Source organism: Homalodisca vitripennis, chromosome 2 (genome assembly GCF_021130785.1).
Source record: "Homalodisca vitripennis isolate AUS2020 chromosome 2, UT_GWSS_2.1, whole genome shotgun sequence".
In the NCBI taxonomy this organism is placed as follows: domain Eukaryota; kingdom Metazoa; phylum Arthropoda; class Insecta; order Hemiptera; family Cicadellidae; genus Homalodisca; species Homalodisca vitripennis.
Window position 1 is genome coordinate 186,187,162 of NC_060208.1, and position 231,003 is coordinate 186,418,164.

General features: G+C 35.2%; 2 protein-coding genes and 1 non-coding gene across 3 annotated transcripts; 1 reads left to right on the forward strand and 2 right to left on the reverse strand.

Annotated features, from left to right (window-relative positions):
- Positions 1-1,826: 1,826 nt before the first annotated feature.
- LOC124355142 (inhibitor of nuclear factor kappa-B kinase subunit epsilon) lies at positions 1,827-30,435 on the reverse strand. The gene is made up of 4 exons (XM_046806114.1): positions 28,584-30,435; positions 22,097-22,369; positions 17,350-17,469; positions 1,827-5,632 (listed from the first exon to the last, which is right to left on the reverse strand). Exons 1-4 carry the CDS (start codon positions 30,114-30,116, stop codon positions 5,345-5,347), a joined length of 2,214 nt encoding a protein of 737 aa, XP_046662070.1. The 5' UTR covers positions 30,117-30,435; the 3' UTR covers positions 1,827-5,344.
- Positions 30,436-33,685: 3,250 nt separating this feature from the next.
- On the forward strand, positions 33,686-213,929 carry LOC124355143 (protein MTSS 2). Its single transcript, XM_046806115.1, is given in 16 exon segments — positions 33,686-34,307; positions 60,626-60,687; positions 69,848-69,921; positions 153,021-153,105; positions 167,756-167,847; positions 177,167-177,405; positions 178,176-178,283; positions 182,774-182,959; positions 187,985-188,077; positions 192,945-193,116; positions 196,419-196,533; positions 196,535-196,641; positions 202,378-202,505; positions 203,799-203,913; positions 206,938-207,024; positions 207,595-213,929. Coding segments are annotated over 16 exon segments (2,514 nt in total). The 5' UTR covers positions 33,686-34,235; the 3' UTR covers positions 208,374-213,929.
- Positions 162,146-162,218, reverse strand: Trnar-ucu. The gene has a single exon. It is a non-coding gene; the product is annotated as a tRNA-Arg (tRNA).
- Positions 213,930-231,003: the final 17,074 nt, after the last annotated feature.

The window sequence follows — 231,003 nt, forward strand, 5'->3', positions numbered from 1 at the left end:
TCCTCAGGTCACTGAGGGAGAATGTTGATAAGATCAGAGAAATCTCTCAATATCAAAGTTTTGATGTTGCATTCACGAGGTATGGCTTAAACCAAGTATACAGTCAGTTGAGATGACCGTCAGGGGATACATTTTATAATGATACAATAAAACAAGGAAAATTAATTACGTACAATTTTAAATTTAAACCACAACTTTTTTCCTTCGGAGTATTTGACATGTTCCTAATTTATGTTTGTTGGAATTGTATTTTTGGATTATTACATTCTATCGCTTGGAGTGTAACACCACCTAGTCAGAAATGAACGTCTGACTGGCCTTGAGAAAGCTCTCTTGCTGTTCATGCATGGATATAGGTAGTCATTTATTGATCATTGTTGCCTTAATCCTTTTGACTTCAGTTTTCAAGAAGTCGGTCTAAAATGTAGATAAACAGGATGGATTAGATGGATGGTTACTGTGACCTTTAAACAGCATAGGTTTAAATAGCAAATACTGAGATTTTCTCAGATATCAATGAGACAGGATGGACTCTTCCATGAAAAGGAAAGTCCAGAGCTAATCCATTAACATCTAGCTCTTTCCCCTCTAGTTTCTATTGACTTGTAAGTTATTTTTTTTTCAATAACTGATACAACAGTGTATGGAAGGATCTGACAAAATGTAATAAAAGAGATAGTGCACAGACAGATGCACTGCTCTTGTATTTTTCATCCTAAAATCTATAGAGAGAAACTTATGTACCTATGTAAATATTTATGTATGGAAGTTTCAAACCTCTAGGACCTTACTATCAAGAGTTATCACACAGAAGGCTGCTCTTTTAACCGCAAAACCAATAGGGGTTTTCCTTCGACCTAAAAGAACTTAGGTTAAAGTCTTAAGGATATTTCTATCGAGAGATATTGCACAGGTGAACTACACTTTAACCTCAAAATAGCATTCTTTCTTGGACCGAACTCATGTACATAGTTTGAAGTCTTAAGACTTCTCTATGAAGAGTTTTAGCATAGAAAGAAGGCCAACATGATATCATGAAAGCCCTGCTGGGTCCCTAATAATAAATTGCTGCTTTGCCTCCCAAAGTTGCTAAGTTTAACACTTAGGACTTCATACGTACATGTACAGTTCAAAATAATACTCGGACATACATATCGTATTTCTCACTATTATAATGAATTTAGATACTTAAAGTGTAATTTAGCCAAGTTTCGTAATTATATCCTATATACAAGTCAGACTATTGTAATCTTTTACTTAAGCCAGCCAATAATATAATATATGAAAAAATATCAATTTTTTAAGTGCTAAATTCCTTAGTGAAAAAAATCAATTTGCAAGTGCTAAATTGCAAAAGGAAACATAATTTTTCCGGACATTATCCACTGTTTAATGATACCAAAAAAATGTACAAAATTAAAACAAAAATTCAAATGAAAAGTCTGGAAAATCCTGTTTTCTTCACAATCTTTCCATTGTCAATAACCAACTTCAAACAAGATTTATAACTCATTATAAAATCGACATTTGAATATTTCTTATTTTTACTGCTACAGAAAAAAATGGAAACAAAGCAACTGAAATTAGTTTGACCGTTCTGTACAGCATTTTGCCTGCTTCTACTTTTAATGTAATACAAAACAATATAAAATATGGTTAATTGGATCAAGGCCTCTACTTTCAAGTACATAAAAACATATATAGTAGCATTCTCAAACAAAGCTAACTCAGCATCCAGTTCCTTATCAATGAAAAACAAATGGACAATGCATTGAATAAAGGCCAGATATAATCACATGGTCATCGTATGGGTAGTGAAGAAACTGTTTTACATAGAAACATTTTTATTATCAATCAATCTGATGTTTAACAGTGTAATAAAATATATTCTTAACAAACAATATAAACAATTCACTAAGTTAGATACACATGATTTAAAGTACAAAAATATCCATTTTTACAATTTATACATTGAACTAATTGCAAATTCAAGGTAGATATACAAATAGTATGCAACTATGAGGATTCCTGTTGGACATTCTCATTAAGCATGAATTCACAAAAATGTACAAAACTTTTTATTGACTAACACTAATTAGTTTTTATAGAACATATTTACAGTTTATTACATTATGTTAGCAATGGGTACCACAGAAAGTGGAGTTGCACCTGATTTTAAACATACTTTAACGTGTTCGTTTTTAAATTTAGGAATTTTTAAAGTCTATGTTATCAATGTTAAATGATGAAATTTTTCAAAGCTTTACTGGTTCAAAAAAGTTGTTTGCTATGATACTGTTTAATTTGCAATTACTAATCACTTACTCATATTTTTTTCATACCTATTCTAAAAAAAAAACTGTTGTATCAGTAATAACATTTAAATTTTTCATAACAAAATGTTATTAGATCTACATAACAAGCTTCTAAACCATGGTATATGCAAGGAACACAATGGTTAATTAGTTGTACATAACAAATTAATAGAAAACATCATAGTAAATGCATATTTGTAGGAATACTTTCTAGACCACTAGTCTTCATAACATATAAAATATATTTGATGAGTTTTAAAACAAAAAAGTTATATAAAATATAATACCTATTATATGTTATGGATTACATATATATTGCACAATAGAAGCCAAGTTCAAAACTTTCTAGGATGCATTGTATGCAAGTTATACCTAGTGTGGTGAGTAAATGTAGGAAATAGCAATTTATCTCTACCAAACATGGTACTGAAGAAAGAGTTTAAACTCTTGGATAGGTTTAACAGTGAATAATTAATTATACATTATTATAAACCCCATGCTGGTAATACTTGTTTAAATAGTGTCAGTGTTACTTTGAAAGATTATTTATTTTTTAATCACTAAGAAACTACTGCACTGAAAGAGCAGTAATAATTTTATTTTGATCTATAGAATACTAGAAGTTTGTCACAAATTTGTTTTTGCTTTCTCAGCAAACTTCCATGTGGGACATTAGTTAATGTGATCATCCTTCTATTCAAGCCACAGAGAATGAACAATATATTTGTAATATGTTGTCAATATATTTTAAGATTTTAATTTGACCAATTTTTTGTTGCGTTGTAAACTGGAAAACGTATATGACAATCATGACACCAGCTGCGTAAGCGCAAGAATAAGAACTATACAAGGTAATTTAGAAAGAATGTTGCATGACAAATTTGATAATAACAGTTGGAAAGTGTGGCACTGTGTAGAATGCCCACACACTCATAATTGTACATATAGATTTTATGCATACACACATACGTTATTTTGTTACAAGTCTGATAAAATGTTATACAATTTTGTATTAAAAACTATTTATCTAGCATTAGCAGTAACAGTAATTGAAACATGTACCTGTACCATTTTATGAGTACTGTGTAGCCAATTCTAAATTGGTACGAATACATTCTGTACTCGGTTAATGGAAGTACCGGATACAGATAGGAGCCACAAGAAATAGTAAGAACTAACCTCATAATTGTAGTTGCTGCGTGGCGGTGAGATCAAAATATTTTTGAACAAAATTGAAATTTATACGCTGTTATATATTATTAGTTAGTCTTGTATTTTGTAATTATATTAATTAAATTAAATCAAATTAAATTAATTATAAAATTTGAATTTATATATTGTAAAATATGTTTTATTAGTTCCAGCATAAATATGTTATTTTTAGTAAAAATAGACTATTACGCGATTGATTATTTTGATTTAAAATGCTCTTGGGGGTGGGGGACAGGTCCTTTTGTCCCCCCCCCCCCCCCGGTCAGTGTGTCCCTGTACCCTGCCTCACCAGGAGTATGACTATCATCCTGAAAATCTGGATTGTGTATTATGAACATGAGCCACATAAATAAACCCATCCAAACAATCAAAACCCATTGAGAAACAATAAGTCCTAAGACCTGACATCCACAGGCAAGGGATATACCCAGGAATGAAAAAAAGTTGTTTATTATTTATAATACAATTATTTATATACGAACAATGACTTTCAATAGTTATTACATAACTTTGTTATTTCTATGTTGAATCTTCCTTTACTGTTAAAACCAAACCCTTTAACATTCATTTTATTGTCAATTGAGGGAATTATCCACTGAGTATGATTCTACTGGACGTCTGTACTAATCCAGATATATGGAACATATTTTTGTTTAAGACGTGAGATCTGTTTAAATTATAAAACACATTATGAGTAGCGATATTTATCTACTTTATTAATGACGGGCTTCCTTAAAATAATTACATAATTTACAGATATACTGAAAGACATAATTATAACTAGTCTGCTAAACTAATACGCCACTAATGAGTCACTGAAAGCACTTATATCTTTAATACAATATCATTACAATGCATTAACGTAGAATAATGTTGATTTCCTTAGTATGTAACTTTGAGTACAAAATGTAGTATTTGGAACTACTTGCATATAGTTAATGATAAACATAGTATAATAAAAGCCACCAAAAGAACTAAAACAACACATTCTGTATGTAGGGAAGGAGGAAAGTGTATGTATGTGTTTTATGTTATATGCATTATTATTGTTTAGAAACATCACGTTTCAAAAATACTTTCAACAGTAATAATAACATAGCAAGATGTACATGAGCCTAATCATTAGTATCCACCAAATTGTATCTTACAAACAATTAATTATCATACATTATACTATCAATGCAGTCACTCATTTAAAAAAAACTGGTTAACCTAGATCGAAGTTAACACTTTTAAAATATGTTATGCATATATTATGTGAATACCATGGTTGTCTGCAACATTCGTGAAACAAACTGAAATGTCAATTATTAGTTTGAAGATTATTGTACTTAAAGTCAGATTTTTGTAGGCTACATCTTATGTACTTGTACACCAATAATGTTGCTTCAACATCAAAGGATCCAAAAAAGACAGAATAATTCTTGAAACTAAAGTAATAGTGAAGGATTGAGTTATATACTACGTATTTTAATGTAATTTATATTGTCACACCCCAAAACTGAAGGTAGCAAGAATTTATTTTGTTGAGTATTTTAACTGCAATCCTAAAAATGATGAAGTTATGTTTAAAATATGAAGTTATATAAGGTAGAACTATCATCAAAAGTCCTCAGTCATTCAAATGATTCTTGCTATTCAATCTTTCAAAGGAAACTAGTTCCTTATATATACTCAACGATGTTACTTAATTTTTCGGCTTTTGAGGAGACAAATTACTGAAGTGGTGAGCTTACTGTCATAACGCTGCACCACAATCACTGAGAGTTACGTTTGCCTCGCAACACAAAGTAGTACCAATGCGACAGAAGCGAATGCTAGTAGTCCTGCCCCAAGCCACGTAGGGGCTCTGTCAGTTGGTTGAACTGTGCCAGCAGTTCCAGGTTCTCACTCAGGATTCCCGCTATCTCTTGCTGGTCATTCTTAATGTTCCGAATTGATGCAAGGAAAGCTCTCAGCTCTTGACCTCGGACCTGCCCCGCCCCTGGCACCTTGACTCGGAGTCCCACACCCTTGTGGAAGTTGATGTCAACCTCCAGCACTTCCTTCACAAACGAGTCAAGTCGTCCTTGGAACAAATCCACATCCTTGTCCAATATACGAGCCTGGACATATGTAGAAATAACATTTTTAATACTATTTGACAATGATAATTAATTTAACATAGGCCTGAATGGCTCTAAAAACAAATCCTGTCCAGAAAACACTCATTTCTTTAAGTAAAAGTTTTAAAAAAAGTTATTTCAAGGACAGTGAAATTCCTTGCTCAAGCCAATCACATATTTAGATAGCTGATAAATTAATACCTTGGTTAACATTGGTTATGTCCATATTGGTCTATCCTTCATGTTGAGATAATATTTCAAGGAATTTTATATCAGAGCCTTGTATCATATGTTAAAACGTTGGCACTGGACAAGCAATAGTTACTTTAAACTATGTAAAAATACATAAAATAACACGAATAATAAAACATAAACATAATATGGGAAAAAATAAATTTATAGTACCAATTTTCATTTTAATCACAGGTAAATAATACTAGTTGGCTAAAATCTAAACTTTTTGAATTGTACGTTTGAATTATTGTTGGAATTATTGTTGAATTATTGTTACCACCTAGCAATATATGTATGATAAGATTATTTTTACATTGGCTTATTTTTAAAAGATAGTGGAATTCTTTTGGTGATTTGCAATAGTCGTGATGTCACATAATTTTTTTATGGACTGGAAATTATTTCTATTTTTATAAGGCTTTACTTTTGGATATTTTTGTTTTACTTTTCGTTTTTTAACTTATAATGAAAAATAAAAACCTAAAGTTAAATAAAAAAATTAATCCAACTGCATATAAATGTTCCTTGTTTTGTACTGAAAAATACAATATATAATAGTGTGTACTTTACTTCAATAATGAATATTCTACATAGGTTTGAATACAGGTGTGCACAACTAGCAAAATAGTGCCTGCTATTACATGAATTTCAACTGCCAGATGCAGGGTTAAAGTATAACCTGGCTGATGAAACCAACAGGGCCACTGGAGTTGTTGAAACGCTCGTCAAACAGATTATAAGACAAGGAAAACATGCACTTAAAACTTGTTGCGAGCTCTCCTTTTCAACTCCTAAGGGAAAAATTGAGAAAGAGCAAAAATGATAGAAGTTGAAAACTCTACAAGAACTTGCATATGCAGAAAAATTCACAAAATGTATGCAGTAAAAAAGTTTTTCCAAGATTAGCAAAAAATACAGAAATAATTAGAAGAAACTGGAATTTTAAAATGATTTTTAAGAGAAACTATAAAGGATCTTGGATTTTGTTGGTAAAAATGTTAATACTTGAAACATCGTCACTTGCAACCAAAGAGCAGGTTTCAGTCCGAGTAGTGTCCGAGTCACTATTTGAGCCTAGACTTGCTTCAACATTTTTGTTATTTACATCTTGGCATATTCTATTTGTAAGCCTTTTAGAAGTTCGGGTTTTAACAATATCTACATAAGATGGGGTTTTAATTTTGTCATCGGTAATTTCATTTACACATTCACTAAGGTTAGGTTCCATTCCTATTTCTGGATTTATTAGACTGTTCGATGTACTGGAACAACTCTCTCTCTCTGAACCGTTCTCAGAACGATTCGGTTCTTTGGATTCGTTTGTGGATGTTTCAATTTTTGAGTTGGCATGGAAATGTCGCATAATTTCATTTAGCTGTGTCCTAAACACATTATTTTCATTTCCAAGTTCACTTAATCTTTTAGACAAACTTAGGTTATTTTTGGTTATTTCTTCCAATTCTGTCACGACAACGTTAAGAATCGCGGAGCAGTCAGATTCGTTCGACGGATGCAGATCAGTTCCCGACGCAGACTCGGTACTTTGTTTGATAACAGCATTTGGAAGGCAAGAAACACAGTACCATTTTATTCCTGGCATACTTGAAATGTTTTTAAAGTGGTCGTATTGAGGCTTTGAAATACTTGCACAAGCAATATGCCACCACTTTTTACAGATTCCATAACACATTATCGCATTATGCCTATCTAACAATACTTTTGAGCACGAGCCACCATATATTAATACACTTTTCACCTGCCACCATCTTGCAGACGATAATCCAACCACAAAATACTGATCGAGAGATCTGAAATTGTTGCCTGGCGTATTAAATACCTGAGACAAGTTAACAAGAACCGAGAAGAAGGAAAATGTATTGTTAATATTGATGAAACTTACATTGATGCTAATCATGTAACTGTAAAATGCCGGATCAGTCCACAGAAGGTTGGAGTAGTAGTGCCTGTAGGAAAGGGGAATAGGATTGACATTGTTCATTGTGGAGGAGAAGAAGGTTGTAAAGGATGGTCTTTTAATTTACAAGCCTAAATTAAAAACGACGACCGAATATCATAATGATATGAACTTTAATAACTTTTCAAAATCGGTTCGTGAAAAGTTGGTACCAAACCTAACGGCCAACAGCATTGTAGCGATGGACTAAAAGTACCATTGTGTTGAAGAGGACAGGAAACCAAGTAGCAACACTAAAGAAAGACATTCAAAATTGATTGTTAGGGAATAGCATTGCATTTGACCAGTCAATTACAAGTGAGTCTGCGCTTCTTCTCCCTCTGCACATCTCCCTGTCTCTCCCCCCCCCCCCCACACTGTCCTGCACTTAATAGGTCACGTTCAAAGCGGCTCATCTACAGTATACTTTTACTTTATAGCCATTTCGATGGTTAAAAACATTTTGTAACAGCCCTCTTTAGTGGCAGGAGTAAAAAAAACAATCTGTAGCAGACAATTTCTTTTATAAAATTTCACTTTTTCAACAAGTTTAAGAACTATCATTTGTTGTTTAAAAATTGGTAAATGCATACCAATAGACAATACAATTACAATTTTTTATAATTTGTATGAAAATAGAAATTATAAAGAAAAAGTAATGTTTCAAAGTCCCCGAAACATTACTTAATAAACAAATTATTAATAAATAACAAATTATTTATTAATAAATTGTTAAAATTTATTAATAAATAAAGACTTTGAAACAAATTCAGTTTAACAGTGGAAATTAACGCAATTCTTGCTTTCACTATGAGTAAATTTTTTTAAACTTAAGACTTTCAAACCGTCTCAAAAAATATTACTGATAGAGAAAAAGTATATAGCTACTCTTTTTGCAGTGAACTGTTTTAGGTAGATTTATATACAAAAAAAATTGGATACAAATTTTTGTTTTCATCCAAATATATTTTCTATTACAAAAAAAGCGACATAGAAAGATATCATTTTGCTTTTGGGAAATACATAAGGAGTATATCATAAAAATTACAAACTAATCAAACAATATACAAAGTGCATTTCTTAAATTTTCATTGATTTTCTAACAACTTTTACCAAGAATATCTGATTACTGTCATTACATTTCAAGATTTTAGTAATTTGTATATCATTTTTTTGTTTTGGGGGAAAAATTGTAAGAAATAAAACACACACAAAAGAACACTTACACACATTTGTTTGGCCCAAACCCCCAAATAACTACTAACAAGGTACTGGGTGTGTGTAGGCTATAGGCATTATCTTAACAACATCCTGGTGAGATATTGTTCATCCCACTGTCTGAAAAGCTGCCTTGACCTAACTACTGCCAAAAAGAACTAAGAATCATGCCAGGAGGATGGACTACTGTCCCCTCAAACCTCTCGCCGTTTGAAGGCAATGGATTATTCTTGGCATCATCTTGGCCAATTGAGGGACATCCACTGAAGGAGTGTCAATCTTACCTCTTTCCTACGTGGAAGTGAAGTGTCATCCATATTTTTAAGCCCATAATTTAATTTGTTCTTGATATATATTCCTCACTGATAGATAGAATTCATTAATGCTCAGTCAAACCTCAAGTAGGTGTATATACTGCTTGAGGACCGCAGCAGAATGCAACTATGTTATTTGGATCGAACATTTTACAAAGAAATAATTAGACATTTTGGTAATAGCATCATACTTGAAAAGAAACCTAAATTTAAAATGAAAATTATGACTTTTTTTAATAAGTTAACAAAAATATAATTATATGGTGTTATTTATGTATTATTGTTACTATTTATTTATTTATGTAAAATAATTTTTGTTTGTGTACAACTGTTGCTGTAGAAATTATTTGTTAATATTCTAATGTCTTGTTAAAACAAAATGGTACTATTTGTTGTTATTGTTGAATTATTTGTTAAAGTTAATGAAACGAGTTTGCTATTGCAAACATTTTATTGTTCACTAATTTCATAGTTTATATTGTTGTTATGTTTTGTCAGAGTTTATATTTGTTTTATATTTTTATAGTTTATTTATGGTTGTTATATATAATTTATTGTGTATATTTGTTGCTTAATTATTAAATTCCAAGTTTAGTAAAGTTTAGCCAAAAGTATTTCTGTTTCCAAGCAAAAAGTAATGTTTTGTTTATTGTTATTATTATTGAGATGTAATATTCTATTTATTACTATAGCTGTTTATACAATGTTTATTTATATACTGTTTCTCTATATATTTATAAGTGATAGATGTAATGTGGGATAGTGAAAATGTATTTAGATGTATTGGTTGTTGTATTACGAATACTATGGATAATGATATGTAGTGTGGAAGCTGAAATATACAATAGAAGGACTAAAGGACTGCACTTTGGAAGTAGGCACACTAAAATGAAAAACAGTTTAATTACTGAGTAACTATAATGCCCACACAAGCCATTTTTTTGTGTCTGGGTTATTTTTGCATGTCAATATTTCTGAATAAAGGATTTCTGACTTCTGACTGCAATGACATTTTCCCTTTCATCCAAATTCCATTCCTATGTTCATTAGAAAATTTCAAGTCTATAACTAAATCAAATCTCAAAAAATTCAATGGGGACTTAAGTTTCACTAAAACTCAGCCAATTTCTACAGAGGAATGTGGAACATGATCAAACTCAACTGTGTATATGTATAAATGGTGTTTCATCAAATATTACAAGTATATGGCTCAATTGGTTATTGAGAGATTCCCTTGAGTAGGCTTTGCTAATGCTCAGTTACTTGGACGGATATGCGCAACAATATAATTCACTCTTGCCTATGTAAAATTAAATCTCAAACAAAATTTCAAAAAGACTTGAAATTACAAAATGTGTTAGTTCTCCAGATGTCTTGCAAAAAACAAACAACAAATATACAGACAGACAAATGAATGTTGCTAGCCCACCGAGTTTTATCAAAATGTGCAAAATTCCAAGTCTATAGATCAATTTGTTCTTGAAATACCCTGTGGAAACCTCGGCTTTGCTCAGCCAAATTGCTTAAATGAAATGTACCATCATCAAAGTCAATGTTGCCTATACGTAAATGAAGCTTCATACAATATTTCAAGTCTACACCAAAATTAGTTATCGAGAATTGTGTGGAAATGAAATGAAAAATCTCATTTAAAGGTGAAGTTAGGGCTATAAAATACTCTCTGCCACTTAACCTCATAAACAATTAAACTAACATATTTACATTGATAACTAAACATAAATCCATTTATTTAACCCTTTCCGCTCGGAGCGGTAATGTTAGAATGTCCACACAGAGATCGGATGGGCAGCAGTGTTGGCCACCGCCATTTCCTCTAGCGCGCGCATATATTTTTAGAGTCGCCGTCCTCAGAGATCGGTCAGCTGTGCTGCCCGTTGAATAATCCTACTAGCGCTCGGATGGACAGCAGCGTTGACCACAAGTTATAAACTTTTTTTTTTATTCTGACGTATTTTTTTATAATACAACGCATTAAGATCAATCAGCTGTTTCATTACAAAGCTTGGAAATTGATCATCTGGTCAATATTGCATTCTAGGCTTTCGTTTTAGCATGCTTTTAACCACATTGTCACTAGTGAGTTAACTTACACGCATTATTAGAACGGATTGTTTATTATTCTTAGTATTGTGCAATTTTATTAAATATTAGTGTAAATGAAGTTTTGTAGATATCAGTGTAAATATAACTGTAAATAAAAGTGTCAATATATCAGTATTAATACCTGGTTATACTGGTATTATTATTAATTACTGGTATTAGAGCTTGTTGGCGATGTAAGGAACGAAAATAAAAAAGGAAGACCATCCCAATTGCAAGACATTTCCCGACTAAATGGGAAACTTCATCTACCATATCCTCTTGAAGGTAGAAAAGTGAAGAATTGCATTGTGTGTAGCAGCAGAGCACAAGGCGGCACCAGGAAAAGGGTGAAGTTTTATTGCAAAACTTGTGAAAATGAGCCCGGTCTTCACATTGGTGTTTGTTTTGAAAAGTACCATTCATCTCAGATATTTTAACAACAAGATGACAACTAGCCTGCAGTTAAATTTGTATTCGGAACAATAATAAACAGCTAAATTATATTTTTTATCATGTTATAATTATTTACTGTCACATTATTAATACTCATTGTAACTCATGTTAGTTTATAGAAATATAACATTTCCATTGTAATACTTTTCGACTACATTATTATTTACCTTTGGACCTTTAAATCCATTTAACTTTTTAAAAGGCACAGTACCAATGACGCTGTGAAAATAAATCCGAGCTGGTGGGGACGCAACAATGACATGGCTGCTGTGTGCACACAGGCGCCATAGTGGACAGCACCGCTGCCCATCCGATCTGAGTGGACAGTACGCGCTAAAATAATACGAGCCTACGAGAAGCCATATTTGGTCAGCACTGCTGCCCATCCGAGCGGAAAGGGTTAAAACTAGAATAATTGAACACTGTATATATAAAATGAACCTCAGCTTAAAAAACAAGCATTAATAATTAATTTAACTATATTCATATTTACACTATTATTACTACACACACTTGCTTTTATTAACTTGTGTTCCAATTTCCCAAGTACCACACCCCAAGGTCGCTAACCACTTTACCCTCGAATCCCAGCATCAAGGACCTGACCTCTGCCCTGAAGTGAGCATGCTTATCAATGGCTCTGATGTTTATTGGAAGAGTATTCCATAACCGACTGGCAGAAACTGTAAACGATTTACAAAATGTAGTTTTCCGATAAATTAGAATAGATAATAAGGACATACCCCTCTCTGTACTTCATTCACTTATTTCAGACATAATTTGAAAATTGTTTGACAAATAACTGAGGCAATTTGTAATATTTAAAAGTTTTGCATCATGGTGAATGAGTAATAGTTTTGAAGATCTTTAAATATTAAGATAGGTAATTGTTTTAAGTAGAGCGTAATGAGATCATCATGTCAGAGAACGAAAATGAACCTAATGAACATTGAAGTGTATTAGTCATTATTGACTATGTCACAGTAGTTGAAGTGAGGCAGTACAAGAGTCTTTATCAGTTATTTTAACATCCAGCATTAGATAGATATGAAGCCGGCCGCTTGAGACTGTGAACACTGCAAAGACTCTATTATACATCAAAGATGTTCAGTCCATCTCAACTGTTTGTCAGTGATAAAGTCTTACATTTTTTTTACTTTCTTAGAGTATTCTTATTCCTGATCATTTAGATTTAATTTGGAGCCGAAGTAAAGTCAATTATACGAACAAGCTTTGAATGACCTATCATAATGCACTGTGTTTTGTCTGTATTTAATTGAAGTCCATGTTTCCAAGTCCAGTGAGTAACAGCATCAATATCGGAATTCAAAAGAGCCACACAAGTTGCAAACTGTTATGGAAAAGTGGCGGTATATTTGTAAGTTTGCATATAAGTGAAAATTGGAATGAGTAATTTGAGTAGTAATGTTATCATTGTACAATGAGAATAGAAGTGATCAAAGGACCGAGTCCTGTTTCCATCTCGACCCAGACACAAAGACACAGTCCCGAAAGATAAGACTCAACCCAGTTGGTACTAACATCAGAGAAACTATCCTTCCTAAGTTTGATGAGGAGAAGGGGGTAAAAACATAGTCAAAATCCTTTGAAAAGTTGAAAAGGGTCGATCTAGTAAAAAGTCAAACTAAAATTAATTTGGTTCGTTTTTAAAAGGATCTATAGCATTACATTTTTTTACTTAAACTTTTTTCAGTACATAAAAACACTGCATAAAAATTTTTACAACTTTTATGATTCTTCTTTAGTAAAGTTTGCACTATTGTATTCTATCTTTGGATTTTATATCTAATTTTGCTATTTTCATTGCATTTAATTGCAATTAATTTTTATAGCACTGCAATCAAATAAGTACTTTAGCTACAAACTCTATGCAAACTTGAAATTAAATTTTCTACTAATTTTCTTTTAAGATTTTGTTTTTATCACCAAAATTACTGAATTATATTAATTGCATTATTGTATGTGGAATATATAACTTTATACATAAAAACTGCTACTTAGGATTTGTACTTTTGTTGTTTATTCTCACAATTCTGCTAATAATTTAGACAACAGTAAACAAAAATGCTATAGAAGTTGCCACCCTGAAGGAAGATTAGACCTGGCCATGTTTTTTCTCATATCGTTAATCCGGTAACAATATACCAGACACTATATAACTTAGATTGCTCACACCAAGGGCACGCTGTTGAACTTCTTTAAAAAGTAAAACCGTTTTTCCAACTTCGTCTTTAACCCTGGATCTTGCTAAAGACAAATTGATATTGACAGGATCCTGGCAGTAATTTACTAGTTTTGTACATCATCATCCTAACTTATGCAGAATGTTTATTATTTAAGAAAACTTTATACTTTCTTTTTCAGGACATTACAAGGAACATGTATATGCAGTTGGATCTATTTTTGTAGTCCAATTTTTAGGATTTTTTCAGCATCACAAATGAAAAATAAGAAAATTAACCAAAAAAATCCCAAAATAAAGCCTTATAAGAAATATGTTTGTTTATTTTTCAAAATATACAAAATGTCCCCAAAAGGTTTTTAATACAGAATTTAAAAACTTTTCTACTTTTCACAAACTATTCTTTATCATAAAAATGGTAAAATTTTGTGTTTTTACTAAAAACCGCATGTTTACAGTCAAACATGTTTGGACATTTCCAATATGGTTATTTTATTTTGAAACTTTCACTATTTCATAATACTACTTGATGGCAAATCTCACAATGAAAAACTTTATTTCAATTCAAACAATCACAGGTCTATAATAAAGTAAAAAATAACAAAATATTAGCGAATAGTCAAAAATAGTCATTTGACATTACAGAAACGACACTAACAGTGTTTGCAATGAATGTCTTTCAACAGACCAGAGAATAATAATACAATTCTTTTAAACAGATACTCTTGTTGAAGAAGAAATTCTAACTGCAGTTATGTAGCCTATCAATTTCCTAAACGAAATTTCTCTCCATCAAAAGTCAACGAAAAATCCCATTATTTTGCATTTTGTCGAAATGGGTGAGCTAAAATGGTAAGCCAAAGTTTTAAACTGCAACATTTCAAATTTCGGTGCACACTTTTTACGTACTATTATCAAAGAAAATTCATATAATTAAAATGTAAATTAACCCAATTAACCTGATACTATTTGCCCTACTTAAGTCTGATTTTCAATATCAAAAGTTTGATTAAAAAGATGACTGCAAAAACCACTAGTTACTAGTCGACATTGGAGAAACATTTTTAAGAGGCTAGTCACTTGTAGTTTGAGAGATCTAGGGTTAAATAAACAAAGTTAAAATATTATCTCGATGACCAACAACAACAACCAGATGATTCAAGTAAAAGCATGTATTCAACATAAATTTCAAACAAGAATTTTATAGTGATTATTTTTTGCCTGTGTTTGGAGGGAATTCCTGGGTGTGTCAAGCAACAAAGTCCATCACAAAGAAATAATAAACTACTGATATCAAAGGTCATCGTATTGAAGATACTGTAGCAAATAGTATGATAAGACTGAATTACTTGCCACCAAACAGAAAATTCAGGTACAATTTTATTCATACAAAAGAAAAGTTTACAGATAGATATCTTTCAAAATTTCAAAAACTAAACCACACCAACACTACAAATTAAGAAAATATTTTGAAAATCAATTAAAACTGGAAGTAAGAACAAGTGAACTGTAAACACATCTTATGTTGATGTAAACAATGTTATGTTCAAATAGTGAAATTTTAAAGTGCTTCTGGCTTAATTCTTTACCTATTGGATTGATTCTGCATTTTTATTATCGGGTCCTAAGTTTAAAGGGCAGTTCCAATTAAACAAATATAGACATTAAATAAAGCTACAATGTGTTCAAATACTTGACCATGACCCAACATGCAAGTAGAAAAATCCGAGCACAATGATTCCAATATACTTGATGATAAGACAGTTTATCTCCAATGAGTCACAGCTGTACATTCACAGATGTTTTAAAGCATTCTTACTGTGGCAGATATCTGTTGTCTCTCAAACAATGCTGTTTGTATTACTAGGATGATATCTCTTAAGGAACTAACAAACGTAGTAGAAAAGTTAAACATACACAAACTTTACTGTTATAAATGAGGATGTTTCTTTTACCTACTTATAGTCTTATATTTAGGACACACCCACGATGATTTCTCATATAATTTATCAGTATGTTAAAATTTCAGTGGTATATTCCCATTGATATCTTTCAATCAAATTTTGTTATTTTCATGAAATTTTAAGTAGAACTCGCTTGTTTTTGAAGTTTCAGATTTTTCTGATTAAATTTTTTATTTTTTTATGAATATTAAGAAATAGGGGATGATTTCACCCTTATGGATAAGTTAAGTCGAAGAGTTAAGTATTTACTATATCTGTACCAAATTTCATTAAAATCGGTTGAGTGGTTTTTGAAATATAAAATTATTAATAAACTTGTAAACTAGCACTCCTAATTGTAAAAGTGAGAATATGATTCTTTTCTCACTTTTTAGACAGGACTTAACACATTGACTACTGCAGAATTTGCTTGGAAAAGTTGGTAGTAGTATAATTTTATTGAAATATCTTAAATTATTGACGTTACAAATAGAGAATACAATGATAACTGTTCAAAGGATCTTCAACGTAGCGTAAGGGTAAGGCTGCGGCTCTCCAACCGAAAGGTCACAGGTTCGATTCCCGGGGAGGTCAATAAATATTTGTAAGTGGGTTTGGACCAGTTTCCCGTAAAAACATTTTAGTATGCTCAATAGAAATACTGTTGGCGTAGAAAGAAAGAACCCTCTTGAAAATTAAGAGCTAAATTATATTTTTATGATATGACAATTTTAAGGAGTGTTTCTTGCACTCAACACCTGTAAATTATATTTATGAACAAAATAAACTATTTATGACATAAATGTGTAACTTATGGCATAGCTGCTTGACATATGATTTCCTAGTGTTGTTATAGTGTTGTTATCATAGTATTGTAGATGCCATCATAATGTTCCATGGAAGATCTTGTGCCAAGCTCCTGAGCGAGCCTAAACTGCCATTACACCACCCACAGTGACGATATGTTAAAAAGTAATAAATTGATGACTTAGTGGTATATACCAAATATATAATTTTTTATTTAGAGACAAATTATTTTATTATTTACCAAAAGGTAAGAACTGACATCGCATGAAACTAAGTTTTTACTCATACTGCAATGCTAATACAGCAAATTATTCCACGAGCAATGCAATTTAGCAATTGATTCAATGACAGTGGAAGGGTAAAAACACAGGTAAACCAGCATGCAACTCTAACGTAACATTTTTGGAGTCTAAGATCTCTGGCGCATCACAGTCAACGTGTTAAAACTTAGGTAAACGTTAAAATTAGATGTTATAGTTAAGATTTACCTTAACATAGACAGTCTGGGCCATCTTGTACCAGTCAGCCAAACAATCTGCCAGCTGTGTGATAGAGGGTATGACTTCTGACTCCAACAATGTTCTCAGAGTTCGGCCCACTTCTGTGATCTGCAACACCACATAACATGAAGCCTAAGTGAATCAGACGTCCAGGCTGGGATGGTGAGGGATAAAATTTCGCTGATTGAAATGAATCGAAACCAATTGAGATTTATTACCAACACTGTGAAGTTTATAGGAATGATGTGATTACTGAAGGTGGACAGCGTCAGTGGTGCATTAGGTTTAAAATGTGCAGAACTAATGTGGATGATGACAAACAAAGTGGACAGCCAAGCATTGTGACCAATGAAATCGTCTCTAGTTGACGAGAAGATTAATTAAGACCACAGATTCACAATAGCAGAACTCTCATTTAGTTTTTCTCCAATTTCAAAGAGTATGTTACACGAAATCATTAAGCAGAAGTTTTGTTACATGAAATCAAGTTAGGTATCATGAAGTTAGGTTACCATAAATTTGTAGAAGATGAATGCTTCATTGACATTTTTGGACACTTATGAAAAAAAGTGACTTGCTGCTCGTTCACATCATTACATAAGATGATACTTGGGTAAAATACAATGAAGGCCTCGATTGCATTGCAGCACTTTGATAATAACATAGAACTGTGGGAGGGTGTGGCTACCAGGTTGAAGTCTCAGGTTGTAGAATTTTATAATGCTGGAATTTCAAAACTAGCTCACCGCTATGATGAATGCCTCAATTTGTATGTTGACTATGTTGAAAAGTACTATTTTAGGGTTTTTTTTATATCAAAACCTAATTTACTTTCTGGATAGCCCTCGTAGATCAATATATATGGTGCAAGTGATTCTAGAATGTGAAACAGACATGTTGAACAGTATGTTCTATTATCTGCTGTTTATTATTAAAAGCAGATGGCCTCCAGCTGTTTGCAGTTTCATCATTACTTAAAACTAGGAGGTTGTAAAATAATTGTTTAGTAGTCAATATTATTACAACAGGCTGAGTACGGTGAGAGACTAGCAAATAAACACTGATTGCTAATTTTTATACTAAATAAGGTGCTATACTATACTAAGGGTAAAATTGCATAACTGTGTAATACAATGAGCCAAATGTAGTGGCCCGGCGAGGCCAAGACATTGTAAGAGACCTTTAATCTGACACAGAGAACACCTACAGTCACTCATAAAGGCCCTGTTAGCTGAAAGGACAATTATAAAAGTTTGAATACAAGTAAAATGATTAAATGAGAAAACTAATGTCAAATAATAATGCTATAGACTATAGCAGAAATGGCCGAAAAATGCATAGAAATTTAGTGGTAAAGCATGAGGAATTGGAGAAAGTACACATTTACAGAGTTTAGATGTTTGATATGCATCTAGTAATCAGAATAATACATAGAAATATTATTATTTCAAAGTACTAATAATTATAAAATGTTTATTCAAGAATTTTGAATTGCATGAACAAAATACTATCTGCTGTAGTCTGCTTCAAATAGTTATGACAGTAGTATTATTTACCTTTTATTGTAGATGGCAGCAGTAACAAATTCAAAGAATTTAGTTTATTTTGGATATTGAAAATTAATTTCCATAGGTATTGTGGGACGGGATATTTACAGTAGCTGAAGCAACAAAAACGAAGTGATCACAAATATGATTCAATGAATCATTCACTCTTTGACTTCAATATGAGAAAACAAAGTGCCTGACACAAATAGTGAAGATAGTGCAATTTTATGACAGAAAGCTAAGAGGGAGCAGTAGGTCTGTTTTACACTGAAGAAACTCTTAGACTGAATCAAGTGAATACGATGATTAGTAGGCAGAGATTGGAAAGCAGGGAATACAGTGTATTGTATCATGCTTACAGATACTATTGAAGAGCCAATACTGAGGATACAAGCAAAGACAGCTAGCTGGGCAGATTACTAAGAAGGTATGCATTTTCAATAGCATGCAAATCGCTTAATTGTGGCGACAGAAATATAACTCATTCAAACCAGAAATGCTCCTGTATGTATAAAACCAGAAATTAAAGCCTTATTATCCTTATCCTCTAATCCTCTAAACCATTAACACTGGATCAATATCTACTTGCTTGATACTCTTATTTCCATTTTAAAATCATTGTAAGGCTCCATTATATTACATTATAAATGGTTTCACTAAAAAGACTACAAATTTCAACTTTATTATTTCACCAGAATGTTTTTATTTTCTCCTTTTTTTCTGTCGCTGCTTCTGGAGTGACAGGATATTCTGGATGGGAGGGATATAAGGTTGGGAGTAGGGGCCACCTCCTGTTGAGATACATGAGGAAGAATTCAGAGCACTAATTTCAAGTCATGGAAGAAGGGAAATACCCAGCTTTAAACCAGCCTCTTCAGTCAAAGTAGACAGGGAGTGGTATGCTCTTATGTCTAGACTAGCAAGAACCTTTGACTCTTAGGGAACGAACTTCACCAACTCCAACAGTTATCTCCTGCAATAGATTAGGCCTATTGGATTATCCTTAGACCCCAGAATCTCAACATTTGCGGTTAGTAATATACCACTACTGGACATCCATAAGGTTGCCCAGATTTAAATGACACATCAGTTTTTGTTGTGTCCAGTGTGGGTTCAACTGGAAGGTATAAACCAATCAGAAGTGAAGCATCTTGGATTAACCATAATGGTTTAATACAATTCCAAGTGTGACTGAAATCATAGGAGTTATTCTATAAAATATCATGGGCTGTGCACAGATATTCATTTAATTTCATTTGTACTCATAAAAACTTTTTCATTTTTCAACTTCAGGACCTCAAATACTGCTCTTTAAACTTAAAGACCAATCATTTGAAAATGGATCAAGAGATTGGAATATCTTCTAGTGACCATCACTTATCATAGGAGTGTTTGATATCCCATTTAGGATATGCCTATAATGACCCAGTTGTTCAGCAAGAAATTGTGTACAAAGCCACGGGTAACTGCTAGTATTCTTAATATTGAGGCACTGCTTAGATCTTAATAAAACAGCTAGTTAGAAATATAGAAATGCATGTGCCATTATAAATGTCAGTTGATTACACAAATAATACAGAATGATAAGATAACTTAACCACTTCAGATAAATAGTAAGCTTTGTTTCCTTGATACAGTATTTGCAAATACCATATTAAAACTTAATGATTAGTAAAATTAAATTAAATTGAATTATATAAAACGTTTTGCTTATAAAACTGAAGGCAAAATCTGCTGTCTGATTACACTAAAATAAATAATTCTGATATCGTATTGAAGTGTAATGCACATCTTGCATTGCAGAAGCTTCCAAAAATATAATTTATACTCATGACTAGAAACAATTTGAAAGTTTGGCCAATTTATAATTGAATTAATATTTTTGTAAAAGTAAAGTTTTCTGAAAAATGGAACCAAATATCATAGAAATGTCCATGCACACATTACAAGATGTAGATTTCTCAAAATTGTTGAGAAATTTTTATTGTGACTGATTTAATGTGTCTCGTATTATACACTTGTTTTAACTGTGTTAATTCAAAACTTTTTGTGTTGTACCAAATCTTGACATTTCGGGTGAGATTCTCCAATGTACCACTATTTTGGTCCCGATTATAAACACTAGATCGTCAGCATAGCACTGTAGCTTTATACTTCTTTCTTCCACTTTAGTCAAGAGATCATCCCCACCAAGGCCCCAATACAAGCTGTACATGGTAAGTGGTAAAGTGACAGAGTGGTAGTTGCCACAATACAAGCGGTGTTTTGTGTTTAGTCAATCATCAAAATGGAGTCTCTCTGAACAATATGTACAACTATACTTAAGTGAAAACTTATTCTGATTCTGAAAACAGCATTTTGAAAAGACATGTTAGAAATTAAATGAAACGAAATATTTCTTAATTTGGCCAATTTATATTTGAATTAATATTACATTAAATTGTTGTTGTTCCAGAAGATATGATGGACATTGCTGTAACACCCAAAGACAAGTGCCAATCTTTACCTTTAGCAGTAGGCCAATATTGGTGGACTGTATTGTTAAACAATTTGAGAAGTAAGTAGAGGCAAATACAACCTCTTCCTCCTTTGATGGGTCAACCAATGCTCTTATTTAAGGCCTGATGAATTTGTATATGATGTGGCAGAATTTCTACCAATAGTCATTGGACTCACCGAAAGTGCTTGGAACATCTTGTCATCAAAGTGAAGGTCCTAAATTACAGACTTATTTAAAGTCACTTGTTTTTGAAACTTTGGGCCATCAATAAAAACAACGTTGAAACGCACATCGTTAAAAATCTTAGTAACACATGACGGTTCAGTTTATTGGCATAATAGTTTGTGTTTAGATCTTGTCTAAGTGATACTGGTAAAAGAATAAATGTAGGCTTTGACTTTTCTGCACAAGCTATACAAAAGTATCTTTAAAACTATTCCATTCAATGAAAACAGAATAAAATTATCTGAGAAAAAAACTACAGCTGAATAACATAAATTCTCCTTTCTCATCAGTGCAATGTTGATATAAGCAGAATTTAAACATCACAAAAATGTTTTCTTTTAAATATTATCATAAGTAGTGCTAACTAATGATTTTCTAAATGATTACATTGGCCATCATAAATTAAACATTGAAATAATAAAATAGCTTGAACATGATCTCTTAAATATTACCATCGACCTACCTTGATTTTCTCAAGAACATGGAACTGTTCATCATTAAAGGTAAGTGGACGAGTTGCTCGGTCACGCAGAAGATGTTGCCAAGATTCACGAAGTCGTTCAATATATGTGCGGCTTCGTGCTGCAGCTCTTGTCTTGGTCAAACACTCCTTATCCCGCACCAGATTAGACCATTCTTCACTCAGCGCCTGCTCCGACACGTGTTTTGTGTGTAGTTGTTGGATCGAGAGAGTCAAATCGTCAACTAGTTTCTTCTTCAGTGACTCTAGGTGTCTCTGAAACCATAATCTATTTTTTCAAACAATTTTTAACTAGGCCTTCCTTTTTGTAGCAAAAACAAAAATCTTGATACGAATGTTGAGTTTAGCTCAATTTTTACATTCCGCTCTGTGCAGTATCTGAAATCTGACACTGCCATAGATTTGACTCCTGGAATCTGATGTCTACATCCTTCTGAGGAGATCCAAAAGGTCAGTGACAAATATGTTCAAAATGAACTCTTTGCATCATTTTACATTAGACACCTAAACCACAAAGAAGGTCTGTCTAGTTTCCCAGCACCAATGAAATTAAAGATTAGAACAGGTTACTTCTTTGGTAGTCTATGTTCTATCGGAACAGGTTACACGGCTAGAAGTTCCGACTCTGCTAAGCGTGGATCAGTTTAATAGACGTACCAGTTCCGGCTCTGTTAAGTGGAACAACAGTATATTAGTATATACTGTTTGCATTTAAGCCATATAGTACTAATTAATTTATATAAATATTTAAACAAAAATATTTCTTAAGTTTGAATTTGTTTGTTTTGAGGAAAATTATTACTTAAGACATTAAATTATACATATTATAATAATTTTCTACATTTGACTTATTGTTCTTTGCTTCCAAGCCAAGTTGGGACAGCATACGCCGAGGGCTGCATGATCAAGGGAGAGTTTGATCTCTAATATGTGAACTCTGGATACCTAGCGACCTCCAGTTTAAAAATAGCCTTCTCCAGGTAGAGCGGAGTGGAGTGCTGTATAGGGTGACTTTTAGTTCTCCGCTACTCGTGGGAACACTATAAGTAACATTAAAAAACAAAAACCAAACCAGAGAACTCTAGTAGGTCTGAAAATTTGGATGGATTTCATGAAAAACAGAGAGATTAGTTAAGGGCAAATATGACCCTTGCTATTCTGAACACGCAGAACAATCCAAGGAGACAGAAAGGCTTCTCAGAAGAAGTCTTGGGTCCCCTGACTCAGCACGAGTCAATACATCTGAAGAGGATGCTGTATTGGAAGACGACCACCAAGAGACCATGAAGCACAAGCTGTAAAGCTTGCCCCAGAGGTTTCTAAATACTGTGGCACTGCTAGGAAAAGTTTGGCATGGCTTCTGAAACATGGGCACTCCCAAGAAGCCAGGGAATTGGCCTTAAAACCAATCCCGGAAGAGCAGCACTTGTGGTTCAAAAAATAAAGAAAGAGCAAGCAAAAGACCTCACTCAGATGCCTCCACTCCGGAGGCACATCTCAGAAAAGAGACAAGAAATGAGGAAGGACAGCAAGAGACATGAAAGGAGTTATTGTCACCTCCCTTGAAACCGTCCTACAAGCAAAGTGACTGAGAAAGTAAGGGTGGGTATATTTCACTCCGGTTTCTAGAAACCCTACTTATTCCTGAACAAAAAGAGTTAATTCAAAACTCTATCATCTAAGGGGTCATAGAAGAAGAAGGGCCAAATTCCCCAAGCTTCAATGAGAAGAACAGGAGACAAGAGGTCTTGATTTTCAATTGTGAATGGCCAAGAGGTAAACAGAATACCCTCATGCCTTGGGAGGGAGTAATTTTAAGGATTGTGTCAGAGGGAGATTCCTCGTGAAAGAATTGCATTAGTTTACTCCACAAACAGCACAAACGACTCCAATGAAAAGATCATTGGATCCTGCAGGAACAAAACAAAGACCTTATGGTGGGGGAGTAGAACATATTGCGCAGGAGTGATAAGGACAAGTCTGTACTGGTTACCCTAGCTATCGACTGTGCTTCCGGTAACAAGTTTAAGAAAGAGGGTCCTTGGATCAGCTACAAGTTTTTTACAAATCAGCTTAGGCAGAAAAAAAAAACAGGGTAAAACAAAAGATTCCAAAAAGGAGAAAAAGAAGTCAGGAAAGTCTGAGACCACCAAAGATAATACCGAACGGAACTGCCCCTGGTCATCAGTGAGGGCTTCAGTGGTGTCTTTGCCACCACCCCACACTTTTGTCAAAAAAAAAAAAAAAAATCCCTCAAGATAGTACCCAAAGTCAAACTCAGATCATGAGAGCACTCATAAAGGGTATCTTCAAAATTGTACTATTAGTAATGTATTTATGATAACCTAATCTAAACCCACTTATAACGCTTAATAAGAATTGGCAGGTAGGGACAGAGTGGCCTCCTTCTCACCGACATCACTTCCTTTTGGGAGGCAAATAAACAAGAACTGATAAGCCATAATTCACTTTATTTAATTTTCACTTTAAGCCAAATAAAGTCTGTTCTGTCTAATAATGTAATTTTTGTAGTCTCCAGTAAGAAAACCTCTTCCAAAAATAGTGGCCTCCGGATAATATCAAAGTACCAAAAAAAACTGTTCTGGAATGCTTATAACAATTTTTGTCTAAGCATTCTCTAAACTTTTTGTCATAAATTTATATGTATTTCAAACAGTTTTCAAAATATTGAATACATGAAAGCTTAAATCCCATGAGAATAAATTAATAATATTGCAGTTGTTACAAAATAAATCTATTTCTTCCCTCTGAGCACAAATGACTATTTATTATTCAGATTTAGAAAGAGCACAAATGACTATTTATTATTCAGATTTAGAAAAAAATTTAAGTTTTAAGATCACAGGTCTACTCTAAGTCTACTCATTTCTTGTACAACATTTACTTTACAGTTAATCGGAAAAGATGTATTGTGGTCGTTTGTAATATGCACAGGCCAATACATATCAATCATAGACGAAGGTCTAGCTTGAGGGTTCACCTCTGGTCCACTTAATCATAAACATTGAAATAATGAGTGAAAAATATTAAATGACTCCATCATGTTACATCGTAAGCGCTTATTAAATCTACCAACATCGGATTTTAAAATTAAGTGTTAAGAAGTTTATTCAGATTTTCCTTCTGTTATTTCGGTTTTGTTATTTGGACATTGCGCAACTTCTTAGGGGATCTCGGGGGGAGACTTTAAGCAGTCTACACTCATTATTCGATTGTTATTATCGAACGATTTGATATATTACCCAATTTGGTTATTACATAATAACTGTAAACAACAGGAATTATAACATAATAACAACAAGAATAATGCATTGAAACTTTTCATAACATTAATATAAATAACATTACAGAATAACAAAATTAGCTGTCATAGGCCTACATATTGGAAAAAAATTAGCCTATAATATTTATAGCTTGCTTGGATAGCAGTGAGGGACCGCTTTCGTCACTTATAGAAAATATTTCACATAATTTCCTCATATTAATCGCCATTTTCAAATTCTTAAAAAATTAGTTACTTCTTGCTATAATTTCTTAAACATGCTTGTTGTATGTTTCCATTAAAAATTACTGTAACTGATAAATTAAAATCATACGTTGAAGTTAAATTGTAATATTGAATTATTATTTTGAATAAAAACAATCACACCATTTCATAAACACAACCGAATAACAAATGTAGGTTGCTTTATTAAAGTGTACCTCATTTCGGCATTGATTTTTTTTACATTTCCTGATTGGTTATATTTTATTGTATAGTTACTTTCAAAAGGCAGATACTGTTCTTTTCTGTGGTGCTAATTAGTGGCTAGTGAGTGATGTTTTTTTACATAATCATTATCACGTGAGTTTATAATATTTTTCTTTTATAAAGCATTAGAGATCAGCCTTTTGAAATGTTATATTTTACTGATCGGTACTATCTGAAGGGATGTTTTATCGGGTAGGGTATGATAAGCGGATCCGGTTTTTCATATCGAAATTGGCAAACAATATTTCTGAATCACAACCATCGATATAATCAATCAATACTGATTAATTATTTTGAACAATTACCGGTAACTTAAAAAAACCTATTTCAACAGCTATAAACACTTTCAAATAATACATGTACGGTAATATTTCAATTTGACATATAAGTAACATTTATTATTAAAAATGGCAGTTAATTTTAGAAAACTACATGACATTGCTTTGAAAGATGATAAGACATGTTTTAGTGGTTTCAACATTTTGGACTCATACTGAAAAACCCATTAGGCTATGTGAAATTTGTGGGAAAGAAACAACTGTAACTTAACTGCGAGAGGAGCAAATATGGTCGTCTTCAGTTTTCATAATTTTGTTTGTAATAGTTTGTTTAATCACTGTAAATATTAAATTCATAATATTTAAATTTAAAACATAAAAATGATTGTTATAGAGGACTATAGATACTTTTATATCGATTGATAGTCTAGGATTTGAGATGCGAATATTAGGTATCGATAATTACATTCTTCGATATAAAAAAAAAACCGGGTCCGCTTATCGTACCCTACCCATTTTATCTTTAGTGCGGACCAGCACCTGGTGCTCCACAGTCTGTACTGATGACATACGATATGATTGTCAGCACGGTTAAGTTCCTTTTTCGAATTATAATTGAAAAGTGTTTGAGATTCCAAAAACTTGACTGTTTTCTGCTATTTTTTAAAAGTTAATTTTTAAGCAGTTTCCTGTTGAAGTGGTTAAAGTAAATATTTACCAATTGCAAGAAGTAAATAGCTTGGAGAGAAATTATATGCGGTACTTTGGGATTATACCGACCACACCCAGACATGAATCGTTATTTCACATTTCGTTTCTACTGATTACTAGATTAGCGTAGAACAATATTTCGTCAATATAAAACAGGAATTGTCTTATCGCAAACCCCTCCCCATCCTCAGACAGAGGTCAAAGTCGAGCGTCTAGTAGATAACGTGATTGCAGTCTCGCCGCCCGTTCAGCTGGTGCATCGCTTTGTTGTACTTCCGTGTTTTACCTCTACATTTCTCCAAACACAAAAATTCAACAAAAACAATCATTTACCAAACTAAACTCTTTATTAAAAAAACACTAAAAACTTGTTTTTATTCTTGATCACATTCCGCCACCCAAAATGCGAGTGCCTCCGGCCATCAGCGCGGGCATTGACAGCACCTTCGGTGCTGCCCCGCGCTGATGTCGACGAAAGAAAAACATCCCTCGAGATAGTACCTATCAGTAAAATATCAAATTCTAGAGGGGCTAATCAGAAATATAAATTGAATTGTAATGGAAAGGCAATTATGTACCGTGCAAATCACGTGATGCCGCGCGGCCTGCCGTAATCAGGATTCTCGAGAAAGATAAGATAACAGCGATCACAATACCTGGAAATGCTTGTAAGTTTGTAATTTTGTAATTGAAGAGTTGTTTTTTCGTTCTATCATGTTTGTTTCTATAAATTTCTATTTTTGTGTTCTTCATACTAGTGTGGTCGGTATAATCCCAAAGTACCTTATATGCTTTATATCTGTTTACAAATTAATTTTAAAAATTATACACTACTCAGGTAGGGTACAATAAGCGGACCCGGTTTTTATATCGAAATTGGCAAATGATATTACAAAATCATAACCATTCATGTATAATCAATCGATACTAATTAATTATTTTGAACAATAACTTAAAAAATCTATATCAACAGCTGTAAACACTTTCAATTAAAACACGTAGGGTAATATTTAAATTTTACATACGTAACATGTTATTATTAAAAATGGCAGCCAATTTTTAAAATAACTACACAGCATTGCTTTGAAAGATGATAAGACATGTTTTAGTGGCTTCAACATTTTGGACTCATACTGAAAAACCCATTATGTGAAATTTGTGGGAAAGAAACAACTGTAACTTAACTGCGAGAGGAGCAAATATGGTCGTCTTCAGTTTTCATAATTTTGGTTATAATAGTTTGTTTGAGTACTGTAAATATTAAATTCATATTTAAATTTAAAACATAAAAATGATTGTTATTGAGGACTATAGATTTTTTTATATCGATTGATAGTCTAGGATTTGAGATGCGAATATTAGGTATCGATGATAACATTCTTCATTATAAAAAACCGGGTCCACTTATTGCACCAGCCCTACCCCACTACTCCATCACTTCAATGTAAATACTAAAATAAATATGTAGTACCATTGTGGATCCTACACAAAGTTGCATCATACTGTATTTCAACGGTGTCCAGACCTATGTGGAAGATATCATTTAAAGTCTCCTATCATACTGATCTAATCAGGCACATGCTTTTAACTTATTGTGGTTCCACTGTAAAAATGCATTACTGGTAATATTTTGTTACCTACAACCTTCCAGCAATTAACTTAATTAGTTAGTATTTAAATATATACTGTAGGCTAAATGTTTACTTACTTTCCAATCCACATGTGAGGAACTCTTTGACCCAGTCAAATTCTGAACGGACCTCTGTCCTCTAACTACACACTCAACTATTGTTTCAGTACTTTCATTCACAGATGTCCTAAGAGAATTGTTTTTGTTTAATACACTTGTTAATTCATTACTCACAACAACATTGAACATTTGTACACAATCATGAGTTAGCTGACTGCATTTAGAATACTTCTCTATTCTTCGTTTGCAAACATGACCAACACTACAAGCGGTTTTCGCTAAACTTGCATCATTTTCTACAGACACATGACTGGGAAACTCAGGGAACTTGGGAATTTCTCTTTCAGGAATAAATGCAACATTACTGTTTAAATCATTACTGAGCAAGAAGATTGGTTTAGTTTCTTCAGTTTGAGGGTACATTCTTCCAGGAGTAGACTTTTTAATGATACCATAAAAATGGCTATCTTTCAGAAGGAGTATTTGGTTTTCAACAGGAACATCAGTTTGTTCCAGGATTTGAAGTTGAAACTCATCATATGTATCTTCAGGATGTAAGTAGATCCTTATGCTCTGAATTTTATTTACATTGTAAACATGCATGAGTTTGCGATTTAAAATATTAGTCACCTCAGTAAAAAACCTATCAAAGCTCCAGATTCTTTGGGAATCTACTTCTAAAAGTCCAGCTAGTAGACGAGTGACATGTTTCTTTAACCCTGCAGTCAATTGGCAATTGATTGGGAGATCTCTACACCAATCAATTGGGCCATTTTCTGATGTTTGGGTTCCAGCAATCACACCCGAAGCTTTTTTTGTAGTAATAAAGTGCATAGTCTCTTTATTTCTGCGACCTCCATAAGGCCTGAAAGGCAGATTTCCAGTAGCAACGTGATACAATGTAACTCCAAATGACCACAAGTCTACAGTGGCATTAAATGTCTTTCCAGCAGGTTTGCGAAGAACAGCTTTTTCATACATATCAGGATGTAAGTACTCTTCTGTTCCATATAGAGACACAAACTGTTGATCTTCTTCTAATTCTCTAGCAGCTCCAAAATCAGTAAGTTTATAAATAGTTCTGCCATCATCAGATATGAATTTCATGATGTTTCCTGGCTTTAAATCTCTATGGACCAAATTATTGTCCCTCAAATGCTTTAACCCAGCTGAGAGATGATCCAATACTAATAGAAACTCTTCCTCAGGCAATCCATAGGTGTTTTCAGGATCATCCAGAATATTAAATAAGCTTCCTCCAGTACAAAGTTCCATTACAATAACTTTTCCTCGGCCCTCATTTCCTTCTTGGTGTTCTTCCTCAATAGCCAAAAGTTTGACTACATTTTCATGTTTCACTTTTTTAAGAACTTCAAACTCTCTAACTTGCACATCTTTTGGTCTCATATGACTAAGCTGGTTGAAAGTTTTTACTGCTACTGGTTCTCCATTGAACTTATTTACACCTTGAAACACAGCCCCAGTGGCCCCTTTTCCTAGCACACTGGTTGTACACCATACATAATTAGTTGAACCTCTAAGGAACGACATATCTCCTAAATTTACCTGAATAATATAATTAAATTATACACAACTAACTCAGAATTCTTAGATTGGATTTACTCACTACATTAGCCTACTACACAAACCGCTCCAACAGTATGACATTATGGCAACAGTCTTCGTTCTTTATTCAAAGGCAATATGTATCACTTTAATGTCAAACAAAATCCATCACTTCTTCATAACACGGGATTCACTTACTCGTCCACACAATATCTTGACATAAACACAAACAAAGATGAAGCAACCACAATCAACACGGCAATCGGCACCCCCCTCCTCCACAGACCACACTCCACATAGTCACAGACCACATACAAATAATAATAATACAAAGGATGATAGCCAGCCTGTCAGGTGGATGTTGATAGAAATTGTGGATATTTAGTGGGGAAATGTTATAGGCGGGGTTGATTTTTTGCCAGGATGAGCTCAAAGCCAAAAAATACAACTACTTCACAAACCAAGTGCCATGCAAACCAATTGTAATTATTTAACATTAAGGAATACACAACTCTACATTGAATTATATAAATATTGTCACACGATCGTACATTCCTAACCCATAAATAACAAAACAATAAGAATCTCCATGCGTTGACAATATGTTTACATTCCCATATAATATGTAAGTAACTATAAATTACCATATACCATCAATAAATTATTCTACATAATGATAGCAACAGCAAGAAAGTTAGAAAATAATAATAGAACAAAACAATTCCGAGCCTCGAGATTGTTGCTTCTAGAAGAACAATAATAATTTCATTCAATATTTTCAAACAAAACTACTTTTGTTGAACGGAATCCATGTCAACAATAATGTACTATTGGAAGAACCTATATTGGTTTTGGTTTAAGTAAGATTATTATGCAATGTCTCATAATTTCTTGTTATGAATTTTCACAATCAACTAAAATTCAAGGACCATATTACTTTTATCTACAAGAAACAGATTCAGGTACTGTATACTTGTAATACATGCCTAATTCAAGTTTGCGAATACTCCAGTAACTCTAGCCGTATTGATAAATTCTAGACTTGATTATTAGATTTGATGCAAACCATAATAATGACAAGCTCCATGAAGCAATTTGTTGTTAAAAGAGTCAGGATTTATATTTATTTACAATCCTGTCTCGAAAAAAACGTGTTATAAAACTAATTTTGTTTTAAAGTATATATAAATGTAAATATTACACGGGGGAGGGTTTCAACAACTCTAAAACTGGTGATATCTAGCTACTGGTGATTACGGTGTGTTGTGACAAATTTTAATCATTTCTAGAGTAGCTCGGTAATCAGGCCCCACACCTCCATCCTCGATTGGCGCTTTCAGCTTATTTTCTACTACACAAGTCCTTTGTTTGAAGGTTATTTTTGACGATGGAAGGATTGTGAATGAAACAGGATTTTTCCGGACATTTGCCATCGTTCAGTAAAACAATAAATCAGTAACACTACGTTTCGAGATCTGCAATCTGATCTCTTCTTCAGGTAAAGAACTAACCTAATACATAATTACAAACTAGGTTAAATTAAACAAATCTTACTAAAGCGTTGTGGCACGCCTAAGTCAGGAATCACAACCTACATGTTGCTTGTCAACTTCACTAACTCTAAAGACATGCACTTAATACAAAACTATACCAAACACTAATCATTAAAACTAAACTACGGAATACAGGTCACAATACGTCTTCACTCGTCTACTAACCACCTACGACTGACCAGAGGGACTAGCCAATGGTAATCGTGACGGCTGGCTAAAACAAGATGGCGGAAATACAAGGGAAGGGGGACAGGAATGGGCCCTTTCGTTATTATTGGTTCATGCGAGATGAACTTCTTAAAACCATATTGTGACTCCGCATTGGTTTATTACAAATATCCGATCCGTTTGATACTTTTGGTTTTCTCTTTAGTTCATTTTTTAGAATTGGCAACCAAAGCGGCCTAATCTCGACTGATGGTTGACTGATTGGTTGGTCTGCCAATTTAATGTATGTTGCCTCAATTAATTTCCTTTTGAAGAAATGTAGTTCCCGATGTATTATGTGGGCTTCATCCCAATTCATATGATGGTCTTCGGACCAACAATGGTGTGCAATTTTTGACTTTTCTGTGAAACCCTTTCTCGTGTTTTCTTTGTGTTCTTTTATCCTTACGTTTAGTGGTCTTTTTGTCTCGCCTATGTATTCCCTATTGCAGCTACATTTTATACTGTAAACACAGTTTTTGGAATCCTGTGTGCCATTTTTTGGTTTTGTTTTTACGAGACTTTGTCTAAGAGTGTTGTGTGTTTTAAACGCGGTTCTAATGTTGTACTTTCTACCTACTCTTCTAATTATCTCCGATAATCCCGGCACATAAGGGATTGACATAAACGCAAATTTATCAAAATTCTGTTTTTCTGACTCAGGAATGATTCTTCTGGTTCGTTTGCACTTATTAATTACTAATTGAGGGTATCCATTGCTTCTGAGATCCGATTCAATTTTCTTAAATTCTTCTTTTAGTCCATCTTTATCTGAGCACAAGCTCTTTGCTCTATCAAACAACGAGTAGGCTACTCCTTCTTTGACAGATTTTTTATGGTTGGATTGATAATTTAAATATTTTCCTGTGTGTGTAATCTTTCTAAAAACAGTTGTCTTAAGGACATCCCTATCTCTTAATACACACACATCCAAAAAGGGAAGCTTGTTTTGGACTTCCACTTCCATAGTGAGGCGGATGGAAGGAGAAATAATATTAATGTGATTCAAAAAATTATTTAATTCAATGTCTCCATGAGAAAAAATAACAAAGGTATCATCCACATACCTCCACCAAATCTTCGGTTTGAACTGAGCTGAAGCCAAAGCTTTTCGCTCGAATTCCTCCATAAAGATATTGGCGAAAATAGGAGACAGTGGAGAACCCATTGCCATCCCCTTATCTTGACGGTCGTTTGCATTTACAAAGATTTAAATAGTACACACAAACAGTATCTTCTGATGTAGTAAGGAACTGCGATATAGTGTTGTATCAACAGGTTGTATGACATAGCGTCGTAACTATTAATGATTAGTTAGAAGGTACTGTTAAAAGGTTTTGGATAAAAAAATTATAATTTTTTAAAATTAATAAGCTTCTATAGTTAGACGGTTTTTCACCTGTAAATTTTTTTATTTTGCACGTTTTTAACTAAATTTTGCCATTGTTTGAAGTAATGTAGTAGATGTGATTCAATGCTAATTTTATAAATGAATAATGAGTATCTGTATACATTTTGTTTTAAAGTAACTTAGGTGGCATTGCTCATAAATCTTGTAAATAACGGTAGAAGACTGTCTTCTTTTGAGACCGAGAGTGGTCCATTATATAGTATTCATAAATTCTATAACGAGATAGCTTTCTTTGTAAATTAACTGAAACTGTTGTTTCCTCTTAGGTTTGATAAGTAGTAGTATGTACATTTTCTCATAGAGAGCAGCAGCATGCAGTACAATCGCAGTCCACCGAGCCAAACTGATCAACCAATGGCATCAAGCCAATTCTAGCTTAGTTGGAAGGGGAACGTAATGATTGTGTGAGTGAAGGAAGAGTGTTGTTGTTGGAGTAGTGTGGTCTGTGGTTTTGTTAAAATCGGTAGCAATGTGGTATTTTGTTTACAGTGAAGTGAAGTAGAATATAATTAATGGTTTTATTCTGTGGTAAATAATTTGGTTTTGTGAAATTGTCTGAGTGTTTATGAATCTTGTTTCTGTATCAAAACCTAATAAACTTTGTTTATAGTCCATGTTCTTTTCACGGTCATTTGGTACTGATCAGAAAACTGGTGGAAATTTGGTGTTCACTAAACCGTCATAGCTTTATTATTTTCATTTTATCCATAGGATTCCTAAGTGATACGCTAATTAGAAATAATTTTACTAAAAACTCGTGCTCTTGCTAGTCTTAACTGTGTTCAATTAGATATCGAGTTCAAGTTCATTATTGATTTTTCATTAGTAATGTGACAGGATTAATATTGTGTACTCTTAGTAACTTTTTGTTGGTATATTATAATAAAAGGATCAGGTTAACTTTATCTGTAGGCCTATGTTCAAAAATCAATAATGGAGGGCAATGCTGAGAGAGAATGCAGTGCTCTTGGAGGACTGTTTCAACAAATCATACAAGACATGAAGGTAAGTTCATTTATTGTGTATTATTACTGATTTGAGGCTCTTTTGTTATAATTTTAAATGGTAAATAATTACTTTTTTCAGAATTAAAGTTAACTAATACAGATTATGTTTCTAATTTAAAAGTTGGTAGATTTCAGTTGTTATTCAACTTTTATGTTATTTATATGTAGACCTACATTATTTGTACATGCCAAATTCTATCATATCAATAGGAGAGATGGTCGTTTGGTAAGTATAAGGTTCATGCAAATGTGAGGAACAATACAGAACAATGTGTAAAGCTAATAAGTTACATGTGCATGAGAATATAGAGACAAGGTAATCCAGTTGATTCCAGTACACCTGAAATAACATCTAAAGAGATTTCAACTTCGTCCAATGTTTGTTGTGACTACTGAAAATCTGTCACACAAATTAATTAAAACATTGAGAATGTCCTAAATTACTGGAATACACAATGTATCAGAGTATTAGAACATCGTAATCTATCATTTGGAAGTAAATTTACATTAATTTTATTCTTTTAATAATTATTGAAAATGACTATTGAAAATCGTAATGTGATTTATTTGTGAACATGTTTGGAACAATACTATTGTAAGTCAAATTTTTGTTTCTAAAGTAATATCTAAAATGGGATGTACGGTAAGGAAACATGAATGTGAGAGTCAAAAATGAAAGCAAGGTGCTTGCTTGTATTTAGATATAAGAAAACAAAAGACTATTAATTTACTTGAATATGGATAGGCCCATTGTAACATTTACTTTGTCAGAATATAGGTACATATCTGAAGGAAAAAGTAATGTTTCTTGCGAGGATCCATATTTTGTTTTTTTCAGCAGTGAAGAATAAGTACTCCGTAAAATTATAGTAATCTATTGTATATACAACTATTTTTTTCAATCTTTTAACGCAACTTTTATCATTTAAAATGAGATGTAATATTTTTTAATACTTAATTGTTTGAGTAAAAAAATATGTTTAGATTGTATTTAATTATTTTGGTGGAACCTGTAGCCTATATTAACAGTTTGTGTTCTATATTTCGTTTCATTGTTTTGATGGCCCAATAAGGAACTGCAGTTTTGTTACAGTTAATAACCTCATTTGTTTTTTGCAATTTAAGTTTTTGCCATGTAGCCTAATAAAATATAATGTATAATTGTAATTTGTAATAAAAAATAATAATAATATTAACAACTATCAGCTAACATAGCAATAACTAATAAATAATATATTCTTGAAGCAGTTGGCTATATCATTAATGGAGTCCCTTAATTACGATCAGTTAATAATATGGTAATTGCTCGTGCTAATAAAGGTAATTATCGTAGTAATAAAATTTCAGTAATTAAAACTGATCAAACAAATAATGGAGGTTGGTCAAAATTTATACCAATTGTTGTTATGTTAATTATTACAGTTTAAATCAAATTTACAGCCTCTAAAATTAATAAACAAACCAGCTAAATGTAAGGAAAAAATTGCTAAGTCAACTCTGGGTCCAGAATGAGCTAAATTAGATGATAAAGGAGGATGAATAAAGCCACCTAAGCTGTAATTTTAATAGGCTATCCGATAACAATTAAACAATGCAGATTACTCTTCACAGATAGGCACTACAGGTTTCAAGTCAAATCTGGTTAAAAAAATGTCTCAGACGTTTTTTATACATTGATAATAACAAAAGATTTTAACTTGGCCAATACCATAAAAACATTCCAATTATGTAAAGCAAATTTTATTTAATTCCCAGCTCTAAATCTACTATTCTACAAAACCTTCAGTTGACTATCCATAGAAGCAGTTACTTATAATTACAAGTTCAAGTACAGTAACACGATTCTGTAGCCTATCATCCAAAGTTTCTTCAATTTGTATGTGTTGATACTCTGAGGCAGCAGTAATTTGGTTTTTTACAGATTCAGGTATATTTTATTTGCAGTTTATAGTTTTTTTTAACAACAAAAACAAGGAGGAATGTGTTAGGGATGAAAATACAAGTGTAGAATCTCCTCTTTCCTGTATTGCATGGTTCATTACTTTTCATAGTTTGAAACATCGAGTCCTAAAGTGTAAGCTGCACTTCACCAATCAATAGATTGTATCTGTTGCCACTTAAATGAGCTGATGATGTGGTGTTTTATATAAACAAGTTTTGCTGAGTGTTTGTTATTGTGAAATATAATCTATTCATTGTTTATTTATTAGTAGATATTTCTTTTCAGTTTTAATGACAGAATACAATCGGTATCCATTTATAGAATGGTTATATGTGTATAATAACAACTTTAGATTGTCAATGCTGATATGTATATATTGATAGTTCCTAGCGAACATAACTAATCGTAGTAGAATTGTAGCGAAGTATTGTAGTAGAGAACATTACTGAGAGTCCAAGATGTAAATAATTTAATTCATGTTGACTTAGTCAACAAGGTAAAGATTAAAGTTTTAATTGGATTATATGCAAGTTACTTAACAGAAACAACAATAAACACCAAAATGTTATTGTTTTACCAAATATTGTGTTTTTTTTTTTTTTTTTTTTTTTTTTTTTTTTTTTGCATTTGATGCTCTTCTATCATTTAAAACTACTGTAAAAATCAGTATATTTTGAAGTCAATCACAGAACATTTTTTTAATTAATATATAACTGAATTCATCAAACATTTCTCTAGAAACTATAAAATACATAATTATTGTAAAAAATATTGTGTGTTTTTTCAATTCTTAATGGAAATGTTTTTAGTGTGTATTTATTATGACACCAGTTTTTACAAAAAACTCAAAATGTTAAATTTTTTTAAGGCTTTAAAAGGCTAAACACTAAATTAAGGGTTCGCATAAGTTATTTTAAGGCTCTACCTAGAATAGCACCTATGGATTTTTCCTAAATTAGCTTCTTCAGACGAAAATACTATGGTAGCACTAAGTTTCAAATTGATCTAGAACAAAACAACACTCAAAAAAGAATAGAACAATAATAATGACTTAAATGCCCCGATGAGACAGACATCTATTGTGTTGTCTTCTACATGGAGGGCAAGGTAGACAGCTAACCTCCTTTCCTTATACGGTGCACACATAAAGTGCAGACTGCTTTGTTTCAAGGTTCTACATCTAATACTCTTCCAAATGTAGACAGATTACCTTGTCAAAACGGTGATGTTAGTGATGTTGATGGTGGTTTCGTATTGACACCCTACATGGATGTTTAATTGGGCGATTTGAATCTGTATTGTATTGTGAAACTGTAAATACAGAATGTAAGCTGATTGAGCTTTAGTTACAGCATGAGAACTATTGTACAAAATCATGTATATTACTTATTAGATGCATATATGAAACTATATAAGAATTTCATAAAATTATTTTTTCTGATAAAATACTAGGCTATATATGTAGCCTATACTGTATATGATTGAAATTCGAGAAAAATGTAATTTCTATACCAAAGGTTACTGGTGTAAAATTCCAACCACAATTTGCTTGGTTTACTGAGGTAATGCATATAATTTATATTCTATAGCAGGGACTGACCCTATAGTTCTGTAGCATAATTTTTTTTATAATCAGACAAATAGGGCATGGACTTGTTTTTTACCGGACTTTCTTTCAACTGGTTAAGACTAGATAAACTCTATTAATGGCATCATTCATACTTATTTAATAACTCCTAAATTAGTTAGTATATTTCCCTTTTAATGAAAAGTTAAGGGAACAGGGATACTGATGACATGGCAGTACAGCATGTGTCATAACAGGTGGGGCCAGTTTACTGGGTCAGTGTGGAAACATTTGGCAACTGTACAAACCCCAATACACCTTTTGGAATATTAATATACATAGTAATGTCTTATTTCGACTTGTTTGCTATTTTTATGTTTACATTTCTCAATTTCCAGTGTATCTTCGCTGCATTAGAATAAATTTGACATTTTGTGTAAAGCATGTGATAGAAAGTTTTACCATTTCAACTTTTCTTAAGCCTCAGTCATGCCGAGTTCGAACTTTCAAAGTGCACAGGTTTAGTTTGATATGACTAAATTTTGGATGATATCCTGGGGAAGCCAACTCATCAAATAGAGAGCTCTGATCTTTTTCATCTGAGGCTCTGCTTTTAACATGGTGTTAACTAAATCTTAAAACTGCTTTATGAACCTGAGTTCGTCTCAAATGTATAGATTTTCACTATAGAAACTTAGATTTTAGTGTTGTATTGCTATTGACGTGTTAAAAATATGATTGTCTGTTAATAATAATTGTTTAAAATTTAGATACAGATTTTCCTATAAGGAGTTCAATATTGAATATAAATTACATACCATTAGTATTATTAATCGTATTTTAATCAATGCATTAGCATAATGATGAGATGTAGTGTCATTCTTTGTTTGAAGTTTATTTTTGACGATGAAGGAAACAGGATTTTTCCGGACATTTGCCGTCGTTCAGTGAAAAATCAGTAACACTAGTTTCGAGATCTGCCATCTGATCTCTTCTTCAGGTAGTGTCATTGTAAGTGTCCAGAGTAAAGTCACTTTAACTGTTTAAAACTCCAGGCTATCGTTGGGTATTTGCTTTGTAGAAATGGATTGTGGCCCTAGTTTAAAGACGTGAAATGAGCAGTTCTAGTCGGACTTGGTACCAGTTCACGTCGCGAACTCCCTTTGTCGGCCGCTGGACGCGACGCGACGAACGTGTGATTGCGGAAGTCGCCCATTGTTTAAGTCGGTTTCCGGGCGGAAGTGGCACAATCGGCTGACAACTGGAGCGTGCGCCTTATCACCAGGTGCTCAACTCTGTTATCGCCATTGGTACTGTGTGTAGGGTTGACTAGGCCCTGTTCATTGACTGGTAGGCCTGCTGGCGAGTAAAGCCTTATTGCGAAACGTGAAGCAGGGTTCGGAATTGCAATTACGGCTTTATAAATACTAATACATGGACGAAAAAAAGTTGTACATGATGACCACTTGCTTTCCTTCGTCTGCTGAAATGGTGGTATATGGGGAAATCAATCAATGTAGTTTAGAGAATAATAAGCTAAAAGACGTGTAATATGAATTATTAACATAGTTAGGATTCCAGTAATAGCTTGTTTTTAACCAAAACTAATTAATCGATACAAAGGTGTGTCGAAGAACACTATAGAACTTAACGAGTCAAAACCAATCTGACTTTTTCAGAATAGTGGACTTTCCGGACTGTGAATCAAAACTCGGTTTATTGATACAAAAGAATGTCGAAGAACACTATAGAACTTAACGAGTCAAAACCAATCTGACTTTTTCAGAATAGTGGACTTTCCGGACTGTGAATCAAAACTCGGTTTATTGATACAAAAGAATGTCGAAGAACACTATAGAACTTAACGAGTCAAAACCAATCTGACTTTTTCAGAATAGTGGACTTTCCGGACTGTGAATCAAAACTCGGTTTATTGATACAAAAGAATGTCGAAGAACACTATAGAACTTAACGAGTCAAAACCAATCTGACTTTTTCAGAATAGTGGACTTTCCGGACTGTGAATCAAAACTCGGTTTATTGATACAAAAGAATGTCGAAGAACACTATAGAATGTAACGAAGTCAAAACCAATCTGACTTTTTCAGAATAGTGGACTTTCCGGACTGTGAATCAAAACTCGGTTTATTGATACAAAAGAATGTCGAAGAACACGACAGAATGTAACGAAGTCTTTTCCAAACAGGACTGTGAATCAAAATTCGGTTTATTGAAACAAAAGATATGTCGAAGAACTTTTTTCATATCCATGGACTTTCCAGGCTGTGAATCATAAATCGGTTTACTGATACAAAAAAGTGTCGAAGAACACCACAGAATGTAACGAAGTCTTTTCCAAACAGGACTGTGAATCAAAATTCTGTTTTAAAACTGATTGTAACTTTTTTCATATTCATGGACTTTCCAGGCTGTGAATCATAAATCGGTTTACTGATACAAAGAAGTGTCGATGAACACAACCTTTTTTTTAAGTACAACCTTTCAGAACAATGGGCTAATATCCTCTATGAAGATCTATTCACAACCAATGAGATTCTGGATACATCCCATACAAATTGGCATTGAACTGTTTCGTAAATGTTTGGGACACAGGTTTTTTACGTCATGCCTAGTTTAATATTATATAATTAACTGTATTCTGTCGAAGAATGAACTCTTTCGTCGTCAGGACATATGTTGTGTAACTATTTTGGACTCATTTATTTTGTAGTGAGATCTGAGTTAAATCTGTCAGACGTCTAAAATAGTAATTATTACGTTCACTGAGTGACTGAGCACGATCGAAAATTCTCCCGCAGGTATATCGAAAAGTCGGCGTATGTTTTTAACGACAGCAAGGATTAGTTTGCTTTACAAATACGTTTAGTAATTGCGCAGAAATGGTTCTTTTTGGATTAGAAAAAAGCCAATCGATTTTTGTGAATGTAACACGAAGTGAAACGGGCATTGAAACTTGTACAAACGAGAAAATATAAAATGATAAATTGAAATAACAATTTAGAGCGTTAAAAATACAATTACATATTTTTTTATTTTATATTAAAGCCAGTAATATACATGTGTCCTTTATACTTTGTTGAAAGCACAATGAGATGTATACGGAAGCGAAACCCAATAACTTAGGAGTGATTGACCTATATGTAGGGTACCGTAGACTGGCTGGCACGCTACCACGTAGTACCAGACGGGACGCGGCGATTTGGCGATGTGTGGCCTTGCTGTCAGCTGACTGGGGTCTTGGCTCTGTCTTCCTTACCTCTTCTTTTGTTACAGTCTAGCTCTAGCTAACTATTGCGGGGATGGGACTATAGTCTGTAGACTGGCTGGCACGCTACCACGTAGTACCAGACGGGACGCGGCGATTTGGCGATGTGTGGCCTTGCTGTCAGCTGACTGGGGTCTTGGCTCTGTCTTCCTTACCTCTTCTTTTGTTACAGTCTAGCTCTAGCTAACTATTGCGGGGATGGGACTATAGTCTGTAGACTGGCTGGCACGCTACCACGTAGTACCAGACGGGACGCGGCGATTTGGCGATGTGTGGCCTTGCTGTCAGCTGACTGGGGTCTTGGCTCTGTCTTCCTTACCTCTTCTTTTGTTACAGTCTAGCTCTAGCTAACTATTGCGGGGATGGGACTATAGTCTGTAGACTGGCTGGCACGCTACCACGTAGTACCAGACGGGACGCGGCGATTTGGCGATGTGTGGCCTTGCTGTCAGCTGACTGGGGTCTTGGCTCTGTCTTCCTTACCTCTTCTTTTGTTACAGTCTAGCTCTAGCTAACTATTGCGGGGATGGGACTATAGTCTGTAGACTGGCTGGCACGCTACCACGTAGTACCAGACGGGACGCGGCGATTTGGCGATGTGTGGCCTTGCTGTCAGCTGACTGGGGTCTTGGCTCTGTCTTCCTTACCTCTTCTTTTGTTACAGTCTAGCTCTAGCTAACTATTGCGGGGATGGGACTATAGTCTGTAGACTGGCTGGCACGCTACCACGTAGTACCAGACGGGACGCGGCGATTTGGCGATGTGTGGCCTTGCTGTCAGCTGACTGGGGTCTTGGCTCTGTCTTCCTTACCTCTTCTTTTGTTACAGTCTAGCTCTAGCTAACTATTGCGGGGATGGGACTGTAGTCTGTAGACTGGCTGGCACGCTATCACGTAGTACCAGACGGGACGCGGCGATTTGGCGATGTGTGGCCTTGCTGTCAGCTGACTGGGGTCTTGGCTCTGTCTTCCTTACCTCTTCTTTTGTTACAGTCTAGCTCTAGCTAACTATTGCGGGGATGGGACTATAGTCTGTAGACTGGCTGGCACGCTATCACGTAGTACCAGACGGGACGCGGCGATTTGGCGATGTGTGGCCTTGCTGTCAGCTGACTGGGGTCTTGGCTCTGTCTTCCTTACCTCTTCTTTTGTTACAGTCTAGCTGCTCTAGCTAACTATTGCGGGGATGGGACTATAGTCTGTAGACTGGCTGGCACGCTACCACGTAGTACCAGACGGGATGCGGCGATTTGGCGATGTGTGGCCTTGCTGTCAGCTGACTGGGGTCTTGGTTCTGTCTTCCTTACCTCTTCTTTTGTTACAGTCTAGCTGCTCTAGCTAACTATTGCGGGGATGGTGTTATAGTCTGTAGACTGGCTGGCACGCTACCACGTACAGGCATATCTACAAACTTTTTTGAAATCTGTGTTTTAGTTTCGGAGGATATTAAATTTTTTCGTAGTTTATTCATAATTCTAGTTTTGGTCAAATAACCAAAATTTCAGGTCAGGCTGTTGTCGAAGTACAATAAGGTCGTCATTAACATCGTCTTTGTGCCGTACACGTTACTTGGCGGGGACTTATGTTGATCAGTTTGGCTCTAACATATGCAAGCTTAGGGTGATCGTTAGAGTTCTGGAAGTACTGGTATGGATTTTTTATGACCAATAAAGCTGCGGGAATTTTACCCTGTCCTAACAACCCTTCTGGGAGTATTTCCCAATTGGGTTGAATTTAAAGGTGTCGGTAGTTGTTGACTAACAGCATTTCTCCTACTGTTCTTCTATTATTCGTATCACTTTTGCAGTACTTGCAATTTTAAGTAGAAAAGCCATATGGATTCTTAGAGCCGTTCCATGTCGGCGGACGTTGCTCGTGAAGTTTCTCGGTTGAATGGGACGTGACGCCGCCACACCAACTGCACCAATAATAGCGACAATGCCCACGCTGAAACTGTAATTGGTGCAAATGTTGCGCTACGTTTTGCCGCCAGGAAGCGACTTGTGGAGGCGTCGCGCAGTCGGAACAGAATAAACTTTCGAGTTGTTTTCAGCTCAGCACTCACGTGTTATAGTGCTTTTAGACTCGGCAAGGACTGCCATTAGTTGAAATGTTACTGAACGGCTTTCAGGGTTATATCATCCTGGTCATTTTCTCAGAAAGGTGTACATTAAAAAAATCAGTTCTTTGCGATGTTTAAATAATTGTATCGTATAAGATTATTGATTAAGGCTCCCTAGTATTATTTGAAGAAGGCAGTTTATTTACAAATCTATGTAAATGCGTTAAAGTGGTTGAAAGTGAACTTCACTGTAAATATTAGGCATAACTTATTATGACAATTTACAAATGATGTTGGTCTTTACACTAAAAGTTGTATACATGAGTTCGGTTTCCGCATTTAAAGCTGCTTTTCAAGTTCATAAAGCAACCTCTTTCTGGGCAAACTATCGGGTGCCGGAGCTGACACCTGGTAGCGATCACAGTAAACAGATAACTCTGACATCGTTTTTAAGTTCTTTTGGTTGCTATAATCTGTCGTTTAAAAGTAAGAATTTAGAATACAAATTTAAAACCGTCTGAATTTTGTTTATTAAGCTTGTAACGTTTTTAAGACTTGAAAATACTACCAGTCAGTTTAGGCAATACGATTGATACATAAGATACATTTTCCATAGCTATGTTTTAAGTGTTAAAAAACATGAATTTAGTATGTTTGTTAATAATTTCTTAAAAGGATTGTAGGATTTCGAACATTTGCCATTGTTGTGTGTTACATAAAAGTACAACACTACGTTTCTAGGACTGAAATCTGCCCTCTTCTTCAGGCGTAAAAACCCCTAAGATATTAAGAAAGTGACAATATACTGCCACTTAAAAATGATGGCAAATTTCCAAAATCCTACTACCCGTTCAAATTATTCATCGTCAATAACAAACTTGAAACAAAGAATAATGCCTTTTTGTGGATTTTATCTTTTTCTATTAATTTTGTAAACCTAAAAAAAATTGATATTTTTGACGTGACAACGTCTTAAATTAGGTTGCGGCTCGGAGTCACTCATGAAAAAGTGTAACGCCCGGTAACGTTACGATGCCCGTCCAGTGGGTCCGCCGCACGGGATCCGCATGGGATAAAGCAGATAACTGTGGGTCCGCCGCACGGGATAAAGCAGATAACTATGTTTATTCGTGAAAATGTGGAGTGCTTAGATTCGTCATTTACAACAACTACAACAATAAAGGTAAATAATTGTACACTGATATTTCATTATCGTAAACTATGATTGATTGATTAATTGTTAGATTGACACAAAAGTTGAGAAACTGAGTTTATAGGTTATGTCATACTATTGACAAATGTTGATAGTGTTAAGTAAATTATTAGTTTAAATCACTCTGCAATCAATCGTAATTCAGTCGATTGAGAAGAAACAGCGCGTATTGCTAGTCAAACATTTAAAATAACAAATTATAACCTCTAACCTGTCATAACAGTGCGACCAAACAAACGAACTAAACCGACCAATCACCACGCGCGGAGTTAGAATTTAACTGTGTTTAGCAAGAATTGCAAATTCCAATTTTAGTAAATGTTTTATTCAACTTTACCATTTACAATAACAAATTTTAATTAATTTCAAATTATGTACAATGTTTTAGTAAACAAAATATATTTCTATAGTTAAAATTTGTGCAATTCTTATTTTCATTCAATTCCTTGTTCCTATTGTGCAATTTAATAATATTCATATCAATAAATATTCTACCGAGAAAAAGACGTTGTCACGTAAAATATTCGCCCGTAAAACCGACTTTACAGGCAACCATAATTTTTTTTACAACTAAGTTTTTTTTTAAATTTAATTACTTCTTTAATTATCAACTTACCAATATTAAAACCGATTATTAATAAATTTTTAATTTGAACGAATAAAGTTTTTATGGTTTTTACTTGGACCAAAACACTTAATTTTAGCCATCCTTCATCTTCCTTCAAAACAACAACACATTGAATCCTCCTGTGGAGGAGGAAGTGTGTAAACATGTTTATAACATGAACATCGTTCAGTAATATTATAATAGTTTTCACATATGCCTTTTTAAAGTATTATAGGTATAGTTTGAGAAATAAACATTATTCGATCGGATTAGTTACTCTTTTTACTCATAAGTTATGCGTTGTGCTAAAAATGATAATTTACTGGGAGAAGCAATAGTTTTTTTGTTTTATTCATTATTTTACTGGAAGGACGAGACAATCACAGTCCATGTTTAATCTTCAACGATAGGGTAGGGTAAATTAACTCTCGGCTCCTTGACTCTAACAAAAACAGAAGTCAAATTATCTGAGTTATAGAGTTGTGTAATTAAATATTGTACAGCGCCATCTTGTTGGTAATATTATACCATTATTTTTTAATACCAATTCCTATCCCGCCGTTCATTGCCAAATTTGAAACAAATGTACGGTGTAACGTAACCATGTACTTCTACACTGAGCAGCTAGACGACATTATTACAGCTGTAATTACTGTACGTTCAACTATCGTTTATCAGTTTAAATGCGTTTCCTAAAATCGGTTAAGAGCTTACAAATAGTATATGGCGGTAATTGGCCTCTAAGGATGTTTCATACGAATGAGAAATAACTATGGAGTTTGTATCTTCCAAAAGATGATTAATTAGGTCAATTTTAAAGTTAAGTAAAGATGTCGTATTGTACTAAGCGAAGTTAGGTATAAGAAGCCCTCCTTAATGCTTATCATGGGGATTAACGGTGGCTTAAAGTTGACTTCCGAACCACCACCAACGGCTGGGCAAAGACAAAATCGGTCACCCATCCTAGCGGCAACCACGCTCGACGTTGCTTGGTCTGGTTATCTTTCCATAACCGTTGTACCCGCTACACTGCACCATTGGCAACCAGACAATATAAACTATAATATATGTAGATGAGATATTAATTGTGGGTTATATCTCGTGAAAAATTGCCTATTCAGTGGGAGTCAGCAGATTGTATGGTGTGGAAGAAAAGGTTTCATTGACGTTGTTTAGGAAGCAATCCGACTCGAAGAAGAGGACCGCGACGGTTGGCAACACTGGCGACAGCTGCCCTCCTGTATATGGCAGTGTCCGTGCAGGCAGGTTCCACGTCCGTCCGTCCCCAGCATCCTCCAGGACAGGCACACATGCCCAGCGCTTTAAATTAGCTTGGTATCCGTGCCCTCCAGCGTCGAATCGCTGCGATCATATCTTTCTTGGCGGCTTTGGATTTGTTTTACTGCTATAAAAGTATTCCAAGTTGTGGAAATTGGAAATAGTACATGATCGAACATCCTCCTGTCGAAGTTTGTCGAGTTAAATTATAATGAACATAAAAACGTGTTAAAATCACAAGGCAGTTTGGCATTATACTCCTAGGCCAAGATATTTCTGTTTTTTTTCCATAGTACAACACTACTGAGTGAGTAAGAGACATTTTCAGATTTAAGTTTATTTTTCCACCTCATTAACATGTACGAAGATAGAAGCAATTGTTTTAAAAATGAAGTACGGTATGTTGTAATTGGTTGTGTTATAATGTACTCAATTGATTTTATAACGAGTTAGGAGTAAGGCAGACCTGTGTCGCATACAACGCTTCACAGAATTCCATGCGTTTTTCAAGTCTACAGGTAATTTGTTTTTGAGATATACTGCGTTCATTCAGAATGATAGACGAAGAAGAATTTTTGCCATTCGCCTAAATTGCAGCCTTCGCCAACGCTCGTACAAAAAGGTCCAATGTTCACAGTAATTCTTGTAACAATACAAGTGAAATATTCGTACTTAATTAAAATTGTCACAACTAATAACATTATCATCGCAGTAGTTGTCGCAGTATCTGCAGTTTCTGAAACTAAGGGCTTTAGAAGGACATCTATTATCATAGTCTGGATACATAACCGGATACTCCGTCGTTATATTCGCCAAAAACAACTGATTTCTTCTTATCTTGTATATTTTAATCCAGTAACTCTACCACATATCCTGTGATAGTACTGTACTTCCCGACGATAGCAGACAAACTGATTGATTACGAATCCGGTTGATTTCATTATAAAATGTTATTTATCCTAACGTGCTACACAGATCTTGGCTTAATAGTATTTGATATTTCCTCAACAAAATCATGTACCTGAATCTTATACCTACCTCATTAGAAGTACTTTGGTTTTCGATGTTGCGATTCTGTCACAAGATGTCAGTCAGTTTTTCCTTCTCTTCTTTGACATTTTGATCGAATAATAATACCTAATTTATGTGACCAACCGATGGTGGAATCAATTATTAGTGGATTATTTTTTTTACCTCCGAGTTTCAGCCCTTAAGGTAGTTTCCTGAGGTCAGAAATGACAAATTGCAAAACATTCACGAATAATTAGCGATATCTAATGTAGGAATTTTTGGGGAATTTTGTATTGTTGTTTAATGAAGTAAAAATGGTTGATGGTAATTTTTAGATTATGTATTTAGATTACTTCAGGAAAGTTATTTTAAAGGGCTAATTTTTCAACGAAAACTTTATCCTACACGAAACCTGATTGCACCATATTAATCTTAAAGAGATTTTTCAGTATTGACCTTAGTACAATGCTGGTAGGTTTGCTTCTTATTGTTGTTTTTGTCACTATTCCTTCGGTGGTAACTTAACTAGTCTAATTGATACGATAAGTTAACGGTATGTGAAAGTTTTCCGTTTTTTGCCATAGAGTATTATAGTAGGGTAGTATTATATGTATTAGTTCAGATCGTTAATTACGACAACGAAGATAGGTGGACGTTTTTTCCCTTTTTGCAGTGAAAGAGTTGAGTATTATTGTAGTTTCCAAGCTTGGGCTACATTCGAACCTAATGCACAACTTGTCAGTTCACAGATTTCGTAGTCGTTTGGAAGGCAAATAAAGCTTTGGATTCCAGTTTCTGTAATTTTTATATAAAAATCAGTGGCACTTATAAATTAATGAGATTATCAAAACTCCAGAGCCTAATATTTCTTGAAGATGTAGCGTATAATAATAATTAAATCCGATTATGTTAAACTAGTGTTGATCTTGCGAAGGGAACGTATTGGCTTCACATTCTCGCTCGCTGTGAAGCTGTTGTTCAAGTAGTTCCGGCAGCAAAAAGTTGCCGCAGATGTTTGCCGGGGCTTGCGGCAACTTGATAGTTGCTCCACTGCCCATCTGGGCCGTCAAAACATTATTAATAGCGCCAGCCATGGCTTCCTTCACTGTCCCGGTGTGTTGTGCTTGTTAATTGGCTTGTTCAAGTGTTTGTTTTGGGTCTCATTCGCAGTCTTGTGTCTACCGGTTGCGTCATCTGAACGGTGTTAATCTTTCCTCAACGTCAACATGTTATCTGGTACAGACATTGGACTGGTTGGACTACAAGTAATATCTCACTGGTTTATTTAATATTCATTCCTCTGAGCTTCGCGTGCGTCATTTTATATACAAATAGTAACGCTTTAAATACACATGGAACAGTCCACAGCAAACATGAAAAATTTCCTCTCACAACTGTTCTACGTTTTCCGGGACAAATTTATCTTGACAACTCTCTTTACAAATGTGCGATGAAATTACATTTCTTCAAACATATCTTAGTTTTGAGCATATTAAATTATAGCATTTTACTTCATTGACATTATCAGAATAATAGTAATAGCAATTTGAGTTGAAATTATGTTTCAACGAGTCTTGCAAAGGTATTATTATGATTATTATTAAATTATGGAATAAATGCACAAATTAAATTATTGACAAAAATACCACACCTTATCCATATACGCGCTTTACAGCTCCTGATATCTCTAAATTTGACACTGCGCCGCTATACGCGCTTTACAGCTCTTGAGGTCTCTACATTTGACACTGCGCCGCTACACGCACTTTACAGCTCCTGAGGTCTACATTTGACACTGCGCCGCTATACGCGTTTCACAGCTCCCGAGGTCTCTACATTTGACACTGCGCCGCTACACGCACTTTACAGCTCCTGAGGTCTACATTTGACACTGCGCCGCTATACGCGCTTTACAGCTCTTGAGGTCTCTACATTTGACACTGCGCCGCTACACGCGTTTTACAGCTCCCGAGGTCTCTACATTTGACACTGCTCCGCTACACGCACTTTACAGCTCCTGAGGTCTACATTTGACACTGCGCCGCTACACGCACTTTACAGCTCTTGAGGTCTCTACAATTGACACTGCGCCGCTACACGCGTTTTATAGCTCCTGAGGTGTCTACATTTGACACTGCGCTCCCCGAATTTCAAGTGAGGGAAGATCTATTAAAAAGTATACACTTCTAAACATATATTACAAATTGTGACACTTGTATACTACGTAATACAATCTACGTTGATTTATTACTGTATGAATAATAATTTGTTTTAATGATTACTTGCGTGTAGCTATAAATGTTGATTTTGAATCGCACCCCTAAAGGTAATTTTAATATTATGTAGCTATTCGCTGGAAACTGCAATCTCAATTCTTACGCTTCTAAAAATTGCACAATTTCATTTTAGTATAAATGGAGTAACAATACAAATTTATTTTCACCCGCCCAAAATTTTGAAATTTCACTAGAATTAAAAATCGTGAGCTTTTATTCAAGGAGAGTTGTACGTAGTTAATATTGTTTGAAAACATTACTCGGTGGGGAGGGGTTGGGAATTGAATGTTCGCCTTCCTCAAAATTTCACTAGAATGAAGAACAATATTGCATCCCAGATATAAATATTTACAATATGCAATACATGTATACAGCAATGGTTACATGGATGCGCACGTGTATTAATGCTCCCCCCTCCAATTAAATATGGTGTACGGCCTTTACAGGTAGAAGGTATCAGTAAATCATAAGGTGTGACATATGTTTAACATCGTTCTTACTACCTGAGCTGCAAAATCTTTTGATCTCCACTCGTCTAGTAGCCTATATGCACGTGCATAGTAATAAAGGACCTTACGAAATAAACCCCTTCACCAAAGACGTTTAGTGCCATTACAAACGCAAATAGTATGTTGTTTTACACAACGTCGCATTTGGACACAATACCCCAAGTCATCGTGTATGGAGTAGACTAAACACAACAGTTCACCCGTGAAGCGTGCCGCCCGCAGCTACTGCCAAGGTCATGACCGGTTGACCTCTACTTGACTTTAAACCTTGTTAAAGCTTATTGTCCTGTCCCGCACATGTGCTGGGTTTGGACAGATCCACCGAACAATGTGACTAAACATTAGCCTTGTGTTATTGCTCCGTCCTTGAAGCGTTGATACGTCCGTAAGATACATATTCATATGTACCTAAAGATTTAATAAACGTTTACTGTTTCTTGCTTGACAACACTTTACTACTGGCCAGCTGGGAACTTAAATGATGTCGTTGATGTTATCTGCAAGTTTGATGAAAATACATTTCTGCATTTACAAATAAAACTCGAGAATTCGTACAAAAATTTGTTGTGGACGCTTCTAAGAGCCGTATGTAGGGAAATGACCTATGTTTACCCCGAAAGAACCATGTTAAACCTCAAAACACTTTAAAACTTTCCATTGCAGAATTCTAAAAGCTGTATTATTTTAAAAACAAAGGTGTGTTTACACCAAAACTGACAACTGAAAGGTGATAAAAGAATGTCAGTAGAAACCCAAAAGTTGTTCCTCTTCTCAAATTTAGAGCAACAAGTGGAAAACTTGTTGCCAAAGAATTGGCGCGAAAGGTGTAGGCAGTAGTGTAAAGGATGTCGGACGAAGAAAACGCAATTATTGCCTCGGCTGTCTATGCCATAAGATTCCATTAGTTCACTGGCTTTGGGCTTGGTCCATTAGTTATCGCTACAACCTTCCATCATGGCACAAATAACGAAATAACACGAAATCACGGCCGTGTTTATGGTTTTAAAAATTAGGTGAACATCAAGATTGCTAATTGTCCATTCCAATACGAGCTACTTAAACCGAGGTTATTTCAAAGTAATTCCTGAAGAGTATATCGTAATTTATTCGTAAAATTTCATTTAATCAGATCTCTGGCATTAAGATAAAGCAAGGGAAGAACAAAATATGTTACTTGGCCAATTACACTAAGGAAGTTGAATGTAAATTATTTTAACCCATCGTGGTCATCTATAGAAAATGATTGTCTCTGACTAGGTTGAGGTACAGTTAGGACTCAAGACTAACGTCTCGATGTCAGAACACTTACCAGATAATTGAAGTGCGGTCGTCTGCCCACTAATAGAGTAAACATATGTACGCGCACCAGTTGACCCATTGACTCCATCTGTAAAACAATCACGTCCTGGCCACTTGTTCGCCTTGTGTGCTCAATGCCTTGGGCTCACGCAACTTGTACAGTCTTCGTTACCTGAAGCTGCTAAACTATGCCGGTTTCAGTCGTAATGACTGAAGAAACTGACTGACTACCTACTGCATCTGTACTTTCGGTACAGTCTCTTCATGATTGTCAGTATCTCTGCCTATTGAAATAATAATACAAGCTTAGAACAGTCAGGAATATTAGGACTTAAGATTAAACAATAATTAAACAATATTTGTTCTGTCAGAGTATTTGTGATGTATGATTGGAATCATATTGTGAAAGGGTTGAAAGTCGGACAGACCAGCCCACGTCGGATCTCGGGGAGCAAGATATGTCCCAAGACCTTATCATAGAGGAGCAAGATATGCCCCAAGACCTTATCACAGAGGAGCAAGATATGCCCCAAGACCTTATCACAGAGGAGCAAGATATGCCCCAAGACCTTATCACAGAGGAGCAAGATATGTCCCAAGACCTTATCATAGAGGAGCAAGATATGCCCCAAGACCTTATCACAGAGGAGCAAGATATGCCCCAAGAACCTTATCACAGAGGAGCAAGATATGTCCCAAGACCTTATCACAGAGGAGCAAGATATGCCCCAAGACCTTATCACAGAGGAGCAAGATATGCCCCAAGAACCTTATCACAGGGGAGCAAGATATTTCCGAAGACCTTATCACATGGGAGCAAGATATGTCCCAAGACCTTATCACAGAGGAGCAAGATATGCCCCAAGACCTTATCACAGAGGAGCAAGATATGCCCCAAGAACCTTATCACAGGGGAGCAAGATATTTCCGAAGACCTTATCACATGGGAGCAAGATATGTCCCAAGACCTTATCACAGGAGGAGCAAGATATTTCCGAAGACCTTATCACATGGGAGCAAGATATGTCCCAAGACCTTATCACAGCAGAGCAAGATATTTCCGAAGACCTTATCACAGGGGAGCAAGATATGAACCAAGACCTTATCACATGGGAGCAAGATATGTCCCAAGACCTTACCACAGGAGAGCAAGATATACCACCAGACCATTGAGAACAACATCTTCAGTGTTAACTTATGTGAAGATTCCCTTCGTGTTGCCAGTAATTTATTGGTGCGCGATTGTGAGGTGTTGAAAGTATCCGAACTGTCAGTTTTCGGGATTTTATAATTTTCAAATGAAATAATTCTGTTTTCTAGAGAGAGTGACGCAGTAAAAGTCGCAATTAAAAATCAGCTGTTTCATTTTCAGGTTGAGCCTATTTATCTCATATAAAACCCACTTCAATTTGAAATGAACACATTACTCGACCTTCAAAGATTTATACTCATTATAATGTAGCCTACATAATCTTTGAATTAAAGCCATTGTACTACCGTTCGAAAAAAACGACTGGTTTAGTTACAAAAGACAGACACACTACATTAGGATACAAATTGACACGTTAGTTTTAAAACGATAAGTTTTGTAATTTTAGTACAATAGTACATGTTTTTATAACTACTACGTTCAAATGTGCAATAAAAATGCTGAATTTTAGCACCACATTTCAAACCGTAAAATTTAATACAATAAAAATGATATACTTAGGTTTATGTATCAATTCATTATTGTATATTTGTAGGGATTTTATAGTTATATTATACATACTTTTAAAATATTTAATTGTGCAAAGTACTTGTATGAAAATTCGATTAAGAATTAAATTGTCTGAAAGTGTTTATACAATTGTTTAGAAGTCCGTTTATAGTTAATTTACTGTGATTAATTTTTACCTAAATGTATTAATTCAGAGATTGCATTAAACAAATTAGGTGGATACAATCTAAATTTTAATAACGTACATCCGTTTCTACATTTCGAGTGCAAATTGAATTTCTAAATTGCTTTCGGACGAGCCAGTATGAACCCCAACCCACCCCATGTAGATTCGCCCCTGGAACTGCTGGAACAGGCGGGCAGCAATTGGACGTGACCCGCTAGCGGTCCGATCCGTCCTGTCCCGTCTTGCCGCCACATAACAGGACCTGTCGTATCAGACATAACATAACCTCACTCTGCCTGCCTGGTCTGGTCCGGTCCACTTCTGAGTCACCTGATCATTAGCATGTAGTGCGACTGCGCTGTTTGTTTACGACCTGCCTCAAGTCGGACCACCTACCTATACTATCTGAGCTTATAAATCCGCAATATATCTATACCTGCCACTAACTAATGGTATTACTTCGTTATCGTTACGGCCGATGTAAGTTGCCGCTTAGCGTAGAGCAGCTCAGTTAGCGTAATTGGTTGCTGCGGCACTTTGCTCTAATTGAGGATTTCCCGTTGTTATGAAAATAGTGCAGCATTAACGAACGATACTCTGGATATTGACGATCCAAACTGTCTAACTTATGCCAGATTTTCTCAAATCAGCTCAATTGGTGCGTCTGGTGTGTGTTGTAACAAAATATTAAGGAATAAGATTATGGTATGTTATATGGTTATTAGTAATAATTACGTAAATAATTATGGTGCTTGTGTTAGAAGATGCGATTTCGAATCATGGTCTTTGCGCCAAGTGAGATCAGTATGAAGATAAAGACTAATAGTATTCTTTTGCTAGAAAATATACCACATACGTAATTTAGCCTGCACCAATGAAGAGATTATAAATTTTTGACACACATAGAATACTCCCTCGGTGTTTATTACAGTTGATTATACAGTTCATACAGTTGATTCTTTTAATTTGTATCAATTCATTAGCTCATATCAAATCTTAAAACTGCTAAATCTGAATTAAACTACTTTTTTAATTATTCATTTTACCCGTTTAAATATCAGATCAGTTATCTTGCAGCTCTTAAAGATGACTCTGGTGGACAGCATCTTTTATTATATGACACTCAGAACGCGTCCTCTGTTGTTTGTTCTCTTAGAACAAGAAGCTGATGAAACCCTTCATTTCATGTAGTCCTAAAAGAAGTTTGCATTTGCTTCCGATGTGACAGGATTTTCAGGATGGGTAAGGTTGGTGGGAGGAGCCGCCTCATGTCAAGATCCCATGATGAGGGCTAGCGGTCTCTATTTACCAGCGATGTAATCTTGACGAAGGGAAACCTAACTCTGTTCCAGCCTCTACCTCTACCTATCAAAGCGGGTAGTGGGGCAATTTTCCCCCATGGCCTTTAGCCTAAGTGAGCTCCACCACTCCAACAGTCATCCTCTGCAGTAAACAAGACCTATCGCTGAATCCTCTTATACTAATATCTCGACACTTGCTGTTAGTGATTTGCCGCTCCTGGATATCCATGGGGTTGTCCAGCTGTAAGTGACGCATTGGTTTTTGTTGTACCCAGTGTAGTAGGTTCAACTATAAGGTGTAAACCAGCCAGAAGTGAATCCTTATGATCCCCTCTTTAATTTTGGACAATAACACAATTTTGTCTTGGTTAGTGGGTTTGTTTTGTGTACATTGTTTCCATATGTATTAGAAAATAATTCGTTCTTATAACATCAATAAAGTGTTTTCAACAGTAGTGCTGGGTTTCCTACAGTTTCTGCAATTCTGCCCTCGTCTTCAGTTATCTGTGTTTTTTGTATGAAATACACTTATATTTCTTCCACACCTGATTACTTTGAATTACATTTGATGCCGTACCACCATTAACCAGTCAAGATGAAGTCATCAGCACTCCGCTATAATGTCACTAGACATAAAGGTCACACAAAGGTCATGTGCTCCCGCATCTGGCACTCTGGACGGGTGTAATTGAAGTTGGAACAGCTGTTTCTGTCACCTGTCCGACATTATCTCCACGTACTCGTCCGCGTCGTTACGTTTACCCCTACTAATTGTTTAATTACCCCATTCCTGTTTTACAGGCAGTAGTTGAGAATTAATTATGTACTTAGTAGGCGCCACCTTCTTTGTAACTGAAACATCGTGATCCGTGCTTATCCGCTGTAGGATAATATTAATAATAGTTTATTTTCATTACATAAGTACAGTACATACACCATTAAGGTTTTTCACGTATTTTTGTTAGATATTACCTTATGTTAATTTCGCTGTGTCAAAATTGCCAAATTACTAAAATGTATTAGGCTTAATTATGATATTAAAATAGTATTGTGAATGAAGACATTGGGTGTGCAGATATCTTAAGCTGTAGCCGAATACAGTTTCAGAACCCTACTTGCAGTCGAATTCGACAAAGCAAATGTATCCCATACTTACAAAGATTCCCTGCTGCTATTTAAGGTTAATAACAGTAGAAACAATCAAGACGGAACGGTAGACCACAAAGTCTCTAGAAATGGCGAAGTCCGTCTGGGAAAAGTGGCAAAACGCTTGGTAAAAATATTTAGACCGTGTGCTGCAGAATGTCTGGTTTTGAAAGGATTCCCGAACACGAAGTTTGTGAAGTACACTGACACTGTCACTATCGGTGAGAACGAGACAAAGAGGAGACATACAGGCAGAGGAGTTGTCACTACCAGGGCACTGGTACATTATGGTGACTGTTAAGACGGCCGAGAACAGGAAAATATCCGCCATTCAAATCTCGATACCGTCCTTGATCCTAACACAAGATTTACAGAGTTACTATTACATACAATGGACTTCCATCTTAGAGTTAGAGGGTAGAGCTACTTACCCTCGTCTCAAGTGGTGCTTGAAAAACCATCCTAAGTTGACATTATTACGTAGTATTTTCGTGTCAATTTTGTTTCAAATACATTCAACCACAAGGCGTCTTCTATAGTAGATAGTATAGAACAGATTTTGCTGGGGAGCTCCGACTCTGAGGCTCCTAAGGCGATTATGAGTTATAAGGCCGTAATCTGGATGACACATAGATAGAGATCGTTTACTTACACGCTGCAATGTGTAAATTTGAAATCTACCAAATAGTGCGTACCATTTATTATTATACATCATCTAACATCATGTAGATGTAACATCACAAATCATATTAAGCTATGCAGATTGATTGTATCTCTTCTACTACATGTCATAGACAGAATATATACAGTAGTATAATACCTTTGTTCTGCTCAAGACAAACGTGCAGGTGGTGTGGCCTTTAATATCGTATGTGAAACATAATTCCCACAGGGACTATAAATCTGTGCGCAGAAAATTTGATTCGCATTATTTACTTTAGAGCCATCGTTCGGTATTAAACGTTCTAAGCACGTGTTTTTCTATAAGTTACTTGAGGAGACTAAACCAATACAGCGACATTAAATTATTCACCAATGACTAAACAACGATGCTCTGATGAGTAGTCAGACATGTGGATATTAGCAATCAAGTCTGTGATGACCACGTTACTGGGTCATAGGTCACCTGAGCCGGTGCCCCCGAGGGCGAGCGACAGCTGATGACCCACCTGCTCCAGGAGATCACAATTTCTTCATTCATTGGTCGGTTGCCACCCGCATTGCGTCCTCTAATTGGTAATTATTGTCTTTCTTTGGCGGCGCTCGTGGTTTTTACTCGTGTAATTAGTAATTTTCTCCAAGTAGGTCTTCGAGAGTACCAGTTTTTCTAGCAGCTGCTTCGCAGACACTCGGTATATTGCCTTTTTCACTGACTTGCCCCTCTTGTGCGTCTTGTATTTCGCTTAAAAGTTATTATCGGATATAAAATAATATTGTTTACTAATACGGGAATTAAAATAAATTTGTAGTTTATGAGAATAAATGTAATAAATCATTCCGGGGTCCATGTAAATGATGATGTACAAATCGAAATGAGCGTCACTCAGTCATGTGGTCAACGTGGTGACCGCTGTACATTCATCTTCACTTCACTTCCCGGATAGATGGATTGCAGCTGGTTTGCATGACATAGTACTACGGGTGTTCCGCACACACTTTCATAGGATAATCGTGAACATTGCTGCTCTCTATACTCGCTCTAAGCAGACAACTCACGTGTCCCTTCATCCATGAAGCTTTTCACACACCTATCTATCATCTGACGAGATGCAAATCTCGTAGGAGTACATCATTACCAGAAGGAGGGCGGGCGAGACGGACCAGGTGCATGAAAGATAGAAAGCTCCCGAGACGCGTTATCATCGGTAGCTCAAGTGGGGCAGCGAAAGTGGAAAAGCGCAGAGCACACGGATTGTCCCGCCCACGGACCCGTGTGGTACCGTACCGTACAGACATCGGCTCGGACCACTTTCTCTGTCACCGGTGTCCTCTGGAAGCCGAAAATGACCCGAAAATAAATTTTGACTTTAAACAACTATGTCTTATGTCCACTACAATTTTTTTGTTAGATTGGTTCATATTGATTAATAATGGAACATTTAAAAAGTGTAATTTATTTAATAAGATTAATGTTTGAGAGTAGCTTAAGATGCGCTTTAAGCAGATGTTCAACTACCACGATACTAGCACACGTATAAAAGTACCATCCTATCATGAGTCATTGCAAAGATCGATTTAAATAAATTAAGGTTTGGTTAAACCTTAAAAGTGTGTTGAAATTACGCTTTTTGTTAGCTTTGCTCGTGTATGAACACTTCTGGTTCAAGTGAATTATATTTCCATCGCGGATGTCGAGTTTACCTTGTTGCTTCGATCAAGAAAGTCTGTCAAAAGTGTATGTTTATTGCCATTGTACGCGTACGTGTACTTTATTATAAAGTGGTCTAACACTCAAGTTTTAAGTTCATCCAGAAATAATTTATTTTAGACACAAATGTACATTATAACTTAGCGCCTGCAAATGGTGTTTGGCTATGTAATATACGTAACTATCTTGTAATTGCAGTTTATACTGTGCAGGCGCTTTGATAACTTTTATGTTTTGGAGCGCCGCCTGGTGGCGAGTTACATCAATGGGCATAGCATATAAACCCTCTACGTGGAAAAATACATATACATACAAATTTTCGTAATGATCAGTCAGTTTCTGAATCTATGAAGGACACACAGACAAACATTAATTTTTTAATATATAGATAACTCACTTTCTGTTATGTAAAAAGCTTGTTCGCCGTGTTTTTGGCGCGTTTACCTACTTTTACTGATACACATGTTAAAATTATAGCCTGAGATGCATGGGACTAGGGCATATTCTGTTCTGAATAAGACTACCACTTTTTTTCTGGAAATCTTTTGCACTCGAGGAAGTCTAAAGAATTCGGAAACAACTTTGGTAACCATTATAATAGACTATTGACGTTTGTTTAGATACATTTTCTAAATACGTTATGGGATTTAAGTCATTAGAAATATCACGCTTTTTCCTGGCCTCTCAATTTCTTCTTCCAACAGCAAATTCTTTTTATAAGCACATAATTTGAAACTGCCAACATCTGTCAAGATATGCAAGTATTGTGCGGAATTCACCGGAGAGGAGATGTATCATAAGTCAGGTCGGTCGCGGGTCAGTGCGGTTTGACCTCAGATCCCCAGGGGAGGGTATCTTCACCCCTTCTCCACCACAATCTCCAACACGTTCTCAAAGTTTCTTCTCCGCATCAACAATTTCAGACGAACCTCAAAGTTCTTGCCAGTCGCCAACCACTAGATACTGTTTGCTTTATCTTTATCGTTTTGAAACCGAGCAAAGAAGCTAGTCGAACCAGCCTGTGTGTACGCGATGGTTATGAAAAAAGTAAAATTTCTCTTTTTTGTATGTAAGTTTCCGTTTCATAGTAGACTTCAGCTAGCTGGCAATAAAATTTATACCCTAGCGTATACTTTAAGAGTTCGTAGGATACAAAATTACGGTACGATACATTAAAAATGTCTATGGTTAAATAGTTTTTACTTTACAAAATTAACTGAAAAGTATGGGTATTTATTGCTATAACAAAACAGTACAACACAATAAATTATTATTTAAATTTCAATATCCGTGCCTGTTTATACCATAGCATAGTTATGATGTACCATATTTTATACCAAAATGAGTTATTTTGTACCAACACATTAAATGTTATTTGAATTTCAATGCTAATACGCAAACTTTATAAAGAGTGTTTTATAAGAGTATATAACAAGAGATGTCGACGAACTCTACGAATTCAACGTAAAGTTTGTTGCCTACAACCCCCTCCCCCCCACTCACCCCTTCTCACGCAAAGTTTTCAGCAGCTTTGTTCACGTGTCTGTCAACACTTAAATTAAATTAAAAGGCGCTCGCAGTAGCATTCGCGCCCCTGGCCATTTCACTAAAGTCTATCCATTAGTTGTCACGTTTCCTAACAAATCATCTTCTCTTTGCTCATTTTTCTTTCTCTGGTGGTAGGTTCGGTGCTGTAGTCTTTTCATTACCGTTTAATTAAATATTTAATTAAACAAGTACTGTTGAAATATCTCGTTTTGATATCTCTCACGTTTGTTGGGGGTTTCTGTACGCTGTACTTTTAGGTTGCTTGCATATATACATATATGGAGTCAAATCGCGAATCAGATTCAAATTCATGAAATTAAAATTTATTGAGTTACATTTTATTAATCCGAATCCAATGTAATGAAGCAACTGCCACACGGAACGTGACACATATGCAATGTATTTGTACAGAAACAGTATGTAATAAATGAATACATGAAATACTAAACTTACACAATTGGAGATATGTGTACTTCTATACAAAATTATGTATGTTACACATAAAATATAGTTTCACAGACGATAGAAATGAGCAAATGATATTATTTTAGATTGCGTATTAGTTGATTCTGTGTTGTGCATGACAACGTTTTTAAGTATACAGAATTTTTTCAGTAATGGATTCAAACGACAATACTGCAGTTTTCTATGATTGAAACTTAGAAAAGTTTGGTATTAATGAATATTAAGCACTCTGATTATTTGGTTGAATCCTCTCTTTTTGCGTTGTTCCTGTAACAATTTTGAAGAGCGAACAAGTTGTTTTAGGTAAATCATGTTAAGAACTTGACTAAGAACTAAGTAGCTGTAGTCCGGGTTAAACGGATGTAAGTGGATTATCTGGATGAAGGAGAATCGGATAAGGGAATGTTGATTATAGAAACACATATTGAATGACGCTGCTGAGTTTCTGTAGTAAATATTCTCCAGTTTGATGAAGTAAAATGTTGACATGTATTTAGAGCAAACCTCCGCCAAATACTCTTGCAATCTGATCACTGGCTTATGTCTGTTGCAGAATGGGACGCCGCTGTGGGAGGACTTGGTGGTCAAAGCCACCAAACTGCACACCTGCCTTAGGTAAGCTGATTGGTTTATCATTACAACGGGTTCTTTTTAGTCCTAATTCTAACGTAGTTTAATGAGTATCCTCCATAAAAAAATATTTATGTGGATGTTACAGTGATGTCGTGTAATGTCGAGTGTTGAAAATTCCATCATGATGTTTAATATCTGTCTTTCTCTTTTGACAGAAATGTAACACAGTGCATTAGTGAAATACATTTTATTCCTTTGATTTATTATTACGAGTATGTTTAACGAAGTGTGTTAGATCACGAGTTACAAAAACATAATTTTTTACGAGAAAACCAGTGGGAGTTTCATACAACGTATCTCCTAGTAAAATCGTTTTTGAGAACGCACGAAACGGTGGCTGGAAGTAAAGTGTAAACAAACACTAACAGGTGTAAGCGCAAGCGGGCCATATGGTCCCGCATCCCGCTTGTTGACGAAGCGACTAGCGAGTAGCGGGCGACTGTGGGCGGTGACCGTGACCGACCGACCAACTGTGGCAACCGGACCCCTCTCCCCTCCCTCCCACACACCGCTCATCTATTAAACCAGTTCCCACATGATGTGTAAATCTCCCGTATTAGATATAAATCAAAACCCACTTACGGTCTACCGTAAGAATAACATTTGTAGTGTGCTTGGGCATTTTCATACCGTGTCATATTTTCGTGGATAATTCAATCTCGGTTTGTCATCACTGGTTACCACATAGTTCCATACAGATCCTTCACGAACTGGCTGTTGAAGCTGAACAAAGGTCTTTCTCTTGTTACTGGACACGGTCAATTCAGGCAACTACTCACTACTGAAGATCCTAGGTGTGGACTATGTAATCATCTGGAGGAGACTGCTAAACACGTTACTTTGGGTTGTGAAAGACTTGAGGTTAGTCAGAAGAGAACTCTGTCTGGAACCACACACACACACAACTGATGATCTCGACGCCATCATTGGGCTGAAGCTCTTGGATCTTGTTGAAGGTACAGGGTTAGGCAGGCCTTACTAGCGGACCTTTGCTGTATTACAAAGGTACTAGCGGATTCGCAATAAGCTTAAGTTGACTCTTTTGGAACTGTGAGTCCTTTATTTAGTTTTGAATCTAATCTAGTCTAGTCCCATATCTAGCAATAAACGATTAATAATTAATAGTAGGAATTAATAATTCATGGATAATTTTAAGGAATACAATACCACACAAAAAACAACTCGCTTGAATTCCGCCTTGCACGTAAACCTCAGTGTAAGTAGTTTTCACTAGCCTGTCATTGGACCTGCAAAAAGTAAAAATAAGTGCTCTCGCCACAAGACTTGCCACACTACCGATCCTGTATTGGCGAAACCTTCTGTTATACCTTGTGATCATGTTAAAACGCGGCCTTTCAAGCCACATACGTCTGGACCAAGTCGATGTTGTTAGCCAACATCCAATCAGTATTTCTTCATAAAGCCACACTGAAGGCGGTCTATTGTGGTTAGGTCGAATCTGTCCCTGTTCTTACGGACCTTTGTTATGGGAACCACATCACTTATTGATGGAATATTCACTGTCGGGCAATGGCGACCATCACGATTGCAGCACCATAAGAACCGACTTATTCACTTGTACGAGCTTAGTTTTATTCGTACAATTATGGGAGACGTCTTATTTTATAAGGATTTTTTTTAAATTATATTTTAAAGACATAATCAATACTCATCCAAATGCTTTTTGGTTTTGTTGGTATTTCAAAGATTATTAAAAAAAAAATAAATCTAACTTCTTTGTACTCGTTTAAATATTAACAAAGTGTACACTTAAAAATAATAAAAGAAATGTAAAAATTCTTGGATGCGGATTAGTTAAATATTAAAAATTATACAACTCCCACCATGCTGCTATCAAAAACAAGGGCGTAAAAGTATATCAGGTTTAACATTGTTCTTTCTTTGGCAAAAAAACTCAAGAACATAAGAACCGTATGCAGTCTCGGCTATTATAGGGAGAGCTGTAGGATTCAGATCTTGCCAGTGGAGAATATATCGCAATTTCCTTCTCTGTTTATATAAACAGCTTCAGTTTTTATTTTCACGAATCCTGGCCTTTTTTGAACCTAACTCACCACTACAGCACTTGCAATAAACTGGCTGTATTATTTATTTATGACTATTACTCGTTTAAGAATTATGTTTTTTTATACATTATTTGGGATTAAAGATAATAAATCATTTGACTAGTTGTACAAAATCTCTCATTTAAGAATCATCATATACCGTTTCTTTTATAGGAGACTTTTTACAACGTAAATGAGTACTTCAATAAATCACAGTATTGTTATTTATGTATAACGTAGCAATGCAATACAAATTACGTTGGCATTAGTCTTTTTGTGAATATTTTATATTGTTATGTCTATAACAGGTTTACTATGTACGATGGTTAGTCCATGGACAATAAAGATTGTACATTTCAGTACTTTCTTATTCTATTTAAAATTCACATCAAGCACAGATGTTAAAGGCTTTGTATTTTTAGAAACATGTAATGAGTTCCATTATGTTTCTTCTTGGTTGAGAAAACGTAGAAAAACAAAATAGAACAGTATCATATTTAAACCTCATATTCACCATACTTGTATGAGGATGATTGAAAAGAACCATAATAATGTAATGTACACATAACAAGCATTCTATGGTTTAAAACTATTTTATATTAATCATAAAATAATTTTTAGTGATTAGTAACGATACCAACACAAAATGTGAATGTTAAATTAAACTAATTAAAGCAACTTCCTGAATTTCCTGCTGAATTTACAGTTTACTTTTAAAACCTTTGGACCGCTTCCATTTTGTAAGGGATAAAGCTTTTGAAGTGAGTTTTGCGGCAAACTTATTTACTTAGCCTGGCCCTTTAAAATGATGTGCTTGTCAAGCTATGCTTACACTACATAATTTTCAACTGATTCCTCATGGACCGTTTCTATGAAAGAATAGCTGGACACTGAATACATCTTAAAGTAGGTGTTTGTGTACTTACGGTTATCATGTGTGAAGTTTTATAGCTACATCTAAAATGGTTACAATAAAATTAAACCATAAGATCACTATTGAAACTTTCGAGCGCCGCCATTTTGTTTAGGATTACCTTTTGCGGTATGTTGTTCTACTAATTAAGACCTTTACAGTGGCAGGCACACCGACCTACGCTTACATATTAAGGGTTTCCACCGATCCCATCCCCTTATTGATGAAGAGTTACTGATTGCATCAACAGTTCAATTTTATGCCCTATGTGACAGTACAAAGTTTTATGTATCTACGTTTACGAGTATAGCAGGTATTAGACCGACTTTTCAGCGACCCTATATACAGTAATTACAGCTGTCCTGAAAGGCTTATCCGGTGTTGCTTCACTATTTTAAATGAATTATTATTATTTACATTTTAATCCTTTTTGCAAGATTTGGTGTTCTTAATATGCTTTTATATAATCAGATATAACTATTTTAAAGGCTCCAATTTAAAAATTGCGATTCTTTTAGCGTTAAACATAAGTAAACTAAACAAGATAAATAAGTTAAATGCGAAAATTTATACAATTTAGAAGTTGTGCTTAAAGCAATGCACATAGTTAGGTTATGCTCACTACCGTACAGCCACAATGTGTGTACCATCCCACGGGCTGCATGGGTCCCTGTCCCACTTCCCGTGCTGAGCGAAGCGAGCTAGCTCCCTCGCAATATTTAATTATCGACATACAGCCCGGCACGGAGAAAGTGATCGGTTAGCCGTTGCTAAACCTTCGATCGTCAGCGAATAGCGCCCGGGGGCAACGCCACGTCCTACATGGGTACACAGACACTGCGATTTACATAATGAGACGATGTCAGCTCCCAGGTTTGGCGCGGATCTGGCCGATATGGTAAAGCACGCTCCTCGGTACTCTTCGGCCAAGTTATGTGATGTGCACCTGATAGGAATGGCTAAGTTGGGACACGGTTACGGTATGTGAATCGGGGAATCCGTACCGTAATAATTCTTACGTTTGTTCAGATTCGAACATTATTTTATATCAACATTGACAATCATAGTGGGGTACAAATTTCTCCTGAAAATAATTTGAGATCAAAACTTAATTAATTACATTAACTTTAGGGCGATCCTGTCATTTGAAAATCGACAGCACGCAAATTTTGGGATTATGTTTTTGCTATGATCATTTAAACACATTCAAAAGATAAAACGAATGTGGATCCAAATTTTATTCATACAATTGTAATAAAAACGTAGTAAAACAGCAATTAAAACCAATCACTTATCTTGTAATAATTCTTTCTTTAACATTCTATAACTTATTTTCCTTTCAAAAGTTTTGATTTCATTGTTTCATTTTCATTTTCTTATATTCACTTATCTTATTTAGTGTTTGTCTGAAATGAGGTTAAGATGTCAAGTACATTCACAACTTGTGGTTTTTATGCTTGAAATTGTTAAGATAACAATGGACCAAGATGTAATGTATTGCAATTTTAAGTTTACGTCTAAATTACTATGAATTTGAAGTTTATTGTTTGACGTAACACATTCCGTGGCTTTATCTTTAAAAAGTGAATATTTTACTTGATTATTTTAAGCTAAAGTTGCATGTGTTCATTATCTATCAACACGTGTATCACATTCCAGTTGACGCAGGCGGAGAATTTATTGTTATCGTCAAAACTGTTTTATGATCGGAGTCACAACTAAATTCATCGAAATATCGATCACTAGTCACGTAATATCAATTGATATGATCTTCATCCGTAATAATGGGCGTTTGTCTTTTTTTTAATTTAAATTTGTTTAAGGAATGTTATACGTTTTGTTTACCAAAGAGGATGTTTGGTTGTAAGTGCTGAAGAACGTATTGTAAGTAATGTGAATTCTTTTTCATCTTATCAGTATAATTTAGTTTGTTTTTAAGACCTTTAAAAATGGCAAATTAATCCATAAAAAGTAGAGGAATCATTGTTTGAAAGACTTTAACATCCCAAAAAGAAGATACGTCGTATTTTTATCTGGAAATGTTAAAAAAAATATTTAATGGGTAGTAATATATTGTATTCACTCGAGAATAATACAATGTTCTCAATAGTTTCTACTAAAGGAAGTTAATTATATTTTCAGTTTAGCAGGCTAAACTTTCTAATACCGCGATACTGGTATTCTTGCACCAGATTTTTGATTATATTTTGTGCTTGATATTTTGTACCCGACAACGTAGTAAAATAAAACTTATTATTTTATTTATTTAATGCATCAATGCCATTGTAACATCTACTTTTACTGGTAAGAAGTTTCATGCTCGACAGTAAAATTACTAGTCCAAACGAGAACAGGCGGTGTGGAGATCAGTTTCCAAAAGAATTGGAGAGCAGTGTTGGTTAAAAGATCAATTTTAAATATTGCCAAGATATCACTGTCGTGTGTGATTAGAATTTTGCTTAGGATTCCGCAACAACCAGCGGTGCAGCTCTGGCGAGTTCTTGCGAGAGATCTTACGCAAGTTCTCTCGCTACTTTACTTGCCAAACATTAAAGGAGCTTTATACAGTATTTAATTAAGATAAGAAAGCAACAAGCAATTAAATCGACCAAATTTAATGGCTGGATATAAAAATACGCACCTCGGTGTTTAAAATCTAATTTACACACGTGGATAAACATGTTTTAAAACTTTTATTAGCTTCTTTAAAAACTGACAAGGTGCCTGTTTGTACGGCCGCTCAGTAAGTAAGCGATAGAAGCCTTACCCACTGCTACTGTCTCCACGTAACACAACGCCACACCGCGATACTGTATACGAGTATCTATTCACGTGGTGCGCATGTGATCTTTCACGCCCCCTTTATCGCTCATCCCACATCTGGCGGTTGTACATTGTGCAATGCACTGGTACATTACATCGGCACTGGTATACAGCCATCGGAACCAGTTTATAATCTTCACGGGCGATTTTTACCCTATAAAGAATCATTGAAGAGTTTAAAATATCAACAGAATTCGACGTCTTAATGTCGGAGTGAGAGAATACAATGGCATACAAAATAAATTTAAAAAAATATAAGCGAACATACAAGTTACAAATATTCAACTAAAAAAAATATTTTATGAATTATTTCACACGTAAATATTTCTGGCACACAAAAAAATTAATCTTTTTGTCCTTGCTATCCTAGGTGCTCATTTATGTTCGATATATTTCTAAACACATGGAACAATTTGGTAGGATTATTTTTAAGCAAAGGATACAGATAGAAAGGAACAGGATACAGTGTTGATTGCTCGGTGTCGAGCAAATTGTTTATTGACAAAACATAGCCATTGTTCGCCGGCCCGAGAAAGTCGGTGTAATCATAGGGAATTCTTTCCACTGAGTCCGGTGTATACTACACAATATAATCGGAACTGTCAATCGCACATAATAGTTACTGTGTTATGAATATCCTTTTTACTCAGATGGCTAATTTAGAATCGCATAACCGCCCTTAGAAGCGGCCTGCTGGAGTTTGAAGGTCAACGGACTCACAGAAATAGCTGCGTTATTTGCTCACCTCTCTATCTTATCGTGTGCAGTGGTCCGTTACTTACCAGGAAGGAACAGGGCGTCGAATACCAGTGAATACCCGACCTCTAAGTTATCGCAAGACAACACACATTTTTATTCTCTTAATCACGAAACATTCTTTGAGTCAGGTTTAATCAGTGTTTGAATTCGAATTCAGTTAGAAAAAAATCAAATATTTGTATTCAAAATATTTTGAATTTACACCATCGATATTCATATTTGTAGTTTCACGATTTTTATTCTGACTTTCCCTTATCATACCCACTTGTATGGAACACGACATAAGGATGTACTTATAATTATAACATTATAAAAACCAGAGCAAAACTTTTAAAAAGTCAAAATTATACGTGGGTCCCAAAATTTACAATGTCTAGACACTTGATGTAAAATATTGGAAACTGACACGTCTTTCAGAAAGTAATTAAAACGTAGATGACTCGATACCTCAGCGCATTTTTTGTGATACATTCAATTTTCGTTTCTACTCCAGCACAGAATACAGTGAATTTTGAATTTTTAGTAGATAGAAGAAGAATCTCTTGAAATTACTATCAGTGATTCTTTATTTTGGTATTGTACAAGTTCGTACATTGTAGTAATGGAACACATATTACACAAGTATACCAAATGCTGAAGCCAGTTAAGAAACTTGCAACCTAACTATTCAAAACATTTGTTTTCAAACAAAAGTTAACCTCCATTTATCTGTTCAAATAATCTTTTGAGTGCTTTTCTCAAAATAACCGCTTTACCTCTGTATGAAAGATCAATGCTATATGTAGGCTGTCCATATCTTCACACAACAAATGAAATATTTTTGATTTTTTTGCGCTGCTCTTAAACTATTTTTACATACTGATTCAATATTTCTTCCGATGTCCCAGAAAGGTATTTTGAAGGTAGATTTGATCTGTGTGTAACTCAATGCCTCCAAAAAATAAGAGGAGATCCAACACCAACGTAAACGCAATAATGTTCCCAATAAATTTAATTTTTGTGGAAATAACCTTCAACAGCATTAAATGTGTCCTCACCTGCACCTATTTCAGTAAGAGGATAGCATACCAATTGATATTTAAGTATCTTGAAATGAATAGAAAATTTGATAAAAATTGCAAACATCAGTGCTGTCATGTACTTAAATAGAAAATGAGGAACAGCTGAAGATTTAAAATAATCAGACATAACCCAAATTCACCATGAAATTGTATCATTTTAGTGGACAATATTTACACCCAAAATACATCTGACGGCATCTTCAGTACAACAAAAATTCAATGTTATGCAACTGCATTGCTTTTACACCTTTAGCTACGAGATAACTATAAAAAATGAAGTCACATTATGGCCTTTCGTTAATTTTTGGAATACAGTGATGTCTTTTTGTTTAAAGATTGGATGTTTTGTATGTTAAGTGGCGGATTAGTAGAGACGATTTCATACTACCGTGATAAAAATGCTTCACACAGAACACATTAGTGTTTTAGGCAGTCATCAACCGTGAATGAAACTCCATACGTCAAATATTCATCAACATATTTTCGTTTCTTCACGGGTGAAGCAGGCAAGATGCTGATAGATCGATATTTCATTTTGACGCAATATAATAATAATAATAGAACGTCGATTTCCATCATTACTAATATTTTTTTGTGTACCCCCAAAACCCCTCTTACGTACATCTACGAGTACGAGTAGCACAGTTTGAGAACCGCTGATGTATTCAGTTGTCTAATTGTTTATGATCAGTACATGATTTTATTTGGTTCGATTGATTCAAGGTGTTCATTTCAGTATACGCGTATGTTATATTTATACGTAGGCAACCAAGACTACTGACTATTGAAAAATACAATTAGATAATGACTCGCCATAGTATAAACACTAAATTAAAATTTAAATGTTTACAACAATGAGTTACATTTGGTGAGACACATTTCATGAGACACATTTCGTGTTTGGCTTTAATATAAAAATACATTTAATTATTTTATGAAATTGTCGCACTAGTTGTTTACATGTCTTTTATTTATGACAAATAGTACTTAAAATCATAGAAAAGTCCTCTTGAGGTTAAGTGATGCAGAAGACTGTATGGTTCTAACTTAGTCTCTTAAAGTCATTTTAATGCAAAATGTACTTCTATAAAACTCTAGGAAATAAAATGAATGTATTTCACACATGGGAGTGGGTGGGGAACTCTAGCTGATTAATGACGGTTCGTTTAAGCTCAGATGAATTACACTGATCCTTGTTTTTGCTATTTAAATTGTATTAATATATCATTCTTGTTTATACCTTGCTTACATTAAAATTAATCTTATTTAGTTTATTTTATAACATGTATACTGTATAGTCGTGTCTGTAGGTTATTGTGTATCATGTACACTGTATTTTCTTGTATGTGTTTTAGTGTGTAACATGTATAATCGTGTCTCGAGGTCATTGTGTAATATGTATACAGCATGTTCGTGTCTGTAGGTTATTGTGTAATATGTATACAGCATGTTCGTGTCTGTAGGTTATTGTATAACATGTATACTGTATATTCGTGTCTACAGGCTTTGTTTTGTTGCAGGGCGACGATCGCGGCGATATCTGCATATCTGGACGCGTTCCAAAAGATAGCAGATGCGGCGACAAACACCAGAGGTAAGGCTTGAGTTTTCTCCTGGGTTAGTAGTACTCGTGGATCCCGAATAGAAGCAGTAAAGAAACTAGTAGTAGTGGAGATTGGTCAGTCAGTTTTCTGTGCAATAGCCCGAAAATTAAGTCATAAAACTTAAAAAATTGAGTTGGGGATGTGAAACCGCTTTATAATCCAGTGCATTTAAATTACTAGACCTACACATTTCGTAGTAACTTATAGTAGTTAATTTTTTTAAATAACAAAACAATACTTATATTTTTATACGTTAAACGCCCGCTCATCAATTCCAACAACTTGTGTATTAGTTACCGAGTAAGTATCTCTCCCTCCTACATCAATGTTGATTACTGTAGTTGGGAACTTGTTTCTAGACTGATGTCATCGGCAGTTAACTATCTGCACCCGTAATTGCCTAGTACCTAGTACTCGATTTCATTAGCGAAGTTTCACCAACCAAGACGGGTGCACTTTGATTTACTTCTGTAGTGAATTATAGTTACAATTAGTTTGCTAGTTCGACTTTTCGAATTGCATCACGGAAACTGCAAATAGAACAAATATATTCTGTCACATTAATAAAACTAAAATACAAATTCAAAAATATAGATTGTGATCAAATCTTTGGTGCAATCTTAAAATAAATAAAGATATTTGATACTTTCTAGGTGCAAACTTTAGAAAATTTTATTTAAGAACTAACATGAATATTAAAACTTGTTTTAATGGAAATCTCTTCAAAACCAGAATGCAAAATAGTATTGGGCTCCTCAAGAATTGAACTCCTGACTACTTGACTATATGAATAAGTAATTTTATTTTCCGTGTTTGTAAAAAATTAAGTAATGGCACTGAAATGTTTTGATAACGTGAGAAGTAATTTTGGCTACAATTCAATTTACAGCACTCTGAATATTGTCCTCGGACTGTTAATATAAATTTATTTTTGTATTCATGCAAAGTCACATACGTTTTAAATTTTTAATAAGTGCCTTTTCTGTAAACTGTAAATCAGTTGAAGAAAAACTGCCAGTTGCCAATACTTACGTACTCATACTTAATATTAATGTTGTACAAGGTGTGTGTAGCCTACCGCCATACCACAAATGGTATAGTAAATATGAATGTAAATGGAATTTATTGTTAACGTATAGATAGTTTTATTACACAAACTATAATTCCATGCTGCCAGATTTGATATATTTTTACAATTTTTTAGTACAGTGTATTCTAATTGTAAAGCTTAAGATAGATTTGGAATAGTGCTAAATATAATGTAACAGCAAACTCCCTCGCGACGCTGTGACCCGATTTGTGAAGGAAGCGGATGTCTACTACCCACCACAACTCGTCTGAAAGGAACACCTCATTTGGAAGATGGTTTATGCGCCGCAAAGCGATGTTTACAAAGTAAAAAGCGCTACTTAGAACTGAATGGCTGGTTTAGAGACCAGGAAACGTTTTAACCCTGCTTTATCAAGGTGCTGGGAATCCTTACAACTTACCTTGTTATATCGGAGCGGATATCTGCTACCCACCACAACTCGTCTGAAAGGATCACCTCATTTGGAAGATGGTTTATACGCAGCAAAGCGATGTTTACAAAGTAAAAAGCGCTACTTAGAACTGAATGGCTGGTTTAGAGACCAGGAAACGTTTTAACCCTGCTTTATCAAGGTGCTGGGAATCCTTACAACTTACCTTGTTATATCGGAGCGGATATCTGCTACCCACCAGAACTCGTCTGAAAGGAACACCTCATTTGGAAGATGGTTTATACGCCGCAAAGCGATGTTTACAAAGTAAAAAGCGCTACTTAGAACTGAATGGCTGGTTTAGAGACCAGGAAACGTTTTAACCCTGCTTTATCAAGGTGCTGGGAATCCTTACAACTTACCTTGTTATATCGGAGCGGATATCTGCTACCCACCACAACTCGTCTGAAAGGAACACCTCATTTGGAAGATGGTTTATGCACCGCAAAGCGATGTTCACAAAGTAAAAAACGCTACTTAGAACAGAATAGCTGGTTTAGAGACAAGAAAACGTTTAACCCTGCTTTATCAAAGTGCCGGAAATCTTTACAGCTTACCTTGTTTTATCTATTCGTGTCACTGCAATTAAAAAAAGGTTTGTCGTGTAACTTTTGACGTTACCTCGTAACGAGCCTTATTTATTACTGTAGATTTGTAAAATTTGTTGACTTTTTAAAATCTATTTACAGTAATATTGTTTTTTTTTAATTAGCACTATTCGTTTGCAAAGTCTCTATGTGTATACCACCCTGAAAAAAAACATAACTCAAGTTGAACCACTTTTCATTACTCGATCGAGTAGAAAGTTTGTTTATAAACTCAAATTCCGTTACTTGTTATTAAAAATATGTATATGTAACGGCTAAATTATGTGTTCGTGTATATTGTTCTCTTTCTTGTAATATTGCGTGTAGTCAAATTATGAACTGTTAATTTAATGTAACTACTTATGGTTTCCAATTTCCCTCGCCACAATGCGTGGGATAAAATGCGCTCAAGTATAAACTTGCATTAACGGTAACGACCTCGGCTATTCAAACCGACGAGAATGAAAAACGAAAAGAAACTAAATAAAAGACAAGCGACGTTTAGAGAACGAGAGATAAAAGCTCCAAGAGAGAAGCGCTTACAAAATGAATAACTAAAAGAACGTGAATTGCGATTCAATGCTTATCATACCATAACATATTAAACGATAACAGCATGCTTACAAGCAACTCTACTTTAACAAAGTAGGAATTGATAAAAATTTTATTATGTATGTATTACTTGTATAATATGCAAAGATGAAACTAATTTTCAAATGTATACATATATATATATAATAGGGCATCCTTAGTTTTAGATTAAATTATACCCCGATAATTTTCATTGGTAGGAGGGGAGTATATAAAAATCCGAGCCAGATTTAAAAAAAATAAAAAAGCATACTACTCTGAACTCGTGTGTAAGGTAAGTTTTTTCTGTATTCGATATTAATAGTTTTCCAGTTTGAATTGTACTAGTTTTTTAACAAGTCTGGAACTGTTGGCCTGTTGCGAGGATTCAGTTGGCCAATTAGAGACATGATGTCCCCAAATAGTTTCATAAGTAAAAGTTGATGTAGTCGTGCTCTATTGTTTATCAGAAACATCAAAACTGTTGTTGACGCATTGAGATTTCAATTTTAAGCCTGAAATGCAAGGTGTTGTGTATTACTGCCTCATATGACAATCAATAAGTATACGAGATAAGTGAGCATGTAAGTGGGGATATATATATATATCTACATCCATCTAGGTAGCAGTCTCAAATACGCCATTTCGCCTGAGTGTTTGTAGAGACTACGATCAATGCAGGTAAGGGAGACGGAGTCTATACAATGTTGGGTCTGAAAGCTTGAGGTTGGGTCTCCTAGCTGTCTGTGTAACAGGACTGAGCCACCAACATTTCACTGCGAAGGAGATGCCATGCGGCATGCCGATAAAGTGTAAGCCGCGGGGTATCAATGCAGGTAAGGGAGACGGGGTCCTATACAATGTTGGGTCTGAAAGCTTGAGGTTGGGTCTCCTAGCTGTCTGTGTAACAGGACTGAGCCACCAACATTTCACTGCGAAGGAGATGCCATGCGGCATGCCGATAAAGTGTAAGCCGCGGGGTATCAATGCAGGTAAGGGAGACGGGGTCCTATACAATGTTGGGTCTGAAAGCTTGAGGTTGGGTCTCCTAGCTGTCTGTGTAACAGGACTGAGCCACCAACATTTCACTGCGAAGGAGATGCCATGCGGCATGCCGATAAAGTGTAAGCCGCGGGGTATCAATGCAGGTAAGGGAGACGGGGTCCTATACAATGTTGGGTCTGAAAGCTTGAGGTTAGGTCTCCTAGCTGTCTGTGTAACAGGACTGAGCCACCAACATTTCACTGCGAAGGAGATGCCATGCGGCATGCCGATAAAGTGTAAGCCGCGGGGTAGGATGAGGTAAATGTTATTTGTAGAGATCTTGTCTTGCCTGATAACAGAGGCGATATGTGTACAGACGATGATAACACCGGCAGGTGTCACCACGCCTGTACCCTACCCGTGCAGTAACTCACTCTCTTAGCGCCAACCCTATCGGTCCGGCTCCAAGGACCAAAGTGGGGCCAGTGTCGGTCCTCGCTGTACTGTTTCTATGTTATATCTAGTTTGAACATGTCACCGACTAAAGCACGAACGTTATTTCAGTATATAATATAGTGGAAACAGTATACATTTGAGAGTAGAATCGGGGAATGTTGGGCTATTTCTTATATAAGGCTACAGGAGGAATATTTGCCATATTGTACGCACAGTGCACGCTGTTACTTCGTAAGCATACCCATTAATTGACTGACAATTACATGATACTAAACACTGCAGTAATTACAATTTAATGAAAAATAAATTATAGTTTAAAGTACAAAATTGTCAAGGCATATGATTAATTCTTTGTTTAAAGTTTGTTATTGACGATGGAAAGTTTGGAAGGATAACATGATTTCGGACATTTGCCATAGGTACAGGTTATAAAAGGTATAACACAACGTTTCGAGGATTGGAATCCATCCTCTTCGTCAGGTGGGGGAGGTATTAATACATACAAAAATAACGAACAGAAGAAGTAAAGAAGGGAAAGAAATGGGTTCAGACATACTCAAAAGCTGCTTGTTCAGGCTTTGTCACTGCATAGGATGCAAGTCCCGAGCACAAATCACAAGTTCGAGGATAACAATCACATCTCACTAGCACAGGCTACAGTGGAATACTGGGATACCTTTTATAACCTATAACGATGACAAATGCCCGAAATTCTGTTATCCTTTCATATATTAACTTGTATCAAATTAGAATCCTAAAGCATTATGTCGGTCTAACAATTTGTGTTGAATTTTGGTTTAGTCTGTTATTAGCTTAAGACGAAACAGAACATGAATTTGTAAACGTGATCTGTTTTTATCGATATTGTCTACAATTTATTTTCAAAATTTGACAAAAGTTTTCTGATTTTCACTAATAGATTGCCATAGCGAGATTCTGCAATTTTGTTTCGTGGAAAATTTCTGAAACAAAAGCTCTTCCAATTTTACTAAGAATCTACAATTTGTTTGGGATTTAAATCAACATATTCACAGATTTAATGTAGTAAACAAGAATTCACTTAATCTGTCCGTTGAAATTTAGTTGGCAAAACCCAAACGTGTTATTATCTCTGTTTCACTAAGCATAGACAACAGTGATGACATTGATGTAAACAGGACTGACTCGTGTGCAGTATTTTTGTGCAGCCGCACACACAGACACTGAGCTGGCAAATTACGGAATATTAATTCGACGTTGCGAACTGTTAACACGCGTAATTGACTCGATTTGATTAACCGACACGGTACAGGTCTAGTAAACTGATGCACCGTGTGCTGGGCTATTGTGGGACCGTACCGTGCTTTGTTAAGTGTGTTTAAAGTGCAGAGTGAGTGAGTGCATTGGTATTCATCAGTGAAGCTTTTGAATTATGCATGAGAATACGCTTATATTCAAGAGAGAGAATTGGGATTCGTTCATTTGAAGGAAATAAATAGTTCAAACTAATTTGTTATCAATAAATTTTGTAAATTAAACGCGTATTTTGGGTAAATCTTAATCACCATACTGTTGAATTCTTTAAATTTATAAATATATATTTTTTGAAATAAAGTAAGTAAAGTAATATTATTCTAAAAACAAAAATAACGTGTAACGTTTGTAGTGAATTATGTCTAAGTCGTGGTTAAGGACCAATCTCAAATAGGTTTCGCATTTTTTTTTTAACTATGTGGCAGTCGATTCAGCTGAAAAGACGGCTGATAAAAATCTAAATGAACCCACCAGCCTGCGGCTAAGTCACTCGGCTGTAAGAGATGCAGTCAAACATGTTGCCAGGGCCGAACACAGCAAACTCTGGAACTCTAAAGCAACTCTGCCCGGCTAACGCTTTGGACAAACTGTATTCAAAGACCCCAGTGTTCCTTTTTAAAATCCCTCTTTTCATTCAGCAGAAAGAACTTAAGAGGGTAGTTGGCTGTTCATTGAGCTTACCAATATCTGTTTGTGACCCAATCATTATATCATCTAAATTTCAGATTGATCTAGTATATTTCTCTTTGGTCAAAAAAGAGCTTACAATAACCTAAAAGCCACATCAACTGCTGGATTGCTAAGCCTCGGCTAGTCAACAGGAACCCCACCCCTACATTCACCTGCGGATGTGCATTACTGCTTTTGTTGTGATACGTGTTGCCTGAAGATAATTTTCCACAGTGATGCCGAAATATCCATTTTAATTGCGTGAGCAGACCATCCCTTGAACCGGAAATCGTAAAGGATGGTCGTAGAATCAATCATATGTTCTGATTTCAGACGAGGGAAAATCTAATATTGTAACACAATTATGCTATATTATTATGTCTATTCGTCATCGGAGAAAGCACAGATAGAGCGAAACTTTCTATAAATTTCCGTCACTAACTGTGAACAATGAGTTGTTTTCCAGTTTCCCGCAACTGTAACACGCACCGCTGACGCATTTCACATTGCGTGGACCGTGAGCCAGCGGCGAGAATCGGCGGTACCGATCGGTCACGGGTCGGAGTCGAGGAGAGTGAGTCGAATCGCGTCTTCGATGTTCGATACGGAAGTGAGTCGGTCTGCCGAAAACAACGCGAATATTTTCTCCCAGTCGTCGATGACGTAAGTATTGTTAGATCCAACGTGGAAACGTCGCGAATTTGCATCTTAAAAGTGGTGCGGGTTATAAAAAAGGGAATATTAGTCTCTACAGTTTATGGTGTCGCGTCTGCTTTATGTGCCGGGGCGAAGTTACCCTTTGTTTGTGTATATACACTCTACACCTTTGTTTACCTTTATTATTACTCTTTTAGTACTATAGTATGTGCTTGCCTAAATTATATAACCATAAACTATTTTAATGGGTAAGTTAATAATTTCAGACATTTTTATTCTAAAGTGCTTTTACTTCTGATTTTTCTCCATAACAGCCTAGCTCTCTTGATTCTCATCGCAAGAAAAAAGTTGATCTTTCAGACAATTCATCTACAACTGATTCTTCTTACTAATTTTGAAGAGCGTGAATTTCAGGGTTTACGGTGAAGTAAAAGTCCTGTTAGGAATCGAGCTATAACTTTTACTAAAATTATAATTGCCCCTAATCATTGTTTTTGAGTATCTTTACGGTGTTCCAATAGAACAATTTGTTGTTCGCTTAATTGAAATAAACGAGTTAATATTGTATAAGACCGTAACAGGCTCTAACTCAATCAATGAAACGGACCAGACGTAGCGGAAACGAAACGTCTAACAAACCAAACAATCGGTTTGAACCGTGACCCGCACACTTTCCCGGGATGGGAGCGGCGGGTAGTCGTCACGGCAGGGCTGGTGGGCAGCGGTGACTCGTGACGGCTGGGTCTCGGTGATGCGAGACTTCCTAGGAAATCAGATTACTTGTGAAAAGTACAGGAATAGTATTTTAAATTAATTAGCTTCAATGTCACAGATTACAGACCGTAATTATAATGCGGGATAAATCGAGATCTTTGTGGTATATACAAAGAGTTATGTAATGACATCAAGGTCATAAGGGAGTGTCCATTAGAAATAGTCATATAGTGAGAAAAACCGTAATTGATGTTGTTTGGTTGTGCATGTTCTCATTGGGCTTAGAATCTAGTGTGCTCAGACGGCCATTTAGAATATACCCCCATAAGAACACAGTTACAAAGTAATCCAAATCACTCCGTTATTTATAGTCCAAACATTGTGGTTAAGGTGTCATCTTAACTGTTGTATAAACAGAAAATATAATAAAATTTTACAATTTAGATATCAACATTATGGTTTCAATCATGACAGCAATGTTTTTGTTTTCCAAGCAATCACACTGCACAATTTAGGAACACGCAAGATACATTTTGTTTGGAACAGTTTTATTAAAGTACAACGGTTTAAGTGGACTCAAAGTGAAGGCGGAATGTTTAACTAATATTGCCCAACTGAGTGACACAATGAGCTTCCAACTGTCCTGCTGGTTGGAGATTTGACATCTTCAACGTATGTGTATTGGGTTTTATTATCTTCGGACTTGTATGCGTCGTTTTACTCGAATTTACTGAAATTTTATAAAGCCATGCACTCAATTAGCCAATGTCCCTCCCTCTTAGTCTACGTTAATGTGCGTTAATATTTGTGATTGACATTCCCGTACGCCTGATTTGTCGTGCCACCTTTGAAGCTATTATGAAGCTACCACACATTTGCTTCTATTTAGTATCGAAGACAATGACCGCTCGTATGCTTTGAGATTTTATATTCTGGGAACCCCTCGCCCTTCTGCACCCCAGCAGCTCGACTCACATGCATCTAGTAGCATCTGGTCTGCTTGGTATGTCTCACTAGGGTTTCTGGAACAAGTCGTATGACATAGAAAGTACAAGATGAAAATAGAAATGCAAGAGCTGTGCAGACTAGGGCAGATCGTCCCATTTTAAACTAACATAAGTATGCCGAATTGAAAGGGTGTTGTGTTGCTAGTACAGAGTCCACTATTTTATTCCCCTCCTTATATCATATTTTCGTATAAGAAACTATGTTGCTAAGGCTGTAAAACAAGGCCAGATCGATTTATCATTCCTAGACCGTTCTCTTTTTTTATCTAGCTTTAACTGTCCACCTCCACATGCCAAAGGTCTGCTTTTTGATATCAAACAGAATGAGGTGGAGAATGGAATCCACATTACACTAGGTGGATAGTACTAGTAGAAAGAGTTCCAGCAAAGGGAGGATTTGTCCTCACAGTGTCTCTGATCCAGACTCTAAGCCCCGATGCCTTAGACCGTGCAACCTTGAACAGTGATACTTTTCTTGGTCAGATATACATCGCCTCAAGTAACCCAATTGGTTCCCACTTCTGGTAGCTGAACCCTGCAAGTTACCCTGGGAACCCCGTAACGAAAGGTAGACGAGAGAGTACCACGGCGCGGCGATCGCGTGATGCTCCCTCACTCTTCACAATCGATTGTCCCGACCCTCTCCTCCCCGTGTACCTGCTCTGTTGTGCTTATTACACAAGTTATAATAGTAGCCGACTTGGCATGCGGGCTTCACTCTGTTGAGGCATGGCTGTAATTCGTTTCCGACCTCAGAATGACTAATTCGCGCGTGTCTGGTCGTCGTTAATTATGAAAGCCATTTGTTTTGAAAGGGCAGCGCCTTTTTTCCGAAGGTTTACACCCTAGAGAATAAAAGCTGATTTTAAATCAACCAAGTAAAGTTGGTGAAGAAGTTTACCACCAAATACACAGTAGTCTCTTACTTTTAGTAAATATTTCTTTGTGAACAGACTCGCTCATTCATTACTGTTCAGTACCCGAGTAGAAGTAATTACCTTTCCATATTCGATATTCCGTAGTATTATGAATGAAGTTGACTGACTGCGGCGGATATTTGCAGGTAACTATAAGACGGAGCTCAAAAGACTGTATTTAGTCTCGACTCCAGTGACATAATAGAGTACTTACCCGGCATCAACTCTACCTACCGTTCCTGGCTGTAATGGTAGCGCTTACTTTGTCTGGTGTGTAATGGCGCAATATGCCATTGTTAGTGTCAGTACTAGCAAATTAACAATCCGGTTTACTGTTTGTTTTAGTAAAGGCTTTTCACCAAATTGGTAACTTAAGAGTCAAATAGAACTTATTAGCTTTGAATTTAAAACTATTTGGTATGCTTTCGCTTTTCCAAAATAAATTGTGACTTTTTGCCCTCACAAATTTATCACACAGTAACGTTTTTACGATTACGGACCTTATTTGGAAAGTATTTCGTGTAATTCCCGTATAAAAATAGTTAAATTCAAACAGAACTTTATCTTGTATTACGATTCAAATGATGACGATTTTAATATTGTTGTAGGCCTATTAACGTCAACTCTTATAAAGTGTAAGTGAATTGTTTTATAGAATAATCGAACTACTTCATAATTACATATGAGATTTCGGTTTATCTTCCTTCGCAATCTTACAGGAATAAACATCTTGGTATTAATGAAGAGTCTGTAGTGATCATTACAAAGTTAACACATCATGAGTAGCTTGTCTCTGGAATTGTTACTAACAAAGTTGTAGTTGTACAGACGAGCGACACTGATAAGTCTGGAGATTGAGAGATTAGAGCCACCAGCAACTGTTTGTGACTGACCTAATTAGTTCTAGAGACTCAGCCAATCGTTAAATGGGTCTAGCGTCTGTTGAAGATTGATAATTCCCTCTTAAGTGTCGTTGAGTCCTTCTAATTTGAGTGAGAATCTTCATACCATGATACCATTATCATAACGCTATTCTTTTATTCTATAGCGAATGTGATTTTTACTGCTAGTTTTACAAGATAGTTTCTCCATTGTCTACAGTAAAATAAATTAAAAAAAGTTGAGATTAATACAAAAATAGAGGTGGATTTTCGATAAACTGAAATACCTTACATGTATTATTATTTATACGACGTTTTTGTGTGTTCATATTCTAATCGTAAAACGCTCTCAACACGGTGAGTTGGGCATATAACTACAAATTCGTGTGATTACATACGAAATACCACACATTAGAAATTATTTATTACGATTTTTAATGTTGACTTGTCTATGTTATGAAAATAAATCATAGCTACGATAACAGTGTATTTCAAGCATCCTATCTATAACCCAACGATTTACCTATTAGCATTATATTATAGTAGTGAGTCTTCTTTATTACGTGGCATTCCTTCCATATGCATAATTCGCAATAATTTATCTTTGTGTTGTTATTAAAAATTTTACTTTCAAATCTAATCAACATGAATTAGAATATATTTAACACTCAAAGTTTCTGAGAAAACTTGGAGCGATTATCACCTATTCTTAGCAGAAATGTAACTATAAAACATTCACATTGAAACGATGTAAAACACCAAGAATGTTCCATATAAAAGAGTTGAGTAACAAAAACGAACTAATTTAAGTTAGTTAATACCAGGATGGCTATCTGGAAAAGTTATTCTTTTGTTACATCTTCCCCTTCCTCCCACTTAACGGGTTTGTCTATTCCTAACTGCAGTTTGACGTCAACTACCTCCAGCCACAAACTTCGCAAATTAACTTCAGTTGCAGATTGTTATAATAAGTAATTAGATCCAACTCTTTTCTTCTAAATCTAAAGGGAATTCTCACTTTAGAGATTGAAATATAATCAATTTTTCAATTATTCACTGGCAGACGAGAATTTTTTACATTTTAAATTTAGTGTATTTTTTCTTGCCACCACTTCAAAACTAAAACAGACTATAACGGCTTTGGAGATAACCCACAAGCAAAATATCGGATTACAACTTCTATGGCCTCATCAATACAGGGCACCTAGAGGATTTGCCACTTTGTGATCTAAAACCCTAATGTGGAACACACAGAAAGCCACCAGGTTTATTTAAGACAAATGCAGTAATATCAGTAAACCTTATTGCACCTCTATGTAACATTATTAAGATTATATTTCGTGGGTGTGTATTGTGTACTTAATACTTTATGTGACCTGCACATATGATTATAATGATGTTTAGTGTAGTTTGGGTGACAAGTAAGACATTGCATCTTAAATCAATTTGAAACACCACAAGGGTTAACACGTATTCCCGTATACAATTGTATTAAATATTAAATACAGGCCAGAGATTGGAATATTCCTCCTGATCTGTATAATGTTTATCGCATAAAAATGATTTCATCACTATACAAGAAAGCTCCTCCAGAAAGTTAGGCGTTTACCATTATTTGCTGTCGCCTTTTTGATATAATTTTGTCCGTGCTTTTGTAGGTTAAGAACACATAATGTATATGCGTTAATAGTAAATTATGTGCACAAGATTAATTCTCTCTCGCCAATAAACTATCATAAAATCATTCTCATTAAGTTAACGTTTACAACTGTAATATTTAACTATGAAAAATATATGTGTCATATTAAATCTCTTGTACGGTTAATTTCAAATCGTAAATAATTTTATAATATACTGTATTTTATTATAAAGCAAGTTTTTGCCTAATAACTACTTTCAGGATACTCTATCGTGCACGAGTAAAGGGCTAATTTCTCTCCACTAATGATTGTAACGCCTTTTCTAAACAGTTTTACGTGCAAGAGGTTCAGCAATTAAGGCGTTAAAGTGGTAGAAAATGTAATATAGGTCAGGAAGCTGTGAGACGCGACAGGCGATAACCTTAGTTTATCCCTCTTGTGGCCGGGGGGGGGGGGGGTGAGGGGGAGACATACCGCTGCTTGAAGATCTCGGCTTTTTGCTGCTAACTAATGTAATTTGTCACCTGCAGTCGACCTGGAGAACTGCTGCTTGCCGTTATTCGCTTGTAACCATCTCTTGGCCTAGAACAACTTTGTTATTTATCAAATAACTTGTAACATTATTTATTTACTACGTAATCAACGACCGCATGTAGTCTATATATAAATTACTATCCATAAAAATAGTGTTTACCGGTTGAACTTAAATATTTCAAGATTCTCTTTACTAAGCTATTTTAAAGTATACCAATTTCTTATTACTGATTGAATGTTTCGTACCCACCAAAATAATAGATTTAGTGTAATTAATCAATCGTAAAATATATTATGAAATAAAAATAGGATAGTCTGTTCACCGATAAAATATTTTTTCGTTTTATCGTTTGATAGCACTATACGCGTAAAAAAAGGCCTGTTCCTTTTTGTAGAAGAGGACAAGAGGAACGGTAGAGGAGACCCAATTTAAGAGTCGGATGTAGTAAAAGCACAAAGTTAAATTTAAAACACTTTCACGCCCTTTATTTTTGGCCATAAAATATGGAAGACATCTCATTTGAAAGGTTTCATTAAAATCCACCCAACCGCGTTTTAGTTTTCGGCGTCCTTGTTTTATTAAAATTAAAAAAGTACTTTTTTAATTACCCTGGCGTATTTTGATTGTTAGTGCCGATAGCACACGAAGGAGAAGGTAACATAGTGTAGTTATTTTTTAGTGTGGCATATTGCCCTATTGTTGATATTAAAAGGATGCGTTTTTATTAAAGGTGTTTAATCATGTGGGCCTAATAATTACAGTTTCCCCAAAATGTGACCAAAACAGGAAAGATTCACACCAATGGCAAGTTTTAAGAAGCGTACAGATTTTGCCATTTATAGTTATTAGGTTTCACATAGCTTTGATGTATGAAAGAGGAGATTGTGCTCTTCCTCGGATGTGCTGGAACTGTGAAAACCTTGTTCCTCAATTGAGTAGCTGCGACTGACGATAGAACGGCTTCCAAGAAGTCATTCATAACTAGATTTATTAATTTGTGCTCCGCCCAGATAACTTCGCAGAGGTCACTCCGAGTTGTAACACATGCATTGTGCAATAAGTGTATGCCAGCGCATCAGACATGCTTAGCAAATAACTTCTTGATAACTTTGCACAGCTGATTGCCTTTTAACCCGGCAGTTTTTTCACTAGAGTTAATATTAATTAATTTGTTTATCACAATAAGTTGTGTAAAATCATTGTCTTCTTTCACACTGCTTAAAAATAGCACACAAACTGCTGATGTGTTTGTGGTGGAGATGATAATTACTGATTGAAAACTCGATCAGTCCAACATTCCTATGCAGGAACATCGACTATTTGTTATAAATAGCACACAAACTGCTGATATGTGGTGGTGGAGATGATAATTTCTGATTGGAAATTCGATCAGTTCAACATTCCTATGCAGGAACATCGACTGTTTGTTAAAAAATAGCACACAAACTGCTGATATGTGGTGGTGGAGATGATAATTTCTGATTGGAAATTCGATCAGTTCAACATTCCTATGCAGGAACATCGACTCTTTGTTAAAAAATAGCACACAAACTGCTGATATATGGTGGTGGAGATGATAATTTCTGATTGGAAACTCGATCAGTTCAACATTCCTATGCAGGAATATCGACTATTTGTTAAAAAATAGCACACAAACTGCTGATATGTGGTGGTGGAGATGATAATTTCTGATTGGAAATTCGATTAGTTCAACATTCCTATGCAGGAACATCGACTATTTGTTAGAAAATAGCACACAAACTGCTGATATGTGGTGGTGGAGATGATAATTGCTGATGATAATTGATTGGAAACTCGATTTGAGTACAACTGTGATATAAATGTTATTGTTTTACCATCTCAGTAAACATTACAGCAGGTCAGGGGCTCATGGCGTAATGATGTAATTAGGTTACTCGGAGGCGATGTTATTTGGGAGATTGTAACGGGATCGAGGTGGAGTTCATGGTGGTGGGAGTTCCGTACTCTTCCTTCCTTAGTCTCTTGGTCGACAACTGTGCGATCTTCGTTCAACATAGCGAACCACTCAGATGAAGTTAAATAAATTGTTTAACTCAGTCCTGTAGCGTTTGATCTTTGTATGTGGACAAATATGTTACGTAGCATGTTCTCGGTGACCGACCAGGATATACCTAGCAGAATTTTATCTCTGTGGTGCCAAAACTATGTCAGCATTTAACATTGGAGTTAAATTTGGCAAAACTTTCTTACTGTAGTTCTCGTTGGTCGACCAGAAGGTACCTAGCAAAATATGGTCTTTGTGGTTGGGTGTAGAAATGTCAGGGTTTAACGTTGGCCAGATTATCTTAGTGTAGATCTCGGTGGCCGACCAGGAAATATTTAGGTTGGCTACAGGAATGTCAGGTTTTAACGTTGGGTAGATTGTCCACATCCACATGTAGTTCACCGTGGTCGAAGAGATGCCCGGAGAAATATGTTCCGAACGGTTAGCTATAGGAATATACTAGAGCCTCTAATGTTGGCTATATTATCTACATATAGTTTGCTGTGGTCGATAACGAAGTAACTAGCGAAGTATCGTCTCACTTATCTAGGGGAATGCCTTGGGGTGTAATTTTTGCTAGGCTATGTATGTGTCAGAGATCAAGTTGTGTCCTAGTGTTAGAGGGCGGTGTCAGCCTTTGTTATAGGTTGGGTCCACATCGTCATTAATTTTGGTATAAAATTTTGCTGAAATTATAAATTCCGTGGTCTATGTTGTATTAATTATTCAAACTATTAGTCACTGTGAGATCGTAACGAATTCGTAGTAAATTATCCAGTTCAAGACCACTTGCCCACCTCACAAACTAGTTTCTCTTCTCTTAAATTGCAATATGTTCCTTTGAGGTTACTATTTGTGAAACACGAATGTTCTACTAAACGACTGTAAAAATATTTTCTATTGGGGTGAAGGAATATAGTGAGAATCATCTGTGGTACGGAAGATGCCTATACGATTCAGACGCCTGATGGTTATGGAAGCGAGACGTTAAGTCATAGTGATGTATTGTTGCGCCACAACTGTTTCTCTGGCACAAACGCGTGGGTACCGGACGTCGAGTTCATTCAATATAAGAACGTCTATACGATCAAAGAAATAAGTATGTGGGAAAGTGTGTTATTCTGAGTTTGAATCTTCATAATTCAACATGTACGGCAATTTTATTAATTCGCTGTTTTTCACAACATGCCATACATATACGTATGTTATATAAAGTAGTACATCATATAAATTTCCATAGCAGACGCTATCTCGTTTGCAGGTAATATTGTATTCTGCAGGAGAATAACGTTTTGTGGAGGAAGTCCTCTTTTGACTCTCACGCAATATAGGAACGGCCTTCGACAAAGAAGGGTGTCCATATTTCATCGTTTGCTTTGGTAAAGATAGATGAAGCGTTCTTTCTCCAGAGCAGATTTTGCTGTTCGGGTTGACATCCCTTCTCGATACGTTAAAGCTTCTCCTGGAGAGACGTAGAAATAAATATTCTTTTGAAGCAAAAGTTTTGTGATTAAATCATTCGTCTGTTTCTTTGACGATATCTTTGCTTGGAATAAAACAGACCGCTGTGAGTGAGTGAAACTTGTAGAAGGTCCGGTATCGTAATAAACACGTCTGTAGATTTTTGTTTGTGGCTGGCATTGCAATCGATTTTCAATTAATATATGCTTACTAACCCATCGGTTAACAAAAAAGAAAAATCTATTTTGCCGTTCGTTGGTAGGTGAAAAGGTCTTGGAACTATGAGCAGTATTCCTAAAATAGACCAGATGATAAGATCTACAATACTGTGACATGGGTTCTGTAAAGGTGATTATTACGTTTCACATCAGTCGTTGGACTTTTAATTAAATATAATTGCTATTAGACGTAATAAAGTTTATCTGGATCAGCGTCTAGATTTAAATGAGACTAAATCTGTATCGCTTCTTGGCTCAGTTTAGAAGATATAGTGACGATGAACGGCAAGATTTTCTGAACACTCGAGAACACTGAGTCATCGCTAATATTAGCGGGTTCGTCACTCCAGTTCCAGTTCCAGTGTGTATGAGTAGGTGTGATCGATCAGCTGGACTATTGATAGCCTCTAGTGTCGGCTGATTTACCGCTTCCTACTGTGTTTATAGAGCGACTGATGGGATCCAGGTCGGCCTAGCCTCGCACAGGGTCTAGAGTTGTGGTTCTCCCGTGGATGGGAAATTTTGACCACGATTTATATAGGTAAAGATAGTGCTTTACAAGAAGTACACAACATACTTATTCGAACAATAGTTTGTGTTATCCAATTCTAGTTAATGCTTGCAGGCAAGCACTTTGGGGATATACGATATGAAGTACTATGGCCTGTGATAAATGTATTGCTTTCAAATTGTGTACTTACATACATACATCTCGTGGGAACTGTCTACCGATAGCCTATTTGTATTAGGTAAAGCTTACAAATTCACTACTATCTTGGTGTCTACTTCGTTTTCCTATTTAGGAAACCTCAATGAGAACTTCAATCACATTTCCACCCCTTTTTCTTTATTATTTACATTCGTTTAAAACCAAAAACATTAAAATATTCTATTATAAATTGTGATGAGTGTCATCATTTACGGGAGATGCCAATTCTGATATAATTCTCTTAATTCACCTCAGGCGAGTTGATTTCCATTTAACAGCCTCTTGTTGAACCCAATTAAAGTATAATTTGGAAAATAACAAGGCTATCGATGTAGTGCAAATTGGATATGTTTATTCAAAGGTTTATACAATTAGTAAAGTCTTCGAGTCGGTTCTTGTAAAACCTATGTATCGTGAGTACTACTACACAAGCATATTTAGTTTGTATTGATTTCTGGAGATGCCCAGGATATAGATAATTTTTTTATAATTTTTCAATAGTTTGAAAAAATTAATTAATTTGTTGTTGTTATTGGTCGGAAATATTGGTTATGTTGGTAGTTACATGATCTATGCTTGATTTTATAAATCCCCTTGCATGATCAAATACTTAAGAGCACTCTGCAATACATTTAATGTTTTCCCATAAGAACAATGTTAACTCATGTCTCGTTTTAAAGATTTAATCTATACACATCCATACGCTTTTAGTTTTTTTTCTCGGTAGTATGCGTTATTTACAAAAATCTCAAACTATGTTGTATTTCATCGTTTAACTATTCAAAAAGTATATACTTTACAACAACTAAAACTAAAGTGAGTTTAGATGCGTAAGTATCTTAAAATCTAATCATTAAAATGGGAAATCTCCCCGTAACACTACGACTACGACCTACAATACGGGCGTAAACTGAATGAGGTTTAACATTGTTCTTATGGGAAAAAGGCCTTCCAATCAGCATCTCAAATTGGCTTAAAATCAAAAACAAATTTGATCCACAGATATAGCTCTACAAATGAAGATATTGTACAATCATATAATAACAAAACAGGAGTCACGGATTGGATGCTCCTATTGACATAACCATCTTTCCTGGATGATGTGAACTGATTATGAAGGTATGGGAATTGGTTCACGATCTTCTCACGGGTCATCCATTCATCCGTGGAATAATTGGTAAAGGAAATTGCTAAATTAATCCTCTACAATTACCTTCACGGTTCATTTCTTGATAAAGTTGATTAAAATCCCGTGTCCAACGTCGATATAATCGTCACGTGTACACAAGTTTTTAAAAATATACGTTTCATTTTAGTTCTTGATTCATTTAGCATTTTACGTTAAATTTAAAAAATAACATCAAGTAGAACATTTGAATAGAACATTTTCAAAGGCGATTCGGTTTTAATAATAATGAATTTTAATAGAGACGATTATTACAATAAATAAAAATGAAATGTGCTCTGAAAATGTGACAACATACAAGTATCATCGAATTTATTTTGCATTTTTAGTGTATTAATTTTGTGGTGGATCTAATAAAGGTGAATACATACGAATAGTTTATATAATAATGTGCATCCCTGAAAGACTCAAAGAGTATATATTAGTAGTGTAAAATCTAAAATGTGAATCATAATTTCATGGCTTTATAACCGATTTACGACAGACTTCTTTTAAAATATTAACTTGTCCATAATTCTATGATTGTGTAAATTTGTGGCTGACCGAAAAAAGAATCCGGATCATAATATTGTAATAAAGTGTTTTCTGACATTTTTTTACATAATCTGTGTATGTTTTTCATTGATTAAAAAATACCTAACTTGTTTTTTGCATAATTTCTTTTCCAACGACCCTTTAAAGCTGAATAAAGCTACTGGAAGCCATATTACATTCTCTGAAACGAGATCAAGTTATTGCTCTGTGTTTGGTCCACCCTTTCTTTTTTCGTGTTCTTCTTTGGAGAGACTAATCTTCTTTTGAATCTTATTCTGCCCGTCCTCATAGGCCACTAGTCAATGTGAGGATCTTATAAAGCAGAATAAGGGAGAGAGTCGATACACTAAAGGGTTTATAGTACTGATAATGCTAAAATCACAAACAAGATTTAAACTTGCGATATCTCTAACGCAGACCCAAAGACGCTTGGCCATTGCCACTCCCAATCTGTATAGACGTAAAAAGACACAATTGCAATGTAACCTTTCATTAATTTTGATCATAAAGGACATTAAAACAGTCCTGAAGGTTCTGCAAGTGTTTGTTTTGCTTATAGAACTTGTGAAAAACAAGTTAGCATAGTTCTACAACGCAGAAACGGGGTAAGAGCTACACTGATACATTCAAATCCTCCTTTATTTTCATAGACAATGTATGGACAATTGTACGGAGACAATTCAGATTTAATGTAATATAAAAGTAACTGCCTTAAATTTCTAGAAAGTTCTACTCAATTAAAAATATATTTAATTGTCCTTATTCTCATTGGACGAAGCTTAAAGATCTCAGTATAAAGATGTCGATAACGTAGATTTAAAATACGTTCAGTAAATGTTCACTTTTTCTGGTAACACTGAAGGTTAAATTATACATAATAATCAGATTATTGTTGAATGTAAGTCTCGAAACGTCATATAACAGCGTGAAATATATATTACGTGAGTAATACGTCAAGTATAGTTTCATATTATCCGTCGTCAATGTTACACCTAATATAGGAAAATGTCCAATATTTCTGGTATCATGTTACACCGTCGTGTTAGATAGATGTTAACTTCAAATAAGTTCAGACATGTTAGATTAAAACCGCAGTCGACATTGTACAGACAGTTACACGACTGCAGAGTCTCATTCCATAGCCGCGTCGTAATGTAATGTTCACTCCTAATGAATGCTGTACTCTAAAGTTTAATAAATGTCGTCGTATACACTCATTAAGACCTTTTTACGTGTTAACCCTTTACATTGCCTTGTTTTACGGTGGGACGTCGTCGCGTCGCGAGGATTGAAATTGAGAATTAAATATCGCTCAGTTCACTGTAAACCCCTAACCTAGTTTCTGGGACAATAAAGCCGCGCTGCTGAAAGGCTAAATCCCATCACAAAAAACTACCGGGAACGGGTAATTCCATCTGTGCCGTCGAAGCGTGCGGTGGGAAATTGCATCTCTGGTTCTGCTGCTTTCTTTTGTGGCGTTCAATCGAGCTTTCAGTATAAACAGATACGTCTTTGCAATACTTGCAGCTCTGTCCTTGGGTGCAAGTAGCGTCTGGTTAGATAGATTCTTTTTTTTTGTTAAATGTCTACATTTTATCCTGATATGGTCTTTAGGATTTTCGACCGTTCCAAAAATTTCGAATTTATGAAGTTAGTTGATTAACTCGAAATATTTTAAATTGTTTAATGGTTACTGAATTTTTTAGTGAGTGCTGACTTATACATGCAAAAATAGAGAGGTTTAGTTAAAATCAAGAAACTGTGAAAATTAACTTTTGGTGTTATGTAGTAATTTATAAAATTATAATAATAATCATTATTTAGTGATTGTTATAGAACTCCCAGCTCCCGCCGAATGACCATCTTTGGTGCAAACTTTGTACCGAATGGACGCAACACATGGGGTTGGGTACTGCTGAGGCCTTAGTAATGAATAGTCAATTTTCAAAGTTTACTTATATGTTTAATTGTGGCAAGTAAATATAAAAGCACCACTTCTAGATGTTAAAAATAAAATAATGTATTGCCACGTTGCTGCCAAATAGAGTAATAATGATCTAAATGATATCATGAGGGTGAGCCTAATGGTTCCAATGTTCTATGTGAATTTTGCATACGAATTTAATAATTATAAAACTTAAAAATTGACTTCCCTTCACGTTATGTCGACTCATGAGCTCGGGCGTCAGCATCTTTTGTCTCGACATTGCAGCTGTAGTGGGATAAAAGTTAAGATTAGTAAACTAGAAGTCTAAAACACTCGAAATTGTAATCAGAGACTCGAAGTTAAAATCAGAGACTCGGTTGAACTCAAAAACAAAATCACAAATCAGTATTAGCCATTTATCGAGACAACTTGGGATTCATGACAACGTGGTCTTGACGGAAGGACTTCACCACACTATTATCCATATTAATCTGCCAAATAAAACAGCAAACGTGGTAAGTTACTTTACTATTCACAACTTTACTTTATATTACATTAAAAATTAGATGTTTCGCATGAAAGGGCTATTTTATAATACGAAGATATAAAGTTTACTTACAGCCATGCTCGTGAGATGTTGCTTGGCAGCAGGAACGGAAGCTACAGAGTTCACGAGAGAAAAGATTAATACGCGTGCCAATTGGGTTATTAATCCGCCAAGAATTTAGTTCCAAGAACATCGGATGTAACTTATATTAACCAGTAACGTGTTGCGAAAATATGTATTATATAAAATACAACTAAATAACGCTACAACTTCAAGTTCAATTTGGTTACAATGTTTAATGTTCTTATTTTAACTTAAGGTAATGTAGCCGAATAACTTTGTTTTTAAATGAGATGGTTAGTTTTAGTGTAACAGTGTGTTATATGATGTATAAAATGTTTTTGGTAGTTGTGTATCCATTCCGCACGCAAAATAGTAAACGTTCTCTTGAAACTTTGCTCAAACAATAGAATTGGTATATGTAAAAACTATCGTGGCAATAAAAAGTTTACATTTCAGTATTAAAAACTTCACTTAAGAAATAAGAAATCAGGATTATTCGTTATATTATTAGTCTCGTCCAATATTTTTGGACAAATGAGTAATATTATTAACGTGTTGGTGTTTTATAAAATATTTTCTAGTTTAATGGTTTTTTTATCGTTTTTATTCTTTTTTAATATAACTTTTACTTTAAATTCACTTTTTATGTTGATTTTTTAATTCACTTTTTACGCTGAAGTTTTGGACTGATTGCAGTTTCTTTTATGGATTGTGTAGTAAACGCCAATAACTATCCTGTTTCATTTTTGTAAAGAAGGTGAATATTTTTTCATAATTTGGTGGCAAGCAATGCTAAGTGTTTAAAGTATTTTATCAGTTAGTGAATCTCATTTTGGCGTGAGAGTCTTGCATCACTTTTTGTTGAGTTAACAGTATTGTATTTTATTGCAGTCTGCATTTATCGCTTTGCTATTGTTGAAACCTAAGCAATGATTTGCCTAATGATTGGACTAATGTTCTCTGTTTACTTCTCTTTGGTTGTTATATTAATGACTACTCGTTAATATGAAAAATCGTGTACCCTTATGAGTTAAAATTACGACAGTTTCCGCCTTCGAGTGAGAGGGGAGATCCCCCAATGTCCGGAAATTGCGCTACATTTTCCACCAACAGGTCTCGTAAAAAATCGTTCAGAACCGGCGAATTCATCGCTGTAGTAAATCTTTAGGATTGCATTAAACCTTTTCGAATTTTACTCGCATCCTGTCGGCTCAGATGTTTCTAAGTTAGTTTCACCGGGTTGATTTTATTTTGTACTGAGGAATATCGGCATTGGAAAATAAGGGCAATATGAAGGAAAATAGTAAATTTCGGAGCAATCGCTATCTGCAATACAAAGAGTAAGCAAAAGAGATTATAAGGAAACTCATATGTCCATAGCTTTTATTAAAGCTTAATACAGCTCAGACTACCTCATATGTCTATAAAGGTGTTACAATATTGTTTATTGAAGTGACTACTTCTTTTGACGGATTATGGATGTATGTTTTGCACGGGGGAAAACTTTCGTTTCGCGTCACGTCACGTTTGTTTGCTCTGAAGCCGCTAGGGGCGGGACTATCGTGGCCATTTTGATATCAGAGCGTCTTTAATCTCCGTTCAGTGGCTATCCAGGCGTGTTAGTGAGAGGTTCGTGACGCTCCTTAACGAAGACCTTTTCTCGTTAAAAAGAAAAACTCATCACGAGTTTACTAACTTTGAACATATAATTATGTTTAAATCTAAATTATTGTTTTTCTGACAATGTATAAAATATCTTCTGCGAGTATACTTTGCAATGCCTTTAATTATCTGTAGAATATATACGTGTATATATCAATGGAAAGATTGTCACTTCCTGCACTAAAATCTGTCGCTGCTATTGAAATCTGCTGAAAAATGTTTAAATAAGTAAACTTTTGACCATAAAGAAAATACCCAACATTTAAATTTAATCGAAGTCATTAAAAGAAGACAGAGGTGGATTTCAATTCCATGCATGACTTGGCGTGGTAGCGTTATCTACCAATCACTGGCTAGTACCACATGCAATACCTGACACATCGTAATGTCGGGTCTGTTCTCTCAAAAACTCACACAGACAATGAGGAACTAATGTGCATACATCAAGTAATCTATCAAACACCAATATACTTTAATCTCTAACTTACAGTTATGTAATTTGGGTTATATTATTGTTATGGATTTTGCTTTAATGTATGAATAAAAAAAAGTATAACAATTATTTACAGCCTAATAAAATGCTCTTTCATCTTGAGCGCAGAAGTCTCATCACAAGTTTGGGTGATAGTGGAATATATTTATGTATTCCACCAAACAAAAGTGTATTTATTTAGTTGAGAGTAAGATACAATCGCATGCCTAATTTCGTTTTTTTCGAGGGTGGAAATTTGTAACAGAAGTTCTGAGATTAACAATCTCGAAGCCTGTTTCTCCTTGTTTTATATACAGTGACCGGGTGGCGGATGAGGCAGCGGGATGTTAGCAGCATCAAGATGCGACAGGACTTCAGAGTGCAGACGTGCTTTTTGTCGGCCTGTTTTATCAAGGCATTGAGTTGTCATCGGCGGCGGCGATGTGTGAGTGTGAGTGGGGACGTGTCCAATAATGTGACGCGAACACTGCGTGACGTCACGTCACCGCCTCATATCTGAGCCGTGGACCGACTGCGTAATAGTTCGGGCGACACAACTCACTACCTAAACTCACAACCGTTCCAGTGTCAGTCTTGATGATATGATCAGCGCATATGTCACTGTGAAGAAATGGTCTTATTTAAGAATTACTATATATCCAAGGAATTTGTAAAAGCATTAACACTCATGTTGATTGAATGTAAATTGCCCAAATATGTTCAATGCCCAAAATAGTATTTTAATTTTACTTATTCCTCTGTGATAAAATATTTAAATGACTTATCTGAGACTGCTGTCTTGATGGCCGTTCATCACGAAACTACAGGAATAGTCGAGAAATGTTAATTAATAAACGTGCTAAAATAACGTAGATCCTTATGGAATCGAATCGCGGTCTTCAAAATCTCAACTAAGGACATTCAAAGTACCAGTGATGAAACAAAAATAATGATGAAAATTAGTATAATTCTGCTATGTCTGAGTGATGTGTCTTTCAGACTACAAGGGTATTTATTTTGTAACGTTTTATCTAGTTTTTGTGCGTATGACAAATGGCCAGTGATAAGCCAGCTTCTCCTAGCTGTAACAAACTTTTCAGGGCGCGGATAAACTCACAGAAGCGACACGTTTCTATGTGATCCTCTCCCCCGTTTGTGCCGTCTTCTGAGAACATAAATGCTTGTCGCAGCGCGATGTTTATAAGCGGCTTCCATTGTCACCGGTGATACGATTCAAACGCGCGTATGCCCGTGTGTGCGCGTGTGCGCGGCCTCCTGTCAGGTGCGGGGCTATTGTTTACATGTTGTATGTGGGAGGGGGGGAGGGCAGTATCTGTCGGCGATGTTTGTTAAACAGGAAGAGAGCACATCAGTCGATAGCTGAACAATGCTTTCGTCATTCCTCAGGGGACCACTCTGCGTCAAAAAATTTTCCCAATCAAATATATTTTAAATGATTAGTATATTAGTCAAATTAATCATCAGTCTATAATAATACCAACTGTTTGAATCCGTCAAAATACACATACAAATTAATTTACACTGCTTGCACAGTGTGATGCGAGTGTGAATTCTATGACAGATTTAATTATTTATGTTGGTTAAATAATTTTTTTTTATAAAGAAAGCATTGATTGAGCTAGAAAAACAGCATTTCACCTTAAATCTACTTTTTTAGATGAAAGTAATGTAACTAAATGCCTTCAGATCGGATAAAAATATCTACAGTAACGGTGAAACTATAATTAATTATTGACGGGGCTAATTGGCTGGGGATAATCATTATCTGTTCGAAAGGTATATACGAGTGTTTTTGTTATGGGCCACCAGTCACCGTGTATTTTGCAGTACTTCAGCAACTTTCCCACCGGTCGTCCTCATAATGGGATGGGAGAAACGACATCCGACATTACCGTCTTCCTCCGTTTTCTACATCACAACTAGTTCTGTTGCGGTGTTAACCTACATACATTATACACGATAACTCAGTCGTGTTTCAGTATTTGATAAGGCAAAACATTTTTATTACAGTCCAACGAGCAACACATCATGATGGCTGACTCAATAAAATACCGTATATGCTATATAGAATGACCTCTTCAGAATAAAGTGATTTTTGATTGCCCGGTTCTATACGGATGTTGTTAACTTAAATAACGGAAGTAATAAGTGATAATTGGACATGCCGACAGTCATCTCTGCGATTGTGGAGCGGCTTACGTGGTGTAAATGAGGGGGTTTACTTAGCGATCTTCATAATATTAATTTTGTTTTGAATACATATTTTAAAACAAAATAATATGTATTCAAAACAAATATGTATGTTTTTTTATTTTATTGTATGATGATGGAACGATTTTCGCAACGTCTAACATGACAACGTCTCGCGCATTTTTTGGATTTAGGGAGCTAAGAGTACGTATCGTATTATTAAATTTGTGTATTTATGCTTTTAGCGACCTTTGTCCAAAAAGGCTGTTTTGTACCGTTGATATTCAAAATTAATGTCAAAAAATCAATATTTATAGCTAGGGTGGCTCAAAGACAGGTTTAGTTTTTTAAATTACACTTTCAGAGAATGTTCCACCAAATTTAACATTTACGCGTAAATGGGAGAAACAAATGCTAATTCTGCCGTATAATTGGTAAAATATTATCATGTTAACATATTATTATTTATTGTAACGTTTTGTATGATTTAAAATTGCAATAATTTGTTCGTATTAAGTATCATTAAGAAAAAAAAGAAACCTTGTCATTTGGAATATGTTGCTAGCTGTAAACGACGAGTTTTGTCTGAGACATGAAGCATGCGCGTGCACTTGCTGTAAACGTGCCAGCCATCCGGAGACAATTTTGAGTTTGTACGCATTCCAAACTGAACTACATAATTCGTCCCTGAATAGGATAACTAGTTTTAATGCGACAGTTGTGTAATGTGGACTAAACTGTTGTGAAATAACCTGAGCCGTTGTCACGATATTAATTCTGCGAGAATTTGTATTGATTCGATTACATTACCAGTACATTTAAAACACATTCGTGAGAATAAATAAAGTATTAGGCGCTCTGTTGCCACTGGCTTGTTTACACATGGGCTGGAATCTCGGCAATGTTTTAAAATATTTGTTCAACCGATTTAGCAAAAACTGCATTTAAGTACAAATGTATAATATGATTGAGAAGTGTACTAGAATTTCCGATTTTAAATATAGCGTTGAACTATTATTGTATGTAGACAACTACAGATCTAAAACTGGGTATTATGGTTGGAGCTGACATACATGTATCTACATCTCTTTGTTGCACCGTGATCAATTATTGGGTTCCGGCTTACACGTACCAAACCATGCAACAGTGACGGGGGGGGGGGAGATTGTTTTGTGGTCTGCGACCCAATTGTTGTCTCTATGTTCGCACGTGTGAGAGGTAATAACGTTATATCACTAATACATATCCAATGTGCGATCATTGTTTATTGTATCAGAAACAAAGCGAATCTGATACACGTTGTGTAGGCTGTATTACAATTATAATTTTGTTAATCTCCTTTCCTCTAAGTTTCACACTTGCAAGTTTTTGGAACTGACAGCTTGAAATAATTCTTATTGAATCATCCCAGATAAGTAATGGTTCTAAAACTAATTAGCGGTAGCAGGTGGACACATGGTCCAATAAGATTGCCTCTTGGGTTTCGCAGGCTGAAAAACAGTGTCGAGTTGTTTTACTGTGGGAAGAAACGCAGGTGGTAGCCTAGGAATACTCAGAGAGTGGGAGGGGGTTAGAAGTGGGTCTCCAGAATTATTTTTTTAAGTATATATATATATATATATATATATATATATATATATATATTGGTGTAATGATAGATCATTCACCCGGCAAGTGAGAGATCCAGGTTCGAGTCCCGGCGGAGCAAGTACTTTTTGCGATTCAATGTTTATTGAAATAAATATATATATATATATATATATATATATATATATATATATTTTGAAGTCATACATTTACATTAATTACATCCAACCAGCCGTAACGAAACTACAGCGGGTTTTCGTCGAGTGTATACGCGCGTTGTACATTGTGATTGGAAACCATATCCGGGTAGTCGCAATTTGTGCTAAGTTAAACAGTAAATTATTTGCCTAGAACTCTTTATTTTAATTTGAAACAATAACGAATTTTATAGACATTTGTTAATATAAAGTTAGACGATGGTCTGAACCTGTCATTATTTATAAATTGTCTGCTGGTTGGTACACCTTGAATTTTCTTTACAGGTCAGTTAATTTCATATAATTCGTAGCAAAATAATAAATACTAAACTAGCCTTATGCTCTTCTTTCAAATGAAAAACGAGGACATAAATGATAACGAAACGAATTAGTTGAGTTAAATCTGCGCGTAGTAAAACCCTTTTGCCCATTTCTCAACGTTTTTTTCACATGTCTCAAACATCATGTGCAGTACATAATTTTAAAAAATCGATCTCCCCCCCCAACCATAGTGAGATAATATTTTTGAAACCCCCAAACTTAAATCCTGCATACGGTACTGGTGGGCGTTATAAGAAATGGCTAAAGTAAAATAGTCACGGCCTCAAACTGTTTGATTGAATCGATCAAGGTTATAATAATTAATTCGTAGATGTTGTAGGAAATTGGCTCAATCGTAATGGAGCGGTTTCTTTATCAAGCGAGACACAATTAATTAATAAGACACTGTGTTATATGTCCATAATAAATTCCAGCTTCGGTTTTGTCTGTAACCTTTGGTTGTCATAGCACCCCGCATTAATGTGGTGTAACATTAATGTAACACTTAATGACATAAAGGGGAGGAGCCCCTAGGTGGGGTGGCAAGCTGGCAGTGCACTGCACGGCCTGGGCTGCGGTAATGTGTACACAGTCACGTACAGTGCGTGTGTTGGTGGGGGATTTGGTCAGCAAGCTACCCATTTGGGAACCGGGGGGGGGGGGGGGGCAATGGTCGCTTCCTTTCCTAAGTTAATGTTGTCGTTTGTAAGGGAAACGCCGATGGGCTTTATGTACCCTTTGTCTTGTGTACTCCGCACCTAGTAGGCCTGAGTTATCCGTTAATATTCAAGCGGACAGACGATAGAACAGTCATACGTGTAATTGCTGTTTATTATTTTAGTTATCTTTTGTTTTCCTCTCAAACCTTCTGAAGTGACGTCCAGGTACATTTTGTAGTAGTATGGTTTCTGGTTACCTGACTTGACTCTCTGCTATATGATTGAATTTTTGACGTACAAGTTTTTTATTGTATTGTATCCTAAAAACGCTGTGACGAACGTTATTACATACTGTATATAATGTCCGAAATAGCGTTCTGTTCTGTTAACTTCTTAAAGTAAACTATAATTCTTGCTTAACCACATTTTACGCCAATTTGATTACCACTAATTGTTTTTATTTAAAAAGCTCGTCTGATAATAGTTATCAATAATTTTATTAATTCATATTAAATAGTATGTGTACGTTTTTAATTTGCGTGTAGGTGTATCGTCGTATATGAAGTTAAAAATGATGTAGACGTTATAAAAGTATTTTTAATATTTCATTTAATGTCCGGTATTAGTAAACAGTTAACTATAACAGTCTACGAATACTTCCCTGATCGGACTGTGTTCCTGTAAGAAATAATTAGAATACTGTGAAGGGTTTTGGAGTAAAAAATGACTGAGGGTTTTGTGAAAATATAACCTATATTACAATGAAAATAATAAGAAATTTGAACAAGAAGAACAACTCATGTAGTTACTCTTTAAGTTCAATTACAAACGCGTTTTGGGTCAAAGAGACGACATCAATTCAGTACTGATTTACTAACTGGTGAAATTGGTGGGAGATTATTTCCGAGTGAAGGCAGACCAGATTACAGGCACAGCGACTACCGGGAGAAACGCGATGACGGGACGGGTGAAGGCTGCGACCTAATGATCTGGGAGGGACAAATTGGCGGTTGTGCGCGGGAAATGACACGAGTCAACACGTAACTGTCAGATCTGGAGGTGATGGGTGAAGTAACGGTGGCGGGGCCCCGGGGCGATGGCGGCCAGGAGAGGATGTCGACACACGTCAGCTTGTTAGGGTTCTGCCCTTCCTTGACCGGGCGATAACAGATGGCGGTTAAATATTAGTTCATCGCCGAACTGGAGAAGATTTAGAGAAGTCGTAGGTTAGATTAGGGTTGAGTTTGGATTTTGCGGTAAAAGATTCATGAAGGGAGGGGTATATTCTTATTCACCTTCAGTGGTGGTAGTTGTTGATTTGGAGAAGAAATAGCGTCGTAGGTTAAATTAAGGTTGAGTTTGGATTGTGCGGTAAAAGATTCATGAAGGGACGGATATATACCGGTATATTACGGTTACATGTTGTCCAATTCTGTAGTTATCTCTGCATTTTGATTGGTAAGAATGCTGCATATAATTTCCCCTGGGTACCGGTACATGTGAATATACAGAGTGTAGTTGAACTATGTAAAGACAAGAAAGGGTCAATAGCTCTAACTGAATAAAACTTGGGGTGCACGCCTCTCTAGAAAACAATTTTAAGATTATTAGGACAGTTTTTTGCAGTCTAAAACATTCAGAGTTTGAGCATCTTCTACACACTGAAATCTCATAAAAGAAAGATGAGGCTATAGTATGCCATGAGCTGCAGTACCTGCCTTGGACAAAATTCGGAGAGTCTCCTCAGAGATTGATGATACCTTGGCGGAAGTTGAATTGACGTGTTAATATCAGGCCAAACCTTGATCTAGGTATATCCCCAGGTACTTAAGTTAGTTCGGCCTCCTCGAAGATGGTCATACTGTTGTATGGGTTGCTCGATCTTTTGTCTTGTTTGCGTTTGTTTGCAAATTTAATTAATTAAAATGTAGTGTACTGCAGTTCAAATCCCCACAATGTTTAGATTTGCAACGATTCTCTTGAGTCAGATATGATTATGAGAGTCATGTCACCGACATATTGCACTAGTCCGTACAGAATCGATGAGCCAGCGTCATTGGCATAAATCAGATAGACCAAGGGGCTGAGTATTGATTCATGTGGGACACCATACCTCAGTTTGAAATTGTCGAGTTGCTGAGTCAAGATTGTGAAGAGAAGGGCTTACCCTTTCAAAGATTTGATTCGAAACAGGTAGGATTGAAATTGGGTAGTAATTCGTATCCAGGGCGGATTGTCTTTATATTAGAATAACTTCAATTTCAGTCAATTTGGACATAATCCATACTTGAAAGAGTCATCGGTTAGGTTAGTGATTATGTTTGAACGAGACTAAGCGGGAAATAAGAGGTTTAAATACAAATAAATGTTTGTATACATGAACAAGCTGACGGAGAACAATGTTTTTCTTTTCTCCATTGTTCTCTTATCCCTCTCATCAAGGATTCATGTGGTATGGAATTCATTTACCAACAAAAGGTATGACCATTCCAGTGGGATCTATATTTAAAACGTAACATTTCATTTTGTATATACAAAGTCATCAATTAAAGGGTATTTTCTTGTTTTCATCGAATGGTTTTACAAAACATGTTAATATTTGACTAAAACTAATTAAAACCTTTAAAGTCTTGTAGTGCACATCCTCATAGTGTAATACAAAAATATGTATCACTCCTATAATCCCTGATTGAGGTAAACTTTATTTCTTTTTAAATAAGTAAGTAGTTTTAATATATAAAATACAATAAATATCGTAAATAGTTCAGAATTTAATTTTTTTTATTTTAGTAACAATACTCTTATGTTCAATACAAATGTTTGTTGTATAATATTTCAGTTTCTATTGATATATTGTGTACAAAATATGTAACTTTTCACAATTTTTATACTTAGAAATAATGTGTTTTATTTAACTCCTTAATATTGTACTATTCAGACAAACATATTCGGAGTGAAGTAAAAATAAATTTTGCGAACAAGACTTTTGTTTCTGAACATATTTTTTCCGATGGTCAGTCATTAAATGGAATGTGTAAGTAAATCTAGCTGTTATTTTTCTATACAGGAATTTAAAATGAAAACGCTGAGGGTTGAGAGGGTGGAAGGAGGAGTTGGAAGAGGGTGTATCTAAGGAGACACTTCCAAACTCAATATTTTATTCAATAACACACTTAGGTAAGCCCTGCGGCATTACCAATCCGTCCAATTTGTGTTCCGACTTTTACAGCCCAATTTGCAGAGCAACGTCACGTTAAGAATCCCGTGATGGGAAATATCTTTGAATTTGATTTGAAAAGGTCTGAGATTTTATTCAAATAATCATTTCTAATAGTCACTCTCTTTAGAAAAATAAATGTGTGGGTGGATTTTCAGACTTCTATGCACAGACGCTGAAAAATATGTAAAAACTAAAAAATTAGTTCTGTTATTAGCTTGTATTTGGAGACCAGCTTTTTAAGAGATTTGAAAGGTGAAGTTCTGTCATTTTCGTTTCAAAACGTTCGGAAAACGTTCGGAAGCTTTCATGCAAAGTCTTCCTGTCCAAACGTATAGCACCAAACTGTATTTTAAGCAAGCGAGTCGCAAAATCTATATAAGTTATTAGACAAATAAGTGAGTGAATCGGAGCCTTGCGTTATATGGAAGGAACCTTGCGTTTATTACTTGGTACACTTATAATAAGTAATTAAGCTTCAATTTACTAATAACATGTTAACACAAAGAAAGGTCAGCCCATTATATAAATGCGTGATTTCAAGGATAAAAAAGTCAGTCATCAAAACCTAGATTGTTTGTTATAACTGAAAGAAATTTCTATCGTCTTTCCGGTTTGATCCAACGTTAGATTTTTTCAACTCTACTCCATCTTATCATCATATAAAAATTAATATGTTATCGACGTATATTGTGCGACAAAACAACACCACTAACAAGCAACCGAAGAACCGTATCTACTGCGGAGACTAAGCGACTTAACTGAAGTCGGAAACGAAACGATCACCAGTAATGGGACATAGAGAAACAACAAAAGCCAGCGAGTGGGGATGAGAGAAGCCCTGTTATACTAATGGGTTGCCACGGCTAGCACGCTCCGACTAGCTCTGACCCACATCTCACAGTTGCCATGGCAACGAGCGCCACGAGTTTGTTTACTGTGCAGCAATAATTGAAACGTTAGTCAATATCTGGAATGGTGTTTCCCCGCAAATCACCGATTGTTTACAAAGGCAACATCCCACTAGTATGACATGGGATATTCAGGCTGGTTGAAATTGCATTAATTGCTTTCATATTGTACACTGGTAATGTCAGCTGGGCCAATTGTTACATCCTCCTGTGGTAGGAGGCGGTGTTGTAGTGGTCAGAATTGGAACTTAGATCTTCATTGAAACTTCCAGTCTTCCGGGGTCTCTAAACAGAAAAGTGTGTTTAATTTATTCATCCATACGACTGTATAGTAAATAAAGTAGAGTACGGATAGTGGTTAAGCAGGTTTTTGCAACAATCCTTTAAATTTTTTTAAAAGCCCAAAATTATGGTTTGTTGTAATATGAAATTAATTGTCATGTCCTGACTACAATATTCTTTGGACAGTCTGAAGGTTTGGGTTTGGGACGAGGCCAAGGGGGTTTGGATAGTCGAAAATGTTGGACTACCAATTATTTGCTGTATATGTCACTAAATTTAACTGTTAATCCCAGAGCATTCTATTTATGGTGTACTACTATGATCTCTTCGGCTATCAGTGTTACCAAATAATCAATTTAAGCGTTATATCTTACGAAAACAGAAAACATTTTTTACGTCTGATATACAAATCACGACATGACTCAACGTTTACGTACTAACCGATGATTCATTCGACGTCGGACTACTGAACGTGTTGGGACTGAAGTGTCGAACTATCGAGAGTCTATTTTATCATACAAAACTTCTTGGTGTATGATTTTTTTTTATTAATTTGGCTTTTTTAACCTTTTAATAAATTTAAGCACCCTGTTGACATTTGGAAACAGACGATTCAGGAGCGGCGTATGAGGACTCCACTGGGCGATTTGAATAACACGGCGTCAGCGCTCATTCCCCAGGCTGGCACGCCAGTAGCGCTGAAGGCCACCCGCCGTTAGGTGGCCACTGGCCTAAATAAAATTCATGAGCCGTTCTTTAGTTGGCGATCCTGCCAAGTGGGACGGAACCGCGGCCTACCGGCTGTGCCGGCGCGGCTAAGCGGACTCAGAGATCGACCTTCAACTTGGCCTTGTACAGTCTCGTGCGTCCAGGATATTTTTGTTCCATATAAAGTAACAGTCGTGCCTTTCCCCTCTGGGTTTTGATTGTAGCACTGAAAGCCTTGCAGTCTAACGATTTTAAGTCGGATTTACAAGATCATTTGAGGCCCATTGCATCTCTTCAAAGTTTGCATAAACCCTCCAGGTGACACAGGTTGTTTACGTGTACAGGTCACACCATATGGTTGAATTTGGGAAGGAAATCGTGTTATAGTAGCTTGCCATAATAGCGAATCACTGTTGTGTAACAACTTGGAAATAGTGTTTAAAGGATAATTTAGGGCTATTGAAATCTGTCTCTCATGTTTTTACACACACACACTCTCTCTCTCTCTCTGGGAAATGGGACGCGTAACGATGCCCAAGCCAACCTTTTGTGGTTATATAACAATCGCACTAACACCTTATATGAGGTGCGGCCCTCCTCTGGTAATCGAGATGAACTGAGATTACGAAACTGAGATTCAAAGTTCTACGTTTTGATTCAACATACATTATGGATTCCTCCATAAGTAACATTTGGCAAATCCTTGCCAAATCCTTTGGCAATACTGACACTTTTGTTGAGAATCTAGAATTTTATACTCTTCAATAGCAATGATGTGATGGTCCTACAGTATAGCTGTAATGAAACAAAACTTAAAACGATCCACCATTTCTAGAAATGTTGTTAACCTTAAGCCAGATCAGGACGAAGCCGTCCCGAAAGGGTTTTCAGGCGACCTTTGACACTAAGAAGTATTGGCGGTGGTATCGGTTATTTCCCAGAGCAGTACTGAGTTTGCTCAGCCTTCAATATCGAAATAATAATCTGCCTTTGATGTTGACTCCTTCGGTAAATGTGCCAGCGCGGAGGCAGGGGGAGCTGACTTGATTGAAAAGGAAATGTATCGAGCTCTTTATTTGAAATAAAAATTGTTATACACAGTTTTCTTTGTATATACGCTGCGAACAGTAAAACTATTTTGTCAACTCTGTTGACGAAATGAATCAAATTTTAGTTTTGGGGATTGTAAGAAAGATATTAATCAATGTAACATAAGTCGAGATGAATGTTTGAAACTTAATGCAAATATGTATAATTGTATTATTATAAATTATGTTACCGATGCATGCAGTAAAATTGTTTAAATTGTTTACTGCAATAAAGAAAATTAGAATTTGAATGTGTTGACGATTGACGAATTGTTGATAAATTTAAATACCAAGAAAGTAACTGAATTAACTGAATTATGTAATAATCTTAAGTGTTTTTTTTTTCTAAAGGCTGGTACTTATGGAAAAGTGTTGCAGCCCAGCTACTCTTAGAATACAGTTTCGAAAATCTGACGAGTATAGGCGTAATATCACTCTGGTTCCCGGTCATGTTGTAAACACTAGAAAAGGCGCCCTTTTTGAGTTATAGGGAGCGTGATCACTCAGAGGGAACCGTATCAGTTTGCAGGTATTATCATAGAAACCTCTAAATGCTTTGAAATCAAAATCTATAGGTGCCTTGCCTATATCACAGGGTGGGGTTAATTAACAAATGAAATATTTTGAGGATTATTCGATCTGGACAAAAACACTATAAACTGCTCATTGGATTGTGTTACTAGCAGCTGTATCCAGTGGTAGTAACTAGGCAGTACATAGGGCATTGTTAATTCGGACTGTTTTCAGAGAAAAAGAAAAGACTTGTTCATGTGTAAATTAAACGATTCATCGACGTTTTTATTTTTAATTATTTATATTCTGTTATAGTAACGAAAATTAATATAGCGTACATCAAAATTGAACATAGAAAAAGCATGTATTATGGTACGTATATTCTGCTGCACTGTGTTTGACAAAGTAATAAGTGACATAGTTTGCGCCAGAAACAGTTTAAGGCGAAGATTACCAACATTCAGAAACGTTAAAAAGTATTTCCCTAAGCAGTAAATCTCAGTCGCCGCAGTAAGCAGGGTAATGCCCTGAAATTGGTACTGGACTATACCCTCCCACCACCACCCCGGACACCCCGCCAGCACCCTAACAGAAGTGGCGCCAAATATCTCACCCCGGCCGAGACTTGTTTACTTAGTGCATTTTAATTTGTTTATTGACCTGGCCTATGGAAGATTTAATTGGAAAAGTGGTAGTTTTAGTCGGAACCTTTGTGCGGTGCGTTTTCTGTGCAATTGCGGCTTGCATGACTCGCTTCACAGAGCTGCTCACTGTGAAGTAAATGTAGTGAAATAAAAAATTGTGTTCTGTAATTATATTTCTCTATACATAAAGCCAGTTTCAAGTTTCCTCTCTGTAGGACTAGAATTGATTATAGTCGATAAAATGTTATTATTTTTTCAGTTTGATCAGGATTGCACAGATTTAATCTTGTAATGTAAACCGAGTATTGTTGCATTCTTAAGATTTGGATTCGTTTCGTATCACAATGAACAACTAGAATCACATAATCGGATAAAATATCAAAATTTACAGTTTAGAACATATCTAACGTATTATTCCTGATCTTATGCTATATGTAGACAATACTCGGTCTACATTGAACCTGCTCTTTCTAAGGTACGTTTGAATTAAGATCATAACATTCTAAAACACAGACGGGTCCGCCCATACGAATTTCAAATGTCGTCTCATGTAAAACCTTTGAACATCTTCAGTATTGGTTTCGTTAGTAACTAATAATCTAGGAACTGAGAGATAATTTTCAGTGTAAAAGCACACAATGCGGGGTTTTGTGGAATCGATAAGAGGAATTTTTCCTATTATGTTTCTCAGATTATACGTTTTCAAGCCCGATACACTTAAAACCGACCGTAAGACAACTTGTGGAAAAGCACACAATGCGGGGTTTTGTGGAATCGATAAGAGGAATTTTTCCTATTATGTTTCTCAGATTATACGTTTTCAAGCCCGATACACTTAAAACCGACCGTAAGACAACTTGTGGAAAAGCACACAATGCGGGGTTTTGTGGAATCGATAAGAGGAATTTTTCCTATTATGTTTCTCAGATTATACGTTTTCAAGCCCGATACACTTAAAACCGACCGTAAGACAACTACATAAAAATAAATTAAAACTCGCCACTTTGAGTATAGAATGTATAATGTTCGCTGACTCTAACTTGACTTTCAGTTATGTGTCTGGCGGTTGGTTTTAAGAATGTCAAACTAAGAAAAGTATCATATATAAAAATCATCGTTTCATACTTTTAACCCTTTAGGTACCCTCCGATTTTGCCCTCCACCTAGACAAACCTGTCACGTCGTGGGTCTGACGATGATATTCAAGAAAAACCAGTTTGTATGCTTATAGAAAGCAAATTGGCTCTTGGAACCTGGACCTCTAGGAAAGACGGGCCCTCTAAGCTAAGCTATGTAGGATATTACATTTGTACAACGGTGCTTGGACCTGATAAAGAAACCTCACGAGGTTGATCAGCTGTTCATTAGACGTGTTTGCCGTGAGCGCGGAGCGGTCGGTCGCCAGCTGCTCATTACAAACAGCTGATCGGGTAGAGTGTGGGTCGTCTCAGGTGTATTTTTACCGCTCCGTGCGTTGACGCGAGCTTCCCGCCGTCGCGCGACGCGGTTTGCCGCGCTGCTGGCCCAGGTTTGAGGTTATGTCACGTCACGGTCACGCTCAGAGCCTTCCCACGTTACCGGATAGTAGCAGGTTGGCTCGTTCCGTTCTTGTGGGTTTGATATCCTTCTCGGTCAGCCGACACAGTTAGGATTTGTTTTGTTTACACCTGTGTTGGCTGAAACACACACAACATTCACAAGGCGGCGCATGAAGGTCTGAAACTGTTACATTAAACATCATATGTTACGTGGTATCACGTTAGTCCACCGTCAAGTCTCCTAATGACTGATTCAGTTTCATAATGCAAACATCAGTAATTATTATTGCATTAATTTTACAAGACAAAGAGATGTTCTCATGCTCAGCGGTTAGGTGTTTTGCGAGTATTTATAATACAACGATACTAGAACCAACGCAAAGTATAAACTTCTGTTAATTTACAATACACCCTGTAGTTATTTTCACAACTAGACTAGACTAGATTCTAGAAGACAGTTCTAGAATATGTGATGTGCTTGGGGCTGTCTTTCAAATTCTGTAGTTTTTCAATTTCAAAATGAAAAATAAAAAATGCAATGGATGTCGTAGTCATCGATGATGGGACAAAGGCCTTTAAAAAAAAAAAAAAAACGCCAATAAAGACAGTGTGTCTTTTCTGGATTAATATGTTAACAAATAAAGGTGTTTTGTGGTAAAAATTGTAATTTATTCAGTTATAATTATTGGTTTGTAAATATAATACATGCGAAGTTCCTCTGGAAGATAAATTATACCTACAAGTAAAGCTTCAGATCTTTGTTTGCTCCCTATAATATCTTCTAGAGAAAATTTACATAAAATCAATAGTCAATTTTTAATGACACTATAGGAATTCGGTGTTTTGCCGTTTGTGGAGTAAGTGGACTGCCATTAATGGTTTAATTTATTCCCATTTGTATTAGTAAGTTATGTTATTGAGAAAGCTTGACATGTTTACTGCAGTATTAAATAATAAGATATAAATATATTGATTTTAATAGGTCTATTAATATTTAAGGGAGTTGTTATCAAGTTAACTTGACAAGAAAAACTGCGTATTGGAAAATTTTTTATTTAGAATTCAGGCCAATGGAAGATTTAAAAAAACACTACTTCCAGTCCTAGTTTAACCTCCCGTTATCCACACATTTAACTAGGTACCTCTATAACCGCAAATCTGTAAATATAAATTTGATCCTTTTCATAATATACATAAACACCTAGTGTTAATCAGCATAATCGACGAGGTCTATTTGTCAATACATTTTATCTTAGACAGTCATAGCCAAGTCACAGCCCCAAAGTCTTAAGAATAAAAAAGGAATCCGCAAAATCAGTCTGATTAAAAGAGATTAAAATATTTTCAAAAGTGATTAATCAGCAATTAAATGGCTATTAGAAAGAGTGGGTTTCCCCAGTCCATTGGTGTTCGTGAATCGTGTTCACAAGGATACTATTTTGGTAGCAAAATATTATAGATTATATTTTTAGCTTGATTGGATTCTTTCGCAATAGAAATATCATACGCTATGTGATCATCCTTGACTGGCCCACAAATATTATTTCACTACAGACGAGACAATAAAGAAGGAGGAAGGACGGAGTGTATGTACGTGAATGCCTGTACCGTCTACTGTACACGTGTAACGTGTCACTGTCACAAGACAAATGTCACTTTCATGTCTGTGACATTGTGTCACCAGCGCAGCAGCGTACCCACCCATAGTCACGACTGGCCCTGGCCGGCTCTTTGTGTCTTCAGCGTTACGCAACAGTCGATCGGTCGATCTTCCGACCGTGGGACTGTCAAGTGGCCATGAGTGGGAAATATCGAAAGCCAAATAGACTAGTAAAACAACCCACAAACCGGGTGGACCACACTCTCTTTCTTAGTACTTTACTTTGGTATGTGTGGTTTTTAAATCCACCTTTTTGGTAAAATATACTTTTCACAATAAAGGTGACAGAACAAACTATGTACGGCCTTCAATTTCCTCACATTATATGTCCAGGCCGTCATATGAGGCAACCTCGCGGATTTCGTGATACGTGGAAACAGTATTAACTGTGGTTGTTATCAATGTTTGATGGAATATTGATCATGACAGGACTTTTAAACCATAGTTGAAAATAAACTGGAGGGTTTCTTGAAAATTGTGCAAGATGATTGTGGGACTGTTTTTGCTCGTTAAAAAATTGTATTTATTGATATTTTAAATCTTGTTAATTGGATTCACAACAAAAATAATAAGGAAGGCCAAAATGTAAAAAAAGTTTACTATGATATATGTTATGTATGGCTGAAAATAGATGGTCGTCCAAACAAATGTGTTTTCTTTTAAATATTGGGGAATTAATAACATGTAATTTTCTTTTTAAAGAAATTTCCAGAAAATAAACTACAAAAGATATATAGGTGTGTGTGTGTGTGTGTGTGTGTGTGTGTGTGTGTGTGTGTGTGTGTGTGTGTGTGTGTGTGTGTGTGTGTGTGTGTGTGCGCGCGCGCGCGCGCGTGCGTGCGTGTGTAAATGGATTAACAAAATGCATAAGGGGCAATAGGCTAGTAAGAGGACATAGGAAATAATATGAGGACACTGGTGTCATAATATTCATCTATGATAGTTCATCCAACTGATAATACAAGACATGAAATAGTATTTTGTTGTAGTTTTGTCAATTTCACCTGTGTTTACTAAGTATACGAAAATGGAAAATAACTGTAGCAGATAAAATCAAACTAAAACCGTTATTAACATAAATAAAATCAACGATGTCTGACAAATCGTTATCGTTTTTGTTTTTGTCCATGCAACATTCTTTAAAGGCTATTGATATTCAGATCGGGCAAACTATTCGGTCAAAATTCTGAAATATGACATTTTTTGTATCTAAGTTGCTGATTAAATGGGGAACAATGAACAAATTCAGACGTGCATAAGAGCCTCACCTAATCGATATAAAACACACTGATAATACTTAGATTGGGGCGTGTTCGATTGCAAACGTTATAGTTAAAATGTGAACAGTATTTTAATTTATTTGTTTGTTGGGTTTGTATGCAATATGTTATTTGCAATTTTTAGTTCATTCTCCCGGAATTTATAGAAGAGGGAACGGTCTACTTTCTCCTTTGCCACACGCTATTCTTCTGCGGTGCAATGTGTAAGGGTCTCGTAGTCTGGGAAAGTTCTGGTGGACAGTACAGATTGATAGATTGTTTTCTCTCTGAGCTATTGGACGGGAATGCTGCCTGTAGACGGAAAGTTACTGGCTGACCGATATGTACTCCGCATTGCTTGTGAGGCGAAATCGTTGCACTATTACCACATGAAGTTGCTTAGTGTCGGAAGTGTTATCTTTGCCATAAGTGTAACGACTTGATTTGAGAACGTCTCCGTATATTCAAGTCATGAATCCTGTTCTTAAAGTCTTCACTAATTCTTTTATTCCAACAGTTTGCTTTGTGGCATGCAATTTGAGTTCAGGTCTTTTTCGCACTGAGTAACCACTAATCAGTCGCTTTGTCGGAGGTAACCCAGTAAGAACTCAGTTCCCCCCAGAAGTCCATTTCCCCAATGTTAAAGAAGAGGAAGGGTTTAGCCAAGGTGTTGGCTGGGAAACTGGAGAAGGAAACGAGTAAACAGTACAGACAGTGTTCTCTGCTGTCAAAACATCATTACACTACACATTGCCTACACAAACCAGACTGAGTCGCATCGATCTGAGATCTGAATTGGCTCGTTATCCAGCTGTCTAAACTATTGGTTAAGAGCCAGAGGTTTTCTCAGTCGTATTTGTACAACCGAACAGTTTATTTGTAAAGTTAGAATTAAGCTTGACAAGCACGCGTCTCTTATAACATCTTTCATATAACATACGAGGACGTACACACATAGACATTTTAATTTATAATTCTTAACTAAAAATTCATTATTTTTTTGAAGGCTAATTGGTAATTGGCACAATTTACAAATATGCAAATTGCAAGTAGCTTTAAAAAATATATAGACATATTAGAGATTTGTTAAAAAGAACTACTTGTTGGGTGTGATGGAAAACTTAGGAAACAAAAAGTTAACCAACGTAAATTATATAGATTTTTATTTATAGCATTATTAGGTTAATTATATTATAAAGGTGCATTATTTAAAATATTTATGGTACAGAGTTACAACACAAGTATTACAAGACAGCTACATATGGCGTCCAAACACATTCTAGTCAAGCCAGTATTATAATTTGTGACTTTGGAAATGGTGCTTTAAGAATATAGTGGCTGTGCTAGCGGCCATTTTATTCCAGACCTATAACAACAACACTTAAAATACTTATGCGCCCTTATTTTTAATCCTAGAATTATGACACATGTCTCATTTAAAGATACAATAATTGCACATTGCCACAAATTTGTTGTTTAATTAGTTACTGTATCTATAAAAAATTCTCAATTTTCTTTATAATCCATTGTTTAAATATTAAAAAATTATACACTTAAAAAATGAAAAAAACGTTTGGAAAAAGTTGTAGAAGTTTAACATTGTTATTATGGCTTAACTAAAGGTATTTTCTCTATAGATAAAAATCAGAAGAATGAAATTTTATTTTCTGGGTGCAATTAAAAACCCATTAAGTAAGTATATATTAAAACTCGCACATGCTACAATACTCAAAGATAATGTTTTGGGCGTTGTAAACATGTAGGCTACTTGTGAGTATTAGTAGGTTAGCTTGCAAGCAGTCGACGGGCGTCAGTAGTGGGTGGGTGGAAGTGAGTGGGATGAGTCAATAAAGGCTTGTACACTGTCTGATGCATGTGTGTAATTAGGCCCAGTGTCACTGTAACCCTCGGCTGTGACGATTATCGTCCGCCGATGCTGAAATTGGCACCATTAATTACTAAACTAATTACCGCATTTGTTGGGAAACTTCAATCGGTCCAAGTAATGACCGTCTGTTGTATTGGCGTTTATGCTTTTCAATCCGATTTATACTGGGAATTAATTTTTAAAAGACGTGATCAATTTGCGAGTGTTGAGTTTGTTTCCAGTTTACCTTTCTCTTACGTGCAGCATCTACATAACGTGCAAAGTAATCTACATAATGTAGTGCAATCTAGGTGAAAAGTAATTCTCATTGTCTCATCAGGTGCACACTCTCAGACGAAAATGACTCCAGACTTCAGGAGTCAAGTATACGAAAGCACCAGATTTCAAGTGCTGCACGTAAGAGGAAGGTGAACTGGGTGAAACTCGACGTTCGCATTGAATCAACCCTTCCTACCATATCTGCGTTATGATAAATTGTTACGTTCCTTTGAGTGCGTCCTAGTCTAGTTTTGCTTACCGTACATCCAAATGTATTTTTTGTATTAATTGGATTCCACGAATTTAAATAATAATTATTATTCTTTTAAGGTGCCGATTCTGTGTAATTGATATTAACCTCCTCATAGTTACTAACTTGCGTTTAAATAAATTGAAAACAGGTTTTGTTACGTATTTGCCTCCTAAAAATAAATTTATAAATTTTACGAGTGAGATTTTTTACGTTATAGAGAAGTTAGAAAGCTGAGCTTTAGCAAAGCCTATCACTCGTGGAGCTAGAAACGTTTCATTTCTGTCTCGTCTGTCTGCTCTCCATCCGTCTGTTTGTCAGTCCGCACGATATCTATAAAACGAACTGACTATATTTGCTATTCTGCATGAAGCTTCATTTATACATGAAGAACACTGAGTTAGATTACCGTGCACGTTAGTTCGCGGAATTTGGCTCAGCGTGGGTGAACAATATATTACATTGATCTAATGGGTAGCCATGATGAAAACTAGAAAATATCTGAATTAATAAATTTGTTAACAAATTGTGCACAGCCATAAGGTTAATATTTATATAGTCAAAAGAAAATATAATAGACGTTCGCTAGCTTACCGGAACTTTTATTTGAACACTGCTACAAAACCTAACTTACTGAACGAAATTTGAATTTATCATGTGGCAAGATATCTCGAGCAAGAATTTACCTGTACATTTCGAATTTGCACGAAAGACCATCACTACGTGAGTTCTGTGATGCCGCATCTCTAACCATGGAATTTGGCTGAGCGGCTTAGGCACACACAATTTATCTTTTGTCCGCAGGACATCTAGGTAATGAAATGAGCTATGTAAATTTGAAATTGTGCATGCAACCTCAGCGAAGCCTGTTACGTGACGCGTAGTGTGACGTAATCTTAACTTGTTACACTGTACTTGCTCACAGAACGACATCGGTTCGGTTTATTTTTATTGCAACAACACATACGGAAACGAAAGGAAAATATAAATAAAAGCTATGTACTAATATAGTAGCAATTTATGACTTCTACTTTATTTAACTGACTCCAACAGATGAAAGGGGAGAGGGCAAACTTTGCACATCCCTTACAGTTGAGGTAGTTATTTAATTTTACGTACTGAAATTCATAAGAGCGTGCCTAAAAACCAGAGTTCTCATAAACACCCGATCTCGAGACCAAACTCGCGAAATTCTCTGCATTCTGTTCAGGCAATTAGACTACACGTCAGTGATCGTACATTGTGAGAAGACGAACTTCGCCATCTCTATGGTCTCTAAATCTTCAGTCCTCCGATTGATATATTATCGCTAATGTCATAAGCAAGCACCAACCACCGGGTAGGAAATGCAATTCTCAGTTGGTCAGCAATCGGCTTCGTTTCCACTTGAGGTAGATAGGAAGTATGGGATTTGTGTATTGTGGATGCCCAACGGTCTGTGCCCATACATCAGCCATGCTTGCGAAAAGAGTTCTTCATCAGCAATCCAGGCATTCTTTATGCAAGCTATGATGCTCTCCACTGACTCTAAGTTTTAAGAGCTTACAATTGCGTAATGCTTCTCAAATCTAACTGTCAAGATTTGTTTACAGTGAGGCATCGTCCGTTAATGTTTCCGAATTCGCTGTTTTTCTACCCAACCAAGGCAATAGAACAAACCTTACACGGTATCTAAAACTGCCCAAGAAGAATGGTGGAGGAAGCCAAGTGAGAATGGATCTACTTAATTTTAAAGTCTAATACAGATAAAAACCAGTCAAGATCCCATTGGTATAACTGGCCTCAATACTGTACTTTTGAGCCAGGAACAGCCGTACTCATCGGTGTTGAACAACTGAACCCACTGTTCCACAACCTAACCAGCGTCCGATATACCGTAGTCACTGTGGCAAATGGTGTTTGTGGAGTCACCACGAGTTCGGTGGCAACTTTGAGTCACAGAAGTCCGTGTTCAAAGCGCGAGGAGAATGGCGCAGCCTGGACCGGCGCGTAGCGGAAGCAAGGGTTAACCTGGTCCGCCACGGTCACAGTCATATTACACCGGGGGTAATTGTCCTTTGTTCTGTGCGTCAGGTCACCGCTGACTCCCTGATCGAATTTCATATCAGAACGTTCTTGCTTGTGCCCTAAGGGCTCGCTCCTCTCCGCTGAAATGGAAAAGAACAAAGAATATAACTCCCTGCTTACCATTGTAAACACGTATGGCAGATTAGTGCTCAACGCTCCACTACTATCCTTTAAAATACTGAGGTATTCGTTCCACTTAATTGTCAAAGGATTTAAAAATATTAAACAGCAAAACTAAGAAAATCCGGTACACTCAATAGAACAGCATTTAATGTACCTTCTGAAGAGCATAGTTTTATTATTTTTATTTACTACCAGCAACAATTATAGTTGTCTAATAATTTCTTGCCTTCTTATACTACGCAAGTATGTACTTACAAGTAATAAGTTAAATGTAACTCAAACAAGATAGTCTAGCAGCGGATAAAATACTTAGCAGTGTTGTTGAATGTTAACGTAGTTTTACTTAGCAAACGCAATTTAAAGTTTTATTTAGTAGTTAATTGTGTTACAGAACGCGGGTAGCATTAAGATTTCAATTTAGTTCAATTCTGTGAAAAAGCAGCCAAGGCTTAAACTCTCCCGTTTCTCCCGTCTACTTCACCGAGGGATCTTTTACAGAAATTAACGTCAACATTTCACTTTAGTAATAATCGCTAATTAAGAAGTGCAAAAACAGATTGTTGAAGAAATTTGCAAAACACGTTTCAAACGAAAATTATGCTTTTTGGAATTAGTGTTTATAATTAATTATGTTATTTTGAGGAAGGCTGCCAAACTAATAGCTTCATTCCAAAAATTTTAATTTAAACAATCGTAACATCGTATACCTTTGCTGTTCAATAAGAAGCGTTGTTCAAGCTGTCATTATGTTGCCAAAGTAATTTTAGATGTTCTTTGTCACGTTTTACTCGATTCCTTTCATTCAATTATAAAAGTTTTAGCGATTCAAGAAACTGTTTAAATTAATTAAACGTTTACAGATTTGGTAGTAAAGAAGTAGAGTTCCATGTTATTGTTGAGAACTTTTGACGTTTAAGAGTTTGTACAGTTCTAAACACTTTCTGTAATTTTATTAACTACGAGTCTCGATAGGAAACAAGGTTTATTTGAATATTATCGCGACTGAAGTGATTAATTAGGCAGTTTTCTGTAAAACTGCCTAATCTTTTGTGGTGTTGGTTTGAAGTTTTTCTTTGTGGCTGACGGAAATAAGTTTTAAATCAGCATCAGCTAACAATATACACATCTTGAAAGTGGCCACTTTCATTCTCTTCAGCTAGTTGTCTCAAAGTGGTATAACGATTATTTATGTATTATGATGGTCGGTTTTAAGTGTGTCAAGCACAGTAATATAAATTAAAAGTTTCAATACTCAGCCACTTTCATTCTCTTCAGCTAGTTGTCTCAAAGTGGTATAACGATTATTTATGTATTATGATGGTCGGTTTTAAGTGTGTCAAGCACAGTAATATAAATTAAAAGTTTCAATACTCAGCCACTTTCATTCTCTTCAGCTAGTTGTCTCAAAGTGGTATAACGATTATTTATGTATTATGATGGTCGGTTTTAAGTGTGTCAAGCACAGTAATATAAATTAAAAGTTTCAATACTCAGCCACTTTCATTCTCTTCAGCTAGTTGTCTCAAAGTGGTATAACGATTATTTATGTATTATGATGGTCGGTTTTAAGTGTGTCAAGCACAGTAATATAAATTAAAAGTTTCAATACTCAGCCACTTTCATTCTCTTCAGCTAGTTGTCTCAAAGTGGTATAACGATTATTTATGTATTATGATGGTCGGTTTTAAGTGTGTCAAGCACAGTAATATAAATTAAAAGTTTCAATACTCAGGTTGTGTTTATAAAGTTAGAAATTGGCTCGTGGATCCTATACTTTTAGTATTAAATTATGTAACCGATGCAGACAGACTGAAAGATCCAAAAAGACGTTCTCTGTGCTACGGGCTGACGAGCCTTTGTTTTGATGGCGATTGCGACACGACAACCAACTCCCGATAGTTAGCGCATTCTCATGCTAATCTAGTTGGCTTTGTAGTGCTAAGTGGGCACAACGTGGTGCAGAATTTGCACTTGTCAGCTGAGCCCCGGCCGCTTTGCGCAAGCAAGGAAAATTGATACTTTTTATGGAGCCATCAACACGAGTGGAGTTGGAAAAGTCGCGGTGCTTGAGAGCCTTCTGCGCTGCCTAATTGTCTCTAGTGTCTAATAACACCGTGTCCCGCAGAGTTGGCTTTGTAGTGCCAAGTGGGCACAACGTGGTGCAGAATTTGCACTTGTCAGCTGAGCCCCGGCCGCTTTGCGCAAGCAAGGAAAATGGATACTTTTTATGGAGCCATCAACACGAGTGGAGTTGGAAAAGTCGCGGTGCTTGAGAGCCTTCTGCGCTGCCTAATTGTCTCTAGTGTCTAATAACACCGTGACCCGCACAATATCCCTCCGTCAATTGAATCAATTCTGTCCAGTCGCCACTTATACAATTAGAACACATTTCCTAAGGGTAAATTGGAATTATAGGTTCAATCGTTTTTTATCCTATAATCTTGTTCATTTTTTAATTACGTTTTCCCTGTCTTTTTTGCTTAGACCTACATTTTTAATCTACATAATTGTTTGATGAGTTATATTTTAATTAATTTCATTGTTTCTGTTTCAGGTAATTTACCAACTAAGATTACTTCAAGTATGTGAGTACTCTAAATTTAATATTAAAGAACGGCAAGATTGGTTTTTCAATTATTTTTTATATATATTAGATTGCTTGTCTTGAATAAAAATTTAGTTTTACGTTAAAAGTGACTTTTAAGGAAAACTTATACATAGAAAAGTATTCACGTAAGAGGATATGATCTCGAGAGTGTTGTTCTTCTGAAAATTTGCAGACAGTGTTAAAAAACTCAAAACATTGAGTATTGTTACAAAGAAACGCAGTGTTTTAATTGTGTTCAAGAAGTGCCTAATCAGACTAATTTATATAATGTTGTTTATAATGTTGGACACGCTTGTGTAGTATATTGCTGATCACGTGTAACAAACAGCTATTTTGCAGTGTCAAAGTTCAATGTCGCATGTCACAGAACGGTCTGACCTTTGCTCTCGGGTCTGTGACCTGTAACGTAGCCAGAGTTGTTCAACGACAAGTTACAATCACAATTTACTATCAATGGCGAGTTCTGGGGTCACCTTGAACTACCCTCCTAGGTTCCACTGTTATATTTAGTTACATTGTGCCAACGTTTTACTTTTACTTTCATTCATAACCGCTGTACACATAGGTAAATGTTAGGGGTTGGCTAGGAATTAACTAATTTGGTATAGGATATGACTTTTGTCAAGAAGCATTTTCCAACGTATTTGAGAAAGGTCGTCTGATGTCTAGTGTCGCGCAGAAAAAGAATATAATGAAATAAAAAGTTTAGTTATAAGATGTTTTACTAAACACTTTTTACTGCAAAATATCTGATAATAATGAGGCAACAATGACTGTAAATACTTAATCGTAAATAATGTAATGTGTAACCTTAATTCTTAAACTTCCAATAAATTGGTTTGATTAATGAAATTATTCTTTCTGTACGACCGCTGGAATGGACTGGGAATGGAATGTTGTTCTGACTAATAAATAAAGCCAAATGATACTAGTAGATTCATTAAGAAAGCGGTATAGTTCTAATCATTAGATACCGATCAAAGACAGATCTATTTACTAAAAGAGATATTTCCGAGAAATAATGGTTTTAGGTTTTGTATTAGCTTTCACGTCGAGCTGGTTCAATCTGTTTTATTTCTGCCATTTAATAACTGCCAGGAATTCTTCTGCGTCACTTCCCCGTATTGAGATTTCAGTATTGATTTTGCTTAAGGGGCGAAACAAATACATTTTCTTGGAGCAAACGAATGAATCATAAATAAATGGTTAATGTGAGTTGGATTTATTTTATATAACAGCTGAATATGTGTTTCTATCGACTTTATCAAATGCGATTTTTTGGTTTAAATTCTTAACGACTTATCCAATAATAGTTTTGATTCCTTTGAACTCTTTTCAAAAATCGCTTTTTATGGAAAATGTGTAGCTATTGATAAGGCTGTAACAAAACGTGTATTCTTTCCCCGCCTCGTGCGTCACGAGAAGAGAAAAGAATCGATTTCCTCAAATGCAACGGTATTAATGAAATCTTGACAGTTGCAATAGATAGTAGCGACAGCATCTCTTCGGCCAAGTATTAGAGGTGAAATAATCGTGTCCTGCAGCGTAGACCTCACAATGCAGGAAAGTAATAAAACAGCTTGGCGACGGCAACAAAATGAACGGCGGCTTGAAAGCGTACAATGGAGGTCTGCCAAGTACGAGAGGTGAAATAATCGTGTCCTGCAGCGTAGACCTCACAATGCAGGAAAGTAATAAAACAGCTTGGCGACGGCAACAAAATGAACGGCGGCTTGAAAGCGTACAATGGAGGTCTGCCAAGTACGAGAGGTGAAATAATCGTGTCCTGCAGCGTAGACCTCACAATGCAGGAAAGTAATAAAACACGCTTGGCGACGGCAACAAAATGAACGGCGGGTTGAAAGCGTACAATGGAAATCTGCCAAGTACGAGAGGTAAAATAATCGTGTCCTGCAGCGTAGACCTCACAATGCAGGAAAGTAATAAAACACGCTTGGCGACGGCAACACAATGAAACGGCGGCTTGAAAGCGTACAATGGAGATCTGCCAAGTACGAGAGGTGAAATAATCGTGTCCTGCAGCGTAGACCTCACAATGCAGGAAAGTAATAAAACACGCTTGGCGACGGCAACACAATGAACGGCGGCTTGAAAGCGTACAATGGAGATCTGCCAAGTACGAGAGGTGAAATAATCGTGTCCTGCAGCGTAGACCTCACAATGCAGGAAAGTAATAAAACACGCTTGGCGACGGCAACACAATGAACGGCGGCTTGAAAGCGTACAATGGAGATCTGCCAAGTTAATACACGCTCTTCATATCTCTGTGCTACAAATAACAGTTTAGAGGGCCGCGGGCCGGGCAAATATTACACTTTAAGTGTAAGTAAGTGTTAACCGCACGTAATGGTATAATTAAGAGCAGCAGTAACGTAGGTTACGGCTGTGGCTGTTCACTCTAAATCGGTGAGTTAATCAAACGGGAGCCGGGGAAAATGTTTCACGGAAAGTTCTCTTAGGCGGGACATAAAAGGTATTCTTACTTGGACTGTAGCCACTTTTAATTAAGCCGGAGTTAGCTGCTCGTTAGAAATATAAATACAACCAGTACTTCGAGTTGACTTACCTTTTCCAGTTTTTTGTATTAGTTGTACACTTTAAAGTATTTAATTTTATGATGATTAAATTTGTTTTACTGTTGACTTTGAACCTATATAGACGTAATCCACGAGTTTAGTAAAATCATGCGTACATGCCTCTATGTTGGCCTGTAAGCTAGGTCTTAGGCTCAGAGGTATTGTGCTCACATTTATGCGAATGATTTTTTACACTTCTCACGAAAAAAGTGTTGATTAGATTGTAACAAAACGTTACAAGATTAAAAACGTTAAAGGTTACAATCCAAAGGGATTGTCTTTTCCCCATGTCAGCTCTCATGATAAGAGGGTAGAAAAAATTTCTCGAGGGCGTGCTTAACAATTAATTCTTGAAAAGGAATCTTAGTTGAAACTCAGAAGGAATTCCGAAAACATAATTGCAGATAAGCTCATCATTGTAATTTCTTTATTTGTAATTTCATAGAGATGGACAATGGTTTCAATTTATTCTCAAATAGAGTATAATATTAAAATCAATTGCGAGTGAATGTTAATAATGTCAAGTAGTCAAACAGCTACATAAGTTGTAGCTAGTAAGTAGCAACATGTGATAACCCTACTTTAAGACAGAAAGGATCGAGAGGGAAGTCACGTGTCTCAGGCAGGAGAACCCTGGTGAGCCCTTAAGTACCAACAGTGAGGAGTGATCAGTCCATTGTTCTGTAGCGGTAGGTAGGGCGCCGTGGAGGGTCGGGGAGGGAATGTGATGGTAATGTTGGCAGTAGTGTTTTAATAGTTCTTCACTCGTGATAAACGATTGTGGAGTTAAAGACACATTCTCTTCAAGACTTCACCGGTAATTATACTGCCGGTTAGTTCACTAATGGCTGACGTTGCAAGACATATTCTCTTTAAAAATTGATTAGCGATTATTTTACTGGATCGTTTACTTTTGTGATAAATAATGTTTGAGTTAAACCTGTTTTATTTATTACAAGTGGATACGAAGCCTATGATACAAAAATTATATCACGATTATTACGACATGCGTAAAAAAGTATTGCTGCCATATTGTAAATATACGACGTTCTGCAACTTCAAAAGTAACTTACTTCACATTTTAAAAGTTGACGTTTTCACAAAATTATGCATTTTTACCTTTGGTGGAAACAAATATGTAAAAATGAATATAGGGATGAAAATAAGATAGGAAACGATGTCATGTGGAAGATTGCTGGTGCCCCTAATTTGACCTCTTCGAACTCCTCTCCCGCATCTCTCTGGTGTCAGCCCAGTTCCACTAGCCAACCTAGGCGAATACCTAATCTTATTACATAGTACAGATTCTGTGCTAACTGAACGTGCACGATGAAAAACATTATTGTTGCTAATGATGTAAATTTAGGACAGAGCCAACCTCAAGAACCGGTTGGCCATCCTGAAACTATAGTCAATGGAGGAACAACAATTCCTATCTGAGATTCCGTGTTACAATGTCACAGTCTGGCGAGGATTGGATGACGTCGAAGCCACGGTAATGAATAAACTCAATGCGACCAATATGCACGGTGTGGCAATCATTGACTTCACATGAGTGTCGGACATTGAACTTATAAACATCGTCTTCCCATTGTAGTACATATTGTTGGAGGGATGCTGTTGCTGACAGACTGAACATGATCCTATTATGGATTTCCAAGGTATGTGTCAATCCATCCAGTCTGCGGAAGGGGAGGGGGTAACGTTTGGACTTTTTCAATGTTCAATTCCGTCAGTAATTTAGTGCTCTAACACATTATTAACTTCGAAGGTACTTAGTAGATATTTATTCGGGTTTTTAAATTCCAAGTGATTCGTTTCTCAGACTATACGGAACTGCTATAACGTCGTGACATGGTGACTTATAGAACCTTTGCGCTCTGCCTAGTACCAAACCGATGGTGGAAAAAGCCGCAATTACGAATCCTTCACATCTACGCGCACAGTAATGTGAAAAGAAGCTACCACGCGTATATTTGGGCGGGCATCAGCAGTCAGCGGTTTAACAACGCTACTTTTCCAAGCACAACTGGGGTGGGGTTAAGGAAAGTAATGTACATTTTCAAGCGTTACTCATTCTTGTTATCTGGTCAAGGTTTAAGTGAGTGTCTCCACCCACCTTCTTCGGTCTCTACTTTACCTTGAAATCCATGCCATTGCTCAGTACAGTAAAATGCCTCTCCTCCTAAGGTGAGTGTAGGGTAATCGAAACCCGTATATCCTGATATTTGTTGGCCAAAATGAGACAATAATCTGGCTCTGAATTTATTGCAGGAGTATTACGGTACTGTTGCTACCTGCTCCACACTTCTCTTTAGACTCCGATTCTGCAAACTAAAACGGATCTTTAGCAGAAGCAAAAAAGTTGCGTCGACAGTTCAAAACCTAAATTTTGAAGGGCTATCACTGACAAGGCAAAACGATAGTTGACGATAACGGATCGCCCTGCTTTTCACCAAGACTCATGTGATAAAGCGTGCGGCATCTCGCTCTTTACGTGGAATACTGTAAAATTTAATTCAAATGCTAGATACACACTTGTAAAACCTACTTGAAACTTTAGACACATTAGAACTAGTAATGTGATTGAATGGACGATTAATGAGTTATTGCGCCTTCTTAATTTACTCGGAGACTAGCTAATAATGTTCAGCTCCAATTAAAAGAAATATTAACACAACTTAGCTAATGTTATAACAATAGGAGGCAGAGTATTACAAACATTAATGATACGTTCGTAATTCAGATATATTCTCGCATATCATTACCATAAATACATAAATCAATAAAAGAAGATATAATCTTTTATTTCAACAATGGATATTCACTTGAATTAACATGAGAGGCTATTGATTACTCGTAATTACGTGCACGTAATGGCTATAATCGTTATTAATCGGCGGAGCTGTGGAGGATAATAATTGCTCCCAGCGTAATCCTTTGATTTGTAACGGCTGCAACGTTTTTTCCATATTTTACTGGAAATGCAATATTAGTAATTTTATATATTTAGAATCATTAATATAACATGACTTGGAGAATAATACTAAATAATTGCGAGCAATTGAGACAGAGTTATTGTACTGTGTTTACATTTGGTTGTGTTCCTTGAGAAGCCGGACTAATTAAAAAGTACGGAAAACATTTGGCAACGAGCGGAGCAGAGCTGCGTATGAGCGCTGGGGAGCTTGCCAAGTCCACAGGTGAAAAGTGATATTTAGCGGACCATTCATTCTGAGCTGAAAAATAATGTACAGAGCAGACAAAATGGTGCTGTTATCTTCTTGGCTGTATTACTTTCTTTCTTCCTTTTACGTACAGTAAACCTACCTTATTACGTATAGTTGTGGGATTGTGTAATTAATTCTAAAACCGTTTTAGAAGTAATAGCGTTGCAATAGAAAACATCGATTTTTCCTGTTATCTTGTGGTTGCAAAGTTTTGCAAGATACTTCATTTTACAGTAAATCTTTAACACTACAAGTATATTAGAAGTGTTCCTGAATCAGGCATAGCTTATGAATATTTAATGTAGCAATATTATCTTATATAATCAAAATGACATTTTTTTGATGACTGACTGGCAGTAGTATCAGAATAAATCTTAAAGATTATTGGCGTATAACCTTAGCTTTAGAATAAAATATTTCATAAGATTATAGAGCCGAGGGAAGAAACGGTGTATTGCTTAGCGTTATCTGACAGAATTAAAAACGATATGGTTGCCAGTTTTGTAAATTTGCCTGTAAGTAGTGTCTTCAGAACAATTTCATTGAGCATACATTATACGAAGAATACATAAATGTTTCTCAACAATGTTTTTCCAAACAGGCTTTTGAGCAAAGAGAGGAGCTTGAAATGAAAAGAAATTATTTTAAAAACGGTAAGACTTAAACACGTATATTTCGTATTTAAGTTTCTTGATATAATACAATTGCATGCTTACATATTTCATAATTAATGACAGAAAATACGAACTTTGCCGTCGTTATATATTACAAAATGTATAACACAACGTTTCGAGGAGTAGAATCTTCGTCAGGTGGGAGGGGGGAATTTAAAATGTCAAGTCCAAGCGTTGTCACTGCACATAATGCAAGTCCCAAGCACAAATGACGAGTACGAAAATCACAATCACACGTCACACCATCACAGGCGAAAGTGGGATATTAACCCCCTGTATCATCACTCAAGTAGCCTTTGGATATGTTTAAACCCTTTTCTTTCTCTTCTCTCTGTTTTTTATATTTGTATGTATTAATACCCCATCCCCACCTGATGAAGTGGATAGATTCCAAATTCGAAACGTTGTGTTATACATTTTGTAACATATAACGATGGCAAATGTCCGAAATCCTGTCATGCTTTTAAACATTCCATCATCAATAACAAACTTTAAACAAAGACACATAATTAATGCTGTACACAGAGTCGATCGCAATATATTGTTAAAGGTTTAAAAATCCTTAATAATGATTTGAAAAATAAATATATAATAAGTTATACGGTACTTCAAGAAATAATTATAAATTTATTAGTCACAACAAATACATTTTTACGAGAATGTGTTAAGACTTTCATATGTTATAACTCGGTTTGAAAAATGTCAAAAAGTCGGGAATTCGATAATAAAGTTTGTGGAAGATAAAGAAAGGTACTTACAGTTCTGAACGAAATATTTCCAGCGTAGGTGTTTCTATTTAGTGTTTGGTGAAATGTTGAATCTCTTTAATGTGTGATTACACATTTAAAGTGTTTTAAAGTCTGAAATGTTTTTGCCATAATTCTTTTATGAAATATTTGTTAGTTAATATAAATAATGTTGGGCCATAGGTTGAACAAATCTATAGAAGTGTTCAAGATATATTTCGAAGAAGCGTTCCTTTATGTACTTGTGTAAGTTTAAAAGTCCTTCGTGTTTAAAGTGCTTACTTGAAAACCAAGGGATGGCAGATCAGGAATGCTGTTAAAACGAGTCAACTTGTTAGATGCTATGATACAACGGGTTAGAAATAGGTGCTATTTTTCACGATCGTTTAAAAAAGTGTACAGCAGAGATCGAGGTGAGTAAAATGCTAAAAGTTACAAACTTAATTTCGCGTACATATTTAAACGGGTGTCAGTGTGAGGAGTAGAGATCTATGAACCATGAAAAACCAAAGTACTTTTTCAGCAAAGTTTGTCCGAATAAACAAATTACAATTTGAATGTACTCTTTTTGATTTTAAAATGTATTTATCGGTAGTATATACAAGACATTGCATATATTACACAATGATCTTCTTAGTTGGATCAGGCGGTTAGTTGGCGGGATGATTTAATCGACACTTACACAAATCATGGCTGGATTACAAATTTATGGCGCACCAGATCCTGATACAGTAGGCCTGGCGATAACATGTAGATTTAGAAGGCAGTGACCGTCTGCACCAACTGTTATGTCTGGACTTGTTCCAACTTCGGCGAGCGTGTTTTACAATGTAAATAGCGATTCATATTCCTAGTATCTTCACGAACACCGTTTAGTTTTGCGTAATTGTTTCGTCATAATGAATAAAACAATAATAATTCTAAATAAATTGCTTTAACTAAAACAAACATTTGTTGAGCAAACTTATCGTACATATCCGTGTAATTATTGTTTTAAGCAATTTTTTTACTAAATATCTTATAAACTAATTAATTATAAAAAATATAATAATTTAGCTGAACCCAAGTGAAGCTCCATCTTAAGTTGGTCGCTAAACCGCATGTTTGATTTGCTTAAAACCAAGAAAAGTCGAAGAAAATATTTATACGTCGGGATTAAAGGAGGTGGATTCAAAGACGCTTTACGCATAAATAAGAAGATTATATTACTTTAAAATCTATCCTATCTAATTGTTACGTTGAAAATGAAAAGTTGCTTGAACCTAATCAATTTGAATCTCAGTTTCTCAACCCTCAATCCAATTGGCAATGTCTTATGTATGAGTTTAGTTTCTAATCAACTTCAAGGTTATGTTTCATAGCGATCAGTCCAATTGGCAATGTCTTATGTATGAGTTTAGTTTCTAATCAACTTCAAGGTTATGTTTCATAGCGATCAGTCCAATTGGCAATGTCTTATGTATGAATTTAGTTTCTAATCAACTTCAAGGTTATGTTTCATAGCGATCAGTGCAATTGGCAATGTCTTATGCATGAATTTAGTTTCTAATCAACTTCAAGGTTATGTTTCATAGCGATCAGTCCAATTGGCAATGTCTTATGCATGAATTTAGTTTCTAATCAACTTCAAGGTTATGTTTCATAGCGATCAGTCCAATTGGCAATGTCTTATGTATGAATTTAGTTTCTAATCAACTTCAAGGTTATGTTTCATAGCGATCAGTCCATTTGGAAATGTTGGACGCAAAAATTTAGTTTCTAATCATTTTCTAGGTCAGAAAATGACCTAGAAAATCAGAAAAAAATGAAATGATGATCATGAAAAATGAATGATGATATGGGAAATGATTGATCATTTTCCATAGAAATCAGATCAATTGGAAATGTCGTACATAGGCATTAAGTTTCTAATTATCTTAGAGTTTTGGTCCATAGCAGTTAGTCCAATTGGAAATTTCGTATGTAAGAATTTAGTTTATAATCATCTTCGAGGTTTGGTTTGAAACCTTACATCGCCGCTCGCACACCCACAGCAAACCAACAGGGAAACGCGCGCCCATGGTGGCGAACGGGATGCCGGATCAAAATTAAACTAGGTAAAAAAAAAAAAAAAAACACCATGGTCAGTATACTCAGGTTCATTTACTACGAAAACACAGGCCTATCCAGTCAATATAATTAAGTATATATATATATATATATATATATATATATTATAAATAAAAAAATAAAAAGTGCCTGCAGTAGTATATACTCGAACAATTCTTGTCAGGTGCACCTGCATACAAAAAATTAGACACGCCATAATTTGAAACAAGAAAATGCCAATTCCACCCGGTATCCTTCGGCTAAGGGCGGGCTCCTAATGAAATCCAAGAAATAACTAAATAATATCTAAAACTAACTTAAAATTAAATAACAAAATATAAACTATATAAATGGCAACAATAACAATAACAAATAAATAAAGAATGCAGGGTATCACAGATTTTGACTAGCAGAAATGTCCATCATGGTGGCCGTCCCTCAGCAGAGCGCAAAGTGAAGGTTCTCTGCGACCACGCATGATGGAGAGATGACAGGAGATAAACAGCTCATCCCTTGGACCTCATCAGTGAGGGGCCGTAAACTTAGCCGCACATGTTAGAAGGAAAACAGCTCAGAAAATCCAACAAAACACTTAAATAAAACCAAAAATTTTTAAATCTGGAGCTACTCCTAACTTGTACACCACGGCTCGGAGTCTTGACCACTCTCCCGGAAAAGCCAAACGCCTTCAAAAGGTCAGTGGCCTCTGCAGCCAATAAACCACACACACATACACTATATAAAACACACATGAGCCGGGGAGATATAGGTATTGAACCGGCTCAGGTTCCATACTAATTAGTTCAATTAGCAATGTTGTGTGTTAGTTCTGTTTTTATTCGGTTTGTAGGTTCAGCTATAGACCGATCAATGCAATTAGCATCATTACTGGTACACCGTTCTGAGAACTATCAAATAGGCAGCGTAACTGCCGTACGCGCCGTATTTTTGACGGCGCGTAACTGAAACTTTTGAATTCGTATATGTGGCTGTCTTTAACATACTTTGTTGTTGATTTCATTCGTACTCAAAGTATCCTACTTTTTACAACCACAATCATTTAAATACTATAAAGGATTTCTGTAGTTTAACTAATCCTTAAACATTAGTGTTCAACTAAAAGTTCTTATCTTCCTGGTATATAGGAGTAAAATTTAAGTCTTCCAAATGATCAAATCAATTTCTTATCGTGGCTAGGTAACACAAAGTTTAACCGTTTTATATATTTCAACTTTGACGTTCCCTGTTGTGTTTGGAAGTATCATTTCGCTAGCCAAATATTAAGTTATAGATTAGGCCTTGTTTCGAAGTCATAGCTTCAACTTTAACGGAAAGTAGAGGACAGCAGTATTGCAATAACAATAATAGCGTAAGGCGCTCGAGTATATATTGCAAGAAGAAATTATTGTAATTACTAAAGTGATTGGCTGGAAAACTTTAAAAATAACGTGTCAGTGACACATGTTCGCACTATGAGACACGAAATAAGTTAATGTTCTATTAAAGACCACACCACTAGCAGTTAATAGTTGTAGCTGGGATAATCTGGCCCCAGGCCAAACCGTGCTCTGCAATTCCCCAGTCGATTCTGCGACAAACGACATGACCTTCAGCTTCCAAGATCCTGGCATTCTTGGCGCATGCCTTGCTTACTCGAGGGTTAAAACATGTGTTTGCAGGTTTCCTCCTGTTTGTAACCAAAAAAATGTGTTCAATTCTTTCTTACATCTGTCCTGTCTAAGAGGCCTAAGCTTACACAAGTGCTTTTAACTCTCCTGCAGAAAATTGTGTAATTTGCGACTCTTAAAGTTGTTTACTACAACGTTGCATCCATTTTGTTAGGCACGTGCATTGGAGATTGCTTTTCTCGATGCCCTTTCAAGAGCTTTTGTACCTATGACTATACTCCCATTTAGAAGTAACTAACCAATAGAAAACATTTGTGGACAGCTTTGGTCATTACATGTAATGCGCGTTTACTCACATGGTTGAGTGGTCTCTCCAATGATGCGCCGTGGGGGATTCCCCACACTTAGAAGTTGGGTTATCGTAATTTTGTCTTGAAAGCATAAAAATTCATCCATCCGTTCATTGTCAGTTAGGAACGGGATTGTGTATTGTGCACGAAATTATCGCAGATCCGCACCCACCGGATCCCATGCTAAGCCTCTCAGGCCCAAGGCTTGTCTTCCTTGTCTTAGTTGCTAATTGCTCTCAATAATTAAAGCATTTCTAAAACTCTTCTAGTGCTAACACTTCTATACTTTATAGTTGTTCTAGACAAGTTACTTGAGAGAAATATGAGTTGTGTTTGTCGCTTGTAAACCAGTTCTGCATAGTTCCTAGCCGTGGAGTAGGCTTGATGATGGGCACTTGAAGATTATCTTTATGTTAATTGCTACGTTATAAGCTTGGAAAGCCTGGATTTTCAGATTTCAGTTGAACGACTTCACATCACCACATTATATGAGTACGTACCATCACATGTCGTGCTAAAGGCAGTACTGAGGTTGCATACAAATTATATACAGTTGTACATTTCACCATCTAACACATTAAAATGTCGTATAACTGTACTCAGTTTGTCTGCAAATTGATTTATTTTGGGATTCCATTACGGTTACCTATATAATAAATATCAATATATTTGCCAAATCCCTTGAAGTAACATGCACCATCATTGAACTCGTTTTTCACTGCGTAGAAATGATGCTTCATCCGTCTTCAGGTGATAAGTTCTCGAGATATTTACGGACAGACAAGGAGAAATGGAATTGTGGAGTCCCTCGAGTGACAGCCTTTGCTAACGCTCAGCCAATAATATTCTTTTTAATATGGTAGGATTTAGTATTCTCAAATCCTTGTAGCACAATGACCGTCCACAGTGTGAGAAAGTAGTAGGAATATACTGATTTTACCCTTTTTTCAGAGCATTTTTTACGAACCTAGCCTGGTAGTGTCTGTCTAACCAAAATAATCGCCACATAAACGTCTGAAGTTATTGACATTTTCTAATCGTCTGTCCGAGATTTTGACTCCAGCACTACCGACGAACATTTTGTTTAAACGCATTGTTTGTATTTCCAACAAGAAATCCGCTACAACAAATGGCGAACGATGTGGCCGTAAGTGTTAAAAGTGATCCGAAAAAGTGAGGTTAAGTCTCGGCTGGTGGGAGGGGGGGGGGTCAAGTACCAACACTGGATCTCAAGAGGGTACCAGACTATTGTTCGCTGGAAGTTTGGAAGGGTTAAACAAGGAGTTGGGGAGAAAGTTGAATTGTTTCGAGCGTTTAGCTCGTTACTACAAGCTGGCTCGTGTTACTCTTGACTAATTTCCAACAATGCGCTAATATTTTTTTCATAAACGTCTTTGAGGTGTTATCTTCATATTTCATTAGTTGAAACTTCCATTCACGAATTCTGTTAGTTTGATTTCTGTTGTATCTGCTATCGAGGTATCAAAAATAATTTTTAAATGTAACTACGTCATTACAACAAATTTTATCACCTGCGTATACTTGGTTATAAAAATAACTTCATTTTATCAATTAAAAATTTGGGGTTGCCCAAAATATAAAAACATTTATGATTTGTAACATTTTCTTACCTTCGAGAAGACTATTAACATTCAGTTAATGACGACACTTCTTCTCGAGTAGACTATTAACATTATGTCAATGATAACAGTTCTCGAGTAGAGTATTAACATTATGTCAATGACAACAGTTCTCGAGTAGAGTATTAACATTCTGTTAATGATGATACTTCTCGAGTAGACTATTAACATTATGTCAATGACAACGGTTCTCGAGTAGAGTATTAACATTCTGTTAATGATGATACTTCTCGAGTAGACTATTAACATTATGTCAATGACAACAGTTCTCGAGTAGAGTATTAACATTCTGTTAATGATGATACTTCTCGAGTAGACTATTAACATTATGTCAATGACAACGGTTCTCGAGTAGCCTAGAGTATTAACATTCTGTTAATGATGATACTTCTCGAGTAGACTATTAACATTCGGTTAATGACGACACTTCTCGAGTAGACTATTAACATTAAGTTTGTTTCTTCTTCGTTTGTTAAAAAGTAAAATTAAATTGACTCAAACCAATATATACGTTTCAAATTTTGGTTGACTGTTATTTTAAGTGGAATACGTGTGAATTGTTTCGAGTACTCGAAATTGGGCCATTAAAATACAAGATTTTACGTATTTATTTGATAAGAGAAACACTCAAGAACTAGAAAAGTATTATTACACGAAAATTATTCTCAATCTTATTTAGTATAAACATTTGCTACCTGTGTATGCATTAGAAATGTATCCAGGCAGGCAATAACGGTTTACGCGAAATATGACATGATAAAAATGAAACTGAAGTACGAGTGAGGGATAGCGCAGGATAATGGATCTGTCTTATATTTAGCTTAAGATGGTAGACAGGAGTTATTTTTAGCCGTGCACGGGATGAATGAAATCACCGACATCGCTGCGAACGGGGCTCCTCGCCGCGGTTAGACGTTTCATCGCCTTCTTATGCTAATTTGTACGGTCAGTGGGCCCATTAGTCGAGCTAATGGTAGTAAAAAGCTGGGCTCGCTGCCAACACGGCGTAGTAGTGTGGGCTATCCGTTTCTGGCGGAATATTTAGCGCAGGATGCGAGTGCTTCCTTTGGCTTGGCGATTCCTCCTGCTTCCTTTGGCAGGTGGTTGGACGAAACTCTGTGTGATTTTGGCCTCAGCGAATTTGAAAAAAGAAGTTACATGATTTTTAGTACGGTTTATTGTACATGCTGGACATGAGAAACTTAAATGAATTTGATCACATTTTCTTGTGTACACTTGATGCAAGAAGCTCTGGGTGGATCTTTTCCTGTCATCATGAAAAATGTAGACAAGTCTGAAAAAGTAACTAAACGATGTGTTACAATGTTACATGGCCATTGTTGTGTTAGAAAATTGTTCTGTTCTGTCTTCTACTGATGCAAACCCTAAATGAAGATAACTTCTAGCTAAGGGTTCTTATCTGAAGAGATCCTGTTCCTGGAACGTCTAGTGTTGTACCAATCGTGATTATTTGTTGTAAAAACAGTGTCATCATTCTATCTAGAACAATGGCGAAATTTAAACACATAATTTACAACGCGTCAACAGGATTGTAAATGTGTCATTCTAGGTCTGAGGTTAAGAGCTTTGATGTTGTGTTCTTGAATTGTACGGGCACAAACTGTATTTAAGCAATTTCACTCAAACCTCAGTGCTGGAAAATCCAAAAGAACTGATTGTATGGAGGAATATTTAGATAGAGTTTTATGACATCGTATTAATATGATGAAGAAAATCGCGATAATATGTTCTATCTGAAAATACTATATCGTGTGGTCGAATAGGAATCGTCTCGTCAGAAAACGATGATGTGGTGGTGCTAAAACGTGAAACATATCGTAAAGTAGATTTTTTTTATATTAGCCTACTAAAACATTGCAACTGCTAAACCTGGTATTTCAATGTCATGAATTTTTCCATGAAATTGGCCAAAGGTGTGAAGTGCAGGTACATTCTACGCACCTTAGTCCTGAAGCTTCTCACATACAATTATTAACCAACAAAAAGTAAACATCTTAAGATGATATAGGTGCGTAAAAACATGGTGATTAATATTCTGATTTATGTAAGAATCGATGGAAATTGTAAGCATTTGAAATAGCATCGGTGAACTAACAAAAAGGGAATGCACACCGGGCAACATTTGCAAGTAAATGCTGCTCGCGTTTATGTGGGAACTTTGAAAGAAACAAGCGACACACCCCACAGAAACAACCAAAGTTCGAGATTGAATATTCTATGAAGAGAGCTGCCTACGAGTTTTACTCGGTAAGAGGCTTGGCGACACACTCACACGGTGGCGAGAATAGCGTTTTAGAATTACAGTTATATAAAGGATTTTTATTTAAAATTTTGAAATTCTCGGTTTTTAGCCTATATGTTCCTTAAATACATTTCTACCATCCTGTAAACATAACGTAAAAGAATAGTTTAATTATTATTATTTATTTTTATTTAAACATATGTTCTGTCTCTTTAAGTGTAGGGTCTACATATAAGCTTATTATGGTCTTCAGTGTAAAATTGAATTTCACATAGTTTAAATTACAATAGTTTTGTTTTTACAACAATATTTATATTTGTAAAACCAAAAGTAATGTTCTCACTACAACAATATTCTACTTCTTTTAGGCACATTTAAGTCTCTTGACAACTACGAGCTTGAAAAAATGTGAACCCACGTTTAAATGGCCGCTGTTTTAAAAGCGAGGGTTGTTTTTATTTTTTGACAAATTTCGGATTTTAGAAGTTTATTTATTCATCAATAAAAAACTATAAAATTGTTTTCAGTTACGAAGTTTTAGAAGTTTATTTATTCATCAATAAAAAACTATAAAATTGTTTTCAGTTACGAAGTTTTTTAGTAAACAAACGTATCAAGAGAATGGAAGTTGGATATGTTTACGCGTATTTTTATTTTTTTAATTTCATATCCCACATTATTTTCGCAACTTATAATTTTTGAAATTTATTCAGTAATATCTTACAACCTATGTGGATTGATATCGAGATACCTGCAACAATCTTTTAAGTCTTTGTACTTGTTTGGTTACTTGACGGATTCATATTTCACACGATCAGATCTTTTTACCTGAACGTCATAAAACTCAACGATCTAACAGTGAAAGCCTCCAAAATGTACGTACAGTTCCATCCATCTGTGTGGGGTTCAGAGGGTTAAAGGTAATATCTGGCACTAATTATATGGATCGTATGACCGAGCAACGAGTTCCAGTCAGTGAATAGAATTACCCTAATTTCTGTGACTTTCCCAAAATCACGTCCATTATACGGTAACGCACAACTACCCACGGTCCCAGAACGTGAGGCCGCGGAGAGGAGAGCCTCCCCCAGTCAGTCAGTGCGTGTCAGTTCTCGCTCGGTCCGCACCTTCACAATTTCATTAAGTGTAATTAATTCCCTTTCCCTCGACCCTGTCTTTCCCTCCGCTCGCCGCATAATTTATCACACTGTTCCGACAATATATCAAGTCCGGGCGTCAGCCTCAGTGGCGACGGTATGTAGGAGCAAAACTAACAAGGAAACACGTTTTCCTGATGTTTAACTAAAATCCATTCACACTTTGAGTGGTTTAATATACGAGGTGATATTGTTTAAATACAGCCATATTGCGTGGTTAGAGTTTTCTTCTAATTATAAATACAAATTAGCCACAATTCGTATTAAATATTTTTGTAGCGCCAGTTTGTTTATGGAACCCAGTTATATAATAAAGATACTGTTCTCTGCATATAACATTAAAATTTTCTTAAATTCCTGGAAGAATTTGTACAGCAGCGTATAACAGTATAGGGATGAGCAATAATTTAGAAAGTTGATTTGTAATGCATCATGCCACTTTGATCAAATTGTATTGATCGCAAATTCACTGCTATGGTATAGTAGAGAAAATACGTTTGGTCTTATTTAAATTCTTCATTTTTAAAGATTACATATAGCTTTGATCGCCAATACATAGTATACTAATAATAACATAGTTATTCAACTAATTTAACATACAGGAAAATACAATTTTACATTCAAATCGCCACAGCAAGCATTTTTACTATTACGACGCTTGCAATACAATGTCAATTGTCTGATCGTGATAAAGAAATTAATATTATTATTAATGCAACTGTATTATTCATTTGACGTTATTCTGACAAGTGAGAAGCCTAAAGTGTTTCTTTCTTTAGAATAATCATGTTCATGACTTGATTTTGCTATTCGGTGAATTTCGTTAAAGTGCAATTGTAAAAACTAAAAGGATCCTTTAGCTATGAAATATTTTTAGCTTTAATAACATTTTCAGATTCTAAACAAAATATCCAATATACCAAGATCTTTCCAAAATTTCAAGTCTATAACTTAAGAAATTATACGATTGTGATGAATATTGAATTACACGAAAAGGTTCTTGTAGGTTTCCTTATCTTGTTAGGGAAACCTCTATTCCAGTAGAAAACAGTTGATATCCATATCTTTCACCACAGTAACAGATAACTGCAGTTGATACTGCACTTGGTTTATCAACACTTGCCTATAAACATACATGTTATCAACAGTTTTGTTCTAATATTTTATTTTGTATTGTTTGAGGTTATGTAACTTATCGTGTAGAAACAATGGTGAAATCCCATAGTGGATGTCGCTTAAAAATACATATCCTTAATTTTGTAATAAAATAACTTAGGATTGGGTCCAAAGCAGTTATGATCATTTATTCCAGTTTAGAAAATTGTAAATTTTAACCAATTGAATATCAATGGTGGTAAACCAGTATCCAATCATTTCTCTCGGGTATGTTATACACGGTGGTAAGGGATCCGTTTATAATATTTACTTTTTGATAACCGAATTATCTATTAATGCCTTGAATGATGTTGATAAATGTTAATATCATAGTGGCATTTTGATGTGATTGTCAGTCTGCTATTTTGGACAATCAAGGTATAGTATGATGTACAAGAACATCCATCAGAATATAGTCGCGAGTATCCCTCCATGTTGTATGCCCTCCACAGGAAGAGCATTGTCCACGGTAACGGTGTCGATGACTGGGGCAAGCCAGGACAATGAATGGGAAGGCAATGTCCCGGGCGTGACGCTGCGCACCGCCGCGCGTTTGTTGTGCCACAGAAGTAGTCGAGCGAATTGGAGATGGCCAGGAACAGGAGTAACGCTGAGTCCTTTGAACGTTTTACAATTGCCTTCGGCTGAGTACCGATGGCTGTGCTCGAAAAAGAAGTTCAGTATCGGCCAGAGACATGAAGAAACTGCGATGGGTACGCTGTTGTGAAATCTAGAATGGCTGTAAAACATGGTGGTCATTTGAAGATTATCATTTGTATGTTTTGTAAAATCAGACTACGGATACATGTACAGTATTTCCAGCACCATGGTTTATATTGTGCATAAAGATTTTCAGTCGGAATATCTTGGTTGTTAATCGTTTTATTAATGAAAAAGTATTTTTTACCATCATTGATTTATAACTATTGCAACAGATCCCATTGTAGTAAGTAGTTTTCGTAATATTTGTCACATTCAAAACAAAATTTATGGTAACATGATATGGCTCTGGTTGAGTGACAAGGTGAGTAAACCAGGGTTTGAGCAAATTCTAACAATCTCATAATATCTAGCAAAATGCTAAAGAAACGTGGATTATATCTTGATTGGACAATTATGGTAATATTGAAACATAGAATTTGGTTTCGAAACCTAACGAAAACTAGTGGTTTGTTTTTGTTCACTCATTAGTACATAGATGTTCATAGAGTATTCCTTCTTAATGAAGGGAACTTCGTACTCATCACGAATAATAGCGGCATGAATCCAAGGTTCGCGGAAGATGCTTCATCGACGAAGTCGGAGAATTTCCTCGGCGTTGCGCCGGTTTATTTCCCCCGCATTCCTACATTCCCTTTGATCTTCTCATTATCACGTTGAGTCGAGTTCCTAGAACGTTTACTTGGCCCTGGATTCTTTCCATTGTACGGAACTGTGTATTTAGTAATCACTGGTTTAAAAATGAAGTGGAAACTTTTATGAAAGGAATGTATTTATTATAAAAGAATCGTGTGGGCTATGTGAATTTTAAGTAATTTCATTATTTCGGTTGAGAAAATCACTACTTCTTGTTTGATATTACAAGTATATTTTGAAGATGGTGGTGATGATTGGGAAAAGATGGAAATAATAACTTAGTCTGGAATTTAAGCGAGATGGAACTTACCATCAATTTCTCTTGTAATTTCTTCAAAGTATTTGCACGAACGACAGTCGCATACAGTAACATAAAGGTTTATGTCCATATTTCTAAAACGTTCTTTCTAAAATTTGAAGTTAAATTTGCGGATGCTCTGAGATCTAGTAGGCTACTAACAGAGTATAAGTATATAGAACTCACATAGTACAATACTAGAATCTTTAAAGTAGCAGAGAACTAGCTTTTTTTAACCAAGTATGTCCACTCACTAACCGTATTGGACTTAAGACATGATCTACCACGGTTAAAACGTAACGTATAAAGGAAATACACTTTACCTACTGAACGTTGAGCAGAACTCGAAAACTTATAAACATTGCCAAGATTTGTTTGCGTTATAATAGGAATCTTATACATATTGATCGATAAAACTGTGTTAGTGGTTATATTCATAAACATGTAATTGAAATTTAAGTTTTACATTAGTTTCCAACAACTTCTTCCTTTCATTTGTCCGACTAACATTAGTCACAACGTTGAGACTAACCGAAGAGCGCTCCTCAATGTGACTAGTTATCACAGTGACGAAATGCTGCGGTCGATCAGATGACTCGTGCACTTTTCAATACGTGATTCGTGAAACAGTGAGTGACAACTTCTTCCTTCCCTTTGTCCGACTAACATTAGTCACAACGTTGAGACTAACCGAAGAGCGCTCCTCAATGTGACTAGTTATCACAGTGACGAAATGCTGCGGTCGATCAGATGACTCGTGCACTTTTCAATACGTGATTCGTGAAACAGTGAGTGACAACTTCTTCCTTCCCTTTGTCCGACTAACATTAGTCACAACGTTGAGACTAACCGAAGAGCGCTCCTCAATGTGACTAGTTATCACAGTGACGAAATGCTGCGGTCGATCAGATGACTCGTGCACTTTTCAATACGTGATTCGTGAAACAGTGAGTGACCTCTCGCGTTCCTCTTGGATGGCATTTGCGGTGGAAAGTTCAGCGTTGTAGGTTGTAGCGCCCGCGGCTGGAGTATTGAAGGTAGAACACACGTCGTATATGTCATTACACCACGGAGCGTCAGGCCTGGCGCGCGTTGTAGTTACGTCATGCAGGTGGTTTCGTGAGGTAATCTGAATCTAGTTCATCGTTGCTTCCGCTTATCGCCTTGCCTCGCTCCGATAGCAGCCTCGACCTCGCGTTATCGTGCGTCGACTCCAGCGGAAACGGTTTCATTAAAAATCGGAAGCTTTGGCAACCCGTCCTCTGATGTAATAGGCCCTTGAAATTGTTTGAGTGAGGGATCATTTCGAAATTAAGAAGAGCTATGTACTTGATTCGATAATCCAATGAGTTTATGAAATAGTCTTGCGGAGCTTCTGAAGTGGGTTTTTGGGAGGCATGGGAATACCTTAGCTCGTTGTGACATGAGTATTTACTAAACTAATATTTTCCCGGGGTTTTTGGTGGCGAAGTGAATGGCACTGGTCCGGGTAAACTATGCACGTAGAAGTTTAATGACGATACACTATCAAAACGGTCCAATCGATAACCAACACTAACGTCCCTAGAATCATTGTTTATGCACCCCTACCGAAGTAATATTGTTGTATCACAATATAGCGTAATATTTTGGTTTTGTTGGCTTGTATTCATGTTAGGGTCGAGAACCATTTAAAAAAATGTTGATTATTAAACTATGTGTAAGTACATTTTAGATTTACATTGAATTGAAACACGTGCAGCATTTTTGGTTTGAAATACGGGATTTGCTGGTTTTGCCCAATGGAGAACCCCCAACCTTCCTTTAAATGCATTTGATAATAATATTGAACAGTGATTTAAATTATCTAAGTTCAGCGTATTAAACGCTATACTTGATAATAAACTTAGAAGGAAAGTTTTGTCCGCAAATAAAAGTGTTAAATTGCGTGACCGTCCTAAAAAATTAAAAGTTTGAAATTATCTAAAAAAATTACTACGAGCGGGTTAAACCCACAAACAAAAGGACATGTCATTGCTTGTTCATGTTATTAGGTCTAGACTAAAGGGTACACAAGATATAAACAGCCGTCAGACGGTGAAATATTAGTTCTGATAATTTCTTTTTGCTAATCATATGAAATAGCAATTAGTATTTTCAACCAGTTCCTACTCTCGAAGTTATCAAGTTTAACAAGGTAAAGGACTCGCTATATTTTGTTGCATGTGGATGATGTACAGTTTGTACGAGTTATACGCTACAATACTGAAGCACCAATGTCAACGTAGACCCTTAAAAATATCCATTAGCCTTTGTAAACGGTAACAAGCCTCCGAAAACAAACGGTTCAACTCTGCCTCGTTAAGTTGTGTAGTGTTTTACACTAATATTTTACTTGCTGTAAATATAACATTTAAAAATAAAAATACAAATTCTGAAGAAAAAGGTTTACAGCAAGGAGAAGTCTTTCACGTACATGTTAGAATGAATTTGACGAAGTAAAAAAGTCATCATTGTTTTAAAGACTTTGCACAGAATGTTCAAAACATTATACCTATGAAGTTTTATTTAATTTTTTTTAGAATGATCACCTTTTTGGCTAATAAATATCCTATTTATTTTATCTTCAGGAAATTTATTGTCTGAAAGGGTTTTTACTTTGAAATTAAAGTATTGACCCAGCTAAAAATTCGATTGCACATGTGGACTATACAAACATGTACTGTGTGAACAGTGCAGTCAGTGAGTGGGCGGTTTCGACCTGAGCATCCTCGACTTCTTCCGCCCGTGCTCGTGCCGGAAGTGAGGAAACGGTGTATTTACTCTACAAGAATATATTCGGTGAGTGTTTATTTGCGGGTGAATGTACGGAATGTTTTCTGTCCGTGTGTTAGTAAACCATCGGGATTTGGGCGCTCTTCGCCGGCCAGCTGCGGCCATCCCTCCCCTCCCCCCTCGGGGCCTATTGTTCGCCTACTAGTTAGTCGTTTTGCGGATTCTTTTCATTGGCCTTCAGTATGAAACAGCGGTGGAAGTCATAGATGGTTTCTTCCCCTTCAAGGTAATATAATGAACGGTATATTTGTTTTGAGAGATTGTTTTGTGACAGAGGGACAACTTCCCATTACTTTTTTACATTCTTTACCTTGTTTCTTTTCTTTGTGACTTTTATCCCGGCATAACTTAACCAACGACAATTGTGCTTCTGAAAATGAAAGAGTTACGAACTTTCGGAGACAACCAGCACTATTTTCATTTATGTCTGTGGATAACCTACATTACATATCTTGTCCATAAACCCATGTCAGTGAAAGTGTGTTCGCACCTTCGGTCGTATTAAGAGCGCGGTGTGATGATCTGTCATGGCACTGAGTGGGTGCTCATCGCCTAGTGTAGTGGGCCAATCTCTTGGAGATAGCTATTTGGGCACAGCCCCGTTTTAAACAAGTTTGTTAAAAAATTAACAAACAAATAATTGGTCTCGCACTTTAGAAGCTGATGTATTTGATTTAATTTTGTGCTCAGCGTTTAAAAATAATATGATTGTACTCCACCTTTACAAGGGTTTGTTTTTAATTTCATCGAGATCAATAAAAGGCCTATATCGTGGAGTTCGCGATATCTTATTTGTAAGACTCATTTTCAGGGAGAACTATAAGGTTGAAATCGCTCATTGAATGATGTTGTATAATGACTTGAAAATTGTTCAACAGGAAAATTTAGGAAAGTTGTCATATATCTGAATACAAATTTCTGAATCCTCCTTTCTTTATCAGATTTCGGCAAGACACAAACTTATCCAAAACCTATTGAGAATGAAAGGTTTAAGGTTCAGAATTTAAAAGACTTCATTTTAAAAATTATTTTTAAACAATGTTCTAGATAACACGATTTGTTATCATTTTAACCTACAAAAAAGCTTGAATATTCCTTCGGGAGCGAACTAAATAGGAAGTATCCAGTGAGAATGTTCTACAAAAAATCTCTATTATAGAGTATTCTACAAAACATAATATTTCTTATCGTTAATTTATATTTTAGTGTTGAAATGTGTGTCTACTGAATTCGATATGAAGTGTGTGTAATAATAGGTAAAGAGTACGATAGTGTAATTATTAATTGTTGTTCGGGCTTCCTCGATTCTGTAATGTTGTTAAGTTTAATTTAATGGATTTAAATATTAGAGAACGGTATAGCGCGAATAAAAAAGCTGCATACTTTGTACTTACGAGCACTTATGTATTTATTTCTTTATTATAAATTTATTTCTTAAAGATTACACTATTGTGCGCAACTGTAAATGTAAGAATCGTTCAACAGCTGATTATGCTGTTTGCTGTTGTTAATATTCAGAATTACAATTTAGATGAAAATTATGGTTCTTTTATATTGGATATGGTTCAATATTTAAAATAAATGACTGAATAAATATAGAAAAAGTAAAAAATAAATAATATATTTTCATTTTTGTAAACAGTATGGGGCACGTTTTCTGGTACATTCCATAAGAGTAAAAAGTACTATGTAGAATTAGAAACCATGCAATTTAACTTTTTCCAGAAAACTCCTACCTACTGTAGTTGTATTCGTTGTTTACAATTAATCACCGAATTCGCTTATAAAAAACTTTTGAGGATATAACATTGTAACCCCAAAGAGGACGGATTGTAACAGACATTAAGCTGTGCGTACCATATAACATATAGTAATATGATGAAGTTGGTATGAGATAAGCGTGGTCTGCTATTGGTTGACCTATGACCGGTCGTTATACACGTGTCTCCCAATATTTAGAGCGGAAAGATAGACAGGGTTGGTGTTTTTATAATTAGCGTAAAGAAATATATACTCTCAGTAGTTTTGTTTTCCACTAAAAGTTCTTGTTTTAACAAAATATAGGTGATCTGGATTGTGTCGCCACTTTTTTTATATTGTAACTGCATCTTCTTTTCTAGTTACACGGTTAATAAAAAGTGTAATTAATTTTAGCCTATTATTTGTGACAATATGAGTGTATTTCCTGTAGTGTATTTCCTAAAAGACGGAGTCTTTACTCAAGAGAAGTAAAATCCCTGGAATTGGACACATTCAAGAGAACGTTCAACCAAGTTCGCTTGATCTCTTGCCATCCCCAGTAAAGCCCTTTTGGTGGGGTTATTTCACTCGAGACCCGTTTGATCCTGCGACCCCTCGCTGCTGCCATGTACTTACGACCGGCCGACTCACAGCCTTGTCATGCTTGTCGCTTGTCACTCGGCTTGTCAGGGCTTTGGTGGCATCGACCTTGTCACAATATAAGACGGTGTCAACGTGCTCTTCATATCAGACAGAGGTGGGTCTGCTCACGTGTATCGCACCAGTTCGTGTGAAATGTTCTTGTAAAGTATTAAATTGAGAAAATTATGCTATTTCACCCGAGGCCGTTTGATCCTGCGACCCCTCGCTGCTGCCATGTACTTACGACCGGCCCGACTCATAGCCTTGTCATGCTTGTCGCTTGTCACTCGGCTTGTCAGGGCTTTGGTGGCATCGACCTTGTCACAATATAAGACGGTGTCAACGTGCTCTTCATATCAGACAGAGGTGGGTCTGCTCACGTGTATCGCACCAGTTCGTGTGAAATGTTCTTGTAAAGTATTAAATTGAGAAAATTATGCTATTTCACCCGAGGCCTTTTGATCCTGCGACCCTCGCTGCTGCCATGTACTTAGGACCGGCCGACTCATAGACCCTGATCTGCGACCCCTCGCTGCTGCCATGTACTTACGTCATAGCCTTGTCATGCTTGTCGCTTGTCACTCGGCTTGTCAGGGCTTTGGTGGCATCGACCTTGTCACAATATAAGACGGTGTCAACGTGCTCTTCATATCAGACAGAGGTGGGTCTGCTCACGTGTATCGCACCAGTTGGTGTGAAATGTTCTTGTAAAAAATTGAGAAAATTATGCTATTTCACCCGAGTCCTTTTGATCCTGAGACGCTTCCTGCTGCCATGTACTTACAATCTGTATTGATTTAAGGGTTCTCTTTCATTTTGTGCTTTTATATTTCAGAAATTACTGTTTAATACCCCATTTTGTAAGTACACGTTTGTGAATGTGTTAATTATGCACAAAATAGGTTTCGGAGTTTTGAGATCCCCATATCGATCTGCTACTGCCTATCGAGCAGTATGTGGTGGACACATTATGACGTATGACTTTTCCTCGTCCTGCATTTACCGACCAATTGCTTCCATTGTCACGGGCTCCTTTTATTTATGGACTTCACATTCACGCAACTCTCCCCTCCCCTCACCCACGCTATCCCCTACCACCTTTGAGGATAATGGATTGGAAGTGCTGGAGAAATGTTTTCTAAAGACGATGGATGACGCGTTTTACCTCTGTCACTGTCGTTAATGTTCAAATTGTATATGTTAGTTACATTGGAATTGTGAGTTACGAGATTTTATTTGAAAGAGTTTAGATCCATAGATGAGATTCAATTCTATTAAATTTCTCTATAATTGAATTATATTCAAGGTTATTAGATGATGTTGGCTTAGGAATTCGTGTCATTTGTATTTTCCTACTCTGCCCACATGTGTGATTGATAATATTTTATATGTAACATAACTTTTAATTATAATTGATTTTGGGTGAACCTTATCTCCGAGTGATCTTCAAGATTGATGCTTGATGTAATTTAAGGAATTGGAATTCGTGACACTGTGGCTTACAACCTCTATGTATAGTAGTTTCTAATAGAACACTTGTTAATGATACTAACATTTTTACTATTTCATGTTGGAAGGTTACAGTAATCCAACAGATTCTGTGGAGGAAACAAGATTTTTCCGGACATTTGCCATCGTTCAGTGATACAAAAAATCACAATCCTTCCTCAAAAACAAACTTCAAGCCAACAAAAGATTCTGTAACATGTGCTAATATATTGATTTTTAATCATTGTAGAACTGAATTTTCCTTGTAGGGCGTGGCTATTTCACATGCAGACTTCATGCCTCTCCCTTATAATATGTGTGTATATGCCACGTCACGTTTCTACCTCTAGGTTTGACTCGGACGTGTTTTTCTTTCGTCAAACGAAATTCTTCCTAGAATGTGGGGTCATTTATGACGGCTGTGCGAGCCGGACGGGTGCACAAAGCAAGGGAATAACAGTGCGAGTGGACAGTACACAATCTGGTGTCAACACCGTGGCGGACGTGACATGATGTGCATGTGAAAGAACAAAATGTCACCGGCGCAGCGCGGCGGTGCGGTTAGATTTGATTCATAAAAAGTCCGCTTCCTTCCTCTTGACGTCAGAGAGCGATGACATCGCGGTCCTTCATGGTCTGAAAAAACGTTTTATAGAGGAAACTCTGTCCGAGAAGGTCACACGGCATTGTAGTCCCGTAGGCGGGTGTCAATTCTTACTGTACGAGTTTTACAAGCCAACTTGTGTTGTATAAGACTAAAGTAGCTTCTCTTATCATGCAGTCGATAAAGAAACTGAAGTTATTTAAAAAAAAGAATGTGGTTGGGTTGAAAATACTAAATGACTTTTCAAAAATCATATTCTTTAGTTTGACACACTTAAAACCCTCGGTCAGTCATGTAAATAATGGTTTCACCACGTGATCAACGTTTTAGTTTCTTTATCTGGTTGGTTGGCGCTGACAGTCGTGCATGTCTGACTGTATATTTTAAGTACGGCAATCTAACAAAATATGATTTGTCAAGAGATGTATAATTTATATTTGTTTACGTTTATAACGCTATCTATCGCTATCTATCTATCTGAAGCCTGATAATCGAAATTTAAAAGAACACTAAGTTGTGTTTGTTATAAAGCATTAATGTGCCCCCGTGAAGTTATTTCTAATTTAATTAATATTTCCTTTCGTATGCTAATCAAAATGTGATTTTTTATTGTATGGTTATGAAAACGAAATAAAAATTGTAATTTTGAAAACAAAATTAGGACCACAAATCCTTTATTCTTCTCTGTCTCTATTATTTGCTGAGCGTTGCCAAAGCCTTATCATTCGTGTGGTTGAAAAATGTATTTTGTGCGATCTGTCTGTCTGTCCGTATGTGAACACATTTAACACTTATTTATTGCTAAAAATATATTAAACAATGCAATATAGTTTCGTCCTATTGAACGGAAGTTTGGTGTTTTATATACGTCAGAGAACAGTAGAACTAAGAGATACAAAGACTAATCTCTCGCCGCCGGTCCGTGGGGAACAAACTACAATAGCCTCGCAACGGGTTGTAGTAGGGTAGGCACTGGTTGTATTGGCCGATTGACATTTACTCCAGCTGATTGTACAGCGGGGTATTGGCTATTACTGTTGGCCGAGCGTTAGCGATGTCTCTCACTTGAGGGGCTGGGATAATTTCAATTCCGTCTGTCTGTCCGCTCAGTATCTCGAAAACGAACTGACCTGCAGACTTGAAATTTTGCATGAAGCTTCATTTCCATTTGAAGAACACTGAGTTCGATTGTGGCGCATATCACTCCGTGGGTTTTGGCTGAGCGTTAGTGATCATTTTTACATTGGACAAGGGTAACCATGATGGCAATTAAACAGTAGTGGAATACATAAATACATAAATTGTAAACAAACTCAGTATACTCATAATAAGAGATTTACATATGACTTATTAATATAAGTAGCCTAATTATTTCAACACATCCAACATAACTTTATGTTGCGTTAGTGTAGACTTGTATTATTTGAACACTGATATTAAAACCCAATTTAACTAACAAAAATGTGAATGTATCATATTCCTAGGTATCACGAGAAATATTTCATCTGTAGACTTAGAACTCGTCTTGCACCTTCAAAATGTTTTATGAGGAGATAACACTCGTTATCGATGTTTTCCGTATCTTTATTTCAGATAACTCCTGGGACTACTTTTACAGATCAGATATTTTTTACTATACCGCAATAAATCTGTCTTGTAAGATGTCATCATAGTTAAATTTGACGCAGTTGGTTTCTAACCAAAATTGCTTATAGAGTGAAGAAGACCACTATTTCACATTCACTGTGGTCACTGATCAATCATAGACACAGACAGTACTATCCATTAAAATGACTTGCTGAATGATCCAATCTAAGTACAGAACTATTAACCAAGCGGAAACCGTGCGTTGAAGATCGTGTAAAGATGTGATTACGTCATAGAGGTTACAGTACCTTTGAGTTAATGATCTCCAGTACCGTCACTGTAGTTTTTACTGTCATTTTTAATTGGTTTGTTTATGATTTCTTCTGAAAGATATGAAAGACGTTTACGTAACATGTGTAGGGCTGCTGCCAACTTCCCACCCACCACAACAATCCCCTTCAGTTTCGAGTCACTAGCCCGGAACCGTTCTTTGTTACTCCGGACTGGGCCTTGATTATTTCTCAACTTACAGTTTGTCCTCCATTTATAACCCTTGCCTTACACTCGGCCCTGGTCACTCACTCATATCGTACTATAGTAGTAGGAGATCTCTGCAGAGTGCAGAAGTTTCTGGTGTTGGAATATAGGTTTGAGCAGGAAGAGACAAATAAATTTCACATCGCATGCAGTGGACAGGGAAAGCCACTTGTGCCGAAATGACCTTTATCCTCTCCCTCCCCTCCCCCCCCCTCCACTACAGTAGACAAGTGTTTATAGTTGTCCTACTAACAACAACAAACAATACAACGGCCTGCCAGTGCCAGCTGGTTTTGTGAGATCACGCCTGGTCTAGCAGCCGCGCCGTTTTCTGTCAACTTGTTCAACTCTATTTGTTACAGTCGCGAACTTAACGACTCGTTTGTTGAATTATGTTACAGTTCTTCGGTATTTTCTATATTGGGCGTCGTACAGGCATTTGCGGTGCGCGTGCAAGGGTTTCTGAACTTGGGTAAATACAATTTAGTTACGGGTCAAAATAAATTCTTTTCTTGTTGTCGTGGAAGTAAGCAACGGGGGACTAATACGTGGGTACTTCTGTGTTCACGAAATCGATAGAGTTAGCGCTTATCTCAGACTTGACTCCTAGAATCTGGAGTCATGTTCGCCTGAAGAGATCTAAAGTAAGTCGGCGACCAAGAAGCTCAAAACGAACCTTTACATCGTTTCAACATCAGAGACACCTATAAATATGTGAAGTGGCAGTGTATTGTTTGATCAGATGCATATTTTATTTATGTGTATAACGGTTGTTTTTTTTTATATGGACCGAGCTGAAAAATGACACGTGGAAACATTTAATTGGTTTTGTAATCATTTTGCTATCCTTTCTACGTCAACCACAGCTAGTTCAACCGACATTCAATTTCTCTCCAGAAATATTTCTCTATTGGTTTTACCAGAATTATATTTTTCTTTTACAACGAAAATGGTATCTCGCTTCACGCACTATAAAGTTCGTGTCAGGCGTAGGGTCTCGCATGTGTCAATATGTAGGCCAAGGACGTAGTCAGCGAGGGGGTCTAAGGAGTCCGGTCCCCCCAAATTTTCAATTGTTTCAATTACTTCTTTAGTAAACGATTATAGTTATTTATGTAATTCACTATTACTGACATGTACTGCTGAAAGATCTTTCTCATGATAGATACGGGTCAAGAAACTTTTTAAGGAACAAAATGGGGCGTTAATTTCTGTCCACTTTGGGAAAATATCGGTTGTCTTGACTCCCCCCCCCAAGAAAATGTCTTCCTGTTTATGTTCTTGCTCAACGTGTGATCCATAGATACATTTTACTATTTATAAGTAAATGTGTTACCTCTGAAACGAACTCTTGACCCATATTTTATTGCAATTTATTACAAAAGTTTAGCGGAACCATTTGAAAAGGCACTTTTACCGAGAGGTCATGGTATTACACCAACAATGGCACATTGAAGTATAGCAGTATTACAGCACAGGAAGTAGGTCTATGTATAACAAAGAATTGTCATGTTCGGTTATCTCTACCAGATGAAGTTTGGCTATCATGGCAGCCGGGGTGGTGGACAGAGGGAGTAAGCCCAGGGCAGTACCGTTCTATCAGAATCGGTGCGGCGGCGGTTTTATTAATGGTCGAAGGCTAATGGATTTAGGAAATGGACAGATTGCTCGGAAATGGACCGCCCATGTCGTTCAACCGTTTCATTTCGTTCATTAGAGATTGCAGCCGGAGCCGTGTACATCGTTCAGGTGACTGGGCGGACAGGGGGCGGTTGCGAATTACACTACGACTTCTCGTGATCGCGATTTGTTAACTTATGGACTTGTGCGTCACGTTTATGTGGTCTCAGAACATGCGGACTAATAACGTATTTATTTTGTGGGAGGTAAATGTGGCCATCATTCTTTTTCGGTGCTTCATATTATTTTAAGATGATTTTCATTGCCCGTAAAGATACATTTTAAAAATCTTTTGTAGGTTTATGAACACAATTCGAACTTTTGAAAAACGACCTGATTGTCCAGTGCCCACACAATCGGAATTGACACGCTAAGGATGTTGTATTATGTCTTGTTTGGCCTTAATAAAAATAAAGTTTGTAGAAAATGTAAACAAAAAAGAGTGTAAGCTCGGTGCTAAAAGACTCACTCGAACGTAGGGGTTGATCACGTGATCACACAGTAAACATAAATCAGCGAAACATAGTTCAAAGCGCGATTCTGCGGCCAGACCATTAACTACATATGACGCAACACTAGCGAATTCTGTTTCCTTGTCCTAGTACTAACCTGAGTGAAGCGTCTAGGTCTGTATTGTCTTTGCTAACCACTGATGATACCACTAAATAGCCACGGATACCAAAATACTATTTTCACAAACACTGTACTGTAGCACTCTACCTTACCTTAGATTGCTTTTTTGTCAGGGATTTCCCTTAATTTAAAGGAAAAACTTAAATAAAAATACTAAGGTACAAATATTTTAACGAGATTGCTCGGTGTTCACCGTCATTTGAAAAATACTGAAGATAGTCGCAATTTTAAGCTGATAAATTTCGGTATGTACGTTGAATGCTATAATTTTTTATGCATGTCATGGAAGTTATACTTTACTTTTTAATATTAATTAATTTTTAAGTTTTTTTTTTTCTTCTTCGAAGGTGAAAACGTGTGCCTGTATATATTATTGATTAACGCGTGTTTTGTGCCCTAGGTATATGAAATATGAAACCATCATATTAGCGACCTGTTTTTCACGGAAGAATATAACGGCCGGTATTTTCTTAACCGTTAAAGGCGGGGCATAAACTACTCGTATAAACGTCATCTCTGTTCTTTGTGAAAAGTCGGCACCGGATGTTTTCTCAAATGCCTTTTTCAAGTTTTCCCTCCTATTCAGACTTTTTAAATCCTCTAAAAAGCCGATTGTCCTGTTTTCCTTGTTCCTCCTCGCCTCGCCGACAAACGGAAGTCAACAGAACCTTCCCGCCGCGTTTCCTGTTTCCATCCCGGCTCTTGTTTCTGACCCGAGTTCTATTTGTTGTAATCGCATTAACTTGTTTCATTACTCCTCCTCCCTCTCTCACACGGTCCCTCGGCATTGGGCCGGAATTCAGGAGGGAACTGCTGACGGAACAGCTCCGTCGGTCAACTTTGGTGGAATTCGCTGTCGACGAGTTCTCTCTCCCCATTCAATGCGCGTTAATTGGTAGCGTATTGCCGCTAGATTCCTCCTAATAGGGCCCTTTATTCACTCATTATCGATTGATAGTGTAACAACACCAGGCACATATCTATATTTAAATGTTTGGAGTTTTTTAAATATACCAGTGTGATTTTAGTATTGATTGATTCAATGAGACAAATTGAATAACTGTGATGAAATACTTCATGTTGTGAATGAACAAATGTATTTTGCGCATTGTAAATTTACAATATAGGATTTAGAAAATAGAAGAATTAGGCTAAATACATATTTAAGCGTAAACGATAACGATTTATTGCTATAAATTTTATTCTTGGTTATGTAATGCCTTGACGGTAGTCTTATATGTCAATCGTAAATAAACACATGAAAAAACTTTATGCATTCTTTTGTTTTCCAGAAATTCTAAAAAAAATTGTCAGATTTATTTACTAAAATTATGAATTATATAAAACTGAATATTTTTATAAGGCATAAAAAATAAAGGTGAGTAACTCAAGCCTACTACAAAGAAGACCACCTCTGATGTTTGAGGGCGCGGCATTGATTCATTTGACTGCTCGTAATACATTGATTACAGTATAGTAACACCAGTGGTTATTAAGGATTTATGAATGAGCTAAAAATTGTTCCCGACACCTGTCGCCATTCATGGGATAATGTTGTTGAGGTAGGGGGAGTTAGTTTTAGATTAATTTCTTATAAATGCTTTGTTGTCATAATAGTTAGTTTATTATTACACGACAAATGCCGATCTAATATGATATGCGTATTTAATGAGGGTATGGAAGTTGTTGATGGATGAGGTGTAAACTTGTTACCAGTACTGTGGTGCTAGTGGTGAGAGGGAGGAGCGTGGCCAAACTCCCATTATATGATAAAGCGCCTAGTTTTTTTTTAATTAGTTAACACATTCACTGCTGACCATATCATCTACACCTACTCCGTGTGCTGAAAATATATATTTATAAACAAAATTAAATTTAGTACTTTTAATTGTTTATTAGTATTAAAAATGCATATTGATAATAATTGTTAGTCAAAATTGATAAAAAAATAATAATGACGCCCATGGGCGTCGTCAGCACATAACACAACATTCTTGTAGTGTGTGCTTATGACGCCTATGGGCGTTTGATGTATTTTTGATACAGGACATAATATAACGATGTAATAAAAAACTATCGATAACACCATGTAATATAACCTCCAAATGCAATTTTATAGTATCACTGGTAACCACTGACTGACAGGCAGCAGGAAATAAGCGCGTGCCATAATAGGTCTTTGACGCCTTAAGACGTCGTCAGCAGTGAATGTGTTTAGGAATTTCTCCTTAGAATTGATCGCCAGCCGCACTGTTTTTGGTGGATGTCGAAATGCGAGGGTATCGGAAGGGTTAATATATGAAATTATAGTTTTTTTTCAATAGTCTTTTGTATGTAATTTTTTTGCATTACCTTGCATTTATAGTAAACCGTCAGGCGCCTAAATAATAGTTTTATCAGCATTGTCGATTGAGTTAAAGCGATTGAAATTCGTCTAATAGACTGGTATTATCTTGTTGTAGACCGATCGTGCTTGGCGGTTGTATCAGTCTAAAAAGTGACCTGTAGGAAAAGTTATCCATGACATTCACTTTCCGTAATCTCTTATTTCGTGAAGAACTAGAAATTGGATGAAGTGTCATTACTATAAATCATTATAACGAGCAGAGTAAAAAAAAAAACATTGTGTTATAGTTTGGAGCGTGAGTCGCAGGAACTCCGATCCTGACCATTTTTGCAGGCTTCTCCTGGAAATTGGAGCAATTTCCACTGTCAATTTCCATCATTTCACCCCGAACCCGCATGTGATGTTGACACCATGTAACGGTTTCTACATTAATACCTGTAAAATAATTTTGTGAAAGCTTCTGGAGTTAAATAGTCAAAGGACACATGGATCCCATTCCATTAAACGTTAATCTCAAACCATTCTCAAAAGCATTATCCAAGTTGCAGGATTACAGGATTACTCATGTAATAAATCACTTGACGAATTAGATTCTATACAAACTCCGAGGATTTTAAATCTTTTTAACTCAGTAAAAATGAATAACTGTGTTCTTTTATTTAAGACTAGGTCACAGAATTCAGCCCTCCTCGGGAACAAATCAGTTTCATAACCATTGTAATAGACATAACGCCAACATAATCTGACTCAATATGGAGCCGAGATATGATAAGGACGCTGCGTCATCATGTGTGCTGTAACAGTAACGCTTTGATTCACTGCCGATACAACCAGTCTAATATACTACGGGTAATGATCAAACTGATCAGTGAGAAGGTGTAGTACTGCTTTAGCTGTTACTTACCCTTCTACACGGAAAAACTTTATGCACAAGAATTTCTTTAAAAAAAAAAAAAAAAAAAAAAAAAAAAAAAAAAAAAAAAAAAATCCAATGAGCTGCCATTTTTACTAGGTTGAGATAGAAAGCTCTAGTTTCCACTGTTCTTCTTCTTTTATCAAGAACTTTCACATTATGTATTTCAACATTTTAAAATGTTGAGCCCTCTCCAAATCCCATTTTGGGAAAATGGGCAAAGTTGTAACAGTGACTACAAAGTTCACTTCTATTTCCTAGAAAGGTGTCCCGAGTTCCATCTTTATCAATCAAAAACTAAACAGAGTGTATCCATACTTTAAACTCATACTGTGTATGTGTATATACTGCAACATTATTTAGAAGGTTTACTTTGCATTTTGTATAAAATTAAATAAATATGTTGTAACTGCTCAAGTAAATGGTTTCTTTTAGTTTGTGCCTTTTTAATTACGTTATTTTTTAAAACTTTAATAACTGCATTTACTGCGTTTTGTTAACTTACAGTTACTGAATGTACTCTTTTGTCTGTGGTCGTCAGGGCAGTGATATGAACACTCGGATTTAAGTATAAGAGGTATAAGTCGTAGGTTCCGTGTTGGGGAACAACTGTCGGGCTGCCCTCGAGGGTTTTGACGGGACTTAAAACAGCAACGGCAGACTCTTTGTGGTGGTTAAATTTAATGTAATTCTTTCACTTACTAATTACTATTGCATTCTACTAACGTTATTCCAATTTACGTCGGAAATTTTGGAAATGGGTAAAGAAATATCCAACAGTAACGTGTTGCTGGTGTTTGTCTACAACAGATTCTTGTAATATACGGTACACTGTGAGAATACAGTCCTTTCTTTATATCATACTTATAATTACCAATACCTTTGTATTTTTCTCAAGCCTTTATATGTTTTCTAGTAAAATTACTAAACAAACTACGAAAACAAAGTACGATACGCCACACCACGTGTCGTGTAACTTTGTCACGTCTTTATATCACGTGATTATCTTAAGTTTGCTGCACAAATATGTTTATTCTGCGATTTTCTCGTTGTCATCATGGTTACCCTTAAGTCCTATGAAAAATGTTTACTAACGCTCAGTCACATCACACAGAACGGCATGCACCATCATCGAACTCGATATTGGGTGTAGAAATTGTTTAGTTAAGTTTCATGGAAAATTTAAAGTCTATATGTCACATTTTCGATATACTGTGCAGAAAGAAACAGACAGAATTACAATTTCCCAGCCCCTCAAGTGACAGACATCGCTAACGCTCAGCCAACATTAATAGCCAACACCCCGCTGTACAATCAGCTGGAGTAAATGTCAATCGGCCAATACAACCAGTGCCTACCCTACTACACCCCGTTGGGAGGCTATTGTAGTTTGTTCCCCGCGGACCGGCGAGAGATTAGTCTTTGTATATCTTAGCTCTTCTGCTCTCTGATGCAGCTTATATATACAAACAACAAACTGTTTTTATAATTTTCCGATGCCCAAAATGAAAATAAAACATTCTAATCAATTGAACATTTATACCAAAAATATATATTGTCCATAGTTTATCTCAAAAATAGTGTATGTGATAATTTAAGCATATAATTAAGTAACAATTGAATTGGGCTCCTTAATTTTGTAAACATGCAATTGCCGCAGTACCTCTGTGTAGTAATGTGTGCATCCTTTTGTTACAGGCGCCACAAAGGAAATAGGCACAGCCCTGACCAGGATTTGCCTAAGACACAAGGCCGTGGAGGCAAGGATGAAGACTTTTTCAAGGTCAGTTTAGTTAGAAAATAAATCATTCGATTTGAAAGTATAAAAAGTCATCAGATCACTCAATATTAAACTGTACAGTATCAAGATTGTTTTTATTTGTATTGAAATATTGAGATGGTAAAAGTATATACTTTTAAATAAGTGTTATGCTCCAAATTTTATGCTTCTCTTGTGAACCTCGTTACACATTTTTTACTAACACGTTGGACATGATTGCACAAAGGTATGAGTCGAGTATAATTCAAATTCAAAGAAGGTTTATTCATTTTTATCTACAAATTGAGCTATGCTCAAGAAACATGTGAAACGTCAAATAATTTGATGCAACATTACATCAATTTATTAAGTCATTTACAAATTCTAAAAAATATACTAACTTAAAATATTTGTGGTTGTGAGTGAACAAAACTTTAAATTACTTTCTTTTTACTCCTTTAAGAATTCTTCAACCATGAAGGTGGTGTTCTTCAAATAGATGGTGTTTTAGGGGAACTTTGAATCTGTTGTGGAATTGAAATGTGGGGGAAGCTTGTTATACAATTTCAGAGCTGAGTAGTAAATTCCAACTTCATATCAGAATAATCGGTGGACTGGATACTGAAAGTCTCTTTTTTCAGCTATGTTACCAATATTAATTTGTGTTTGTTGAATTTTATTGGATATTTTATGTACAGGCAGGGAATTTCGTAAATATATATGGAAGCCAAAGTCATAATTCTAAATTGAATAAAAAAAAAGGTTTGCAGCGCTGCCTGTATTTCAGCTGAAATATTGTCTGAATAATTATTTTTTATTTATGAAAATCGTATTACTGTCTACGGAGTTTCCTCAGAACACAAATCCATATCTCAGGTGTGAGTAGACATAAACGTAGTAGACAGTCCATAAAGTCTCAAGATTTAAAGCTTGAGAAATGACCCTAATCGCAAACGACCCTCAAGAACGTCGCCGACCAGATACAGGAACATTTATATTTGCAGGAGCATAAATTTGGTTTGTTTTCGTGCAAAAAGTTATGGGTTTTTTCTCTGCTCAGAGCTATGTTAGATAAAAACCAACTCTGCTTCCTCCAAAGTTGTCTGCAATTAGCTCATGGATATAATTATTTGAAACAGTAAGTATAGTGTCATCGGCAAAGAGGAGCACCGCTAAACCCACGTAGGCCCGTGGAAGGTCCTTTACGTATACCAGGAATAGAATGGTGCTAATATTAATCCTTGGGGCACCTTACGATCGTTAACTTCTCAGGAAGATTGGAAAATAATTCCAGCACTATTTACATAAGATACAGCTATTTTCTCCCAAAAGATAAGAATTTAGCCGATCTTTAGCTTTAACGCGCATACCATAATGTTGAAATTTCTTCAAGAGAATAGTATGATTGACGCAATCGAATGCTTTAGAAAGGTCGCACATAACAGATGCTACGTGTTCCTTTCTTTCGATTGACTGTAAAACTGCTTTAATCGATAAAAACAATGCCTGTATTGTTAAATATTTATGACCAAATCCGAATTGAAAGTCTGTGAGAATTTTAATTTTATTTAAGAAAGTAACGAAAAGGACCAAACATTTTGTCCAAAAACTTTGGACCATACAGAGAAAAGAGGTATTGGACGGTAGTTCAACATATCCGTCTTGTTTTTACAACGGGTTTACTTTATTTAGTGTACTTCAAATTTTGTGGAAAAGTGCCATTTTCGAAAGAATCATTTATGATATCTGCCAGAAGTCTGGAAATAAGATTTGCAGTAGCTTTTAAAACGGCTGTTACAAAACACCCCATCCTGTGGAGTTTTTCAGTGATAAAATTACCTTTGCCACTTCATCCTAACCAGTAGGTTATGAAAACATCGAGTTGTGTTTGGCAGTACCTGCTCGATTTAAAAAATCAATTGCGTCTGCATGATTTGGAATAGCATATTCAACTATACTTGTGAAAAAGTATTTAACTGTTCAGTAATTTATCTTTCCGTTTACGACTAATTTTATGTGTTCACAGTTAGGTTTTTTTAAATTTTACTAGTTTCCCTACGCATGATGACCTCCCACATGGCCTTCGTATTGTTCACCGCACCCGAGATAAACCCGTCATTCGCCGCGCGTTTAGCACATTTAATTACTGTTTACAATACCTTAGAGTATATCTTATAGTGTGCTATAAGGTGAGAACATTTGGGGGTACGCTGAGCCTCAAACAGGAATCTCCTCCTGTTAAAAGAATGAGTCATCCTGTTTATGCCAGAGTCATCCAAGAGGGAGAGCTAGTTTAAAAAAAATTTTGTTTGGTAGGTACCAGAGGAAAAGCTTTTTTCGAAAGAAAGACTGAAAGTTATCTGTAAGAACAGATGGAATTTATCTTCTACTTTACTCATCTCAGAAATATACATATTTTTTATTCCTGGTTGTGGTGTTATGCTTTTTTGAGGAAAAACTTCGTTTATTTACTGAATATCCGGGGTTATTTTTTTGTGTTAGAGGATCGATATCTAATTACAAGCGTAAAATGATCGGAGAGTCCAGGTTCCACAAAAAAGGCACATAAATAGGAGTTAAAAATGTTAGAATATTATCAATACAAGATGCGGACTCCTTCCTTATTATCTATAACAAGTTACTTTTGAGACCATACGAGTTAAATAAGTTACTAAACTCTACCATTTCACGACATTTTGAAAGGAACTTCAAATTAGTCTTCGGCAACAACAAGCGATTTAAACTAAACATTTTTGAGAATGTAGTTTAGCATATTGTTTTAAAAGATCTATGATTATCGACTTTGGATTTCTGTAAATAGATAAGATTATAAACGAATACTCCCCTTTCGCACTTCTAGAGCAGAGAACTCCAATACTTCTTCTACTAAACAGTCAAGCAACACATTCCTTCACATTTCTTCACATCCCTCTTGACAATAATAGCAGTACCGCCAAAGCTACTGGTTCTAGAGAAACTAGATTTAAGTTCGTAATTAGGGATCGTGTTTAGCAAGGATTCACTTAAACCGTCAGTCCACGTCTCCTGCAGGCAGATCAAGTCTGGTGTCAAGAATATTAGGGTGTTACAGACGTATGTTTATTTCTCTGAAAGTGAGTCCACAAGAAAGTTGTAGAAATCACGAACGGGAAATGAATGACAAGAAACTGTTAGTAGTTTTTTTAATACCACTGTTCTCGTGAACGCACAATTTAAGGCAGGGTCTAGTGAAAGGGTTTGGAAGCTGTGAGAGTCACGTGACAAGAGTTAGCCGGGCCGGCACGGGGCAAGTCTGAAGGGTGCTATAATAACCCGCGTGGCCGTACAGCATTGAGATTATATTCCCACCCTCCCCCTCACCACGCTAACAGCTACAACTGGCTTTGTTTACCCAGTCCGCTCCGCCTACACGCGTACAAAAATAGTGTTCTTTATTATTAACGTTTCTTTTCCACGGTTACGGTACCCGTACATTGAGATAATATCCCCCAACCCTCCCTCTCACCTCGCTAAAACCTACAGCTGGCTTTGTTTACTCACTCCGCTCCGCATACACGCGTACAATGGTTTCTTTATTATTAACGCTTCTTTTCCACGGTTACGGTACCGGTACTTTGAGATAATATCCCCCAACCTCTCCCCCTCACCTCACTAACAGCTACAACTGGCTTTGTTTACCCAGTCCGCTCCGCCTACACGCGTACAACAATGGTGTTCTTTATTACTAACGTTTCTTTTCCACGGTTACGGTACCGGTACATTGAAATAATATCCCCCACCCTCCCCCTCACCTCGCTAAAACCTACAGCTGGCTTTGTTTACTCAGTCCGCTCCGCCTACACGCGTACAATGGTTTCTTTATTATTAACATTTCTTTTCCACGGTTACGGTACCGGTACGTTGAGATAATATCCCCCTACCTCTCCCCCCTCACCTCACTAACAGCTACAGCTGGCTTTGTTTACTCAGTCCGCTTCGCCTACACGCGTACAATGGTTTCTTTATTATTAACCCTTCTTTTCCACGGTTACGGTACCGGTACATTGAGATAATATCCCCCACTCTCTCCCCCTCTCACCTCACTAACAGCTACAGCTGGCTTTGTTTACTGAGTCCGCTTCGCCTACACGAGTACAACAATGGTTTCTTTATTATTAACGCTTCTTTTCCACGGTTACGGTACCGGTACATTGAGATAATATCCCCCACTTTCTCCCCCCTCACCTCACTAACAGCTACAGCTGGCTTTGTTTACCCAGTCCGCTCCGCCTACACGCGTACAACAATGATGTTCTTTATTAATAACGTTTCTTTTCCACGGTTACGGTACCGGTACATTGAGATAATATCCCCCCCCCTCACCTCACTAAAACCTACAGCTGGCTTTGTTTACTCAGTCCGCTCCGCCTACACGGGTACAATGATTTCTTTATTATTAACATTTCTTTTCCACGGTTACGGTACCGGTACATTGAGATAATATCCCCCTACCTCTCCCCCTCACCTCACTAACAGCTACAGCTGGCTTTGTTTACTCAGTCCGCTTCGCCTACACGCGTACAATGGTTTCTTTATTATTAACCCTTCTTTTCCACGGTTACGGTACCGGTACATTGAGATAATATCCCCCCCCCCCCCTCACATCACTAACAGCTACAGCTGGCTTTGTTTACCCAGTCCGCTCCGCCTACACGCGTACAACAATGATGTTCTTTATTAATAACGTTTCTTTTCCACGGTTACGGTACCGGTACATTGAGATAATATCCCCCCCTCACCTCACTAAAACCTACAGCTGGCTTTGTTTACTCAGTCCGCTCCGCCTACACGGGTACAATGATTTCTTTATTATTAACATTTCTTTTCCACGGTTACGGTACCGGTACATTGAGATAATATCCCCCACCCTCTCCCCCTCACCTCACTAACAGCTACAGCTGGCTTTGGTTACTCAGTCCGCTCCGCCTACACGCGTACAATGGTTTCTTTATTATTAACATTTCTTTTCCACGGTTACGGTACCGGTACATTGAGATAATATCCCCCACTCTCTCCTCCCCACCAAACTAACAGCTACAGCTGGCTTTGTTTACTGAGTCCGCTTCGCCTACACGAGTACAACAATAGTTTCTTTATTATTAACGTTTCTTTTCCACGGTTACGGTACCGGTACATTGAGATAATATCCCCCACCCTCCCCCTCATTACGCTAAAACCTACAGCTGGCTTTGGTTACTCAGTCCGCTCCGCCTACACGTGTACAACAATAGTTTCTTTATTATTAACGTTTCTTTTCCACGGTTACGGTACCGGTACATTGAGATAATATCCCCCACTCTCTCCCCCCTCACCTCACTAACAGCTACAGCTGGCTTTGTTTACTCAGTCCCTACACGCGTACAATGGTTTCTTTATTATTAACATTTCTTTTCCACGGTTACGGTACCGGTACATTGAGATAATATCCGATGGTCGATGCTAGCTAAAGTGATTAACCCATCATGTGGAAGCAGTTGACTCAAAATGTTATCAATGAATTCCTTTATTATTGTGGTGAAGAGTAACTTTTTTGTTTCTGTATTTTGTGGCAATAGGACTTTTTAAGTGGTATAAGTGAAATTTCCCCTTTATTTTCCTTCTCTAGAGCGTTTCTTTTAAAGGCCTATCATAAAAGGTCCATCATTATTGACCTCTATTGCACTTACCTTACACAAACGTATTGCTAGTAATCCTCTTGAATACCTAACTATGGGCGAATTTCACAAAATTCTCTTTACTAATCCGCAAATAGTTACGTGTTTCATAAAAGATGCACAAAAAAGACCAATAATGTTATAAAGGGAACTCGGAAAATGATTATACTAATTAAAAAATTCAATTGCAAGGTATAACTAAACGGGTGTACACACATTATTTGAGCTGGAAACTATAGATGTACATGTTATTGAATAAGTGTATTTATTGCTTCAGCTGTTCATAGATAATAGCCGGACCAATAGAAATGTCCGAAATCCTGTTATTCTGTAAATAGAAAAGGTCACAATTTCACTGATTTCTTTATTGTTTATGACAAAACATATGGACAAAATAGATAGATGTAGGTTGTTTTTGTTTATACAGTGTGAACAATAATAATTACAGCTCTGGCCCAAAAGTATACATTATGAATATAAAGCATTCATTGAACAACATTTATTCAAAATAAAAAATAAAAATGCATATTTTCTCCTTTTCTGTCTTAAACAAGGATGTATTTTTTCTACAAAAATGAAACTAATAGCACAGACGCTAATAGTTACGTATAAAAAACGATCAATTGGATTTTCTTAAGAGAAAACGCTTAGGGCTCGAGTACGCGCTCGTAAGTAGTCCTGGAGCGGGTGTACTAGTAGGTACTGCAGTGCGCTAGTTAGCAACCATTGTGTAAGCTGGGGCGACCCGGGGCATGTGTGATCGAGTGTCTGTACTATCTGGCCCTGTACCGCCCCACTTGCAGTCCACCGTCTACTGTCTAGTCCTATATAGTCTATTGATTGCCCAGTTCCGCTATCCGCGGGTTCCAGTAATGTTGAGGAAATGCGGTTCGGGGCGCTTTGTGGCTTGGGTGCTTTATTGTTTGTTTCCGGGACCTCTCCCAGAGTTCGGTTGTTTTCCCGGCTCTTCCCTAAATTCTCAGCCACTTTTATTCCGTAGTTGCACGTTATATTGGCAGCCATCTTAACTTCCGTCTCATGCATACATCGCTAAATAAACTATTTGTTCCCTCTATTTTTGCTAGTAAAATGTTTTCTTGGCATCTCATTTTAAAATCACAGTAAGCCTACATACCATCAAAATATTGTAAAAAACTATATGTAAAAGAAAAGCGGTCCATATTTTGCATGTAAGAATTGCAATGTTGCCTTCAAAAGCAGGCGGGAACGAAAAATAAACTTTATACCTGTAGCTAAAGCAAATCTTAAAAGTACATTATTCCTTATTTATATTTCAGGACTGATTGAATATTGGACATCTACTTTCGAAACGATGCAACATGAAAACATTTAATAAATCGTCGTGTTGTGCCGAGGGTACGTTTGAATAATGAAATATGTATGGCATGTACATAGTAGACTATTGGTAAGATGGTCAACTGTATCGGTCTTGCTGGGTCCCTTCAGACGAACCTGGACTCCAGATTCCAGGAGTTAAATTTGTGACAGTGTCAGATCTCAGGCTCTTCACTAAACGAAAGGTGAAATGGAGCTAACTCAATACCCTCAATAATGATATATGAACAACTGAATAGTTAGCTTATTTTTAGTAGCTTATTATTCAACGCCTAGCTTTGGATTATACTGAGGACTCTTTAATTCAATACATCGACTTTAGCGATTAATGAAACTTTTAGAGATATGACTAGCGAGGGCCAGGTAAACATGAATTGCAAGGATCGTCCCCATACGAAACATATATTGGATTGTGACTCGTTAAATATGAGTTCAGAAAAGGTAGTTTTATTGTAATCCAATACATTATGAACGTTACTGAGTCTCCAATATCTGTAATTAAAATGTATGGATCTATTTATTGCCAGAATAATAGTAAGTAATTTGATAGCTTTCGTAAACTTTTACGTAAAAAGTGGAACACATTGATGTCTAGTCATAATTGTTCCCATTTTGTAGTAAGTCTGGAGAACAAATAATAGGTCTGGCTGTGGTAAATAATAGGTAAATTTTCACAAAATTGCTGAAATTGCCGCCATGGCTGGTAGGTGGAAATCTACATAGGAAACCAAAACCCAAAAGTACTTGCTAAAATGCTAAAATTTTCACAAAGCAATACGTCATCGATTTTACTGTAAATATATCAGATTTAAAGCATGGACGTGATATAGGCAGCTGTGGTATCACAACATAGTACACCACGCCGGACAAGAAGGCAGTGACGACGCATTGTCCGCGAAGGTCACAGCCAACTGGTTCTTTGTGCCAGCGTAATGCCTTATCATTGCTACGTGCTTGATACCCTGTGCCCTTCTAGTCTCAGCTGGACAATCTTTCCTTATCTCTCTAGAAATGGCCTTAGTCTGATATCTAACCTTCAATATTCTGGAAAAGAGTGAGGAATTGGTAAATTGTTTATAGTATTCAGGTAAATATAGGCTCGTCAATACCACTTTGGAGTAGCGAGACTCTTATATCAATGCTATTCTGGCGCCAAAGATTTTTGTTTGAACTATGGCGATGTCAGACTTCAAAAAGAAATATTTTACTTGTAAAACATACTGAGCCATACCTACATAAATACATTTCTGGAGTTATTGTTTTCTAATGTATAAACAAAAATATTGTATCACAAGCATTTACTTTTCAACAAATGAAGTCTTTTTTAAATATAGTGATAAAAATTAAGTGGACAAAAGTCATACGACAGGTTGTTTGTACCACATAAATTGCAACTTGATTTACAATTAATTACGTTGTTTTCCATTGCACTGTTTTCTCTATTCATACCTGTTCTAACCATATGTTTACATTTAAAACAATATTGAATTATGCAATTATGTCTATGTCTAATATATATACGGTAAGTGTTGAATATTAATATTTTAATCGTTATAATAATAGCCTAGATACAAAAAGGAACACATTTCTCATTTATTAAGAATAAAATATATCGAAAGTTTTAGTGCTCTAAAAGTACAAGAAAATTACTTTATATTTTAGATAGGTACTGATTTAGCAGTTAATTTTAATAATATACACTTGGTAACATTCGTGGTATAGAGAAGCAAATTGGTTTTCAAAACTTGTAAAGAATTCAAACTACATTACAAAATGTCAAAAATTAAAATAGCAGCTTTTTAAGTGGCTTAAAGACATACATCAAAATGAGTTTAATTTCAGTAATTGGCGGTGCACTACGCAAATTCGTTAAAAATAAATAATTTATTAGAATACCAAATAATCAAATTACACGCGAAAAGATAAATTATTACAAACCAATTATATGATCTAAAAATATTTGAAGAGAAAATAGGAAAGTTAAAACATAGACGCAGCGGAGTGCAAAAATAATGCATCCCTTGTGGGGATCGAACCCACGACCTTTGGATTAGAAGTCCAACGCGCTATCCTCTGCGCCAAAGGGACGGCTGACAGTGTTGATCCGTCTTGTTGCTCTAGGGTCTGGCGTGCCACACCGCGCCGCCGCTCTGTAAAACCGGTCTGAGTGGTGGAAGGTGGTTTATCTACTGGTTCTAATTTTAGATCCAGAGGGCACCGCGCTGCTTGAATATTCATAGACGTCGATTGTTACTTGTTCTGTACATGTGTGTGGGCTCAGATACATACTCTATTAATTAAGTGGAATATAAATTATTTTAATGAGCGTACTTTCTAACGCTCCATATCAAGTGATTGAGTTTTCGTGGTGATTAATAAATTTTTAACAATAATTTGTCGAGCTCTGAATATTATTTGCAAAATAATACTGATGAATTGCATAAATCGTCATCATTTTATTGGGTAAAAGATACGAACACACAAATTGGTCTATTAAATCTGAAGGCTTAAGAATTGGTATTATTACATCGAGATGTAACAAGAACATTGTGTGCCCTTGGATAAAATTAGACAGACGCGTGAACATGATTGATAGGAAGCTTCATGGTTCAATTTGATGCGATTTGACGCGGGTCAGTTGATTACTGGGCGTACAAATTAGAATAATATTTTCAAATTTTAATATAATTACGGTAAAAAAAATTCAAATAATATTATAAATTGTTTTGATTTATAAGTGGATAAATATTTTAGTTTTATTTTTAATATTAATAAGCAGAATCGTATAAGAAAAACATAGTCTACAGCAAGGCTTCATTAATATACGTTCCTTTAAAGTTTTATAATCACTCCGCAAAGAATTGCAAAACTATGTAGAGTAGTAGTTTTGGGAAATTTTGTAACCAGACTAAATGGAAAATTCCAGGGAAATGTAGATAAGGGCATGAGTTTTTATAGCATGTTCTTGAATCATGACGTAGTTTAGTTTAATTTTGAAACTAAACTAATTTGTTTAAATAATAGTTCTTAGATTATTAAAAAAATACATGTTTTTTTAACGAAAAGTTTATTAACGTAGATAAGTTTTTTACATATAAAACGTCACATTTCCTCCAGTTCCCTCACACCTTATTAAATTATTCCTCCATATCTTCAAAAGTTTTTGCTTGAACCTGATTTCAAAATAGCTATAATTATTATTCTATTTACAATTAAAATACCTCGCGGATTGATTAAAAAGACTTTATTTACTGTTTTCATAGACTTTTTTTTGAAGAACTCCGATTGAAAAACATTCAAACAAAATTAAACCAACGGAGAAAGCAGATTTGTTGTTACTTGAAATTGACAGAAAGTAAACTAAGCATTCGTAACCAAATAAAGTGTATGTGTTTTAATAAAAAAAAAAAATACAAACAAACAAATTCCAAACATCGCCTGAAAACTAGCAAAAACCCTCTATATTAAGAAAGAGAAATCTCAACCGTAATAAATATACGTATAACTAGAGAAGAAGGCGGAGGTCTGAAAGGGGAAGAAAACTTGACGTGGAACTGTGGAGGTAACTTTAAATCCTATCTCATCTTTAAATAAAACCGTAATTTTCTGTTTATCATATGCTTTAACGTTATAATATACCGTGTTAGTTGTTAAAACTGTTATATTATTATAAATTCTCCAAGGTAGAGATTCTACAAGGTATTTCACTGGCGACATTGAAGTGGCTGGAACAGGCGAGGCGGCACGAATGACGTGGTGTAGCGGAATGTGGCAGACAGGGGGTGGGACGGGGGTCCAATAACACGATACACGGTTGCCAATATCTGCACCGGATTGCACGTGTTAATTGGAGACTAATTACACGTTAATGCCGCGCATTAACAGATTGTGTTAATACCCGGTGTTACACAGTGCACACCTGTCATTTGAGCAGCACATTGGTTGCTTATGTGTATTAATTTACGTTATGTTCACTGCGGTTTCCAGTTGTATCACACGTTATCCTGTTAGCCGCCCACAGGGGCACACACAAATAAACAAAACACACATTGGAGAGTTTGTGTCGTCACTATGTTCTGATTTTATTTTTAAAATTTCGGTAAAGTAAATATAACAATAACGCTAGTTATGTAGCAATCAGTTTCTTTTTACTTCTGTAATAAACTGTTAAGATATTCTACTAGAACTCCTTTAGGCAACTTGTTAAAATTTAACTTTTTTAGTACAAGATTAAAATTCTTCTAAACCGTAATTCTAAGGACATTTACATTAGATGCACGCAGTATTTATTATAATATGATTAATTTAATACAAAGTTGAACGGTATAAATCACCGTAGTTTACATAGTGCATCTGCACCTTGTTTTGCACACATTACTCACAAAATAACCCTCCTACTTAGCTGAAGCTTGAAGAAGAGTATAAAAGCTAAGATATGATCGCTAATGTTGTGCCCTTTCTTGACAGGGAAAAAGATTCCTTCAGGAGATTCAGTTGATAGTACAGATAGTGGATGGGTTCGCCCATTGATAAGTGTATAAGATGCGACAGACACGCGTACTTTACGCACTGTACATCCCTAACAACACACTGATTTTTGGCCCGGGACTGGAAGAACCTGGTTTAGACAGAAATTTTGCGTTCTATACACACATAATTGATGACTATGCACATTTACAAGTAGTTAGCTAAAAACTAATTATCTTACTGAAAACAAAAAATGTCATACTTTTGGAGTACTCTAAAAGAAGAAATTAATATTACGGGAGTCGAGGGTTTGCAGTGCCTGCTTGCACGTCTCTCGCGCCGAGATCTCGATGGCTTGTAATTTACTCAAATTTTTACTTTTTAATCTTTTCCTGTGGTATGCTCCAAATTGAGGGTGTTGTTTAACGTTTTATACGTCTTATGGTATTATTGATTCGTGAAATATATTTTGAAAATAAATAGAAATTTTATCATAGTTTCTAAGTTTAAAGTTAGCTTGTTTTTACTTTCGGTACTTTAAGGAATGGTTCTTAAAATTGTTACGTAGAAGATTGAAACCATCTTCCCGACCGATAGCTACGTAAACATTTGTACCAAAAGTTAGTAGTTCAGTTAAGTATAGGAGCTATATTTATTTTTTCCTAATTTTTGGTATTTAAAAATTGTTTCTTCACCTTTTGACAGAATACATTATCCATGAAGTCCCCTGAAAAACTCTTAAATTGAATAATATAATTACCAGTCGACAGATTATTTTCCGTACTGTATACTGTGTGAAATTAGTTAAAATCAGTGTACACGAACAGTTTAATTGCAATGTCTTGAGTAATCATCTGGGAAAATGTAATTAACTGGCAATGTTTTACTTGACAGTACTAGTGTTGTGTTATAAGTATCTTCTAGATGAATAATGTTATCCTGTGCTACAATAGTACTTAGCCAATCTTAAAGTTCATACTGGTGGACGGGTTATGAGGTGGGGGGGGGGATGGCAGTGGAGACAGAAATACGGCAGGAAAAGCACCTCCCTGTTGTCCGTGAAGTGATATAATGACAGAAAAGCTGGTAAGTGACAACAATAAAGTAGCTGAAACCCCTTCACCCCCTCCCCCCACCACCTCCAAGACCCTGCATGCATCTCACGATCAATGGCAGTGATTGTGCCAGAGGATATCTTAACAGTTTACCTTACAATATCTTCACGAGTTTTCTTTTATTTATCCCGCATTTTGTAATACAATCTTCTACAACTATCGTTGCACTCTTGTAAGACCACCTATTCTAACTTTAATGATCTGCGCTAAACAACATTCTAGACCATTTTTGTTAGTAACCGGTCGGTTGATTTGTCGGATTCAAAATTACTGTAACACCTCCCTCCCTCCCACTTCTAATTTGAATTATTTCAGATAGAAAATATGGAACTTGGAATGTTTCTCAGTCGAGTGGACGTAAATTTTTAATTGATATAATAAATGAAAATTTTATGTAGAAATGATTAAACACATCACTCTCTGCACTCATGCTCGTTTTTAACTGTAAACAAGGTTTATTAATTTTGTATAAAGTCAAACTCGGCTTTAGGAATATTCATAAGTATTTTTATTTGAACTGAAATATGTGGCTGGACGTGAATATAATTTGTATAAAGAGGGTTACTTGTGGAACAGTACGGTGAAGGCGAGGCTATGCTTCAGGCCAGTTGGCTTTTATGTTTATATTGAGATTTTCTAAAGCGAGGCAAGCCACGATTTCAGAGCTCTTTTGTGGGGTTTTAAGTTGAGAGTGACCGAAGAAATCCAACGTTTCTAGAAATACAGGAGAGAGTTAAAACGATGTTTGCTAGGGACATTTGCCGTGCTGAACTGTACGAAGCAAGAACGTTCAGAAAATAATTGTACGTTTAATCCTTTTAAATCATAATGGTATTATAATAATTACCTCAAAAAATGATAGGTACTATTAAAGTGAATAATGGCAGAAAGACTTGTTAGTGGTACCATTGGTTTTTTATGATTGAAATTTGAATTATATCAACCAAATTCGTAAAAAAACAAGATCACATAACATTAATTTACTTTACACAATTTTTTTTCAGAAAATGTTATTAATTATCTAGTCCTGTATGTACTTGCCAATCGTAATATGGTCAATTATCTATTTGTGTTTATTATTAATTATGTATGCATAGTAAGTTAATATTAGTAAGTATTATAATTTATTACATTACAAAGTTTTAAACTTATTATTATTATGATATACATTCAACTATTTCCACAACTTAATAACGAAATAACATCGATGCACTGTTTCTACCACTCGTTTTACTGGCTTTCAATGTGTATAATACTTACTACAGTACTTGGTAAGTTTTATATGTGTGGAAAATAAGTTCTTTAAGTAATTTGAAATCTGTATTTTGTTTACAGTATAAAGCCTCAAACTATTAGTGAAAGGAGCCTAATTCTTAGACTTGCACGGTCATAAGTATCATGTAAGCTTGCCGGTCCACGCCGCGACGAACAGTTATTGTTAATACAGTTAAGATGTTGAGATAACTCGGGTTCGCTGTGAAGATCGACCTAGTGAATGAATATACGTACATGAAACATAAACTTACAATGGGCTCTTCCTTTACTGCCACTTTGCTTTGTCAATGGTGTATGGTTTGAAATTAGAGCAAGTATGTGTGTTCTTTTCTATTAATCCATTTTCCCTTTGTCCAATTTCGTTTATAGATCGTTACTTTTTTAGTGAGGACACGATAATAAAACCTCGTTTTGTATTAAACCGAATTAACACCGATGTCTGCAATAAACTGTGCTGGAAGGAAGGACCATCACACACGTAATGAATGTAAGGGAGGAGGGGGGTATTCACTGGCATTGCCCTTGATTGTCTATCGACCCAGCTGATTTTGTTATCACCCTTCCCTCCTATTCCACTCCCTCCTGCCAGCCCAATGTCTGTCAGCACCTTGATTAACTCTTACATATTCACCTTTTCACATCCCCTATCTTTTATTGTATTTTTCATTGGTCCCAACTTTAACAATCCTGATTGGTAAAATCCATTGTGTTTATATATATATAATAGGTTTGTATGGATATTTATAAATGGCTATTTTCTTGTTACAGTGCAATAATGGACTGCCTGGTGGTGCCTCTCCAAGAGAAAATAGAAGACTGGAAGAAAGCTGTGATCAATTTAGATAAAGACCATGCCAAAGGTAATATCAGTGTCCTAAAAAATAACAAGCATTACAGTAGTAGTGAAAATCATGTATTTTTTTTATGTTACCATAGCAGCTTTGCCAGTATTACTTATTGTCAGGAGTGCATTATTTAATTCCCTAAATGTTTTACAACACTCGTCCACGTGTTCCTTCTCTTTTGATGGTTTCTTTGGGTGATCATCAAGTTTTAATCATTTAAACTTATTCTAAATTTAGATGAGATTGAGTTGGATTTCAACATTATTTAAAATCTACAAAAATATAAATTAATCATACTACAATGATTTATGCAAACTGAGATCCATTCCATCTCATAACAAATATAAGGCTGGATTAAAGCTTTTGATGAGAGTTTGTCTAAAGACTGCCATGAAGACCTGGGATAGATCTCAAGAGAGAAATTGCCCCAAGAGTAAGGGGAGATAGTGTCATACACCTGTGGCCAAGGGGACATTGTTTGTCACTTATTCAACTGTCATGCCCAAAGCTGACCCAGAAAACAATTTCATCAAGGTTCATTTATCAAACTTAGCCCTAATAAGATCACTGAAAATGTGTTAAATGTTTCTTTAAAGGGTTAATATTCTTCTTAGATATTAATTAATGTTGTTGACATTAACAACAATTTGCTCTTTGTTATTAACTTGAGTGACATATCTGGGTTCGGTTTGCCTTTAATGTAAGTTAAGCACCTTGGATATGAGCCTCTTGAAAATGCCTTGGATTATGAAAGTACATTATTCATTAAAGTTTGCATAAAAGCCAGAATTCAACAACTCCATCTATAGACTGGATTTCACTGAGGTCAATTATCAACACTAGTAAATAGAATTTGCTAGTTTTGCGCGATGTCCCAACTAAAGTCTGATCATCGTATTTCACTGTGTACAATATTCAGTGACAATTCTTTGATTTCAACATATCAGAGAAGGTTTAATTGTATGTAGTTCTTAAAATAGTATAGAGGGTTTTAATAGTCTAGGTTGTAACGGAATCTTCAACAAGATTATAATTTAGTGTAGATTTATATATTTGAGATTGTTTGCCGTTTCTTCTACTTTATGTTTCTCAAATTTGATGTTGTTCTTTAAAAAACTTTAATAAGCAATAATTCTTTTTTTCAATCATCTCGACTGACTTTAAAAATCCCAGTTCTATAGACAACAAATCAGTGAGGTGCGGCCTACACAACGGAAACTCTGTTGTTCCTTGACATTGATCTGAGTCGATGAAGCGTGCCTCTGTCCCATTGTTTGATGAGTTATTGTCCTCTATTTTGGGGTTATCTAGAACAACTACAGTGAGGACTAGTTTAAAACAATGTTTAAATATGATTTTGAGTAAAGAATAGTTAGTTATAATATTTTATAGATTTTGCTTTTTAATCTCTGAGTAATTTCACTTTTTTCATTATAGAACTTGGTTACAATAATTGACGGAAATATATTTTCTTTGTAAAAATATACTTTTAAAAATCATAATGTAGTAATTATTGTTTTATCAGTAAATATTGAAAATTATATATTATTTCTTGTTAGGAAAACTTGTTTCCTTTCAAAGTAGTCTTACTTTTTTCCTTAAAGGATTTCCAGGAAACGTCTTATCCAGCAAATATAGGAGTTTGGGTAATATAATGGAAAGTTGTCATTAAATATTAAGGATAGGCTGGTAAGGTTTGAACCTCGTGCTTCAAACAGTACTTGAATCCTATCATTTATATCCAGAGTTGTATACCTTGTACCTTCTTCACTCTTTAGTCATAAAACATCTACTCATAAATTATATACAATGTGCCTCCTCTATTCCTTATATACATATACAATATATATCCTATAGTTCTGAGTTGTAGAGCAGGTATCTTTAGAACTCCTCCTGTGAGTCATATAAAACATACTACTTCGATTTTCTAGTAATTTCATACTGTTTAGCTAAATATTGTATAAACGTCTTCTCTACGATTGTATAAAGTGTACTTCCTTATATTCCTGATTTATGTATAAATATCTCTGAGAGACCTTTACACATAGATTAGCAACACGTATTACTAAGTGACACATAAACTGTGTCTAAAACTTGGAGATTGTATCTAAAACATCAAAGTGCACTTAATTGTGTATCTGATAAAACATTGAGAAAACCTCTTCACCTAGATTACACTATATTTTATTGTCTAAGGGCCTTGGTGTCGAAACGGTTGGAAGAGTCCGTTTCAAGCTTCATTTTCACTTACATTTTTAAAATCTCTTCAGACGAACTTGATTCTAGATTCCAGGGATTAAGTCTGTAACAGCATCAGATTACAGACACTAAACTAAACTCTACATTGACATTGAATCAACCCTTCCCACCATGTTGTATATTATGTGTAGAGCTTACCTCTATTTTATAGTTGTTATTGATGGTACCTCTACTTTATTTTTTTGACATTTGAAATTTAATATTGTGACTTTTGTTGTTCCGGTAACATCACAGATGTGTTGAATTAATAGCAATTTACTCACATAGTATAATAAAGTTGGAATATGTGTTGTGGAAATTCTCCATATTTAGTCAACCCTAAGTGGTAGACGAGAAACATTATACTGAAGAAACTTTTGAGCTGTTATTTCTGTTACACATTCAATCAATGTTAGTAAGAATTACAACAACTGCACATGTAAATTTTTGTGGCAACCTGTATGCAATAGAATTGCTGACAAACTGTATGACAAAATTTAAATATAATTTGGAAAAGTTGTTTAAAAAATCATGTTCAGACATATTTTTTACATGTCAAATCATCCATGTGTCTTCTTAAAATCATAAACATATTTTAATTTTAACTAAAATCTGTATTCAATATATTTTGTCAGGGTTAACTGAAACTAGAGAACATTACTAGAAACTGAAAAAGTTTCTGAACAAGTATTACGTTACATTAATTAATAAAATTAATGTGTGTGCAGCGAAGGGTGTGATTTCTGTTTATGAACTTTATTATACAGTTGGGAACTTAATTTGGACCTGAATACCTGCAGTTCAATTCACTGTAAGCCCTTCACAATAGCAGTGGCCCCTAGCAATTCTCACCCTCTAAACCTATCTTTCATTTCACTGCTTTCTAACTCTTATTTGCATTTTGATTGAAACAATAGCCCGCATGTCTCCCCCACCAAAATTTGGTGTTCCTATAGTGATTCAATATAACCTCTAGCATTCGAATACCATTCATACTTATAACAGTACAATTGACATGTACAAAAAAGTTGATATCTTAGAATATGTTTTTATTAGGACAACAAGTAATGCTTTCCTGTCATCAAAGAAACTAAATTCTTGGGTCATTGGGCTAACATCTTTCCTATTCTTTCAATGCTTAAGTTAATATTTGCAGGAAGGATCTTACAGATTTTCCAGTAGGAATATGATTAGAAATGGTAACAAGATTTCAGACATTTGTAATCATATAGTGTTAGATTAACTGAAACAACATGGAACTGTTTTCACCTGCTCCCTTCTTCTGGTATTAAATATTAAACCTCATAAAGAATGCTAGCGAATACTTATCTTATTTAAAATTTTTTTGAAATATAGTGGACAAGAGGTTTATGTTTCCAGATATTTTCAACAAGGAACTCTAAAAACTTCAAAGATTACGGCACCATTAGAGTTAATTGGTTTTGTATTGGGCCTTGAAAGGGCTTTTATCAACTTGTCTCAATGAGATAAAAAATGACTCAAGGAAACATACAAGGAACACTTATAGTTACATTTAGCAGAAATACAACTGCCCATTTCATGAAATATCCAGATTTTTGTGTTTTCACAAACCATGAACCACAAATTCCACAATCGTATTTTTTGAAATGGGATTATGGAGTTAAATGCAGGCTTGTGAGCATTTGGTGTGGTAATAATATTTGCACATGCCTGGACAACTTGTTAAGATTCAAGCAATAAAATATTTCAAGATGGCGGCTGTAAACATTTAAATAAATGTACCATACACTACAGCACAAGTAAATACGTTTACAGACATAATTTCTGAAAGATTGAAACCTAACCTGACATTGTCCTTTAATGTGTTCTAAATGTACAATATACATGAATTAAAATTTCACCGTGTACCAACCTTAATTTGTGGAACATTTCGTGACCTGCAAACTTTTACAGTTGTATTACATTTTCATCATGTTATGGGCTCATATAAAGTAAAACAGTGTTATAAAAGTTCTACATTTGCATAAACTACATTTGTGCTTGTAGCATTTAAATATGTCAAGGATATTTTACACTTGATAAAGAACATTGTGCAGGTGATAATTATGATGAGCCAAATGCCCAGACAAAGTGCAATTCCAGATACATCAGTGATTGAAGTATTTTTTGGTTTTGGTAAGTTGACAGTTGAATGGGTGTTAAACAACACCCACACAACATCACAATGTAGTAAACATCGTAGAAGCCTGAAGTGACAAAGTCCAGTATTTATTGTGCCTTACATGTGAACACTGTTGACTGACAAGTGTAAACATACAAAGTTGATAACAACATGAAACATGATGAAGTTGTTTACGTGATGGGCACTGAGTATAAAACTCCAATCTGTGACCAACAAGGCCCTTGTGGCCAGATAAGTTAGTCTCCCCCTTCCCCACTCAACCCGCCACCCTAGGGACTGCCCTTCTCCTCAAGGCTTATGTCTTTACTTCATGGCTGTCAGCAGAAGAATTTTAATCAAAAGGGTGAAGAGTGTTCCCTTCTCTCATTGCCATGGAATATTATTCACCCTTGTCCTGCATTCTCTCACCATGAGCGCATCCCTTACTTTAAGCACTTTTTTATGTTGTGTATGAGTCATGGAAATAGAAACTGATATGTGAAATTCTTAATTTGGTAAATTAAATTTAATTTTCATTTGTAATTTTGTGTGTATTAATTACTATAAAATCAGAAAAATTGAAACTTTGTATTGAAAGGTCAACAATTTTTAAATGTTCTATGTGTGTTTTAAAAGTTTTTTCCAAGGTCAATTGGAATATTTTGAATGTCAATGCATTTTCTCTATGAGTTTTCATGTTTATTTCAGAACTTTTTCTACTGCATTCTTTCAGTTTAATAAGCTACAAATAAGGATGTAGAATTTCTTTGAGTTTTTACATGAATTTTAATACCTAGCTATGAAAGAATCTCAGCTAATATTACTTTCAGATTTGTTATGTATGTTATTCAATTGCTTTAAGTATAAAAGAATTCTTTTACATTTTTGTTCCATAATCATTGGTTATGTACTACCACATTCTTTGCACTTATTGTAATCAACTAAAAGTTAATAAAATAATTTGTCTTCTTTTTAATCACTAAACACCTACGTTAGTAGCTGTAAGCAATGGTTATATGGTAATAAACAGTAATAAATTATTGTGGATTTAAAACTAGAAAATCATATTTTGAGATCAAATAGATCTTCAGGAACTGAGAACCAACTTTATTGTGTAAGCACACAACCCTCTTTTATAGGAAATAAATAGGGAAATTTTCTCTTGGAAACTCATTGCTGATCAGCCACACTAGTTTGGGTGGTTGTGATAGTGGGACAATATAAAAAGAGTAAAAAATATTAAATTAACTTTTTTCTTAAATAATTGTATAGCTTGTAGCAAAAAGCTACTATTAGAAAATAAGTAATATTTAGTTATCCGCCAATTATACAAAGAAACTGAGACTGAATGTTATTATTTTTATCTAAATAGTATTCTTCATAAGGGTGGCTGAAGCTTATTTAGGCCGTGTCTTTGTTTTTTAAATGTATCATAGTAAAAGTTTTACAATCAATAGTCTTTTCAATTTTTAAACCTATTTTTCCTTTATATTTAGAGAAATATTTTACAATAAAAATGTCTCTTTTTATATTTCACATTCTCAACATAGTAGTATTGCACTAATTATTGTTGATTTTATAAAAATAAAAAGCTTGATATAAAAACAATAATAGTTAGGAATACATTATTTTTACTAAAATGTGTTTTTGAAAGTTAGATTTAATATTTCTGAAAAATGAAATAATCACTTAATTTGAGAAAACAATTGAATACAACAAGGAAGGCATTGAAATGGGAAAATTGAGATGGTCAAACAAAGAATGAGTATTTGAGATGCCATAATAAAAAGAATGTTTCCTAACAAGACGAGCATTAAGGAGTACTTTAACTTGGTTCATAATGAGTTACGTTCATTGTAACAGATCTCTTGGAGATGAAGATTTCTTTCTTTCCTGGGAAGAGTTAAATAATCCTATAATTCAGCCTTAATACATAATTTTCGTTGTACATTTTTTACAACACAACCCGTATATAAAGGAGGCGAGATGTGATGATATATGAGTCGGCCCACCAGACAACAGATCCCGAGGGTCACTTTGCTCAAGTGGGTCACACTCGCCCCCCACTCACTCACTCACACGGATCAGGGGAACCCTTGCACTGAGATAGAGCCAAAATGCATTTTCTGTGTCTCCTTCAAGTTTGCCAAACCCTTACAAAACTTCTTTGCTATTGATTCACACAACTTCCAGCCTTGATAAATTCTTTTCTTAAAATTTGTTTGATCAAACTTGATGGATTGGTTGCGAATAAATTCTTGTGTATGGGCTGTGAATTTCAGTACAATAATTGGCTGTTTGGGCTGTGAATTTCAGTACATTAATAACTGACTGTACTGGCGACCATCTTCATTATAGCGCCAAGAAGTTATTACAGAAAAACTTCTGTTAGTTGAAAATTTGTAATTTTTATTAACACTGATTACTAAGAATGGTAATTATTATTTATTTTTACTTATACTTTTATGATTCGATGTATACAATTGAATCTCTGTATATCAATATAAAGTCTAAGAAATTGATTTTTTATATAATCACTTACTCATCACCTCCTCAGGGGGCTCGGCTATTGAAGGTGAAATTTTTATGTGTAAGCACAGATCAAATTATACAGGGTGTTCTGAAAAAAGGTGCCCATAAGTCAGGGCGTGATTCCTCACATCAAAATAAGAAAAAAAAGGTCTAATTAACATAGGTCCGAAAATGCTTAGTTACCAAGTTATACAGGGTGAAAGATTTCGTCTGAATTTCAGTTCCCCTGCTGCAACGAAGCCCTACGGGTATTTGTTGGCTGTTAATTAAGATGTACAATTTAGCGTACTTTATGTAAAATGAACTGAAAAATTGAATAAAACCGTTTCCAGACCTGTAGCTACAGTAATTTTTAAGATATGTGACGAAATACGCGAAACTTGGTCCCGAAAAACAAGTTACATTTAGGTTTGAAGCAGATTTACTATGTTAAATGTACAATAAACACAAAATATTTTTTCACGGTACTTGTAGAAAATTTAATTTCGAAGAGAAAGATGTAAAATAAGTCTATAATAGACAAACGCAAACTTTAAAAAATAATCCTTAATTACATACAAAACGCATGAAAAATAGACAAAATCTGTTAAGCTCTCTACAAATGTAATATTGAAATTAAAACAGCTGTTTTATTAAAATATTTGATTTGAGAAACAAAATAATTTCTATTTAAAACATATGTTTTAACAATGTAACATTGTTTATAATAATTTAAATAAACATTATAAGCAGCTATTTTTCCATTGCTCATTAAGTGCGTGTGTTGATCTGTACTTTAATACAAGTTAGTGCGAGTGCCGTTGAAGTTAATTTTTGATAGCTAATAATATCTTATTCATCATGGCAGGTAATATGAATATTATGTACACTAATGGTGAAATGGCAGACATGCATTTAATGTACGGTCTTGCACATTGCAACAGTCGTCAGGCTAGACGACTCTATCAGGAACATTTTTATTTTGCTTAACAGATTTTGTCTATTTTTCATGCGTTTTGTATGTAATTAAGGATTATTTTTTAAAGTTTGCGTTTGTCTATATTATAGACTTATTTTACATCTTTCTCTTCGAAATTAAATTTTCTACAAGTACCGTGAAAAAATATTTTGTGTTTATTGTACATTTAACATAGTAAATCTGCTTCAAACCTAAATGTAACTTGTTTTTCGGGACCAAGTTTCGCGTATTTCGTCACATATCTTAAAAATTACTGTAGCTACAGGTCTGGAAACGGTTTTATTCAATTTTTCAGTTCATTTTACATAAAGTACGCTAAATTGTACATCTTAATTAACAGCCAACAAATACCCGTAGGGCTTCGTTGCAGCAGGGGAACTGAAATTCAGACGAAATCTTTCACCCTGTATAACTTGGTAACTAAGCATTTTCGGACCTATATTAATTAGACCTTTTTTTCTTATTTTGATGTGAGGAATCACGCCCTGACTTATGGGCACCTTTTTTCAGAACACCCTGTATATAATTTTACAGGTGTTGATAAGACAAGCAAAATTATACAAAATATGAAATTTTGACAACACCAAATAAAATGGTGGCATTTTAAAATATTTGAATATTAAAAATTCAAATATATAGGTTATAATACATTTAGGTAGTGCTCTGCTTAGTAAACTGTTAGTGTAAATACATCGTGATTATGCCTGTAATTATTGGTGGATCCATACAGAAATTACAGTACATCTAAAGTTCAAGTTTGTTTCTGGGAGTAATAGAACAGAAGGCGACAGAGCCTGTATATTAAATTCAATTTCTACATAATCAATCTAGATGCAATGATGGTTGATTTTAGCACCTTTTCAACCTAGAATGTGAAGCCTAGATCCATAGACGTTTTCCACACATCTAACTTGTCCATAGCGTAGATGCATAGATTTGAAACATAATAGGCATGAATAGTTGGTATAGCCTGAATTTTAACAATGGCAGCAAAATATCCAGTGTTTTGGAGCCAAAAGGGAGGGCATCTGGGCAAAACCCATTTTCCTTACAACTACTATGAACATTAATTAAGAAAAGTTAATGATAAAAAGGAATAAGAAAGGAATGATAGAAAGGAAGTTTTGATAAAAAGGAATAGAACTTTTGGTAATGTTTCATTTTCACCACAGCTGGCATGAATCTATAAATATATGTTGTTTAACCAAAATTAGCTTCTTCTTTGAAACATATTTTTCCTCATTTATTTGTGCTTTGTTGTTATTGTTATTCTAGTATCATCTTTAAGTAAACTGAAATTAATCATCTTGCTTGTCAAATGCTCTGTAGTGACCATTTCACTAGCTTATAATCATCCAAAGATAACTCTGAATAGAACCTTAAGTATGTTTTAAGACCTAATAGTTGAAATTTTTCCTTTGATGGCATATTTAGAAATAATTGTACTGATCTGATATGTTTAGATTACAAGCGGGCACGCACAGAATTAAAGAAGCGCTCAACAGACACGCTGCGACTGCAGAAAAAAGCACGCAAAGGTGGGAAGGGCGGGGAGCTCCAGCGCAAGGTGGAGAGTTGCCTGCAGGATGTGACAGAGCGCCGGTACATTCTGGAAGAGACAGAGAAGCGAGCAGTGCGTGCTGCTCTCATTGAGGAGCGCAGTCGATTCTGCGTCTTTGTTGCTTTCCTCAAGCCAGTTGTTGTGAGTAACATTTCTTTATTTATTAATGGTAAACAATAAACAAAAATTTATGTTTGGTGGAATTGGAATTATATCCATAATCCCAATATGTCATGGATATTTAGTTAAAAACATGGTTATTATTTCTCTACTGCCCAAAATTTGTGCCATATGACAATAAATCAATAATAAAACCAAACTTTTGCAATCTGTGATCTTTCTTCAGCCATTGTACTCTATTAAGTAAAATAATAATATCAATATAATCAAATTGGTTTATACTAAATAAAAAAAGCTTAGAATTAACAGGGCAGAAGAATTATTGATTTTAATTTTCTGGTGTTTTTAAGTAAAATGTATTCATAAAGGAAGTATGGAGAAAAGTAATGCAGAAATTTAGGGATTGACAATTCAGGAACAGGTTTTTTGTATCTTAAGTAAGCATAAAAGTTGAACAAATAAGAACAATGATGCTGAATATGTCCTAGTCAGAGGGACTTGAGAAGACCCATATTTATTGATGTCTTATAATGTCTGTACTAATATTTTGCTTTAGGATTTGAGATCGAAAGAAGAGACTAGATATCATCTATGAAAACATATGTTAGTTGTTTGTAACAAGTGTCTGCTACCCCAAACCTATCAAATCATGCATAGTCAAATGAGTATTGTAGATTCAGATAATTAACATAATGGAATTACTATGTTAAGGTTTGTATTGTAACCTGAGAACATCATTGATCGCAAGATGTGGCTGCCCGCTTATTAAGTGACTGACGTTGTGTTGACAGGATGAGGAAGTTGCGATGTTGTCAGAACTATCCCACCTGCAGGAGGTGGTGGACCAGTTGGAGAAACACACAGCAGACCCTTACACCCTCCCTCCCGCCAGTGAACAGGTAACTGTGTGATCGAGGCCCAGCACTATGTGGCAGCCATTAACGCTTGATTGTGGTGTGGTCACACAAATTTGCTGCTTACTCATACATTTGCACTACTAGAATCTGATCTTGAGAACATGTTTAGTCTTATACTACCCTAATAAGAAGTTATTATGATTATTTGACATAACTGATTTTAATCCTACTTAATACTCACATCCTGTTGTGACTTTTAAGGATGACAACATGATTAGTTGCAGGTATCTATCAGCTGTCCATTTTATCATCCTTGCCACAAATGCCACACAAATGCCACACAATGCCACATGTCATTCACAAATCTGTATTATTTGCTGCATAAACAGCACCAGAGTTTAGTAAGGTTAAATAAACTAGGGGCATTATTCAGTGTTAATTTAGAGTAGGGTTCATAACATGCATAAAATCAAACATTATTTATATTAAAATTAAAATTTACTGTCATAAAACTTTAGAAGCATTGACAAAGTTAGATTGATAATTTTTGAAGTGAAAACTTCTTTAGGCGCGTTGAGCGTTTTGGTTGAGGGTAAAATCCTCTGTTCGCGTCACCGACATGCTAATGATACTAACCTGCATGAAAAAGTCAGTCTCGCTGTGTTTTTTAACCGTAGACTTGGCCGCGGACTACTAACCTGCATGAAAAAGTCAGTCTCGCTGTCTGTGTTAAAACTGTCCCGGCGGAGTATGAAAACAGACTGCGAAAATCAGTGACCTGTACGGCTTCCTCTCGCGATTTAAAAGTGAAGCCAATGTCGTACAATTCTGTAAGATGCGTCAAATTAAAGCTCTTAATATTGGCAATCTATTGGTTACATTTTTAAATATTAAAAAAATTTCGAAATAATTTTGATTATTGTTTACATTTTACATAGCGTTTACAATGACAAGAAAAAAGTAGTAAGCGAGGATTTTTTTTATTTTTTGGTCAGACAAAATTTGTCAGCGAGAAAGTTGTGTGAAAATAGATGAATATTTTTTTTGTAATTTATCATTTTTTTATTGGAAGTTTAGTTTAGCCTGTAGTAGCGTATGAAGTGATGAGTGAACGTTTCTGCCGGAACTGTAGTTGGCGCATTGGCTCACTGATACCGTATTAACTCAATAAATTAGTTTATTGTGCAATAAAAATACTTTTACGAAAGAACCAAGTTTAATTTAACTAATTTATTAGTTTTAAAAATATTGTGGGTTTAATTGTTATTGCAATTATATACTTTATCCGTAGCAATAACTGTATTATTTACAACGGTGTTCAACTCACTGTTGTTCACTCGGTGTTTACTCACTTGTATTCTATGTTTAACTAACTATTAATATTGAGCAATTACAACATATTTTTATACAGATAAATGAATAATGAAAACAACGAATATATTTTTAAACATTTTTAATATTTGTACGAATATTTGTATTTAAAATTTAGCATTATTCATTTTAATTATGTTTTTAATATTTAACCTCTTCATCATGAAATGAGTATTATTATTACGGTATAAGATTTATCTTACTAGCGTGGTAAAATAGATTTCTAGTTATTTGATAATATTTTTTTCGTGGATTTTAAAATTGGAAAATTAAAAATCGCGTCACATTTACAATTACAGATGTACTGCTACTATAACGTATTGTTAATTACTCTCAACTTAATAGTTCCGTTTTCACTTCTATCGGCAGTCCCACGACTGCTACTGTTTTTTTTTTTTTTTCCTTATATTAAATAAAAACACTAAACTTATTCATTATAATAAAATTCAGAATTCTAAGTATATAAATAAGTAGTCGTTACATCTATTATAAGTATGGATATTGTGGTTGAAGTTTAAATATGAAAATAATTTAGTGCATACACAGTCAGGTCAAACAGATACAAATAAATTTATAATAGTTGGTTTTAAGTTCTAATAGTAAAGGTTGACAATAAATTACGTGACTGGTGCCTGTAATTAATTACTCTTAAAGCTTGTTTCTATACACCTTTTTAACATCTAATAACGGTCTTCTATTGTCACTATTGGTACTGTTGATGTATACAACCGCCATCGTTGCGTTGCACTTTGCGCATCTCTTGAAACTGAAAGTAGACTCAATACCTTTGTCAATAATTGTTGCCTACAGTAAAACAAATTGCTGTGTTTATTCAAGACTGATTCACTTTGTTAGCCTATGTTGATTATTAGTAAATATTTATTTGCGAGTGTGTTACCTAACATCCAAAATACTTACAACTCATTACAAATTATTTTAGTTCTTTTTATACAAATATTCTTTGTTACATTAAGTAGCTTTATGTATAACATGAAGTAATTAAAAAATATTATTAACATTAATTATAAAAAACAAATCAGCCTAAAACAGATTCTTTTATGATAATAGGTTAAAATATCACTAAATACATATATTTGATTTACCTACTTTTTAATACTTTTTAGGCTTACTTTGTTATAATGATATTAGCAAATAATGTACCCATACCACTGTAACCATCTTTCAGAACTGTTGAGTACTACACAATATTTTCAGTTCCACTTAAATATTTTGTGCAGCATTTTCAAAACACAACTATTTGTAGACTATTTCTCCAACTGAACAAGTTGTGCGATGTTAAGAAACTATTTAAGTTTACTGCTACAGAGAACTGCTTTTTCCCCACAGTTGTCGTTTTGTGGAGCAGTTGCAGCACAACAGTTCTTAACAACCGTTGTCTAGCTGTAACTGAAACTATTGCAACTGTTGCGGAGGATTCCCGGTTTTACCTATGCCTATTTGATGTTGGCATTTTTGGAAATGTAAATAAAAAAAAAACACTTATTTATATTTGTCACATTATATGAGTCAATAGAAATGAAATCATAAACAATCATAAACAACATTCACTGAACATATTTATCTTGTTGGAAAGCTAACTACTAACATTTAACGTGATGTTACTGTGTCTAACACTCACTTTGAACTGAAAACTATCCTCATCCCTATACGCTCATAACCTGTTAATTGCTCATTTCTTGGAATCATGTTATAGTATTTACAGCCACCCTTTTTAAAGAACTGCAAGACTTTAGAGATTTTAAGCATGCTTGGGAACACCCCTGTTATGAAGGATGAGTTGATTAGATGAGTTGTAGGTTTTACTAACTGAAATTGGAATTTGTTTATTGAATTTACCAGTCATTTATCAAGACCTAAACTTACTTTGTTTTTTTAGACTACTAATTATTTTTAAAGTCTCCTCATCAATTGCGTTACATCTAAAGATTTTACAACTCGTGGTGAATAAGTTAAAATTTACATAATTATTACCATTTGTCCTACTGTCATCTGCATAAGGTCCAATATTGCCCTCAACAAAATTTATACAATGATTATTGACACTTTCACATGTAGTAACAGGATCATGAGCAAGTTTATTGTGCAGCTTAATAACTATACTATTCTCTTTTAAAGTGGTCTTCCCAATCTCACGTATTATTTTCCATGTAGCTTTATTGATATTAGAAGATAAGAGTTTTGGAGAAATGTTTCTTTTTATCCTCGTACACTTTTTTTCTATGTGATTTATTCATTTCTCTAACTTTCAGAAACATTGAACTGTTTTGTGCATCTCTAGCTACTTTACTGAGTTCTATTATTTATTTTTTATCTGACTTAAGGTCCTCAGACATCCAAGGCTTTTTATTTTTAACAAGTTTTCCTTGTGATATTCGTTACATGAAAACCATGTGACTAATAAACTATCTTGAAATATTATTTTTGTAATATGTAATGTATTTTCATTCTCATATTGTTACAGAACACCGGCTTTATTGTTAGAAGCCCTAAACAGACTACCTTTATATTTCTTATTACCACAATATTGTTGTTTTTTTTTATCAAATTTGCCCTTGTTTAGTATCGTTGATGTTATTTTTTTATGTAATTCTCAAATCACCATGATTAAATTATGATTGGGGTAAAAAAATACTTAAGCTAGTGGGGAATCTAAAAGGTGACTAATTAGGAAAACCGCTGTGGGCGTCACAGAGTGCCAGTAAATGGCCTGGGCCAGTCCCAGTTAGACATAGGGTCAGGAGACAGGTTTCTTCATACAGACTGTACACCTTTGACTAGTTTGTCAATAGCCACTGTTGTAGATTTTTTGAGACTTGATTGAGACTATTGTAGAGATGTCTTGAAGCACCATTTCATTTGATTTCACAAACTGCTAGTCTTTCCATCCTGCTGCGGAAGCACAAACCGATTTATTCAACTTGAGATCCACACGTGAGACTCGATGAAGACTAGGTGGGGGCACAATTGGAGTTTGATGTAGTAATAACTACTTGAAGAGGGTTGGTTTAAATAAACTGTTTAAAAGGAAGAACTTTCTTAAATCTAAATCTAAATTGTAAATGAGTTAATAATAGTATGGTTAAGGAAAGATATTATCGGGTTTTTGGTGTAATATTTACTGACAACTTTGTACCCAACAGGTGATAGCGGATTTGAAAAGCACAGACAACAACTGGACATTCACGACGCCACCCAGCAGTCCCAGTTCACTCGGTTCACGCAAGTCGTCCATGTGCAGTATCAGTTCACTCAACAGCTCATCGAGCGGCAGCAGTAAGAGTCACCACTCTCCGAACCACCACTACTGGCACCGTTCCCTCTCACAGGTTAGCCAACACACAACATTGTACCAAAGTTACAATATCTTAACGGTGTTACTAAATCGAGAGAACGAGAAGACTGTGTTTCTGTCCTGAGCAGTTTGAGGCAAAATATTGTGTTATTTTAGTAAATATAGAAATTTGGTAATGGGTGAGCAAGCAAAATTTTTAGTTTTGATTTTATTTTCTACGTTTTAACTATAATTATTCTCAAGATTGATGTTGGTTCATTTTAATTTTAATTAATACACCCTAATCCAGGGGTCACCAAATGGGTGACCTATTTTGTGGGGACCCTTTTTTACCAATTCAAAATATAATACATATGTAACTTAAGTACGTTATTTGATTTTCCTGTACTTTCCTTCCTACCATCGTCGATTTACCACCGAATCTGTGCAGAGCGCAAGATCGTCAGTCGTCAATTCGGGTAATTGGTGCAGCGCGGTGTGTTGGGGAGTATGTACGGACGCTGCCCGTCCGTGCCTTCTATCAGTCAGTGTTTTGTTTTTATGTTGACTGACGTATGCCAATACTACGTGCACTAAATAAATTTGCCTAGCTATGTCGCGAGTTAAGTTAGCTGTTTTTTTTACAATGGAATTAAAAAAAGAAAGGTGGAATGCTTGATGATTTGTCAAGAAACAGTTGAGTTAGTTTAAAGCTCGAATATAAAATGAAATTATGAGACCAACACAGATCATTTGTTGACATATGTTTGTAAAGTAGCATTTTGATGTTGTATCTATATATATTTAAATAGTACAGTTTATAATTTCAGTTTTTAAGTCCATAGGGGGTATTCTTCTTCCGGACCGTGACGGTTATGTTATTTTTTTTAAATGATCCCTAATGAAAGTACTTGGTGACCCCTGCCCTAAGGTTTGAAGCAAGTCATATGCATTACAAAATTAGTAGGATGGATAGTTAATCATTGCCTATAAATAAGACTTCATTTCAAGATTTAAGAGCAGTAAGATTCTCCTGTAACTTGAATATCTTATGTCAGGAGCTTTCTCCTTTGGTGGGTTTCAAGAAGATAAAAATACAAACACATGTTTAACGAGTTGTGTTGTAATGACTTTTCATGACAAATATTGTGTCAAAATCAGTTTTGATTATCAAGACTTAAAAATTCTAGATGAATAATTTAGAATACTGTTATGTACATTTAACATTATTATGGAAACACCCTGTCTGAATGTTGTACATAATCAAGATCATTATTATGATGTACCAGAATGAAGTATTTAAATTACATGTATTTAAACGAAAATATTGGATTATGTTCTCAATAATACTTTCTTGAGGTGCATTATGAACCTCAAGACAATGTAATGTGTTTTTTTCATTATGTAATCTACACACCCACACAAAAATTGAAACCCTATAACTATAAAGGCATGTAGATTGAAGAAGTTCAACTTAAGATAGTAAAACTGTTAGTTAAACATTATTGTAGTGAGATGTAGAATAATGTAATCTCATCATTGGTTTGTACATAGATTAGTTGATGTTGTTCATTCAATGGTTGTAAAAGTCCAGCATTCTCTATACTCTCTTTTTAGATGTCTTCTATCACTATATCTTTGTTTTTTTTTCTTGGTACTATTCACCTAACTTTCTGTCTATATTCGTTGATGTGCTTTAATAATATCATAAACTATTCACTGAATATTTTTATTTTATTCATTGAGCTTATTTTTGTTAAACAATTCCTGTAAGAATGTACAATTGATTCCCCTTAACTGCAAAACCTAAAAAAATATATTCTCAGCTAGTCTACTTAAGTACAGCTTCCATTTTCAATGCATCTTGTAAATATAAATATTTTAGGATTCCTATATAAATAAAAATAGAAAATTAAATGGCAAGCGTTGTTCTTTTGAGGGAGTTTGTTCTGGAATTCTATGGGTATAGCTTATATCCAATTATTTTATATGGTGTAAAGAAGTAGTGGTTATTTCAATATTACAATTTCTATTCATGTGATGTTCATATTAGTTTATTGAAAGCTAACTCATAAAAAATAAATTGGATAATAACAAAATCTGGCCTTCCAGTTAGTTTTTAAACAGTAACTTAAAGAAAATTTCTAATTCTGTACCTGTGGGATATATTTTTATGTCATTCATCATTCAATTTTAACTACATAAAACAATATATGGACTGGACTCTAAATCATGATATTCATGTAGACTCCCTCCCCCCTGTGTTGTCAATGAAACAAAAATTAAAGTGCAAACACTTTGGTACAACTGTGAGTTTTTTGCTGTCATTTATTTTATAGATATTGAAGATAATATGTTCAATTTAGACACATTGAACAATTTGCTTTATATTTAACTTAAAAAAGGACAAACTTCAAATGCTTAACACTGCAAGCACTTTAAAATCCCCTCATTAAACATGTTGACACCCAACAATCAAGTTTTGGTGTTTATTCTGAGAGTAAAAATTCCTAATGGAGGTATTTATTTCAAAAGTATTTGCAATGCTAAATAATCTTAAATCACAACCAATCTAGTTATTTTTTAATTCACTCTGTTTATAACCAAAAATACATGATTAACTTTTAGTTTTCCTTATTTGAATTTTTAAATAGGATTTAAAATATTTGCCAGCATCTGAAAAACTATTACCAATGTAAGTTTTTGTTTGCACTAAAGTAGGGTTTTTACCTCCTTCCAAATTTGACAAAGGAAGAGTCGCAACTTTAAAATGTTGAATAGGCGAGAGCCTTCCTTCAAAAAACACCACTTTACATTTTTGAGTAGACCCCATGGATGTAACAAATTTTCCAAATTTCCTTTTTCTTAAATGCCATTTGTTTGAAAATTAACATGGAGCATTTTTTTATCACCTTCACTCAATCAATCCTTGTTTTATATAAATCAAAACACTGTTTAGAGAGATCTGATTACTATATTAAATTTATTAGAATTTTCATTTTCGGAAATTAGATTGACATTTTATTGCTTTAAGAATGTTAATGAAGTAGAAATAAAACTCATGAAAATCCTATGGAGTTTTCTTTTAAAATCATAATGTATCGCACTTTCAAATTTTCAGTTTCTAGTGAATGTGTTTTAGTTATAATTAGCCATTATATTTTATTTTGCTTTAGTTCTGCATTTATGGTTTTATTTGTGCATATGATTCATTACAGTACAGTATATAAACTCTACAGTGTATCAATTGGGAGTTTAGCATTCAAACCATAAGTGCGGAACTCAATTGCTGTCATTGTCCAAGTTTTATTTATTTTGGCTCTTTATGTTTGTTTTGTAGTTGTGTCTCAACCTCCAAGTTGGCCTGCAATAACCTTTCAGATTAAAAGAAAGAACTGCCTAAGAATTCTTTGTGTACATTTTAACATAAATAATTATGCAGTTTAAAGATGAAGTATATTATTCATGTTGACGAGTAAATTAAATGTCTTTTAACTCTTTCCATTTTAACAGTGAGGGAAGCCCCAATATGCAATGAAAAGACACATAAACTTGAGTCATTCTGTACTTGCTATTTTAATATACTGCGTTTGTATCCAGACATAGTACATAGTTCCTTAATTGGCCACCAGTTTTTGTCTTACTTAGATAAGTATACCTCTAGATTGTATCAGAACAATGTGATATGATTTATTGCTAAATAAATCTTTAAAATTTAAACATATTTTCTGGTTGCCTAGGAAATATCTGTTACTATAGCTATCCACTCACGTTGATGTTCGGCTAACTATGCAGTTTTTATATAATAGTGAACTAAACACATTATTTATTTTTTTTTATAGTTCATTGTAGTTAAAACAGGATTGATTATAATAACTAAAATAAAATAGGTTTGTATCCTACCATCAATGCAATTTCATGTTTTCTTATGACATGTTTCAAAGGTTAACCTTCATCGTCGTACCTTAATAGCTGGTGGTGATGCATGGCTTTGTCATAAAATTAAAATTATACAATGCAACACACATCTAAATAAATCAATACCATTCACACATTGTCACATAACACTATCGTGCACTATGTTACCTGCAGCTTGCATGTAATGTCGCTTAATGTAATCATATTTTGTGACAACGTGGGAGTTACATTTATTTATTTGTATGTGTGTTGAGTAAATTTAATTTTATGACAAAGCCATGCACTACCACCAGTTACTAAGGTCCGACGATGAAGGTTAACCTTTGAAACATGTCATAAGAACACATAAAACTGGATTGGATTGAAGGTGGGATACAATTCTCTTTTAATTTAGTCATTATTTATCTGTCCTATTATTGAAAAATCTCTGTTTAGCTTGTATTTGTATTATTCTTGAGAAATGAAAGGAAAAGTAATTAACAAATTGTCACAAAATCATAAACATACTGATGACTTTATTTACAAATTTATATTTTTTGACTTTATATTGTTTACAGTTTAAAAATAACTGTTGTAGTCTTTTTAAACATCAGTTACAAACATTAATGGGTTTTCTATGAAAAAAACTAAAATATGTGGTAGTCAATATTTCTTGAATACATTATTGTTAAGATGTGTAAAAACTTAGTTTTAGAATAATTTTATTTCTAATGAACAGTTTTGTAAAAAATGTGTTTGAAATCACCATCATAAAGTATTTTTCATAAAAAAGTTTATTTCATTTCTAAAAATAAAGAAATAGCCTAAATGACAACAAAGAAATCGGTGTCCCAGATTGTTGAAATGGAAAGAGATAATTTTATCACATTTAATGTAAATTAAACATATTTTATATGGAAATACATTGAACCAAATAAAAATTAGCAGTATATAATATTTATTTGGATTAAATAAAGTAATATATTACAAATTATTTTATTTTGCCTATTAAAAATATTTGCTGACTGCAAAATTTAATTATACTTAGTTTGCCTAGCAATTTTTTAATTTATTTAGTTGCTTGTATCATCCATTCATTATATACTCGTAAGCCAGAAGTAGTGTAGACTGAGGAGGTTATAGCAAGCCACACATGGAGGCTGCATGTAGTGTGTGTGTCTAGCGTCCCACCCCACCTGGCACATTGAGGCTCAGCTCGGTATCTTCCCAGGACTCGGGCTTCACTTCCCAGGATGTCCTCTACCCCAGACCTCAGGTACGGCACAATCTTGAAACAATTTCTTCAAAAACAAAGTGAACAAACAAATGTTGATTTGGGTATTCTGTGAATTATATTCAACTCAATTTTACAGTTGAAGCCCTCTTAATCAGACGGTTCAGTAATGAACCATTAACTAACTACAACCAAATAATAACCACTGTAATGTATGTATTATGGTCATATAGTCATGAAATAATGTTGGCAATAGGTTATCTAAAGGCAATCAAAGTTGTGGTAGTAATACAGCTAATATAGTTGAAATAGACAATTGACTAATAAAACCATTCTTAATAACTTTAAAGTTAAGGTGGTTCTTTTTTCCATATCAAATGAACAATCCTTATTGTCCGTACTCTTAATACTAATATTGAGGTATAAATTTTCTCAATCTATATGGCCTGTAATAGAGACTAAACTTTACTACTTTCCTGGCTAAGAACATCTAATATATGTATCTGATTCATGTCTACATGGCCTATTTTGTGTTGCCAATATTAATTAAAATTTGGGACTTAGTTATAGGGATATTAATTTAGGGATGTGGTGGACATTTAGTCTAAATCTTTCATTTACTCTTTGGAATAGTTGAGGAGACGTTACAATTAAATTAAAAATTCCCAAATAGAGCCAAGCCATCATTTTCATTTCATTTCATTCCATTTGAGGCCAAGCTCAGTAAATTTAGTCAAGTAAGGTTGTAGAGGAAGGCTAAACGACTATTCTGAAACAGAATGTGGACTAACAGAGAATTTTAAGTGATTGGCATTTCTTAAAATAATAAACATTGACCTCAGAGAAAGGCTATGAATATTAGAGTTCAGGGTATAGTTCTTAATATTGTACTGTTTTGGAGGCTGCAGAGTTTAATTCACGGGACTTGACTAATACTATGTTCAAACATACTATGTTTGAACAATAAAAACCCAACAAATAATATTGAGGGTAATGTTACCTAAGCTGATGTATAAACAGCTAATAATTTATGAACAATATTAGATCATTCATTGCATATGCAATCAATATACAGTAGATTCCCTCTGGTTTGGCCACGGTTGGTTCGGCTGCCGGATAAACCGGCCGAGTATCTGGTCCTGAGTTGGTTGAACTAGAGAGAGTCTGCTGTATATCTAATGAAGAGAAAGATCATCATAGAGTAATACAAAATAATACACAGTAATAGGTTTAAGGGGAGTCGGATGGGCCTATCCCCGCAATGTTAATTTGATGAATTTTAGGTACCATTATCTTAAAAACTATAAATGGTAGCCAGTTAATTTTTTTTTATTCTGTTCCTTGTACTTTTATTAACATTTGGAATACAGGGTTATAAAAAATCTTTTCAGATAAACGTGTGGAATTTTTTTTCTTTTTATGCAAAAAATATCATAAAAAATTACAATTTACTCTGATGTATAAAATTAAGTACTGAACATAAGGCAATAATATGTATTCAAAATGTAGATTATTACTTAGGGAACAAATTAAAAAAAGAATCAACAGGCTACCTATAATAGTCCTTGAGAAAAGTGTACCTATCGAACAAAAAAACATAGTTTTACAGAAAACGCATTTGAAGTTCATTGTAACCAACTCTATAAAAATACAAAAATAAGCTACAGTTAATAGTGTCCAGGGGCATATGCTGGGTTATCTGGATCCTCTTCTTCCTCAAGCAACTCTTCCAGTCTTAATTTGGTTAATTTTGTCCTCTGCCGGCACTTCTTTTCTAATTCCTCGATGGCATTTTCTGCTTGTCGGATTCGGATCTTATCTTTCTGTTCCATTTGTCTGACCAAATTGTTGCCAGGCTTGTAGCCTAATTGTTAAAGCTAAACATCTCACAATATTTCCTTGATTGAAGCAAGCAACAGTCTCATATACACCTACTTCAAGGGTTGACCTTAGCATAAATGTATTTTTAGGAAGTCGAGACCAAATTATGTTGTTGACGGATTCATTTGGGTTTTGTTTACCTCCGTGTAAATATTTCCTTAGAGGGTCTGGTGAAGCCAAGTCCCTAAATATTGGTTTTATTTTGTCCATTACCACTTTAGGCAGGTGCAAATGATCTTTATGATCATAGGCCTCCTTATTGGCCATCGCACTCTGGTACTTGCACGTCAAAATCTATTTGCAATTCTTTAGAAAAACAGCTATAAAAAAGAACTAACCATCAGAAAATCTTAAGTGAAGTATTTTCTGAAAAAAGAATGAAATAGGGAATACAAAATCACAAAAAAACAATTTTCGGTAAAAAAAATTTTGCTGCCCATCCGAGTCCCCTTAAGACATTACATAATGACATTGGAAAACATCCATTTACCCATAATTAAAAACCAAAATTTCATCATTTTGTAACATTTTAGGTTTCCATTCACCAGATACCCTCATTTATGTCTGCTACTAGACTTATTATGATCATATTAAATGCCACAGTATTGTGTGCTGCTTATAGAGAATGTACTGTGGTATGTGTAAGTATAAGGGATAAATCAGACTAATTTTGGTGTTATCAAATGGCAGAACACTGTTTGCTTCTCATACTGAATGAAGCGTGGTACATGAAAGTACAGATAAAGGATGCAAAAGACTAAATTTTGTTGTATTAAGTGGCACAGTACTCTGTGCTGCTGATACTGAACCAGAGCGGCCACCCGACCGTGCATAAGCCGGGAATCTCCTGTAGAACCGGGGAAACCTCAAAAACAATTTTTCCGTTTGGAAGAACTTATAAAGTCTAGAAACAATTGATTAACTCCTTAATCAGGACCAATTAATCTCAAAACATTGTATTGTACGCAACGTGGTCTATCAAATTGTGAATGATGATCAACATAAGTTCGCGAGCCCCATCTGTCGCCTGTTGTCCCCACTAGTTTAGTAGTCTTAGTTAGTTCTATCCCTGTGTTGCGGCAGGACCCTAAAGACGTATGAATCAATTGGACAAATAAAGTCGACCAACTGATGATTTCGGGCCTCTGCCACTATACGAGTGGTAGCTGTAAGCAGCAAAGCGTTAGTAGTGGCAATACAAGTTGTTTAAGTTTTATTCAGTCACCGAAATGGATCTCCGAATGAAGTCCAATTCTTATTCTTGAATGAAAATTGTATTTTGAAAAGATGTTTGTTAGATAGATGTACAGTGTTCACTCTATAAACAGGCTTAGAGTTCACTTTTATGAATATTGTCATCTGTTTAACGGTTTAATAAGAGATGCAATCCGGTTTTTGAGTACACCAGATAACATGTAAGTTTTTTGGGTTTGCGACAACAAGTAAACCTGAGAAAGGGATGTTTGGATCTGACATGATGCACAACAATGACAGGATGAGCTGAGGGCTGAGGGGCAGGAGACAAATCTAATGTCAGGAATTGGTGGCGTATGAGCGGCACCTTGTGGTATCACTATGCTGCTTACGTCTGTCCTAACCAGTGTTGAGCGTTCTAATCAAATCAAATAATTTTTATTGTGAAGACAATATTTTACAACTGCATAGCAAACGTCAAATTATTTTATTCTAAAATTTTACACATTCAGTCCACATCATTCTCATTCATACAAACACTCTTCTTTTATTTATTGCCAATGTAACCCACTTTATAAACAGTGGAGTTGGACATTTCAGTTGGGAGGTCTCCCAGTCGAATTCCAAAAACTCGCCTGTATTATAAAATGCCTGTTACACCAAAATGTGTTTTAAGGCAAGTTTTTAACGCCTTGGGCATTGGGGCATTTTTGATTGAGTTAGTTATAGTCTGTTGAGAAAATTAACACCTGCTTGCTAGGGCAAGTAGTGTACCTTAGAGAATTACTGTTCTGTACGGTATTTCTCTCTGCCTCATGTATCATGCATGTGTATGTCTTGGCCTTTGATTAAGGCGCATTTGTACACATAAATCAAAGTTGTTTCCACAATATATAGACAAAGCAGATGCAACAGCTGCAATTCCTTTAAAGCTAACCTGCAAACTCTCCAAAATTGATTTTTTTAATATTCAAATAGATTTTAATGGAGTTTGAAAGCTCTCTGAAACTAATTGTTTGTGCAAGCTCCCCAAAGTACCAAACTGTAGGGCAGATGAGGATAAATCAAACTGTAATATGCCGTTATCAGTACCTGACTCAGGCAGTAATTTTCTAAAAACCTCAGAAGAAAGATTCTTGAGAAAATTTTGGCACAAGCGTGATCTATGTGATCATTCCAAGTCAACCCTTGATCAAGGTGTAATCCAAGGAATTTTGAAGAGCAGACTTCTTCTAGTGTGGAGTCAGCTAAAAATACAGCAGGCCCACAGTGGTTTTTCACAGCACGTAAAGAAAAATTCAAAACATTGGACTTTCATGGATTTGCTGTGAGATTTAGACTGTTAAAGTAATAGACACAGTTGTTCAAAACTCCAAAACCTGACAAATGTAAAGATCTAACCTGTAGCTTAGAGTCTAATGTATAAACATAGCAGACATTATTAATAGCTGAAATTAGTGCGATCAAGGGATACAACCATATGCAATAATACACTTTATTGTTATAATTGATTATTAAATATACTTATCACCACTTCAGTCCCAATTAAATCTGTAAAATACTGTAAAAATTTATTAAAAAAAAATAGTGTCAATTTGGAGAGAACCGGTAGGCTTCTCAGCTAAAAGTGTATTATGAGTCAAAAGTTAACCATACCTCAGTGAGCGTGTTAAAAATATACACATATTTATGAAAAATTGAGGATTTATAAAATATAATTATCTATCTTGTTGTTGCCTTTTGATTGAATTTACTGTTGTTTTTCCGTTTTTTAATATTTTTTTACACTAATAAATGATTATCAGTAAAGGAAATACTTGTGTGTGTTGCGCAGGTGTCAAACATGTGTGAACACAGTGGAGGCAGCAATGCTAGCACCCCCGTGGGGACCAACAATGGAGCTCTGCCCAACCCCACAGCCACCTGGCCCAACCTCCAGGAGACCCTACAGTTCGAGCGTGCAGCTACAGCTATCATGAATGAGAGGCCCCACACCATCTCCACAGGTACTCCATCCACGGCTATCACAGGTTCAGTTAGGAATCAAATGCGCCATCTAAGAAGTGCTAACACTGAATCCAAACTTTGCTAGAGGGAAAAAGCTTAAAACTAAGCACAAATGAAGTGTAGTATCTAATTAGATACCTGTACATCCTGAAAATAAAAAAAACCAAATTTTTATAAGGGTATTAAGAAAAATAACAAATACATTTTGAATATTCAAATAATCGTAATATTTCGCCAAGCTTCTTCAGGGCTTGTTTTTATCGTTTATAGGTTTATTTCAATAAATTCAAATATTTATTTTGCATTTTCACAACAGATTATAATTTGTGTATGCAAGCTGTGACAAAGTGATCAATGTTATTTGTCTACAGAAAGGTCTGTCTATGCAGAATTGGAAAATGTATAAATAATCAATTTTGTTCATTGCCTAACCGACCTTAATCTTCTAAAAGATGACAGTATAATTTTATATTGAAATAATTTTTAATGTACCTCATTATTTGTATTAAATAAGTAATCATATGTGATAAATGTTGAAAAAATACTATTTAATTTAGTTTAAATCAAAGTTTAATTGAAACTCAATTGGATCAAAAGTTCTTGGTCATAGTTTATAAATAGTCCTTCAAAGACCTGTAAAGTATAAAGTATTCAAATGGCTGTAAAAATTCCTTATATATATATAATGGATGAATTACTAGTTTTAATTTATGTACAGGGAACACACTCATTTTATCCTAGTGATATGATGCTGGGAACACAATTGGCCCTCACAGTTCCGAGAATTGTTCTTTTGTAAATTTAAATGTCTATTCATCTCCATTTTCTTCCTCCATATAAAAAAAGGTCATCAAGAAATGTACTTATAATTAGTGCAATAGAGCGAAATAAATGGTTCAATTTTGACTTGGGATATTATTACTTGTTGTCAACAACATTCTTACAGTTCATGACAGGGATTCCTTCATAACTTAGCTTATATTTATTAGTCGTCTCTACCCGTACTGAAAATGGTAGTCAAACAGAAATCATTTTATAAATGGTAATCAGCTGATGACTGGGGATTCGAATGTACTAAAAAAGTAAAATCAACCAAATTAATTACATGGGTCCTTTAGTAAATATAAAGTTCTCTTGCTGATAAAATATATAGTAAAGTTAAGTTTAGTTAAAATTGAAGAAACATTTACTATTTGTGTCCTCTCATGAGTAACTATCTTGTCATGTGATAAAGTTTAAAAAAATTTATAAAATAATGCTATTTCACTGTTGGAAATCTGAACAAATTTTCATGCTTATACTATATAAAATAATTTTATTTTGTTGAAATAAATTAAATGTTAGAAATAGTTTTGTATGGTTTTAAAGTTGAGCCATAAGCCTAATGATGCAATGAAGCCTGATTGGTAAACAAATCTTGGTATTGTGACAGATCTTGGCAGTGGTAATTTATCATTGGAAACTAATCAAGGTTATTTTGATTCTGATTTATATGAACACTTGTCAATTGGAAGAAGCACAGATCGGAGGTGAGTTCACCATAATAGCGGCTGTTAGCATAGTAGTGGCTCATCATTTCACAGATCATTTATTAGAATTTCTGCTGGTTTTATTTTGTTTAGCTGTTGAATGTTTCGTAATGCACATGAATAAATCGTATAAATCATTAATTTAATCTCAGTAATGATATACCATGGATGCCTGAAAGATCAAGTACACAAATACAAAGAAAACATTGAGGACTATTTAGTGATCTCTTCAGTTTATTATGTCAGTTTATGCTACAAAGTAGGGGATTGAGAATTTCAAAGAACTGTAATTCTCTATCTTTTGTAACTCTCCAATTTCTCGTAGATACAACTACTGCTTTTCTGACAATACGAATATTTTATTTTTATTTTATTAGGCCATATATTATGTGCTGAGTAATTAATTTGAACTACTTATTATAGATTATAAAAAGTAGTATTTTACAGGTTCACTCACTCTTTTGTTTGATTCTTCAATTGTTTTCTATCCTATAACATAGACTGACTGATCCTATTGGATAAGTGAGTTTGATAGGTAAAATAAGAGATTTTTCCTTGACCTATCACAATCTACTGTAATATACCTTGTATAGAATATAAAACTAAACATTTTCTGTACTGGGTATAAAAAATTGGTTTATTATTATTTTTTTAATTATACAGTGGATCCACTAATCCGAACTAATTGGGACCGAACCCAGTTCGGATTAGCCGAAATGACAGGAAAACACGATTTTAAGCATGAGAATGGGTCTATTTTGTTACAAAGTTATTAATATTGTTTATTGAAACACGTTTTCTGATTGTTGTACTGTATTTCATGCGGAAAATGTGTTGGACTGTGAATACTAAGCACAATAAGTAAGTTACAGTACGCTGTAATTCACTTTTGTAGTGCACATTGGACACGTATAAGCGCTACGAAGCAGTACTTTCCCTCCCTCAGTGTGCCAAAAATATACACACTGACTCATAGAACAACTGAACATTGCACTGTAGTCGGCAGTGTGTCGTTTGTTGTCTCAGTTATGGTGAATAACGAAAGCATACCAACGTTACTCTTAAAGACAAGCTAGACGCTCTTCGCGCAGTCACTCAAGAATTGATAGAGTGTGAGGAGGAAGGAAGTAACGGCAAGAACCTGTGTGATAAAGAAGGGTTGGTGCCACACACAGACGGTGCAGCAGCATTTGACCGATACCTAGAGCAACACGCTACTGCTACACTTGCGGATATCATGTTGATGACACGTTGGCGAAACTATGTGTCATCCAACAGACTATCTTCAGTGCGATAAAAGACAATTCCTGAATTCATGTCTTTTAACAATTAATATTGTACTCAAATAATACCAGTACGGTACGTCCAGTTATTGTTTAATTTCACTTCTTAATTTAACACATACTTAACCTATAAGTTTCAATTTGGCACTTCATTTAAACTTCAGTATGTATGTAATGTACTGTACCATATGCAATTCATCCTAATAAAATCTGTACACGTATTTAATAAAAGATTTTTATTGTATGATGCACCCATTTCCATATTTTAGGTAATTATTTGCTATAACTGTGCATTATCGTTATAAATAAATATAGGAATTTCTTCCTAAGCGTGTTCGGATTAACCGGATGTTCGGTGTAAACGTGTTCAGATTAGCGGGACTCCACTGTACAGGTGGCATTGAAGGGGTCTTACAAGAATCGTCTTACTTAAGTAATTAGTCATGTGATGTAGAGGAAAGGGTGTCTGATGTATGTCTTGGTTGGCAGCGTACGAGAGGGGACACCAGCGGCCTGCTCTGACAGTCTATACCTTCCATGCACCAGAGGGGTGCCAGTCGCAACCCAGCAGCCCCACTCCCCAGCCAACTCCCCACTCAAACCCCTCGCCCGCCTATTCCCCAGCGCTGCTCGTCTCTGGAACGCCCCTCCGTCCCCGCCAAGTCTGGACTGGCCTTGTACTCTGAACCTGCTGAACAGAACCCGGATACTAGTGAGTATATACAAAGTAAATAGGTCAGTTCAGTAGATCCCTATGGTTTGTTTGTCTGTGTTAACTGAAACAGCTCAACAAATAAAAAATTTGGTTTTGTTACTGAGATTGTTAAAATACAATGTAATACTTACTTGAATGTTTATATATTGTTATTTTAAGCAGTTTTCAATTTGAGGTAGAACACACCAGAGTTGTGTTCTGGTACCTCTCTCTGAAAAAATAGGCAATTTTGAAATTTCATTAGTTCCAAATTTTTCGCATATCCCATTTCTTTTGAGAGGTATACTATATCCGTAGATCAAGGTTACAGTTCCACCACCTCTAGATTAAGAAATCAAGCACTGATTTTAAGTATAAAATTAAATTTATGTAAAACAAATCCAGAGGCTTCTCTACCTTGAATATGTGCTAGCATATATTATCGGCACTCCCTACAGTGACAAGCAGTTAACACATTCACTACGGATGACAAAATTACCAGCGACAGAAAATGCGGGATTTTTTTGTTTTTTACTTACCCAAAACGGAGTCAGGATAGCCGAAAGGGTTGTCCAAGGTATCCCGGAAGCTTCGTTGGCCGGAACGGGTGACGTCATGTCTGTGCCGAGTCTGCTCGTCATCCGCACCGGGTGCCGGTCCCCGTGTTGTATGTGCTCGCAGCGCACTAGGTTTCGGCACAAACACTCGCGAATTACACGTATATAGTAGATAAATGACACGTAGATAGTACATCAGTTATACGTATTGGGGTGGGGTGGGCCACTGGGGGTGGGGGACGCCGCCTTCACCATCCCTAGAACTGTTTGAACTCGACTCATTGTCTTCATCAGATGAAAAATTATCGTCAATAACATTATTGTCTTCCTCCATTATGAGTACATACACTTACACAGTCAACAGACACTATAATCCACTCACACAATATCGCAAAGCATACACAACGAAAATGGCGAACCGGCGATGAATCGCACCAACTGACTCACTGAAACAGGCACACCTCGCTATGAGTGTTACAGCCTTCCCAGGCAAGTGCTCAGCTCACACTGAGGCAATATGAAAGCAGCTGCCGTATGCCAAGCTCGGTCGTCCACTGCCCGGCGCACCATTTTCACATGACGAGCATGCTCCTCACCCGCAGTGAATGTGTTAAAACATACATTTTTAAAATTCAATAGTTTATATGTATATTTATAAACTATATATATATATACAAACTATATATAAACTATATATATATATATATATACAAACTATATATAAACTATATATATATATATATATATATATATATATATATATTATGTGCTATACATAGTTTTAATCTGTATGTTCTCTGTTAGACAAAATTACTTAAAATTATGAAGAAGTAATTTAAATACAATTATTAGAGGTTAAGTTGGGGAGAAAGATTTAAATGCTACCTCTATGATAAAAACTACCCATGATAACATTTTAAATTTTCTATCCTTGTTTATTAAAGTTATATAAAAAACAGACTGTTAAAAAACCAATTCATTATATAAAAAGCTGTTTAAAATTGCCTTAAATTGTTTTTATTTGATGTATAAACATAAAATTTATTTATATCAGTGTGTGTGTGTGTTCAAAGTTCAAAGTTCAAAGTTCAAAAAATGCTTTATTCACAAAAATTTTGTTTTACATATGGGCATTACATTATCCCATGCGCTCAAGCGCGTGCGGGATGACAAATTCATTATTATTGTTCAATATTGCAAACTGTGTATGAGCCAGTCTTTTGGAATTCATTACATTACAGCATTAACAAACATTAATCTTAATATTATCAACCGCACTAATCTGACATAATGAACACTGAAATTATCAATAACCCAAATACATGCCAAGATCTACAATAGTGTTCCCTAATTTAATTCTCCTATAAACTTCCACTTTCTATTACTTTACTTCAATTTTACTCACCACACATCATTTATATTAGTTTTATATTTTTAACAAAGACCATCCACCTAGACTGTATTAAATCATTGATAGATTTATAAATAAACAAAACCAATTTTTTAACTATTTTTGTAACAATAATTAACATCTTATAAACATCTAGGAATTCATAACAATAATATAAAACATTATTTCCAATCAACAACAATAAACTTTAAATAAATAACAATAACATATAACAAACTTAAGATCTATTTAACGAAAATATACTTTGAACAAACAACAACAATATATATACATCTCCACGTAACAAAAGCAGACCAGAAATATAAATATATACAAAAGAAGTAAAAACTGTAAGTTTTGTTTATTAAGAAATATTCATGCAAAATATTATGAGTATTCCACGATATATTGACGCGCTTTCATTTTTACCTTCGGCTTTGTTTCAAAATAAATCGCATTGCCACAAAACTCCACAAAACCATTAAATATCTTTGGTCCCAAGTAGTAGAATTGATGCCTGTTCCTTTCTTTCCTTATATCAGGTACTTCCAATATTATATTTAGTGCAGACCGTGTAGTCCTAACATTTTCTTTAATTTTAAATTGATGTAAGTATTTGTGTACATACATTATTATACTGTACACATAAATCTGATTAAAAGTGAATATATTTTGTTCAAAAAAACAAGTGGCTTACTCTATCCATTCGTCTTAGCCCATATAATATTCTAACAGCATTTCTATGAGAGATATGATAAACAGGTTTTAGCAATGTATGAAAGGCCCACCATAATGTATTATACCATATCTAAAGGGTACTCTCTAACCACGAGCTATATAGGTTTTTGAGTTGCTCCAAACTTAGATAATTTCTCATATGTATAGAGAGTAATTTTATTTTATTTAATTTTTTTCCCCTAAAATATTTATATGATGGTTCCATTTCAAATATTGATCTATGTGGAGTCCAAGATACTTAACATAGTCAACAAACTCAATAGTAGCACAGTCACATCTATAAATACAAGTGTGTCTATGACAGCGAAAATTAAAATAATTTTTGAATTTCAGTTTTTTCTTTGTTTTGATCAAAAAATGAGATGCATTTCGATTTTGAAGCATTAATAAGCATTTTATTTTCTATTAACCAATCTGAAATTTTTTTTAAATCTTTGTCTAATCTTATTTTTAATATATCTTTATTGTATGCTGAGCAGACCAACGCTGTATCGTCTGCATATGCAAAACACGTTAGAAAATAGTTTTTAGCTCTAAGAGATCATTTATATACAACAAAAATACCAATGGTCCAAGCACCCCTCCTTGAGCCGTTCCATAATTTTAATTCTAAAACATTACTCAATACTCCCATTTATTTTAACTGTTTGTTTTCTTTGTTTGGAAAAAGGTTTTAACCATAAAAGAGCAGCACCACCGATTCCACACCGTCTGAATTTATTTATTTAATATATTTATATCCAACACGTCAAACGCTTTACGAAAATCAAGGTACAAAGCAATTGTATACATATTTTTTATCTACCGAGCAGCTAGCTATAGAACTTACATGTCTCTCTATGGCCATATCTGTCCCTCTAGCTGGTATTGATTCCTAGAAATTAAACCTCTCTCGGTTAAGTATAAAAGTAATTTCTTCTTTATTAACGATTCAAATAATTTAGCAATGGTGCTAATCAGAGATATAGGTCTGTATGAGGATACGTCCCCCCTGCATCCAGACTTGAAAAACAGGCACAACTGTGGCAATTTTTAATCTGTCCGGGAAATACCCCCTGTTGTAATGACTTTTTTAAAAATATCATATAGGAGCGGTAAAAAATATTGTTACATTTTTCTTTATTGTAATACTATTAATCCCATCTAACCCACTACTATGTTTACTTTTCATATTTTTTAAAGCCTCAAGTACTTCATCGTAACTTATACTAAATTTATTTAAATATATTTCATAATCTGTATAATGTTCAAAGAAAACATCACTGCCGAAGTCATTACTCTTTAACTCTTGGACGTCATTTACAAAATACTCATTAAAAGTATTGGCAACAATAAAACGCATTATCTTCAGATACGTGAAGCAGTGTGCCATTTATTCTTATCGTATCTAGTGTTGCTTTCCTGGACCTTAAAATCTTTTTTTATCACACTCCAATATTTTTTTGTATCCCCATGGCAGTCCCCTATCAAAGATGAATAATACTTCCTCTTCGTTTCCCTAATCTGCTTTGTTACAACCTTTGATAATTTTTTATATTCCGAATTTAAAATAAATTACTTCTATCTTTCGCATGCATTTTATACAATTTATTTTTCCTGTTTATCAAAACGTAGTAAGTTATCATTTACCCATTCACATCTTTTCCTATTTTTACTGTTTACCACTTTTAGGCTACTGGCATTATTATGGCAATAAATTATATATTTCATAAAATATTTTCACACATTCATTTACATCTATAGTAATTATATACATTACTCCAATCAGCTAACAATAATTGCCTTTGAAATATATTATAGTCTAGTACCCTAACATACCCAGAACAATAACCTTTACACTTTGCGCCAGATACACTAACATGTAATGCACAATGATCAGTGATTCCTATGTCATTTACATTGCATTTTATACATAAACCTCTCGAATTTCTTATTAAAACATGATCCAGTGAAGAGACAGACGTATTTACAATTCTAGTAGGAACTTTAACCAGGTTTTCAAATCCATAGGAACTTATTAAATTCAAATAGTCTTTCCCTGAACCATTATTCCGTAAAGTACATACATTAAAATCTCCAATAATAATCATAGGATCTCTAGTGACCTCAAGTATACTTCTAAATTCATGTTTAAATTTATCATAATGAAATTTACACTGGCGGTAGATACCATAGACAGCTAGCTTAGTATTGATATTTCCAAAACTAAGATCAATGTTTTACATTTATTATTTCAGCTGTGTTGAGAAGCAGAAGGTTGTAAGGAATAGGACAGGGCAGAGTCCACGTAGATAGCAACTCCACCTGCAGCGTTATCAGGCCTGGGCTGCAAAAGCATGTCAAAACCTGGAAGTTGATACCGGTTCTCCTCTCCAGACTTGATCCACACCTCTGTTAAAATTATTAGTGCATATCTGATGTTAGTTGAATTTAAATAAATCACCAGTTCATCAAAATGTTTCCTTACACTCCTTATATTAACACAAATTATGTTAATGTCTATTAACATATTGTTGATCCTCTTCAACTGCTAATCCACGATATGCCAATCACGTAATAGTCTATCTGTTTTGAAAAACTGCCGAAAGATAAAATTTTCAATGTTCTGGCCGGCCAGCTTACTTAAATCAGCCAGTGTTGATATTTGATGCCGCTGCATACCTTGCGATTTTCTAGTGGGATATATCAGTGTGTGTGTGTGTGTGTGCGTGTGCGTGTGCGTGTGTGTGTGCCAAAATAGATTTAATATTCATTACATTTTAAAATTATAAATTATGTTTTTGTTTATTTACGTTCCTACTATATGTCAGTAGTATCAATATGAACCTAAGCTTTCAATTTATTTAAAAATATATTTTAGTATTTCTACATTCTTTCAACATTGCCTATAATTATGAAGACCAATACTTATTTTTGTAATAATTGTTCAAGTATTTCACTAGTTAGTAGTGAATGCCATCCTTATAACATTAGTATGCAATATTGATTAATCAATATGAAATTACTTTTATATCAAGTGAATAACTTTAATCGTGGTTGTTAGTCATCTAAATTGGCAATTTGTTTCAGATTCAATGCAGCCAATGTATGTGAACATGCACGAGTTGGCAAGCATGGCAGCTTCCAAAGCTCAAGAAATGGCATTTCCCCCTCCACCACCAGAACTGACAACATCAACGGAACCTCATCCTGAAAAGGTTTCTATTAAATTAAATCCAGAAATCATTTAAATTTTAGTGTTTTCAAAGTGTTTATTTTGCTTAAATCTTTTTAAAGTTTAACGACAAAGTGTAATGGGAAAAACAAGTAATATGAATTAAATAAGGAAAAATTAAAATTTAACAATTAAAATGGTGAAGACCCAACATTAGATCTCAGTGGCAGTGCCTGATATCAGGACTGAACATGCGTAACATTTCATATTATGCTGTCCTAAAATGTGTTTCAGTAGTATTAATTGATATTGATTGATATAAATCAAAATAGAATTGTTTAGTATATGCTAAAAAGTAACTCAAATGAACATTTTAAGTATTTGTTTTACATTAGTAATCATTGTGCTGTTGGTGTATTTTTCATGCATATTTTGTCAACTGTTTCACTTACCTGCTGTTATTTCATATTTCTTTGTTTACGTCTGTGTTCTGGTGAGTGTCAAGATGTTTTGTAGAGTTACTTAACTAATAATCAGTTTTTGGGTAAAAGAGAAAATTTTGTGGTTAAGATAAAAAGTTATATCAAAATAAAAAATATTGTGAATATATTTTTTTATTTCAGTTAGTTCAATTTTTTAAATTACATATCATTAATAGTTATATAATTATGAATAATAACATTTAAACCGTATGTGACAACAGTCAAAGTGAGAAGTACCTTTCAGTTATGACTTTCTGTGAACAAATTTTCTTTCTCATTTACTGTGTGAAATAAATTTATGAAATGTAATTACTTTTTACTTAGTATTAAATTACTCATCTCTACTTAGTATTAAATTACTCATCTCTTGCACATAATAAAATTTTCACATCATAAAACATTACTTCTTGAATAATGTAATGCTGTCGACGGAAACATTCACTCCTCCCACGCTGACCCAAAACCTGGTGTGCGTTTAACCTAGTTTATGTGACTCTTTTTGAATAAACATAGTTATTCTTTAACATCTTTAATCATGGGAGTCGAATTTTTAACAACTCTATGCATCTCAAACATCTTAACACTTTTCTAGTTACCTTATTCTCCAAAAGAAGGTGGCAATTGTGATTTTGTTACGTTTCAGTTTCTTTGCTGCAACACGCAACAGTACCAATAATAATTCTCTTTTCCTTATTATACATCCATATCCAGTAATAAGCGTTTAACTAAGAGCATCGTTATGCATTACAAAGATAGATTCTTCACTTGATGGACATACTCATCCTTAATAAATGCTTCATTCCAAACTACTGTACCATACAATCACACTACAGTGAGAGCATGTACTGTTGCAGACTGAAGGCCAGGAGAAGGATGGCAGCACCAGTGAGAGCTCACTGGAGTCCAGCAGTGGCTATGGCAGCCAGACCATGCCTGGAACTGTGGATGATAACACAGCACACACAGAAGGTAATATTCTTCACAATTTTATCTGCATGTTGTGTGTTTGTTCTATCATCTAGTTCCATCTTTCATATTGTTCCGTTGATTTTAGTTCCACTATGATTGTTTTATCAATTATCATTGTCTTATAATCTTGTATTGCATATTTTTCTCTAAACACTAAAAAATCTATAAACCCTTTAACACCTTTTTTGTGTGGCGATTTAAATATTAAATTTGTATTAACCCTTTGACAGGTACATCTTACTTTTTGTTAGAAGTGGGACTTTGTGCAATGTACAAAGTTTTTGTGACTTAATACATGTTTGTTGTGTTTCTTACAACAATATTGTTGAAAAGCGTAGGTGAACTTACAAAATGTTAATGTTTACGGTCAACTGGTTTATGAGAAAGTAAATTTTTAATGGGCAGGCTTAAAATGCTAGTTTGTACTTATTAAAAAAGAATTTCACTGGTAAAAATAAGCCCTAGCTTTTTTTTTGCCGATACATTGTGTATAATTTTAGTATGCAATTAAGTTAAAGAAATCATTTGGTTTTACATAAAAGAAGTTTTATGCAACGAAAAACTCGTAATCAATGTAAAGCAAGACCAAGAAAAATACCTAATATGCAATTTTGATACCATTACATTTCTTAACGAAATTGTAAATAAAGAATTTTTGACTTTGACTTTTTGTGTTAAGACTAGAATAAGTGTGGTAGAAAATATGTTTAAAACCCCTTACTGTTAACATGGATGATTCACTTAGCGTTCAACTGCCATGCCCGTCCTATGACGTTCAGCTATTTCACTACACACCTGCAGCTGTAAGATGATAAACATTGGCCTCTAGTAGTGTTTATTTGAACTACTACAAATCCACTGTAGTGCTGTTTAATTGCTATTACACTCTGACGGTCAACTAAGGAACTATCAGAAAGTACATGGTGAAATTTATTTTATCTGGACAATAGAAACAAAGCTTTATTGTTTTCTAGTTTTTTCAATTGCATTTTTGAAGTTACTACTATAAGTTTGTTTTATGTATTTAGATTGTGGTTCAGTCGGTATTGAAGGAATTAGTTGTGACGTTTTATCGATTATTAGATTTGTCCAGATGCATTGTTGTTGGGTAGGCACTTTGCAGTGTAACTTTTGTGACAATGATGGCAATCGGGATGTGGATTCAATTTATCAACCACGACCTGACGTGACGCACCAGGAGATTCTGGCAGCAGTTTGGTAAATGAACTTCGCTAAAATTGATCATAGTGGGTGAGAAACACACTACATTTGCACAGACTCTTGGGCAGCTCTGTAAACAGCAAATAAGCCAGGCAGTAGTCTATAACAGCACCATTGAAACTCAGCACTTAAAGTGGTAGTGGATTTTATTCTTTAAGTCTTATGCTCTACGAATCTACAACGTCATCCACTCCTTGATTCATATGAGATCCTTTTCTTTCATAGACACTGTGTTTCTGAGATTTTTCTGCAATGACAATTTTTCTTACATACTAATTTTGATGAGAATGTCAATTAAAATACTTTATACGAATAAAGTCGTTGGGGCTGATTTGAGTTTTCTAAGTTACTACTCAGTAGGTGGTTTTTGAAACCCTTTTTAATATTTTGAGATTGGTTTACTCCCCTATTGAACATTAGGTTTATTTTTCATCAAATTCCCTATCATCTGTTAGCTTTATACGAGGGGTATTAGAAAAATAAGGTTCCCTATGCCGCCGAGACAGAATGCGATATGTTGGGAGAAATCTGGCAACACTGTCTTACTCATCAGCTGTCTCTCTCTCTATCCATACCACTCGCGCCTCGCTAAGTCCAACAGTGCCGGCATAGCTGCCTTCGAAGATGGAGCTCCCTATCGTTACCGCCAGATGCGAAATTCGTGCTGTGATACGTTTTTTAAATGCAAAACCGATTTCACCTATTGAAATTCATCGTCCGTTGATCGAGGTTTATGGGGAAAACTGCATATCTGTTCACACGTTCGGAAATGGTGTAGAGAATTCAGTGAAGGTCGCATGGAAATTCACGATTAAAACCGAAGTGGACGGCCTTCAGTTTCAGATGGAGTTGTTGAAAAAGTTGAGACAATATTGCTTGAAGATCGGGAGAATCACCATTCACAGGAACAACAGTAAAGTCTGACAGATATTGCGACACATTAAGAAAACTGAGACGCGCGATACAGAACCGCCGAAGAGGAAGATTGTCCAGTGGTGTGAGGCTTCTCCATCACAACCCCTCATGTCTCATGTCAAACTCAAGAACTGCTGACAAATTTTGGCTGGACTATTGTGCCCCATCCCCCCTACAGCCCAGACCTAGCCCCAAGTGATTATCACTTATTCTCAAAATTAAAGGAACACTTGGGTGGCCAACGCTTCAGTACCGATGATGAAGTCAAGGAAGAGGTTACTCGATTCCTCAAAGGATTGGCGGAGAATTCTACAACATGGGGAAAGAAAATTTGGAGCATCGTCTACAAAAGTGTTTGGACAGAAACGGTGATTATGTGGAAAAATAGCTTAACTTTTAAGTTTTAAATTGATGTATAACACTAAGTAGAAATATATAGCTGTCTATTTAAAAAAATCATAGGAACCTTATTTTTCTAATACCGTCGTATGTCATGAATCAATCTCTTAATCCAGATGACAACTAATTCATTACAACGCATTATTTTAATCTTTTGCCTTTCTGGCCGATGCTTTAAAAGGAAAAGATGAGGCAGACTTCCATGTACTTTCTGTTATTGTTTGGTTAACAAGATATGTGTGTTAAAAAAATAAACTTTATCTATATATATGTAATGGAAATGAACTAATTAACTGTATACTTTAGTCCTCTATTCTTAACTGTATTCATCTTTTCACCTCTAATTTAAGAACATACTCTTCATTGTAATGTTATTAATTGACTGTGTTTTACTGTCATCAGCAAATAGCTCTAGTATAGATGGCTCACATTATCATAAGCCCCACTTACTCCCGCCTGAGTGTGACGTTTGCATGTGTGTGTTGGTAGACCTGAGTAGTGATTTGGCCGCTAACAAGTATTGCACGCTCCCCCGGACTAACCCTGATCTCCGCAGACGCCCTTTCTCCACTGCAGGTATACACCACCCTACTTTCTTATATTTAATTTTGGTAACCTCTATCCGTTTTGTATTTTATTTGGTAAATACCTTTTATGAACAGCTTGTGATTTTTCTTAGTCTGCTGGTATTATTTAATCAGTTTTAAATATAATTTTTTAGACCATAGCGTTTTTTGTTAAGCTATGTAATCCTTAGAAAGCATGTAGAATGGAAATGAATGTTAATAGTTTGTCTGGTTTAAAAATCATCATATTTTACAAATTTGATTTTTTTCATTATACAAGTTTTTTTGTAACATTCAATGGTTTAAAAAATTAGAATAACACTACAATAGCCGAGTGTACAATTATATTTTTTTTATGTAATTTAAATGTGACCATGTAATATTGGCAGTTGGCGGTAAATACTTCAACAAAATTGTTTAGACATATTGATTTGTTTGAAAGTAAGAAAGTACAAATATTACATTTATTTCAGTAACTATTAATGCCTTTAAAAATAGATTGAATACTGAAGTTGTAATGTATTTTAATTTTACAGTACTTTCTTGATCAGCTAATGACATAACTTGGTTTTTCCATCAGGCTACCCAAGTGGCACTATGCGTAACACACTGCTCCGCCGAGGATCTATGCAGCAGCAGAAACCTCCACCACCGATACGAAGGACATCTTCTATATCTCGTGGCGTTTCTTCGGTGTTACCAGGGAATAACAATGGAGGGGGGAGCTTAGAGCATCTCCCACCTCCTCCACCATTCTTGTTGGAGGGGGGAGCCACACGCAACGTTAACACCAACAATGTGGCCGACATACAGCGCAACATAGCAGCAGAGATACAAAAGAGAAATGCCATCGGGAATGTATCTGAATATCAGCGAACGGCAGCTTTGGGCATTGCAGCAGAACTGCAGCGGAAAGTGGCACAGTTGGGGAAGACGACAGAGCCGATATATGCGGAGAGGAAGGTGATCGTAAAGGAGTCTGGAAGTGGAATCAGTGTGGCCGAAACTGTCCGAACACTGACGGAATTGAAACATCAGCCGGCCAGCCCGGTGTCGGTGAGGCGTACTCACAGCGTGCGCTCACAGAGCTGTGATCGGCGCGTGGAGACTGGACTTATTGCGACTTTGAGTGCCAAGCTGGCCCCCACACTCTCTCCACGTCACTCACGTCGCCACTCACAAGAGACGGGATATATCAGTGCAGCCAACCGCGCAAACCGTGTGCGCCAATGGATCGCCGTGCGCACTGTCCCCGATCCCACAATCTGCCATGACTCTCTCATGGACCAGATAAAGCGTGGGACTTCCCTCAAGAAAACACGAGCCGTCAATGATCGCTCGGCTCCTAGGATACATTAACTGTGATGGTATCTGTCTATTGATGTGTTCTATGTCACAGTGTCTTGTTTACAACTTTCCCTATGTTGTGTTTCCACAGAATATACTAAACCTCAAGCCAAAATCTCTGAACCAAGTCTTGATGGTGTGATAATGAGGATATTGATTTTTTTACCAGCAATAATTAACAATATGCTTCCTTTAAAAAAATCTAAATGAAATAGAAAAAATATTAATGAAATATATGAGATTTTTTCAAAAATAACCTCATTTGACAATCATTAGGAAAATCAGAGTATCGTTTTGGAAAGGAACTTCTTTAAGTCTACACTATATAGATATTCACTTTAAAATGTAAACAATGTTGAGTTTAAATTGCAATCATTATTAAGGAACAACAAAAGAGAGGGCAGAAAACCATCAAGATTTGTATGATGGAAACAAATTTCTGCTGCATTTGATTTCAAGCAGCTCCTTGATCTTGTTGAAATCATTATACAAATCTCTGTAGTACATCTGTCCATATTTATAATGTGCATTCTGCTAAAAAATAGTAAGTGGACATGATAACATCCTAAATGTCATTGATGTTGAAGTGTTCTCTTACAGTGTACAATCTAATTGTTCTGTAACCCACAACCGTGCACTGAGGGACTTTTTCTCTCTGCAAATCTTTGTTGTGTTTATCCAATCTCTGTTTGGTGCAAAATATGTAACATACTTTGTTTTCTATTCATTGAGGCCAGTTTTACACAAGTTTGGGTGAAGTATGTCTGGAACAATTACCAATTAATTTTTGTATGTTAACTGTATCCAATTAATTCCTTTAAAATTTGTATTCTAATTCAATATTGATGTAAAATTTCTCTAAATTACTCAGATATTATTATTCAATTCTTTAAAAAAAGGAGGTTTGTTTCTTTTTGTTACTAATTTAATGTTACAAATATCACAAGTTTCTACAAGTATTTGTATTTATTTACTAGCCAGCTGTTAGAATTAAAATTTTCTACAGGGTGGTCACCAATATCATTCTGTTCTCTGCTCAAAGTAACTAACTAACTTATTGCTTAGGACAAGCTTAGAACAAGGATTGATTTGAAAAGGGCAGTTTATATCAGAGTGCAATGCTATCCATCTGCTTTATTTGAAGTAAACAGAGGCATTTTTTTTTACATAGCAGTGTTTAACTTCATGCATGAAGTGATTCTTTAGGTCGGTGCGAAATTAAAATACAAACATAAATTAGCTTTTTATGCTAAATCAGATCTGTAATGTAATAATGAGTGCAATTATTCATGCTGTACAACATGTTTATATAATTGCATACATTGTTAAAGCATTGATACGTAAATAGTGACGTAACATTGTTTTGAGTTAATTATTAGTATCTATTTAGATCTAGTTCACTCCAGTGCAATCTGAAATAAAACAACAGAATTTTGTGTAAGTGTAGAATAGAGTAGCTACATTCAAAAATTTGATTAAAAAAAATATTAAAATGTATAAAAATACAAGAAAAGATTGGTTTACTTAGATTTAGGTGTAAGATGAATATTTCTTTAATTTCATATGCCTGATGAGGCATAATTTGGGAGTAAATTAAAATTGGGCAAATGAACAGATGTTATTTACATTTTTATTCACGTTTGACAATAGCGGAAAGAACAATATCAATAAATGAACACATAACCCGTGCAATACACATAGAATTCTACTGGTATATCATCTTATATATAAAATATAAATCCATAAGGTTCAATCCACAACAATTCTGATTTTTTCAATTAAACTAGAAAACTTAGTGTGGATTAGTTAAAACAGAATGTAATAATAGTTTATATTTATAACCTGAACTTGAGTAGAATTTACTATATCTAGTGTTTTAAAAATAAGGTGACATAACTGGAATTAAAAAGCTCATCTTTATAATAACTTTCTATTGGAACAAAAATGATAACATATTGTTGGCTAGGAAATGAATGCAAATATCTTAAATAGTATATTACCTCATGTATAATTATTATACAAGACTTCTTAATGTAGCTGAAATTCTTCTTTGTTCCACCTCAAAACAATCTGAACCTATTCATTTATTATAGTATTATACCACTTCTAAGTAAAATCAAATTATCATAGTTTTATTTCTTTAATACATATTCCTTTTTGAAGATTAGGTTTTTTATGGGTATTTGTAATAATGTTTAAATATGTGTTTTGTTGTTTATGGAAGGGATTGTACCATTACAGTGAGCATTATACAGCATTAACTGGCAACTATCAGAAGCAGCTATTACATTTGTTTTCGTTTCAACTGGCATCTGTTATCTAGCATTGATTGCAGTTCAATGCAGCTGTACTTTAAAAAAGCACAATTTTAAGCACAGTTGGAATTTTTCTATGCTAAACGTTTTGGAATACGCCATGTAAGAAGGTAAAAAGAATCGGCACACTATGTGAAAAGAATTAGATTTTTTAGCTTGTACTTTTCTGAACGTTATATTAAAAGGAAGTTTTTTATGTGGGAAAGTGTTAAAATTCAAACTGTGTTTTCAAGTGTGAACGGTTAATACTATAAAAGCCGAATGTAATGTAAGTTACTTGAATTTCTTGATCCATAATCATAATATCCAAAATGACTGATGTATGTGTCAAAGCATTGGGGGTTGTCTTAGAGTAGAAATATAAGGTAAAGTGTAGTACATATTTTTTACATGAAACGAGACCTCTTCCGATGTTGCCAAGGAAGTGAGCGTTGCTGCGTGTTTGTAAGAGCTTACCTGGCCTAACCTAACATGTTGTTGTTACTCTCTCCATGTGTTGTTGATATCACTTCTAGAGATAGCTATTTTTTTAACTAACTTCTACTTGACAGTCGAACCGTCTTTTGTATATTTTCTGACAGTTTGTACACGTCAACGTCAGTAATCACTTAAGGGCTTGATGTATTAGTGAAGCGTTAAAAATCATTTTTGTACACGCTTGTACAATGTTGCGATTTTGAATACTGTAGTCTTCTGGTCTTGAATAAATGGCTCAAACTTTGAATAGGTTTTCCGAGTGCTAAAGACACAGCTGGTTGTCTGAATGGCGATATAGTCGGTTATCATTTTTGCTTGTTTTTGTTGGATATTCGTGGTAAATTAGGAGAAAGGAGACGTAGGGAATGTGCACCAAAGCTGTTTTAATATTGTTTAAACGTTTAGTGACGTACTTTTAGTGCATTCCAATATAATCAGTTGCAGTGCACAAAGCTAGTTAATAGTAGCTGTACACTGTTTAACTTTACTTTCAGGTAAAAGAGCCACTGTAGACCGTTTTATCATGATATGTTTAATGTTTATTGTTATATTTTTTTTGGGATGGACCTTGTAAAGATGTATCTTCAATTGTACCTCCCGTCATTGTTATTTTCCTGGTGAGTAAGCTAGCTCCTAATTGTATATTTATTCCATGAGACTAATGAAAGGGATGATTATTTATTGTTGTTGTTATCTACTGTAAATATTGTACTGCATTTAACACGATGCACATGATGAATTGTATTTATGTGTTATTGGCATTTTTTATCAGCTACAACTGTTTTATATTAAGTGAGATCTCTATAATGTCCAAAGCTAACTTATGTCTAAGCTGCAGTGTTGTATAGATTAAGAGTAGTTTAGGGGTTCAACTGTCATCAAGGCTAAGCGAGAGGAGTGGATTACTGTTATTGATTTGCCAGTCCCCAAAGTCTTAAACATTTTTTTAAGCATTTTGTTTCTACAATTGCTCATTGGTGAGCTTGAATTAATGATTTTTATGTTAAAAGTTTATCTAAAGTGAATGTTTTCTTACCATTAATTTTCTGCTGGAACAAGCTCTTTTAACTCTTTCTACTCTACTGTTAAACGGGTCATGTTTCTGCTAGAAAGGTGCTTGAATGTAACATTCTGCTGTTGACCTTGTGTTTGTCAAGGACAAGCTTTTTAAATTTTTTTATTACTAAATCAATTATTAATTTCTGAATGATATTGCTTCTACTGTTATGTTTCTCAATAGGATTCAAAAGTGTCTGATTTAAAGAAAAAAACAAGAAGTCTTGGTCATCATTGCACGTTTTTTAAGTGGGCAATTTTTTTAAATTTCAGGTATCATTTATCATTATGTACACACAGTATGTTTTTGTTATTTTTTTACAAACACTAATGGTTTATTTTACCTGTGTGAAGTCTTACACTTAAAAGAAGTAGTTTACATTTTAAATAATATTATGAAGAAACGATTAGATTCTCTGTAATTTTTCACTTCAAAACATAAAGTGTAACTTGTAATTTTATAATCGAATTTACATTATAAATCCATTGCACTTTAAAAATACTAATCTTTTGGGTATTTTGTATAAAAATATACTGAGTTAGCTAAAGTCTCAAAAAGTTATTAAATATGAATTTCATGATTCTTGCACCTGGCTCAAATTCTTTAATAATATAGATCCAGTGTGTGTTTTTGGGTAAATTTAAATTCAATTAGTAGTAAGTAACAACTATGGTGATACTTGTATGAAGGGTGAAACATTTAAAATATAATTGATCAAGGGCCAGGGGACCAGTTAGGCACATGAATATCAGTAGTCCTCACCCGATGAGCTAGCGCAAGCTGTATATTGGTGTACATATTTCGATGAGGATTGTGAAGTTCCAGTAGTGAAGTGTTGGCTCAGGCTGCAGTGTTCTATAGTTCCTGTTGTCTTTGTATATAGAATGTTGTATTTACTGTGTACGGCCATGTCACTGGCTACGCTTAGTTTTTTGCTCCTCTGGATGCTGCTCACTTTTTATTGATTCGTATTCGGGAAGATCATGTTACCTTCGGTAAACTCAGTTTCCTCATTATTTCTTGTTTTATTTGTGAAAAAATAATGTAAAATAAGCTTTTGAATATAAAAATATATCTGCTTGTACCATGTATTCGGCAATAGCAGCGAAAGGTATTAAACTTTTATACAGTTTGAATCGTAATAAACATGTAACTAAGGGAAAATATTACGTATGTAATCTTGTTTATTTCTATACTATGACATATTCTCACATTTAGTTTTCTCTGCTAGTTCTTTTAAGTAATATCTTTAAGGTCATAATTTCTCCAATGGTTTGAACCACTAAAAAATTTAAGTAGTAACAGAAAGTAAATTAGGAAATATACTTGGTTTTAAAATTTGACTTGAGATCTTTTTATGTTGTAAAAAGCCACTCTACAAGTTTAAATATATTGCTTCTTTTGTTAACTTATTATACAAGGGAATGGAAACTGCCGTAATATTATATTAACAAATTAGTTCTATAGGTTCATATATAGTTTAAATTCTGTTACCTCCCGGTATAGAATGATATTTTTTATAAAAATATTTGTATCGTTTATTGCAGCATTCTTTTGTCTATAAAGCGTAATTGTGTTAGAGTGTACGGAGGATGCGTGTTTATATGGGAAATTGTTTGACTCAAAGTATTTATTACACTTGGGTTAGAAACCCCCTAACATGTTTCGAAAGTCCTTGCATTCATCATGTATCAATAAAATATTATATACTCAAAAGTATTTGGTTTTTTATTTATTATACCCTTTGACATTCTGGAAAGTACCTGGTTATACAAGATGTCAACAGATTCTATAAGTGATAAATATATAATACAATAGAAAGTTAGCTGTCTCCTTTGATTTAATTCTAAAGTTTATAAAAATGGAAATAATGCCAATTTGGGAGTGCCAATGGCCGAGTGGTCTAAGTCGTTGGACTTTGAGTCTGAGTTAGAGATAGCGCAGGTTCAAATCCTGTCTGTGACCTTGCACTTTTTATCAGTATAATCAACCTCGAACTGTATCGACTCTCCCCTTTATTCTGTTTGATAAGATCCTCGCACAGGCCAGTGGCCCATGAGGACGGACAGAATAATGATTAAAAGGGGATCGGCCTCTCCTTTAAAAAAAAAAACAAAATGACTACAAGAAAAGCTTTTATCAGACTATGGGGAATACAGTTTTATTAAAAATTTGTTTTGAAATGATTTTAATGTGTTACCCTCAGTCAGAGCAAAGACTTTAGAAGACACTGAGAAGTTGAAATTAAAAATGCATTTATTGTAGAGGAGAAGTTAGAACTTAAACCTCAAAGTGCTGCCATTGTGTGACACAATGTCAACGAGCCGCCTGGTAGTTAGGTTGATGTTTACCACAAACAACATAACATCCATAATTGATGATGTTTTTCAATGTATTTTATATACGAGGGCCAATTTTTTTTCAACTTCAGATCTCATGCCATGATAGCGGGAGTTCAGCGGTGTGCACAGTAATCGATCTCGCATCTTCCCTACTACAACATATAAACGTGACTGCCAAATGTGAATTGAGAATTGTTATTCATTTCCTGCAAGCAGAAATTCACGCACTCCTGAACGTTATCACGCTGAAGGAGAAGATTTTTTTAAATCAATTGTGACCAGAGATGAGACATAGGTTCTTCATGATACACTTGAAACAAAACAGCAACCTCAATAGTGGATGCACACAAAAAAAAACCGAACAAACCAACAAATTCAAACAATTTTTCAACAACAGAAAGGTTATGGGTACAGTTTTTGGGACTAAAAATTATTTTTTGTTGTCGAGTTCATGCAGCGGAGACCACAATATTAATGCAGTTCTTTATTGCCAAACCTTAAAACGTTTTTGACAATCTATCCAGATCAAAAGAAGAGGCATGCTGACATCTGAAATTGTTCTGCTGCATTACATGCCCGCCCTCACAGTGCCGGTGTAACCCAACAATTTCAGTGGAATGTTTTTGACCACCCAGCATAGAGTCCAGACCTAGCACCGAGTGACTTCCATCTGTTTCCTGAAAGTAAGAAATCGCTTGGAGGCTAGCACTTTCCAACTACTGAGAGGCTTCAAGACAAAGTCACAACTCAACTGGCGGCAACATTTTATGAAGAGGGTGTTGGCAAGCTTGTCTTCAGGTATGAAAAATGCCTCAAGCTTCAAGGTTATTATTATTAGAAATAAAGAAAAGTGTACTTGAGGGAAAGAGACTGTTGCCACTGCTCGTAGTTCTAAAGGGACCTTTGCACCTCCCTTTCTTATGTTTACACCCTCAGAATCTGAGATTTTTACAGAAGCCAATCATAGGGCTCTTGTTATCTGATATCCTTGGGGCTGAGAAGATACACCCCTAGGAAGTTTTTCCTACTTTTAGATATGGCAGGACAACCATGTGTGTTCTGCTGATTCTTCTGCTTCTCCGCAGAGTTGGCATTCATCAGTCTGACTAAGACCCACCTTTATCAGATGTTTCCTAAGGGGACAATGTCCTGTCAACATCCCTAATATCAATCTTATATCCTCTTCACTTTGTTCTAGGAGAGCTGCCCACCCTTAAGCATAAGGAGAGGTAAACATTTTAGATTGTCTTAGTCCAGAGGCCCAACTAGTTTAAAGATCTAATCCTCTTTTTTCCAACCTTTTATGAGAGCTTTGCAGATGGAGAAAGCTACTCCACAGCCTGAATCAGGCCCTTCCATTTCTGTGCCGATTTTGTCAAGGGTATTTGCTTATTTGTTTCCATGAATGCCCTCATGGCCCACCACCCAACTGAGTGTAACTCTGGTCTTCTTTATCAGTTCCACTCGTACATTTTTACATTCCCATACGGCTTTAGAGTCAAACAAACAAGCTTTAAGTGCCTTTAGTGCAACTTGGCTATCAGAAGATTAAATATTCTGCCCCTTTTGACCTCATTTGTATGAGTCTTCTGGCCCATGATTCTATTGCCATGACTTTCACTTGGAAGACCATGACCTGTTTCCCCAGGGGCACTGCTAAGTTTACTCCTAGTCCGTATATTCCAAATCTTGCCATAGATTTAAGGCATGATCTATCTGTTTTCTGGACTCCTTCAGTAGAGTAGGCCTCCTTATTTCTCCATTCTCCATTGGACCATCCAAGATAAAGCCAAATTATTCTTTAGAAAGAGTACTTCTTTGATAATCTTAAAAATGTAAAATTTGTAAATTTTTACAGAGCTATTTTTCTCTGAAGAAATAATCATATAATTTATTAATTGCACAAATATTTGGATCAACCAAAATAAATTTAATTATTCAAGGAATTGACCTAAACAACTCCTCAAGACATTAAATGTGCCATAGATATTTTGTATTTGGCAGATATATACAGTGTTTGTTTCACCTCAATCTGGAAGATCTTTAGAGATCAGATTGTTTCGGTGTTTATTTATTTCAACGGTTTCCCATTACACAGACTTGATACAAATTTGTGCAATTAATAAACATAATAAACAAAACGGGTAAAAATTTACAACAATAAATTAAATTAATTTTGCAACAAAGTAAACCATAACAACAATAAAAATTTTAAATAACAAACATGTAGAGATGGAGCCGGTTTAAAGCTGGTGTTATTTTTCAGTTTGGCTATGTCAATAAGGTAATTAAAATGTTTGTTAAGAGGTATGCGATTTGATGATGTGAGAATGAGGGAAGAAAGGAAGATGATGGATAAACTAGCCCCTATTACAAACGTAAAACAAAATTTGTTGACAAATGTAAACTTCGCTCTTGTTAGTGAATTTATTATTATTGTAGAAATGGAGTCCTTCTGTCGAGGATACACTTTACACAAGTCATTTTATATAAAAAGCAAGCCAGCCAAAAAAAGCACTATAATATCTGCCATGATATGTGTAAAGCCACACAAACAATTTGTAAGTTTATTAGGTAAACAGCCAGAAGTACCATTTAAAGTGCACACTTCAAAAATAGTTGTGGTAGTATGTTTGATTGAACCTATTTCAAGCACATTGATACTTTGAATGCACAATGTGCAAGACAGCTTTGATGTTAGCAGTGTGAAGGACAGAAGGCTTCTGGAATCTCTCCTACAGAATAGTATCTTTACTATTAACCCTTTTAGCCCCGGCGTCCGGTATATCGGACAGAGGTGGTCTAGCTAAAATGCCCAACGTCCGATATACCGGACGTCTCGAGAATTTAATGTAGCTGGCTAATAATATGTCCAAATGCCATCAGTTTCGGTATAGTAGTCGGTGAAGAAACGGGCTACATGCAAAAACAATAAACCTTCCAATTAGCATCGTATTTCGTCGTCATTGAGCGTAGTTTATTTGTCGATGTCAGTTGTCAGACGACTTCAGTTGCATTGTTGTTGTATGCTGACTTATAACCTCAATTAGTTTGCGTAATTGAAAGCGGTTGTTTTTCGTGTGATTTATTGTATTATTAGTAAAAAAACATGAGTAAACGTCGTAGAGAAAAGTTACCAGTGAGTGAAAACACCTTGATAAACACTGGTACTTTGGGATTATACCGACCACACCCATACATGAATCGTTATTTGACATTTTGCTTCTACTGATTACTAGATTAGCGTAGAACAATATTTCGTCAATATAAAACAGGAATTGTCTTATCGCAAACCCCTCCCCATCCTCAGACAGAGGTCAAAGTCGAGCGGTCTAGTAGATAAGTGATTGCAGAGTCCCGCCGCGCGGCCTGCCGTAGTAATCGGGATTCTCGAGAAAGATAAGATAACAGCGACAAAAATACCGATCACAATACCTGGAAATGCTTGTTGATTAATGGAATGTTAATTCTGTTACTCAACTACATCGTTTTATAAGGTTCTAAGTTCATTGAAAAAGGTTTAAGCGTTGGGGGCATATAACGGAATCTGACCCCATTCCCAAAGTACCATAAAATGTATATATTGTAAATATTATTTCTTTTACTTTTTTGAAAAATTAAACAAGATTTAGTCTTACAAACCATTACAATTAGTTTGTGTTATTTTACAATTGTTATTATTTCAAAAGTGCAAAAACAAGTAAACATATCTGTATACTTCTACTGACGTGTATGTGGAAATATATGAAGAAGTGCTTATGCAGCAATACAATTAATTGGATATATCTCCTGCATTTATCAAGGAAAGTTCTTAAAATTTTGTGTGTGTAGTAAGAAATATGTGTACAACAAAATTGCTTCATTTTTCAGGGGCTACAATTTTTTTTCTACCGTTTATGTATGTCCAAACTATAAAAAATATAAAAAATTAAAAAAAGTTTATATATAAATACGCTAAAAAAAACAAATCATTCTGGAAAAGTACTTTTTAACTATTACATCTAATAGTACACTTATTTGTGAACAATTTAAAACAAAAACCTAAAAATTATCTTCAAAAATAAGAAAACTAGATGAATTTTCCCTCAATTCTGCACTACGGTCCCTTATCGCCATGGGCTTTCTGGCAAGTCCATGGAAAAATGGCTGGGGTTAAAAGGGTTAAAAGAACTCCCAGTGTCTGATGGTATTGAGGTCTGTTTGGAAAAGTTCCATTTAAGAAAGATATGCCAGTACAAAGAAGTTTTTATTGTATGCAACTAAAGCTAAACTCAGCTCCTAAGTCTCAGATGTAAAACTCTGCTGTCTGTGAACTAAGCCAGAAGTCTTCAACGTACAACCCACTGTTTTTGTTCAATACAAACAGTTATTTTCTGTACATCTACTTGTAAACATCAGGCAATAAATCTGATGTCATCTGTAAGTTACATCCATTTGTAAAAAAACTTTCTTTTAAAATGAGATAAGCAACAGTAGACTTTGGATTTTGGATAGACTTGGATCTCTAACCAGTGGATTTTGGAATTCATAGGTTTGGCAGTCTTTTAGACCTCAGAGAGAAAGTAAACCAAACTGGTCCTTACTTAAAGTTGATAAAGTTAACCTTAATTCCTTAATACTACTGACTTAAATAAGCCTTTTGAGTATTAAAGAAAATTGAATAAAAAACAAAGTTCTAGTGACTTTCCGTTCTTATTGTACAACAGAAAGCAAGGCATGTTAGTTGGTGAAGCAGACTCAACATCCCTACCTGTTAAACATAGTAATTCGCAGGGCTCGGTTTTGGGCCCAGATCTCTTTCTACTAATGATAAATTACCTGGGGCTTCTAGATAATTTGTTACTCTTTGCTAATCGTACAGGTAGATTATAATATGACACCTGGATCAATATTAAAATCCTGGATCAGTTTTGGAGACAAACAAATTACTTTCATAAAACACCATAGTTGTTATACAGAAAATTAAAAATGGATACAAAAAATTTTATATTTTAAATACAGTAACAAAAAACAATGATTAATTTTGTTGTAATAAACAGTCTTTCAGAGATATCCAAAATTCAATGTAATAATCTGTTCTTAATTGTTTTTCACAATATCAGAGAGTAGAATTTTCCACAAATGAAGTCAGAACATTTCAGAAGGTCAGAGGAAGTTGATAAACTAACTGTATCCTTCATAGATATTTTAATATACTAAAATGCTTACCGCTCAATGCAATGTTTTAGTCTGTTGAAAACACCACCAATTGACTGTGAAAATTGTTGTTTTTTTTTCAATAATGAAGACTTGCAGTCATTAGTAAATTTATTCAACCAAAAGTTTTTAACAGTGAACAAAATTGTGTATAAAGTAATTATTTATAACTATATATTACAATTATTATCTTTCTTCAAGAATATTGAATGGAATTTTACTCCATTATACCGGGTGAGTTTTTTAAAGTGATCCAATACCCAACTTTTTAATTTCACAACTTAGCACCACACTTTAAATTTGGAATTTGCCCAATTTTAAGTTTCACTCAGGAATACACTTTCAAATTTTTTGAAGGTGTAACCCAACAATTTTAGTGGAATGTTTTTGACCATCCAGAATAGAGTCCAGACCTAGCACCGAGTGACTTCCATCTGTTTCCTGAAAGTAAGAAATCGCTTGGAGGTTAGCACTTTCCAACTACTGAGAGGCTTCAAGACAAAGTCACAACTCAACTGGCGGCAACATTTTATGAAGAGGGTGTAGGCAAGCTTGTCTACAGGTATGAAAAATGCCTCAAGCTTCAAGGTTATTATTATTAGAAATAAATAAAAGTGTACTTGAGGGAAAGAGACTGTTGCCTCTGCTCGTAGTTCTAAAGGGACCTTTGCACCTCCCTTTCTTATGTTTACACCCTCAGAATTTGAGATTTTTTACAGAATCTTTTATGGAACACCCTGTATTTTATGTTGTTTTTATATTCTACTCTACAAAATAAGACATTTTTGCTTTTGAGAGTTTTTCAATATATCTAATGGTTCAGGAGCTACGTGGACTGGAAGCTGATGCATAACATAAAACACAGGGTTTCCATAAAAGATTTTAAAGTTCTTCCCATCTTCAAAAAATTTGAAAGTGTATCCCTGAGTGAAACTTAAAATTGAGCAAGTTCCAAATTTAAAGTGTGGTGCTAAGTCGTGTAATTAAAAAGTTAGGTATTGGATCACTTTAAAAAACTCACCCAGTATAGTTAATGAACTCTACAAGTTATATAAGGGTGAGGGAGATGTCCATGCCAAACATTTTTTTCATGTTTTATGATTGTTTTTATTTGTGATCTATATAATCTCATCTTTTCAAAGATGTACTTATTTTCTTTCTATCTTTATTAGAAGTTATTTAAAAAAATGTTTTGAAAGCATTGCACCAAATTTATGGTGGTATATATGCATCACCTCTGGTGGCCTACTGCTGTAATCATTGTCATTCGTACTACTATGTTTGTTTCCTTATTACATATGTTATGTTATGTTGGCTAACTGTCTTTGCTGTGTGTTTTTTTTCTTTGTCAGGACGTATATAATTTGTTATCTGATGTTTGTTTGTGTGATTAGATGACAGTGAGAGTGTTTCTCAATTTGTTTTGTTTATAAAATGAAAGTTTATTTTGTGAAAGAAAGCAAGCCATGACAGAACAGAAATGATGTTCGAGTTTGGGCTGTGTTTACATGAATAGTTATTTCGAGTTAACAAGAGGAATAAGCAGAAAATCGGGAGTCGTTCGAAGTGATATTCTAAGAGAAAGCATGTTGGTAAACCAATTTCTAGCCCTAACAAAGTTTTATGAACTTAACCTCAATTCTGAAACTAAGCTTAACCACAATACTGAAACTTTTCCTAGGCCTAACACCAGTACTGACACTTCTGTAAAAGCATACTAGCCCTAGTTCTTCTGTTAGAAAAATAAAAGATCAAGGTAATTTTTAATACTATAGTTAATAAAAAGAATGAGATTTTAGCACATGACTTATTTGATTTTAATTTGGTTGTGGAAGCCATAAATGAAATCTCTGAATGCAGTCGTTGCAAGCACAAATTGATTTTTGCAAGGTGGTCTGTAGAAGGACGTACAGTAAATGCCTCTGTGTTTTGTCCAACCAGTACAGACAAAAAAATCTATCGACAATTGTAATAAAATTACTGAAAGTACTATTTGGAAATCTGTAACTTTTTACGACTTGAACCTATGTCTTGTGCACAGTATGCGTAGCGTTGGCAAAGACCACACAGCTGCCCAGATTTGGTGTAGCGCTCTAAATCTTCCTCCTCCTCCTCCTCCAGTTTATTATAATGAACAAGTGTTAAGCACAGTAACAGAAAATATGTGTAAAAAAGTATGAAGAAATAAGAAGTCACCAGTAATGATGGGGACTGACATAACTTATGAGTCGTACTAGATGGCTCATAGCAAAAGAGAGGCCATGTGTCTCAAATTAGTATTCTTTCTCTAACATCAGTAGATATAGGGAAAGTACTAGATGTATCTATCCTTTTAAAGTATTGTAAATGGCGAAATAAATGTCAAAATGTTCATGTAGCCAGCTGTAAAGCGAACTATCAGGATAACAGCAGAAGAATGGAGGTTGCTGACGCCTTAAAGGTTTTTCCGAGGTCAGAGCTGGAATATAATTTTTGCTACCTCAACTACTTGGAAGATGGAGACTCAATGGTCTATGCATCATTCAATGAAGCTCAAGTTTATGGAGAAGAAATTAAAGTAAACAAACTTGAATGCATATGCCACGTACAAAAGAGAATGGGAACGTGTATACTCAAAATAAAATATATATCGTTAAAACTCTCCTTGAAGATTGCAAATCTGTGTTCACTAGCTCTACTCACTACTGCTGCTGTTCATCAACTGCAAAATTAATTATGGACTGGCTATACACTGGAACACATCAAGTGACAGGGATATAAAATAAGCGGTTTGGGCTGAATATTTCCTCGTCTTTTTGACCAACAAATAACCCCAACATGAGCTTTGCCCATAAAAGACGCAAGGTGGTGTAAGTTCAACCAGAGTTTACTTGATAATACTAAGTATGATCATGACAAACGCTTTAATTTTCCAAAAGCTGTTATGCTTGCTATCAAGCTAATATTTAGGAATATTTGGAAGTTTGATCCTGAGCTTTTACAGTTTGAAGTCTAAACACAAACCCCAAATGAATAATTAAACAATGTGCTGTAGTCTGTAATATCAAAAAGGGTTTTTAAAGATATGGCTTATAACGTGTCTCATCAGGTACACAATTGAGACAATGAGAACATCACTTCATCTTGATTACATTTGTTTGTAGTCAAGGTGCCTCTGATGACAAAACGATATAGAGTTCATTTTGAGCTTCTTCATCGCCGACTGTTTTGGATCTCTTCAGACAGATGTTGATTCCAGATTCCAGGAGTCAAATCCGTCACATCATTAGACTTCAAACGCTGCAATAAGTGGAAGGTGAACTGGAGCTGAACTTAACATTCTTATAAAAATCAAAACAATTGAAAAATTCAGGGTGTCCCACGAGTAACCCGATTAACTTCCTCAGGTGGTTTTCTCTCATCAAAATAATAAAAAAGTGAATACAAACATATTTCCAGAAACGCTTTGTTAGCAAGTTACAGCTAGCGAAGGATTTCACTAAATTTTCTAGGAAAGAACGGAAATAAAGTGAAACTAATCTTTTTATGGCATAAAAACAGTTGCTAAATTTATTGGATTTTATATTAAATGAACTGAAATATTGGATAAAATACGTCCCAGACCTGTAAGACCATCCATTCCCGAGACAAAAATGCAAAATTAAGTCTCGAAAAACATGCTTTGTTTAAATTTGAAGTACATTAACTTCATTAAATGGGTAATAAACACACAAACTTTTTAAACAAACTTTTAGAGAATTTAATTGTGAAGAGAATAATGTAAAATAGGCTAATAATAAACAAACACTAAACAATGACAAAAGTTTTAAAAATTAATGTTTAATTAAATCAATACATATGAAAAATAAGACAAAAGGCAATATATAGGTATTAAAATTATGTTCTTCATAAAAACAAAACATTTACTGTATATAAAATATTGTAAGTTGAGAAACAAGATTTAAAAAATACAGTGTCTATTGAAATCATTTTATTTTATTGAAAATCGAGAGTTGGCAACACTGCTGCAACAATACCTGAATACAAGTTATTATTGTACAGCTGTCCAACAATTCAGATGTTACAGTAACTCGTCTATCATCTTTGGTTTGTACAGTGCATGTGTATTATTGTATTATTTGTACTTTATTTGTGTTTTTCAACAACAATATTCCATTCACATTTTCAAATCAAGAGTGCGCATGTATTGTTTTTGTCTATGGTTTACCAATGGAAATAGTCATGCAGCTAAACGTGAATATGAAAGACTATTTCCGAACAGAAGAACACCTACTCACATAACATTTACATTGGTTTTCAATAATTTACGATCAAATCGATCTTTTCCGACTATTAATTGTTCAACAGAACATCATGTAATCAAGCCTGTGTTGGAACATGATATTATCATTGTCGTGATACAATGCAGTCCTCAATTTAACACTTGTTGACTTTCAAACAGATTAAACATGAACGGTCTGGAGAACATTGAAAGAAAACAACTTTTATGCATAACACTTACAATGAGTTCAAAATCTTCATCCAGGTGACAGTGCATTAAGATTACAATTTTGTCGATTGGTGTTTTGAAATTGAAACAATGTAAGTTAAGTTGTCTTTTATTCAAGGACGAATCGATGTTTAGAAAATATAGAATTTTAAATTTGATAAATAGTCATCGGTGGTGGTCAACTGAAAATCTAAAAGCAGTTGTAGAGTCAAACTTTCAGATTTGATTTTTGATAAATGTATGGTGTGGTATAATTGGAGACCAGTTAATTGGCCCATTTGTTTTTGAAAACCAGCTTACTGATCTTGTGCACAAACACTTTTTAGAGAATCAACTACCAGTTCTTCTTAAAGATGTACCACTAGAAAGAAGACATCAAATGATGTTCTAAAATGATGGTGCACCGGCACATTATTGAGTAGAACCAGTTCACATTGCTTTTATTGCAGCATCTGGTATCTGACGCTGTCGTAGACTTGACTCTTGGAATCTGGAGTAATATTCTTCTGTAGAGATCCAAAGAAAGTCAACGACGAAGAAGCTAAAAAACTGGAGCTAATCTCAAAACTCAATTGAATCAACCCCTCCTACCATAGCTACATTATGTATAGAAAACTCAGTTGCTCCACCGTGGTTAGAGATCAAGTCTATCAAATCGTACTTTACTTAATTATGCACCTGACGAGACAATGTGACTATTACTTCACTTATTTATAGATATCTCTGATGTCGAAACAATTAAATGTTTCGTTTTGAGCTTCTTCGTCGTTGACTATTTTTGGATCTCTTCGGATGAATATGACTCCAGATTCCAAGAGTCAAGTCTGAGACAGTGTCAGATACCAGACGTTGTGATAAAAGGAAGATGAACTAGAGATAAACTCAAAATTCATCAGATTTTATATTGATTACCAACAGATTTTATTGTGATTCTGCACAGATTTTTATAGATTTTGAACAGGTTTTACATTGCTTTAAAGTAATTAACATTCATTTCAAACACAATTTACACTAATTATAACCAGTATTTATAATTGATATTGAACGGTTTGTTAATGGTTTCAAAACATCATATATTTTAATGTAGGCTAAATAATTGTCTTATTAAATTGATTTAGAAGAAGTAAACAGAGTCTGAGAATTAAAATTTAAAGAATATAAGAAATTGATTAAATTAAGAGAAAATAAGTAATATAAATATACTCGCCTTCGGCTCGCTGGGGCTACGCCCCCAGGCCCCCAAAGTAAACGCTTGCAAATTCGGGGATAAGCGGAATTCGGTGACTGGTTAAGTCCGGACATTAAGTAAATGACAAGGGATTTAAAAATTGACCTTTTTCATAGATTTTTTTCCGGATTCGTAAAAACTTTTGACTTTGAGGGCATTTTGCGGTTAAACCGTTAGAGATACGACAAAAAGTGACTGGACTTTCTTGTTGGAAATTTAATTTTGTCTTTCGATTGTGCCCTCAGATCTGATCTACGACCTATGGTTTAGCCAGAAATGAGCTCGGGAGAAAAGTCTGCACGGGTCAGCTATCTTGAATTGTTTAGTATAAACATAATAAAAACCGACCTCAAGGCAGTATTTTAAGTCGAACAGGGGGTTTAATATCACCAGGAGGACTATCTAGTCAAGGCGAGAAATTCCCTGGGTGGGTGATTAATGTTAAGGAGGTTAAGACAAGAGGGGGTTTAATTTCGTCAGGATATTGTATGGTTCTGGTATGAACAAATTCCCAGGGGGGGGTTAACGTTACCGGGGGATAAGTCCTCCAGGGGGTTATCTGGTCATACCAGGGATCTTCCAGGGGGGGGGGGTTAAGAGATTTGGTGACTGGTAAAATTCGGACATGAGGTCATGGCAGGAAGATTCCCTGGGGGGGGTTTAATGTTACCAGGGGGGTTAACACATCAGGGGGTTGAATGTACAGGAGGTTATCAGGTCATACCAGGAAATCCCCGGGGGGGGGGGGGTTAATATTAACCGGGGGTTAATGGACACACTTGGGCCTTTTTTAGAGGGTATTGTGTCTGTGAACATAATAAATATTCCTCTGTCCCTATCTACTATTGACGCTTAGCTAACGCTCAGCCAACTCCCGAAGTCACTGAACCTTTTCTGTAGATCACGTGATTTCCTAAATCCGTTTAAAATTTGTTTTGAGTTACGACCAACCGTTTAGCCGCTATCAAGCCCGGAATGTAAATTTTTAGGCGAAATGTCCAATATTTTCACTTAATCGCGTTTTGCGGTCAAACTAAGGGAAATAAAGTAAAAAAGTCACTGGGACCTTTTTTTGTAGGTCATCTTATTTCCTAAATAAAACGTTAGTCTTATTTTGACCTCCGGACCAATGGTTTCGCCGCTATCGACCCCCAAAAACAAAAGTTTCGCGTAAAAGTTACAACAAAAATTGTACATAATCACGTTTTTTCGGCCGAAACCCAATCGAGATAGGGCAAAAGATTACTGGACCTTTTCTGTAGATCGCGCAATTTGCTAATTTGATGGATCAATCAGATTTGAGCTACGACCAACGGTTCGGCCGCTATCGGGCTTGAAACATTATTTTTATCGAAAAAATCTCTGGAATTTCAAATGTTCGAGCGTTTTGTCGCTTAACCATGGAAGATAGAGCAAAAAGTCATTAGACCTTTTTTGTAGTTCACTTCATTCCTGACCATGAATTTTCCGTCAGATCCGAGCTAGCTCCAAACGGTTCGCGCCGCTATCGGGCTTACAAAAATGCCTGCAGGGGTGAAGAATGCGCGATTTTTTTGGGAATTTTTTTGAGGGTTGAAAATGAAAAATTCTCACTTTTCGGGATTTTCCTGGTGGTTACACGTGGAAAGCTATCTATGAATTTTTCGTCAGATCCGAGCTAGCTCGAACGGTTCGCCCGCTATTGGGCTTACAAAAAATGCCTGCAGGGGTGAAAAATGCGCGAATTTTCTCGAATTTTTTTTGAGGGGTTTAAAACTAAAAAAGTCGGTTTTCAGACTTTTCCTCCGGGTCATATTGTGAAAGGTACCTGCATGCCAAATTTCAAGTTTCCAGCACTTCTAGAACTATGTTAGAATTTGTATATATCTGTCAGTCAGTGAGTGAGTCAGTCAGTCAGTTACACTTGCGGCTGTATATATTATAGGATTTTGTATTTGAGAAATTAAAAACTCAATTTAGTTTGAAAACTTCTGTAGAATAAGAAAATATAAAAGTGAATTTACGTAATAGCGTTTTAAATGTTTCAGATTATAAAAGATTGAATAAATGAATAAAAAAGATCATTTACATTTGATTGTTGTTTGGGAAAATGGTAGTTAAAGGTAAAGAGAGTGTTAAGATTAATTTTGTAGACTAGAAATAAAAATATTATTGAAACATTCAATCATAATTTCCAGTGATTATTTAAGGCCTTTTAAAAAATAAAAATATTTGTATTTTTTATTTTAAGAAAAATGAAGAACAGCTTATTTATATTGACTTTTTGATATACCTGAAAACCTGTTTGTAAAACTGTCTGTATCCATTTGAAATATTCTGTATAACTTTTTAGTGTTTTTGGATAGAATTTTGTCTGTCTCCAAAACTGGTTCAGGAGCGATATATTATAATATACCGATACAACCATATATAATAGGGGAGACATATCAATGTGTGCAAGGACATGTGCATTGGCCTCCTTTGAAAGAGTAAAGGGCTGGTTCCTATTGAATAAACTGAGCATTAATGAAAAGAAACCTTGGTAAATCATCTCTACCCCGAACTTTGAGGAAACTGTAGTCCTGGATGAATTTTGGGGACAGGAAACTTACCTGGAATAGCTATATCAGCATCATCTGCTTAAGATTAGCCCTTGATGTATTCCTTCTGCCAAGGCTTGTCTAGACAGTATTTAATTATAGTTTACCCTGCACTTCTCCAGAGCCATATACGGCCTGCAGCTTTGGCAGGAAGTGACAATATCCTGATTCTCCAGAAAGAAAGCCCTGGGCATTATTAAATCAGCAGGACCATGGGACCATTGTAGGATATATGTGGGACTGGGGATCCTGACAATCTATAGGCAGTACATTCTTATCAGCTTGGTTTATGTTAAAGAGAACCTTTACTTGTTTTCCATGAGAAATGACATAAACTCCCATTATATCCACAGGAGTCTGAAACTCAATATACAGTACAATCGGTTAAGCTCAAAGAAAGATCGTTTCTCTGTTTTAGCTGCTAGACTATATTATGCCCTATCAAGTGAATTGAAGGTGTTAGATCCTGTGTGTTTAGGTGTAAGGTCAGCTGAAGTACAAAGCTGCGATTCCACTGAGGCAACACGTAGTATGGGTTCATGAAAAACTATCCAAGACCATTTCAACTGAAGCAACAGAAGGCAACATGAAGCAAGTAACAAAAAGAAAAAACGAAAAGCTACATGTCACTTGATTCAAATCTTCATGTTCAAACATGTTGCCTTTTGTTGACAGCGATCTACCATTGTACAGATCTATCCTTGTTCTGGCTGACTTAAGTACTTCAAAAGTAAAACTAATTTTTGATTATTTTGGTCATCATTTTTTTCCATTGTATGTAACTAAAATAGAGTGACACTTAAAAAAGTTATACACTGATTGAAATGTAAATAGTTCACCTGAGCTATGGAATAATTGTTTGGATCTTATAAAGAAACTAAAGGGAAGTTAGATAAATTTTGAGGGAAATAGCTATCATTTTCAATGCAGTGTTCAAAATATCAAAGATAATATTAAGAACTTGCAAACGGCTTTTCCTCGTGAATGGAAAAGGACAAGCCTGTCTATTTTCTTATTATTGGTGTAACTGCAGACAGTAAATATGTTAATAAAAATCTGTTTTACTCATTCTAGTAAAAAATTTGAGTAAATCCATCTTCGGCAACTAATTGACTGAAAAATTTGTTCTGAGGTATTCCTGAATTTGTAAATAACTTCCTTCTCAACCATCTTGCTTGTCTTCTCTTCCTTTGGTTTACACTACTTATCACCAAATATCAGCTTTGAACGACGATGAAATGAACTGTTGAACACCTCTATTGTGACACCTGTAGTGTACCGACTTTAGGACAGCCGGGATGGTATCAGCGACTGTTTACTGCAGTCAATGTGTTAAACTGACCAAAACTCAACAACCGGTTGCCTTCGTGGAAGTATCGACAGGCTTGTTACATAAACAGGAAACAAATCGCATGCTACAATTTGCTTAGAAAATCCTAGGTGACAATTGGGGTCATTGTAGAATGTACGTCAAGCAGCAAATGTTGCTTGTTGCATGCAGGGCCGCATTTACAAATTTGGCGCTCCTAGGCCTACAGACCAAAGAGCGCCCCCCCCCCAGAGGACTCTGATTACACTGACGTAGAAATCCAGTAAATTTCTTAATTACGTAATTTTGATGAACGATAATTACAATAGTATATATATAGGAGTGTTTTGAATAAATAAAAGCAATGAACCAATGAATGAGTCAACGTCGCACCCCGGACCTAGTTGACCTTGGCCACCCGCCCCGCCGAGCGCCAACACCACCCGCCGCCGCAACTTTTTTCTTTTGTGTACTTTAAAATTTATGCGCCCCCTAAAATTTTGCGCCCTAGGCCTGGGCCTAGTGGGCCTATAGGGAAATGCGGCACTGGTTGCATGGTATGCATGGTACATGTTGCATCAGTGGAATCACACCTTAACCCACCATAGAACTCCATAGAAGAATATTTTGACATTGACTGGGACACAAACACCAACCTGCTGCTATCTAAAATTATTTGTTTGTTAATACTCGTTTTATTCATTGTTGACATCCAGCTTCGTTGGTCAAACATGGAGAAGAAGGTAGTCAATGTAGCCCTTCATTTTATTCTCATAGGATAATACACAAACAGAAATAAATTAAACACAAAACAATGAAATTATTTATTGACCATTGATCTAAAGACCAACTAACATGTACACAGCCTAAATTAGTCTAAATACATGAAGAATACATTATATACATTGTCTGCAAAAGTCATGGTAAAAGATAGCCTACCAGCTAGTTTGTACAAAGCCTACATAATAAGCGAATATAAAATTTTTACATGTAGTTTTCATTTTTTCTTTAAATGTATTGAGTATTAATTTACATCAGAATGAGAACAGTTTGATGGAAAATTAACAGTATTTATAGAATATAAGTGTGAAATTTTATTTTGTGAATTAAAATGAATAGTTGTAGAGAATGTTTACAGCATCAGATTTCATGTCATAAGTATATATTTTACTCCAAGTCTAGTTTTGGCCTTTATACACATTGATATGCAGAGCACAGATTAAGAATGGAACCAGCTTAATAGTTTGTTAACGCTCAACTTGTAAAAGTCAAACTCTATATTGATATTTGGAAAGCAAAATTTCTTTTTGTGGTATTAGTAACTGCTGGTTTCCCAAGAGTTATATAAGATATGTAATAAAAAGATTTTTAGTTAAACGTTAAAAAATGTGTCAATACAATCTAAAAAAAAATTGTTGTCATAGATACTAAGTAGTAGTTATTCTTTATTTTTATTATTCCAATTCATAGTTCCCATGTTTTAAAAAATGGTATTAATTTGTTATTTTATTTTTATTGTATGTTCTTATTTCCTGCTACAATGAGTTGAATTTAACTCCAGTTCACCTTCCTCTTAGTCATCTGGTGCTGTCACAGACTTGACTCTAGGAACTGGAGGTAAGCATGTTCGTCTCAAGAGATCCAAAACAT

Excerpts from the sequence above, each read along its gene's own strand:
- LOC124355142 (XM_046806114.1), bottom strand. The coding sequence starts at position 30,116 with ATGTCGTTCCTTAGAGGTTCAACTAATTATGTATGGTGTACAACCAGT. Across the intron at positions 22,370-28,583 it reads CCTCACATGTGGATTGGAAA|AGACACCTAGAGTCACTGAA; the intron begins GTAAGTAAACAT and ends TTATGGTTTCAG. Across the intron at positions 5,633-17,349 it reads CCCAGACTGTCTATGTTAAG|GCTCGTATATTGGACAAGGA; the intron begins GTAAATCTTAAC and ends ACATATGTCCAG.